We start from the raw sequence: 220476 nt of genomic DNA, 5'->3' as shown, positions 1-220476 counted from the left end.
AAGGACTCTGTAAGTACTGAGCGTAATTTGTTTTTTAAAATCTATTGAAATTCGGTTTACGGAGAGAGATCAAAAGAGGAAGTCCGTCTCTCTCTGACAGCGGCAAGATCAAAGTAACAACTAAAAGCTACAGCCGTGAAAGACTTGCTTTTAAGTGGATTGCTGATTTTGCAAACCGTAGAAAACCCTGTTTGGGGGTAAGACTGAGTATTTGTTCTATTTCTTCCTGTGGATTATAGTTTAAAAGGAGAAGATACTGCTAACCCTCTGGGTTAAGAAGTTCGGGTCAGTTTGTGAATGGCGGCCATTAGGCTGGATTGTAATGAGGAAAGTTACTGACACCCCACCATTTCCTGTTTCCTTGAAGCCGAGAGAATGGAAGACTCAACACTGACAGCTTTCCAGCAGAGGCTTTTAGCAGAGTGTGATTTGCTTCAACATAAATGTGAAGCTCTCGAGCAGAGGGTTACTGAAAAGTTTGCCCAGATTGGAACTGTTTTTGCAAATAGGACTATGAATTTACCAGATGAAAAGGTTGCAGAACTGTGTAAAATTACTGAAGAAGAGGAGGACTACAAGGATCTACAACAAGGAAAACAAGAAGGGTTCTTTAAGTGTGAGAGGCTTGGAGCCCAGGGACTGGACAGATTAGAGAGCTCTTGGAGTGAGAGACCAAGAGTTCAAGGACAGCAACAAATGAAAATGCAACATGTAACAGAGAATGGAGAAGAGATACTTTATGGCTATGTCAGAGTAGTTGCCTACCAAGAAGAAAGATACAACCTGGAAAAGAAGAAGAAACAATTAAGAATGTCAAGTCCAGAATTGGGCATGATGGAAACTACAAAAGAAGATGAAGGAGCTGGAAAGAGAGGACTTTGGGGAGGGGACCGGTGGGGGATGGGAAGGAAAGAGGGAAGGGTTAGAATGGTCAGGAAAGGTATAGGGTGAAGGCAGATTTTTAAAGGGGAAATATAAATAGCTGACCATGAAACTCCGAAACCAGAGGGGGAAAACGGTGTAAGAGAATTGGAAGGAATGTGTAATTATTTGAAAGGATGTGATTAATAAAAATCTGAAATTGGAATCAGAAGAGATTTAGGCTATAGTAATCAGAAGTTAAATTAAGAGAGGATATAAGAAGTTGGAGTTGTGTAATGTTTATTTTATTGGGAATAAGATTTTAGGTATATGATGAATATGATTTGTAAGATTAAGATTAGGTGTGAGAAAGCGGATTTTACAAGGTTACAAAGTTACTAAAGAAGATTAGAAATGAACGCAGAAGAGAGAATGTGAGGAAGTCCAAAAATAATGTTTATAAAGAGGATAAGGATAGATAAATAAGTGTGTGTAAGTTTTTATTTTTTGTATTTTTGTATTGTTTTGTAGTTTTTTGTAGTGTTTGTATTTTGTGTGTTTTTTATGGTTAAAATCCAATAAATTCTTATTAAAAAAAAATTCACAGGGGCTAAAACCAATATTTCTGAAACACTTTTTTATTTTTACAACACAAGCGGCGTAGCAAGCATAGTCCTTGAAGATCCATTTCCTCTTTTAAGATGGGGCTTGCCACCTGCAGTTTTCATAAATGTGTGTATTGCAGTGTGATTAATCAGGGGCACTTTCTTAGTCCTTTAAAAGGTTTGCTAATCAGTTAATCGACTGATCATAAACAGTTGATCATAACACCTAAAGATAAAAATATGTGATAGAATGTTTACATCCCACAATTTATCTGCACTGCAATTATTTCATAACAAGCAAAGTCGGATTCATCAAGACCAGGGTGTTATGGGGGAGCAGTCCATTCTGGGGTTTTGTTCCTGTGAATTTGCATAAATGTGGTTTAAGACATGCCTACTGTCTGGACAGGCAGTTATGGGTGACGGCAGAGGGAGAGCAATGCTCTGTTTATTTGTGCATGTGGGTGCACATTTAAATGCGTGCATAAGAAGAGTCAAGATGCAGCCCCACAGAGTTAAATCAGAGATTTAGCCCTGGAAAAAATACACTGTGAACCCCCACCACCACCACCACCCCCAAAAAAACATTTCTCCAAAAGAACAGTGGACAGTGATTTACCAGGGACAGGCACTAGAAAATAGAGACTATCTTTGGTAAATAGTTGTGCTATATCCCTCTCACAGATCAATCCTGTGTAGGTCTATCCACCTATTTAGGACTTATTATAAGGTAGGAGTAGGAGTCATTCTTAGGGGAATAGGCATAGGATTGCACCCTCAGAGATCTAGACTATGAGAGAGGGCTGTGAAACCTGTAAAACTCTACTGCATATGAAAACAACAGTCTTGTTCAAAGACTGATTCATTAATTGTGGCAGGGACTTCCATAGGCAGGAGTCTATTTCTGCCGGTCTGAGAACTGGACAGTGAAGTCATTGCAGATGATGTGTGCAAAAGTTCAGCCAACGCTATGACAAATAAAGGATACAGTATAAGGAGATACTGGAAACTTGATCTCCTTATGTCCAGACCATTATTATGTACCGGTATGTGTTCTTTGCAAAGAAACGCCATAAGAGGTCGCCACCATGGCCTGTTTGGACTTTCTAAAGACAGTCATTCCTCCTTCGTTTTTGTATTAAAATTTCTTTACACAGCTGCCTGAATTTTTGGACTCTCCTTTGGAGTAGCTAATGGGGTGCTCCTGCACTTCCAAACTTAACCACCATTATTAAGTGCTGCTGCACTTCCAAGCTGACCGGCTCACCACTGATCAAACCATGGAGAATTAGACTATTGATGGCCACTAGCCATGGTGGTTGTGTTCTGCCTCCACTGTTGGAAAGCAGTATGCCAGTTGCTGGGAATCACAACTGGGGAGATGCTCTGGTGCTCTGTTCCTGTTTTCTGGCTTTCCTGTGTTGTAAGAATTTTAAGTTACAGGTGGGTAGCTGTGTTGGTCTGCCATAGTCAAAACAAAATAAAAATTTCTTTCCAGTAGCACCTTAGAGACCAACTAGGTTTGTTCTTGGTATGAGCTTTCGTGTGCATGCACACTTCTGAAGAAGTGTGAAGAAGTATCTGAAGAAGTGTGCATGCACACGAAAGCTCATACCAAGAACAAACTTAGTTGGTCTCTAAGGTGCTAGTGGAAAGAAATTTTTATTTTAAGAATGTTAAGGTCTTTCATATATATAGTTAATAATAGTTATTAATGTACCAAACAAATAAGGCCACATGTCTGAAAACAGCACAGAAAGACAGGCCTCACTCCTACAAAATTACTACAAAACCCTACAAAAGTTATGGAGGGGATCCCAAGTGTTGGAGTTCGTACCACAAGGATGGGAAACATAAAGGTAAAGCAAAATAAAAAATAAAAAATTCCTTCCAGTAGCACCTTAGAGACCAACTAAGTTTGTTCTTGGTATGAGCTTTCGTGTGCATGCACACTTCTTCAGATACAGGTAAAGGTAAAGGACCCCCAACAGTTTAGTCCAGTCGCGAACGACTCTGGGGTTGCAGCACTCATCTCGCTTTACTGGCCGACGGAGCTGGCGTTTGTCTGCAGACAGTTTTTCCGGGTCATGTGGCCAGCATGACTAAGCCGCTCCTGGCGAAACCAGAGCAGCGCACAGAAATGCTGTTTACCTTCCTGTCGGACTGCTAGGTTGGCAGGAGATGGGACTGAGCAACGGGAGCTCACCCCGTCACGGGGATTCGAACCACCAACCTTCTGATCAGCAAGCCCTAGGGAACCACCCATGTCCCAATAGAAGGCAGCTTTGAACCCCAAGGGTATCTCGTGGGGCATTTGTTCTCCACCAGCTGCCAGACCCAGCCCTGTATCCCAGAATCAAGAGTCCCATGTCATGCTGTGGCCCAGTGGGGTGGGGAGAAATCCTTAGATAACAAAGAACAATTGGAGAAGAACAATACCAGATAAGAAAGTAGAAGCTTTTATTGAACAGAGAGGGAGATAGCTCTCAAAGCAGGACAGATTAACAGGTTTGCCCAAGAGTGCCTTGTCCCAGCAGCTGTTGGGTGCCTTTGGAAGTTCTACGAAAGGCTGTGGAGTAAGGCAATACGTCTGTCCAGAAGATTTCAGAAGGTACAGGGCAATTCCACAGGGAACAGCTTGAATCACACTGGTCACTGGGAACTGTCCTCTCTGGGGAGCAGAGAGAGAGAGAGAGAGAGAGAGAGAGAGAGAGAGAGAGAGAGAGAGAGAAGGACACTCATGACCAGTGGTTAGCAACTGCAGCACATCCTCTGGGTTCAGAAAGAGTGCTGTACCCTAGATGTGGTCCCAATGGCCTTTCTCAATCAACCTCCCTCCTCCTGTTAGGCAAAAGAATATAGGCAGGACCACTGAAACCTTTCCTAGCAGGGCGTTACAGGGGACTTATTTGTGCGCAGCGACCTGTCTGCTCCTTGGAGCTGGACTGTGCTCCTGCAAAGCAAAAGGGAACATGAGTTTATGGGAAGCAGTAGCAATGTTTGGAGTAAAGTGACTGGCATTTGGCAACAGAAATGTTGCCTGGAGGTGGCCCCTAGTCCGTTTGTGTGTGTGCAAGAAGACACAGCTACTAGCTGTAGAGGGAAGGCGTGGTATGGGATCCATCACACACGGTACTCCTACTCCTTTGCTCATTTGCAGAGGTTGCTTTATTCTAGAGCACCCTCCACTTTGGGAGGTGAGTGGGGAGTTGTTCATGAGTGCTTTTGTACGGAGTCCTAAAGCAGATAACTTGTAAGGCTTCTGAGAAAGCAACTGTTACCGGTAGCTATTTGCTCTTCCTATAATTGTCCTGGGGCTTTGTGCAAAGTGCTCCTTTCTTGTGCAAAGGGCCCTTTCTCCATTAGTTCCCATCACTAAAATTTTCCCCTGGTGTACTCTATGCGTGCAAAACACGAGGTCAGATGTAGCCCCATCAAGCACACCCTTTCATTTAACTAATGAGCTCCCTGGCAAGGTTTTATATGCTGATGTGTTGTGTTAGTATGACTCCTGCATTTCATCGCAAAGCAGGAAGATGTGAGGGGGCAGCTTATTTTTGCTTATCATTTAGTTCAGCAGGACTACTTTGGCATACATCCCCTTTTTTCTGCTGGCAGGATGGCAAGAGAGCATGGTCAGAGAGACGTGAAGGCTGCATGCACACAACATTTTATTATAGAATCTATGAAGATCAAGTACTTGTTTGTTAATTTCTTTTTTTAAAGAAAACTGTTTTTGTTAAAGCTTGAAAAAGAATGGCGGATTAGAATGGCGGAGAATGGCAGATTAAGTTGATGGACTATGCCGAAATGCCCCTTCATGGATCAGTGCCTTGTCGTGGCGAAGGGGCTTGAATTACTCAGGGAAGCTATGGACAGGTCAAGATGGACAGGTCATAGTGGAGAGTTTGGACCAAACGTGATCCACCTGGAGTAGGAACTGGCAAGCTGGAAGTGAGAGCTGGACCATCAAGAAGGCCGATCGCCGAAGAATTGATGCTTTTGAATTATGGTGCTGGAGGAGACTCTTGAGAGTCCCATGGACTGCAAGAAGATCAAACCTATCCATTCTCAAAGAAATCAGCCCTGAGTGCTCACTAGAAGGACAGGTCCTGAAGTTGAGGCTCCAGTACTTTGGCCACCTCATGAGAAGAGAAGACTCCCTAGAAAAGACCCTGATGTTGGGAAAGATGGAGGGCACAACGAGAAGGGGACGACAGAGGATGAGATGGTTGGACAGTGTTCTCAAAGCTACTAACATGAGTTTGGCCAAACTACGAGAGGCAGTGAAGGATAGGCGTGCCTGGCGTGCTCTGGTCCATGGGGTCACGAAGAGTCGGACACGACTGAACAACAACAACAATGCCGAAATGGCAAAAATGCCCGGAGGAATCAGAAATCAGGAAGACCAAACCTTTAATAAGGAATGGGGAAAATATATAATTTACCTTAAAAATCATGGTATACATTTAAAATTATTAGAGTGAATTGCCTGCTTGGTGTAAAGATTGTGACTGTCGCTCTTTGTTTAGGTAACGTACTAGAGAGAGTGCTGGGGAGGAGCCAGTGGCTGTGGTGCACATTGGCACCAAAGAAATGGGGAAATGTGGTTGTGAGGTCCCGAAAGCCAGATTTAGGCTGTTGGGTAGGATGCTGAAAGCTGGGACCTCCAAGGTAGTTTCCTTTTAAATGCTGCTGGTTCCAGGCATTGGGTTGGTCAGCCAGGAGCAGCTTTGTGGTCCCAATACGCGGATGAGACAGTGCTATTGGGAGGTAGGGTTTGGATTTGTTAGGCGCTAGAGAACAAGCTGGGACAAGCCGGGCCTGTAGAAAAGGGACAGGCGCCAATCAAACTGGGGTGGAACCAGATTGTAGACCCTTGGAAAGGGGGTAGAGCAGCTTTTAAACTGAGCCGGGGGTGGGAGGAACACTGGCAGGAGCTGAGGAGAATTCGGTTCAGAACAAAACTCCCCCTTCCTTGGATGAAGATGATAAAATTGAAAAATAAAATAAAATGGGGAAAATGTTAAACTAGGCACTGTGAGTGCAGGGGCACGGGATAGCAATTCAGAGAGGCCGACACAGCACAAGTTATAATAGTAAAGGTAAAGGTAAAGGTACCTCTGACCGTTAGGTCAAGTCGCGGACGACTCTGGGGTTGCGCGCTCATCTCGCGTTACTGGCCGAGGGAGCTGGCGTTTGTCCGCAAACAGCTTCCGGGTCCTGTGGCCAGCATGACTAAGCTGCTTCTGGCGAACCAGAGCAGCGCACAGAAACTCCGTTTATCTTCCCACCGGAGCGGTACCTATTTATCTACTTGCACTTTGATGTGCTTTCAAACTGCTAGGTGGGCAGGAGCAGGGACCGAAGAACAGGAGCTCACCCCGTTATGGGGATTCGAACCACCGACCTTCTGATTGGCAAGCCCTAGGGTCTGTGGTTTAGACTGCAGCGCCACCCGCGTCCCTCAAGTTAAAATAAGACTGTATAAAGCCATTATACCAGGGCTGGTGCAGCCATTAAGTGGTGTGAGGCTACCACCTCAAGCAGCAGAAGCCCCAATCAATCAATCAATCAATCAATCACCTCCACTGGTGGAGAAGCAGTGCCAGCATCAGTAATGATTTTGGGCAAGATCTTGCCAAAATCACCTGAGATATTGTGGAGCGCACCTGAGATATTGTGGAACTGTCCTGAAATCATTTCTTGACTGAAATTGGCACCGGTGCCACCACCGCTTCTCTGCTGTTGGCGGAGGCAATGTGGTGGGGTAGCACAGGTAGTGGTGGCAGCGGCTGGGCAGGGTGGCACTTCCTGTTTCACCTTGAGCAGTGAAATGGGACATGCCGCCCCTGATTGTAATTCTGTGAGGGATAAACTACAGTTCCCAGAATTCTTTGAGTGAATGAATGAGTTTCAAATGCTCTTTTATAGTATGGAGTAAAATCTGCAACAAGCTGCTATTTTTATAATGAAACCAGTTTCTCAAGAACTGGCTTTCAGGGGCAGAAAATATGCAATAGATCTCGGTATGTGTATGTACCATTTAGCAAAAGAAAAGAAAAGAAGTAGTCACTTTCCTTTCATGCTAGGATAAAATGTCATGCATACACAGCTTTTATTTTTTGAATGAATCGAGTTCCTCAGTAAGTGCTTTTCAGGAGCAAAAGTAGGCAATCAAACAAGGCTCCTTTCGGAGGAAGGGCAGGACACAAATATTACGCTAAATAAATAGTGTGTAGACTACATAGGGCAGAAAAGCAAGTACTCAGCCTTGATTGATTCCAGAATAAAACATTGTGTATACACAGTGTGTCTGTGTGAAAACTGATGTAGAGGGACCTGGCAATGGGGGTTGTATCCAATGAGGGGTGTATCTAATGAAGTTGTGGGTGGGCCTATACCAAGAATACAGTGACTACTTCCTTCTTCCTTCACCTGGGGCATGTGCAGGGAGGAAAAGGCATGGATAACCTAATCAAGAGGAGGCTTTTAGAAAACATATCAAGTGAGCACACCCACCCTTGTGCATGCCAGAAGCTAGAATCAATAGAGATTGAAAGCAGCATGTCGAGAATGAGCACAAACGATTACGTTGGAGAAAAACTATGTTTTTGTGCTATAAACCGGTGAGTGTGTACACAGCCTAGACCATGGGTAGGCAAACTAAGGCCTGGGGGCCAGATCTGGCCCAATCACCTTCTAAATCCGGCCAGTGGACGGTCCGGGTATCAGCGTGTTTATACACGAGTACAATGTGTGCTTTTATTTAAAACTAGTGCTTTAAATCCGTTAAATTAACGGGCGCAAGAACATATGTGGTGAAACATTTTAAAAAACAGACTGCTCGCCCGCCGCCACTTGTAACGGCCGCTGCCCCTTAGAAGTACGTCCATGCGAGCGCACAACCGCCGCTTCAACAGTTTTGCTCGGCCGCCCGAAGTCTCTGCGTTCCAAGTCCCAATGGCTGTCTGTGGGGCACATGCGCAGTAGCGCAATCCCACGGACACAGGGACTGGACGCAGAGACACTTGCACTTTATTAGTATAGATGCATCTCTAGGTTATTTGTGGGGCATAGGAATTAATTTTTTTTCTTCCTTTCAAAATATAGTCCTGCCCCCCACAAGGTCTGAGGGACAGCAGACCGGCTCCCTGCTGAAAAAGTTTGCTGACCCCTTGCCTAGACAATATCCGCTGCTCTTTAACATACCCCTCATGCCACACTTTCCCTATCCTTCTAACGTTGTTGTTCCATCAGTGACCAGCATGACCCACACATCACACTGACGTTGGGTCCCTAGTGGGAGGCATGTCTCCATAGACCTAAACAAATCCTAGGAAACCTAAACAAACCTAAACCTCTCCCATCATCAGCATAATTTAAGTGTACAAATATGCCCCTAAAGTACAAATAAAATTAGATGTGCAAATTTACAGTTGGATAGCAGCTTGAAAAAATGCAGTCCAAAATTCATGAGATCTCAGGAGAAAACAGAGTTCTTTTTTACACAGGCAATAGTGTGCATATATAATAGGTAGTCTACTATAGTAAATACATAGCCGTAATAGTGAAGCTGTCTCTGATCTCATAAACACCTTTGGTATTAATGGAATTCTCAGGCTCCAAGTGATATCAAGATTATGGCCTTATTTATATAGACGTTTTGATCTGTGCTTGTAAAGTTTGTTACAGGAGGCTGACCTTGTCTCTGATACTTGGCATTCCTCTCCCTTTCCTTCCCTTGCCCCCTGTGTACGTTGTGTTTAAATGTAGCATGCTACTTGCATTGATTCTTATGTCTGTGAGCTATGACAAATGTAATGAATGGAAATTCCCTTTTTCTAAGAGATTTTCACAACGATTTTTCTAAGTGACACCCACAGTTACTACTGAATTGTCTGTTGTTGTTGGGTTTTTTTTAAAAATATATATATATATATATATACCGTATTTTCTGTTTTTACTGCCATACCTCTGTTTTTATGTTGCATTTCTGTATACTGCTATAAATTTTAAAGCGTTAAGCAGTTTGGAAATGCTTTTTAATAAATAAATAAAATACCTGTAATAAATATGCATTTTATGAGATGTGTATATTGCCGATAGTTTGTGTATTCAAAAAGAAAAACATTGTCAATCGTAATAGTGGAGGAAGAAAAACGTGCACCGTTAAATTAGGGGATGGACAGATGCAATCGTCATAGATGCAATTCACTAAGCCCTGCTGTTAAACAGTCTCCATTTATTTCAATACAGCTTGCACAGCAATAGAGGAAATATTGGACAGTTGCTTGCTCCCTGTGCATATTAAGGACCACATTAAGATAAGGAATATTATAGCGAATGGTCAGTATGCTGATAGCATTACGGAGCATCTGCCAGACCATTTTTTTAAATCACAGAACTGCACAATTGCAGCGAAGATCCCTTTATGGAATGTGGGTTCAGAAACGACTTTTCCTGCATCATCAGGTGGTTGGACTAGATGACCATGGAGGTCCCTTCCAGTTCTATGAATCTATGAGATTTTTACAGGTATCTGAGAACAAGTGAGATGGTATCATTTGTAAAAATGATACTACAGTAGCATTAGGAGATAGATCTGTCGAAACTTTTAATGTCATGACAGCAGTCCCGCATTTCCAAACTGAAGTGCCCTGAATTTTCACAGGGCGGTTGAAAAAGAGGCAAGAATATTTGCTAGGAGAAGTTTGCGCACGAACCGATCACCAAAGTTCGCATTGGTAGCGCGGTGGGACGGTTTGCACATCAGAAAGTTACCTTCTTTTGCATATCTGGGAATGCCAGGTCACATAAATAACCCTGTGCTGTGCGAATCGCAGAGAGGGGAAGCCTGCCTAGAGGCCTTGCAGCCAGACCTGTAAGGGTCTGACTTCCCAACGCCTGTACCGGAGTGTATGAAAGATTATGGGATGTGCAGCGTCTGCATCATCTGAAGGAAGAATGGAGAACCCTGGCAGGCTTTGCCAGAGTATTATGGGATGTGCCATTGGCCCTATGCCCCCAGTGGTTATTATGGTCTGTGCACTTTTAGGCGGGGGTGGGGTGGGGGAAGTGGGGCACATTTGTAATAGGCACGCCAAATGTTTTCTTAGGGGGCAGCTGGAAGGAGACCCCTGGAGGGGGCATTGGGTGCTGTGAACTGTTTTAGAAGGGTTCCATTCTGTTTTGGGAGGAATAGTCTGCCGGTGATTATTATGGGTTGTGTGAAGGCAGGCGGGGGGGGGGCGGGGGCGGGAACGAGTGGAGAGAGAGAAGATGCAGTAAGTGCAAGCATTGTCGGCTGTGGCTAAGAGTTGCTGACAGTATTATGGGATGTCTTGCTGGACGAGGACTATTATGGGATGCTTGTCTGAGGAGGGGGAGGGAGGAAAGAGGTGGAAGTGGCAGATATTATGGGATGTCTCTGGTGCGGACTATTATGGGATGCCATGGGGGCTCTCATGGAATATTTCAGGGAGGAGTGCGCCTGCTATGGGATGCCAGACTTGGCAACGTGGAGTGTGTGTGATTATTATGGGATATGTCAGGGAGTGAGTGAGTGATTGTTGGTGGGGGGGGGAGAGATTGTTGTGGGTTGGCTGGAAGAGCCAGGGAAGGAGATGAGGGTAGGTAGCGACTATTATGGGATGCTCAGGGCAGGGACACAGTGCCTGTGGGAGGATAGTGGAGGGGGGGTGAGCAAGGAGAGAATGTGATTATTATGGGATACCTCGGTGGGGGGAAGGGTGGCTACTGTGGTATGTATGAGTAAGGGCGAGTATTATGGGATGTTTCCGCATGGTGAGTGTAGGGGGGGAGTGGATTACTGGACGGTGCCCCGCAAGGACTATTATGGGATGCTTTGGTGGGGGTGGGGAGGGCGATTATTATGGGATGCAGGGCTGGGCTCCGAGTTTTGTGGACAGGGTAATATTATGGGATGCCTCGGTCGAGGGGTTGCGTGTGTGTGTGTGTGTTACTGAGGTGACGGGGGTGGGACCCGTCGCCAAGGCGCCGTGTGGTGGCGGCCGTGGGGGGGGGGCGGGCAAGGGAGCGCATATTATGGGATGGAGGCGGGAGCGCTGTGGAAGGGAAGAGAGGGGAGGGGCTTGGCCGGGGCTTTTTTTTTCCCCTTTAAGAGGCGGCGCTGGAGCCGGAGCCATTTTCCCTTCAGCGGCGTCGAGAAATAAGAAGCCGGGGCGCCCGGAGTCGGGTGAGGGCGGGATAGAGGCAGAAGCCGAGAGAGGGGGCGGGCGGGTAGGTGGGTTTTTTGTGGTGGGGGGGGGGGGGGGAGAGAAGGAGGGGAAAGAACCATGGATATTGGGGTGGGGGGAAAGAGGAGGGCGAGGGGGGGGGCCGGTCAGGGACAAGGCAGGAGAGCCGCCGGGTTTCCCGGCTGCACCGCCGCCCTGCAACCCGGGCGACCCGCCGCCGCCTGAGGGAAGCGAAGCGCCCCCCTCGCCAGCCGACCCCTCTCTTTCCCCCCCTCACACAACTCCCCACAGCCTCTCCCGGTGGGTGGGTGGGGGGAAGGGGGTGGGGTGCCCTCGTCTTTCTTGGTGGGGGGGGGCTGGAGAATATTAGCCCCCCCAGACACGTGTTAGGGGGGGTGCCTTGTATGTATATAATATATGTGGGAATATTATCTCTTAAGTTTCCCCCCAACCCGTGGCAGGAGAAGGCAAGAGACCCCCCCGTCCCAAACCTCGATCTTCCTTGCCATAGGCCCCCCCCCTACCTCAACCTTCAATAACTGCTCTTCTCAGCCAGCCCCAAAATAAATGTTCTGGTTTGGGTCCTTTTCTTTTCTTTTCTTTTCTTTCCTCCCCCCCCCCCCCAGTTTAGGTCCCCCCCCCCAAATAGCTAGGAGGAGTGGGACGGGTCCGACAAGTTTCTCCGCTTCCTTCGAAGCCGCCTTTTTGTTTTACAGCCTGGTCCAAAACTTTAATTTCCTTAGCCTGTTTATGTCAGTAGCTTTTTTTTTTTTTTTAAAGTCCCAACTGCCCATCAAGGGACGCCAGGACGACCATTCTCGGCCAGAGAAGAATGAGTGGGCTTTGTAAAAAAAAAAAAAAAAGTCAGCCCCTCATTTCTTATAGCATTTCCATTGCGCGTCTTGTCATGAGTGGGCGGGTTTTTTCTTTTTCTTTTTTTGTCCATGAGCTGAAACAAACTCTCAGGGTGGTGGTGGTAGCTTTGAATTATGGTAGCTTTGACCACAGAGGCGCCACCAAGAGGCATTTCTTGACCCATGGGAGGTGGGTTGCTCCAGGCTTTTGTTTCCCACCCCCAGGTTTTGTCAGTCTGCCCAAAATACAGGTGGAACCAAACTGGGAAACCCCAAGTTGGTGGTGCCTATCAAAATCCTCATAATAATGAGAAGGTGACTCGGATTAATTTGGCATTGGCCTGAAGGCCTTCTGAGATGAGTGCTTGGACCAAGCTGCTACCTAGTTGTCTGGCCCTCCCTGCCTCTGCCACCTTTCTCCAGAGATCCAGAGGCTTTTTTGTGGCTGTTATAAAAAGGCTGCTACTTTTAAGCTTTCTTTTCCTTCTCTCTCCCTATAGCCCGTTGCTGGCCTTAGCAGTAAGGAGGCGCCGAGATAGCAGGAGCTTCTTGAGCCCTCGGATTGTCCTCCGAAACAGAGGACATGGCGTCGGGTATAGGATCCCCATCGCCATGCTCTGCGGGCAGCGACGAGGAAGAGATGGAGATCCTGCTGAACAACAGCATCCACCAGCACCAAGGTACACATATCAGCTAGCAGAAGAGTGTTGACGTCTTCGTTTTGGGGGTGCTGTGGTGGTTTTTCCTTGAACCAAGGAACAAAAACAGTTATTTCCTATTTTGCATGCTTTAGACCAGTAATGACAAGGTCACGTTCTTCTGCTCCCTTTTTACTGCTTAATCCATGTCCTTGCTTAATGGGTTTGACCAGGGGGGAAGGGGTGGCATCTTGCCCTGTGTTTCTGATAACTCTGCTACATAGACATGATGGGAGAACTTGATAGTTTGGATCGGAGGCTGAGGGAAATTTAAAAAATGGTTCTGAACTTCTTTTCACTGGGGCTGCAAGATTAATCATTGACTGCTGTTGCTGCTAATGTTTTAGATGTCTCATTTGGTTGCCTCTTTCCCTTGCCTCCTCCTCCTGCTTGGAGAGGGCTTCCTGTAGATCCCGCTCAATCATTCTGAATACTCTGAATACGTAGCTTGTCATGCTAGCTTTGCTTTTGAATGAACATGAATGGTGGCTGCGAAAAGACGGGGCTCAGGGGAAAGTTCTGTTTACTAGGAACTTCTGTGTTTGTGATAGAAAGTATCTTATTCCTGGTTATTGCGTCCCTTTTCCTAAAGGTGTGATGGAGTTCATTGCGGGGAGGGCTTGTGGGGGAGGGGCAACCTTTCAAGTGGATTGACTGAAGTGAGGGTGGGTGACAGCTTCTTATCCAATGCACATTTCAAGCTGCTTTTAAGGGAAATACAAAGTGGAAGGCTTTATTTCTCTTACCCACTTGAGAGCTCAACTATGTCTTGTGTCCAAAATGATCTGTGCCCTGGGCTGTTGCATGACCCACTTTCCTCCCTAGCCACACCCTGTGGAGCTTACTTCACAGCTGCTCACCTTAGTCCTGCATTTTGGGTTGAATGTGGCCTGTCCCATGTGGCGGGGACATGGGAGCAATGCATTTTGTTGTGTATCTTTTTGCCTTGGTACCTTTCAGAAGAATTGTAGTTGAGCTCAGTGGCCACCTATTGATTTGCGTTTAGTGCAAGAATATCCCTAGGAACAGGGTGAAAGTCTCCTGGCCTCTGAAGTGCGTTTAGCGCTTGGCCCAGCTGGGAGCTGCATCACCTTGCAACCTCAAGCTTGTTGGCTGTTTCTTTCTCCCTAAGTTCAGGGGGGCAGACATGGATTGTGTGTTTTTGAGCTCACAGGCCAAAGAGGGAGTCAGCTCTCTTTTACCATTGCTGGATGCTAGAAGGCCTAGAGAAGAGGTGCAGATGATGCTTGAGGAGCTGAGCCTGCCTGAAGTGCACGGGGAGGGAGAAACATGGGAAAGTCTTGCTGGAGGAAAATACCTCTGGCACAGGATACATTTGCTGGTTTGGGAAAGCAGGGCTCCACCCTGTGCCGTTTCCCCTCAGCTCCTTTTCCTTTGGTTGCAGCAACTGCTGTGACCTGTAGCTTCCCCCATCCTGCCCAGTGCCTGTGGTTAGGAGGCCATTTTCCCTTGGAGGGAGAGCTTGTGACTCTGGCTGCGTGTAATGGGCGGGGGTGGCTGCTGAGGGGGGAGGGGAGGGAGAATGGCTGGTTACTGTGGATCTTGTCACAAAGGAAGCTGCCGGCTGGCTGTGCCCCTCTGGGCTGTTGGGGGTTGGAGAACAGATGGGAGTGTGGTCTGTCGGGTTAAGGAGTGACATGTTTCTGTGTGTGTGTGTGTGTGTGTGTACGCTCGTGCTTGTGCATGCATGCGCGTGCACCCACATGAGGGGAAGAGCTTGCATTTGCATAGCGAGGAGGTGAGTTGTGAGAGGGCTGGCACCTGAGTTAGCACCTGGTGATTGTTAGTACTCAGAACCTCCATTTCAGTCTAGGTAGGATGGGAGAGTTGAAGCAGCGTCCTGTTGAGTTTGCTGTTAGCTATGAAGGTTTCTTCAGGGGGATTTTGAGGAAAGTGGGAGAGAATGTTTGTTGTGCCCTGATTATTATCTAGTAGGTGTATCTTCAGAAGTTCTTGCTTGCAGACTCATATTTTTCATTTGAAATAACATGGTAAGGGGTGAAGTGGGCAGTGCTTTGCTATTCAGTTGCATTAAAAGCCAGTACTGTTCCTAGTCTGTATTTTGCTCTGGTGCTGGACTAAACAAATGTCTTCCATATGAAATAACTTCACTAAGCAAGAGGTAGAGGAAGATGCATTGAAGACACTTAGTTGATATGTCTGTAGTCAGCCCCCCACCCTTTGTTGGTGCAGGGCTCCTTTGCGGATCCTGGAAGAATCTTGAGGCAGGTGGCACCTTCCTCATTCACTAGTTGAGACCTAAAATGGGTTGAATGCCCCTGGGCAAAGGACCCCTTCCCTCTCTATGAGTTGCATTAGGTTTGTGAGGATACGGGAGGAAGCTTGTATAGGACTAGTACTCCAGTCTGCAGTTACTTCAATGCAATAACAGGAGGTTGAACACTGGAATCACACCCATGGGAAAGACAATGGGGCGCAGTGAAAGGTAGTTAAGAAATGGACCCAGTTCAAAAAAAAATAATGGTGAGAAGTGACCCTATTTGCTTATGGTCTAACTTGGGTGTGTGGCAAAGCAACAATGGACCAAGTACAAGTGGGGTGTAGTCTGTGGCAATGGGATTGTGAAGGAACACCTAGGCATTGGAAAATGATTAGTTACCCCTGTTGCCTTCATAATTTCCCTCAGAGCCAGAAGAAGAGCCAGAGGAAGAGCTGTTATCAGAGGCAGAACTGCCAAAAATCAAGAAGAAGAAGAAACCCAAGAAGCTGAAGGAACCTAAAGTGCCCAAGCTTAGTAAGCGCCAGAAAAAAGAGGTAAGAAACAGAGTAGGACTTGTGGCTGAGAGGGGGGGATGAGGGAGAGAAAAGCAGCTTAATGTACAGATGGGTCTGTGTAACAAAACGGATCTACTGGTAAGTTAAGGGATTTTCAGAAACCCACGGTGTTTTATGAGTTAATGGGCACCCCAGTTTGAGTGGCAGATATCCCTTGGGAGGCGGGACATTCCGCTCTTTAAAAGGAGGGAGCAGCGGTTAGAGAGGGAGTGGTGACTGGAAGAAGGAGGGCGTGGGGCCAGGATACTGGTGGGTAGGTTAGGATAGGTTAGGATACGTTGAAGATGTGTATATGATGCTGAAAGAAAGAGTTTACACTGTTATGAAACTAAGCTTATAAACCATTACTGAAACCGTTATGTTCTGAAAGAAATGAAGACTTCTTATTGTTGAGCTAAGAAAATATCGTCGTTCATTTGGTCCTGCGAGCTATGTATGCTCATGAGGAAGTGAACTCATGGAAAGGACAAAACTGACCTGCAGGGTGATAGTTTGTGTCTTGGAGTTCCCTCAGGAGGGGCTAGCGGGCGGAAACCCTGGTATTGCCACAGAGTTGCTAAGAGGGCTTAGCTAACTGATATAGTGAGGGATCTAATGAAAGAGACCCCGAACTGTAGGAAAAGAAGAGTTTAACCCCTGAAGCCCAGAGCAGAGGACATAACCGGCCACGGCCGCTGGACAGGAAAACTCCCATTACTAAGAGATTCCCATATTATTAATAAAAGGGAATTGACATAACAGACGGACCTCAGAGGGACAGGTGGGGTGCATTGTAATTTGACCCAGAACACCTGATGAGAAATTCACTTAGTAACAAGGGGAGAGTGTGAAGTGGAGGTACGACGCATTATCTGCATGTTGATTACATTACAGTGTTTCTTCCTTTTGGAAAGAGCCTTTTTTTTGGGTGCTGATTTATGTGCTTTAATTCTCCCCTCCCCCTCCACCCCAGCTTGGAGACAGTTCTGGTGAAGGAAATGAATTTGTGGAGGAGGAGGAGGAGGTGCTGCTGCGCTCCGACAGTGAGGGAAGTGACTACACCCCTGGGAAGAAGAAGAAGAAGAAACTTGGGGCTAAGAAGGAAAAGAAGAGCAAAGCCAAGCGCAAGGAAGAGGAAGAAGAAGAGGATGAAGATGATGACTCCAAGGTGAGAAGATCCAGAATGTCCCATTAAATCACATGAACACGTGATGCCACTGCTCCTATAGTGGTTACCCTTGCTTATCTTACTTGTTTTGTACTTTAGGTTTGGGAGGGAAGGGCGAGCACAACACAAGGTGCTGCTAAAAGAGGGTGATGTTTTCCTTCTTGGGGGTCTAAGGGAATGCCCTGTCCTGCTTTTGTAGGGTAGGTGTGTGTGTCTTGGGTTCTTCTTCCTTTTGGCCCAGCTTCTAGATCCTGCCTTTTGGCCCATTTCCTTCTGATCCTGCCTTTCTTTGAAAAGCTTCCTGCACATGGCAGGAAAGTGTCTCCTTGTTGAAACTAATATCTTTTTAACTAGCAACTTTTCCCTGTCACTTTCTCCAGGAACCTAAGTCTTCTGCCCAGCTTCTAGAGGACTGGGGCATGGAGGATATTGATCATGTTTTCACAGAGGAGGATTATCGCACTCTTACCAATTACAAGGCTTTTAGCCAATTTGTCAGGTGCGTCGTTCAGTCTTTTCATATCTTGGGAATGCAGGTCAAGAAAGACTTAATAATCTAGCCGATGATGTGATATTGAAGTGTATTATCTGTAAGTCTCTGGTTTAGTTCTTTGTTGAATGACAAAGAGGTGTGCTACTTTTTCTGTGCCTTGACACCTCACCTAAAGCAGGGGATAATACTACTTGGCTTACAAGGCAGTTGTAAGAATTATTGAGATAATTTATGTGAATTTCCATGAATGTTTTTATATAGAAAATGCTATATAAATTATCACAATGTTCCAAGCTTGGGCACTTGGTGCTACAGATTTGTTGGATTACTGTAGGAAATGAGTTAGGCTGCAATCCTAACCCTCATTGGATTCAATATGGCTTACTTCTGAATAGGCATGTTTAGATTTGCACATTAACTATTACCTATAGAAGGATGGAAGACAAAAATGGAGAGCGTAAGTAATTGGTCTCAAAATTCTTCAGTTTGTGGCAGAGTTGGGACTTAGGAACATACCTAGCTTTTCTAGGAATACTAGAAAAAGTTCTTCTCCCATGTGTTGGCTTCAGGGGCAATGGGAGGGGCTAACAGTCTTAAGAATAGGTTGTAAAGTTTGAGCTTCCCAAAGTCCAGACCATCCAGCAATGCTCTTTTTTTCTTCTCCCCCCCCCCCCCGTAGGCCACTTATTGCTGCTAAGAATCCCAAAATTGCTGTCTCAAAAATGATGATGGTGCTTGGGGCCAAGTGGAGAGAGTTTAGCACAAACAACCCCTTTAAAGGGAGCTCTGGGGCATCTGTGGCAGCTGCGGCAGCTGCTGCTGTGGCTGTGGTGGAGAGCATGGTGGCTAATGTGGATACAGTTGTTCCTCAGCCCCCAGTTGAAGTCCCACTTCGGAAGGCTAAGACCAAGGAAGGCAAAGGTGAGGTGATCATATGGGGACTGTTGTGATGATGAGTGGGGGGGGGGGAAGGTAGGGGTTCGTAAACTCTGTACCTTCTTCTAGCAACTTTGATCAACTGTACTGCAGGGCACCCATTAAGTCACTTCTGGAAGTCACTTCTCATAAGATTTTACATTTCCCTTTAAAGTACAGCTCAGCTGGGATCTAGGTACCACTTTATAACGCTGTGATGATGGTCTGTTTTCTAGGTCCCAATGCCCGAAAAAAACCCAAGGCTAGTCCTCGTGTTCCTGAGATCAAAAAACCCAAAACCAAGAAGGTGGCACCCTTGAAAATCAAGCTGGGAGGATTTGGCTCCAAGCGTAAAAGATCATCTGTGAGTTTTTCTTTTTCTGGTAAGAGGGTGGGAATTTTCTCCTGGCCACATTGTCTCTTGCAGGATGGGTGTGTGGGTTTGTGTGGGGGCAGCCTCAATAGCACTGGGTCAGAAAGTCAGTTTTCATATTCCTTTACAGTATTTATTTATTTGTGTACCTCCAGAGTGAGGATGATGACCTGGATGTTGAGTCAGACTTTGATGATGCAAGCATCAACAGCTACTCTGTGTCAGATGGCTCTACCAGTCGCAGCAGCCGCAGCCGCAAGAAACTAAGAGCAGGAAAGAGGAAAAAGAAAGGTACTGAGCTCTGCTTGGCTCATACGGGAGCTGTGTGGAAAGTGTGTGCTCAGGGGCAGGGATTTCATGATTGCAAGTGTCTGGCGTGTGGTTGGGGACCATTGGTATAAAATATTTGCTATTGTGTACCTAGGGAAGAAGTCAAACTCTGCAGACATAAAAGATTGAGGGATTTTCAACGGGACAAGACACTCTGTGAGAAAAACTTAGTTTGTGTTACGTCTTTTTACCCATAGCCATTTTCCTGCTCTGACCCTTGGGATACAATAGTGATATCCAGGCTGTGCTCTCTAAATAATAAATCTTTGTTATCTAGATACTGATCTGTGGCATGAGGTTGGAGTATCCTCCTTGTTGCTTGAACCTGCTGCTTGCTTAATTGTTTAAAAGCTTTCTCCACTACCTTGCTCTGCTAGGAGAAGAGGATTCTGCTGCAACCGTTGATGGCTACGAAACGGACCACCAGGACTACTGTGAGGTGTGCCAACAGGGGGGAGAGATCATCCTGTGTGACACTTGCCCTCGTGCCTATCACATGGTTTGTCTGGATCCAGATATGGAGAAAGCGCCAGAGGGCAAGTGGAGTTGCCCGCACTGTGTGAGTTTTGGGTTCTATGATGCAGCTAGAGGCTTGGGAATGCAGGGTTAGGAAGACAGCTTGAGGGACTTCAAGCATCTTGGTCTAACGGATTCCCTGTCCTGTAGGAGAAAGAGGGTATCCAATGGGAGGCTAAAGAAGATAATTCTGAGGGTGAAGAGACCATGGAGGATGCTGTGGGAGATGCAGAGGAGGAGGATGATCACCACATGGAGTTCTGCCGTGTCTGCAAAGATGGAGGAGAGCTGCTCTGCTGCGATGCCTGTCCTTCTTCTTACCACATCCACTGTTTGAATCCACCTTTGCCAGAGATTCCGAACGGAGAATGGCTTTGCCCGCGTTGTACTGTGAGTTCATGTGCTCTTCCACAAATGGGAAATACAAGCTGAGTTTGTGGGAGTCCCCTGAGTGAGATAGCATTTGAATCAAGATGACTCACACTGAAATCCTGCTCTGAAAAGCATTTGAGTACATTTTTTTATCCTCTCCAGGCAGATTAATTGTTTTGTGGTTAAAAAGTGAGCTAGCACTATGCTCATCTGCTGCAATAGGAATCAGTTTTTGCCAAGTAATTAAAAAAAACAACAGTTAGGTCCTTGTGTTTAAAGGGTGGGGGTATAGATTAGCATCTTGTGATAGGTCCAGGGTCTGGGTTCAATGGTTGACCCATAAATATTAGAAACCAGTAAGCTTGTCATACTCCCGCTATAAATTATGAGGGTCTCTCTCTTACAGAATCATAGAATTGTAGAGTTCAGTACCAGCAAAACACTACCTTCAGCATTGCCTCCTGAACTCTGGCAAAAATGTTCTTTATAGGAAGCTTCACGTGTCTTTTAGCCCAGGCATCTTCATCTGTTATGTCTAGGTTGTAATCCCAAGCGTGGTGCAATCCACCTGCATTTCCCATCTTGCAGCCAGAAAAGAAGTGGAACCTTTGTAGTTCAGTTGGTAGAACAGGAGACTCTTATTGTCATGGTCATGGGGTCAAGCCCCGTGTTGGGCAAAATATTACTGCATTGCAGGGGGTTGGACTAGATTACGCTTGTGGACCCTTACAACTCTTATGATTCTAAGTATGAAGCAGATTGAATACAATGCTGTTCAAAAGCTGTGGTGGGGACTGATTTCTAATCCCATGGTCCATCTTCTCCAGTGTCCATCTCTGAAGGGTAAGGTGCAGAAGATCTTGACTTGGAAGTGGGGACAGCCCCCACCAGCCACACCGGTGCCACGACCGGCTGATGCAGACCCAAATGCACCTTCTCCGAAGCCCCTGGAGGGAAGACCTGAGCGACAGTTCTTTGTCAAGTGGCAGGGCATGTCCTACTGGCATTGTTCTTGGGTGTCTGAACTACAGGTAAGCAAAATACATTTTTACCAGAAACAGAGCAAAGAAATTGGCTAACCCCATGTCAGGATGTTGTGTAACTGCATCTGTTTGTACCTCAGCTGGAGCTGCATTGCCAGGTACTGTTTCGCAATTACCAGCGTAAAAATGATATGGATGAACCTCCTGCAGGAGATTTTATGGGAGAAGAAGAAAAGAGCCGTAAACGTAAGAACAAGGACCCAAAGTTTGCAGAGATGGAGGAGCGTTTTTACCGTTATGGGATCAAGCCAGAATGGATGATGATCCATCGGATTCTCAACCACAGGTGAGGAAAGAGGTTGAGATTGCCTCGGTCTCTGAAACATGAATGGTTGAACATTCCTGAGTTGAAAGTGACCCTAAAAGGTCCTGAAACACTCAAAAAGGAGAAATTCCATTCCATTTGTCTCTAGCCAAATGAATGTAAAGACACACCTTACCTTATATATTGTCTTTGCACACTCACACAAACATGTAAAGAATAATATAATATCAGCAACACCAACCAAGATAAAATCAGTAAGAACCAAGAAATCCAAACACACAATTCAGCCTCCTTTTCTGTGCCTCCTCTGGTTCCCTTCATTAACTATATTTTTTGGGGAAAACAGGAACAATATAAGCAGTTTTCATCCTTTACTACTTTACATAGATTGTGATATTCATTTAATCTCTCTTTCCTTTAGCATTGATAAGAAGGGGAATGTTCACTACCTTATCAAATGGAGGGATCTACCATATGACCAGGCTTCTTGGGAGAATGAGGAGGCAGAGGTACAGGATTATGATATCTACAAAGCGGCATACTGGAACCACAGGTGAGCATAGATTTCATTCTTTGATAAATGGGTCAGAGCTTTCTCTCTGAAAGGAGAAGGATACTCTACTCAGCCCTGGGGTGCTTCCTTTGGAAGAGTTTCTTCTTCTTTCCATCTGCTGTGTTGGATGTGCAGAGTCTATACAACCTGTGTGCCTCTTTTCTTGCACAGGGAATTGATGAGGGGTGAAGAAGGAAGACCTGGAAAAAAGATAAAGAAAGTGAAGTTGCGAAAATTAGAGAGGCCCCCAGAAACACCAACAGTGGATGTGAGTTAATGGCTTTGAGGGGTGTGGGAGGGAGACCCAAGAAGGGGAAAGGACATGGTGGTCCTGCAGTTTGTATGTTCAAGGTCGGAGACAGTATGTTCTGTAGCTGGAGCAAAAACTATGTATCTATAATGCTTTTGATCACCAAAGCAATCCTTTGTAATTTTTATGTGTTCTGTGGAATCTTGGTCCTGGACCAGTTTTGATGGTGTTAAGTTGCAGAAGCATAGGAGCCAACTGCTAGGGAATGAGGTCTCTTTGCCCCTCCCCGAAAACAATATTTGAGCCCCCCTCCCAAGCTGATGGGCAATGCCATTCAAATGGAGAGTAGCTCAGGCCAAAGACAGTGAGGTTGAGCAGTTTGCCTTTTTTGCCATGGGTGGAAGTGAGATAAATGCAGACACACAATCTAGTTCACCAACCTTCTGTGAAGAGGAATATACTGCTGTACAAAGATAAAGTAATATTCACCAGAGCAAAGGATCTTGTCTACTGAGCTACCATCTTCTGCTGCTACTAAAATTTTTGTGTAGTATCAGAAGTCCACTAGGTGCTATACTAGGGTCTCCATACTCCAAAGAGCAAAAACCTGAACACTCACATACCACCATTGCACATCTCCATCAGGTTCACAGAGAGAGAGACTGGATGGAAGGGAGGGAGAGAAGGTGCAATGTTGGAGGGCACTGGGGAGGGAGGCAGCTGGCGTTAGCCAGCCCCATGCTGAGAAAGAAATTTTGCCAAGTTCTGAAAATTCCTCCTGGGCACCCATTTTCAGGAGTGGGATCCTGGATATGTCTGGGGAAACCATGACGTATGACAGGCCTATGCTGTACAGAACTCAAACCATTCCTGCCTGAGGAAATTATTCTTGACTTTTCAAAGGAAGCGACAAGCTTCCTTTTTGCACTGTGTTCCTCCCTTAGTTCTTGCTTGCTTTGCCTATATCCTGTTCTTCCCAAACAATTTTCACTAGTAGAGGTTTGAGTAAAATATAGGTTACCTTTGATGTGGTCTTAATATGCTTTGTACCTCCGCATGAAACGGTATGCATGTATAGGTGAAACTTGAAAAATTAAATATTGTGGAAAGTTTCATTTCTTTCAGTAATTCAACTTAAAAGGTGAAACTAATTTATGAGAGACTCATGACATGCAAAGCGAGATATGTCAAGCCTTTATTTGTCATAATTGTGATGATTATGGTGTACAGCTGATGAGAACCCCAAATTAACAATTTCAACTTTGGGGTTTTCATCAGCTGTACGCCATAATCATCACAATTATAAAAAATAAAGGCTTGACATATCTCACTTTGCATGTCATGAGTCTATCTCATATATTAAACTCCAGTAGCTAATGAAAACAATTGCTTACATAAATGGACTTTTCCACAATATTCTAATTTTTCAAGTTTCACCTGTATGAGGTACATAGCTTAAAAGCTGCAGAAAGCTGGTGTGCTAATGGCCTGTTTTAATGTTTATACATACATTGAGCACGTAGAACCCTGCTTGGATAAGGTGTTGTTTTTTAAAAAAATTAAACATGTGCCATGCAGTCAGTTTAAAACTTAGTGTTGAGCCCTGAACTGAGATAATACATGTTATCCAATTGGGCAAGACTCAGCTTTCTTTAATAGCAGCAGTAGCAGAAACTGAAAATTTTCAATTGCTTTTCTCCATCTCTGCAGCCAACAGTGAAGTATGATAGACAGCCTGATTACTTGGATGTGACTGGAGGAACCCTGCATCCTTATCAGCTTGAGGGTCTGAACTGGCTGCGTTTCTCTTGGGCTCAGGGCACAGACACCATTCTGGCAGATGAAATGGGTCTGGGAAAGACTGTCCAGACAGCTGTGTTTCTGTATTCTCTTTACAAAGAGGTGAGGTTCCAGAAGACCTTGACATGCGCACATATATATCTTTATTCCGGAAGTCTGTTTCCTGCTGTCTTAACATCAGATTTATCTGATTATAGGGACACTCTAAAGGACCTTTCTTGGTGAGCGCTCCATTGTCCACCATCATCAACTGGGAGAGAGAATTTGAGATGTGGGCCCCAGACATGTATGTGGTGACTTACGTGGGGGACAAAGACAGCCGGGCCATTATCCGTGAAAATGAATTTTCCTTTGAAGATAATGCTATTCGTGGGGGAAAGAAGGCCTTCAAGATGAAGGTATTACAGCAAACTAATTGGAGTTAGTGCCTCTCTTGAGAACTTTGTAATGTTGCAAGTTCCTGAGTGAAGCATTGAATGCCAAGTAATCTCAAATGATGGATAGCTGGGTTTTTGTGAGTGTGGTTCTGGCCTGTGGCTATACCTTTCCTGCTATTCGTTTCCCTAATGTGTGACTTCTGATCCTTGCAGAAAGAGGCATCTGTGAAATTCCATGTATTGCTCACTTCTTATGAGTTGATCACTATTGATATGGCCATTCTAGGCTCCATTGACTGGGCCTGCCTTGTAGTGGATGAAGCACACAGACTGAAGAATAACCAGTCAAAGGTAGGGAGAAATTTATCTTGGATCTGTAAACTCTTTATTCCTTGTCCCATGTTTTAGGACTCTTAGAGGGGCTTGCCATTGCCAAGATTAGACACTGCTCTCTTTCTAAACTCAATGTTAACAAGCTTTTCAGAAGACTTGTCACAAGCAGCATTTTTACACTGTGTGTATATATGTGTGTGCACACCCATGTATGAGAAAGCTATTAACCCTCAAGAACGGCTTTTGTGTTTGCTGTGCAGCTCCTCCTAATTTTGTGCACTATGATTAAGGATTGTTCTTGTTTTAAAAGAGGGATGAACAGTGCCTTATTTGAACGTGCTTGTTGTTTTTTTAAACTTCATGTTAGTCTCATATTTGTTATTTTCTGTGTTGTATTGGAACAGTCTGATGCTCCTCAGATTGGCCTCTGCATAGTCCTTTAATGGTTGATAGGTTATTGTAGTTTTACAAAAGTTGAAAACTTGCTTAGAGATTACACAATCAGTGTCTAGTCGCCTTCTGTGCAGATCTGTGTATTTGGAAATATGTTGTTGTGAATTTGGTTGACTTTCTATCTTTCCTTTTCTTGCTGTGCCCTTCACACTTCAGTTTTTCCGGGTGCTGAATGGCTACTCTCTTCAGCACAAGCTGCTACTCACAGGGACACCCCTGCAGAACAATTTGGAGGAGCTTTTCCACCTGCTTAATTTCTTGACGCCAGAAAGATTTCAGTAAGTCCTGCAGTGTGCACTCAAGCACAGCTTACCTGTTGGGTTGCTGTTCCCACGTTTCTTGTTTTGTTTTTTATTTCTCCTGACTGTCTGGTTTCCCTCATAGCAACCTAGAAGGCTTCCTGGAAGAGTTTGCAGACATTGCCAAGGAGGATCAGATCAAAAAACTTCACGATATGCTGGGCCCACACATGCTGAGGCGCCTCAAGGCCGATGTCTTCAAGAACATGCCTTCTAAGACAGAGCTTATTGTCAGAGTGGAATTAAGTCCTATGCAGAAGTGAGTGTGGGAGGATAGTCCTTTACTCCTTTAGCTGAGTATCTTGACATTAACAAGGTTTAGCCTATGCTTCAGGGTGCTGGACTTTCCTGTTCTTGGTTTGTCTCTCATGCTGATCAGCTGCATAAAGTAGACTTGTACTGGCTGCTTTTCTGAGTACAAGATGGGAGAATGGGAGGGGAGCTGCGCTTCAACAGATAGTTCTGAGGTAGAAGCGAAGTGTTTGCAGCAGACCTAAGAAATAAGTAATCAGCAATGTGAATATTCATATTTTTACAGAAAGTACTACAAATATATCCTGACAAGGAACTTTGAAGCACTGAATGCCCGGGGTGGTGGCAACCAAGTTTCTCTACTCAATGTGGTTATGGATCTGAAGAAATGCTGCAATCATCCCTATCTCTTTCCTGTAGCTGCCATGGTAGGTTCTGTCTCCCAGAATTTCCCTTTAAAGTGCTCAATACACTTTGCTCTTAATTGTCTAAGCATTGGGGAATGGGCCTATTGTTTTATCTCCCCTTTCCTGCTTAAACCTTCATCCTGATCTTAAATATTGTCATATGGATTGGTTTTATGAAGCACAACTATCATTTGAGGGCATGGTTGTGTGCAGCAGTTGCCACATCATTAGCCTTTGAATGTAGTAATTGGAGGGAAGTTTATAACTTGATGATCATCTCAAAAGACAGAATTTGCACAGAGCAGGAAATTTATTAAGTAATAGGCCATCTGTTTCTTGCTATGGTGCCTTTTGTATGGGAATAATAGGGCAGCTGCAAAAAATAGGGAGAATTGCTGGAGAGGCATAGGTAAGAAAAATGAAGTGGAAGGAATACATAAGACTGCTGGAGTCCCTAAAGGGTAAGCTAAGCTGTTTGACACTTGTTAATCATTAATGACCAGGATCAACAATTTGAAGAATACTTTCCCTCCCTTCTTCACCCTCCTTTTCAATTTTGCATCCAGGAAGCACCAAAGATGCCCAACGGGATGTATGATGGTAGTGCCCTAATCCGGGCCTCTGGGAAGCTGCTTCTGCTCCAGAAGATGTTGAAGAACCTCAAGGAGGGAGGTCACAGGGTGCTGATCTTCTCTCAGGTAACCATGAGCTTATTGTGTATTGGGGAAATTTTTCCAGATGGTGATGGGTTAGCTGAATGCATTTTGTGCATTTTAATCCAACTCATTTATTTGTCCTTTTTCCTCCTAAAGATGACTAAAATGTTGGATCTGTTGGAAGACTTCTTGGAACACGAAGGATACAAGTATGAGAGAATTGATGGTGGGATCACAGGAAATATGCGTCAGGAAGCCATTGATCGCTTCAACGGTATGTTATGAGACAAAGTACATAAAGGCAGGCACAGTTACCCTTGGCGGGAACCAGGGTTCCCCTCTCTTACTTTGCTAAAAATGTCAGTTCACCCTTTAAAACTACTAGCAGGGCAGCTGTGTTACTCTTTGAGCTGTCACAAGACCTCTTTGCTGTAACAGGCTCACACATTTGTTAGCATGTAAGCTTTCATGGACTACCGTCCACCACCACCTGATAAAGCGGACTGTAGTCCATGAAAGCTTACACCATAACAAATCGATTAGCCTTTAAGGTGACACAGGATTTTTTGTGATTACGCTTTATAGTATCCCTGCTCTATTTGGAGAATGGTGAAAATGAAGGTCTGGATGATCCCAGTATGTGATATCTGACAGTATCTCGTCTCATTTATCTCTAGCTCCTGGTGCTCCACAGTTCTGTTTTCTGCTTTCTACCAGAGCTGGGGGGCTTGGCATCAACCTCGCCACTGCTGACACTGTGATAATTTATGACTCTGACTGGAATCCACACAATGATATTCAGGTGAGTTTGAGCAGCAAAATAAAAATCTCCCCCCTTCTCCATTGCAACAGTGAGGAGGAATCTGGAAGCAGCCACTTGCATTTTAGAGTGACTATAGCTTACTGTGGTTAATCTTAGCTATGGCTAGCGAAAACAGCTAGTTCATAAACTGGTTTGTTTCAACTAACCATACTTCAGAGTTACTGCAGTTTGTCAGCAGCAAGGCCACCTGCTCTGAATTGTAAACATGGCATTCCCCTTCCAGAACACCCAAGTTGAAGGTAAATCAAGGGATGTATTCTGGTACGTTCCATGGGTGTATAAAAGACAACCATTGGGAGCAACAGGCATGATTATTGCCAAGGAGCATGATAGGACTTGGGATTTCATAGAGTTTCATAGAATTGTAGAGTTGGAAAGGGACCCTGAGGATCATCTAGTCAAACTCTGCAATGTAGGAATATGCAGCTGTCCCATATCGGGATTGAACCTGCAATCTCAGCGTTTTCAGCACCACGCTCTAACCAACTGAACTATTCAGGTTCAAATAAGGGATGAAAAGAATGCAAGTATAAGGGAAGGTGCAAGGGGAACTTTTTTGGATATAGCTAAAGAAAAGGGATAGGTTGACTTTAGGAAGGCAAGGAAACTGAAGGACCCAAAGACAGCAAAAGGGAGTTTAATGGATGAAGACTGAAAGAGTACCCTTTTCTCTCTGTTAGGCCTTCAGCCGTGCTCACAGAATTGGACAAAACAGGAAGGTGATGATTTATCGCTTTGTCACACGAGCATCTGTGGAAGAACGGATCACACAAGTGGCCAAGAAGAAAATGATGCTGACCCATTTGGTTGTGAGGCCAGGGTTAGGCTCCAAGACTGGTTCTATGTCTAAACAGGAACTGGATGACATCCTCAAGTTTGGTACTGAAGAGCTTTTCAAAGATGAAGCCACTGAAAGTGGCAAGAATCTACGTAATGTGACACAATGTGAGTGAAGTGATTAACTTTCCTTTAGTTGGAGCTTTTGCTCTGTCCCTTTTCAGCTACCCAACAGCTCCTTAATTACAGCAAGACTGTCCTCCTCCTCCTCCTCCTCCAGGTGATATCAAGGAAAACGAAGATGGCAGTGTCATCCATTATGACGATAAGGCAATTGAACGCCTACTGGACCGGAACCAGGATGAGACGGAGGATGCTGAGCTTCAGGGCATGAATGAGTACCTGAGCTCCTTCAAAGTGGCCCAGTATGTGGTGCGTGAAGAGGAAATGGGGGTAAGTGAGAACTGACGGCCTGCTTTCTGATTCATTTGTTTCTTGGTGCAAAGGCATTCACTGCTGGTGGCTAGAGGATGGAATTCTGGAGCAAGCATGGGTTTGAAGCTTCAATCCTAAACCTCCTTACTAGGGTGAAAGCTTTACTTGAAGGCATTGGGATTTCTGAGTAAGTATGCTCAGGATTGCCTCTTCATTTTTTCTAATTTTCCTATGTTAGGAGGAAGAGGAGGTTGAACGAGAGATTATCAAACAAGAGGAGTCTGTGGATCCAGACTATTGGGAAAAGCTGCTTCGTCACCATTATGAGCAGCAGCAGGAAGACCTGGCCAGGAATCTGGGGAAGGGCAAACGCATCCGCAAGCAGGTCAACTACAATGATGGCTCGCAGGAAGACCGAGGTAGTTGTGCGTGCGTGAGATAGGAGGAAGTGGTTTTACTTATTTAAAAAAATGGGTTTTTCCCAGGCAACTAATAATAATAATAATAATAATAATTTATTATTTGTACCCCGCCCATCTGGCTGGGTCTCCCCAGCCACTCTGGGTGGCTTCCACCAAACATTAAAATACATTTAAAATATCACAGTTTAAAAACTTCCCTAAACAGGGCTGCCTTCAGGTATTTTCTGAATGTCAGGTAGTTGTTTATTCCCTTGACTTCTGGTGGGAGGGCGTTCCACAGGGCGGGCGCCACTACCAAGAAGGCCCTCTGCCTGGTTCCCTGTAGTTTTGCTTCTCGCAGTGAGGGAACCGACAGAAGGCCCTCGGCGCTGGATCTCAGTGTCCGGGCTGAATGATGGGGGTGGAGACACTCCTTCAGGTATACAGGACCGAGGCCGTTTAGGGCTTTAAAGGTCAGCACCAACACTTTGAATTGTGCTCGGAAACGTACTTACTTTCGGCATTCTGTTATCTTTCCAGATTGGCAGGATGACCAGTCAGATAATCAGTCTGATTACTCTGTAGCCTCTGAGGAAGGAGATGAAGATTTTGATGAGAGGTCGGAAGGTATGTTGAGGTGTTGTGCATTTTGACTCTTTGATTCTGGGAAAGCGCAATAAGGAGATGCTCTGAGCTAGAGTGGTGTAGTGGGGTAGAGAATCAGGGCAGAACTAGAGAGACCACCCACTCGACCATGAAGCTCTGTGCGTGACCTTTGACGAATTGTGACCTCTTGGCCTCCCTAACTTTAGAGGGCTGCTGGGATTTAATATTGTTAGGGTGGGGTGAGAAACATCCTGCCTTGAGCTCCTTGGAGGAAAGGCCAGGTATAAATTGAATAAGCGAAACAGATTGGAAGCTCTTATATGATTGCTATGCTTTTCCTTGCATACCAAACTCCATCTGATTTAATATACTGTCTTAAACTGGTACTTCTCCCTTTTTCTGTCTTGCCAGCTGCTCGCCGGCCTAGTCGGAAAGGCCTAAGGAATGACAAAGACAAGCCCCTACCCCCACTCCTTGCTCGTGTAGGAGGCAACATTGAGGTAATTCTTAAGAGTTTTATACTCCCAAAATTCTGAGAGTTTTATACTGAGGGTTTGGCATATAAATCTTCCAAATTAACAAAATCAGATCCTTTGTGGAACACTTTAGCCTCTATGATTGTGGGGGCTGCTGCTGCATTTAAGCTTTCTCTCTCTCTCTCTCTCTCTCCTCCCCCCCCTCCTGTTCAGGTTCTGGGCTTCAATGCTCGCCAGCGGAAGGCCTTCCTCAATGCCATCATGCGCTATGGGATGCCACCTCAGGATGCCTTTACTACTCAGTGGCTGGTGCGGGACCTCCGTGGGAAATCAGAAAAGGAGTTTAAGTGAGTGGCGTGCTGGTTGGAGGAGGCATAACTTGTAATGCCCAAGAGAGAGTGGAATTAGGGGAACAAACTTTGCTTGGCCATGTCTGGGCTGGGGAGTGATGGAATTTGACAAGCAGTCTCTGGAAACCACGCTTGTTTGTGTTTGAGTGGAATAAGGGAGATTGCTGGTCGAGACCTTGCACACGCTTTAATTGTGAGTCTTGCTGGGGAATTACTTGCATCAAGGGTTTATGCAGTCATGATACTACCAGTCTTTTTAAAGCTCCCTCTCCTCCTTCAGGGCCTACGTCTCTCTCTTCATGCGCCACTTGTGTGAGCCAGGAGCGGATGGTGCAGAAACGTTTGCTGATGGTGTCCCACGCGAGGGCCTGTCCCGACAGCACGTCCTCACACGAATAGGGGTCATGTCTCTCATACGCAAGAAGGTGGGTATTAAAACAAACTTTTTAGAGACCTCTAGATGGCCCTTAGCCTCTTAATGCATTGGATGGACTAATCGGTGACCACTTTTGCCTCCCAGTTTCTATTTTCGGACTTCAGAAGGACACTGGTGCATTTCATTGGTTCTGACTTTGAATGACTAAAATGTGTTTTCCATGTTCCCGCCCCATTAGGTGCAAGAGTTTGAGCATGTGAATGGACGCTGGAGTATGCCGGAGCTAGCAGAGATAGAGGAGAACAAGAAGCTTTTGCAGCCCAGCTCACCTTCCCCCAAGACCCCAACTCCCTCTACGCCAGGAGACACACAACCTAACACCCCTGCCCCTGTTCCTCCACCTGGTGAGAGCCCTGCATTTGTGTTTTTGTTAAGAGTCCCGTCCAGCCTTCAATGCTGCTCCTCTTTCCAGCTGCGACAGAGGACTTGGGGCGGACGTAGATCAAACCAACTCTTAATTTAGGAGGGCTTCCTGGAGCTAAGGCTAGCCCTCAAAGGCACAAGAGGACATCACTGTGGATTGTCTGCATGGGAGGAGGGCCATTCCAGAGAATCAGAGTATAGAGAGAGGCTTTCTGAGTCCCAAGTGGTGCGTGCTGAAAACTTCTTCTGCTTTCTCCCCTACTGATTTATAGAGGAGGTAGTGAAAACAGAAGAGGGGGCCACTACCAAGGATCAAGGGGAACCCACAGAACCTGAGAAGGAGACTAGTCCCATTGTTGTTGCTGCTTCCACTGCTGAGAATGAAGCCCCGGTTGAGGTGAGTTTCAAGGGTTTTCTTCATGTTGCTGCTAAATAAATGTATTTCTTCTGATCTTTGGAATACTCTGCTGATGACAGGTTCTTCAGCTTTCAAGTGCTGTTATCCCCTAGTCATATTGTTTTTGAGAGAGGGGGAGGGAAATGTGGCTTTTAATCAGTTACTCCTCCGCACCTACTTCAGGATTCTGAAGAAAGACATCTATTTTGAAAAATAAATGCTTTGTTTTTAAAATGCAAAACTCCATAAAGCAGTGAACAGTGTCCATGGCTGGGAGAGAGTCATTTGTTATTGTGCCTGAATATGCTATGAAACCTGACCACAGAGGTTGGTATATTTTCTTACACTCCACTGAGTAAGATTCTCACCCCCCCTTCTTTCTTTTTCTTGCCCACTTAGCAGGCTCCTCCTGCAACAGAGACCCCCTCACAGGAGGCTAAATCCCCTGTGGATGCTGTGGAAACAGAAGAGAAGAAACCAGAAGAAGTAGAAGTGAAAGAGGAGCCAATGGAAACAGAAAGCAAAGGTATGGTTGTTAATTCATAGATGCATGTGCAAGACATATGGCATTCCAGAGCACGGGGGGCTCTCTGGTGCCAATGTCAAGGAGAGTTCACAGGGCTACCAAGATTAACCTGGTTGGGACTGAATTAGCCACTGCTTAAATCAGGATGGATTTATTCAATTCTTAAAACCTTCCTCTCCTGCAGCTGACATAGAGAAGGTGGAAGAGAAGACGCCTGCAGAGTCAAATCCTGAGCCTCCAACAATTAACCTTGAGGAGAAGGGTGAGCATTATAGGCATGGCTGGTATGGCCTTGGCTGTGCATACTGTTGCTGTGGACATCCAGGGACTAACTAACAAGTTCTTTTCCCCCTCTAAGCAGAGGAAAAGAAAGAAGACGACAAGAAGGATGTCGTGATGCTGCAGAACGGGGAGACACTTAAAGAGCCTTCTGAAGACCGGCACAAGAAAGCCATGAAGCAGCGGTTCATGTTCAACATTGCAGATGGAGGCTTCACTGGTACTGGCTGGATGAGGGTGCAGCTGCTAACTGGGGGGAAGCGAGGTCTCACTCGGTTATGAGAAAATAATTTTCTGACGTTGTTTCCTCTTGCAGAGTTGCACTCCCTGTGGCAAAATGAAGAACGAGCAGCTACTGTTACCAAGAAGACATATGAGATCTGGCACCGGCGCCATGACTACTGGCTCCTGGCAGGAATCATAAAGTATCCTTTCTCCAGCATCTTCAGGATTAGCCCAGCCCTAGACTTTTGAGTGTGGCCCCGTGCAAAGGGCTTCAGTGGGTCCTAAGCTGCCATTGCAGCTTTGCCTGCGTTCGTCCACTGCATCTGCCACTTACTATTCATATTCCATCCTTCTTCCAAGAAGATAAGCAGCACAGTACGTTGAGTTACCTCACTTTAGCCTTGCAACATTTTTACTCAGTAGGTTAAGATGCGAGCAACTTCCCCACATTGCATGTTGTGGTTGTTTGACTGAATAGGATTTGAACCCAGGTTTTCACATATCTGAACCCAGCTCTCCTAGAATAAATGCATTCTGCACATTGCAGTAATACATACCAATGTATGTATGTATGTGCACTCAGTTGCTTGCATTGGGATACTGTACTGTTTGCCGCTTGGCTTCTGAAGGATTTTCAGGTTTCCTGCTTAGCCCTGCTGCAATTGCTGCTGTTCCTGTGTCATTCTCATCAGCTATTAAGGCAATCTGCCTGCTCTGTCTGGCAAGCTCCACTTTGCCATTGTATAGTAGCTTCATCCAAACAGAGAACTGCTCTCTGGTGCAGGCAGGCTATGCTCCAGCAAATTTTGCAGCAGTGGTTTGGCAAGAGGAGCAGTAGGATGAAGAAAGCTGATGTAAGGAAGTGAGCAGCTAGGAGGGTGATTGCATTAGCACCTGCTTTGTAAATCTGGGGCTATGGGAGCCTGGTACATGACTTGCATCTTTTGAAAAATCTATGGGACTTCTTCCTATTTAAAAAAGAACACTATCTCAACACTGAATCTTAATGCCTCAAGAACCGCCTCCCCCCAAATGAAATGACCCAGCCCCTGTGATCATTATCTGAGGCTCTTCTTCGTGTGCCCCCTCCATGAGAGGTCTGGAGGGCAGCAATACGAGAACGGGCCTTTTCTGTGGTGGATTCACCTGTTTGTGGAATAATCTCTCCAGGGAAGCTCACTTGGCACCTTACATATCTTTAGGCATCAGGCAAAAACCTTCCTCTTCTCCCAGGCCTTTGGCTAATTAAACAATCTGTGGCCTTATAAACTACTGGGGTGGTGTTGTTTGTATGCTATGTATTTTTGTGTTACGGTCTTCAGAAATGTAATAAATAATAATAATATCGCCACTAAGACACTCGATGAGTGTTAAAAGCAATGCCAATTGCTGGAACAGTGCATTTCCAAAATTATTTCTTCTGAGCTTGGCCAACTTCAGTCACGGTTACGCTCGCTGGCAAGATATCCAGAACGATCCTCGTTACGCCATCCTCAATGAACCTTTCAAGGGTGAAATGAACAGGGGCAACTTCCTGGAGATAAAGAACAAATTTTTGGCCAGGAGGTTTAAGGTGAGAAGCTATGAATTGAATGCTATATCTCAGTGGTGGCTTGAGTTTTCTCCAGTGAGCAAAGTAGCTTATTTTCCTCCAGGCTTTCTAATTAAGAAAAGAGTACTCTGTAGATACATGTGGATTTGAATTAAACACTGTGAAAGGCATGGCATTTAAACAGAAGCAAAACTGAATGGAGATCCTCCTGAGCTGTTCTTATGGAGACTGTCTCTCCCATAAACTGTATATATTTTAAACAAGATAAGTAAGCTTTTTAAAATATGCAGGCATGTTTGCCATAGCACCTTTCTTAAACAAACAAACAAAACACCTGTTGAGAGGCTGAGTGGCTTCATCCTATATACACCTGGTACAACTGGAGCAACACACTGGACCATAGATCCCAGTAGCGCAGTGGTAATTCTTAGACTGCAGGTAGCCTTTGGCTACAAGTCTCTCCAAACTTGTGTATTCTGTTTCAGGTTATATTGCAGATGTCAAAGGGGTGAATCTGCTCTTACCTTCTTGACCTAATTGTACCAGTACAAGCCTGTACTATAGCTGGCATAGGCACTTAGGCATTGGTTCTTTGCATGCAGTATTAGCTACTGAACCCATGGTTTTGTTTCGGTTTAAAGAATAAATTGCGTGGCGGTACAAGATTGCATAAGCTATGCAACCATTCCTCATAGGCTTGCAATAAACCTTGTGGTGGTATGCCGTTTCTGAGGGAGTTTAGCATATGGATAGATTTCTCCTTGCGGCAGCACTATTGATCTTTCTAGTACTGTGCATAAGCATGTCGGGACAAGAGTCAGCAAGTGGCATAGACCCTGCTGAGGAAGCTGCGTGGCTCCAGTGAGAAAAGGCCTCCCTTGTTCTGGGAGGGAGCCTCGCAGCAGTTTGAAGAGTTGGACTCAGGAGCCTGTGTTTTTTTTAATTCTTTTGAAGCTGCTGGAGCAGGCACTTGTGATCGAAGAACAGCTAAGGAGAGCTGCCTACCTGAACATGTCAGAAGATCCATCCCATCCCTCTATGGCCCTGAACACCCGTTTTGCTGAGGTGGAGTGCCTAGCTGAGAGCCACCAGCATCTATCCAAGGAGTCTATGGCTGGAAACAAACCAGCCAACGCGGTGCTTCACAAAGGTGAGGAGTCGGCAGGAGATCACATGGAGTGAGGGCAGACTTCTGTTGTGTGCCACTGGCCCCTTCCCCCCCCGACCCACCTCACCCCGCCTCCCTCCACACACCCCATTGCTTGTGTCTTTCTAAATGTGCAACTTCTCTTTCTCTTCTAGGGGAGGAGGGCAGCTAGTGTTGGGGGGGGGGACCCTCCTCCAGGTTCAGAAGGCAAACTCCAATTTTAAAACAAGGAAGAGGGGCTTTAATTCCCTTACATCCCCAAATGATTTTGGGTTTGGGGAGGCTCCAGCAGAACCTGTTTGTCTTGCAATCGCAAAGCAACAAAAAACGAGATGACATAACTTTGCTGCAGGAAGCAGGAGATGGATCAGGGTTTATAGGTCAGTTCCCACTGAGGCCTACCTTAGCACCGATTCTGAAAGGGAATGTTTTGGCATGGCCAATGAGAACGTGTTTGGGCTGGTGCCATCATATGATTGCAGCCGAACATTGCTGCAGCACAGGCTTCTCTCTCTCACATCCATTACCTCATGGAGAGGATGCAGTATAGCCTCCCTTCAGCAAAAGGGCTCAAAAACAGTTGTGGAAATACAGGAAGGCCAGGTAACACCCCCAAAGAGGGCCTACTGCAGAGCCCATTCTCTGGGGAAGATGCTTCCATTGCCTGAGGCAACCATCCTTTTGAGGGAAGGTGTGCAAGGGGCGCTGACTTCCTCCCCATTAAAGGGGAGACCGTTCCCCCCCAACACACTTTCACCTTTATGCAGTGGGTCAAAGTGTTTCTTCTGCCTCTCATTAAAAAGAAATGCACTCTTGAGAGGGTGTTTAGGAGCAGGAATCCCTCATTCCATGGTAGAAGTGATAGTACTTATTTTTCTCATACCTGCTCCAGGGGCAGAAGTGCCAATCCCCAAAGAGGTAGAAGGTGCAGTGCATCTTGGGAACACATCTGCTTCTAAAAAAAATTATTATTGCCCATGGGGATAGGTACTATTTACATGGCCAGAAAGGAGAGAACTTCTGTCCGCTACTGAAGACATCCCACAAGAGTGGACTCTTTCCCAAGTTGGACATCCCTGCGGTGATCTTGCTTCCAAGGCAGTGCTCTTCTGAAGCAGATGAGTTGTTGATAGACCAACAGAACCACAAGTCTGGATCTCCCCTGTCAGAAATGTGGGATTCCTCAGCTATGACGCTAAGATAATCTTGCACGGAGTTCATTATCACTAGAACCACCTTTACACGAGTGTCTGTGATGCTAGATAAGGATGGCTTGGAGAGATGAATGCTGCCTTGAATGGGAGTGTCTCTTGGTGATTCATCTTTGGACCCTTATATAACTAGATAACAGATTCATGGCCTCCAAAGGGGCTGCCTTGAAGAACTGTTGCTACCAAAATAAGGTGTAAATTCAACGTTGTAAGGCCTCTGGAGGCAGTCTTTAGTAGAAAGTAAAGCTTCGTAGTGCACAAATTGATCTTCCAAACCACATTGCTACTTTTTTATGTCTTAAAATGGGCATTAAGTCCATATTGCAACAATAGCAGATACAGAGAAATCCAAAACGGGTTGCTGCTCTGGAAGGAAGTCTAAACTCAGGCTATCTGTTGTGCCCCACCCCTTTTCCTGCAAGAGCCTGATGGTTTGAAGCCACCTGAAGGAATTCATGGACATCTAAACAACCATCACCAATGGATAATGGAATTAATCTCCAGAAGCTATGCTTTAAGATTCACCAAGATGCTGAGACACAGATTTTAGGGAGGATCTCATATATATCCAATAGTACCTTCAAAACATCACTGGAATTGCAAAGTGCTGGAAATCAAGGCCAAAAACCCATTTCTGTCTCAGAAAGGGGAAACTTTTTTTTAAAAAAATACTCCTGAAGAAAAATTGTGAAACACACCGACTATTCTGGGTACTAAAGCATGGCAGGCAGTTCCTGGACAAGTTTCATATGCTCCTTTCTTTGTCTGAGGCCATGTAGCCCTGCTCAGTGTCATTCTGGCCTACCTTCGCATCCTTGTTAAGAGCAGACATGCAGGTGCTTTCGTTTTCAGCTGCAGGAACCAATAATAAATTTTATGCCAAACCCTTTGGTCTTCACTAGGATGCCAGTGGTCTTAAAGTGGAAGGATGACCTACTTATCTGTTCTCCATCTCTCTGGCATTGTCCCCCAAGGTGTGGCAGCTACCATCTCAACATTACAAACATTACAAAGACGTTGATTCTTAATCAGCTGTGTGAAAATCTCATTGATCTTTTGCTTCTCCACTAGGGAATGTGAATATCATCATAGACTGAGTCTCTCCCAGTAGGCAGACTTCTGCAAGCATGCTAGTAGCACTCCTCTACTACTGTCCCAAATCACATCTCCGCTGTCTGCCCAAGCCCCCGGGGACCGATTTCATACATCTCTTTATCTCCTGTGGGTGGGGTTTTGATACAGACCTTTGTTTGTCATGAAATACACGTGATGCCTGCAGGACTTTTGAGTACTCCATAGACAACACTGTCCATTAAGCAGTAGAGGTCATATCTGTCTCAACCAAGAATACTTCATAGGGCAAGAAAGTGCCTACAGCTTCCTTGGCATACTGGAAAGTGTCAACCTAGCCAACTCTTCAGCAACTTGCAGGTTTGCAAGAGTGTTTTTGCTCCTTTTGTAAGGGGTACTATTTCCTCTCCATCCTTCAGGGAGAGCTCTCCTTTTAAGAAGAGAGATGAAAAATTACCACATGGGTTTCTATGTCTGACTTTACCACACACTGTTAAGACACTTTTTGCCTAAGTTGAAATGGTCTTTGGATGGTAGATTTTTATATATGGCTGCATACCCTATGACAGAGTAGTTTCCAGACAGCTACCTTTCTTTTTAGCAACCTAATGCTACCTGCCCTCTCCTCCCCACCCCAAGGTTAAGAAGAGGAAATGCTGTACTTCCCTGTGAATTTCTGTTCTCCTCAAGGAAAAGAGGGCAGTTAGGTCCATTCTGCGGTGCCATTCTACCTTGCAGACTCCCAAATGCAGTAACACTTTAGGAGAGGATTGTTTCTGAGATGACTGGAGCCACCCCTTGTGTCGTGCTCTCTCCATATACTGTAGATGTAGAGAATGGTTTCAGATTTCGGCTGTTGGTTATATAGCTAGTTTCCAGTTGGGCCTAGGTGCATTCTCAGTTTGGGGAGTAGCGGGGGTTTGTCCCTCCTCCTTGAATCCAAAATTGGAGCCTGCCTTCCTGGCCCCAGAGGAGAGTCTTTCCCCAAAGACTAGCTGCCCCCCTCCCCTTACGGAGACCAAATTCACAGGTAAGTCTAGAATTTCCTTTTTTCTTCCAGTGCTGAAGCAGCTGGAGGAGTTGCTGAGCGACATGAAGGCCGATGTGACGCGGCTGCCTGCCACAATTGCCCGCATTCCTCCAGTGGCTGTGCGTCTCCAGATGTCGGAGCGCAACATCCTCAGCCGCTTGGCAAACCGTAGCAGTGAACCTCCTCCACCGCCGCCGCCCCAGCAGGTAAGCATCCGGACCTGCTGCCTTTCCCTTTCCACCCTAACCCTGGCCACGAACCGGAGGGAGGGGGCCCTTGGCGACTGCCCCAGGTTGGGTGGGTTCTGCAGGAAATACACAGCACTTAAGAAGCTCTTGTTCCTCTCTTTTTTTTCTGCCCTAGGTGGCTCAGCAGCAGTGAAACGCTTGCCCAGTGCTGACAACCCAGTGATTCAGCTGAAGTGACATACACACACCCTTGTTTGAATTCTGACCCCCTTCCCCCCCCTCTGCCTGGCACTCCTGATCAGATGATGTCCTCCCTGCATGGGGGCTGTGGCTGGAGAGAGGAGGAAGTGCAATTCTCTATAAGCTGCCAGTTGCACTTGGATTGCACTTGGGTGTGATAAGGGGACATTGGATGGACTCTGTACATAGTGACTGCTGGAGGCTGCAGTGCCACATCTGTTACACAGACCTGGCTGCGACGCGCATCACCTTGGCCCACACTTCCTTGATTTTAATTTTATTTTGAGTTTGTTTACCAAGACGAGTGCAAGCAAAAGTCAGGACAGACACAGCTACCTCCATCAAGATCCTTTTAATACAAAAACTGACTGGACTTGTCCTCTGAAACAGCTGGAAAAAAAGACAAAAAAATCTTGATAAAAGTTGAAAATAAAGGTTTCCTTGTATTTTATTTGGCTCTGTCAAAGTATTTGGGAGCTATGGGGTTTCCCCTCTACATTTCAATTCACTTTCTGCCAGGAGAGCCTACTCATACAAGCAGCCAGGGGCATGTAATTTTTATAGCTTGAGTAAAGTGAGCAAAGCAAATCCCAGACTGGTCCAAGTACTTACAGATGACCCTGCAGTTTCACTGGTGTTAAGCCCTCCCAAAAGGTCTCATCAAAATATATTTTGATACATGGTCTTGCCCTATCCCAACATAGCATGAAAGACTAATCAGAAGTTGAAATCAGAATGTTAAGATAGGCCTACTTCATAACCTAAAGCATAGCCTACATAAGATGTTATAGTAGTAACAAATTAAAAGATAAATTTAGCCATATGTTTTAATATCTGGATATTCCTAGGTGGACCATGACATTGAGGCTGCCTGTAACTGACATCTATTAAATCTGAACTTGATGTTATGGCTGAGTTCCAAGTAAATTACAAACTGGATCACCCCCTACAAATTCAGTCTACGTTACCAAACATATATCAAGTTGTTGAACTGCCTACGACCTATTTTGTTGTCATGCATATATAATGCCTGGTATGGGCTGCAAGTTAAATGCAAACCTGCAACTTTCAAGAAAATAAAATAAGGAAGAAGCCCAAAACGAACAGATGCTCCTGGAAGGTGGAGGTTTGCCTCTACACATACAAAAAAAGGGCCAGTAGAACAGCCCCCTCCCACAAGTCAAGACCATCTGCTTGTACTAGAAAGCATTCCAGTATCAGCAGAGACCAATATGGCACCCTAGTAAATGATGAAGTTGGCAAACCTAACTAGATCCTTCATTAAGGATACACATTTTGCACCAAAATCTGAAAACACTGGATACTCTCGAGCAGGAACAATTCACCCATGAGACAAGGTAAGGTGACCACCTCAGGTGGCAGGTTCCACAGGGGCAGCAGATCCTGATGTAGATCTTTTATTTCCCCCTTGTTCCACGTAGCTCTTCATTCACTTCCCTGGCATGGAGGGTGGCACTATTTTGTGGTTCATCTCTGTTGCCAAAATGTCCTGGGCCTTGATCTACAGATCAAGGGGGACACAAGTGCAAGAAAACTGAGTAGCTAAGGTTCCCATGCTTTCCAACCCGGTGGGTCTTAAATTCGTGTCAAGTGGTTTTAATTTTTAATACGGAGCTTTCAAATTTGCCTGCAAGCCAATGTAGCCCTGTGGAGAAGAGAGTGACTTAGGACAGTCCTCAAATTTGGCCAGCGAATAAAACTGCACATCTGATGCAGTAATAAGGTTTGATTTACCACTAAAAATCCTTTGTACTTAACACCTTTCAGTTTGCGACAGAAGTCAAAGTACAGTAAGCCCACAACTGACACACATTTAACTTTTGCGCATTCAGTTTAAGGCACTTGGCAAAAAAATATAAAAAAATTAAAAGGGGGGGGGAAGCATCCACTATTGCACCCAATGTGTTTTGACTATATGCAATTTTGGCTTTAGGCGCAGCCCCCAGAACCCAACACAATGCATAAATTGAGCGCTTAAACTGCTGCCTCAGGTCCACTCCAGGCCCAAACTCAGCACAAACCCTCATACTCCCATTGCCTTGTGGGCCAACACCTTATTGATTTCATTTGTATCCCACCCTTTTCTCCAAGGAGCTCAAGATGTCATACTTACACAATTCTCTTGGTCATCATTTTAACCTCCCTAAGAATGACCCTGCGAGGTAGGATAGCACACCTGGGATAGCTCAGTCGGTACAGCATGAGGCTCTTAGGGGCTTGGGTTCGAGCCCCACGCAGGGCAAAAGATTCCTGCATTGCAGGGGATTTCTTTTTCCAAATGACCCCCGCGGTCCCTTCTAACCCTACGATTCTATTTACAGGTAGGTAACCGTGTTGGTCTGCCATAGTAAAAATAAATAAAATAAAATAAAATTTCTTCCAGTAGCACCTTAGAGACCAACTAAGTTTGTTCTTGGTATGAGCTTTCGTGTGCATGCACACTTCTTCAGATACTTCTACGATTCTATGATTGCGTTAGGCAGACAGGCAGCGGCCGAGTAAGGGATACGAACCCTGGTCTCGTCCGACATTGATCACACTTTGTCTTCTCTAAGCCAAAATCAAAAGTGCACGATTCCCCATGAATGAAAACTTGCGCTTGTAGCAACCGCTGCATTTACCGAGTGACGCGCTGCTGCCCCCAGTAACAATCAAGGTCATGAAATGAAATAAAACCCTGGTTTTTCTTCTCCACTGGGTTTCCACGGGCAGCCCTCACTTCCGCCCCGCGGGAGGAAAGGAAAGGGAAAGTCAGCCTCACGAAAGCGGAAACTTCGCCTTGGCGGCGCTCAGCCCACCCACTTGGCTGCGAATGCAGAATGAAACAAAGGCTCAGCCAATTGGCAAGGCTGGCCAATCAGCGCCCGTCGGCGTGGCGGAAGGAAGGAAGTGCGCGCGGCTGAGCCTGGGAAAAGTGCGCAGCCCACGTGCGGGAACCCCAGCTCGTGTCGCCGAGGAAGAGGGAAGCCATGGGGCGCAAGTTGGACCCGACCCGCAAGGTGAAGCGAGGCCCGGGGCGCAAGGCTCGCAAGCAGCGCGGAGCCGAGGAGGAGCTCGCTCGTTTCCTGCCGCCTGGTAAAATTGCGGATTCCCCCCCACACACACACTTTGGGTTCGGCCCTATGGGGTGGATCCTGGGCAAGAGTATCGGCGCGGCTGGGTCGGCACCAGAGAGTGCACATGCTGTAGAAACCTCAGTCCGCGTGCATTTTTAGATCGCGGGTAGAAAGCGCGCATTTGTTGTCTGTATATCGGGGGATCTGGGATTAAGCTGCCTGGTCGGCCACTGCGAGAGCAGGATGCCGCGCACCGATGGGGCCGTCGATTCTGTGATACAGAATTGTAGACTTTTAGAGTTGGTAGGGACCGCGAGGATCACCCAGCGTTTCTCAAACGTGAGTCGCCAGCTGTTGTTGTACTACAACTCCCATTAACCCTAGCTAGCAGGACCAGAGGTCAGGGATGAAGGGAGTTGTAGTCCAACAACAGCTGGGGACCCACATTTTAGAAATACTGATCTAGTCCAACAAACCATCTTTAGTGTGGGTATGTTCAACCACATGGGGCTCAAACTAACAACCTTGGCATTATCAGCACCGCACCACACTCTAACCCAGGGGTTGTCAACCTGGTCCCTACTGCCCACTAGTGGGTGTTTCAGGATTCTAGGTGGGCGGTAGGGGGTTCTACGGCACAAGCTGAATCCTCCATCCATCGAGCACTGGTGCGCAGTAAGGAAATTTTACCATCAAGAAAGATGCATTAGTGGGCGGTAGGTATAAAAATGTTGACTACCCCTGCTCTAACCATTTGAGCTAAGTGATCCTTATGGTTCTGCCTTGCTTAAGCGCATGACAGTGCCCCTTAGCCCAGCTTGCAACCGCCGGGTACTACTGCTCATCTGCAATGGATGCTGCTGCAGTGGATGTGGTCTGTTTTCAGCCCACCTCTAGTGTGCTTTAGTGTGCTAAAGGTGCAGCCCCATGTATGCTTAACCAAAAACAAGCAAGTCCTGTTGGATTTGCTCCGAATTTGCCTCTTAGTTGCAGCGTTTAGGATTGCTCCACACGTGCTAGTTCAAATCTCTTCTTTCTCTCGAGATCACTGGTGGCCATTGGCAACCCACTGTGCCTCCACCCCCCATCTGCAATAGGGATGACAGTACTGTAGTTTTACTTAACAGGGTTGTTGTTGTTGTTGTTAGGAATCTGAAGGTGGTGTTGTTGCCTACCTGCCCTTCACAAGCAGGGCCCAGCAATGTAAAATTCAGAATTAAAATCGGCTAAGCCAGTTCACAGGGATAGGGTGGGTCCTGAAAACAAGCATCTCAGATGTCAGAGGCAAAGGTAGCATAAGAGGCATGCTTTTAATTTTTGAAACTTGCATGGTTTCTGTAGGGCAGGTGTGGCCAACTTCCAAGAGACTGCGATCTATTCACAGAGTTTAAAAACTGGCAGTGATCTACCCCCTTTTGGGTCGTTCAGGTCAAAGTTGTTGAGCTTTTTTTTTAGGAAGGAAAGCCCTGTTTTTGGTGGTTCAGGTCATTTTAGAGGTGCAGGGCAAAGGTGTTGAGCTTTTTTTAGGGGAGCCAAAGTTTTTTTAGCTTCTTTGGGGGGGAGCCACTGATCTACTGGTGATCTACCACAGACATGCAGTGATCTTCCGGTAGATCATGATCTACCTGTTGGACATGCCTGCTGTAGGGTATTCCATGGGTCTCCTGCTTTGCACTCTTGCATTGAAACTGGTGTTTCATGTCGAGTTCAGCGTCTTCTGAGCTGCAGCTCTTGTTTTTAGTATGTATAAGCCTATAACCTGTTTTACTTCTGGAAAAGGACTTTGTGTAGGCTTTGCTCACAAAAAGACTTGTTGGGGGATGGCTGGATTCATCTTGCCTCTTCTGTTGAAATGTTCCCTCCATGGCTTTTGTGACATAGTGTTATAGGGCTGGGTAGCCAGTGTGGTCCCTCTGTATGTGGTTGGACTACAGCTTCCATAGCCGCTGACACACATACTTTACATACTGCCCGACATTTCTCCAACCCTTCTTTGTTTCTGCTTGTGCCAAACAAAGGTTTGACACAAAGAACGAGCCATGGGCTCCCTTGCTCTCTCCCCCTTGTGCGTTGTCCAGTATTTCCTTCTCTTTTGTGACAAACTGTTGTTTGTCGTTTTGTTCACACAGGCAAACCATGGTTTGCACTTGTCTGCAAATGTGGGTGGCGAACCAGGGTTTGATTCTGCTTGGTAAGCAAATGTAAACTATGGTTCATCTGTCTGAACAAAATAGGGAAGGGTGGTTTGCTGCAAGCAGGAACGTGGAGTAATTTGATTGCTGTGTGCAAGGAGAGAAAGGAATGTGCAGCTCATGGGTCTGCAAGGCTCTTTCCATAATACCCAAACCATGGTTTGGGACAGCCTTGTATGTAAGCCCTTGCCTGGTAGCCATGGATGACGAGGAATTGTGTGTAGGTGAGTGGGTGAATTGATGGAGAACCACTCTATCCCAGTGCAGAAATATGTCAGGCAGCTGTTGTAGGAGCTCTCTGTCCCTCCTACCAATCTTTAGCTGGCTACTTAAAAAATGTGCGTGCTATTAACACCTGAGAGCTTATTTCACGAATCTGGATTGGCATTGCATCTGGGAAAACCGTAGGAGCTAGCTTTCCTTTCTAGCTCTGTCCCAAGGAGAAATGGGCCACTAAAGAAATGGATAAAGATAGAAGATCAGTGCAGAAAAGCAGATATTTTTTTAAATTTTTTTTTTATTAAAATTCTCCAATTAAAACCAAATTACAATACATGATTAAATCCTCCATACTCCCCTTTCTCTCACCAAGGGGAGCAAACAAAACAAGCCCCCCTCCCACTGGGGCAGCTAACAATTCTTTCCCAATTCAACCACTTACTTTGCCCACAACATCTCCATGGACTTCCCCGATTCCCCTCCCCCGTTGATTTCCAGGTTAACCCCAATTCACAGTTATTGCCAATCAATCCCCATATTACTTTTTTCTCCTAACATTTTCCTTTTTATAACTCTTTGGCCAAATAATTTTCATCTTACATATCATGTTTATGAATTTAACATATCCTCTGCATTCACAATATTTCTGAACTTCCATTGCCTAATTCAAAATTTCAATACAAACAACCCAATTTAATTAATTTCATTCCAAACTCTTCTCCCCCCCCTTCCTTCCTATGTGCAGAAAAGCAGCTATGACCCTTCCTTTACCCTGTGAGATTCCTGTCCCCTTCTCCTTTCTCTGGGTGTTGGTGGCTGTTTCAAAACTCTCAAGAGGCAGAGATCTCTCATTGGGGGTAATGGCCTTGCGGCCTGGCAGCTCTGCCTCCCCGGTTGAGTTTTTGTCCTATTTGAAATCACATTAAATGGAGTCAGGAGGCATTGATGCTTTCTTGGTCTTGCTTGCTACATTGCTATATCAGCCTTCTAAGAATTTTTTTATTGTTCTTTTTCTCCTGCGCAACCTCCAGATTCCTCCGACAGCGCAAAGAAGCTTTCCAGTCATGCTCGACGAAGGTTGGTTGTGAAGGCAGTAGCATTTGCTCCTTATTCAGAATGATCCTTTGCTCTTATTTTTAAATAATGACTGCCCACAAAGGAGAGAGACTTTGAATCTGTTTTTTTAATATGTTAATTGATTCATTAATGACATCAATGTTAACTGATTGCATTAACAGTATCTATTGACATGGATTTTATTAATGTTATGTGCTCTCTGAAGAAAATGATGTTAGAATGCACATTGTAAATGAGTGTGCTTGCTACTCATTGCTAGGCCATCTTTGATGAGATTTGCCAGCACCGTATTTTTCGCTCCATAAGACACACTTTTTTCCTCCTAAAAAGTAAGGGGAAAATATCTGTGCGTCTTAGGGAGCGAATGGTGGTCCCTGGAGCTGAATTGCCCAGGGGCCAAAAGAGGGTCATGCTTTTTATTTTACAAAGAGAAAAGGGAGTGTTGAAAGGACCCCGCTCAGCAGCTGATCAGCCAGAGATTGGGAGAGAGATAAGAGTTCCGGCTCCCTTTCAGACCCGCCCTCCATTGTTTAATGTGCTGCAGAGGGAGGTTGTTTGTTTCCCCAGGACATGTGACTGGCTGATTAGATTATCTGTCTGGAAACTGTAGAAAAGGCTCCCTTTCCTTTAGAAGCTGCAGAAATGTGAGTTGAACCCCATAAAAAATTTTTAGCTGATCCTCAAAAAAACAGGGTTTTTCCCTTTGCAAAAAAAGCTGCAAAACTTTTAGCTGATCCTCAAAAAAACAGGGCTTTTAGAAGAGGAAAACCAGAAAAAAATCTTGTTTCCTCTAAAAACGAGGTGCGCCCTATGGAGCGAAAAATACGGTGAGTGTGTCGTTTGTTTTAGGCATGGCTCTCATGGTAGGTTTGCTTCCACAAGGCTGTGTGGGTTGAATCCTAAGGAATCCTAAAGATTTGATTCTTATACTCAAGCAGTCCAGGTTAGAATGAGAAATGGAGAAACATAATTGGCAACAGATTGCCAAGCCTTGCCTTCTAATGTTTATTGTAGTGAGTGGCTATGGTTAACTCTACTTTTATATTTGATATTATTAGGAAATAATAGTTGTGCTAGCAGGAACCAGCACAGAGTCCTTCTAATGCAACAGGATTAAAAAAAATATGTATCTTCTAAATTATACTTACTGCCATTAAAAAAAAGGCACATTCATCTTACCATATATATTTTTTCCCCCTAGACAACATGATACCAAAATGACTTGAAAAACGTAAATGCTTCCTTAAATCTAACTCTTACTGAATTATCAGCTAAAACTTTACTTAGCGTACATTGATTTATTTTGCTGTCTTAGCCATGCTTGCTTTTAGCTCATTCTCCTACCTTATTTCAGAGCTGCAAAGAGACGAATCAAATCTACAAAGCCCCAGGCAGATGCAGATGGCCCTGATCTCCAGACAGGTGAGTGGGCATCAAATTCATTTTTGTTCATCACTTCGAAGAGGCTGTTGTTGCTCTTTTGTGCCTAGTGCAGATGGATATGAAGAGGAGCTACAGGTTGGTGGTTTCCTTCCTTGTGAAAACCAGCAGGGGTGATTCCCTGCAGGCATTGGTGTCGATTCCAGTAGGATTTCTGTCCTCCCCACAACCTCCAGCTGCGCCCCCTCCCCACACCCTGTTCTTTTATGGGTGGTCTCCTGAGCCTCAGGAACAACTTTTCAATGTGTGCAAGAGACTCCATCTTCATCTTCTCTGCCTCTGCTGGGATTTGGGGAAGCTCTCCCCCAGAGGGAGGCTTATAATCCAAAAAGGTAACAGTGTTGGTCCATATTTGGCAGTAACCCTAGAATTCAGGCACCTTAAAAATCAGCAGATGTATTGTGTCACGAGCTGTCAGGGGAACCTCCAGGGGCAGCTGCTGCCTGAGGTGGAGAGAGGGACCCTTGATGCTGAAAGTACCCAGCACCGCCCAAGGACCCCGGAGACATCTTGTGGAAGTGATAGGCAGGAAGAGAGCTCAGTGGTGGAGGGGCTGTCAGACGCTCCTGGGTCCGGACACCTACCAAGCAGGTCAGGGACAGAGGGGGAGATGGTAGTTCTGTCGCCCCAATTACGTAGGGGACTCAAACGGAAGGAAGAAAGGAAGAGACTTGGGGATCCCAAGTTTCTTTGCTGGAGGCGCCCCAGAAAAGCGCCACTTCCGGGATCTGAGAGTGACTGAGACGGTCGTGGGATTTCGAGCTCTGTCTTGTACATACTTGTATAATAAACTGCTGTAAATATACAGACACCGAGTCACCGCCTTTTACTCGTGAGGAGCACCCTGAAACCCTTACACAAGCTGTCATAATTAGTAGCAAACTTTCGTCAGGTGCAAAAAAAAATTGAGTTCAGGGCAGCCTTTTGTTCTATGTCTGCTTCTGATGTCTTGATTCCACAGGCTGTAACTGAGTCGAGATTACAAACAAAAAACCCTCACAATTATGCACCTCTTCCCCCCCCAAAAAAGTTCTATATATATCTTGCTCTGTTTTAAAGCAAAAAAAAAGAAGCACTTTTGCCCTAAACTCTCAACCACAGGTTGAAGCTTGCTCTTACTCCCATCTATTAACTGACAAAAGTCTTAGTTGATAGAAGTACATGTTTAAAGTACTTACACCAGATCGATGACAACTTGTGCAGGCCATGGCTCTTGGAGGTGAACCTGATCTTTGAGCTCAGCTGTTCATTCTTGTGGCAGGATTGCTTGCTGCGGCGTACGACCGACCTGCCGACATCGTCTTTTGCTTCCATTCTGCAAAAACATGTTTGTTTGTTTTTTATTCCTTTAAAGACATGGCGCCAAATTTTTGTGCTATGGGAGTCTTCTAAGGACTTCAGGTTTTCGCATGCCTTTGAATCCTCGCTATTTTAATCTTGCGTTTCATATTTTGCAATACCTGTTGGCCTTTCTCTAAAGTGCCTCCATACTTGGTTTGAGTTAGATGCCTCGAATACTAGGATTTTTCTCAGGAAAGTGTATGAAGCACTCTTTAGAACAGGTACAACTACTGCTTCTTCTGTTTCGGAGGGCAAATAGGCATTTCTTCTTCAAGACTTGTTCTATTTTTTTTAATTAATATTTATTAAATTTTTAACTAAAAACATACATAAAGAAAAAACATAACTACAATAACAACAAACACAAAAACACAACAAAAACAACAACTTATTACATTTCTTAAAAATAATGATTCTTCCTCACATCATAGTGGGACTTCCTCCTGTCTCCTCCTCCTGCGTCCCTTGTAAATACCTTTTTTGTAACTTCCAAAATTTCCTATAATTCTATTCTATTTTCTAACAACAAAATTCATTAATATCTCATACCTCTTAACTTATGTTATGACAGTGTCTAATTAATTAAACTTATATCTTATCTTAATCCTTATCATCTTCTAACTTAATCGTCTATCTTCTACTCTACAGCCTATCTTATCCTCAAATTATATCGTAACTTTCAATCATACAATGATCTTTTTAATACAATTTAAAATTCTTCCACTCTTTCTCTACCGCGTCGTCCCTCTGGTCACGGAGTTTCCCGGTCATTTCTGCAAGCTCCATATAGTCCATCATTTTCATCTGCCATTCTTCTATCGTTGGTAGTTCTTCTGTCTTCCAGTTCCAGACTTGTTCTAAATAGTTCCTTTTGGTCCTGCTTTGCAGAGACGCCTTTGTTGAAGGGTGCAAAAGGAAGAGCGGCCTCACAAGATGGCCGCCAGCGTGGCTTCAGCGATACCAACGCTTCTTGGCTGACACTTTCGGCCTCAGGAAAAAAGAGACCGAGACCCGAAGAGAGCGATGAAGAGGACAGCGGGGCACTTGATGAGAGCGGCGGAGATGATGTAAGCGAGGAGGAGATGGTGGACGACTACGGAGATCTATCTTCTGATGACGAAGAGGAGGTAAGGATTCCTTGGCTTTCCATTCTAAATGGGTGAAAATAACTCTTACTGTTGAGTGGGAAGGAGTTTGTGTTGTGTAACTCAGCTGTGACTTGGTAAATCTCCCATCTGAATCTTCAGTCCACCATGAGGTATTAAAAATATATGGTAAGTGACTTAAACTGATGGAATATGTGCATCTTGTGGATCTAACTTATAGAATAAGAGAACGAGAAGAACATTTAAAGAAGATTGGGAAATGTTTACTGAATATATGGGGGAAATTGTGTACACTTGGAAACGTTGGCAGCATTAAGATAAATTCATCAGTGTAAATAAGTTTTGATGGAAGTAATAATGCAATACCGAATGGTTTATATAAAATATGCAGGGATTTATGATATGTAAAATGAACCACGGAAAGAGAAGAAGGAAAGTCATTGATACTTTAAGGTTGTATAAGTGAATATTCTAAATCAGGGGTCAGCAACCTTTTTCAGCCGTGGGCCTGTCCACCGTCCCTCAGACCATGTGGTGGGCTGGACTATATTTTTTTGGGGGGGGGAATGAACAAATTCCTATGCCCCACAAATAACCCAGAGGTTCATTTTAAATAAAAGCACACATTCTACTCATGTAAAAACACCAGGCAGGCCCCACAAATAACCCTGAGGTGCATTTGAAATAAAAGCACACATTCTACCCATGTAAAAACATGCTGATTCCCAGACCGTCCGTGGGCCGGATTGAGAAGGCGATTGGGCCGCATCTGGCCCACGGTCCTTAGGTTGCCTACCCCTGTTCTAAATTGTAAAACAGAAATAGAGAGAGAGTGTGTAAAGTATCTTTAAAAAGGAAAGGGTGAAAATATTTCAGTAGGAAATGTGCATATTGTGCCAGTTCCCTCACCCTTGCAACTACAGGGATGCTTGTGGCATTGCGAGTAGGTGAATGAGTCATTTGGCTCTTAACCTGCTGCTTCTCTGCTGCAAATAGATTTGCATCGCCTGCAGCTGTTGATGCTTCTGGCTCTGCCATTGAATGTGTTGCCCAGCCCCTAGGGTTCAGACAAGGTTACCTTCCATAAAATAATGGACTGAAAAGAATTGCCAATGCAGGCAGTGGGAAACGTTTCTGCTTATGAGAATCTCTTGCTAGCATACTCCTCTGAAAATCTTCACTACTTCATCCTTCTTAAATATATATATATATATAAATACCATATATTTATACAAAAAAAAATTCTAGGGGTTTCATTTTCACCCTCTGGACGCCGCACCAGTGAGGCTGAGTTGTTGATTACTGGGGCCAGATGTCAGACACACAGCTGTCAACTTTCCCCTTTTCTCGTGAGGAATCCTATTCGGAATAAGGGAATTTCCCTTTAAAAAAGGGGGGAAAGTTGACAGCTATGGAGACAGCACTGTTCAAGGCCATGTTAAGGAGGAATGTGTGTTAGTTGTAAGGGAGAAAGCAAGATCTGTTTTTCTCAGGCAAAGTGTCACTCAAGAGGTACCAGAAAGAAATGTTTGAAATCTGATGAACGACCATTATAGATAGGTAGAAGAGGATTTACTCTACTCGGCTATTTTGAAACAAAATAGAAAATTCTTTCCAGTAGCACCTTAGAGACCAACTGAGTTTGTTCTTGGTATGAGCTTTCGTGTGCATGCACACTTCTTCAGATACACTGAAACAGAAGTCACCAGATCCTTAAATATAGTGAGGGAGTGGGGAGGGGTATTACTCAGAAGGGTGGTGGGAATGGGTGATCAGCTGATAGGTGTGGAAAACCTGTTGGACTTAAACGGCTGCAATTAGTCTTGCAGGGAAAGGCAAGGGATGAGATGGCTAAAGATGGCTATGTTATGTATAATGAGATAAGAATCCAATGTCTTTGTTCAAACCAGGTTTCTCCATGGTTTTAAGTTTGGTGATTAGTTGCAATTCAGCCACTTCTCTTTCCAGTCTATTTCTGAAATTCCTTTGTATTAAGACAGCTACTTTGAGATCTTTTATAGAATGTCCTGGGAGATTGAAGTGTTCTCCTACTGGTTTCTCTGTCTTGTGAAGAGGTGATGTGTAGGGAGAAGGGATGAATGTATTTTGAAATGTTAGTTGGGGAAAAGTTGTTTTTTTGTTTTTTTTGGGAGCAGCAAAATGAGGGAGGAAAATAGAGGGGACACGTGGGTGGGAAGTCAGCTTTGAAATTTGTATTAAATTTGGTGGCAGTTTGTTTAAAATTACGGAATATCAATAAAAAATAATTGGCCATAAAATACAAATACAAACCAGCATAAACAGATGTGTGTATTTGGAAGATAACAATCCGTGTGTCTACTTACAATGAACAGTGTTGACTTTCCCACTCTGCACTTCCTTTTGTCGATCTGTGTTATACCTCTTAATGTGTGAGGTGTATATCTGACATCTGATTAAGCCTCTCTCTCTCTCTCTCCTTTGTGTCTGTGTGTCTTTTTTTAAAATTTAAACTCAGCTCTTGCCTATAGAACAAGCTGCCCAGAAAGAGAAGCTGGAGGGGTGAGTAAAACAAGAGATTTAGATTTTGCGGGCTGATGAATCCTTCACCCTTTTGGAGCAGTCATTGCCAGCATGTCATTGGACTCCCATCAGCCCTCAGCCAATGTGACTAATGCTCAGAGACGATGGGAGTTGTAGTGTAGCAATATCTGGAAGGCACAAAATGGAGGCCAGTATGGTGTAGTGGTCAGTGTTAGAAATATATAATCTAAACGCCAAATGGCACCTTAAACCTAGGCTGCACTCACCACAAAGGAACTTATGGTGATGATTCATTCCATTTCTATATCGGTTTATATTTTCAAAAACAAATCTCAAAACAGTTTACAACACATTAAGACATCAGATAAAACTAACTCAAGCTTCAAGAAAAATATTTCAGATCCTTCTCTAAATGATATTTCGCTTTCCCCATATTTATTTACCTACTGTCAGGAAACCCCCCTCCCCGCGGCTGGTAGGATTGCGGGAGCGTCTGCAGTATAGAGAACCCCAGAAACTGATTACCAGTTCGTCCTCCCCCTCAAGCACCGGAAGCGACCATTCCTCCAGTGGGGAGGGGGAGTCAGAGGCAGGAAGGCGGTGCAGGGGCTCTGAGAGGATCACGGAGCCTCAGCACCGAGGGGAAAGCAGGGAACAGGGTCAGGTTCCCACGCTCCGGGGACGCAGACAGGAAGGGCGTGGAAGGGGGAGGCTGGGGTTCAGAATCCCGCGCCTCTTTTGCTGGACAAAGAACAGGAAGAGCTCATTCCTGGACTCTGCGGAGGGATGAGATGGACGTTTGATCTTCTGCTCCACTGTATATAGCTGTGCACAATAAAGAACTTAGTTTTAGAAGTTCTGCGTTTGGCGCTTTACTCATGAGCAACCACGGAACGTCCTTACACCTACTTAATTTATAAAGCTGCCCCGTAGTTCAGAAGTAACTAGGAAGCCAGTATGGTGTTCAAAGAGGGTCAGATTTGATGAAGTGAAGGGCTGTGGGAAGTGAAGGATTGCAGTTGTTGAGAGTGTTTTTTAAAAATGTTTTTTACCCCAAAGTTGTTGAGCCTCTCAGCCTAACCTACCTCACAGGGTTGTTGTGGGGATTAAATGAGGAGGGGGAGATCCTTAGCGAAAAAGTGGGGTGTAAAATAAAAGAATGAACAACATTGGCCACCCCTGTATAGGGGTACACACTCCCGGCGAGTGGTAAAAATCTCCTGCTGAAATGCTTCCCTTCCTTGGATGCAGCCCGGCCTTCAGCGACGATGACAGTGGCAGTGAGGATGAGACGTCGCCACGGAAACGGGACGCAGCGCAGGAGCAAAGCAAGGACACAGACCTGCAGCTCAACGTGGACACAGAGGAGAACTTTGTGCTTCCCAGCGGGCAGGAAATAGAGAAAGAAGATATCCTTCCTCTTGGTTGGAGATGGGGACGCCTACATGTCTTTGGGGTGTGGGGGGAGATGTGCTGTGTTGCCCTGGACTGGCAGCCTTAGGCTTCCTTGCACGCCCTTTCCTCTGTGGCCCCTCGGGCCTCTCCTTGGCATGGCAGCGTGTCATTGTGGTGCAGCGGGGAGCTAGCCTTTCTGGGGCCAAAGACCACGTTGACCCAGCGCCAACCAGCTGTTGTCACATGTCGAAGTGGGCATGGCCAATCTTTTTTTTTAAGGACCGATTTTTTGGGGGGGTCTTGTAGGGTGTGTTGCAAAAAATCTTTTGGCACCACAGCAGGATCCCTTTGGGGAGTGCTCAGTTAAAACATGGTTGCATTTTCTAAACGGAGAAATTTTGGGGGGAGGCTTCGCATCATAAATTATTATTATTATTATTAGAATTTATATACCGCCCTATTCCCAGAGGTCTCAGGGCGGTTCACAGAGCAAAATCAAAATATAAAACCACAAACTATATAATAATTTAAAAAATGGCATCAAAGTATCACAGTGAGGAGAAGTCAGTAAGAGGGGGGGGGAATCATTATTTTTGTAATCAATTAAAAATGGTGGGAGGCTTGGAGAACAGTCCCCCAGAAAACCATTTGGTATCACAGCAGGAAAGCTTTGGGAGCAGCAAATTTTTGGGTTTTTTTGAAATTATGGGCCCCACATGCAAGCTAAGCACCCACATTGTAATGGGAATTGGCGTCTGCGAGCTAGAGGATCTCCTGGTTCAGATCTAGCGCCTTCCCTTTGGCTTGAAACTCTTCGTTCACAGTAACGGATTGGTAATTCCGGCTTGCTTTTACAGGGCTGTTTCAAGGAATGCCAACATGTGTGCAGGTCCTTGAATTCTTAGCTGCTCCAAAGTGTTGCGAAGATCCACTTTTCCACTCAGGAGTATACAGTATGGAATCAGCACTGTATAAATGTAGCATTTCTGTATGTAATAGTGTGTTGTCTTAAGTTGTCTATTTCTGCTTCTTTATGGAGATGTTTTTAATATATTAAGCAATCTAGAAATTAAATCATCAAATCAAAAATCAGGTCGGCCCACTGGGTTGGTCTGACTTGGGATCAGGCCTGAATCCCTGTCTCTGCTGTTGCTCCTTAACATCCTAATCACCTGCGCAGCCCCCTGACCTGCAGCTCATTCATCAGCGCATAAAGGACAACATAGAGGTGCTCCAGGATTTCGGCGCGAAGCGAGAGGAGGGGCACTCGCGGCAGGAATATCTCACCCTTCTGCGCCGGGACCTTGCTGCTTACTACTCTTACAGCGACTTCCTGATCGAGAAGTTGATGGAGCTTTTCCCACTGTCCGAGGTACTTTCCATTATTGTTATCCTAACCAGTTTCCTGCCTGGATCATTTCTTTCTGGGGATGCCCCAATTTTGGAGTCCACATGTTGTTGGGCTCCCGCTTCTTCCAGACCCATGCCGGCATGGCCCAATGGTCAGAGTGATGGGGTGCCTAGTCGGGGAAGGTTGCACTGACCTGTGGTTAAGTAGCACGACACCTGAATTTCATCCTTGATGGCAAGGCTGACTTGCTTAGGCGAGTAGCTTTGAAACATTCTCATGGCTGTTCCACTGTCTGAAGGCTGTACGTCACTGCTGAGAAGACTTAAGCCAGTAAAGAGCCAGTGTGGTGTAGTGGTTAAGAGCGTTGGACTCGTAATCTGGGGAACCGGGTTCGCTTCCCCGCTCCTCCACATGCAGCTGCTGGGTGACCTTGGGCTAGTCACACTTCTCGGAAGTCTCTCAGCCCCACTCACCTCACAGAGTGTTTGTTGTGGGGTAGGAAGGGAAAGGAGAATGTTAGCTGCTTTGAGACTCCTTCGGGTAGTGAAAAGCGGGATATCAAATCCAAACTCTTTCTTCTTCTTCTTCTTCTTCTTCTGGCTTGCAGGATCTTTTTTTCTAACTAACTAACTAACTAAAACCTCCAAGGTTCACTGACTGGCAGTTTGGGGGCAGGGGAATAAGGTACAAGTCGAGTGTGAAAGGAGAATGTGAGAAGAAACTACAGGAGATGAGTAAAAATAATTTTGAGAGTCTGAAAGGGGAAGAAACTACAGGAGATGGCTAAACTTTTGAGAGGCCTGTGGGAGTGGAGAGGAGAAAATATAAAAAGTGTAAGCAACCGTCACTTAGAGCAGGGGTTGGCAACCTGCAGCCCATGGGCCATAAATGGCCCACGGGGGTCGTTTAAGCACCCCACGAGCCACCCCTGAACCGAGCCGCCCGCTCTGTAAGTCCCCGCATGCTGCGCTAAACTGGCGGAGCAGGGACTTGCTTCCACAGCGCCGGAAATCGCGTCTGCGCAGACGTGACCTGGCCCACGGAGCAATCTCCGCGGGAGTGAACCGGCCCAGGCGAAGTAAACTTTGCCGAGCCCTGTCTTAGAGGCATCAGGATTTGCCTGTAAGTTGGGGGGGGGGAGGCTGAATCACAATACCTCTAGAGTAAATGTAGCCTGAAAAAAAGGTGAGCTGTAGGACTCATTACCACAAGGGAAAAGCTGCGACAAAGAATTTAGCCATTTCCAAAGATGGATTAGAAAACAATGTCTGTAACTGCCAAGTGATTATGCCAAACACTCTCTTCATCGGCCATCATCTTGTGATTGGCTGTGCTCTTGCACCATCGTTTTGCTACTGGTGGGCCAAAAATTTCCAGAAGCCTCATTTGAGCCCTTGGGACGATATGTTTGAGAATGAGGTGGTGGCGTTTCATTTATATCCTACCTTCCCTCGAAGGAGCTCAAGGCTCTCCCATTTCATCCTCACAACAGCCCTGTAAGGGGTAGGTCAGGCTGAGAGGCAGTGACTAGGCCCAAATCACCCAGTGAGGTTCATGGCTAAGTAGGAGATTTGAACCCTGGTCTCCAACACCCTAACCACTAAAACATAACACTGTATATCTTTTCACTTTTATTGACCTGCCTTCTCAGGCACAGGGTTTTGTTGGCAGGAGATGTGAGAGACCAAACAATTAAAAATTCCATACTATTTTTTAAAGAAATATTTCCCCACACACAACTCTATGGAATTCATTGCCCCAAGATGCGGTGAAAGCCACTCTCTTAACTTTCTTTTTATTTTAATATCCATTTATGGAGAATAAATAGGTCTATTGGTGGCTGCTAGTCACAATGGTTTGATGGAACTTCCAAAGCCAGTGGCAGCAGTACCAATCCCTGGGGAGCACGTAGGCAGAGAGTGATGTTTCGCGCCTGTCCTCAGTGCCAGATTTACATAAAAGCCAAACAAGCTATAGCTTAGGGCCCCACTCTCTTGCGGGCCCCAAAAAAATGTAAAGGAAAAAAACTGGATGTACATTTCCAAAATATAAGATAAAAAACAAATAAAATAAAACCTACTGTTATAAGAATGACCTGAAATGCCACTGCTTCATATGGAAGTCTGTGGCGATACGGAGACTCAATAGTTGATTCTAGGTTCAAAGCTCCGGTTGGGAAAATGACAGAGACCAACAAGTTGATCAGGCAAAACAATACTGATCCTTTATTGAGACACAGGAAAAAAAAACTACAGCTGTAGGGTCCCTGCCTTCTAAGAAAAAGGAGAGGGGCCCCGATAAATGGGAAACCCTTAATATTTATACCCTCCTATTCCCATACAATCCAATGGTGGCTGGAAGGTGTGAAAAACAAGGGTCTTACACGGAAATTGGATAGTTCATGGAAATAATGGGTGTCCTTTTCATGTGGAGGGGTGTCAAATGTTCTTCCCCTTATCTTCCTATGCGAGACAATAGCTGCTAGCTCATCAAAGGAGTAGATTGACAGCCCTGCTGAGAATTTCTTTCCTGGGGGGTGATAGGTGATAAATTCCTGAGGTGTGATTTGCAAATGGAATGAAGAGGAAGATGTTTGAAAGCTGTGCCAGTGGATCATGGCGTCGAAGAGGAGGATTCTGGGAACTGGAGAATTGGGCCTCATCTCCAGTCCAGTTACCCCTCTCTGTTCATGGCTGAAATGGTAAAACTGGACATGCCCTGGCATCGCCTTCCCCCCTCGTAATTCTTATAACACTACATACAGCAACTGTGCTTTGTGTTGTGTAGGCTCCTGTGGTGTAAGTAATGGGCCCTGCCTGCTAGCCTGCTCCCTAGAATATCACTGGTTTGCTCATTTCTATATCAATTACTTTGATAAAATACATATTTTGTTATGTGCAAATGGCTTTAGATGCCTATTAGGTCCATAAATTACAATACCAGCATATATTCAGCACAAAAAACAGCGACAATTTGTTGTTGACAAAGGACAGCTGGACATACAAAGGGCTCCATTACCTTCAGTAGCTTAGGGCCTCATCAAACCTCAATCCGGTCCTGCTTGTGGGATTTTCCCATAGGCCCCTGGTTAGCCACTCTCAGAATATGACTGCTCTTAGGTGGCTCTTGTGCCTCATTTTGGTCTTTCTCTCCCCACCCCCACCCCACATTTAGCTGGTTGATTTCTTGGAGTCCAACGAGGTTCCTCGGCCGGTGACTCTTCGCACCAACACGCTGAAGACCCGGCGGCGCGACCTGGCTCAGGTGTGTAGCTGGCGGAGAACCCCCCTACCCTCAGCCTAACCCTGGTTGACAAAAGCTCACTCTCATCCTTTCCACTTCATCCCACAGGCCCTGATAAACCGTGGGGTGAATCTTGACCCGTTAGGAAAGTGGTCCAAAACTGGGCTTGTTGTGTATGACTCCTCTGTGCCTATAGGTGAGTAGAAGGCTGTGTTATCTTTCCCTTCACACACACACACACACACACACACACACACCTCCACTCACAAAAACACCTCCACATTCCTCAGCAGCTGGTTTCTCATGGCTTTGCTTCATCTCCCTTCCCTCCCAGGAGCCACCCCAGAATACTTGGCCGGCCAGTACATGCTGCAAGGAGCATGTAGCCTTCTCCCTGTCATGGCTCTGGCCCCCCAGGAGAACGAGCGCGTCTTGGACATGTGCTGTGCCCCAGGAGGCAAGACCAGCTACATAGGTACTGGTGGAGGATTGGGGGCGGGGGGAGAGGGGTCTGTTCTGCCATCTTGTTGACTCCCAATGGACCACAAAGCACAAGAGTGCTGCTCTTCTCTGCCGGCTAAGAGGCCGCCCCGCTGAAGGAAGCTTCAGCTGGAGCCTGGGCTTAGGGGAAACTAGGCCGCAGCACAGAACTGGATACTTTGGGAGCCCCCCGCCAACATTTTCCCACTGAGGGAGGAGCTCATCTATTTCTACTTAGGTGCACCAGGGCTAATCTGAGACCCTTCCTCGTTTGCCTCATCCATGAGAGGTCTGGATGGTGGCCTTTTCTACAGTGGCTCCCCATTTGTGACATGCTCTCCCCAGGAAGACTCACCTGGTGCCTTCATACATCTTTAGTTGCCCAGCAAAAACGTTCCTTTTCAGGCAGGCCTTGGGCTGACTGGCATCCGGTGTCCTTTTAAATGTGTTGTGGGAAGGGGGGGGGGTTATTGGTTTTGTTTTTGTTCTTATTTTTATTGTATATTTTTGTCTTTTTTCTATTGTAATTTTTGGTGTGAACCACCTTGAGATCTACGAAGGAGGGGCTGTATACAAATTTAATAAATAAATACTAAGTGCTTATGCTGATGTCTGATGCTATGGCTGTGTCCCAAGAGAAACCTGCTGCAAGTTGACCTGTGTTGTTTTTTTTTGAGAAACTAATCCCACCTGCTCACCTTTTGGGTTACTGGGAGCTGACAAGTATGGCTCATTTGACAATTTTGAGCTTACCTGCGGACTCTTCTACAGGGGCCCGCAATCTGCCCTGCTTCTTGTTTTCCTGAGTTGTCGATTTGGGAATTTAGCTGCTTGTGGGGTGCAATTCATATTCCTTTTTCAGCTGGCCATCTAGCTTAGGGTAATAGATTGCAATAAGGGAGGGAGTGGAAGTTGCCTCCCATTCTTAGTGCTCAAGGGAGTCATTCTCCAAAGAACTTGCCTCTCCTCCTAGTGGAGGGGCGCCCAGGAAATCCACATGTAAGCCCAAACTTTGATAGGTACAGAGCTGCCTAAGGAGAGGCCCTCAAGGACAAGATGTATGGGAGAAATTTTAAGTCTCTAATGATCAGGGCTGGAGGGAGACCTGGTTGTTTTGTTTTGTTTTGTTTTGTTTTGTTTTGTTTTGTTTTGTTTTGCAAGCGCTAACGCATTTGCGTTCTGCTTTGGCAGCCCAGCTGATGAAGAACACAGGTGTGATCCTGGCCAATGACAGCAATGCCGAGCGTCTGCGCAGTGTGGTGGGCAATCTGCACCGCTTGGGAGTCACAAACGCTGTTGTGAGCAACTGTGACGGCCGCCAGTTCCCCAAGGTATATATGGTTGAGCAGGAGGTGGGTTGTTGGCATTGGGGTTGTTGTTGTTGTTGTTGTTGTTTTGATGGATCTGACCTTTCTTGACCCAGTGGACCCCTGGCAGGGAGGTCTACTTTGTGAGGAAGCGGGTACAGATGCTGTCTTGAAACTTGGGGCAGATTTCCACCAGTGCAGACGGAGAAAAGGCAAGAGTGGCAGTCCCTCAAGTTGAGTTCTCTGCCACCTCCTTTCTGTGCTGGGGGGAGAAGGAATCCCCAAGTGATGGGGATGGTCTCCAGTTGGCCAACCCAAGGGAGGGAGAGACCCTGTAGAACTGAGGGAGAATCCTCCTCCTGAATACATTTTTCTTTCCCAAGGTACTGGGCGGCTTTGACAGGGTGCTGCTTGATGCTCCATGCAGTGGAACGGGTGTTATTTCAAAAGACCCCACAGTTAAAACCAATAAGGTGAGTTGGGCTTTAATCGCTGCAGTGGGGCACGGGGGGGTGTCTTAATCTGTGTGCAGAAAGAGAGGGACTTGGAGCTGCACATCTGCTTCATTTTATTTCTTACCAAAACCTCTTTGAGGATATTTGGGGGGAAGCGAGAGAGGTGTGTTGACAGCAACAAGTATACCACAGGTTACTAAAGGTACAAGAAGTGCAAGAGGATGCCAGTGTGCTTGCTGAATAAAGGCAAGGAAGCAACAACAACAACAAAAGGGCAAGAAGGCCTTGGTTTTTAAAAAGGGGACAGTGTGGCCCAAATGAGAATGAAATGAAGCACAAGCTGTGGCAAAATGAATGTTACAGCGACAAGCAGGCAGGCAGCAAATATTTCGACCAGTGTATAGCTAAATGAAAGGATTACAGCACGAGAAGAGGGAGCTTGAAGAGAAGCTGAATTGATTATTTCTGCCTGCCTACACTTCAAAAGATGCTTGACAGCTGCCACACCTGAACCAGTTTTGTGGGGAGGGAGCCTGAAGAACGAAGTCAAACAGAATGCACTTTTAAGGCTAATGGACATATTCTTAAAACTAAACAATTGCCAGGTCCTGGTGGCACAAACCCAATAGTTTTTGAAAGAACTCAAGATGTACATCATAATGGCACACGAAGGCACCTATACCCAGTCACAGTGTTGGTGTGGTCTTTGCCAAAGGCTCTCCTAGGCCTCAGGCCTGCTAACTAAGATCCTTCTAGCTGGTGATGCCAGGTCCTGAAGCATGAGTTTTGGCTCTTGAGGCCGCTCCCCAAACTCTGGATTAAGTAGTGACAGGAAGTTCCTTCTAATCTCACTTCTGCCATGAATTTGCTGGGTTGCATTCAGCAAATCGTGTCTCATCCTTAGCACCTCAGCGCCACCTACAAATGGGAATCACAGTGGTAGGAGGTTTCTTCAAGGGCTGTTGGGAAATGTAAACCAATGGTGGGACGTGGGTGGTCCTCTAGGCCAGTGTTTTTCAACCTTTTTGGGGCAAAGGCACACTTGTTTCATGAAAAAAATCACGAGGCACACCACCATTAGAAAATGTTAAAAAATTTAACTCTGTGCCTATATTGACTATATATAAAGTAATTCTCTTGAATAGGAATCAAATAAACACAAAGAAAGTATTTTATAATTCTTGGATTTAAGAGCAGGGGTCCCCAAACTAAGACCCGGGGGCCGGATGTGGCCCAATCACCTTCTAACTGCTGCCTGCGGATGGTCCAGGAATCAGCGTGTTTTTACAGAATTGGAACCTGTCCTTTTATTTAAAATGCATCTCTGGGTTATTTGTGGGACATAGGAATTTGTTCATATTTTTTTCAAAATATAGTCCAGCCCCAAGTAAGGTCTGAGGGACTCTAGTCTTGTACCTGAGTGACTTTTTGTGACAAAGACATGAGTGGAGAAGCTCCTGAGACATCCTGACATGATATAATTAACTGCCATGCCACACTTGAGAGCCCAGCCAATGTGGTGTTTCCCTTTTTTGTGATGATCTTGTGCTTTGGGAAGTTCAAAGAGGTTGAACCAGCAAGTGCAAAATAAATGCAAAAGGAAACCTACACATCCTAATTATTCATCATTTATTAGCAAAGTGCTCTCACCCAGCTGAAAGGAGCCAGGCTTGTTATTTCCTCCAAACAGCAAAAGAATTCTTAATTTATGTAGGTTGGAGATGACTACTCTTTGGGAAACGTTTCCCTTGAGAGGTTATAGATGCGGTTTTGCATCCGATTTGGTACTGAATCCTCTCTCTATCTCCCCCCCCCCCCCGGCCTCCGCCTCGCGTGCGCCATTTCCAAGCCCCCACCCACGCCCACCGCCGGCTCCCTCCTCCTCATCTCCGGCCCGCTCTTTCCACCCCCCTCCCACTTCTAAGATGCGCGCACCTACATTGGCCTCGGAACCCCACTCGCGACAAGGGGCGCGCAGCGCGCAGGACCCCTTCAGGGCCACGCCGACAGCCGAGCAGGCGGGGAACTCCGGCAGGCCGGAGGGCGCTGACGATTGGCCGGCGGGAGGGCGAAGGAGGGAGAGAGGCGCTTTTGAGGCGGCCGGCCCGGCGGCCGCGTCCAGGGCCGTGCAATGCAGTGCAGTGTAGCCTCGGCGCTGCTGGGGCAAGGCGGGCGTCTCTTTTCGGCTCTCTGTATAAACGCGCGGGCTGACCCTGATTGGCTAAAAGGAAGGCAACAACAACGGCCGGGACGTTTTCCCCACGGCACACCAGGCAACATCTCGCGGCACACTAGTGTGCCGCGGAACAGTGGTTGAAAAACACTGCTCTAGGCGCATTGGAGAGTCCAGTTCCCACCTTGACAATTGGGACTGATGGGAATCGGGAGTTCAGCACCATCTGCAGAGCCGCAGATTTCCCCATCCCTGGCATAAACAAAGTGCTGCTACGCAAACATTTCATCTCACTTATTACTGATGTGCGTCTGCCTTGTTCTTTCAGGATGAGAAGGACATTTTGCGCTGTGCCCACCTGCAGAAGGAACTGCTGCTCAGTGCTATTGACTCGGTTAATGCCGCCTCAGAAACCGGGGGCTACATCGTGTATTGTACGTGTTCAGTCATGGTGAGTCTTCTTTCCCCTGTTTAGTCTTCGCTGCCCCAGGTAGGGGAGCACCCCTTCCCAGTAGGAAGCTTTAAGGACGCGGTTGGTGCTGTTGTCTAAACCCCTGAGCCTCTTGGGCTTGGCAATCAGAAAGTTGAATGTTCGAATCCCCGCGACTGAGTGAGCTCCCGTTGCTCTGTCCCAGCTCCTGCCAGCCTAGCAGTTCAAAAGCATGCCAGTGCAAGTAGATAAATAGGTACCGCTGTGGCGGGAAGGTAAATGGCGTTTCTGTGCGCTCTGGTTTCTGTCACGGTGTCCCGTCGTGCCAGAAGCAGTTTAGTCATGCTTGCCACATGACCCAGAAAGCTGTCTGTGGACAAACGCCAGCTCCCTTGGCCTGAAAGCGAGATGAGTGCCACAACCCCATAGTTGCCTTTGACTGGAGTTAACTGTCCGGGGGTCCTTTTCCTTTACGTTTTTAAGGAACCTGACCGTCCATTGTCTGTGTTTGACAGGTGGAGGAAAATGAATGGGTCGTCGATTACGCCCTGAAGAAACGCAATGTCCGCCTGGTGCCGACAGGGCTGGACTTTGGCAAGGAAGGATTTACCAGGTGTGCCTCTCTAATCCCAAAGCTGGAATGCAAGAGCAGCTCGTGAATTCTCATTGCTCTCGGCAACTCACAGCGTGCAATCTTTGTGTTCCCCTTGACACCCAGGTTTAGGGAGCGCCGTTTCCACCCTACCTTGAAATCCACTCGCCGCTTCTACCCTCACACCCACAACATGGATGGCTTCTTTGTCGCCAAGCTCAAGAAGTTCTCCAATGCCATTCCCAAGCCTCCAAAAGGTAACGGGCCGGAGGGTTTGCCTCGTCAGCAACCTTTGTTTTCTTGCCAAACAAACGCTTCCACAATTCTGTGTCCTGGAAACTGTTTCTTGGCTGCCAGTTATGCAGTTTTGCTGAACTGTTCGCTGCAACATTCCGATCCTGTTGAGCTTTAGTCAAGTGGTAATACTTTTGTTTTGAAGCAGTGGGGTTGTGGTAATCTAGCATATATTTTAAGGTTTTTGGTTCTGCTTTAAATATAACCTGGAACAGAGAGAGAGAATGTGAACAGTCAGTGATGGTGCTTGCTGAAGACATCATTATTTTCCCAGCAGCCTGTTTTTGCTCTTAATTAGTCTGCATCTTTTGGTTGGGTAGGATGTATCCTTTATTATGTTATTGCAGGATGAGCGTTTTTAGTTAATAATGCTTTTTTATGTGTTTTAGTTTAGTATCGTATGCTTGTTTCTCTTGAAGGAAGGAAGGAGCGGCTGGGATACATTCCAGACTTTGTGCTATATCAGCATATTGCAGTATTTAGCTGCTGATATATCACAATGTTGAAAACCCGATATCGCCCAGCCCTGATACGTTCTGTATACGCCAAGGAGCATACCGTCACTTGGGCCAGAACTTCCCATCGCTTCATCTGACCAGATGAGGGCATAAGTGGCAAACACCCAAATCTTACAGATCGTTCCCCTTTCTGGGCTCAGAGCCCAGCACCCCAAGCCTACAGATAAGGATAACGTCAAAGGAAGCCTATTAGCTTATAGCAAAGCAAGTGAATATAAACACTGATGAGATCATTGCTACAACACCTAACAATTAATTGGGGGGTTATCTTGACTACCAAGATTGTGGGAATGTTGAGGGATGTGGGAGAGGATATATTGTTTTAGATATCCTATCCCAACTTGCGTTTACAAGCTCGATAATATCAGCAGAGCTAACATTCCCTTTTTACCTCACATGCACAGCGGATAGTTTGCATAGACTCGCTAGAGTCATAAAAATGTTATCCTGGTGTCTTCCCCTTTTTATCCCTCTTTCAATAAGACGCTTCACAGTCTTCGGTCAAGTGAAAAATGTTTACTCACAAGTAATCATCTAGTCACACACAGGATCCTAGAGGCAGGCTTAAAAGTTGCTAAACAATATACATGTGGTGACTTTCTCCTTATGAGAGAAAGTCCCCCTTTTCTACTCTTGGCCTAGTGCCAACGGTACATTTTTAGTAATGCTGCTTTTAAACTGTCAGAGAGAGAGATCAACACGACAACTGACCATCGACAAAATGGAGCCCCGGCGTGAGCTACAGTTGGCCGCTCCCAACTGTGGTGTTCGCTCCCAACTGTAGAGTTCCATATAAGGAAGTTTTGTCTCAGTCCAGGAAGACAGGAAGTTCCGGCTTGAGGACTGAGACAACCTTCTAGAAAAAGTTGGGTTTGACTGCCCCTGTTCTTTTTACATCCCACAATGATGGCATGTGGAGAACTTCTAGAACCCTGGGTTCAACACAATGCTTTCCTTTTTCTATGTGGTCCTTGGCTTGTTCCCACCCTGCTCTCTTTCCCTGCTTGCTCCAGTGTTGCTGCCGTTGTTCTGGTCTAACGCTTGCTTCTGTTTCCAGACGAAGAGCCGAGCGGGGAGCCAGCCGTGCAAACAGCAGAAGAGGGATCTGTTGCAATACCAGCTGAGCCGCCGGCTAAAGCGGGGAAACGCATCGAGTCGAAGGCCGTTAAGAAGCAGCCTGCAAAACTGGAACTTTCTGCCAAGGCGCAGCCTGCGAAAGGAGAGTTGAAAGGGGATGAGCAGAAGAAACGGCTCTCGGTGTCACGGCAAGGCTCCTTCCAGAAGCGGTCCAGGCCCTTGAAGGCTGCTCGGCCCTCTCCGGGAGGTGCGAAAGCTCGGCCAATCCCCAGCAAGAAGCGCAAGGTGCACCAAAACCACCAATAGGGAGGAAATTGCATTGCTTGGTGCTTCTCTGACAGCTGCCAGACAACGCTAGTAAGACTGGCGGGAGATCCTCCCCAAGGCACTTTGCCCTGGCAAGACCTGTGCCAGGTTGGCATTCGGGTACTCTCCTCTGCGCACCGGGGCTGACGTAAAATATTTAATTTACTTTTAGCCCTGTTGGAAGGGCAGAAACTGTCTGAATTTGTCAGTCATTAAAAGATTTTCTACCTGGCCGTGTGGCATGTTGGGTATAGGATTTTATTTCAAGTCCCAGTATGGTTTGTATTTTCATTTTTTTCACAGCTGAAGTAAATTCTGTTGGATCTAAACTAAAAGGGGGAAAGGGGGTTTGGTGGGGGAAGGAGACGGTGGGGAGAAACAGAGAGTGGCAAGAAATAGGCTCTGGCAGAGCCCACTGGGCATGTAGTTCATGCAAACAAGTACGGATCCCAAATCTCGGAGTGCTTATTCTTTTTGTGCTGCCTGGTGAAGGTAGCCTTTCCGTATGTTGTAAGATTAGGAAAGACTTCTGACTACTGAACTGTTAGGGGAGGCATACTCCCCTTCCGGGAGGGATGCAGGTGGTGCTGTGGGTTAAACCACAGAGCCTAGGGCTTGCCGATCAGAAGGTCGGCGGTTTGAATCCACGCGATGGAGTGAGCTCCCGTTGCTCGGTCCCTGCTCCTGCCAACCTAGCAGTTCAAAAGCATGCCAGTGCAAATAGATAAATAGGAAGGTAAACGGTGTTTCCGTGCGCTGCTGTGGTTCGCCAGAAGCGGCTTAGTCATGCTGGCCACATGACCTGGAAGCTGTTCGCCAGCGCTCTCGGCCAGTAAAGCGAGATGAGTGTCACAACCCCAGAGTCATCCGCGACTGGACCTAATGGTTAGGGGTCCCTTTACTCCCTTTTTCGTGTTGCAACACCCGTCTTTTGACCAATAGGGCAAACAAAAGTCCAGTTACGTTGCCCCTTCATCCAGCCCCACAGAGTTGTGTTATAATGGAGCACCTGAGAATTCTAAGTCTGCCCCCCCACTTGTCCCTCACTAAGTTGCTCAGTAATTGAAGATCCGAGCCAAACTTTACAGAGGCCAAAGCAGTTTGCCATTGCTTCAAGTGTATTGGGAAGTCCAGCTCTCTGGTCTAGACCCCCATGGGTCATTCACATGAAATTTGCCTTTGCCCAATGGGGTCTTGTAGAGGGTGGGTTTTGTATAGTTCACCAAGGCCATTAGGTCCTCCCACACTGGGTTCCAGAGTTGCTTGCTTGAAGTAGAGATGGGTGATGTGGAGTGGGGCACCCCACAGCACCTACCTGTAGCTCAATCTGGGTAGCCCATTCATTTTTATCACATGAACCTTGCCCCATGGAGGAGTGTCCACTGTTCCAAGTTGGACTGTGTTTTCTTGATAATATACCGGTATGTAAGAGTCCAGTTGTCCAGTGTTACCAGTATCTTGGGAACAAGAATTCCCAGACAAGTTAGTTCAGTGGGACACAAATGGAAATTCTTATAATTAAAATGGATGGGCAGCACATCATCAAGAAGCACAACACATCTTGTTGGAATCTATCTGTCTCAAGAGATGCTGGTAGGAGACTGGGGGTGAAATCAAACCACTGTGTTAGCTGCACCGAAGTGACCTCTCGGAAGCGCGAGCCTGGGCCGTGTGTATGGAGGTCCTGGGCTGCCCAGATGACAAGACTCCCCTCTCGGTCTCGCTGTTGGGGTTCAAAGGAAAGCAGAGCAATATGCTTGGCTGCAGGAGTTGCTGGAAGGAGGTGTACATGGCACTGTCTTAGGGACTCCATCCCAGATTTGTGTAGGGTTTACTCCTGAGGAGGTGCAAAATGTTAACTTTAACAAAAGCTATATTTATACAGAGTATAATTATACAGTATAATTTAGACAATTATACTGAGAAGATGCATTAAAAAGCAATTGTACCAAAAGGAATTATTGTGAAAATAAAGAATAACGGGGCATCAAATTTTGTCCTTGGCACCAGATTACCAAAGTCTGCCTGCAACACACAACCACACACACACACACACACACAGAGAGAGAGAGAGAGAGAGAGCGCTACAGTTACCGGTATGTTAAAGGTCTTGGACTTCTACTTTTGGAAGGCTGGGATAACTTGGTAGAGCATGAAGCTCTTGCAATCTCAGGGTTGTGGGTTCGAGCCCCACATTGGGCACTGCAGGGGGTTGGACTAGATGATACCCGTGGTCCCTTCAACTCTACAATTCTGTGGTTCACAGGCAGCTTGTCCAGCATCCAGTCTTGTTCTGAGCTGCATCGCCGCTAGCAGGCAAAGGGCCGTTTCCCGTCCAGCAGATTAACGCAGCTCCGTTTGGCAAAGGAGCGCTTCGCTCCTCTTGCGCGCCACGGTCTCCAGGCGTGGGGGGCGCAGCCAACCGCGCGGCTGTGCGTCCTCAGCTCCCCCCTGGACGTGCGGCGCGCCTCCATCCCCCGGCCCGTCTGGAGGGCGCCGCATCGCCGCCCTTCTGCGCTGCTGCATCCCTCCCTCGCTCCCTCCCTCCCTCCCCATCCAGGCGCCTCCCTTCTGCAGCGGCAGAAGGCGGGCTGGCGACTGGATCCCGCCCCTTCTGTGCCAGCCCGGCAGGCGCCTCCGGGCTGCGATTGGCCGTGGCGGACGCGTGTGCCCGCCCAGCCCGCGCTTCCCCCGGCGCCGTCGCAGCCCCCTGGACGGCCGCCGCAGCCATGAACCCGTTATTCGGCCCCAACCTCTTCCTCCTGCAGCAAGAGCAGCAGGGCTTGGCGGCGTCGGAGCCCGAGCACCAGCGTCAGTTCCCGGACCTTTTCTTCCTTCCCGGCGAGCCCCCGAGGGACTTCTTCGACGGGGAGCTGGCCCCGCCGGCCTCCCTCGCCGCCGGCTCTGCCTTCCCGGCCCCGCCGGCCGCCATGGCGCTCCGCAACGACCTGGGCTCCAACATCCACGTCCTCAAGACCCTCAACCTCCGCTTCCGATGCTTCCTGGCCAAGGTGCACGAGCTGGAGCGCCGCAACCGGCAGCTGGAGAAGCAGCTGCAGCAGGCCCTCGAGGAAGGCGGCGCCCGTCGGGGCAGCCTGCAGCGCCGAGACCAAGCCGTGCAGACGGGCTTCGTGGGCCCCATCCGCCCGCTGGGGCTCCCGCTGGCTGGGGGCGTCGGAGGCGGCGGCAGCAGCAGCTGCAGCAGCCCCCGCTCGGTGGGGCTGAGCACGCCGTCGAGGGTGCTGAGCTCGCCCAGCTGCCACCACCCGGGGGCCCCGCTCACGCCCACCTCGTCGCAGTCTCCGTCGCTGCCCGGCGGCACTTTCTCCTCGTCCTCTCGCTTCTTGCCGGGCACCATCTGGTCCTTCTCGCAGGCTCGACGGCTGGGACCCGGCCTAGAGACCACCTTGGTGCAGGGGCCCGGGGTCTCCTGGGTGCACCCTGACGGCGTCGGAGTGCAGATCGACACCATCACCCCCGAGATCCGGGCGCTCTACAACGTCCTGGCCAAGGTGAAGAGGGAGCGCGATGAGTACAAGCGCAGGTGAGGGGCTCGACGGGCCGGGCAAAGCCATCGTGGCGGTGAAGGAGGCCAATGCCAGGGAGGGGGAAAGAGATGGGTTGGTGGAAGCACTGGGAAAAGAGGCGACGAAGGAGGGATACCGTCGCAGGAGCCTCTTATTTTCCACTGTTTTTGTTTCCGTGGCCAGGTCAGCTTCTGTTAGAGGATTTCCTTCTCCTTTTCAGCTTTGCTGAAATCGTCAGTTCCCGACATGTGATGCGGGGCAAGTCACCACGACCCACTTTTTCCACACATGTCAGCAAGCATGTCGACTTGAATAAAATATTTGCGGGGGGGGGGCAGGTAAGCGCCACCCCACATAATCGATCACAAGATGCAGCACATGCACAGCATTTGAATGGCAATGCCCATCAACTTTAGGGGGGCCCAGCAGCCCCCTCAAATATTTTAGGGGGGTGGACAGAAAGGACCGCGGCCCCTAGGAGTTGTCTCTTCTATGTGGCAGGACAGAGTTATAAAGAAGTTAAATGATCCATCCCAGTTGCCACTGCTCCCCCCCTTTTTTTAGAAGAGAGAGAAAAGGGAAGTTAGGCCGAGAGCTGTGCGCAACTCTTCCCTGCCACATTGAAGCATTTTGTTAGTCACGTCTACTTCAGATTTCTATAACTAAGGTGTGACGCCAGCCTAACCCTTCAAAGCTCACCAGCACATTTTTACCAGTTTGTACCTTAACACCCCCATCTTGTATAGAAAGCAAATGCTGGGCGAGTTCTGTGTCGCAGATGCTAACTCAGCTGACTTGCTGCGGAGAGAAGGCACAGAAACCCAAGCCTCTAAAGATCTTCTGTGTGTGCAGAATTATTATTATTATTTGTGGAAGCCACATATTATTTATATATGGTGCCATCAGTGCACATAGCGCTGTGGAAATGTAAACGGCAGATGTCGGGTTTGTGGCCTGAGGAACTTGCGATCTGCATTTAGACGCTGGCTGGGAGTGACAAGGGATGGATGTGAACAAATGCATTTTTATATGTCCTGACACTTCATTTCGCTTGGTGGCGGAGACTAAAGGGCCAAGCTGCACATTACATATACCCTTTTCTCCGACACTTTTTTCCCCTTTTACTGAAAGCAGCATCCAAGGTAGAGATGAATCAGAGAGGTTTTATTTCTCTCTTCTTCTTCTTCTTCTCCTGCTGCTTCTCCCAGAGAAACCCAGGGTGGCAAATAACAAGCGATAAAACCATAGAAACACATTTAAAACTATTCCAGGGCAGGTGCAGATTGGGAAAGATCGCACAACTTGAAAGGCTCATTGAAAAAGAGGAAGGTCTTCCATAAGTGCCGAAAAGTTTGCTCAGCCCCCAGCACTTTTCTTATTTATTTATTGTTTATTTACTGCATTTATATGTTCTCCTCTTCCCTTTTCATCCTCACAACAACCCTGTGAGGTAGGCAAGGCTAATAGATGGTGGCTGGCCCAAGGTCACCCAGTGAGCTTCATGGATGAGTGGGGATTCGAACCCTTCTCTCCCAGCTCCTAGCAGGTACCCATAACTTTTTCCTGAGTTGTGATGTTTTGTCCGTGCGTGCGTGTGTGTGTGCATGCACATACACACGCACGCACGCACGCACACGAGCAAGAGGTAAGCAACTTCCCTTTTCGTAAATGTGGGGAGTTTTGAGTTAAGCTTGTCTCACACAAACCTGCCAGCTACTAAGATCATTCTCAGACACCCTCCAAGGAAGGCCACCATCAGTGACCAGAATCAAGGACCTCGCGGTGCCCAGCCATTGAATACTCACTCCCAAGGGAGGCTTGCCTGGGGCCGACTCAGTTGCCCTTTTGGCACCAGGCGAAGAAGACCTTATTTTGCCCAGCCTGCTAAGAAGACTCTTTCCAATACAACATTTCTGTTTTGTGCTGTAGTGATGGTATATTCTGTTCCATTTTATTTGTTAAACCCCTTTTTTAAAAAACAAACGAACTTGTAAGCTGCCTTGAGAGTCCTTTGAGCTAGTAAAGCAGAACATTGGATGCTTAAAAGAAAACATAGGTACCTTTGAAGAGGTAGAAAGATTTGCAGGGTTGGCTAAGTTCCAGGATGTTTAAATATGCTGGAACTGCAGATGCCTCTTGCTGGGCTTCCGTGAGGGGAGCCAGGTTAAAAACCTGTGCCTGCTGCTGTTTTTCAGGCAATTGGGTTGCCGGGAAGAGGAACGATGAATTGCAATGTACTTTTGTACACTAGGGAAGGTCCAAATCATCCCACAGAGGCTGGTGAATGTCTGTAATCATGGGAGAGATAGAGAGATCCCTGTCAAAGCATCCTTTAAAAAGAGTAAGATGGACAATATAGGAGCAGCTGCCCAGAAACAGTACAGTGGTACCTCGGGTTACAGACGCTTCAGGTTACAGACTCCGCTAACCCAGAAATAGTACCTCGGGTTAAGAACTTTGCTTCAGGATAAGAACAGAAATCGCACTCCGGCAGCGCAGCAGCAGTGGGAGGCCCCATTAGCTAAAGTGGTACCTCAGGTTAAGAACAGTTTCATGTTAAGAACAGACCTCCAGAACGAATTAAGTTCTTAACCCGAGATACCACTGCATTTTTCTTTCTTTCAATGGGGCTACTGCTACTTTTGCTGGCTTTAAGCATGAAAGATACCTGGATGGTTGCGTTATAATTGGCCAAGAAGTATTTGTGGGCCTGCCTCATAGCTCCGTATTGTGACCAGTTGTTTCCCCGTGGATGTGGCGATGCTCCCTCATGCTTCTGTAAGGGAGAAGTGCCAGCTCCCTCTTCGCACGTTTCACAAGAAGTGTGAGGTGGAAGATGCACAAGCTACATTTGCAGCTGAAATCATCCCTTGCCTTGTGGTTTTTAAATTTAGGAGGGGGGAAAAAACCTTTGCCCACACCCCCAATGGGACTAAATGCAGCTTTGACAGGATGCAGAGGATGATTTAACTTGGATAAATAAGGTAACGGAAAAGGAATAAGGTAAAGGAAAAGTCGAAGGCGACTATGGGGTTGCGGTGCTCATCTCACTTTCAGGCCGAGGGAGCCGGTGTTTGTCCACAGACAGCTTTCCGGGTCATGTGGCCAGCATGACTAAAGTGGTTCTGGATGGAAACTAGAGCGCATGGAAACGCCATTTAGCTTCCTGCCACAGCAGTACCTATTTATCTACTTGCACTGACCTGCTAGGTTGGCAGGAGCTGGGACAGAGCAACGGGAGCTCACCCTGTCATGGGTTTCAAACCGCCAACCTTGTTTATCTATTTGGATAAATAACATGGGCAGAAAGGGTCAAGTAACTCCCTTCTTTTCCTGTCCCACTTTTTCTTTTAAATAGTTCAGCCTTGAAGCTCCCATATCATATATTTTTTGTTTACTGTGGTTGGGGAGGGAAATTGAAGAAGAGTAGTGTAGAGAAAGTTAACGGAGGAATTATTATTCTCCTCCACAATGCAGAAGTCAGTTTAGGGCAGGTTTTGTCATTATTACAGTATTATTATTTTTTAAAGTGCTGAGCAAACATAGTGCTAAATGAGAGCCTTTGCTGTGAAATACCCCTGCTTGGTCTTATTTGATAGTGTTGCTATTTAACAATCCCTGTGTCTAATTTTTAGAGCTGCATAATCAGGTTGGAAGGCACCTCAGAGATCATATAGGCTAACCCCCCCCCCCCCCCGTCCAATATAGGAAAGCTACTTCAGAATACAACATCCCTGATAGGTGCCCATCCCGGTTGTGCTTTTAAAAAAAAGAAAAAAGGAGTCCACCTCCTTTTGAGGCCGTCCATTCTGTTGTCAAGCAGCTTTCACCACCAGCAGGTTCTTCCTAACATTTTGTCCAAATCCATTGTCTTGAAACGGGGGGAGAGGTTTGCTCCGATGCTTTTGCGACAGCCCTTCAGATAGTTGGCTGTCATGTCACCGCTCAATCAACTCTTTGCCAGGCCTAAGCATCCTCTCCACACAGGACTCCATCTCTGCGCTCATCAGCATTGTTCATGACCACCTTTGGGCAGGCTTTGATTCATCTTCCTTCCTTCCCAGAACTGGACACAGTTCACCATTACTCCTTGCAATATATAGTTTGCCTCTCTTGCCAGAAAGGCCGTGAAGCTCCCCTGCAAGCCTCCTTGCTTATCCAGATAAGTTAAGAAGCAAGCAGGTGATAATGCTGGCATAGCTGGGTCAGAAGCAAGTGCTTTGATGGGATGGAGCCAATTGCTGCTCACTGAGCCTCCCTCGCCCCCATATTTCCCCCCCCGGCTTCATAAAGCCTGGGTCGCTTTTCTGAAGGTCATCCTTGTTAGGATTTACATGACCAACCTTTTAGACCTGTTTCTGGTGGAAAGGCAGCAGTTAACACATGCATACATGTGTTAAGAAAAAACAGCTTTAGAACGGGCCATTTCAGAAGCATTAGATCCTCGTCCTTTGCCATTTCCTCGTCTCCTTCTCTGCTCCAAATGCGCATTCACCCTTCCAAACATATTGTTTGGGGTGCTATTCTGTTTGTGTGTGTGACTTGGGAGTGGGAAAGTGGCAAGTGAGAAGAGGAAAGCATCGTGACCATGCTTCCATTACAGATTCTCCACTCATTCGGGTTTCATATGTTCATGTTCGTAGGGTAGGGCACGAGACTCTTAATCTCAGGGTCGTGGGTTCGAGCCCCACGTTAGGCAAAAGATTCCTGCATTGCAGGGGGTTGGACTAGATGACTCCCCGTGGTCCCTTCCAACTCTTCTGTGAGTCTATGATACATACTTAGCCTAGGTGCCTGTGATGCTTTTGGGGTAAATTCCTGGAGACGACGGGACCAGCCTACGACACATGGGTCTGATGCAGAAAACCAAAATGGCATCTTCTTTCCATTAAATAATGTACAGTACAATTTACCAGGGTGTGTTGATCTGCTCCAGAGAGGGTTGCAATATCTCTGCACGCACAGATTCTGCCCATTTCCTGTGTCCTTAGTGGCAGCCTGACGCAAGGTGATCTGCTGAGGGCAGCTGTCCTGGTAACAGAGAGGAAGTGGTGGCAAACAGTTCACCTGCTTCCATGATCTCAGCCATGCTGTTGTTAAAAACAGGGGAAGGACCAGTGAGAAGAGCAGCTGGAAACACTGAACTGCATTGGGTACATGGGGAATTTGGACACATGGGCTGTGCACGTGAGAGAGAATGTTTTTGCGGAGCTGTGTGATGCTCACGTCTCTCATAGCGAGACGATAATTGCAAAGAGCTTTGTGCAATTAGGGAAAGCACTAGATGAACACTAGGAAAATACGCTGACATGCGGCATCATCCAGGAGCCAACCAGTTACTGAAAGAGGGGCCTAATAATTGAACCACTGCCTCCTTCCCTTCCTTCCCCTCACTTGTGATATCCTAAGGGGAAAGTGAATTCACTAAATGCCTTGGTGTTTGGAGATTTCTCTCTATGTGTGCGTTGGAATTTGCAAAGCTGGCAAAGGGTCCAATGCAGAGAACCAAGATGACTGTGCAGAATGGCTGAGCACCATCGATGCCAGCAGAATAACCATTTTTGGAACAGGGAGGGGTTTTAAAAGGCCATCTGCTCAGCTTCCCTAACTTCATTAAATTTCATTACACTTACTAGATGTGTGCTTCTCTCCCCCCACCAAACCTGACCACTCTTTTGTAACTTAGTTCCTTTGTATTTCATTCAGCCTGAGAATAGCAATGGTGAAGAGGAGCAGGTCCCTCGCCCTGCCTTTTTTTGGACAGAAAGGAGGACACCTCTGAACCACCAACTTGAATTGATTTATACAATTTTTAACTACCATGGATTCTTCCAGAGGATCCCAAGAATTGCAGCTTTACTTGAATGTGCTGAAAATCTGTTGGAGATCTTTAACAGCCCCTGCCTCTCATAGTAATAGTATTCTTGGGAGTCCCTAGGGATATCTCTTGCCCCCTCCCACCCCATTGTAGATCTGTGTGTGCATCGGAAATACGAGGGGCTGGAGACAAAGGGGAGAGAGCTGGTGCTTCCATGCTTTGCTGGTGAGCTGCTCTGAGCCACAGCTGGAAACCGAGAAGTGGCCCCGAGTATAAGGCACCAAGGGGATTCTTATAGTCTAACACATGCATGTGAGTGAGGAACATCAGAGGTATCTGGGAAATGCTCCAGATGAAAGCTTTGTAGGAGACTTTAAGCTTCTCTGTACATGTTACGTGATTGCTGTTGTTGCCTCCAAACGAGCCCTCTGAAATTTGCTGCTCTCAGAGTTACGTTACAAGTACCTTGCATCCTTCACCCATAGGATAGCTCATGAGAGACGAGACTCTTAATCTCAGGGTCTTGGGTTCGAGCCCCACGTTGGGCAAAAAGATTCCTGCATCGCAGGGGGTTGGATTAGATGACTCTTGTGGTACCCTCCAGCCTTGTGATTCTGTGATTGCTTGGTGCTGCCTTGTGCCCAGCCAACCCTTGCCATTTGCGTGGCTGGGATAGCTCATGAGACTTTTAATCTCAAGGGCTGTGGGTTCGAGCCTCACATCAGACAAAAGATTCCTGCATTTCAGGGCGTCGGACTAGACGACCCTTGTGGCCCCTTCTAGCTCTATGATTCTAAGTAGATAAACTCTAAATCTGGAGTTAGCTAAGAGCTGAATGCTGTTCAGACTCAACGCCCTGGACTGGAGTCTGCTGTTTTCTGTTAGGGTTCCTGTTCCATCGTTTCCCTTGTTGCTCTGAGTTTATCATGTCTTGAGGGAATGAAGGTTCATTGGCAGGAAGGCCTCCTGTTGTTTCAGCAGCTTGGTCTCTTTGGGGAATGGTTCCCTGCACCTCTTTCCCCCTTCCCTTTCGTCTTGCAGCTTCAAAAGCATCTTCCTGGGAAGGAGGGAGCCGTGGGGTCACTCAAGGAAACGTCTGCTTGCGCTAGATGTGCTGTGCTTCGCCTGGGCTGGGCTGAGTGGGGAGGAGGGAACGTTGCAGTCGAGACTATTATTAGGAAATGGTGCATTGCAGATGAGAGTGTGAATCGGGAGGTGGAGGCGGGCAGTGCGGGATGGGGACCAGGAGACGAGGCGGGATGTGAAGGAGGCTTAAGAGCCGTCTTCTGATTCTAGTGGGCCACCCTCAGTTCAGTGTTGCTCCCTAGGAAGCGTTTACTCCCATTTTCAGCAAAGGAAGCTGAAGGCACCATTCCTAATGCTGGGTTAGGGAGGGACACAAAGTGTGTCCTCTCGTCCCAGATCCGAAGGACCAGTAGAGAGCGAAGAGGAGATAATTTCGGAAGGGCCAGGGTGGAAATAGCTGAGATAAAAGAACTGAAATAATAGTTTTCAATACTGAAACTAATTCCTAGCATTCTGTCGCTCAGTGCTGTGGCCAGCCAACAGAACTCAGGATGTGGAGGGACACCATGCTCAAAGGCCTGTGTTGCTCTTTGTGGGCAGGAAATACCGCCCACTATGTCTACTTTTTATTATGAGTGTTTTGACTGTCCAAATGACTGCTAGACCCTTTTTTTAAAGAGGAAGTGGGAAAGCAAAGCAGCACATTCTGGGATGCTCACACCCTCCAACGTTTATCTGATGAAAATAGGGACATCCTATTCCATAGTAATAACGATGATAATTATTATAATACCCCACCCATTGGACTGGGTTGCCCCTGCCACTCTGGGGGGCTTCCAACATATATAAAAACATAATAGCAAGAGGGAAGGCAAGAGTATAGACCCTCCCAAGTGCCCTTATTTTCCAGGGACAGTCCCAGATTTACAGAAGCCACCCGAGTTTCAGATTTAATCCCAGAATGTCCCTCTTTTTCTTAGGACATCCCTATTTTCATCAGAGAAATGTTGGAGGGTATGGAGTTATGCGACCCCCAAGCCAAGGAGATAAACCTTTAGAAGACACCTGAAGACAGTCCTGTATAGGAAAGGGTTTTTTATGTTTAATGTTATATTATGTTTCTATATATGTTGAAAGCTGCCCAAAGTGGCAGGGGCAACCTAGTCAGATGTGTGGGGTATAATTATAATTATAATTATAATTATTTATTTCTTAAATAGGACATCCTTATTTTAATTGGAGGAAATATTGGAGGGTATGGGGCCTGGATCTTCCTCTACCTATGGCAACTATGTCGTACTCACATAGCAAGATGTGCAAGCAGGAAAAAAAATGCAATACTCCTGCTAATGTGGACGGTCAATTATAGCTGACGGCCAAATAGCAATGATTATTAGGTGATAGCAGCCACATGTCTGAAGGCAGGATTGGAGCCTGAATTGCAATATCGCAAGATTACTAGTCCCTACCCTCTAATAAGAAGCATGTGCTATGGTTATTATTAAGCTTTATTTATTTATAACACATAATCTCAAAAAGCAGATCTCTCACGCTTTTTTAAACATAGAAAGGCAGCCTGTACCTAGATAACTTTTGCATTGTCATTTGTTTTGATAGCATGCTAAGGATAGCAGGCCATGGATTCAGGTTTATTTTTCCTAGGATAAGAGAATGAAGTATCCTTAAACAAATTTTGCAGAAGTGACATGTTTTCTTCTCTGGAGACGCAAGCTCTCTGCCTGCCCCCTTCTTCCACATTTCGCCTGCCTGAGTCACCCTTTCTTTCTCATATTCTGCCTCATTTTCTGTGTTCCTTCCCAAACCATGACTAATCGCCCGTTTGTTTTTGTCTTAAATGGGTGGGTGAGCAGGCAAACTCTTATGGAATATGAAGCATTTGGCTTGAGGTTTGCCAGAAAACAATTCCACTTATTTTAGGCAATGAGAGATGCCAGCGCAGCCTGTTGCTTCTGGAAGGAAGGAGACTTTTCAAGTTTGTTCTGGGAAATACTAAAAGGTTGCTGGGAGAAGGGACGAGCAAGTTTTCTTTATCTCCCCTGGAGATTAAGATCAAATTGACATCTGAGCAGATTCCTCTTCCCAGTCTCCACGGATAGAAGACTATCTCTCCAGCCAGTTTAGTGGGGCACCACAAAGCATTACAACACAGATGCTGTTCTAGTTATGAGATATATTAAATGCATTTGTACCTCCCCTGGCTGTGTATGTAATAACCTGCTTTTATGAGGTAAAACAAGAGAAAAGCTGGTTTGGAAGGCAGGAAAACCTCTGCCTCTGAAACCATTTATTAATGGGCTAGAGGAAGGAATTATTATTATTATTATTAAAAATATTTTTACGTCACCCACCCCTTAGTAAGACGCAAAGGTACTGGAGTCAGTTCCACACCAGCAAACCTATATTTTAAAAATCCCTTTAAGTTGCTTGCCTAGACCGTAAAACATTGGCCAGGTATGCTTTTGTTGTAAGAATTTCAAGGACTTTCGATACAAAGAACCAAGGAATTCCAAAAGTGGGTTGTGATAGAGGGCACTGGATATAACTGTGTTGCTGTTCGAGGAAAATATGTTGACAATCCTGTTATATGCCTCTAAGGCCTTTGGGTGCATTTCGGTCTTGACTAGATGACCAGTTGGTTTCCTTCCCACTCTGCACTTTATGATTCAGTTGCTTCTTCACAGCTATTTTGTGGCATTGCTGATAAGGGATCACAGAACTGTAGAGGTTGGAGCAACCCTAGTCCAACCCCTGCAAGACAGGAATATGCAGCTGTCCCACACAAGGATCGAACCTGCAGCCTTGGCGTTATCAGCACCACGCTCTAACCAACTGAGCTATCCATGCCCTAATCATTAGCGCAACCTTCTTTTCACCAACCACATGAAACATGTTGAGCATCAGGAGCTAAGTAGATCTGAAGGGCACAGAATGAACTAGCATATCTTTGCTGGAGCGGCTCGAGTTTGCAAAGCATAAGGGTGTTTATTTAAGGTATGCCCTGCCGTTCAGTTTGCAGTGAAACCCCGGAGCGGCTCTTTAGCATGACAGCAACGTGAGCTGTCCCACTCAACTGCAGTACTGCAAAACTTCTTGCAATGATAAACCTCTGTAGGCTTGCTAGAGCGGTCCAGCCCAGTACAGATGTGGACAGATAGTTTCTATAGTAGCAGCAGCCAAAGATTTACAACCAGAATGTTTGGGTGAAAATCTTAACATTTTGTGTTCCTCCTCCTTTTAAATCAACCTGCTTCCCTAAAAGGAAATGATACAGAAATGTAATACTTTTACTGCTCTTTCTTGTTGCACATGAGATATGGGCCTCTGGAGGGAAGATTGTGGCCACGTTGCTCCTTCTCTTGTCCTGCTGCTGCACTGCTTTGTGTCAACCCAGATTCCTGGTTTATGTTCCCCAGGAACAGTTTGCATCACCAACAGGGCGCTGGGCTTTTCTCCCAGTAGTACTGCGTGTTAGTTGGATTCCCACCTGCCACCCTCACTGCTGCCCAAGTTGGTTGAGTCTTGGGGGGGGCCTGGAACTTTTATTTTATTTTACTTTGCTTGGGATGACCATATAGCTATATGAATCCCTGTGAAGCACACGTACGTGCATAGCTATCTGGAAGCAGTAAAATGCCACTCTGTAGGCCGGGGGACAGCTGAGTGCCAGCTATAGTTGTGAAGGAAGGAAGAGGGAATGCAGGAGGAGGAGGAGTTTGGATTTGATATCCCGCTTTATCACTACCCAAAGGAGTCTCAAAGCGGCTAACATTCTCCTTTCCCTTCCTCCCTCACAACAAACACTCTGTGAGGTGAGTGGGGCTGAGAGACTTCAAAGAAGGGTGACTAGCCCAAGGTCACCCAGCAGCTGCATGTGGAGGAGCGGAGACGCGAACCCGGTTCACCAGATTACGATTCTACCGCTCTTAACAATTACACCAAACTGGCGAGGGCCTCGGCAGCCTTCAGTCCCTGCCCTTACAAGCCTTGTAATGCAAGCCTTGGGCTGCCCCAAAACTGATGAGGTTAGACATACCCAGCGGCCCGATCCAGCAGAGCAAAGGAAGGAGAGGCAGGGGTCATCTGTCGATGTGGTTTATTCTGGGGTAGCCAGCCTCTTGCAGTTGCTAAACATAGTTTGTGGTTACTCTCCTCGGTCCTCGCCCAGTGGGATGTGAATTCAGAGCAGCAGAGCTAAAAGCCTGTGTGGCAAAGCCTGCCAGCTGTCACTGCGGCACATTCCAGGGGGTGCCTATGCTCCTTCCGTGCCAGTCCCTCCCACGTAGCACAAATCCCGTGCAAAACTTCCTGTGCCAGCACTGGTTTCGCCAGTGGGAGGGGATGCACCTGTCCACCCGGCAGAGCCCGGTGCAAAAGCAAATTGCCATGTCTTTGGTCCGTTTGTCTCGCCAGGTGGGAAGAGGAATATACGTTGCGCGTTCAGCTGCAAGACCGAGTGACTGAGCTGCACGAGGTGAGGGTCACCCCTTCCCCTCCGACTCCCTGCGCCCCGGGCCTGGGTCTCTCCAAGCGCTGACCTGTCTATATGTCTACCTCTCCCCTAGGAGGCCCAAGAAGCAGAAGCGTGTCAGGAAGAGCTGGCGATGAAGGTGGAGCAGCTTAAAGCAGAGCTGGTCGTTTTCAAGGGGCTGATGAGCAATGTGAGTCTGTGTACTGCATCCCCAAATGTGCACCCTGGTTTATTTTGGACCACAGATGGCTGGCAAGTGAAGAAATGTAAACTGGCATAGTCCACAGCAGGGTGGATTTGATTTAAATCTAATCGATTTAAATCATTTATTTATTTTTTACAGAAAGACTCATTCTTGCTGGTATCATCTTAATACTGACAACCAGACAGAGCGGATAAAAATCAATGTTTGTTTGTTTTTTAAATGGATTTTTTAATTTAAATCAGATTTTTTTTTTTTAATTTAAACCAGATTTTTAAAAATAAAATGCTTTTGGAGGAAAAATCTTTCTAAAGATAGTTTTCTGTTTAAGTTACATTATAGTCCAAATGCTATTCATCAGTAAATAAGGATTTGTTTTAAGTTTTTCATGTGTGCTAAAACTCAGTCTAAGTTTTTTTGTTTTGTTTTCTAAATTGTTTAACCACATCAGTTAACAAACATGGATACATATGCTATAATGTTATTGCTTTAGTTATTGCATCTGGTTGTAAATATTAAGATTATACCAGCCAGAATGTTTTTCTGTAAAAAAAAAAAAAGATTTAAATCAAGTCTTACTGGCTAGTGATTTAAATCGATTTGATTTAAATCCACCCTGCAACCAGAGGAAGGTTTCGTTTTTGGAATAATAAATTTTCAGAGTGGTTTTTACAGTTATATCAAAAATTACTGATTTGGTTCTACTATTAGAAATCCATAGGCAGATAATTATGAAATTATGGTGAGGTTTAATAAGCTAACTGTTTATATTTGGGCAACTCTTCTGCTGTACAGTGAGTGGTACCTCCGGTTACAAACTTAATCCGTTCCAGAGGTCTGTTTGTAACTAGAAACCGTTCTTAACCTGAGGCGCACTTTCGGCAATGGAGCGTCATTCTGCGCATTTTTCGCTCGCATCTTGTGGCAAAGGTCGCAACCTAGCTACTTCCTGGTTAGCAGTACTTGTAACCCGACGCATGCATAACCGGAAGTGTTCATAACCACAGGTACCACTGTACTTTATTGGAAGGAGTAAAATAACCATTTCCTTAATAGCAATTGAAACAATTTATTCAACTAAAACAATAACCCATTATAGCATATGCATCCATGTTTGTTAACTGATGTAGATAAACAATTTAAAAAAAACTTAGACTGTGTTTTAGCACACATGAAAAACTTAAAACAAATCCTTATAGCCTTTGGACTGTAATGTAACTTAAATAGAAAACTATCTTTAGAAATAATTTCCCTCCAAAAGCATTTTATTTTAAAAATCCAATTTAAATTAAAAAATTCGATTTAATTTTTAAAAATCTGATATCATATATATATAATAATCCACGCTGGTCCACAGAGGATACTCTGTTGCTGGGATGGAGTGGGATCCCTGTGGCCTTCCAGTTGTTGTTGAACTCAAACTCCCATCTATTACGCCAATAAAGGCTGAATGAGTGAACGAAACTTCCATCTTCTCCCTGACCATTGGCCATGCCTGCTGGAATGGATGGGATTTGGGGTCCTGGAGGGCCACAGCATCTCCACACCTGCTGTGCTACTTGTCTGCAAACACACCACAAAGACGTAACCAGGTGTAACAAAAAAAAAATTCATGCAATATATTTCTCTCTGTATCAAAAAATTCTTCACAGAAATAGTCTACATGTAGAGATCAACAAAGTTCAGCAAAGTGACATACCGGTAATAGCAAAATGAATAAAAGTCCCAATGAACGATATCAATCACAAAGTCCCAGATATGAACTTATCCACATATGTCTGTGTGTTTGTGTGGTCCAAACGAAAGCTTGCACAATTCACAAGAAGAGCTTGCACAGTTCACGGACGAAGGTTTTCCGGAATAGTAACCACTATGTCATGAGAGTCGTATATATTTTGATACACATTATATGCATTCACCTCTGATGAAGCCCAGGAAGGCGAAACAGGGTTACTATTCCGGAAAACCTTCGTCCGTGAACTGTGCAAGCTCTTCTTGTGAATTGTGCAAGCTTTTGTGGATATGTGGATAAGTTCCTATCTGGGACTTTGTGATCGATATCGTTCATTGGGACTTTTATTCATTTTGCTATTACGTCACTTTGCTGAACTTTGTTGATCTCTACATGTAGACTATTTCTGTGAAGAATTTTTGATACAGAGAGAAATATATTGCCTGAATATTATTTTGTTACAGCCGGTTACGTCTTTGTGGTGTGTTTGTGAATGCTTCCACGTAGCCTAGGTTTAATGTTGTTTTGCGGTTCGTGCTACTTGTCTATACAATAGGATGCCCAGCACAAGGTTTCTCCACTCCATGCTTAATGTGCGAGTTCCTGAGGTAACATCATTCACATCAGAAGCTTCAGAGGACCGTATCAAGCAATCCCCATCTTTCTCCCTGCACCCACTTTTACTTTTCTCCTTTAATTAAGAAAAGCTTTCAGTTATAAAGAAATAAAAGTGATGCAGGAGGGAAAGAGGAGAAGAAAAGAAAAATGAAAAGGCGCCAATATGTATAGGAAAAAAATATGAATGTGCATGGGGGGAAATACCCTAACCCACACATTCTTTTAGGAATGTGATATTATTATCCTAATATAATATTAATAGCCCACTACATTTTGCATAAACTCATTCCAAATACAGTGGACCCTCTAGTTCAGTGTTTTTCAACCACTGTTCCGCGGCACACTAGTGTGCCGCGAGATGTTGCCTGGTGTGCCGTGGGAAAAATTGAAAAATATATAGTCAATATAGGCACAGAGTTAATTTTTTTAACATTTTCTAATGGTGGTGTGCCTCGTGATTTTTTTTTTTATGAAACAAGTGTGCCTTTGCCCAAAAAAGGTTGAAAAACACTGCTCTAGTTATGTACCGCTCTGGATACATAACTTTCGGGTTACGTTTGCGGCAAACCCAGAAGTGTGTACTTCTGGGTTTTGCCATGCGCATATGCGCAGAAGCAGCACCTCTGCCAACGGACTTTCTGGATTGCGGGCGGACCCCCAGAATGAATTAAATTCGTATCTGGAGGGTCCACTGTATTGTCACATTGATCCAAACAAAGCCTACACCTGCAAGCAGTTTGTTCATAAGGGTACAGAGGACCTAACGATCCCTAACTTTCCTTCTCCCTCCCCTCCTCTTTTTCTTGTGCGCTGGGCCAGAATCTTACCGAGCTGGATACCAAAATCCAAGAGAAAGCCATGAAAGTGGACATGGACATCTGCCGGCGCATAGACATCACGGCTAAACTCTGCGACGTCGCCCAGCAGCGCAACTGCGAGGACATGATCAAAATGTTTCAGGTGAGAGGCACCAGGCGCACTTCCCACCTGTGGGGAAGGGCGGGCCACAGTGCGCCCCACCACCACCACCTTTCCAAGGGGAAACGGAAACCCCCTGCCACCCGACCCTCATTCCATGTATTCACCTCAGTCCCCTGGGGAAAACCGGCAGGCAGTTTGAGGCTAGCCTTCACGAGACCCTCTGTGAGGCTGTGTGGTAGGAACCCTGTACTCCCACCCCACCCCACCCACCCCTAGTCCCTGTCATCTTCTCTTCACGGCTCCCCACCTCAGGCTCTTGGCAGGCCCCGTCAGGGAAGCAGCCGCCGGAGAGGGAGACATGGTGGAAGTGTTTGTGTGTGCCTCTCTCTCTAACACCGTCTCTCCCCTCTCCTCCCCGCCCCCCTTTCTCTCTCTCTTTCTTTGTCTTATTCACTCACTCACTCTTCTTTCTCTTGCTTCCCCTATAGAATCAGTTGGTTAGTTGTTGTTTGTTTGTTTCTTTTCTTCATTGAGCTGGAAAACTATGCGAGTTAGAAGCTTTTCTGTAAAATAATAATAATAAAAATTAACTGTAATTCCCGGCATTTTCCTCTTTTTTTCCCTTCTGGGCACCTCTGTCTTAATCTTGTCTTCCTGACGCCATCTTTGGGGTGTGATTGGAGTTCCCTTTACTGTGAACCCTCATCAGATTCCATCTTTCCATTGCTTAGTTTTTAATTTAAACAATAGAGGTTTCTAAAAATTGCATTTTAGCCATCGCACCATCTTTAACCTGGTCATAATAAGCCCGTATCTCTTTCTCCTCTCTCTCGATCTCTCTGTACCTCTCTTTTGCTCTCTTCCTTCCTTCTGTCTCTCTCTCTATCTCCACTTCACCCTACACCACCCCATTTCCCCCTCCCATCTCTTTCCACCCACCCACTTCCGACCTCCAACCCGACCTCGTTCTGTAGTCTCTGCACTTGTCTCCCATTAAGGTCCCAGCCACGATGGGGCGGAAGCGGGAGAGGAAGCTGGTCAGCGACGAAGACACCTCCCTCTCCGAGAGCGAGACTTCCAAAAAACTCGAGGAGGAGGAAGAGGATGAGACCACAGCCATGAGCATCAACGAGGAGATGCAGAGGATGCTGAACCAGCTGTGAGTCTATCCCTTGCTTCTGGAGTTACTTTCTAGTAGGGCCAAGTTACTGGTTAGGGATTGCCAATCCAGCCTGGGGGGGGGGGGGAGAGAGACAAAACGTGATCCTCCATGGTTATCCGCTGAGATTGCCAGACCACAACTCCCATCAGGCCTGTCCGTGGCTGATGGGGGAGTTGGAATCTGACAACATCTAGACATCATCCACACTGTGGTACCCTTGTGGTTATTGTGTTTTCCTCCCTTTTTTAATTTAAAGGAGAAATCATCCTGGGGATAGGTCTTATAAAAGCTACCTTTGAAGGTGACCCGGAAACTCCAGAATGCGGCAGCTAGACTGGTGACTGGGAGTGGGCGCCGAGACCATATTACACCGGTCCCGAAAGACCTACATTGGCTGCCAGTATGTTTCCGGGCACAATTCAAAGTGTTGGTGCTGACCTTTAAAGCCCTAAATGGCCTCAGCCCAGTATGTCTGAAGGAGCGTCTCCACCCCCATCGTTCAGCCCGGACACTGAGGCCCAGCTCCGAGGGCCTTCTGGCGGTTCCCTCACTGTGAGAAGTGAGGTTACAGGGAACCAGGCAGAGGGCCTTCTCAGTAGTGGCACCCGCCCTGTGGAACGCCCTCCCATCAGATGTCAAGGAAATAAACAACTATCTGATTTTAGAAGACATTTGACGGCAGCCCTGTTTAGGGAAGTTTTTATTGTTTGATGTTTTATCATGTTTTTAATATTCTGTTGGGAGCCACCCAGAGTGGCTGGGGAAACCCAGCCAGATGGGTGGGGTATTAATAATAATAATAATAATAATAATAATAATAATAATAATAATAACAATTATTATTATTATTATTATTATTATTATTTAGCTGTCTCATGTGCTTTCAAGAAAGGCACATGAGACTGCCTTATTGTCACAATCATTCTTGCAGTCTGCCTTATTGTCACAATCATTCTTGGGGGACCCCCCCCCCAAATTAGTGACTTAATGCCATCCAGATGCCACCTTTATGAAGCTCTCATTTGCTAGATGAAGCCAGCTTCCTCGCATGGGCTGACTGCCTGAAGGAGGAAGGGTGGTGGTGGTGCAGCTGTCCTGGCCGCTGGACCTAGCATCTGATCGAAAACATCTAAGATGGCCACTCCCAGAACTGAAGTTGCTGGGATGGTCCCTCGCAAACCAGTCCCAGTACAGAAATGTAGCGAAGCCTCTCTTCCTATTGCTTCTGGGCATGCCTGCCTCCCAAGGAGAGCCTGCCCACCTTCTCTTTGCTGATAATGCGGTTCCTTCGTCCCCAGGAGGGAGTATGACTTTGAAGATGACTGCGACAGCCTCACCTGGGAGGAGACTGAAGAAACGCTGCTGCTGTGGGAGGATTTCTCTGGCTATGCTATCGCTGCAGCTGAAGCACAGGGGGAGGTAAGCGAGTGGCCTCCTTCTCTTCCCGTCGCACTTTGGAGCTCCTCCTCTTGTCAGCGTACATTTCCGCACAAGCCCTTCTCCATTGTTGTTTGAGTGGGTGCTTTGACTCGCACTTGAAGGTTGGGCACCAAACCAAAACCAAACCAGTCAGAATTCTTGGCCCAAAGGATTCATAAGTTTCCTTGGTTAGCGGAAGAAGGAGTCCTTGTTTTGCTTCTTAAGGAAGGGGCAGTGAGCTAAGCAGGATTTGAGGCGTGGCCACAGGGTGACGCCTTGCATTTAGAGGTTTTGCCCACAGATCTTGAAGCAGGTGCTGTCGAACTCTGGCCCACTAAGGCTGAAGGTACACAGTATTAGAAGCGCACTCCATGCTGGAATAACGGTTGCCCTTCTAACACTTTTTTTTTCTAAAAAAAAATTCAGCGGTACTCAAGAAAAATCACCATTTTATAATTCAAATCTCCACGTTATCCACAAACAACGCTGTACCACACAACACCGTTGTCCCATCATTTGTTTTTACAGAGTCATCATTAACTTTACACTTCTTTGCTGGCTGTGATGATGAAAACTATTCAGTAATTTTTCCTACTCCTATTGAAATACGGCCCCTCAATGAGGCCAAACGTTCATCAGTAAAACACCGCACATCCACGTTCCCCACTTCTTCACACATTAAACGCTCACTTCCGTCTGAGACTCAGGAAACACCGTGACAGGAAATGAGGCCGCCATCACGGGTAGCATTGGAACTGACGTTTCTCCGTGCTAGAGAAGAAACTTGTTTTTTAAAAATAATAATAATAATTGTTTCTTCTCCCATTAGTTTCACAAAATGTTTAGGGGCATGTGTACCCCTGCGTCCCCCCAGAAAAAAGCACTGCACTCTATGTTGTAGAGTACAATTTGCCTCGTGCAGTGCACACTGCTGTGGCAGCCTCTGCCTTTTGTGCCTCTCCCCCTTCACACTTTTTTTCCTTTTTCAGTGTGTCTGACCTCTATTTCCTTCTTTTCTGCATAATTCATCGGTGCCCCAAAATGGGCCTAGAGGCATTCACAGCAAGGGAAGAGGGCAGGGCTGCCAGAGGCCTGGTCTTTGTTGCCTAGCAGGCCAACAGCCCCAACTGCTCTAAAAATGAAGGGGGGGGGAAGGAGAAAGGAACAGTCTCCATCACTGCTGGTACACAGAGAGGGGGCAGCAGGGGGTGTGCATGGGTGGGGGGAAGTTTTCTGTCACAACTTGCCAGCGTGTGTGTGTGTGAGGCAATCCAGAATGAGACCTCACCAAGAAAGATAGGGGGAAGGGTTATCTCTTTGCTTCAAACTATGGTCCTGATCCATATCAAGCCTGTTTCACGGGCAACATGCCTTAGGAAAAGTTCCCATTAAACCAAAGAGGCCCGTTTTGCAATGCAAGTTGCAAGCACATGAAACTCTTTCTGGATCAGGACCATGGTATTGGAGAGGGTCAAAAACCCTGATCCAATTTGGGCCCTTTGCAAAAAAAAAAAGGCCTATTGGACCTCTTTTTCTTCCACTGCAAACCGCAGGCATGGGATTTGCCTGTGCAAATGTGTATTTTCAGTGCTGGGTGGATACCTGTGTAAAGGTGTTTGCAGGGTTGTAGCTCAGCGGAGGAGCATCTGCTCTGCATGCAGAATTGTCCCAGGGTCAATCCCGGGCATCAGCAGCTAGGACTGGGACACTGCACCACCTAAACCCTGGAGAGTTGCCAGCAGAGAAGGGTGCGCAGAGCTAAACTGGATGCACCAGTGGTCTGACTCGGTTCCTATGTTCTCTTGCGTTGTGTCCGCAACAGTTTCCAAATGTGCCCATGAGCCCCAGAAATGTGCCTGATATGGATTGGGAGCAATTCCCCCAAAATTAAAAGAAACCCAGTGTCAGGTGTGGGGAGCTCTCTCCTCCCTCAGTAACTTCATAGGCAAGAATCACAAACAGTTTGTATTTTATAGTCCTTTTAATTCAGCCATCTGGTTGCAAAGCAAGAATCCATGTCTCTCCACAAAGAGAGGTGTTGGTTACTCTGAGCCCTTCCCCTTCCATCCCCAGCAACATCCCAGGCGCCAACAGGAAGTTCCACCCCTCTGCATTCTCTGTTCTCTAATACGGCTGGACCTGCGAGCCCGAGAGGAGCAGAGATCGCCCAGGCTCTCTAGGAAGGTCTCTGCTAGCTATTCCCTCCTTTCCCCCCTTCTTCCACTATCTTGTAACTCGGCAACTCCTGTGGAGGCTGTGCAGCATTCTCCTCTCTCCTACTGAAACTGCTGGGGAGAAAGGGGGCAAATCATTATTCTCCTCCTCCTCCTCGGAGAAAAGCTGATCTGGCTGAGGATACCCTTCCCACTCCACCTGTTGGGATCATTCCCTGGTACCCAATTAAGCTTCCTTCCGCTAATGCCATGGGTTGTTTGGCTCCTGCCTTCTGTGCCACTGTGTGCTCTCAGCAGATGCGCCGGCTTACCTCCGCAATGGAGGGGGCTGCGCCGTGAGATGTGCTCACGTCATGGACACGCACTGCGCAGCTTGCATGCATGACGTGAGCATGTTGTGTGGTGTGCGCACGTCGCTGTGGGATATTGAGGGGCCCCAGCCCCCTCCTTGAACATTTTGGAGGAGGGGGCGAAGTCCCTTGGGGCCCCCCTCCCCAGGTGGCCCCCCTGACTTTCAGTCAGTGAGGCTGTGAACATCTCTGTAGCCTGCCCTCCTTTGCCTCAGCTGTTCTGTGGTGATGGACGCCGTGCCGTTTTGCAGCCCGTGTCACTGATGGGCGGCAACTGCTCTCTTTCTTTCTTTTTGGGGTCACTGCCACCTTCCTTGCCAGCAGCCGGACGACAGCTTGGAGAAAGTGATCAAGGACACGGAGTCTCTCTTCAAAAGCAGGGAGAAGGAATATCAGGAAACCATCGACCAAATCGAGGTGGGGGAAAGAAGAGTGTGCAAGGAAATAAATGCTGGAGGTGAACTACGGTATTAGCTCCCTGCCACCGCCAGAAAAGGAGATTAGTGTTAGATTGTCACATGGCTTGATGGGGGGGGGCTGGCTCAGCTCAGGGGGCCAATCAGGCAGCTGCCTAAGGTGGGGCATCGGTGGCATCCAGCAGCGCCGGGTTTAGGGTGGTTCACCCCCCACAAGGCACCAAGCCGAAGGGGTGCAAAATTGAGAAGATTCGCAATTGAGAAGATCCATTTGGGGGACCCAAATTTTGGCCTCACACAGGGGGCCATAGTGCGAAAGATTATACCAAAGCCCGTCCCAGCAGCTGGCAAATTGCAAAGATCATTGGGCTGAGGGAACCCCATTGCCTCCCTCACAAGTTCTTGGGTGAATAATGGAGTCTAGGGAAGGGGGCAGCTTTGTTCTAGGTATCTACTCAGGCCTTGTATGTTTTTCCCATTTAACACCCCTTCTCCTCACTGCATTTGATAGTGCGGAATGGAAGAAAGGGCTTTTATATCTCAGGGATTATACAGTGAGGGGCAGACAGGTCTCACTCCCTAAAGGCTTCCTGCTGCTCAATTCAGCTATTATTATTATTATTATTATTATTATTATTATTATTATTATTAATTTGTACCCCGCCCATCTGGCTGAGTTTCCCCAGCCACTCTGGGCGGCTTCCAACAGATATTAGGATACATTAAAATGTCACAGATTAAAAACTTCCCTAAACAGGGCTTCCTTCAGATGTCTTCTGAATGTAAGGTAGTTGTTTATCTCTACCTTAGGGGACATGAGGTGGGAGGGCGTTCCACAGGGAACAAAATCGTAGTTCGGAATTGTCGTATTCCCAGCTCCTTCCCCTTTTGTTTCCCTCCCTTCCTTCTTAGTAGGGGGGGGGGAAGGGTTTTATTTGTTGGTTTTCCACCCGTTTTGTAGCACCTCCTCGTTAGGCACAAATAACAAGGAACTTTATTAGCTTATTATCCATGGTTGTGGTTCGGTGGGTCTCAAACCCTCGGTGGGTTAGGTGCTTCCCCTGTCTGCGAAGACAGGCTGCGGCAGATTGAGCGGATGAGACCGAGAGTGGGCCTAACGGTCGAATTGCCATTTTCTGCATGTGCTGCTGAGGGGAGTGAGGGGCAGATGGGGCTCGCCAACCTGGGAAGGTAGCCCACCTAGGAGAAGGAAGACTCTGACCCCTAAACCTCCAAGGCCTTGTGGGATATCTTTGGGAGAAGAAAAGACTCAGGAGTAAACCCTACACAAATCCGGAGTGGAGTCCCTAAAACTTGTCCCTCAGACAAGGCGGCTTGTACGCCTCCTTCCAGCAACTCCTGCGGCCAAGGTGGTGCCAAACATATTGCTCTGCTTTCCTTTGGACCCCATCAGCGAGGCCAAGGAGAGGGTCTTGTTGCCTGGGCAGCCCACAACCTCCATACACCCTGCCAAGGCTTGCGCCCCGGGGAAGGTCAATTCAGTGGTGCTAACACAGTGGTTTGACTTCACCCGTGGAGGCACTCCAATGTGTCTTGAAGCATACAGGTGCCTACTACAAGAACCACAAAAAGGGTGTGTAAGGAGGAAGTGTCAGTATATTGAATTTTATTACATACAGTGTTTGGGGAGACTCCGCTCAGCAAGGCCTGGCCTCCAGGTTTCCAGGGAGGATGGCCTGCTTTGTCCCCAAGGGCAGCCATTTCCTTCTCCCCATGGGAGAATGGAGGGTAGCCATTTATTTACGCTGGGAAAAGTAAAGCAGGGGTGAGGGGGCATCGCAGGCCCAGGGACTGAGTGTGGCCCTTCAAGACTCTCTATCTGGCCCTCAAGATGTGCTTTTGCCTGTCTGAAATGTGTCTACTGCTTGCCAGAAACTGGGAGGCCAGGCCTTGCTGGGCAGAGTCTCCCCAAACACTGTATGTAATAAAATTCAACCGAGCAGGACAGAGAGAGATATAAACGGGTGTGCATGTGTAGAAAGCTCTTTGGCGTTTGCCTGGCTCCAGTGTAGTGGGTGACGCTGTGGTCTAAACCACTGGGCCTCTTGGGCTTGCTGATCGGAAGGTGGGCGGTTCGAATCCCCGGGACGGGGTGATTTCCCGTTGCTCTGTCCCACAGCTCCTGCCAACATAGCAGCTTGAAAGCACGCCACTGCAAGTAGATAAATAGGTACTGCTGTGGCGGGAAGGTAAACAGCGTTTCCATGCGCTCTGGTTTCCATCACGGCGTTTCGTTGCGCCAGAAGCGGTTTAGTCATGCTAGCCTCGTGACCCGGAAAGCTGTCTGTGGACAAACGCCAGCTCCCTTGACCTGAAAGCAAGATGAGCGCACCAACCCCATAGTCTCCTTCAACTGGACTTAACAGTCCAGGGGTCCTTTACCTTTTACCTATTGCCTAAAGTTAAGAGTTGTATTCAGCAGCCGTGGGAAAGGGCTTTTTTTTTTTTTTTGAGACGGGGTGGATCTGGATTGCTGTTGGCAGGATGACTGCCCCTGAGGCTCCTCTCTTCCTCAGCTGGAGTTGGCCACAGCAAAGAACGACATGAACCGGCACCTACACGAGTACATGGAGATGTGTAGCATGAAGCGGGGCCTGGACGTGCAGATGGAGACTTGCCGCCGCCTCATCACCCAGTCGGGAGACAGGTGAGCTCCTCTTGCTGTGATCTGGCCAGGCCCTAGTCCTAGCTGTGGGAAGGGTACACGGGGGTGGGGGGCTGTCCGCAGGGCCTTGTCAGTTGTCTTCCCTGTTGCGGGAGGGGAGGGGAGTGTGTGTGTCCATGGGGGTTGGGGTGGGAGGAGGAGGCAGGTTTGGGCTGGATTCTGAGTGATTGGCTGTAACCCCCCCTTGCAGACTTACAGGAGTTGTGTTTCGTGCCATGTGTCTCTAGAAGGTGACGCAGTTCCGACAGGCGCAGTCGCCGTCGAAAGAGAGCTTCGGCCGGAGAAACAGAAGCATCGCCGACCTGCTGGGCTTTTTGGCACTGGTTCATGGGACAATGAATTCAGTGCAGCGCTGGGCTTGGGGAGGATGTTCGTGCTGTGCCCCCCATTCCCTCTCAACCCTGGGCTTGGCAAGGTTCCCAAGGAAGCTCCCTCCCGCCGCCCCCCTCCCCCCGTGCCCAGCAATTGCATCCAGTGTAGCCAGAAACTGACTCCCTCTCCATTCCAGAGCGCTTTCTTGTGCTTCCTTCTCTTCCCGCCGCGAGACTTTGTTACAGGCGCCCACTGGACATTTCCATCGTGTGTGTTCCCCCCCACACACAGCCCTAGTGCGCATGTGACCCCCGCCCTTTTTTTCTTTCAGAAAATCTCCTGCTTTCACTCCGGTCTCGAAAAGTGAATCGGCTCCAAGCGAGGAAAAGGAGGAGTCCGATCATGACCTCCCAAGCGATGCCTCCATAAGATAATGAGGGGGGAATCTACCCCCTCTGCATCTCTCTCCTGGCCCAGGAGTTGTGAGCGTGCTGTTGGGGGGTTGGGGGAAGCCATGCCCTCGCTGTGGCTGTGCCGGACAGAAGGGAACCAGGAGCCCCACCCCACCCCCGTTAAGAGACCTGCCACACAGCCCCTCCGCAATCTGGAGGTGCAGCTAGTTAAGATGCCCATCGGGAGTTTGGCCTCTCCGTTCCTTCCTCCTCCTCTTCACCCCCCCCCCGTACTTTTGTGGGCTTTAGTGGGGAGGCACCCGCCTTATTGCATCTGCTACTCCTGGGTTCTGCCTCGGCAAGCCCCCCGCCCCGCCCTCGCCACCCAGTATATGTGACTTGCCTCCCCATGCTACACACTCAAACACACAAGCCGAACTGGATCCGTTCCTCTCTGCAAAACTTGAACCTCCTCTCGGTGCCAAGTGGGCTTAAAGGCTGGACTCTGTTCTCTGAACGGGCAGAAGTGCATTTGGGCAGCGCGCCGCCCCCCCCTTCCAAGGCCACGTCGCCCCCCCAACAGCAAGAGCCTCTCCTCGTGCGGGGATGAAGAACGAGCTGAGGTCTCCTTCGCCTCTGCCTCTCCGCCCTTGCATTCTGCTTAGCCGCGCTCCCGCGGGACACAAAACAATGCCTGCGATGTGCTATGTCTGGAAACGAGGAACATTAAATGGATTTGACGTCCTTTTCTACAGGCTGTTGTGCGCGTGAGATTTTTGTGAGCCTCGCGGCGGGTGCTGCTGACGCGGGAACTCTTGGTGCAGGTATTATGTGACTCCACGGGCTGTTCTTTTTTAAAAAACCAAAACAAAACAATTTTATTAAAGGTTTTCAACATATAATACAATGAAAGCCAAACAATAGCTAATATCTAGAGAAAGCTAAATAATAAAAGGGGGGAAGAAAAAAGAGGGGGGGAAAGAAAGAAAAAAGAAACAAACCTACACAAACACAAAATTTTATGTTCTGTCAACCTTCTATCCTAATCTTCAATTCACAAACAGAGACCCACATCTTCCCAGTTCCCACCTAGGGCAGCTCCCATCTTTCTCAGGCTCACGCTCTGAGAAGAACCACTACCTGTATTCTGCCTCTTACATAGTTTTCTAGCAATCTTTTCTCTGTATGTATCTTAATATCTTTATAAGTAATTTTAATATTAATAAAGAATGGTCCAAAACTAAATAAGAAAGAAAGAAAGAGAGAGAGAGAGAGGTACTTCCACTCTTCTATCGTCCAATTATATATAATATACCGTAGTTATTTCCAATATTTGGCATATACCCTCCAGAATAACTCTCAGCTGTAGGTGATATGCAGCTTTTTGCCGTCTGCTAAGTGAAATCGCCAAGTTTTCAGATCGCCCCAAATTTATTCAGTGGCGAAAATCAACGAGGGATTTGGAGAGCTCCTGAAGGATTGTTCTGCCCTGGGTGAATAGGCAATAAAATTGTAACTGCAGATCAATTTAACTAAGGGATTGCCCACGCCTCTCTCTGCCCCACTGTTTTCCTCTGGGAAAACCCACAGTTTAGCGCTGAATCGGAACAAAGAGCCATCGAGTTTTCCGCAGATGGCTGCTTGTTCCCATTTAGAGCTAAAGAGTGCATTTTCCAGGCAGAAGCAGCAGGGCAAAAGCCAAACCTCTTGGAGCTGTGCTTAGGAAGCCTAGGACATGTGGGAAACTGCTTGTGCCCAGGAATGAGACAAGTGTGAATGAGCCCATTGGAAACATGTTATTTATTACATGTGTGGTGAACATTTCAGGGGGTGGTCTCTACTGCCACATCCCCTGCCCACATTCGCTCCTCTTACAAACAGCTTTGCGTTAGACCTCTCATATGATAAAGAATGTACCATAATTTTTGCTCCATAGGGCGCACCAGACCATAGGGCACACCTCGTTTTTAGAGGAGTAAACAAGGGAAAAAATATTTTTCTGGTTTTCCTCCTCTAAAAGCCCTGTTTTTTTGAGGATCAGCTCAAATTTGTGCAGCTTTTTTGCAAAGGGAAAAACCCTGTTTTTTTAGGATCAGCTCAAAGTTTTGCAGCTTTTTTGCAAAGGGAAAAGCCCTGTTTTTTTGAGGATGAGCTCAAGGTTTTGCAGCTTTTTTGCAAAGGGAAAAGCCCTGTTTTTTTGAGGATTTGTGCAGCTTCTTAAGGAAAGGGAGCCATTTCTACAGTTTCCAGACAGATAATCTAATCAGCCAGTCACATATCGCTGGGGAAACAAACTTCCCTCTGCAGCACATTCAACAATGGAGGCCTGGGCAAGGGGGCGGGGAGCCAGGTACTCTTATCTCTCTCCCGATCTCTTGCTGATCAGCTGCTGAGCGGGGTCCTTTCAACACCCCCTTTTCTCTTTGTAAAAAGGAAAAAAAAAAAGCATGATCTACTTTTGGCCCCTGGGCAATTTGGCTCCAGGGGCCACCATTTGCTCTATAAGACGCACAAATATTTCCCCTTACTTTTTAGAAGGAAAGGGGTGCGTCTTATGGAGCGAAAATACAGTGTGTTTTGGGCTACTCAATGACCTGAATTTATGGGGAGCGCTTTGTGTGTTTAGGTCAGTTTGGAGTGGGAGCATTTTAGGCTTTGAGCGGGGTGGGGTGGTAGTTTCTTTATATATAATTTCATTTTTGAATTTTTCAGTTTTACATACATTGAATAAAAACAAAACAAAAAAATACATGTATCCCCTTTGATTTCCCTCCCTCCCCTTTTTGTGGATCCTTATGTTATCATTTCCCCCCTGCATCTTCTTTATAACTCCAATTTTTGATAAGTCCTTAAATATTCCTTAATTCCAATTTTCGGGTGGTAGTTTCAGAAGCCACCACACTTTCTCCAGCTGTGCTAAATACTGCAAGACGGCCTCCAGGTAGCCCAAGGGCTAAGCATCTAATATCTATATGTTGGGGGGGGGGTGTCCCTGCAGTCCTAAAAAAAGAGAGAGAGAGAGAGGAAGGAAGTTGTCATTTCCAATCATAGAAGATCTGTGGGTTAATAGAAGGCACACACTTGGAAGTTCTGAAGTATTGCTTCCCTCCAAACAGCTGTGCATATATTTTTTTTGTTTATTTTCTCCTCTTCACATATATACCCCACCTTTCCTCCAAGCAGCGGGTGAACGACTGGCCCACGGTCAACCAGTGAGCTTCACAGCTGAGTGGGGATTTGTCTCTCATGTCTTGGGACACAGGTGGCGCTGTGGGTTAAACCACAGAGCCTAGCGCTTGCCGATCAGAAGGTCGGTGGTTTGAATCCCTGCGACGGGGTGAGCTGTTGCTCGGTCCCTGCTCCTGCCAACCTAGCGGTTCGAAAGCACGTCAAAGTGCAAGTAGATAAATAGGTACCGCTCTGGCGGGAAGGTAAACAGTGTCTCCATGCACTGTTCTGGTTCGCCAGAAGCGGCTTAGTCATGCTGGCCACATGACCCGGAAGCTGTATGCTGGCTCCCTCGGCTAGTAAAGTGAGATGAGCGCTGCAACCCCAGAGTCGTCCCCGACTGGACCTAATGGTCAGGGGTCCCTTTACCTTTACCTTTACCTCTCAGGTCTTAGGCCAGCACTCAAAGTACTACACCACCACGGGTTTTGGGATCCCAGCTGGAAGAGAAGCAGGGAGCAGAAGTAGGAGAAGAGCTCAGCGCTATGGGCGTAGCCAGGGTGGCAGGGAGGGCAGCTGTCCCCCTTCCCATCAAGTAAATAAATAAAAATACTTTACTGAAAGTAGAAATAATCGGAATATGTGAAACTGAAATGTTCGCTGAGGTTGCTTGGATAATGTGGCGCATTCTAGTGACACAACTGTCAACCCAGCTGAGCGATAGGTATGGCTTACATAAACAGACGGAAATCTTTTACCCGGCTGCAGAAAAAGGCACTGCTTATCTCTCTTGCTCAGCCGTGCTCCTTTCGTACCGTAGAGCAGTCATTCAGTATCTTGCAGAGGGTAAAGATCTGGCTAAGGTCATGGATGACAGGGGAGCGCCTCAATGGGCTTAGCTTCCTGGGCATGCACAGAAAATCGGCATTGGAAAAAGGGAGGAATTTGAAAAGGAAGTGCTGAAAAGGTTTTCAGCAAATCCAATAAAACTTCTAGATTCAGGTAGGTAGCCGTGTTGGTCTAATGAAGTCGATACACACACACACACACACACACACACACACACACACGGACTTTTAAAAAATATTTCCAATAAAACTTGTTAAGATTTTTTGAAACTAAGATAAAAAAGGTGTGTTCTTTGTAATTTTGCAAAATATTCACTGCATGAAAGGTACTCCCAGGTGTTAATTTTTTATTTAGCTTTCAAATGACTGAAGATGTTGACATACTTTTCTGAGCGCTTGGGGGTCAAAAGGAAGCAATTTGTTGTTGAGACATTTCATTCCGAATCTGCTAGACGGAGCCAGACAGATGAGGATGGCGGGTGGGTGCCCTGCCCCCCCCCCACACACATAAATCACGGTTACATCCAATGCTCTGCTCCACCCTCCACCTCTGGCCTGGACTTCTCCCACCCTTGGCCAATTTACAGCTTTTCAACTGGTTGCATTTCCACCCTGACACTCACTCAGCTCATAGGAAAGCATTCAGGAAATAGTAGAGCCTGTGGTTTTGAAGAGGCCGCCGTAGTCAGTCTTCTGTGGAACTTGTCCCGTGTGGCATCTGCGCAAAGTTTTTTGGCTCTGTTTAAATTAGAAGCTGCTCTCGGGTTCCTGTCATGAAACAGGTCCGGCTGCACTTGCTGGAATTCCTGATAGAGAATTCATGGAAGCGGATGCCTGCGGAGAGAAGCAGGTGGGGCTGACAAGACTGCCAGTTGCTAAGCACCAAGCTGTTGATAAGGGGTTGTTTGCTAGCAAAGGTCGTAAGTATTTGTGGGTACGTGTTTTCGTCCCCTGTCAAGTCCAGCGGTTTCCCTTACTCCATTTCTGTCAATATTCCACAGGTGTTGGGGTAGGAAACACAGCTGTTCTCTGGGCATTATGAGAAGCAAAAATCTGCACTCTGCTGTGGCAGTCGGAAATGGGAGCAAGGAGGTGTTACATGGATGTAAACCATGTCTTGGGCTCAGCGGGTGGCGCTGTGGTCTAAACCACTGAGCCTCTTGGGCTTGCCAATCAGAAGGTTGGCAAATCCCCGCAACGGGGTGAGATCCCATTGCTCCGTCCCAGCTCCTGCCAACCTAGCAGTTCGAAAGTATGCCAGTGCAAGTAGATAAATAGGTACCGCTGTGGCGGGAAGGGAAACAGTGTTTCCATGTGCTCTGGTTTCCGTCACAGTGTCCCATTGCACCAGAAGTGGTTTAGTCCTGCTGGCCCCATGACCCGGAAAGCTGTCTGTGGACAAACGCCGGCTCCCTCGGCCTGAAAGCAAGATGAGCACCGCAACCCCATAGTCGCCGTTGACCGGACTTAACTGTCCAGGGGTCCTTTACCTTCACCTTTTACCTTCCTAGAAAAATATGCTGGCGTGGGCGTAGCGGTGGGGCCCCCCATTAAGTAAATAAATAAAAACAAAAATAATTTGTACAAAGATGTTGACAGGTTTTTCTGAGCACTTGGGGGTCAAAGGAAAGTAATTTAAAGCAACTGTTGTTGAGACATTTCATTCTGAATCTGCGAGACAGAGAGAGGAGGATGAAAGGTGGGTGTCCTGCCCCCCCACCCCTATTCGGGGACAGATAAAAGAAAATGCTTCTGATGCAGTGCATGGAACTCACAGGAGGGGCAGTGATGGTTGTCAATCTAAATGAGTTTAAAAGAGGATTAGAAAAATCCATAGGGGAAGAGAGCCATCAGTTACTATTGGCCTAAAGGCTATGCTTCTGAATACCAGTTGCAGTAAACCACAGGAGGGAAGAGGGCTCATCCTGCCTTGCCACTGTGAGGATGCTGGACTGAAAGGGCCATTGTCTCAACCCCACAGGCTCCTCTAATGCTCTTATCCCACCTTTGCATTTCAAATATAGAGCTCAAGGCAACCAAGGAAGCGTTTGTAAAAATAAAACAATCCAAGCAGACCAGGGGCGGCCAACTTCCAAGAGACTGCGATCTACTCACAGAGTTAAAAACTGGCAGTGATCTACCCCCTTTTGGGGGGTTCAGGTCAAAGTTGTTGAGCTTTTTTTAGGAAGGAAAGCCCTGTTTTGGGGGGTTCACGTAAAAGTTGTTGAGCATCTTTAGGGAGAAGGAAAGCAACATTGAGCTTTTTTTAGGAAGGAAAGCCCTGTTTTGGTGGTTCAGGTCATTTTAGGGGTGCAGGGCAAAGATGTTGAGGTTTTTTTTTTAGGGGAGCCAAAGTTTTTTAGCTTCTTTGGGGTGAACCACTGATCTACCGGTAATCTACCACAGACGTCCAGTGATCTACCGGTAGATCACGATCTACCTGTTGGACATGCCTGAAGTAGACTAAAAACCAACAACAGCAATAATAAAATCAAGGGCAAAAACCAAACCCACTAAGAATTAAAAGAGGCAGGTAGTTAAATCGCTAGAGCTGAGTCAGCAGAAATATGCCTTTTAAAAAAATACCAACTAGGCAGAAATATCTTAACCACCCAACAGGAGCTACCCAAAAAAAATAAAAAAATGCATTGGGAACCAGAAGTCACCTGTAAGGCAGAGATGCAGACCTATTACAGCAAAGCTGCGGATTAATTTTAGGTGGCAGTCACTTTAGGTACAGAAGCAAAAATAAACATTCAGGTGTGTGTCTGTGACAGCCAAGCATGAGGTTCATGTGAAGGTGATGATTTTGCAAGTGTTAAGAATACCCTGGACTATATCCCCCCCCCCTTTCTAAGCCATTGTGTATTTCACTCGCTTAGTATGACATGGAAATAGGAACCACAGACCTCAAATTAATCAGGCAGCTCCCCAAATAATAATCAGTACAGGATAGCAGCTGTTATCTTACCTCCCTGGCAATCTTCCCTTACGCTTGGCAGGATAGCCCATTGTTTAAAATAGTAGACCCACCCAGTCAGTTTCACAAAGCGCCAGCAAGTATATTCTCCCAGTACATAATCACCGCACACCCCAAGCCCCTCTTTTCACGTGAATTTAGGGCTGGGTTTAGGCAGAAAACATGGCAATTTGGCAAATTTGGATGATCCGACCATCTAAGTTCCAACCTACTCTTCCAAGGACATAATGCTGGATTCAGACCACAGGACTGAAAGGATTTCTATTGCCTCAGTGAAAAATATGTGGTTATTGGGCACAGCTCCTTTAAATATACAGCTGTATCCCACTGCTCACTTCCTTAGGCATGGAAGAGGTAATTTCTGTTTTGAGCCTCCAGATATATTTGCGGTTGCTGTATGTGCGTTTGGGGCGGCCTGGATGATAATTCTCCTGAGGACACCCAGCAGGGTTCGCCTCCTCCCCAGCGGCTGGCACACTGGTGTTCAACCAAAGGTCTCTTTTTAATAACGTTTTTAGTAGCTCAGGCATTGCACAGCAGTTCTCTCACTTTTGCTGCACAGCCCACGCACTGTGCCCCACTTTGGTAGCTGAGTTATAAGGGTGATGTTATTCTTCCCCTTGGAAACACACCCATAATCACTGCTAAGTGGAATTTGGTTAGAGATACATCACGAGGTCCTATTTGATGTTGCTTTTCTCTTGACGTATGCCAAAACAGAACAGTTACTTGCGCAAACAGAACACATCACGGCTCTGCTATTTTGTGACCTATTTTATAACTTTGTTCTACTTAGCTTTTCCCCCCACCCCAGAATTACAATTTTTAAAATCACAACCCTCCCCTTGCCCTTCACCCTTGTTGCTCGCTCTTTAAAAGTGGAAACTTCTAGGTTAGTTAGTTATACACAAGGGGCTGGTTAAAAACTCCTAATAGAAAGACAGATCACAACCTCTTTTTTTTAAAAAAAAAAGTTTTATTGCTCCTCAAAGGATGTGCAACCCCTGTGTGGTTTCATCTCATCTTTGGAATGAAGTGGCAAGACATCTCAAATCCGTGAAGCAAGATCATTCTGTCTTCCTGGATTCAGGCTGGTAAAATATACTGCCTGTTCTGAGAAATGACAGCAAGTTGTCCCTCCAGGAGCTGCTGAACTAAGTTTTCTATCCTTTTGCTGCATGCATATCACTTACTCACATGGGAATACTTACTGTTCTAGAGTCTAGAGATGTAAAACATTTCAAGGTAGACAAGTAAAGTGCCTGGACCTCATACTTTTTTATATAAAAGGACCCCTGGACAGTTAAGTCCAGTCAAAGGCTTTCAGGCCGAGGGAGCCGCCGCCGCTTGTCCACAGACAGCTTTCTAGGTCATGTGGCCAGCATGACTGAACCACTTCTGGCGCAACAGAACACCGTGACAGAAACCAGAGCGCACGGAAACACCATTTACCTTCCCACCAAAGTGGTACCTATTTATCTACTTGCACTGGCATGCTATTTGAACTGCTAGGTTGGCAGGAGCTGGGACAAAGCAACATTTTATCTTCACAACAGCCCTGAGAGGTAGATTAGGCTGAGAGGCAGCAACTGGCCCAAGGTCACCCAGGAAGCCGAACAGGGATTTGAACTCTGGTCTCCCAGGTCCTAGTCCAGCATTCTAACCACACAACACTGCTGGCTCTCAAATAGAAATATAGAGCTTCAATGAGGCCCAGGCTTTTCTAGCAAGGAAGCTACTTTGATCTGCCAAGGTTGGCAGATTTGGGGGCTGGACGAGGGCAGTTTTAGTTTCTGCTTGGGGAGGACTCCACGCTGCAGAGCTGTTAATGAAAACAAAAGCAAAATATGACTTTAAACGTTGATTTGGCCTGGGGCAGAAAGCCCGCTAATGTTACTTAAATTGTCCAACCAATCTCAGAATTGCTCAGCTTAAAAATTAGTTTGTGTTGCTCTAGACCCGTGGACTCATTCTGCCAACAGAGACAAGGAGAAAGGAAAGTGCCACAAATAACCCTGGATCCTGGTAAGTGAAGCATGGTTGCAGTGCCCTCTGCAGGATAGGTTCTCCTACATCATCTGTCTTAATTACTCATCGCCTGCAAGGGAAGGACTAGGACAGAGGTTGGCAACCTAAGGCCCATGGGCCGGAAGCAGCCCATGAGCCGCGCACTCAGTGAGTCCCCGCACACTGCGCTAAACCAGCAAAGGGACTCTCTTCCACGGCTTCGGAAATCGCTTCTGCGCAGGCACTATTTTCAGCATCTGGGCAGGTGCAGAAGTGATTTCTGGCGCCGCGGACATGTGCAGACATGATTTCCGGTATCACGCTGTGCTGGTCCTGCCCATGGAGGATCTCTGCGGGAGTGATCCGGCCCATGCCCAGTAAGCCTTGCCAACCCCTGAACTAGGAACACGTGGCAGTCTTTATCCTTAAGTGCGTTTGACTGTCTCATATAGTTCTTGTACACCGTTCAGCAAGAAATAATCATGCACCGCCATCCCCCGCTCCCCATTCAAAAATGATTTCCTGCAGCAAGGAATTTGGCACCTCTAAAATAGCTCCTGCCCACCCCAAATACTTCACAGTGTCCGAGGCCAAAAATCCAAACGGCTGTCACTTCCCATTAACTTGAGATGGGGATGCTCCAGGAATGGGCCTTGCAAAATCCAGTCACAGAGAGTCTGAGCTGTTGCGGCTTCTGCATCTGGTAATTGTGTGATGCTAAATGTGACACCTGTTCATGAAGGACAGAGATGCACCCTTCAGCCTTGTGTATGTGCCATAAGGAGGCAGAACCCGAAGCAGAATAAATGAATCTGCTGTTTCCCACACATCTTCAAAGTCTGACTCAGCTGAAAACAGAGGACTTGGGCTCAAGCCAAGAGTTTGAGCCTAAGGGGAGTAAAACACAGCCTGTTCACACACAAAGTAGAGCGAGCAGGGAAGAGCTCAGCAAATTGTAAGCACTGTTTGACAGTGAACAGGTGCCACTGGAAGATGGAGGACTGCTTCATTGGTTTTAAAGCAGAGGTTGGATGGCTATCTGTCATGGATGCTTTAGTTAAGATTCCTGCATTGCAGGGGGTTGGACTAGATGACCCTCAGGGTCCCTTCCAACTCTACAATTATGTGAATTCCACAGCTGCCTATTAGAGAAAACTAAGGGAGTGTGCTCTCCTTAGGCTAAATAGCCTGTATGTGTTTCTGCCAGCAGCTGGTTTGAGTCATGGCCACTCTCCCATCTACCGTACTTCACTGCCATTGTACAGCTGGTTAACAATTCTTATACATCATATAATGGAAGTTTTCAGTTCCTTACTAAAGGAGGCAAATTACTAATGTAGCTGCCACCTACTGAACATTCTCATGCTGTGTTTAGTTTTCTTCCTGGCTGTTCCCCCCCCCCCGAAAGATTTGTGGCTCCTTGCCTTACCCAGCATTGCAGCAGTTTTAAAAGCCTGGGAACTGAGGAAATTGAGTGAAGTGATGCAGAGCATGTATTCCTTCCACATTTTATCAACAACTTGGAGAAACGGGGTAGAGGTAAATCATTGATAAGAAACTTGGCAGGGATAGCGAACACCTCAAGAGTACTTATTTAAAATTGCCTCAATAGTGTAGTGTCAGCAGTTTTCCATTCTAAGATGACAGAGACAAATGTGAAAGTCCTCCATGTAGGCAAAACGAGTCTCAGGACTGTGGGCAATCACAAGCTGAACTTGAGTTAGCAATGTGATGCAGCTGGAAAAGAAAACTCATGCAATTTTTAAGCTGCATTAACAGAACTGTTATTTTCCAGCACCCTTAAGGAATAGTTCCACTCTACTCTGTACTAATTAAACCTGCTGGTATGCCGTGTCCACTTCTGGACACTGGATCTTACATGGGCTTCAGTTTTGAGGAGTACGGGTGTCGAAACTTTTTGTTAGCAACAGCCATTCTGACACAATGGAACAATTTAGCTAGCAGCATAATTGTGTTCAGAAAAAGTAGGATATAATTGCTAGAATTGTTAAGGTATATAGGTATGGCATAAGCTGTTGAAGTTAAAGATAAAGATGATAGATAGATAAGGTATAGATTAATTGTGAATGTTGATTTAAAGTTGTTATAAAGTTACTAAAGTAAATTTGTTATGAACGCAGCATAGAAGATGGGAGGAAGTCCATTAAGTAAGAATTAAATAAGTATGAGGATGCTTAGAATTTGTGGTATTTTTGGTGTTTGAGTTTTTGTTGTTTAGTTAAGTGTTGTTTTTATTTTTTGTATTTGTAGTGTTTGTATTTTTGTATTTTGTTTTCCTGTTTTTTAAATATAATAAATTCTCTTTTTTTTAAAAAAGGAACAATTTAGCTAGCTAGGTGGTGATCTAGTGAAGATCTGGGTGATGATGCCCTGGTTTTTGTTTCCAGCATTCACCAGCAGATGCAGCCAGGTTAGAGTGCAACTGTGTCAGCTTTACAGTAAAAATGAAGACTAGCCTGATGGGTCCTTGGCTAAGCACCATCACATGGTTTTAGGTTTGATATTACCAGCAAGTCAAGGTGTGTCCCACCCCCACCCCCAATGAAGCTGCAACTGCTCTCAGTTATCTTCTACAGGCATTCTGAACCCTCGAAACTACACGCCAGGCCAGTGTTTTTCAACCTTTTTTGGGCAAAGGCACACTTGTTTCATGAAAAAAATCACGAGGCACACCACCATTAGAAAATGTTAAAAAAATGTAACTCTGTGCCTATATTGACTATATATAAAGTAATTTTTCAATTTTTCCCACGGCACACCAGGCAACATATCGCGGCACACTAGTGTGCCGTGGAACAGTGGTTGAAAAACACTGCGCCAGGCAGCCAGCATCCCCACCACCATGCCTGCTGGTCCATACAGCAGTAGAGCTGCTGTTCAGCAATGCAGCCATCAAGTGGGGAATTTTCATGCAGGAACTCTGTCCTGCGGCCCAGCTATTTTGGGGGGAAAGGACAGCCTTTGTGCTCACACCCTCGCTTCCCCAACAACAACAACAGAACAAGGATTTGAGACAGTGATGACTTTATTGAGAGGGGAGATGTTACTGAAACAGCCAAGTTTCTTCCAGCCTCTCCACTTCCTCAGAGGCAGGTGGAACAAGAGAAGGCCTCTTACTGCAAGATACAGAGCCGAGTTGTAAGAATGTAAGAAATGGAACTCTGCCTTTACTCCTTTGATGCCATGTGAACCAACAAGTCTACCACGCGGTTGCTGTATCCATATTCATTGTCGTACCTGGAAAAGAAGGCGGGAATAGTAGGGTTACCTACAGTATCCTCTCATCGTAAAATAGCCTTCCCCAATTTGACAAGTGGTAGGAAGAGAGCAGGAAATCTATACTGCTACACAGACATGTGTGCACACACTATGTCTCCCTTCCCAAATTTCAGCAGGCCACTGGATTACCATTAGCAATTCAGACAGCAAGAAGTTCCTTGATCCTACACAAGTCTAGAACTTATCTAGCTTGATCTCTTACCAGGAGACCAGCTTCACAAAGTGGTCGTTGAGAGCAATGCCAGCAGCAGCATCAAAGATGGAAGAGTGGGTATCACCATTGAAGTCACAGGAGACAACCTTTGAGAGAAGAAGGGAAGCTCACAATACAAGGCAACACAAGTCTCAAAACATGACCTCACATTTTATCCAACAGAGGGCAACATAGTGTATAAACTTGAAGCAAAACTGGTATGGTCTAAAGGTGCATGGGGCCATCACCTTGTTGAAGTTAAGCACCCGGGTGACTGCCTGGGTGGAACATGTACACCTTGGGTTCCAATATGGAAGAAATGCAGGATGAAACCACATACTGCCAGTCACGTAGGGCAAGGAAGAAGACGGAGGAAAGAAAATGTATAATATAGATACATTCAATGTCCAAAATTATCTTTACTGCCACTATCACAGTAGCAGAAATTGCTACAAAATGTACCGATGTGCTTTCTCCATACAAATTGTGTTTATACATGGAGAGAAAATTCAGATTTGACAGTCTGCTGAAGCAGCCAGAGTGGCTTACCTGGTCCTCGGTGTATCCCAGGATACCCTTCATAGGGCCATCGGCAGCTGCCTTCACAACCTTCTTAATGTCATCATACTTGGCCTGTGTGAAAAAGGATGGGAAATGTTAAAATGGTCCTACCTGCCAGAGCTGTGCAGGAGCTTATGGAAATTACTTAAGACACAGGCCAGAGAAGGCGCATACTGGTCTCTTGCTTCCCAATCCCTTTCAGTAAGAGGTTTAGTGCCATCTCACTTTCAGCAAGCCAGAAAATGCCACCATCCAATAAACATAATGTCATCTGCACTGGATGCAAACACATGATTCCTGTAGCCTTACCTATAGTTAAAAGCGGAAGGATCATGGGAACTTGGCATGCTTGTCCAGTGGTGCAGTTATGTAAATTTAGATCCTGGATTCAAATGGGTCTTGATGAGGAGACTGGGCTCTAGATGGCCATGTGGACACAACGGACATTTCTCTCCTCCTCCCCCCCCCCTCCATCCACCAGTCCGTGCTTTGCAACTATTTCTACATTCCATATATAGTAGAACAAACCAAACCTCTTTGTGTGCGCGTGCACAAAACCTCACTATCAAGGCTGCAGGAATAAAATGGGAATTTACTTCTGCTGCCCTGGTGCTAAACACATTTACTTGTAGAAAATAATAATATATTTTTAAAGCAAAAATATAATTAGGATTATTACAAAGTATATATATTTTAAGCATACGGAAGGAAGGATTAGTGTGACTAGTGCCAACTGCAATGGGCAAGATTCAGGTATTGATCTTGGCTTCTGCCAAGATCACCTGCCACTTTTTTTTGGGGGGGGGGGTCATAGAGAGGGGACTGGGCTTCATACGTGAAGCCCAGCCCTAGCTGTGCTTGTTTAGACATAAATGCACAGCTCATGATGCATTGTAAAGTGGTGCAACCCCCTTTTGTGGTTTCTGTACAGGCAAGCGTTACAAAGTATTACTGAGAGCTACAACTATGGGTTTCTACACGAGGCCAGAGGGAAAGGCATTGCAGGTTCCAAAATACTCACTGGTTTCTCCAAGCGGCATGTTAAGTCCACGACAGAAACATTGGGAGTTGGGACACGGAAAGCCATCCCTGTGAGTTTTCTGGGGATGTAGAAGATTAGGGTTAGGGTGCAAAGCATTCCTCACTTTCTTTTTTAAAATTTATTTATTAAACAGCAAAATCATATACATGACTCAACAAAACACATAACGATTTCACAACACAAAAACACACACACTTCTACATACAGCCCATACATAATTTAACAATACTAAAAGAATAGTCCTAAAAAGGAGCCGAAAAACAAAAAAGAGAGTAAAGAGGGAATGGGGAGGGGGAGGAGGGAGGGGAAGGAAAAGAAGAAAAAAAAGAAATCTACATTGAAATTACAACTTACAACATTAATATACAAATAAATAGATTTGACTTCCGTTTGTACTCTTTCGTTCCTTTATCTTAACCCTTCTTTTTCCCACACAGGTCTTGTTACATCCAATTTAGTCTTATGTTTCTTTCTAATAGTATATTAATATTCAATACATACACAAAAGTCACCTTCCTATTGCCAAGAGATTTTGATGTTATTGTACTGGTTTAAATAATCTGTAAAAAACTTCCCATTCCTTTTGTACCTTTTGATTGAAGTGACCTCTCATTCTTCCCGTCATTACTGCTAACTGCATATATTCCGTCATTAGAGCATTCCTCACTTTCATACCCTTCCCTCAGACGCCACCGAGAGAGACAAGAAGACTTACCCATTCAGCTCAGGGATGACCTTGCCAACAGCCTTCGCTGCACCTGTGGATGCTGGGATGATGTTCTGAGCAGCTCCTCTGCCATCTCTCCAGAGCTTCCCAGAGGGACCATCCACAGTCTTCTGTGTGGCTGTGATGGCATGGACTGTGGTCTGGGGTAGAGAAGGGGCAAGAGACCAATTTTTCACTCCCAAGCACAAGATGTCCCTGCTCCATGTACTCTACTGAGAGGAAGGACTGTATTGTTCCCCTCAGCCAACTTTTCTCCTAGACTGCCTTTGATCATTGTGGTTAATTAAGCTTTGAACAGCATTTCAGTGTGAGGAGAAATGGTTGCAGGGTAGCAGAGGGTTTAAAACCCATGATGCAACAATGGACACATTCTGAAGAGCTGCAAATTTGGCTACACTAAGGATGGATAAATTTGTTGCTGGAGCCCAACAATATGTGGAGGGACTTGGGGTATCTGTTGGGCGGGGGGCTAGGCCTCCCCCTCCACAGTGGAGGACCTTGGTAATGAGGAGCACACATCATTAGGAGCATGCAGTGCACTTACCATAAGGCCTTCCACAATGCCGTAGTTGTCATTGATGACCTTGGCCAGGGGTGCCAGGCAGTTGGTGGTGCAAGAAGCATTGCTGGAAGGAAATGAGGGTATTTATATGGAGCATCACAACTCTTCAACCCCATCCATATTCTGGGGGGAGAGAGAGAATTTCCTGGTCCAATGTTAATAGGCCAGCGAGCAACACTGCTCCGGTTACTATTACAGTACCACAGTTTCGCCTGCATATTCACCTGACGATTTTCAGAGAGTTGTCATACTTCTGATGATTGACACCCATCACAAACATGGGAGCATCCGCTGATGGGGCAGAGATTACAACACGCTTGGCACCGCCCTTCAAGTGAGCCTGAAAGGGGAAAAGGAAGCAAGAACTGTAGCAATCTGTTCCAAGACTGACAGAGGATGTGTTATTTAAGAAGTATGAACAAGAATCTTGTTACTAAGGAAGCCTACAGCCATGTGGATGAGGGAAACTATGTTATTCTTCTGACTTTTATCATTGCTCAGCTACGGGGAGAAATGGGAGTGGGAAACAGAAAACCAATTTGTGACAACTCTCCTCCTGCCCAGGAGAGATGAATGGTCCCCTTTGCTCATCTCCATAGAAGCTACTTACGCTGGCCTTTTCTATGGTGGTGAAAACACCAGTGGATTCAACAACATATTGTGCACCAGCATCGCCCCACTTTATGTTGGCAGGGTCACGCCTGACGAGGAAAAAAAAGGAGAGAAAGAAGCACAGTTTTAGACTCTGCAAAAGTTTCTGACAGAGCCAGAGCCTGCCCAGCCAGCAAGGAAAGGTAAGAGTGGAGAGATATTACTCACTCCTGGAAGACAGTGATGGCATGTCCATTGATCACAAGTTTCCCATTTTCGGCCTTCACTTCACCATGGAAACGGCCATGAGTGGAGTCATACTTGAACATGTAGACCTAAGAGTGAGACATTCAAAACATTGGTTTTGTAGTCTGGTTCCACATTAATCTCTCACACTGCCTGCCTATCTCTCTCAACCCCCAATGCAATTTCCCCCCATACAAGCTACTCTCAAATACACAACTCCATGGGCTGTGTGAACTGATAGTAGAAACGCAGGTTTGTTGCTGTTTTTGTGTTATGGTCCTGGGGAGAATGCAAAGTTCTGCTGTAGTCACACAAGACCACAAAACTCTTATGTGCCGCTTCATGCAATATTTTCTCTTCAGAACCTTGAACACCTCTCTCTGTACATGGTCCTTTGAAAGTTGCGTTTGGACTTTCAGCATCTCACTAGAGACAATGTGATTATTATGGGTTATGTGCCTATGTGGCTCATACTCTGTAGTCTTCAGCTGGGGGGGCCTTTATTCTAAAATCTCAAGAAGCACTTGCTCCATTACCCCTAACCACCCAATGCTGCTTTCAGCTTGTACTGTCTTTCCCAAAAGAAACTGCTACCATTTGCCGGATCTCTGGAAAAATGCCAAGAATACTGTTTAATAACACAAATACATGTTCACAAGGTAAGGCCATAGCCTGCTTTTTGACTTTACAAAGAATACTGGATTCTCACCATGTAGTTCAGATCAATGAAAGGGTCGTTGATGGCCACAACCTCAACTTTTCCAGAGTTAAATGAAGCCCTGCAGACCAGACGGCCAATGCGGCCAAATCTAGAGAAAGAGGAGAGCAACCATCACAAGGAAGCAAAAACAAAATTCTCTCTATCTAGTTGTCCTACAAGCAAAAAAACAAAAAACAAAACAAAACCAAAAACAGAGAAGAGTACTTTGAGAAAGTATTAAATACTGTATCAAGTAATTGGGGCAGTGGGCAAAGCAGCAGTGATCAGGCTCATCACATTGCAGCTTGTGATAACTTGGCAATCAGCTAGAGGGCACTAAGCTAGACCTGAGCCTAACCCCATTAAGAGAAAAGCAGGCTTATTCTACAAATATTTTCTGCCTTAGGCACAAATGTAGCCAACATCTTTCTGTTATCTAAATACCCTGTGCAAGCCTCACTAAAATGCACAATCCCAGCTAGTTTCAAATTAGGCTTATTGCCAAAGCCTTCCGATTAGATTGTGCCCCACATCCTAGACCTGTCCAGTTCCTATTCTGGCACCCTGAACCAGCAAGCCAGTGTCTGATGCCCAAAAGAGATGCATTATACTGCCTTAAGTTAGGGGCACCTCCCAACACAGAACCATCATCTGCTCTGGTCTTTCTCAGTTTCTCCTGTGGCTGGAGGTCAAGGACCAGCAAGAGAAATGCAGTGAGAGGGGAAGTAGAGCAATTGCAGCAAGGACACCAACTGAGGACATGCAACACCACCTCTGCAAACCTTCCAGAGCCCTACAACTGCAGCAGCTTTTTTGGGGGTCACGTGATGAAGGCTTTGTGTTTGAGACAAAGAGCATCTTTTGCATGAGAAACCAAGCCACCATTTTATTAGCTCTGAAATGCTTGGAACCGGCAACCAGCTAATCTAAGGGGCAAGAAAAATGTGGAAGGAGGATCACTGCTCAGCGAGTGCATGTGCTTGAAAAGTTACTGCCTGATTCGCAGAGATTCACTGCTCACGGCTGCTGTGAGGGTGTTAGATAAGATATTAAGCCGCCATACAGAAATGCAAGTCCCACCCTCCCTATGAAGCTGCTCTGAGGAATTCCACTTGCCCTCACATGGTTTATTCCAAACCAACTTGTGGAAATAAACCAATAAGCAGCTTCCCCCTTATCTGAGGCAGAGTCTGAGTCCAAAACTCTCTGAATGCAAAGCATGCCGTCTGCCACTCAGTTCTATGGGAATTCTTACAGGACACTGCTTTGGAGTATTTCATTAGCAGCCTTGAGATGGGTAAGGTATTGCTTAGACAGGCTCTCTCTCTCTCTCTCATGTTGCATCCAGACACATCTCCCCTTCCTTTACAGCACCATCCTGCCACTGCAGAAAGGTCAGGCACTAACTTTAGAGCCGGCTCCCCCCACCCTCCGGCACCAAGCTGCAAGTTATCTGGTTACAGTTTTCTGCCTCCACGGGGTGTAGTGCAGAAGGTCACATTCTTTGTGGGCCCTTCAGACCAAAAGGCGCAGAGTTTCACTTTGATTTGCAGGGCAGGGGAAAGCGGCCAGAGCTGCAAAAGACGAGAAGTGGAGCGAGGAGGATCAGGGAGCCCCACTGCTGCTGCTGCTGCTTCCTGCCACAAGTGATTCAGCAGTGCAAAGCTCAAGGAAGTGAGTCACACCACCACTCCTCTCATGCCTAGGCACATCCTGGCCACTGGCTTCCCCCATGTGCTTTTGCTGCCCTAGGCTGCACGCGGAGATCCAAGAGGGGGACAAAACCCTTTTGGGTGCCACCTGTTTTAATGGGGCAGCTGGGCTGACAAGGAAACAAGAAGATCCTTTTTTTTTAGAGGAGCAGCTGCTGGGCGGAGGCAGAGGAGCCAGAGTGACCTTCAGATGTCCTTGCAAAGGACAGGAATGCGAGCCGGGTCCCCCCAAGAACTGCCACAAGAGACAGCAACAGGCAGCCAGGCGCCAACGCTTTCCCATTGGCTGGAAAGTTCTCAAAAGTTCTCCCAGGGAGCAGCCACCCCCTACTTCTCCCAGCAACCAGATCTCCTCCTCCTCCCCACTTTACACGCCCCTCCCTCCCTCCCTCCCTGCCATGCTAAGGCAGCCTCGCCGCACGTCCGCCCCCTCCGAAAACTCACCCGTTAACTCCGATTTTCACCATTTTCGTTTCTGGAAATTGTGATCCTGGGAGGAAAAAAAAATCCAGAAAATACAACGTTGCTTATCTCGCCCCAAAACTCAAGGAGGGCTCCCCCCCCGGTCACTACAGTAATCCCACCCCGATTCATGCCGGAGGAACCCCCAGGCTCAAAGGGGTCCTTGTCTCTGCTCCCCCTCCCATCAGGATAATGTCCCCTTAGGCGGAGAGAGAGACGCCGCCCCACACCCGGCAGAGCAGAGGGAAGCGAGGCTCAGGATCCAAGAGGCAACGAAAGTTGCTTCTAATTTTTTTTTTGGGGGGGGATGGGGGATCATTGTACTAAAGAAGCGCTACCAGGTTACATTTCCTTCCGCCAGCCTTTCTCTCCCCCCCCCCAACTTCGCCCCACGACAAGAATGAGCTTCCGCGACCGCCTTTCCAGCGAGGCTCCCCCCTCACGGAAGTCGGCAGGGGAAACTTTGTTACCGTCGCAGCCCGAGGGCTGGGCGTGGCGGGGGGCGAAGAGGAGAAAAGCTCCCCGGTCCCCAGAGCGAACCCCCCCCCCTCCGCCGCGCCTACTCAGAAGTAAAGTCCCCCCCCCCCCAACTGAGCTCTATGGGACTTCTTTACAAGCTCCAGAAAGCCTCGCCAAAGCCCCTTTGCTGAGGAGACGCGGACGGCTATTTGGAGAGGGGGCACAACCAGCCCCGCTGCCGCCCTTCCTTCCTTCCTGCCCCAAATAAAACTTTGTAGCGCGGCGGCAGCACCGTCTCCCCTCCTCCACCTTCCCCGAAATCCCGACACCTTCTGCCTTCCCTCCGCGCGCCCCTCTGCCTCTTCTTACCCGAGGGGTCCCTGACCTAACTCAGCTCCGCAGTGCAGTGAGGAGGTGAGAAGGAAGGGCCCCGGAGCCCGGCCCTTTATACCTCCCCGTATGGTAATGACGAGGCCCGGCCCCGAGCGCAGGCACCAAATCAGAGCCCGAGGGCGCCCGAGGGGAGGCTACGTGCCGCCCTAATGGCGCGAGTGGAGGCTCCCCAGCCCCCGCGCCCTCGCTTCCTGCCCCTATTGAGATGGAAATAGCCCTGGCCCCTTCCCGCCAAATCGCCTCGCCATCAACCTTTTGTTTTTGGGCGGAGGAATAGCACAAAAAACAGGCTTGTGCCTTGGCACCCCTGATGTCTCCAGAATTTTCGTTACTTACCCATTATTCGGCCTAAAGAGCTAAAGAGAAGGCCATAATTATTATTATTTAGAAGACATCTGAAGGCAGCCCTGTTTAGGGAAGTTTTTAATGTGTGACATTTTAATGTATTTTTAATCTTTGTTGGAAGCCGCCCAGAGTGGCTGGGGAACAAATAATAAATTATTATTATTACTATAAGCACGCCCCCCCCCCATGTCCAGGAAGGGATCAACAAGCACCAGCAAGTCAGGCCTTCCTGGTGCCATAAATTCCCTTCCCTTTTCCAACGTCTGGAATGCGCCCTTCCTTCTTACTTAGGTTAACAGCACCTGTGCTGGAATAGCACCATTCCAACAAAAGGGTTTTTTGGTGCTGAACTGAGGCCCTGAACCTGCCATGACAGCTTGCTGGGATTTTCAAAGCTCAGAGGCTGGATAGGCCTTGTTTTTCATGCACTCCTGGAGAGACCTGCCTGGCCACCTAAATGCCAGCCATTGGTCATGGATTTTTTTGGGGCCCACATTAGCCATTAAAGGTGGCATGGAACCTCCATGCTGGAGGCAGTCTACCTTCCAAGCCACCAGCCCTCCACTGCTGGAAACAGAAGGCGGTTCTGGAGAGCTGATGCATGCCTCTGTGTAAGACAGAGTGGCCATAAGGTCCACAGCTGCTTCTGAATCTGCAGGATATGGTAGTGCTTGTCCTTTTGTCCAAAATAGTTCTTAAAAAAAACAACAACCCTCATCACTCCAAATAACCCTTTTTGGTTTTTTAAAGATGTTTTGTGCATGTATCCTAGCTGACCACCCTCCACACTGCTGCCACAGATCGGCAGTAAAGGGACCCCAAGGCAGCATTTCTCCTTAGCAGGATGCCAGCAACATGATCAGCCATCATTGGGGCTGATGGGGGTGGGCGAAGAGAAGTGAACTGCAAACATTGTGAATTTGCTGTGTTTTAGCAGAGAGGTGCTGGAAGGAGGGTATCTAGTTCCCTGGGGAGACTTCCCATTTGGTGAGCCCCAAGGAAGTTCAGAAGGGGATGTGAAGCAGAGGATGCAGTGGGGGAAGGGACACAGGGCCGGCCCCTGAGTCAAACCACAAAATGGCACCCCACCTCCCCGCCAGGGAAGAAGGGTTGAGTGAAGATCTACAGCAGGAACAAGAGGGGAGGAAAGATCAATCTGCTGCCCCTCTGAATCCTGCAACCTGAGTTGCCTCACCTTACCGTTACCTTATGGGTGGGCCAGCCCTGGAAGGAACGAAGAATGCAGGTGGATGACACATGGACATTAGGCCTTTGTAAGCAAGATGCCTGTTGTCTTTGAAGCTGAGGCTCCAATACTTTGGCCACCTCATGAGAAGAGAAGACACCCTGGAAAAGACCCTGATGTTAGGAAAGATGGAGAGTGCAAGGAGAAGGGGACAACAGAGGACGAGATGGTTGGACAGTGTTCTCGAAGCTACTAACATGAGTCTGACCAAACTGCGGGAAGCAGTGGAAGACAGGAGTGCCTGGCGTGCTCTGGTCCATGGGGTCACGAAGAGTCGGACACGACTAAACCACTAAATAGCAAAGCAAGATGCAGAGGACTCAGATCTGGTTCGCAGACACCCCATTATTGTGTTGCTCTACACTAGAATTACTATGCATTTCACTGGCCAGCAGCTAGATGCCTGGAATTGAATGGAGGTGTGTGGATTACTCAAAGTCATCCCTGGAGAAGTGCCACTTGGGCCAAGACTCTCAGCAGAACCTGCAGCAAAGCCTTCGGTACTGCCCAATTCCTTCCTTCCTCTCCCCACCTCGGCGGCTATTAAAGAACGCATATATCACAGTTAATACGGTAAGAGGGCGCAAAGCGAAACCCAGCCTTCCAACACAGGCATGCATGGGGGTTGGGAGAAATGGGTTTCCTTCCAGCCTCTCCCATCCCCCCCCCCCGAATAATTAACAGCTCGTTTCCCAAGCAACAACAGACGTGCTACTCCCCCACCCCCCGCGGTGTGTGGTGTGTGTGTTAGGAAATGTTTCCCTTAGATTTGTTATTTCCCACTCTTGCACATATTGTAACCTTTTATTGATTTTATATCTCACCCCCCCCCCCTTCCAGGATGGGGAATAAAATCAATAAGAGAGAGCAATGTACAGACACCAGTTCAAGTCAGGGGAAATATGCTTGGAATAGTGTTATCATGATGTGACGGATCTTTCAGAACTCTTAAAGCTCATCTATGTCCCACTAAGTTCGGAGGGACCAAGCCGCGCGTAACTGCGTAAAAAGAGGAAGACATTGCGATGGAATGTATCGCTTGCCTTTTGCGCTCCATTTGCATCCGGCACGCCAATCTCCGGCGGCAGCAAGGCCGCTTCTATCCTACCAACGAACGTAGCTTTCCTGATTTAATTTTACAAGAGGGCCAACCCCCGCTCCCCCACCCGCTCCGGTTTTTTTTTTTGTGAAAAGTGTTATAACTTGTTGTTCCATCCTGCCTAGTGGCTGAGTTTTCTTGCTTTGGATTCAACGCCCCAGATGCGTATGAGGAAGGCCAGCACTGTGATTGCTCGGCGGCGGTCAGGAAAAAAGTGCGTGTCCTTTTTGTAATTGAAGATTTAATGGAAGTTTCAACATAAACCTTTTCAAAAATGCAGCAAGCCGTAACACTGTAGTTAAACTTGAGTAACGCAGAACATGGTAACAACCCTGAAAGTAGAACAAATCAGGCTGCACAAAAAGGATGAAGGACACACCTTTCTTAACTCTGGCGAAGCTAGACTCCCTAGCCTTAAATAATGCAGTTAAATAATCTAAGAGGTTACGCGTCGTTAATTGGAATTATGTTGAAATCAAATGAGACATACCGATGAACAAGCCTGGGTAGGAGGACTAGATTGCATCAGCTGTTTCTGCCAAATATGAATGTCTGGGAAACGTCTAGCCGTTGCAATCGAGTCTTATCCGCGTTTACCGAGGAGGAAGTCCCGTTAATTTCAGCTAAATTTAAACAATTTAAACAAGACTGCAGACTCTTAGACGCAGCCCTCATATCATGGGGTATAGTTGGGTCGGTTTGGGTATTCATGTCTCCGCTTCTTGGTGTGTGAAACAGGGCAGAAAGCGACGGTTCCAAATACAATGGGCCAACTTTTGCAAAACGCTCCCTCTCCTGACAAGGGCAGCTCTCCCCATTTCCCTCGCCCCCGAATGGGGCTCTTTGTTGGCTCTTTTCTGCTGCGGCCGCGCTGCGAATGCTTATTGACCCAGCAACACCCGCCGACCGGCTTCTTCCCCGTAACAGCAGCAGCAGCGTGAGCCGCATCTCTAATAAGGCCAGGCGAGGGGAAGTCTCCCCCAGGGCTCTAGCCGAGGGACGTGACAGCGGAAATCCCGCCTCCCCTTAGCAGTTTGGGGGTGCGCACGCCAACAGGAGCCCAGGGCGCCCTACCAATCGCCCCCGGGTGCAACAGCCGCCGAGAGAGGGGCAGCGGGGCTGGAAGGAAGATCCGAGAAGAAGCACTTTCACCTTAGCAGCTCCCGGAAGGCGTTAGCCCGAGAAGCACTGCGAAGGGAGGGAGCATGCAGGTAGTGTTTGGGCACAAGCATGCCTGGAGGCTGAGCGGGGTGAGGTTACAGCGGTGGAGCGGGCAGTGCCTGCCTACTTATTGCAAGACTGTGCAACGTGGTGGGAAGGAAACGTCTCAAACCTAGGGAATGGATCTAGGCTGAAGCAGCAGCAGCTTCCCAGTGGTGGCACAGCACCACTACCACCACCATTGTGAAATGTGCAAAATGTAAACGGACTCTCACCAAAAGGCAAATTACAACTGAAGAGTACAGCAGTGAGAGAGCAAGCAACAAGAGAGTTTCCAGTGCAAAGTGCACCATATCTAGAGGAAAGAGAATGTGTGACAAAGGAATGCTGCAGGGGAAAGGCACCATTTAAGCCAGAGTTGGACAGAAGGTAGACTAGGGGCCCAAGGTGACCTTCCAGGCCATACTGTCTCTGGTCCTCAAAACTCTTCCCTAGGCTGCGCAGCTCGCTAGCCTTGCTTTGCACCCCAAGTGTATCTACCCAGCTAGAATGTGGCCTTGACCTCTGGTGTCATTTGCTTGTCTGGGTAGAGGCTACAGAGGGGGGCGGGTGCAGAAAGTAGCCTAGGGTACAAAGGTAAAATGTACAATTATTGCTCCTCTCACTTTTGCCTCTGGCCCCACCCCCACTAGCTTGTGCCCCCTCCCTCAAAGTTACTTGGAAGGGAATGCAACCTGAAAAGGGTTCCCCACTGCTGAGGTGAGCTATGGTTTATTAGAGAGACCACTGCCTAATTTCCAGTGGGCTCACCTGGCACCTGCTGATTTAACACCCTCCTTCTTCAAAGTGGCATGGAGCGCAGAAACATCTGGCATCAAAGACATGGTGTGGAAAACATGAGAGTTGACATTTAGCCGAGTTGCAGTTTGCCATAGGGCAATGTGATGAATTCAGATGAATTCAAATGTGTCACTTGACATAGTCCTGAGAAGCCTACGTGTGATTTGGCCGATAATACCTTTAGTTTTACAATGGTTGCCCTGCTGAATTAAAAGACAATTAGGTGAAATATATCTTCCATTGGGACTTCTTGCCATCCTTGCACCATGAGCACCAGAGTAAAATGTCTGCAGTCAATATCAAATGGCCTCTTAACTGAATGCAGATTAGGATATTTGATGCTGGTAGGGGCCAAGGAACACTAGCAGAATCTAAAACAGTGCGTTCCAGACTTGTGGCCTCTGAGAGGCAGAGATGTCATTCTTACTGTTTGTATAGGAAAGACATTCAGCGGTAGAGCATCTCTTCTGCATGCAGAAGGCCTCAGGTCCAATCCCTGGGATTTCTAGGTGGGGTTGGGAACGTTCTGTCTCACTCCCTGAAGAGACACTTCTAGCCAGTGCAGACAACACTCAGATAGCTGAACCAGGAGTCTCAGCAACAGTGAGACTTTGCAATTATGATGGGCAAAAAGACTCTGCTTTTAATGGATGAATGAATCCAATTGACAACAATTGCATCATCATTATTGTTCTCCTAGCACTGAATTCCAGGAAATCCAAAGTCCTAAGCTAGTGATAGGAGAACCAAAACAAACAACACTGCCAGGATTTAACATATTGGTGCATAGCTCTTGCAGTTATGTAAAGGCACCTGGGAGGTGAGGTCTCCTTTGTGATTAGTGCCCACTAGTTCTTAACTAGCCACCCAGCTGTGCACAAACCCTTGCATGCACACACACATTTCTCCAAATGCCAGTTAAAAAAAAATCAGGGTTGCACTCTCATGGGATTCTGAGCAGAACCACGGATCGAAAGATCGAACTTTTTCTTTTTTTAAAAAACCTGCCACTGAAATTTTGTAGCTTTTGCAGTGGAACTCTTGACTTGTTCCTTGACCTATGTGGCTTTGCAGAACAGGACAAAAAAGGCTGAAGAGATGGTGGGAGGTGAAGTCTTCAAGAGACGCTGGAGAAAGTTCATTTGGCTCAGGAGGTAACCTGATTCTCATCACCCAGCTGCTGTTCCCAGTACTACTGAAGGACCAAGGCACTAAGTTTAGCCCTGGCTGAGGTTATGACCTTCAACGAAAGGCCAGGGGGATGGTTTATAACCCGATACTAAAAGGATGCCAAGGAAGGCAGGAAGACCCCGTTGCCACTGTCTGCACTAGGATGATAAATCCCTCTATTGGATATGGGCTACTATGTGGCAAGCCAGCAGAAACTCTGAGGCACCAGGCTGAGTGTGGATTGTGGCCTTTAATCTCCACCAACACCTAAGGCAGGCAGCAAAAACAGCAGGTGCACAGAGGCCCTGAGAAGGCACAAGACTGTCGTAGGATTTGGGATGGTGCGCTGGGTATAATCTTTGGGGTCCCCTCCAAGGCTGCATTTTTATATCTGGAAGATGGGATTCTGCAGAGAGGTTTCTAAAATGGTTGAAGCCATCTGCCAAGTCTTGCCTCTTTTGCAAGACTAAAGAGTACATGTGGGTGGTGGGCCACGTGAAACTACTACTAGCTGCAGCTGCTTTTGAAAAGTGGGCTAAATGGTGAGGCCTTCTCCCTACTCCCCTGGCTGGAGGCGATATTATCCGTGAGTGACAAAGAAAAGAAAAGGAAGTCCTGGGGCCAATGTAATAAATTGAGCTAGAAAGAGACACATTATCTACTTGCTCTCTGTACCGAATCCAGAGCTATGGCTTGAATACGTGTGTAAATAAAGCCATATACGGTATTCTAAAGACAGCAAAAATGCATCATCGTATCCAGCAATACCAAACCCAAGGTATGCAGGTGCACCCCTTATTACACTTGCCAATACATTGCTGCAAGAGTGGATTTTGAATAGTAGAATTGTAGCATTGAGACTTTGATGGCAACATGCTCTGGGCTACTACGAAGGAAAGTGGAGAGAGAGCTGGTTTTAAGAGTCTCCAAGCATTTGCACAATCCGAGTGTTCTGTTTGATGAGCAAACAATTGCCAGCAAGGACTCTGCTTTGCAGGGGCCAGAGGACAATTGACACAGGCACATCAAATGCTAATGTCTGTACTATCACCAGAACACCCTAGTACAGTGTTTCCCAACCTTGTGCCTCCAGCTGTTTTTGGACTACAACTCCCATCATCCCTAGCTAGCAAGACCAGTGGTCAGGGATGATGGGAGTTGTAGTCCGAAAACAGCTGGAGGCACAAGGTTGGGAAACACTGCCCTAGTACTTTGTGGTGGGAGGTGCCAGCTGGGTAGACACCCATTTATTGGGAACATAGGCAATTGCCTTACACCAACTCAGACTTTCTTTCTCAGCAACACCTGAGGAGGCTGAGGGTTGGACCTGGGACCTTTTGCATACAGAGCACATCCTCTTGTCACTGAGCTATGCCCGTTTCCCAACCACTAAACTCTCACTCATTTAGTTATGGCTCATAGTTGACCCCTGTGGTATATTTTAGGGCTTGAAGCCAGGGTGGGTGGGAAGGAAACATGGCAGCAAGTGGATAAAGTTGAAAGGCGAGATTGATAAGGCGCAGCAGTGAGAGCTGTGTCTCTGCCATAGGAAGATCGTAATATGCTACACTTGTATCTTTGAGAATTTTCTCTCAATGGAGCTGCCTCTTTCATAGCACCCCCACAATCTTGCAGCACCTTGTCAGTTGCAGCAATATTTTATAGCATGTTTGCCATGCTAGGAAAAAGCTTTTACAATTTCTGCTTCTTAACATGAAAAAAATATTCAAGAGGCAATAGCTCAACATGCACAAATGCAGTAAAAAGCTCATGTCACCTCCTCAACTTCCTGTGCTGACTAATGAAAAAAAAAATCTGGTGGGATCCTGGCAGTGGGAAGCCTCAAGCATCAGGCTGAACAGAAGGAGCTGCTCTTTCTATTAGGTTATCCATCCTTGCAGCATGTGAGCCAGCCTAGGCTTTGACCAGGTCTATCATCCTTAAATGTAGTGGTGGTAGCTGTAGGGAACACTTTGTCATTACAGCTTTTCAAAGGCTAAAAACATTTCTGACACCCTTCCCTGCCTTCTGACTACGACTTGGAAAATGAGACTCAAGGTTGACTTGGAGCTTTCTGACAAATGCTGTCGTTGAGATACTGGGGGTTGTGCTGCCATCTGCTGGCAAGAGCTTGCAACCCCATCTCACATATTTTCTGTAAAAAGGTAAAGGGACCTCTGACCATTAGGTCCAGTCGTGTCCGACTCTGGGGTTGCGGTGCTCATCTTGCTTTACTGGCCGAGGGAGCTAGCGTACAGCTTCCGGGTCCTGTGGCCAGCATGACTAAGCCGCTTCTGGCGAACCAGAGCAGCGCACAGAAACACCATTTACCTTCCTGCTGGAGCGGTACCTATTTATCTACTTGCACTTTGACGTGCTTTCGAACTGCTAGGTGGGCAGGAGCAGGGACCGAGCAATGGGAGCTCGCTCCGTTGCAGGGATTCAAACCGCCGACCTTCTGATCGGCAAGCCCTAGGCTCTGGTTTAGAACACAGCGCCACCCACTTCCCATTATTTTCTGTAACTCCCCTATAATTAGCAAGTTTCCCCCTCTCTAAACCATTTTGTTATATGCTTTAGGATACATGGTTGCTCTGCTAAGTAATTTTCTATGCCTGTAAGCAAGAGCCAGTATGAATTGATGCTGTAACGGTATTTAACACTAGGGTTGATTTAATAAAGCATTTTCTGTCACCAGGTTTCAAATACTGGAGATATAAGGCTCTATGAGCAGGTATTTTTTTCATATGTGGTGGAACTATCAACTCATATGATCTGCATCCAATACTTTTACAGGGTCCATATTTGCTTTAGATCCCGTTGAATGTAGGCCTAGATTTGTTAATTGCATGGTTGACCAAGGGTAGTCAACCTTTTTATACCTACCGCCCACTAATGCATCTTTCTTGATGGTAAAATTTCCTTACCGCCTACCAGTGCTCGATGGAAGAAGGATTCAGCTTGTGCTGTAGAACCCCCTACCGCCCACCTGGAATCCTGAAACACCCACTAGTGGGCGGTAGGAACCAGGTTGACAACCCCTGGTCTAGACAATGTAGTGACCCCAAGATACTCAATGTTTAAATTTGGCAGAGATGATTGATATAACACACACACATGAGTATGCAATGGACAGTTCAGTCGACAAGTGAACTGACTTTATTCAATGCTGGAATAGGCACTGTGATCACATAACTTTGGATAGGAGCATGTTTGTATTAATTACATTTTTTGTGATTACATATTTTACATTTTTAAAAGTGATACACCTTAGTGGCTTTTCAAGGGCCAATTTTGAAAATCCGGGACCCACCTAAAATGCAAGAATAGTTCTTACGAGTGAATGGCGCATATTATCTCAAGGCCTATGCTGCCTTTTTGCTATCTTTTTTTTTTTTTTTGCCTGTGTGTACCAGCACCTTCACCTCTGTTGAAAACCCATGGGGCAGAGAGGCTGCACAATCTCCATGTTGTGATGCAAGAACTCAAAGTCCAAGCTTGCATTCTGCATTGCTTTAGCATATACACAAACCTGGAGAAGCAATACTTCCAAAACCCAGAGAGCTTTACTCCCAAAATTAACCAGGAGAGAGTCTATGCAGGGTGTCTTCATCGCCGAGCGCGGCGGGATGAAGCACGTAAAATGGGAGTAGTCTTGCTCGGCGTCTCCGCATCCGTCAGTTCGGCAGAGAGTTCTGAAAGAGAAAAAAAGCACCAGCTGGCTTTGGAGGGAAATGGCCTGTGCACTGGGTGACAGCTGCAAGCTTCAAGCAACAATCTCTCGTTTAATGAAATTCTAAACCACTTTTCAATATAAAAACATTTCCAGGGTGGCTAACGGATCAAACAGGAAACGAAGGAAACGCACAAGAGGTGGCTCTATGCGTTCATGTCTCCATGGGGAAAAAAAGAGACCATTCCAAAATGAGACCCCTCCATCTCACCTTCTTCTGGGGAGTTCTCCTCATCGCTAGAGAAGACAACAGAAATGTGTCTTGAAGTCTTTCTGCGGGGTTTGGAAACACGGGGCTCTGGAGTGGTGAAGGGCGAGTCTGCCTCTCTGTTGGCTGCACGCAAAGGTCGTCGTCGGGAGCCTGCGTAAGAAGTGGGAGTTTGAAGAAGCTACAAGAACACAGACTGAACATGCAAATGATTAAAACCACAGAGCCTAGGGCTTGCTGATCAGAAGGTCAGCGGTTCGAATCCCCGCGACGGGGTGAGCTCCCATTGCTTGGTCCCAGCTCCTGCCCACCTAGCAGTTTGAAAGCACGTCAAAAGTGCAAGTAGATAAATAGGTACCGCTCCAGCGGGAAGGTAAATGGCGTTTCTGTGCGCTGCTCTGGTTCACCAGAAGCGGCTTTGTCATGCTGGCCACATGACCCGGAAGCTGTACGCCGGCTCCCTCGGCCTGTAACGCGAGATGAGTGCCGCAACCCCAGAGTCGTCCACGACTGGACCTAATGGTTAGGGGTCCCTTTACCTTTATCATAAAGCAAAAGTGGGACTCTTTTTAAAGCTTCTATTATTGGATATGTTAAAAAAACCCTCAAAACCACATAAACATTTTCCTAGCCTGTCATGGATGTTTCAGTTGAGATTCCTGCATTGCAGAAGTTGGACTAGATGACCCTCAGGGTCCCCTCCCAATTTTACAATTTGGATTCCTAAAGTTTTCCCAAGCCTACTTCTACAAGGGATAATTCCAGTGCAAGGTGCTTTACATACCATCTCTAAGTGTGCTGCCCCACAGCTAAGGTGGAAGGTACAAGCTCTGGAGGCTAATAGAAATCTGCAAGTTAAGTTATACTGCCAAATCGCTGAAAGTCCCCCCCCAAGTATCCTGAGTTTGTGTGTGCTTTCGTTAAAAGAAAAAAAGGCTGCAGGTCAAGCTTTCCTCATTTCAAAGAAAACCCGAATGTTTTTCTATAACAGGTCTACAAAAATCATGGAATGAGGACGGGCATTCTTTAATCAACCGTGATAAGCTACCCCAGCACTTGCCTTTACAAGCCTTATAAGCTGCTGCAAAAGAGAGAGACTATGAGCAACATCATGGCAGAGGTGTGTCTACAACTGAGGTGAAACCGTCAAGCTTCCTTGCTATTTTTGCTTTTGGATGCTGTTAATGTAATTTTGTTAGATTTGAATTGTTGTTTCATATCGTTGTATTTGCTACTGTTATTTTATTACGTTACTATGAAACTGTTTTGCAGTGTTTGATTTTGAAATGCATTTCTCTTTGGCGTAAGCCGCTTTGAGCATTGATTTTTCTGTGGAAAAGCAGCAGACAAATAATACAATGGGTGACGGATGCAAGTCCTGTTCATTGTGTATAATTCCCAGTGTCTCTTGCGGCACCGTCTTTGCACCTGTTGCGCCATAGCAGGCTTGAGTTCAATTCTTCCTAACCCCTCAAGAGTTTAGGAAATATTCAAAGAGTTGTTTAAAACAAACAAACAAACAAACAAACAAACAAACAAACAAACAAACAAACAAACAAACAAACACCCTATCAAGCTGGTGAAGATTTGGCACTTCGCTTTAGTAGGCAACCCTGAGCGTTCATGCTGCCGAAAGGTGTTAGTGCAAACTTTTAAACTGTGGACATACTTGCTACTGCTTTCTTTGTCGTCCGGGGCGCAGGAGTATTTCTGACTTTGTGGTCTATTGACTCCCTCGGAGGATCTTCAGTGAGAGAGTCCAGGCCCCTGTTGTGGCACGTGCGGAGCTTCTGCTCGAATTCTTCAGCAAGAGCCTGATAAATGACACCACATGCAAAAGCAGGTATCAACACATATCACAAAGCAAGGAAAATATTGCATGTCTGGAGGCCAGCAGTTGAAGAAGCATGATTTTTCTTTGTTTCGGAAGAAAAATGGCAACCTCTTCCCTGCCCTACCTAGGGGGGGAAAACACGAAACACAACAACGGCCCTCACCTTCATCTCAGGCTTAGTGGGCAATCTGCGAACCCGGCCCAGCACAGTCAGGAAGCAGTTGTAGACTGCTGCATCCTGAATCTTGTCAGCAAAGCAATCAAAGTTGTCTTGCATCTTGTGAAGACCTCGTTCTGTGAGAGGAAGCAAGGTGAGGCAGTACGCCAGATCACGGTGCTGACGCTCTGTTCTGCAGGAGAGAGAGAGGCCAAAAAGCAACCTGCCTTCAGCTTCAGGGATTGGCAAACCAGTTGTAACAAGGGAGGGTGTCTTGTCTTTGCCACAGTGGCCAGGGGATTCTGCTCTAGGTGCAAGTGCCCTGGCTTGCCCTGAGGGAGAAGCCTGCAATGGCTCTGCACTTCTGCTGTGAAGCACAGAGCCCAAACAGATCCCAGACTGAAAATGAGCGCTGGGGAGGGCTGGGTTTCATTCACTCTCCTTTGTAGCGCCAAAGCTCATCTCGCTTACCTGAGCCTTGCCTTTCCCTTGCCATGGTGAGCAAGGCTGTCAAACCCTGGTTCAAGGTTTACGACACTAAGGAGATACTAATGCCTAGCTCTGATAAGAGCTGGGAAATTTCTGCCTGGGCTGGACCACTTCCGATTGCAAGCACCATCACCACTGACATTGCTTCTTTACCTGCTACTAGGGCTGCTTTGGCAGATAAGCTTTCAAGTGATAGTGAAAAAAGCAGGAGATCCAGAAAAACGACTTTGCTGTGGAATGTCCTGAGGAGTGCTTTACATCCTGCCAGCCCCTGCAGCCCAGCCCAGACAAAGGTTTACCACTTCACCCAGAACTAGGCCTGCCTGTCGTATGCAGAAATCAGAAAGCTAATCAGAGACACAGGACAAAGTACCAACTTGCATGAGCATTTCATACTATTTTCCGTAACAGCCTGTGCAAGAGTAGTTGGAAATTGGTAGCACAAGGATTTGGGGCCATTTGTGGAAGGCGGAATAAGAGATTTCAAACACAGAAACAACTAAAGGAAACATTATCCAGTAGTGTAGCAAAGCACACTATTTTACTAATGCTATGCTTGGGTTGCTAATTCACTTTGTTGAAGCATTGCAGAAAATCTTGGCTGGCTGTAGCTGCCTCCTCAGTTTCTGGCAAGCATTCAAACTGGACAAAGAGCTTCTTTCTAAATAATCAGCACACAACCTAGAAAAAAAAGGCTGCAGACACTGCCATTTAGGCACACCTCTTTTATAGCACTATAAAGGATTTCTATGCCCTAGTCATTGCCTCTACTCTTAAAACTAGGAAAACACCCTTTTAATTTCAGAAAAAAACCCTCAGGAAAACTTGCCTTCACTAGCTTCAAAACAAAAAAATATATACTCCACCCTAGCAACGTTGCAAGTATGGCAAATAAGGAAATGACAACTAGTTCTGTTTTTTCTTTTTTCAGTCTGCCCCTAATAATTCCTGCAAGGACACAACGCAGCAACTTCAGAGAGACAGGGTGCAGTTCTGACAGACTTTCTCCCTGCTAGGGAGAGAATATAGTCTGGCAGGATCAATCCCTCTGCACCCAGGAGCATCACAGACTTCTATAGCTGTTGGTCCACCGGTCAACGGATGAGCCCAGACAGTCTATCCCACTGAACTGTCTCACAGGCAGGCCAAGTGCTCTTCATTGTCTATTTGTAACTTCCTAAGGCAGTAGTAACAGTGAGCTTTTGCTCTCCATGACTCGTTACCATACTTCTGTGAAGCAAGCACACCCTTTCCATCCAATTCTCACCCACCAAGTTCCTCATTCCAGAGCCCACAGCTTCTAATTTCAGGATCTAGTGGAATGAGTTGTGTGTTCCCAGATAGCACATTTCCCTGGCAATTCCTCACTCACCGAGCAGTCCGGAATCGCTGACAAAGCTTCTCCACCAAGCTCTCCGTCTGCTTCTCCTTTGTGATATAAGAGAAGAGCTGCCTGTGGAGGAGAGTTAAAGAGGAATGAAGGAGGCAGTTGTTGCTGGCCCCCAGGGTTACAGTTTCACACAGACTCTCCTACTGCAGCTTCCCTATCAGCAGGAGCTACAAACAGTCAGAAGGAACCAAAAGGAGATAAGCCTATCCAAACATCCTGCGCCAGAATTTACAATGCTAGTTGCCTATACAAGAGCATTGTTACCAAGAATGGCAGCTTCCCTCTCTGAAAACAGTCTTTAGCAATGGAGAGAATCGGGTATGTTAACATGTAATATTGACATTAAAAGTGTATCACTGAGCCTCACAGGAACCCGTATGATGAGAAGAGACTTGGACCTCCTCTAAACAAAGGAATAAGAGTCTCACCAAACCCTCTCTGCAAACTTGAATAGACTTGGGATTCCAAAACGCTGCTGCATCCTGCAGGAGCCTTAAAACAGAACAGGCGTTTAGGGAAAGTTTGGCTCCCATTGTGACCCCTTCATACAGCTTACCTGGATAAGACCAAGGACCCAAACAGCGGCCAGCCAAATATCTCTGGGAAACCCACAAGCAAGGTGTGAAGGAAGCAACATGCCTTCACCAATCTGACTCCCAGAAAGTGGCATCTCTGAACCAGGAGATTCAATTTATCCAGTCCCTCCCCAACCTGACACACTGTTCTGTTTTCCGTTTTATATTTAGCAAGCATTTTAGGACAGCCATTTGCAATTTTGGCCTGGTACCACAGCTGCACCCTTCTGTCAGTCTGGGCACAAAGGAAGTTCTGTGTCTCAAAGGAAGGGTGGGTGGAAAACACAAAGCCAAAACAAGGCTACCTCATAACAATGCGGAAAGGCTGCTCCTCTATGCCAGAGTCTGGATCTGAGAGACGACTGATGATGTCCGGGAGCAAGTTGTACACAGCGTTATCCTGCATGGAAAGGAGCAGAAGTTGTTGAAGAAGAGAAGAAGAGTTTGGATTTGATATCCCGCTTTATCACTACCCGAAGGAGTCTCAAAGCGGCTAACAGTCTCCTTTCCCTTCCTCCCCCACAACAAACACTCTGTGAGGTGAGTGGGGCTGAGAGACTTCAAGGAAGTGTGACTAGCCCAAGGTCACCCAGCAACTGCATGTGGAGGAGCGGAGACGCGAACCCGGTTCACCAGATTACGAGTCTACCGCTCTTAACCACTACACCACACTGAACCATTGCCCCATTTGACTATTTGTGCCCTGAAGATGGGCCCCTGGATTCTAGAACTTTTGGGGATTCTTGGTTAAGATACACACTAAAAACAAAACAGGAGTCTGACCCAGAGACTGCCTTTTTGTTTTTTAGCTAGAGATACAGAGAGAAGCATCTTTGACAGAGTGCAAGCATTGCCACCTGCAAGCAAGCCTAGAAAGAGCACAAGGACTCATTTCTCTCCTTGGGATAAGCAGGTGCCACTTTTAGCACGAAGTACAGAAGGATACTTTCAGAGAATGGGAAAAAAGGAGGAGGAGGATGTCTAACACCAGAATATCAAGCAAATTTTTGTTGTTGTTGTTCTTGGTGGAGAAAGTAGCAGTTTGATCTGTTTTGGAACATTGAAATAAAATCAAAGCAACACACTGGAAAATGTACTAACAGTTCATGATTAAGAACATTTAGTTCTGGTGACCACTGAACGGGGACTCACAAAGTTTGGCTGACCTTGGTTGCCTGGATCCCTTCCAACCAGCCTTTTGATGGGGTTTTGCGACTGAAACTGCATTGGCTGTTGTAATGCAGGGGTGGGGAAGCTCAGGCCCAAGGGCCATTTGCAGCCCTCCAGGCCACTCTTAACTGGCCCTGTTTCACACCCTTGTCTTTGCCTGGCTGGAATGTGTCCTTGAACTCTGATAATGCCTCGTGTGTCTGGATGGAGGACGGAGGGGTGCGTAAGGGTGTGCAGAAACTCGTCTTCGGCACAAAGGTAATGTTTACATTTGCGGGTCATCCATGTTTGCCTCTGCCCTGCCTACCACTGACACGTAACCCTCAGAAGGGAATGCACCCCCTGGCTGAAAGGGTTCTGTATTCCTTTGCTAGTGGACGAGTTCTGGCAGGAGATGGACAGGGATATGTTATTATGCTTCATTTGTTAGGGCTTCTCCGTAATCAATCATGCTATCCTTCTGGGTAGGCTTTCAGAAGTGTTTGGGTAAGCACTGTGGCAAAAGATGTGCTCCAGGTCTGAGAAGGTTTTGAAGGATTAATGCTTTACTTTCTGACCAGATGAGGTCCCATCTCATCACTCACGTTTTCAACATCTATATGAAGCTACAGTTTTCCAGAGATTTGGGCAACACCCAGCTCTCTCTCACTCTCAACAGAATCTGAGAACTGCTTCAAACTCAATCCAGTTGAGATTGGGATATTGTTGGGTGGTGTTGCCTGATTGATGATTAGGTGTACAGGGCTGCTTTGGCTGGGGTTGCATCCCCCCTGAAAAAAATGAAGTTGTGCAGCTTGGGGTGTGCTCCTTCGTCAGACAGAGAGATCACTAGGAGTAAAGGTAAAAAAGGTCAAGGACCCCTGGATGGTTAAGTCCAGTCAAAGGCGACTATGAGGTTGCGGCACTCATCTTGCTTTCAGGCCGAGGGAGCTGGCGCTTGTCCACAGACAGCTTTCCGGGTCGTGTGGCCAGCATGACTAAACCATTTCTGGAGCAACGGAACAATGCATGGAAACACTGTGTACCTTCCCGTTGCAGCGATACCTATTTATCTATTTGCACTGGCGTGCTTTCAAACTGCTAGGTTGACAGGAGTTGGGACAGAGCAACGGGAGCCCACTCCGTTGCGGGGATTCGAACTGAGTGTTTTCTACTAGCTCCGGCTAGTATATCAACTGTGTCTGTTCCAAAAAAAGGTCAGACTTGGCGATGGTCATTCAAGCTGTAGGAACCTCTAGACTTGACCTCTAGGGATGCACACATAAAATATTTGGAGACTTCAACTGGTTACAAAACAGTGCTGCCAGGTTGTCTAGTGTTTCCTCTGCTGGGAGGGTGTGCTGCTGTCCTCGTTATTTTGTATTCCTGTGATGAAACAGGAATTGAACCTCAAGCTTAAATAAGTCCTAGTGGAGGAAGTGAAACCTTGGGAAATATAGGCATTGGCCAACAGTGAATGAGTGTGTCACCATCATAAACCCCCTTATTACTAGGAAGTTTCCACATAAAGGGGAGTTTCAGATTTACAGGTTAACTTGGAGGTGAAGTTCAATTTGCATCTTCCCCTGTCCTGAGTGGGCATGTCCCAAACCAAAGTGCTTAAGCCCATTTCCGTTTTGAATTGTCCTGTGCCAAACTGAAGCTTTTATATGGCAACTACAGTATACTTTGCTGACCTGCTTCATGTAACATTTTAAAAGCATAGTAAGTGAGCAAGATTGATGCTTTGCACTCCAGAAGTTTTGCAGCACGCCCTTTCGCCTCACCTTGCCAGAGAGTTCTGTGAAGAAGTTCCGAGCGAGTCCCACTATGTCCTCCTCTGGGTCGATGAGAAGAGCTGCCATTTCGCTCACCTGCCCCTTCACTTTCACCATGTCCTTCAGGATCAGGTGAGTCATAACCAAAGCAGCTGTCTGCCTCACACTCCGACAAGGGTCCCGCAGCCTGAGGAGCAAAGTGCCCCCCCCAGCAACAGTAGTAAGCAGCTGGGCCATTATCACCTGATGTTTCCAACAGACTCCTGCAGGCTTCCCCCATCTTGAAGTCCTGCTCCTGCTCCAAGCACTGTTGCATGCCATTACAACCCTCCATCGCCCAGATTCAAGCCCTACACCCCTCCCACCTCTTCCTTATCAAAGATTTACCTAGCATAGAGGTGGGGTGTCCAAGGCTCCACCAAGTTGGGGAAGCGAATGGCCAGGTCTCCGGCTGCAATCATGAGGTTGGCGCGCACGCTAGGGAGGGCGGATTTTTCCATCATGGTGAAGAAGAGCCGCAACTGAGAGTCACAAAACTCTGAACTGAATGTGAACGGAAAGGGAATCAGTGTCGAGTATGTCAGAGTGGTGGCTCAAAGTTGTTGAACTTGGAATGGAATACAGAACCATGCAAGGGGGGGGGGGGTTTCCAGAGGAGCAGGAAGGGGAAGAACACAAAAAGATAAATACCTGATCATGCAAAATTTTCCCAGAGCCAATGCGGCAGCGGCTGAGAGTGCTGGATCACTGTAGAGTCCTGGGTTGTTGCAAATCTTGAGTGCCAGGGGAATAAAGGTTGAAAGCAGCTGTTTTCCTATACAGAAAGAGGTGGTAGAGAGGTTGCAGCAGATCAGTCCAAAATAGAAGCCTACAATTGGGCTTCATTTGTGTAATGGTTTCTCACAAACTAAGGAAAGTAGCTTACAGCCTGCATGCTACATGTATGCAGTATTTCTGTAGTGGGCAGGCTTGTTAGGAATGTGATAGTTTCTAGGGAACAGGGAAAAAAATCTCTCTTTAACCACATGGACTAGATCATGGGTAGGCAAACTAAGGCCTGGGGGCCGGGTCCTGCCCAATCGCCTTCTAGGATGGTCAGGGAATCAGTGTGTTTTTACATGAGTAGAATGTGTCCTTTTATTTAAAATGCATCTCTGGGTTATTTGTGGGGCATAGGAATTTGTTCACCCCCCCCAAATATAGCCCCCCCCCAAAGTCTGACCAGCCCCCTGCTGAAAAAGTTTGCTGACCCCTGGACTACATGCTACCTCTACTTTTCCTCTGGTTTTTTTATTCCTTAGAAATCAATAAGCAAGTCATGAGCAACCAGCTCAGATTATACAATTTCAAACCTGTACAACCAACAGTAGAGAAATAATGCAACAGGCCTCCAACAGATTCAAGCAGATGAAGCTTCTAATTTGGACTGAAAGCAGAGGTTACCAAACTATAGTCTCTGGACCACTGAGCATAATTTTTAATTGTTATCTTTATTTCTTCTTTTATTTCTTATATGTTACGTTACAATTTAATTTCTGTGGAATTTAAATTATAATTCAGTAAAAGGCAAGAAACAAAAGAAGCACTAAAAATACAACTTGAAAAATCATACAACACCTAGCGCAGTACATGCGTTACAACTGCTACAATAAGCAGAAAATATGATGTGGTTCTCAAGAATTTTCACGTGATCCATGGGGGGGGGGGGAGAGTTTGAGAACCACTGATTTAAGAGTCAGTTTGCACAATCTTCATCCATTATGCCAAAGAGCTAGAGCAGGTTAATCACAAGCACATGTGAATTAGGATTCCCTACCAAAATCTATGCTCTTATTAGAGAAGAGATGCAACAGTCCATTTAAAAAACAAACAAACTTTATACCAATTCCTAACACAATTTAAATATTCCGGCTCAACTAGCTTGCATTGTATTCCAACAAGGAGCCATTACCACCACATCCATAAAGCACTGGGGTCTCCAACGGGCACCTGCGGGAAGTACAATACCCTCAGATATCTCTCCCTTGGCATCTGCCAAGGGTCCCTGCCCTCCCCAAACAGCAACACTCACCATCCAGCAGCTCTGCCTCAGTAATGGTGCGGATGAGCTCTGCTTCCGTGTCGTCAGCAGAGGCCCCAACCAAGCCAAGGTCCTCCTCCATGGTGGTATCATTCCCAGTACTCTGAGCAGAGAGAAAGAAGCCGACAAAAGTCAGCACTTTCTCTCTTCCCCTTCAGCACAGACTGCCCAGCTTCAAAGCAGGAGAGAGTTAAGTGCAAAGAAAGGCAGGACGCTGATAACTCTTTATTTACCAAAGCCAGACTAAATGTATTATCCCTCGGAAGTTCCAAATGGCAGACTGAGAGGCATCCCCTATCAGAATAGGCTTTGTTTATGTTCCCAGGATGCCGATTGTACGAAGCTTTGTGGGCAATATGAGAAAGCAAGGGATCAACTGATCAAACCCTTACTGGCAAATTTGCCGGGAAAATCCGAAGCCTCCCATATTAAATATCTTTTGGAAGACAGGTCAAATGATATTACACTGGCCGTGGCAAAGTTTCTTTCGGAGACAGGTAGGTAGCCGTGTTGGTCTGCCACAGTCAAAACAAAATAAAAAATAAAAAAATCCTTCAGTAGCACCTTAGAGACCAACTAAGTTTGTTCTTTGCATGCACACGAAAGCTCATACCAAGAACAAACTTAGTTGGTCTCTAAGGTGCTACTGAAGGATTTTTTTTTAATTTTTTTTTTCTTTCGGAGGTTACAAGAAACAAAGATCATTAAGCCCTGGATAAAATAAAATGACTGCCTTGGTTCTACCATCTGTCTGGTCGTTTTAACTGTATCTAGTTTAGAAATTGTTTTATGTTTTATGGGTCTTTGGACCACAATAAAGTATTGATTGTTTGATAACTCTTGTCAGGCAGTATTCCCTGCACCTCCAATTCCAATTGAGAAAGCACTTTCAGAAAATTGGGGCTCCGTCTCTAACTCAATTATTGGGGATCTACTTTGCAGATCAGATTCATTGGTTTTTGTAGCAGAGAGCAGAGCAGAGGCCAATGGTTTACAAACAAACTGAAAGATTTTGAATACCAAGCAATTCTAGCAAGCGGCATGTTTTCAGCATGAGATGTCCAGGAAAAGGATCCCACTATTCCTAATGAGATAACATGGAACAACCTGGTCTCTTTGCATTACCTTTGTAAAAAGTGTCAAACCAGGTATGATAATAAATATCTAAGGACTTAGTAACACTCTGCTTCTCCTCCACCTTCCAGATGAAGTAGTGACAAGCAAGCACACCTAGCAAGGGACTTGTACAGAAGGATCCACTCAGAAAGGTTTGGCTGTTATTAAACAGAGAGAGCGAGCTCCTGAACCTCAGAGCGACCTGGGGAATTTTATGGCCAGATGAGAAACAGAGATCAGTTCCTGCCTTGGTGTCCAAGTGCCAGGAGGCCAATGAAGCAGCAGTGATAGAAATCCAGCCCCCTCACCTTGTCATTCTGCACCTTCGTTTTGCTTGCAGCCTTTTCTTTCGCTTCCCGTTCTTCCCCAAGGACTCGGCGCCTGCGCAGCTCTGTGCTCACCGACAACTCCAGATGTACAAGCTGCTGCAGCGCCACGTCCCCCGCCAGAGAGATCAGATGTGTCAACACCATGGTGTCAATAGTGCTAAGGTCATCATCGGCAACCTTGTTGGGAGAAGGTGGCTTAGGCTCTGGAAGCAAATAAAAACTGTTCCATGATGCAATCTGCAGTCTGCCCTTATTTTTCAGCGCTGCACATTTACTACCCAAAGAGTCCTTGTTTTGCCCTATATCTAACCTGCTCATATATATAGCGTTCTTGGTCATCTCTTTTCCAGTTCACCCTTTCTCCTCACAGCCACATAAGAGTAAACAAGAAGGAATGGGGGGCACTTCCCATCTCCAACTCACCTGCCTCAGCCCCTTCAGACACCAACTTCTCCAGTGCCTGCTGGCTACAGCACTGCAAGATCCGAGCACATATTTCGTCAGGCCCTTCTGCCAACTGATAGATGAGGGCAATTGCTGTCTCTGTGAAAGGGATCCAGTATGCACTTGATGTAGCAAAGCCTAAAGAAGAGCAGAAGGACTACTTATATCAGGTAAGGCAGCAAGCTTGCATACAGGCTCAACCATCGTCTTGCGGTTTCAGTAACTCACCCACAGTTATCACTTCGTGCAGGCGTTCAAAGAGCTGATGTGACTGAGGAAGCCGGAAGGGATGGCTCCTTTTCTCAAGGCCAGACTGTAAGTAGAAAGGGAGCGCATCACGTTTTGTCCAGCAAAACCTTGCCCCGTTTGCCTTTCAGCAATAAACTGATTAAATGTAGCAAAAATAAACAGTTCTAATTTAAAGCTACCCTCGTGACTGCTCCGTGAGTTTGGTCAAGCACAGCAGCTTGAGATTTTCGCATCAGAACTCAGTCCTCTATTCACAGCAACGGTTAAATGACACATGCTTGGTCAGATTGGGCTGTGGCACTTAAAGGGTACTGGAGAGCCCTGGCTTTTGGGCGATGATCTGGAACTGGAATGGGGAAACTTTCTTTCTTTTTTTAAAAATAACTTTATTGCATCAAATACAAAAAGAAAAAAAGAACAATGAAAAAAGAACAATAAATAAAGGAAAAATTTAAAAATTACATATTGAATTTCTTCATAGAAAGAAACCATAAAATACATTCAAATAAGACATTCATATATGGAATGGGGAAACTTTCGTGCTCCAGAAGCTGTTGAACTACAAGCCCCATCAGCTACAGCAAGCATAGCCAATGACCAGGGATAATGAGAGTTCAGCAACATCTGGACGGTCAAAGGTTCCTCACACCTGATCTAGAGCAGGTATTTTCAACCTTCTCAGATGCAGGGCCCACTTTTAACCCAAACATATCCATTTCTTAATCTTTTACCATATATATTTGCATAGCGGTAGTTATCCTGTTGCAATCCATTTTGGATCAAGCCACAACCCACTAGCACAGGCACCCCCAAACTCGGCCCTCCAGATGTTTTGGGACTACAATTCCCGCCATCCCTAGCTAACAGGACCAGTGGTCAGGGATGATGGGAATTGTAGTCCCAAAACATATGGAAGGCCGAGTTTGGGGGTGCCTGGAAATGGACAGTGAAACTAATGGAATATGCAGAATTGGATAAAATGACGGGAAGAATCCGGGAACAGCGGGACAAGAAATTCATCAAAGACTGGTTAAAGTTTACGAACTATTTGACAAACAATTCGCAGTTGAATACGCTAATAGGACTTCAAGAAGCTTTGTAGTTTATATGTAGAAATATTTTTGTAATTATGGTAGATAGAGTGAGTAAGAGATTTATGATAATGTAAGCAATGGTAGATTAAAGAAGTGTAATATTAAGATATAATTCTGAATGCCATGTGGAAGGTCTGAGGGAAGTCATGGCTATGATAGCCAAAACCGAAAAATGAATGTGAATGTATATTTTATTTTTTGTAGTATTTTAACATAAAATAATAAAAAATCATTAAAAAAAAAGTTTGGGGTGCCTGTGCTAGCAGGTCCCAAACCACCAGTTGCAGACCAGTGATCTACAGCATAGTGCAATACTGTGAAGTGACTAAAAGAGCATGAATTCCCCAATAGCTGAAAGTGGCTTCCAAATGCCAATTAAAACTTAGAACACTAGACACAATAGGGCTGTTGTAAAAGATGCAAAGTGAAGGAGGAGAGTACTCAAAAACATGCTGTATAGTTACACTGAATATTATTACAGTTTGGGGCAAAGAATACATGCAATATTCATTACTGATAAAACTCCCAAGACCGAGACTTATTGAAGTTGGCAGCTACCTGTTGTGGCAGATAATACAAGAAAATAACTTTACACCCATCACAGGCAGATTCTGACCTTCTGGCTACTGGCAATTTTGGAGATGGCATTGCACACTTCTCGGGCAAGGCGATAATCTCCGTGCACTCTCTCATCCAGCCCCACTGCTACCAGAACATCCAGGTTGCTCCCCACAATCTCAGGCTTCCCTCTGGTGAAGGCAAAAACACATTTCGTTAGAACCACATGAGGGTGACTCTGAAGGACTCAAGCCACTAAAATTAAACTATACCACAGAAGCAAAACAATCTAAGAGGTTATTCCCCATGCTTAGTTATGCATTAAGCCTCAGCTAGTGGGAGACAAGAGAAATTATTTCACTGGGGTGCCACAACAGTAAGAACACTGTGGCTGATATCTGACTTCTGAAACTCAAAATGCAACACCTTTGAACTCTGGTGAGGAACACACACCTATGGCAAAAAGGGCAATACAGACAAACCAACCAAACTTCAGGATTACTTGGGCCTCCCCTCACCTACCTAACCCAAGAGAGTGTGGGTAGAAAAGAGCAGGAGCTTTGGGGGCAAGGGAGAGCATCTGTTGCTTTGAGAGAGACAGGACCAGCACTGGGTGGGGTCCCCTATCACGGAAGTTTAACAGTCTGCCTGTGGCATGACTGGGAAGAGTAACCTATCTCAAGCTAACTTCCTCCACTAAAGGAGAAATGGAGAACTTCAGTGTGAGAGCTGCATCATATCCAGTAAACCCTGAAGAGGAATCCAGATTACTGTCTTTTCCCAAGGAACTTCCAAGAACATATATTCTCATGCATGCACACCTTCATTCTTGAAGACGTGTGTAAGGTCCTCGGTTAGTTGCTCATGAGTAAGCAGGCAAAACTCTGACCTTTCTTTTAGTACCTTTATTGTGCGTACTATGTACAGTGCAGAGCATAAAAGTTAATGTCTGTATCAAACGTCGGCAGAATCCGGGAATGGCCCCTTCTGGTTCTGACTCCAACAAAAGTGTTTCAGTATACGAAAACCCCGCCTTCCCTCCTTTCGTTTCATCCCTCTAAGTTTTTGGGGCAACGGAAATTGCATGCCTCCTTCCTCGCCCATTGGGCGAGGGGCGTGCAAGGTCTCTCCAGCATCTTCAGAGCCTCGGCTTTCCACCCTCTGAGCAGCTTGCCCCTCCCCACTGGAGGCATCGCTGCTTCCTCCGCTGTCGGAGGTGTTACTGGTCAGGTGGGGCCTGGGCTCTCTGTAGCATCCCGCGAACCCTTCCACCACCCTGCACTGCGTCGGGGACAGTTCCCTGACAATGTGGAAACATTTGCCATCGCCTCCCAGGATATTTGAGTTTGCCACTTTTGGCTGGGAGGTATGCACACAGGGTGGTACTGAACTAAGTTTTACTCAGAGCAGACCTGAAATTAACAGCCTTAACTTAGTAACATTCATTAATTTCAGTGAGTAAAACTTAGTTGAATATGACTCTCATACACATGAAGAATTCAACTTAAGTGCTAAGAAGATTGCTCCCCCAGTGCAAGCATTTCTGGCTGTGTTAATGGAGCAACCCCCCCCCCCTGCTGTTCTGTGGGTTCTGTCTCCACCCACCAGCCCATTGCGCTTGCGAAAGTTCTTGTGCAGGCTTCTGTTAGTAAAGCTGGTTGGTTGAATGCAACTCCAGGTCTTTGGAATCAGTTGGGGGAAAACTGGATTAGAAAGGATTAATCTCCTAAGCTTTTTGCCAGCACACAGGAGGCTAAATTAATGACTCACCGTGCCATCATCCCAAGAAGCATGATGGCAGCATGGCGCTCCAATGCTGAACACTGCAATTTCTCTGTAAACTGTTCCCAGAGCAGCTGGACCACAGCAGGTTTTATTTCATCTTTTTGCACAAACTCAGAGATCTAGGGAACCACACAAGATTATCAGAGAAGAAAAAGCAATCAATTGTTAATTTTTAAAATTTTAAATAAACTAAAGAAGCCCAAGCCAGTGTCAGCTTAACTTGCTTCAACCAAATTACCATCCAATGCCAGTAAATTGGACCAATCGGAAATTGTACTGCCAGGTCTGCCTAGAGATGTAAATTTTCTGGAAATTTTCAGAAACATTGAAAAAAATGCTACATTAGCACTTCTTTTTTCTTTTCCAGATTGAAAGTCATTCTGTTACTTTAGAAACATAAAATATAACTATGGACACTTTTAATGGGCAGAAAATTATCACGACTAGCATATGAAAAATTTAGTGTATCCAAACAATTATTACAAACAGAATTTACTTTTAAAATATTACTTATTTGTATTTGTATTTGTAACAAATGGAGCAACAATCTCCTGAACTGTTTACTAGTTTATGTGGAACAAAAAACCCTCCACAAAACCATTTTTAAAAATTATTCATATTTCCTCTCCACAGTATTAAAAAAAACATTCTCATAAAAAGAACTGAAGAAGGAAGTGGGACTGAGTTTCAATGAATGGGCATGAAATTTAATCAGAATCATTTTCTGAGCTGTAATTAAGTATATACTTTCAGGCCCTTTTTGTTGCTCTGTATTTTCTTCCAGTGCTTTGAGGCCTAGTGAAGAGGAACAGAACCAATGCATACCACACGCATGCAAAAACAAAACTGAAACCTTTTTCTTTTCTGGTGACAACAGCACCTCCTTAAGGAAGAAATGTATCTTGTTCTTGCATTGGAGAGTTCAGTTTGTAACCTAGGACTTGCTTGTCCTCACAGAAATTAGAATAATCTGATACCATACATATTTTTTTAGAAATGATTTATAAAATATTTGAACACCTTATCTTAAAATACTTTATTCATCATGTTAAAATAAAACATTCCATAATCTATTATTTATTTTTTAAATTTTTTGGGGAAAAACAAAAAAGGCTTCAGTGAAAAAACAGAAAAAACCCAGTTTCCCCCTGAATTTTTCTGGTTTTTTTTCCAGGCCTTCACATCTCTAGGTCTGCCTATATTAGTAAGTTCCTCAAGAGCTCAAAGAACACAAGAGGTGAGAGGTGGTCTGTTACAGGGGAAAGTGCACTCACAATTTCTCCGAGACACTGAGTAGTCCCCAGTGACGCATCCACCAGGAGGAGGGAGAGAGACTTCACCAAGTGCTGGGCTTGGGCCCTGTGTATTGAAGAGAAGCAGGAAGAGAATTAAAAGAAAAAGATAAAGGATCTAGAGATTCTACTTAACAGCTGTCATGATTGCAAACCTAGATTAAAAAGGCGAATAGGGACTACACCAAAAGAAGTAACTTGACATAGCCCATAACCAGAGTATCCATTTAGAGGGAAAAGGCAGTTTGAGAGATGCATTCCTTGTTACGTGAAACCCAAAGAGTGCACCCAAGGAGAACACTGGATTTCAGTCTGAAAGTTTAAAACACACCTCAGGACTGGCCACATAGAAATAGTATACTTGATTGTAACTGCATCTTCTCCACGCTTCCCCAAAACTCCCAGTTAAGATAAAGCACAATCTACTCTGTCATGGCAGGTGGAAGGGTGTCAGCCAAACCTTTCAGAGTCTCCACTAGGATTCAGGTAGAGCGTCCTGTAGGCATCCAACACAGCATCTCTGATTCCTGGCTCTTTGGACCATACAAGCGGAAGCATTCGACGTACTCCAAGAACAGCATGAGGGACACCAAACTGAGAGACTATCACAAAGAATTCAATAGCTTCCTGCATAACTGGGGGGGGGGGGAGAGAAGAAGAGAAAAGGATGGTGAGGGCACTTGGTTTTCTACTGCATCTTTTTCTTTAAAAAAAAAACCCAGATGCCTTAAACGCTGCACTGTTCATGTTACATTTCTGTTAGGCAGCCTTGTAAATGAGCCACAGCAAAAGTTACTAGCCAAAACATGTTATTGGCCTCTTGAGGGGTGGCAGAAGGACACAGAGCTCCACCCTGCCTGCTGTATCTCTATCCTAAGGAGAGGATGGTGTTTTTCTCCTACGGTAGTAGACCTGGTTTCAATGCTAAACACAGGGATTGAGTGCTCCACCCCTCCTCCACATATTGGACCAAAGTTGTTTGGGACTTTATAGGCAGCTAAGCAGTCTTCAAAGGCAGCCCCATGTGGAACACGTCACAGTAGATGTTCAACAAGATGGGGGACAGAATAGAATCCTGTAGGACCCCATAGGATAGAGCTCAAGGTGTTGTATAGGACCCACAACCATCTTCTGAAACCCCTTCCAGGAAAGACTGGAACCACCACAAAACAGTGCCACCCAGTCCAATGACCCACGGTACCATGGTATTGAAAGCGGCTCAGAACCAATTGGGGTGCTCTTCCCTAGCCTAGTTCCTGCTGTAGATCACCGAAGGTGACTAGAGTTGTCTCTGTCCCAGAACCAAGGCTGAAATGGCAGAGTTGAGATGCCATAACATCCTTAAACTTCTTCCCCCCCCCCCAAAAAATGGAATACTGGAGACTGTCTGGCAATTCTTCAACAAGATGCGATTCATGGAGGGTTTTACTTTTTAAACAACTATCTTTTTTTATTTTTTTTAAAAATATTTTTATTCATTTTCCTCAAATCAAAAAAGGATTACACCATACTTACCGGTACATTAACAAAATTGCTAAACACCACCACAACTTATAACACAAATAAAAATTTAAAACTCCTATCTTTCCTCACATGTTTACATGACTTCCTCAAATCCCTCTTTATTGAATTTCATTATAATACATCTTTAGCAGTTTTCCAAATTCATTATTAAACTTTAAAAATCCTAAAAATTAACCTTCTTTTTAACATCTTCCATCTTTATTACCATAATTTTTCAATTTTCATCTTAAACCTAAGCCACTGCTTACTTCCAAAATCTTTCCAATTTTCAAATATTACAATATTTTTTAAAAATAAACTTTAAATTTACTTCAATCTTCCTCCACAACGATCTTAACCATGCCTCTTTTGAGCCTGATTGAAACAGCTCTGTCTTGGCGACAATGGCCATTACCCTTACCCACTCAACCAGTCCCCTCTTCTGGTAGGGCTTTTATAAGCAAAGAAGGACAAACGTTGAACTATTCTGCGATAGGCATTACTTCACCAAAAATTCTGTCCACATCCTTGGGCTCCACAAACAAAAAAACATTATATAAGACTAGCATTATCAGGAAAAGATAAACCAGGAGTAGGAGATTACACCTACCGGAGACTGAGCTTTCATACATTAGTCTGGAGACCAAGCTCAAGGCTTCCGTGATTTTTGCAGAGAAGTTGTAGGCATCCTGTAAGTACTGCACCAGCATCTCCTGCTTTACTAGCTCTTCTGGAGGCTGCTCCACTTCCTGGGCTTGTTCTTCCTCCCCATCTGTAGATTCTTGGACACCACCTTCAGCCTGGGACCCTGAAACACAGAAAGAAGATCCATGCAGCTCCAACACACTTATCATAGAGGTGGTCTAAATACAACTGCACAGAGACCTATATTGCAATGGTGAATTTTTCACCGCATGTGGAGTCTGATGAAACATAGCAGTGTTCTCCCTGTTTCCAGGCATATGTCCAGTGTGGCAGGGAACTAGTGTCAATCTAACAATAGCTGCAGCCACTATGACGTATAAAATGGGAGTGGATGGGTAGACTAAATTTCATTAAACGTGGGTGGGAGAACTGAATCCATCACATTCTCCCCTCCCACCATGCTCTATTGCTTTGGGTGCTTTTCTTCCACCCTGCTTCAAGAGTGGGAGTGCGATGGGGTCAAGGGAACATGTTTGGGTGCCTGACTGCTGAGAGGTAGGATGAAGAAGGACGAGTTTAGCTTCCACATCCACAAACCCTTTTTGATTTTGGTACCTTCCACTACTCGCTTCATATGAGAAAAGACACAAAAGATGCAATAGCGGCATCCATGTTTGTTTAGTTTGTTCCTCATAAAGAGGGGATACCGGAGCCAACCAAGCAGCAAAGTGAGGTGGAGCACCAACAGTGTCAGTTTGCAGAAAGTATTGATCTGATGTGATCTTTCCTATTCTAATTAATTCAAGAGGGTTCTGGAGGCTTCTGTGTGAAAGAAACAAGCAAAAGGTTCATGGTGTTTGGGTTATTCCTTCAGAGAAGCTGAGTACAGCTGGTTTAAACTGGTTCTCTTATCTCTTTCTGTCAAGGTCATGCTGACTATAAAAGTAAGTATGTGCTTCACTTTATCTATCTATCTATTTTCTGTCTGGTGTGCTGTTCTGTATATAGTGTTAAGGTTTAGTCTTTGTCAGATCTGCGTTGCGACTGCTCATGAGTAACCAGGCACGAGTCTCAACTGTCTTTTAACAGTTTACTGGTGCAGACTATTTACAGTGCAGAGAACTGAAAACATGACCGTCCTAGTCACTTGCAGCATCTGGGAGTGCCGGTTTCCGGCTGTGACCCCAACACAAGAATTTAGGCACCCCAAAGCGCCGCCTCCCCAGTCTCCTTTTGACCCCTCTGCGCAACTGGGGCGACGGAAGTGGCGTGCTCCCCTCACAGCGAAACTCGTGAGGCGTGCTGGGGCTCTCAGCAGCATCTCCAAGCTCTTGCCTTGCCTGGCTGTTTCCAGCTTGCCCCCCCCCCCCCACTGGAGAAGGTGCTGCTTTTCCCGCTTGAAGAGGTTTCACTACTGAGGAGGTGTCGGGGCTCTTGGTACATCGGCAAGACCTCCTGCCCTGCCGAGGGCAGTTCCCTGACGGTCTTATTATAAGTTACGTCAGCTGCAAGTGGATTTCTTATGGACAGTGCCAATCCTGAATGTGTTGGATTTGTGAATATTATGCTCATTTGCATTCAGTAGCAGTAAAGCTCTGCTGGATGAAATATTTATTGCCTCTGGTCCGTTTTTTGAGGAATCCTGCAACACGTTTAAGTTGTTACTCTGCTAACTATATGTTGAAGTTCTACTCTGGATCAATATTGAGTAGAATTTCAATGACAAACGGATGGTTACCTAAGTAAAGTGTTCTCAACACGCTCAGGATAAAGTCTTCATCATCACCCTTTGTTCTTGGTCCGCTGAAGGGCTCCACTGCCTGGAACTGGCGCATACCTTGTTGTGTCAGATGAATGGCACCCCTGCATTGAAAGAACGCGTGGCAAAATATGTCACCCAGATGCCCTTCGCACATTCGTCCAGCTCATCTGAGAGATGCAGCGTCCCCTTAGAATTACTTGTGGGTGAATATTTGGGACACATAGCTCCTAAGAAAAAAACCCCATCCTACTGCGATGAGAAGCACACAAATCCTTTCTGGGTTTACTCACTTGTAATTGGATTTCCTTAACAGCTGGACGATGCTCTCAAATAATCGTGCTGGATCCTCCGTCTCAAGCTCACCCACCTCTTCTTCATCCTGCTTTTGCGAGCAAAGGCAACTCTTCAAGGTCGCTTGAAGCTCTGGCTGCATGGCTTCCCACTCCTCCTCTGGAGGGATCACCACAGCTGCGAGGTGGAAGAGTCAGATTAAGCCTTCATCACCATCGAGACGAACAGCAGTTTATGGGAAGTGAGTACTCTATAGAGCAAGGGGTGGGGGAACCCTTTTCAGCCCAAGGGCTGCATTCCCTTCTAGGCAACCTCTCAAGAGCTACATGGCAGTGATGTACGGGGCTAGAGGCAAAAGTGGGTGGACCAATGAATGGAGATGTCACTTCTGTACAGAGCCAGCTGTGTAGTGGTTAAGAGTGCTGGGTTAGGGTATGGGGTAGATCTTTCCCACCTGATTAACTGGTTTTCACCATGCCATGGAAAACTGCTTGAAATGGGAAACATTTCTGAATCCAAAGCAGCCACAGGCTTATGAATTGGGCTTAAGCCTCCTTAATAAAGGAGACAACACACAGCTACGTACCAATTGCAAATGTCTTAAGGTGTGTTCTCTAAGACATCCCCTCATACATGCTTTGTCGGAGCTGAAGGTATAATTTTGAATTATGTTCGAGTCTCCAGGAGGTTTCTGCCTTTTCTCCTGTGTTCCACTCTCACCACTGGCCTCAAACTTTGCCTTTCTATTCTCCATGCCTTTTCCTTTTCCATTTCTGCCTTTCCCCACCCCTCCCCAGCCAGGGGCACCTCAAATGTCGAGCTGCAGCACAGGGGAAAGTACATTACCAGTTTTGGTTCTGCCTTTGCTCTTCATTTCCTGAAGTTTCTGCTTCTCTTTCTCAAGCAACTCAGTTAAGTCTGTGCAGTTCAACTGTCAACATAAGAATTCTTGTTAATGCAGCCAATTTCATGCTCCTCCCACCAAACCCCCTTCTTCCCCTGCTATCACCAAATTTCATATCCAAATCTTGTGAGATCTAAGGGAATGTGATCTAAATGTTAGATTGTGTTTGAGTTACCTGAGCAAATGACGATATAAGTAACTTACAATAATTTTAAAAATATAAAGTCAGCTCCCATAAGATACTCAGAGGAAGAGTCCTTGCAAACTAATGAAGAGTTACTGCCCCTGCTGTGTGGCCCCCTGTATGTTATGAAATTGGGGGTGGGGAATAAGCCACCAGAAAAAAGGTTTGTGTGTGTGTTTTCAGGAGGGGCATAATGAGAAACGCTTGAAGCTCTGATCTGTCTTGCACGTTACATTTCATGCAGCTTAATTGAGTTTAACATTTATCTACAGAGTTACCTCTTCTTTTCCATCCAATTGTGTATGAGTAGGAAGTAAAGTTTGGGGGAAGGGGTGTCTATAGTGGCAGGAAAGGGTGTTAGTGTACCAAGCAAAATGTGAGATAAAGAGCTTACCTTACAGGAGAAAGGATTGTTGGAAAGGAAGGCAGCCAGCAGCTGAATTGCATTCTTAACCACATTTACAGATTTATCCTGTAGGCGACCCACAGCTAAGCATGCTACAGACTGGAACTGAGTTAAGGGCAAAGCCTACAAGCAGGGAGGAAAGAGAGATGAGAGGCTATAAACAGGTGCAACCGTAGAAACAGTAAGTGGGACCAATGCCATGTTACCTTGATTAAGTGGTACTAGAAACCTGTATTTTGCTTTTGGCCCTAAACATGCGTATGATGTTTACAACTGCCCTTGAAATATAGACTGGTTCCTACTTGCACTGTTCCCTTGAAGGCCTACAGCTCTCTCTAGCCATCACATGTAGCATTTTCTGACAAAGTCCAGACAGAGACGGATCTCTATAAATCAGGCTGGGAAGGGCTACCTGGAAAAGCCCACTGCACTGTCTCTCACCTTTCCACCCCCACCAATCTTGTATTGTTTCAGTGTTCTTGTACAGGCATTTCCCCACCTACATGGGGGGGTTACATTCCAGGTGAAAATCACGTAAGTGGGGAGACCCTCTAAACACCTTTTAAATGCCCTCTCTGCCACTCTCTCTCCAATCCAGACCACAAATCTGTATCAATAAATATCCACAACTAGAACTGACGCTCTTGGGCCAGCAAGAGGCTGGAGGACAATTGAATTATTTATTCCCCACCCCCGGCACCAAAACATATGTGTGGTCATGTGCAAGCCCATTGTACCTAAGTGGGGGGATGTCTGTGATTACAAACGGTGTGGATCTTCTCATAGCCTCACCCACAAGGAGGGGATCTGGAGGTCTGGCTAGCATACATGGCTGCCCATTTCCTGCTTTCTTCAACTGCAGAGGATGGGCAAAATGGAGCAGGGGAATACTTCAAAGATTACACACAGACTGTGAACCAAAGGCTGAAGGGGAGTAGATGCTCAGCAGACACAACCCCACTCTCAGGTGTGCAGAGGGGAGGAAAAATTAACCCTAAATAAGCCATTTAAACTTGGCAGGACAGGAAAACTAGAGCAAAGCCCCCTCTATCTAAAATTACCAAAAGCCTCCAAGTCAAGGGAGATGGAACTTCCCAGTGCAAATTATCCTCCTACCTTTTGAGGTATGGAATTGATAAAGGATGCTCAACTCAAGAGTGCTCCCTCCCTCACAACTCACTTTTTGTTGCACAATTCGGGTGAAGAGTTGCAGCACACGACTGCGCACAAAGCTATTGACATCACATGTGTGCGCCTGCAGGGTGTCCAGGAATTTATCCCTTGTGTTTTTGGAAGCTTCTTCCAGCTGCTCCCCATTCAGCACCTGCAGCAGCACCTCTGCCATAGCAGTCAAAATGGCATTGCGCATCCCATAGCTCTGCAGGACAACAATATTGCTTAGAAGGGCATTTCTCCTGGCACGTTCAAAATCTCACAAACAAGGCATCGAGGAGGCAAACGTCCCAAGGAAACTTCCAATATGAAGCAGGTTGAATTGCATAATCTCTGCAGCACTTGTAGGCCAGATGCCCACTACAGCAGCAGCACCGTGCCAGCCTGAGCCTATTTGTCATGGACTGCTAGAAGCTGCAGGGAAAGGCAATCCAAAATCAGAATATCTTGATGCAATACTTGGACATTATTGATGAGTCAGAACTAGAAAGACACAGAATTAAGATGCCATACACACATCTTGTTTTGTATAGCTGGAAAGACAATTCTGGGCTGGCACATGTGTGCCCCTAGTGTTCCAGCTGCAGCACAGGGTTGTGGCCGACTTGTACATTGATCCAAACAAGGTTTTCTCCAAAGAAAGTCTCAGAGTCCAACACCACTCATTACCATGAGCAGGACTGATGCCACAGAAGAGAGGATTTCATGAATTAAGAACCACAGAGCTGATTCTTGTATTTGAACCAAACGCTTCTGTCCAGCTCTATGATTTGTCTGCAGCCTTGGGAAAGCTGGCGATCCATTCTAAAGCAGGTTCTGAATTACAAGATTGGTCTGGGTGCTCAATACGTTTTGCCTGAAACCTGAGTATAGTTATAAGGCAGGCATATGAAGGCAGGCGGGGGTGGGGGTAGGGGTGGCAGAGGAGAAGATGCCAGCTACTGGTTCTGAACCTACTGAGGTGCAACCAAAACAAAGAGATGCAGACAAAATAACAGAGCCTAGACAGATGTAAAATGCTGGCTGGGCAGGTGGGGGTGGTGACTTTCTTTGCTTTAAATAAGCCAGTACAACTACGCCCTCCCATATATGCTCAAGATCTCAGCCCAACAAAAGGAGAGCTGTGTGCAGTCTTAACATTTTACATGGTCCCATATTGAGTACCTCTCCATCCAGGTGATGCAGGAGGACGCTTATGTTGGCCAGCACTATGGCTGGTGTTTTTCCAGCCAGTTCTACAAGGAAGGCAGCATAGCCCTTCACCCCTGAGGTGTCTCGGGACAGCTCCTGAGGGCACTTCTGTCCAATCTCCCTAAACAATGAACCAAGAGTCAGTGGCTGAAGCTGCCGAGAACAGGGTGGGAACAAGGACAAGAGCCTCTCTCACCTTAGCAGCTCCCCCACAATGCTCTTCATTCCATATTCCTTAATCCACACACCCACAGCCTCCACAAACACTGGAGCTACGTGTTCAAAGTGCTGAAGCATCTGCACGACCTTCAGAGTGGCACCTACCAAAGATAGCTGCGGTAAGAGAAGACTCATTTTCAATAAGAAGATAGGTAGGGAAGTTTAGGTTAGGGGTTTATGGCGCACCAGCAACAGCAGCTGGGCCATATCGTGTTGAAAACTGGAGTAGCTCTAAAAGAAAAGAGCAGACTTACTGAGCATGTGGCCATAACGCAGTAGAACTACACCTAGCAGATGAATCACTGCATCTCGTGTAGGCCGATGTCTCTGGTGGCCAATGCTAGGGTTCTCCAGGATGCGGTAGCAGCAGCCAGTCACTAAACTGGAGGGAAAATAAAAACAGGAATCAGAACAAATATGGATTATATTGGGGAGAACAGAGAAATGGGAGGGATATCAGATACTCACAACACTGCAAGCCTTGAAGGCACACATATTACCGGTGATAAATAAATCCCTGAATTATTTTTCCTTAGTTCAAGTTTCCCTTGTTTCCCTAATCAATCCTTCCTCCTCGCAAACGGACTGACCCGTTACTCTTCCGCAATGAAAGAAAGTATGCTTTCAGAGACCTTGCCCAGAAACAGCTTCCTGTTCAACCCCTCCAACATTCACACCTGATAAACTCTTCCTCCACTACAAAACTGTTCCACAGGCGATGAAGGTCCAGCTGAAGTAACTGCGTGAGCAGCTGCACGACGTGTTGCCTTTCCTCCTCCCATAGAAAGCCTTTAGCCTGGCTCTTCTTACCCTGTTAACGAAAATGCAAGGCATCAACTCCAGGTGTGAGTGGAAGAGAAGAATGAGCACACACAATACCCCTTCACGAATTAGGTTCCACAAGTTCAAATTGCACTCCCAAGATCAATGCACTTTGGGCAGCTGAATGTGTGCGTCTTTCCCCCTTCAGATGTTCCATACAACACATGAAGTTGGTAGTGGGCGGAGCTTGCGGTGGAAGGCCGTGTCCCTATTTAAGTTCTCAGCTTACATTTTATGTATCAATTATTTTTATCATACAACTTGAAAGACTGATTTTAATTTGACTTTGGGGCAACTGTCCAGAGATAAAAAGGGCCATCTTAAGCCCAGTAAGTTTTCAGATTCAGCCTTCTACCTTCTTCTTGGAATCCAGCCCCACCGGGTTGCTTCTGCCACACTCTATTTCAAAAGCCTCCACCAGCCGTGCTAGTAGGTAGCAGTTCATCTTGAGAGCATTATGGTGAAGAGCACGAAGTGAAGGTGCTAGGTCAGCATTGTTCATGATGGCTGTCAGGGCATTGGAGTGACTGGCGACAACTGTAGAGAGAAGTGGAAAGATGGATCACCAGGCATGCTCTTGGCACATATTTGCCTTAAATACAAACCCACTGCAGCTTTCAGATTACCAAAGACTTGTGATCATGTTGCCTCAAAAGCCATAACTCTGGCAGCACCCAGCAACCCATAACCCAGGCACACTAGGCTTGTCTTGTGTCCATGCCCCTGACCACTCCTTGCAACACTTTGCAAGAGATGGATGCCTCCTCCAGAAAGAAAGCCATAAGGAATGGGATATCCTGTAGGTCTGCCCTTACAGCGGACACACATAGCTTTGCACTGACCACCAAGATTACAGACCTCTATAAGGGGAATAGGCTGAGGGAGCAGCCTGCCAATGAGGTCACATTTGCCTTGATAGCATCATAAAGCTGCCAAAAAAGAAGTCACACTTTCTTTGACCTCAAGGGGCCTCACTCACCTTTCATCATCAGTTCTAGGGCATCTTCTTTAAGAGCAGCATCAACAGTTCTGAAGTGGCTGCCGGGCAGAGATGTGAAGTTCAAAAAGGGGAAAGCAAGAGCCAGGTTCAGTTCAGAACTGCATTCAGTGACCCCAGCTCCTAAGACAGACTTTTAAAGTACATTATGTAATGCAAGGCCTGCATCTGCTGTTGGATCAGAGACAGGTTAGGAATGCTACTGGTGTACCACCCACACTACTGCTTTACAGCTTCCCTGACTGAGGTTGTCTCAGGTGTGATCCTGGAGCAACCCAGAACAGGGGTTTTGGATGTCTTCACTTAGGATCCAGCTTGGGAGTTCACAGCCTCCAATGGTCTTTCTCAAATGGTCATTGGTCCAAAGCACAGAGCAAAGCACACCTTCAACTTAGTCTGTGCACTTTGGGGAGGGTGGCAGTCTGGAAATAGGTGGAGTGGTTATCACCTTGTTGTGATGGGCAGTCCACTTACAGGTGAGGTTTGGATTTACAGTGACAATTCTCCCCTGCAAGGGGGGGGGGACTAGTTAGATAGCCCACCCCTGCAGACTGAAGGTATCTTATTCCTAACTACTCTAGGTTTCCTCCCCAGTGGATAGAGCAGGTGATCCTACTGAGGCACTAGTCTTATGATGGAATGGTGAGACTTGTAGGGCCATTGACATGATCACTCCTGACAGCCCTCTCCTATGCTGTGCAGACCACTTTGTTCCTGGGTATACCGAGCAGCTGCATTACCATTAAGAAAAGGGCCCCAGGGACTCTCAACCCCGAAAGGCTGAACTCTTTCTAATAATAGCAATAGTGCTTCTGAGCATGAAAACTCACTGTAGGATACTGTACACTGTATCAAAATGCTGCAGGATAGCAAGAGCTCCTTGTGTGCGAAAAACTGTCCGAAATGCTGGAGAGAGAGAGAGAGAGAAAGAAAGAAAGAACACACATGAGAGCCAAATTTTATATAGCTGACTAGGCTATGACTCACTGTGACTTAAATCAGTGTACTTCCAATTACTGCCCTTAATGCTGTTCAGCATCAGAGGAAAGTAAACAACGGAGCACAGCTGGTTCAGCTCTAGCTCTGCTAGCTTTAAAAAGGGATTCACAGTAGATAGATCTATTAACAGCCATTAGCCACAAAAGCATACCTGTCAAGTGTCCCAATTTTCCAGGGACAGTCTTGGAATGACGAAAGCCATCCCAGCTTGATTTGATCCTGGAATGTCCCCATTTCCCCCGCTAGTGCTGCAGCACAGTGATAAGAAACACCATGGTGCATCTGCAGCAAAATAACTGGATGCCTTCACCTGCCACAAAGCATGTCTTTCCCCATATTGGTCTCCACAGCCACAGCAGATGCTGCTACTTTCCAATAGCTTGACCTCACCCCCAAAGGCAAACATGATGTTAATGACCTTGGGTTCTTAGTAGTGATACTAGAAGGGCAGTAAAGAATTCTTATTTGCCTTCCTCCACTCAACTTCAGTTTCTCCAGGGGTGGCTAATCTAACACTCTACAGATGTTGCTGGATTTGCAACTTGCACGAAGCCCTAGGCCACTACCTCTTCGTGACCCCATGGACCAGAGCACGCCAGGCACCCCTATCCTCCACCGCCTCCCGCAGTTTGGCCAAACTCATGCCAGTCGCTTCGAGAACACTGTCCAACCATCTCATCCTCTGTCGTCCCCTTCTCCTTGTGCCCTCCATCTTTCCCAACACCAGGGTCTTTTCCAGGGAGTCTTCTCTTCTCATGAGGTGTCCAAAGCCTATCAACTTCCTTCCCTCCCGCCTCATGGCTTTCAAAATTAACCTTTATATCATTGCATTTTGTACGTTTTCCAATTCTAATTACACTCACAATTCTGTGATTCTCATGCAGTCCACCTGTTTTCTCTGGGAACGCACACACACACGTATATATACACACACACACACACATATATATCACGGCCTCTCAGGCTGCACGGTTACTCGGGAGTAAGCCCGGCTCAGATGAAGGCGGGAGGGGGTCTTACTCCCGAGTAGGCATGCCCCGAGCCCCGGCTACCTCAGCACTCGCCTCCTACCCACCTGCCAGCTGCCCCGGGAGCTGTTTAGGGGGCAGCACCTCCTGCACCACGTACTGCGAGGGCCCCGCGCCGCGGAGCAAGTCGGATGGCGACAAGGGCAGGCTGAACTCCCAGGAGGGGGCCGCGGGCGGAGGAGCGTCGGCCATGGCCGCTTCGGAAGCGCGGGCGGAAAATCCCCTCGGGCGAGACCCGGAGAGCCGACCAGGGGAGTCCTTGGAACACGACCAGCCCGCCGGCCGTGCCTCAGCGAATTGGGAAAGGCGCGGGAAGCGCGAAACGGCCTGATCGCAGCTCTCCAGCGCGCGCACAAACACACCCACCGGCCAATAGAGACAGAGGAAAGGAGAAGACGAAATGCGCGCCGCCACTTCGAACGCTACCCGCTCGCCCAATCACGACGCTGAGCCCGGCCACCCCAATCACGTGCAGAGGGCCAGGTTCTCTAACGGTCCAAAATTCCACTTAGAGCAGCCTCGGAAGAGCTTAGCCAAAAGTATAGAGATGTGAAAGTACCCGATACTTCCGAGACGGAACTTTTTGATGCCCTCCAGATGTTTTGAGACTTGTAGGCCAAAAACACCTGGAGGGCCGAGGTTGAGGAAGACTGCCTTTGGCGTTAGTTTCTTTAGCGTAGGAGGTGAGAGTTGTCTTTTCTTTTTACGACTACTGAAATATAGTCTTTCCCCCAGCTCCTTAAGTGACACAATCAGTACTTTTTCGGGGGGGGGCGCGGGGGGGGGTGCATACCCCTAAACATTTTGTGCATCTAAGTTTGGCCTCATTCAGGGGCAGTATTTCAATGAGTAGGAAAATGAGAGTACCCCTAAACATTTTTTAAATACAAAAACGCACTGGACACAATTAATCAGATCACGTTCAAATGAGGAACGAAAGCAGTCTTGTTGATGCTACTTTGCCCCACAGAATCGAGGTATGTAAAGGTCTCATTCCGCGCTCATCGTCAACTGTGGCTAAATTAGTGGCAGCAAAATTCTGGAAATCTCTGGAGAGAAAAGCTTTTCGAAGCTGGATCTCGCAAGTGCGGGCACCGTTCCTTTATGGACAAATTAACTGTTTTTTACAAACGGGGGGGGGGCGACTTTCTGTACAACACTCTGCAAAATCGACTGAACATGGTTTCTTTCCATCCACCATCACCACATGGAAACATTATGGAACGACACTTTTATTTGACAGCTTTCATTGGAATATAAGTCACCACAAGTCTCTCGCCAATATTTATTTTCTTTCTTCTTGTTAAGGCTCTGCATTCCACTTCTACAATTATTCATTAAGTATTTTGTGCACTGTATTGTTATTTGCCATTTAAAATAAATGAAATACGTTTTTTTTTAAAAAATAAGCTAAACAGGAGCTCATGGATTTTTAAAAAAGTGTTTTTAAAACATCTGAAAAGTATAATACGACTCCATGCAAATCAGTTAAGCTCAATGTTTCTGCAAAGAACTGAGCAGTGGATCGCAAATTAAGGAAGTGGCATTTACAGGTACCTGGAAGATTTTTTTGTTCGTAAGAGTCCCAAATACAGTAGTCTCATCACCAGCCCATCTTTTAATCTGCTATATTCAAAGTGAACTGCACTGGAGGTATAACCTACCCACAGGCTACTGTCAATTAAAACGCCCCTCCCCGATCGCAGTTGAATTATCATAACATTGCAGTGAGTGTTTATAAGCAATAACCAATTAAGCACGCAAAATACTACGCACGTTTGAAAAAAGGATGAGTTTAGGTCTTCTCTACCATCTTTTCTTTCTAGGTAGGGAGATGCTGTAATCCATTCAAAGCCAAGATAAAATCCCGAATTTCTTCACTGATTTCTTTAGGCAGCTCACTCCCCCCCCCCATTATTTTATTTAAAGCGTGCTTTGTTTCTTTCTTAACCCCTTTTATTCAGCCCTAAACAAGTATTCCAGATTGCTTTGCATTTCCCCCCGCTTCCTAGCTCTATGGTAATTTCATTAAAAAAAGAAAACCCCTGACCGGAAGCTGTGTGGAAGCGATGCATTCTGGGAAGGTCCCAAGATGGCCGAAGTTGACTTCTGAGGCCGCTATGCTTGTCTGAGCAGGGAAGCGGTTTAGTAACCTGGGATCTCGATGGCGGCGGCGCTGCTCTTGTCAGCCGCGCGGGGCTTGTTGGGCCGCAGTTTCCTTGCTCCCGACGTGAGCCGGCCATTCAGTACAGGTGAGTCAGCCCGTCTGCACGGAAGAGAAGTAGCTGCGGTTAGGGGCTGGGTGGCCGTCGCCTGGAGATGACGTCACCGGAGCCATGCCGCCGTAGTTCCCAGCTATTTCAATGCTTAGAAAGTCTACTTCGTGTATCGTGTCATCAGGGTTAGTCAAACTTGGGTCCCCCAGCTGCTGTTGGACTACAACCCCATTATCCCTAGCTAGCAGGATCAGTAGTCAGGGATGATGTGAATTGTAGTCCCAACAGCAGCTGGGGACCCAACTTTTGAGTAACATTAGCTTTATTTTTAATTTTATTTTTAAAAATTTCTATACTGCTTTATATTTTTAAGAAAAATCTCAAAGCGGTTTATTAAAGGAGTAAAACATAAAACAATCTGAAGAAAGTCAAATATAGAGTATAGAGTCAATGCAGCATAACAGAAAACTAAAATGTTATCTTAAAGATTTCAAAATAAAACATTACAAAGTTGGTCAACTACAGAATACATATTTAACATAGTAGGGCTGGGTGAGTCTGGGCTTCTGTGAGCTTGTTCACTCAGATTAGAAGCAAATTCTGCTAGTTTTAATGTGTTTTGCTTCCTGGTGACTTAATCCCTAGAAAGAATTCCTAGGTAGCTTTCATCTCTGTTGGGCGCATGTAGACTTGACTTCAGTGGGGAACACTCCTGCAGAGGGGTGGATCCAACCCTTCTTGTGAGGGGTGCTTGTGGGGTGTCCCTGTTTAATACTGTGGTGATGGTGGGTAATCCTTTAAGGGTCATAACTACAGTATGTTCTGCTTTGTTTCTGGGCCCAGTTTAATATGCCAGTTTCCCCTCCTATAAAGTGCCACATGGGTCCTCAGACTTCAGTACCTGAAGGAACACTTTTTTTCCATCTGTCCCATGAGGTTATCAGCAGAAGCCCTACTCCAAGAACTCTCGCTGAAATATTGTACATTTTCTCCAGAGCAGATTTTCAGGAAGCACACAGGAGATTGCAGGCAGAAGAGGAAATCAGTGGACATTATCTCCCCTTGCCCTTCTATCAGCAGGAGCAATCCATAAGCAGAACACTGCTTGTAGGATCCAGCTCCCATGTATTTGGCCAAGATCAGTAACTGGAGTCTGTCAAATATTTATTCTTTAGCATCTTGCTCTATCTAGCTCATTCAGTGTCTCTCGTGGCACATTGATGATCAAAGACTTTCACATTCTAATTAAATTAGAAATGAAAACTTGAAGGGCCCGACAGCTGCTCCAAGATTAAGAAGCCCATTCTTTAATGTGAATTGTGTTTGGACCAAGTTTTTGTCCTATTTTGAGGGAAAAGGTAAACAAGTATGCTGATAAAAGGATACAAAAAGAAACTAAAATCTGTTGTATTTCTGGGTGGTCTCATGATGTCTGGTTCTCCCACAATTTCCTCTTGAGCATGGTTAGTGGCCAATAGTGTGAATGCCAGCAAAAAGCTCCCATATTACCGGGTAATTACAGGGAGAATCAAATGACATGATATCCCTGTCCACTGCATCTTCTGCAGGCTGTGCTGGCAGTGCCTAAGTTTATATAACCAATTTCTCTGCAATGCAATACCCGAACTACAGCAAAGATTGAATAATATGTGGTTGCTGGATTAGGATTGAATTGAAATACATAGCAATCCTAAAATTTCAAATCATATTTTGCCTCATCAAATGCTTAGAGTGCCAAGTTTGTTTTCAAAGAACATGAGAGGCTGCGTACTATTTAGAACAGTCAAAATCTATATGAATATAGCATTAACCCTACTAAAAGGCTGAGAACTTCTAAACCAGAATGAACAACTTTCATCCTCTATAGCCATTCCAATTCCAAGCATGAGAGGTTCAGTTATTAGGAAGGGTTAATCCAGGGAACTATTGTCAGGGAAGCACACTGCAGATTTGCCTCCTCTCATGGGCCATACCTCTCTACTACATGTTGCTCTTTGGCATCTCTTGATGCAGTCTGCCAGAAATATTGGTGGGTCAAAGCAGCTTTGGCTGAGATGCGTCTGTTGCGATAATACAGTAATAGTTGCATCAGCAAGTCTCGTCCAGCTCGGTCCAAGTTTGGAATTAACACCTTTCTCGGCCATTTTGGGAAATTCCCTTTGTAATCCAGAAGTTGTCACTCCTGGCCACGATGATTCAGTAGGTGTACCAAGAGTGTGGAAAATACGGAAAAGCTGATTGATTTCGGAGTCCCCAGGAAAAAAAGGCTTTTCTGGTTACCATTTCTGCAAATATGCAGCCAATGCTCCAGATATCCACAGCTGATGAGTAGAATTTACAACCTAGTAAAATTTCAGGAGCTTGAGACCATAAGGTTACAACTTCAAGAGTGTAAGTTCGCAGTGGAACACCAAAGGCTCTTGCTAGGCCAAAATCAGCTAGTTTGATGGCTCCCATTTCGTTTATAAGTAAGTTCTGGGGCTTCAGATCTCTGGATGACTCTGTGGGAGTGACAGAGGCTTACAACTTGTAGCAGTTGATAAAGGTAGCTCTTCACCAAACTTAAAGGCAGCTCCCCTGTACGAGACGAGTCCATGTACTTCTTAAGGTCCTGATTCAGATATTCAAAGACTAGATAGAGTTTCTTCTGACTGAACCACATCAAGAAGCCTAACTATGTTTGGATGTTTCAATTCTTTCAGCAGGGAGATTTCTCAAATTGCTGTACTGGGAACTCCTTCCATCTCCAAATCTAGGCGGATCTTCTTCAAAGCAACTAGCTGGCCTGTCTGTTTGTTTTTCACTTTATACACTACCCCATAGGTGCCCTCTCCAATCTTCTCTACCTTTTGGAAATCATCTTGGAACGCATCCATTCTCTGTCTTCTTACTTGCTGCTGCTCATCTAGTCTTCCATTTGCTTCCATACCCTCCTTGTGATTTTGTGCTTCTGAGTTTAAAATGATTCATTGATGGGTGCAGGTCTTAAAAACCCACTCCAGTGAATACAGTCACTCTATATAATGGTGTTAGTTTCTCAAATGTCTTGCAGTCTTCTTTTCTTTTCTTTTTTGTAATTGACCTTTTGTAATAGTTCTGTGAGGTAGATTGCTAGCTATTCCTCTTTAGAAATAGCAATCTGAGGTTTAGGGTTAATAATTCTTCCAAGGCTATACTGTGAGTCTGCAGGGGGTTTCGGCTGGGTGTTCATCAGTATGCGGATGATACCCAGCTCTACATCTCTTTTAAATCAGAACCAGTGAAGGCGGTGAAGGTCCTCTGTGAGTGCCTGGAGACGATTGAGGTTGATTTCTGACAAGACAGAAGTACTGTTTTGAGGGGACAGGGGGCAGGCGGCTGTGGAGGACTCCCTGGTCCTGAATGGTGTAGCTGTGCCCCTGAAGGAGCCTGGGAGTCATTTTGGACTCACAGCTGTCCATGGAGGCACAGGTCAGTTCTGTGTCCAGGGCAGCTGTCTACCAGCTCCATTTGGTACGGAGGTTGAAACCCTACCTGCCCACAGACTGTCTCGCCCGAGTGGTGCATGCTCTAGTTATCTCCCACTTGGACTTCTGCAATGTGCTCTACATGGGTCTACTTTTGAAGGTGACTCAGAAACTGTAATTAGAATGCAGCAACTAGACTGGTGACTGGGAGTGGCTGCTAGGACCTGCATTGGCTCCCAGTACGATTCCGAGCACAATTCAAAGTGTTGGTGCTGACCTTTAAAGCCCTTAATGGCCTTGGTCTTAATATACCTGAAGGAACGTCTCCACCCCCATCATTCAACCTGGACACCGAGGTCCAGCTCCGAGGACCTTCTGGTGGTTTCCTCACTGCGAGAACCAGGCAGAGGGACTTCTCGGTAGTGGCGTCTGCCCCGTGGAACGCCCTCCCATCAGATGTCAAAGAAATAAGCAACTATCTTACTTTTAAAAGACATCTGAAGGCAGCCCTGTTTAGGGAAGTTTTTAACGTTGAATGCTGTATTGTGTTTTTAATATTTGATTGGGAGCTGCCCAGAGTGGTTGGGGAAACCCAGCCAGATGGGTGGGGTAAAAATAATAAATTATTGCTATTATTTTATTAGCATGGGTGGACCTTGATCCCAAGTTGCCCACATCTAAATCTAACTGAGTAAGTAGTATTTTTGGACACATGCAATGTGAGAACTTCCAAGGTGAGTGCCTAAAGAACAGCTCCCAAAGGTGGAGTTTTTACAATGTCAGACCTACCATTTCTGGTCACTTTTTCTCTTCCAGGAATCCCTAACCAATTTCGTGTGAGGGAGCCCCCCCGCCCCAAACCAGTCGATCGATGGACAGAGAAACGAGCACTGTTTGGGGTCTATGACAATATTGGCATTCTGGGTAAATATTGGGGATGCAGAGTTACTGAACAGATAAATCGGGCAGCATGCAACTTTATGTCAGCAAACACAGGCTTTCTCTTCCTCTCCTCCCCACCCTGCAGCCCTCCACAGTTCCCCAATCTGCTCCGGAGGGTCCCTCAACCCATTGTTTTTTGAGGGAGGGGGAAGGGAGCTGACATGAAAGCCTCACTCTCGGGAAGATGTGTGTGCTGGCATTTGGTGACAAGCAGTAAGGGAAAGACATGTTTATCTGTTAATAGGTATTTGTTAAATAGTGCTTCCCAACCGAAGGAATGCACATGGCAGATAGTTAACTCTTTATTGTCAAGGATAACACTTAACACCCTCCCCCTCCACCACTTTATGTACCTACCCCTGTCACAGCCCAAGACTGTGCCTGCATGGCAACTTCCTCTGCTCCTCCCTTTTCAGTCCTCTCCTGGTTCTGGGAGACAGTGGTGCAGGAGAGGGTGGAGAAGCACATGGGCCCTTCACTTACCTGACCTGCTTCTTCCTCCTGTTCTTTCAACCCATCCTGTGCTCCATCCTGCAGCTCCGAAGCTTCCCCTGCCTCCGACTCTTGCCCCCTAGCCGATATAGTTCCCCAAAAATCACTGACCCCCCCTGCCTCGGGTCAGACTCCAGCTCCGGCCAGTCGCTGACAGCATTTTTATTATTACTTTCGTGCTCAGGAGGGGACAGGGCAGCATGGGTGCCTTGGGAGGTGTGTGCAAAAGAGGAAGGGGGTCAATGTCTGGCCATTCGGTCTACAGCCCCAAGGGTGACCTCTTTTTTATGTTTGTTGTATCTCTTTCTCTCTTTTTAGCGGACTTTAAGGCCCACCCCAAGGACCTGATCCTAGGCCCCAAATGGTTACGTGGCTGGCGGGGGAATGAACTTCAGAGATGCATCCGCAAAAAGAAAATGGTGGGTGACCGAATGTTCTTGGAAGATTACCACAACCTGAACAAGAGGATTAGATATTTGTACAGGCGTTATAACCGCACTGGGAAGCATCGCTGAGAGCAGCTCCTCGTTCGCTAGCATCTGTCCCGAAGAACATGGTGCAAAATATTTGCTCACGTTCTTAGGGCTCTAAAGAGAACTATGGATGTGGGAAGTTGTTCTAAGGATCTTATTCTGATTATGTTTCCATTGTATGCCACTTCATCTACCAATATATTCCTGTACAATGTACTAATGTCCCATTATGAGTGTACTGCTGTGACTTTTTTTCAGTCCAAGGGCTACATATCCTAGTAGAGATTGGGAAGGGGCATACAAGCTAGTGGTGGGTGGGGCCACTTTGTAATGTAGGCTACATTCCAACCATGCAAAAACCAGAGGCGGCTACACATATTTCCCCTCATCCTTCATCCGTGCCAAAGCAGTTGAGGGGGGTATGGAGAAGGGCCTTATTGCAAACTCAGATATATAAGCTGATTGTCAAATGTCACCTTAAACCTAGGTTACGGTCATCACAATGGAATGTCTAGGTGCCACCCCCATGAATAATAATAATAATAATAATAATAATTATTATTATTATTTTATTCCATTACAGAGAAAATAAACTCAAAGCGGTTTACAACACATTAGAACATAAAATAGAAAATCCAGAATAAAACAAATTCAGGCTTCAAGGAAAACATTTCAGATCCTTCTCTAAGTGACATCTTGCTTTCCTGATATTTATTTACCTCCTTAATTTATATAGCTTCCCCATAGCAGAAGTACTCTAGGAAGCCAATGTGGTGTATAGTCGTACCTTGGATTCCGAAAGCCTTGGGCATTTTGGCTCCCGAATGCCGCAAACCCGGAAGTGAGTGTTCCAGTTTGTGAACATTCTTTGGAACCCGAACGTCCAACGGGGCTTCCGCGGCTTCTGATTGGCTGCAGGTGCTTCCTAGTTGTAATAGCATTGCTGATCACATCAAAGTGCTTCCTGAAATCTTTGCCTATCACCCTGTTTGACAGGATGTGATTTGTGTTGTAAATGCTTTTCTGTCAGGGTTTCTGTCATCAGTCTTAAGATTGACTTGGGAATAGGCAAGGCTGTTCCCAAAAATGTGATACAGAGCAGTATCACTCTTCACAGGGAATCGGGGAAGGAAATTCAAACATGCAGGGAGCACTAATAAAATGGCAAACTAATTTGGCTGTGTAAAGTAGTTCAGAACCATTCCAGATGCAACACTGGCTGCAGTGTTACTTAAAAACACTTCAGGAGGGAAACAGAATTAAGCTCTAATGCGTCCTGAAGACCAGTGTCAAAAAACAATGCCCTCCCAAAGAAGTCAGCCTTGTTTTTTGTTTGAGATTAGAATATACGGTATTATTTCTATCAATGGTCTCCAGAGGTGAGAGGAATAATAAACTTGAAGCCAGCCATTATTTTTTGAATAATACAATATTAATAACACAAATAATCTAAATAATAAACTGCTCATCAAGGGATCAAGTAGTTTATGTATTTCATATTTTATAAGCCACTTTTCTGCATTTTTTACATAGCACACACACATATTGTGATTCATGATATTATCGCTATGTCAAATATTATGAAACCATTATCATGATGTGGACTTCAAACCGATTTTGGATGATGTATGGATACATTGCCCAGATCTACCACCATCCTGTTGCTTGTGGGAAACTAGTGAGCGGAACATTAGCGCAAGAGCACTCTCCCCTCCCATGGTTCGTAGCCACTGGTATTCAGAAGCATTGGTGCCTCCCAACTGTAGAGGCAGAGCACAGCCATCATGGCTAGTAGCCATTGATAGCCTTCTCCATGAATCTGTCTAATTGTCTTTTAAAGCCATCCAAGTTGGTGGCCATCACTGCCTCCTCGGGGAAGAGTGATGCGGGTGGCTCTGTGGTCTAAACCACTGAGCCTCTTGGGCTTGCTGTTCCATTGCGCCAAAAACGGTTTAGTCATGCTGGCCACATGACCCAGAAAGCTGTCTATGGACAAATGCCGGCTCCTTCAGCCTCAAAATCAAATTGAACTGGACTTAACCGTCCGGGGTCCTTTACCTTTTTACGTACGTCGGGGAGAGAAACCCATAGTTTGACTGTGCCCTGCTAGGGCGTGTTGAATTTTTTACCTTTCAAATTCCCAAAATAAGGGATGCTAAAAAAAAAGTTGCAACAAGACTTGGGAATTCGAAAGATATTTGGGTTAAATTAATATAATTTAGTTTTCCTTGGCAAATAACTACATCAAAAATACTCACATTTTTGAATTTTTGTGGAATTTCCAGTCATTTTAAACTTGTCTTATTATTCTTTTAAAATTGCATAAAAATAATTAAAAACGATTGCCAAGTATTTGCAGTCATGTATATATATTTTATTATTTCTATGTTATTTTATATTGTACATTACAACTACACACAAACATAATTCACTAATATGCTATAGTTGTATTTGCTTCTTTGGTAGGTTGAATGATCTTTATCAGTGTGTTAAAAATTACTTGTCCGTCAGTGCTAATACTACTGACATCCTAACTGGTGGGAATTGACCTGCAATGGCTTCTTCAAGACGGGACATTCATTCACGCATATGAGCCACCTAATTGGAACTGGCAGAGAGTTGTTGCCCTTTGAACTCCCAACTCTGCGAAATGACTGGTTCTGTTGGATCATATCAAATTGGCTTGCCAGATCTGTCTGAGAAGCTAAAAAGCAGAAACAGCCAGAAGACTTGCTGAATATGGTGCTTTGCCAACCATTCAGTGCTCAGCATGGCAGCTGAATGTGGGTTCAAGTCCCGCATTGGGCAAAAAGGCTCCTGCACAGCAGGGGGCTGGACTAGATGACCCCCGTGGTCCCTTCCAATTCTACGATTCTTCAGGCTGCAGCAAAAGACGCGTTTATCTAGTCTACCCCTTTCCAGCCCAAATCCAGCGCTCAACTGAATGCAGTAATAAACTGCCGCCTGAAACCCGGAAGACTCACTGCTGGCCAGATGGAGCAGTGTTCTCCTTCCTTTCGCCCCTGGTCAAATCCTGGCTCTCTCCACTGACCTCGACATGCAACTCTCCCGCTTCCGCCCTGGGGGCCAAACAAAACCCAAAAAGCATAAAGAGAAACGGAAGCTGAGATTTCTTGCTCCCGTCTAATGATTAAGGCCCCACAGGGAGAGCACCGTCTAAGTATGCAGATTGAGTAGGACGCTGATTGGCTGCCGGGCGGGGGAGTGTCTCTTTCGGCGGACAAGAGAAGGTACGGCGTGAGCGCCTATTGGCTCGCTGAGCTTAGCCGGCAACAATGGAGGGCGTGACCAGGGCGAGAGGGACCGCCCCCTCCGGCCGTCTATAAAGCGCGCGGGGCAGCAGCGCGGCTCCTGCTGCAGCAGTTCTCCGAGTGCCTGCGGGAGAAGCGCATTGACGTGGACGCTTCCCCGGGTGGGCCGTCGACCATCGCTTAGCGCCGCTTCGCACGCTCCGTCCAGCGCGCAGGAGGAAAGGGATCTCCGAGCCGAAGCCGGCCATGTGAGTAGCCGGGCTGGGTAGTAGGCGGTGGGTGGGGTGATGGAGACCGCCCTGCCCTGCTGCGGTCCGTCCTGCGCTGCGCTGCCGCCTTCCCCTGCGCGGCTGCGGCACCTGCCGAGTTGCGCATTGCAGCACCCGCTCCCAGCCCCCGCCCCCGTTCTCCTTCCCGCCGTCCGTCCCCTGCTGCCCGGTGCTGAAGTCAGATGGGGCGGGAGCAGCCGGCGCGGATGGCGCAGCATCCCGCCCGAGGTGGCCGCGATTCTCCGGCTAGCAGCGCTTTTTTGCCTTTTTTTTTGCCTGCTGCAGTTGCCCGGCTCTCCCCGCTGTCTCCTGTCCCGCAGCATCGCTTCCCATTTGAAATATTGGCTGCTCGTAGGGAAGCGAAGGGCGGCTCCGTTGTGTGTGTGTGCTAGGAGAAAGGGAAAACGTTCGCGGTGATGGATTGGGGGGGGGCTTTTTCGCACGTGACGGTGCCTGCACGTGTGAATGTAAATATGCGGGAACGGTCGAAAGGAAGGTGATAAAAGCCAATACGGGTTTTACGGTTGGGGTAAAGCAGAAACACGCCAAAACCTTTGGGTTGGGGTTCATGTGTGACTGAGGCGGTTCTGCCTGGCATGTGCCACTAGGGGCTGGGGGGGGGGAGAGGGAGTGCGGAAACCTCCTTTGCCTGAGCTTGTGTGTGGAGGAATCCTTTAGAGCTCAGCAAAATTATATTGAGCTGACCCTAGAGATCTCAGTAGCAGATAGTCAGGAGGGATGGGAGAAAAGAGAGACCTGTGGTTTTGAGTTAGAAGGGTGGTTTAGAGTAGAAACACTCATTTTTGTGTCTGCTTTCCTTTGGACTTCTGCAACTATGAAGTCTTTGCCGTCTCCAGTGAAAGCATGCCCCCATCCATGTCCTTTTATCTGTGGGCCAACCAATGGCTGCCCAGTGGTGCTGCCTCAAACCCCTTATGGCAGATTGTGCTAGACTAGTCATTGGTCCAGTGTACCCTGTTACCTTCTTTCCGTGCCCACAGTTGCCATGCAAGAAACCCAGCCATTCTCTCAGAACTGGGGCTTAGCTGCTAGCTCCTTTGACCTCTCCTCTCCTCTCTCTGCAGGGAGGAATTATTACGGCAGCAAAAGCCCATATTGGTAGCAAATTTCTCCTGTGGCAAAAAACAACAGTACAGCCTTTGTGACACAGCAGTTATTTCGTGTTTGCCCACACCTTAACAGACCTAGGAGCTTGCTAGGTTTCCCTTGATGCTGAAGAAGCCGTTTGACCTTGTTTGCTGTGACGTTTGCTCTGGCGGTGTAATCGTAGCCACAATAGTACAGAGCACTTCACACATACACACCCTAGGTAGCCTTACAACAGCCTTGTAAGGGAGGCCAGTCCTCCCATATTGCAGGTTGGGGATGCTTAAGCGGAGAGTGGCTTGCCTACAACTGCCTAGACTGTTGCTGAGATGACGTCCTGGGCTCATAGCTCATACTTGCCCATGATACCGGCTGTGTCACCCTGATTTTATCCCTTATGAACAGGTGTCCCTGGCAGGTCAAAAACCAGTTGAGGAGCAGTAAGATGTCACAGCATTGTTGCTTACTGTCAGCTGTTTGTATTCTGGATTTCTATCTCACTTGTCGTGTTTAGCTTCAGTTGCAATGCTCTGTGGCATTTCCTAGCTTAAGAGCGTTAGATGAGCCACACTAGATCAGGCCAGCGGTAACCCAGCCACATACATCTGGGAAGCTGTAAGAAGAGTATAGAGGCAAAGATTCCTGCATCTGTTTGTGCCCTAGCAAGCTAGTCTTGAGCCATGTTTCCTATGATCATAGAGGTCTACTTTGGCTGTCATGACATGGGGATGTGGAGACCTGTCTTCTAAGTCAGAAATGGGGAACCTGTGGTCCTCCAGATGTAGATGAGCCATGTAGATCCATCCCAGTCAGCATAGCCAGTAGTTAGGTATCATGAAAGTTGTAGTCTTACAACTGTTGGAGGACCACAAGTTCTCCAAGCTAGTGGTCTTCACTGGTTCTTGTACAACCCTTTGCTTGAAGTTCTTCCTGGGTGACCTTGAGTTCCATTGGTTGGATGAAGAGAAAAGCTTCTCTCTGTACTGTGCGTAATGCTCTCATGTTATGAGTTAAGTCTTTCTTTTGGCTTAAGGAAAAGCAGTTGGGTGTAGTGGTTAAGAGTGGTAGACTCGTAATCTGGGGAACTGGGTTCGTGTCTCCACTCCTCCACATGCAGCTGCTGGGTGACCTTGGGCTAGTCACACTTCTTTGAAGTCTCTCAGCCCCACTCACCTCAGAGTGTTTGTTGTGGGGGAGGAAGGGAAAAGGAGAATGTTAGGCGCTTTGAGACTCCTTCGGGTAGTGAAAAGCGGGATATCAAATCCAAACTTCTTCTTCTTCTTCTTCTTCTTCTTCTTCTTCTTCTTCTTCTTCTTCTTCGCTTTCCTTCATGAGGAAAGTAGCCCAACTCTTTGATCATTTTTGGTTACCCTCTTCTGTGTCTTTCCCAGCTTTAGAATGCCCTTGTCTGCCTTCTCTTCTGCTAGGAATACAACATTTGGGGCCTTCATTTCTAGTTGCAGTTTAGTTGCTTATCTCTGTGGCTGAGGGCCCCAATGTGGCACTGTGGGTATCTGGATGTCCTCAGCCACGCCCTTGGTGCCCACCGAGGCACATTGCCACTTCAAGTTTCCATATTTTTAATGCTTTTTTATGTGTGGGGGTATTGTTTTGTTTGGGGGACGTTCCTGTTTTTGTGGGGTGTTTCCTGCTTTCTTCTGTTTGCGTCTTATCTGTGACGCAGGGATGTGTTAATCTATTGCTTGTTTGGGGGTGATGGGAATGTTCTGAGCACCAGTTTTTCTTCTGTGATGCCCACAGCATCATTCAGCTCTCCAGAAGTGCCCCTATTCCCCCAAAGGCTGGGGACATCTCTTTGGGGCGAGCACCGGACACCTGTGACCACTTCTTGCACCTAACATGCCTCCACAGGTCTGATCCAGCTCAGCAACCAGGGACGGGGCAAGAAGGGGAAGAAAATGCTGGAGGCCCCCCTGGAGCACCCCCAAATTTGACCAGCAATCGCCGCCTGCAACAGACCCAAGCGCAGGTGGAAGAAGTAAGTTGCTTAACCTCCTGAGCTGTTCTCATTGGGTCTTCATGCTTTCTTCGTTTCCAGGTGAATTCAGCTGTCCCTTTTCTTTTCTCTCCTCCCCGCCCCCACCTCCATTCCTCTCATTCAGGTGGTGGATATTATGCGTGTGAATGTGGACAAAGTCTTGGAGCGAGACCAGAAGCTATCGGAATTAGATGAAAGAGCAGATGCGCTCCAAGCTGGTGCTCAAGTATTCGAAAGCAGTGCAGCAGCGCTCAAGAGAAAGTATTGGTGGAAGAACTGTAAGGTGAGCTTTGGAGGGAGGGGGGAGCACACAGCAATTTTACACTGGTGGATTGAGACAACAGTCACAGTCCTATTGTGCTGCTGTTTCCCGAACTGGAGGGGGAGGGCCCATCTGTTGGAAGTGGAATGAATGCTCTGAGATTCCAGGTTCAATCCGTAGAATTTCAAGAGAAAATGTATGTCTGGGTAGCAGGGCTGGGGGGAAAAATCTGTGCCTGTTACTAGATTTGCTGGCTGCTATAATAGACCAGCCTTAATCAACCTGATGTTCTCCCAGATGTTCTGGGCTAGCTCTCTTCAGCCTCAGCCGGCAGATCCAGTGCTTGGGGATGATAGGTACTTACAGTGCCTGGTGGGGCACCAGGTTGGCGGAGGCTGTGATAAGAGGCACTGGACTTTGAGGACGTGCGGTCTCACTTGGTGCGAGGCGTCTTTTAAAATGCCCACCTGTCTGTGCGGGGTGCTGTGTTGGTTAAGAATGTGTGAGCTCACGGTGACTCTTCTCCCCAGATGATGATCATGCTGGGAGTGATCTGTGCCATTGTGGTCATCGCAATTGCACGTAAGTACCAAGGGGGAGCCAGGGGGAACTGGGCTTGTGACCCCTCCCTGAGCACCGGATAAGCAGCACCGTCCTGTGGGTGTGAAAACTCTGCCTGCTACCTCTCTCCTCTGAGTGATGCTGAAGACCAGCAGATCTGTGACCCTGGTGCCTTCTAGGATAACGGGGTTGTTTTGCCTGCTGGATGAGGGCAGGCATGGCATTAAGGGTGGGCCTTCCTTTCCTTGGATGTTCAGCCTGTGTTCAGTGTGGGAGGCTTGGCGTAACATGCCCTCTTGTTCTCTCCTCTCTCTTCCTTCTGTTGCTTTCTGTCCCCCAGTCTACTTTTTTACCTGAGAATGTGGTCCCTCCCCCCTCCCTCCCCAGTCTGCAGCCTCCTTTCCCTATCTCCCTTTCCAGTCCCAGATGTTCCTCCTCCTCCCTCCTCCTCCTCCTTTCCTTTCCTTTCCTTTCCTTTCTCCCTTCATTCTGGCTTAGTCATCAGTTTTCCTTTGGGTTCTGTTTGCCTTCCATACGAGACTTTAACACACTGTTTCCAGATTTGAGTTGATTCCCCCTTCACAGCTGCTGCAGCAGCCTCTGAGCAGGGCCACCTCGCCTTGGAGGGTGGCAGTGGGACGAGAGGAGGAAATGTGTGGGGTGGTTGAGTGACGCTCGCAGGTTTGAAGCCTCCGCTTCTCTTGCACCTCTCTTGCCGTGTATTTGCTTTGGACAGCATTACTTACATCTCTACGGGTGGCGGGAGGAGAGAGGAGGGGCGAGCCCCCCCAGCACCAGGGAGAAGATTTGGATATTGTGACCCCAGGATAGTGTTCCCTTAATGTGAGGCATAAGCTCATGGTGTTTGCTCTGCCTGCAGAAATTCTGGTCCTATGAAGATGGGACATCTCCTTGCAATCCTCGGGCAACACTTGGCCTCATGAACCCTAGCAGGAAAGATGTTGGTTTGATCCAGTCTCCTCTGCTCCGGGGCGCAAGCGCACCATTCGTGGAGGCTTGCATTCCCAGGATAGTCAGAAGTAGGGTCAGATATGCGCATCTTGCAGTTCTGTGACCATGTGGTTTGCTGGAACACTCCGGCACTTAGGTGGAGCTTTCTATTCAAACAGATAGTCCCAGACTACTTGCGGCTTAGCTGGATACCAAGTCCTGCTGCAGAGCAACAGTAGCAGCATGTCCCTCTTTGCTCTTAGGGAGTCGTAGAAGGGTTTCCTTCTAAAAAGCAGGCCTGCTGTGCAATGACAGGCCTGAATTCTTACCTAGTTTTTAGGCTTCTTGGGTCAGAGGTGGTCACGCAGAATGCCAGTGTTTCCAGGGACCGCTTGATTGCAGATTCACATACATGCCTTTCATCACTCCTATTCTTGGCCATCACTTAATGATGCTCCCAGTGGTGAGCATGGGTGTATGAATTCATGCTTATTTTGCCACCTGACATGCTATGGAGGTGCTGTATTGATCCTGATTGGAAGAGAAGCCCAGTGCAAATGGGTGTAAGTTTTAAATTGCTTTAGAGTGGATTCTGCCATGCCTGCCAGTCGAAGACACAGGAAGTGGCATAGCTATGAAGCACAATTGGGGAGAGAGAGGTGTTTGGGTGTCCCAATATGGCTCCAATCAAGAGTTTGGCCAGAAATTGAACAGTATTGAAGGGCAGAGGGAGAAATGGAGACTGCAGTACTCTAGGACAGGCGTGTTCAACTAGCGGCCTGGGGGCTGCATTGCGGCCTCGGACAAAGCAATATGATCTGGGCCCATCAATGTTTTAACCCAGGAATACTCTCCCCATAGCATGCTGTGAAGGTGCTGACTCTTTTTGCATGCTCACTGCCATGCACCAGCATTTCATTTGCAGAGCCCATCTCCTTGATCTCCCCCCCACCTTCCTCCACCTCGGGGGATGCTTAGAGGAGAACAGGAACACCGAAGCTCTCCGCTGGTTTGGACAAACCCCTCCTGTCTCAGCGGAGCTGTGCTGGCGGAAGCGCAACACACCTGAAGAGGATCCGGGGTCCGTGTTTTGTGATGCTGCTGTCGCTTTGGGGAGGAAACACAGTAAGGTGTTTAAAGAGCCCTCTTGATCTCTTCCGGACAAGATCTTGGTTTTGATCTGCTGCCGTCTGTATTGAGAGGAAAGCCCTCCTGGCTGCTTTTTTCTGCTTTCCTTGTCTGTTCTCATGGATGTTGTATGTTTTGCCTCTCTCTCTCTCTCCCCCCCACCCCTGCCCCTTTGTTACCTCTCTACTTGCTCCATCTCTTTATGCATGGGCAAAAAAGTTCACCCCCTCCCCCTGGCCCTCTGTGCCTAAAGCAAGGGACTTCTTTCTCTATGCAGAGGACTTCAGCCGCTTTCTCACGCACGTGTGGTTTCTGTCTTTGTAAGGAACACAGCCGAAATATTTTTTCCCCTCTGGCATGTGTCGATTGACCAGCTCATGTACTCTTTAATCTCCACCAACAAACACTCCTCTGCCACCCAAAACGAGTCTGCGTCCTCAATTGAGTGTTAGCGAGAAGGGGGTTGCTGCTTTTAAAGTGGGAAGGGAGAAGAACCCAAGTACACTGGTACCTTGGTATTCGAACAGCTTGACTCCCGAACAAATCGGCTCCCAAACGTTGCAAACCCGGATGTATGTGTTCTGGTTTGTTGAACGTTTTCCGGAAGCTCCTGCAGCCAGTCGGAAGCTGTGTCTTGGTTTTCGAATGGTTTTGGGAGTCGAACAGACTCCCGGAACGGATTAAGCTCAAGAACCAAGGTATCACTGTACTTAAAACCTAGGCCATAGCACCCCCTGGAAATGTATCCTATCTTTAACGCTGGAGATCATAGGTGAAGAATGTAGCACCTAGACAGGAGCAGGAGATCTTGCAGGACTAGTTTACAGTACAGACGGGTCCACGTCCCTGCCTGCCTGCCTGCAGCAGCCATCATGTGCTCATGCAGATCCTTTGCTCAGTAGACTGCTGTCAAATCTGCACCCTGGTAGAAGGAACCCCTGTATGCAGCCTAGCTGGTGTTTGCGTGGCGCGCTCTCGTGCTTTGCACTTGTGGGTGGAGCACATTTGTCAAGAGGGCTTATGAGCAGCCAGCAGAGGCCGGAAGGCTTGCTATAGTGAGAAATGGCCTAAGCTAGGGCAGCTCCTGACTGGGACCTCAGATAGCCATACCGTGCTTTGTTCCTCCTTGTCCTGCCTTCCCTTATCTTACTGGCATAATGCACCTTCTGTTTCCTTTGCATAAACGAGCTAAATTCACTGAAACCATCAATATGAGCAGAATAAAGTGTGTCAAGATAAACCAAGCACCGTGGCCATGTAACTTTCCTAATCTGGCTCTCTTTCTGGCACTGTGGAAATAAAGCCTAGTAAAATGACCACCTGGGATGCTGCAGTTGAGTCTAGTCTGGGCTTTACTGCTCAGACCTATTTGGATGCTGCATTTGGGGGTGGGGTAGGGGTGGAAATCAGTGGTGGTCCCTCTGAAAAATGAGGCTCTTTCCCCTGAAGTGACATGTAGGAGGCCAAACTGCATCTCCTGCGTGAGACGAGAGGAGACCTAAACACAACGTTTATGCTGTCAGGGCAGAGTCTTGGGTTCCTTACAGACCCACTTCACGGGTGCAAGTGTAACTCAAAGTAGTGGGAGAAGCTCCATTTGCACTACATAATTGGTAACTTAATTTTTGTACCATTTCTGTGTTCAAAGAAAACGTGTGACCGGGCTGTTGCAGAAGGAAATGAGAAAAGCACTCCAGGGATGTTATGCCTTATGTCACAACTCATACCACCGCTATCCTTGTAGTAGTATGTTGACCACATCTGGCAGACATCTAGCTTCCATCATCCTTGACCATTGGGCCTTACTGCGTAGGGGTTGAAAGGAGTTGTCAAATGACACTTGGAAGAAGAGTTTGGATTTGATATCCCGCTTTATCACTACCCGAAGGAGTCTCAAAGCGGCTAACATTCTCCTTTCCCTCCCCCCCCCACAACAAACACTCTGTGAGGTGAGTGGGGCTGAGAGACTTCAAAGAAGTGTGACTAGCCCAAGGTCACCCAGCAGCTGCATGTGGAGGAGTGGAGACGCGAACCCGGTTCACCAGATTATGATTCAACCACTACACCACACTGGCTCCACACTTGGAGGCTTCCCTGCTGCTGTTGATGACATGGAAGTCACACATGAAGGTTCTACACAGCAGACATGTAACACAAATGTATACATTTGAGGGTACAAAAATCTGGGCAACGCAGTCGTACCATGGTTGATGAACACCTTACGAGTCAAATGTTTTGTCTCCCGAACGTCGCAACCCTGGAAGTGAGTGTTCCAGTTTGCGAATGTTATTTGGAACCCGAACATCTGGCGTGGCTTCCGATTGGCTGCAGGAGCTTCCTGCAGCCAATCGGAAGCCACGCCTTGGTTTCCGAACGTTTTGGAAGTCGAGCGGACTTCTGGAACGGTTTCTGTTTGGCTTCCAAGGTACGACTGTACTTTGTCCCTGTCACATAGGTATTGTGGCCTATGAAAATAGGACTGTTTCCTGTGGGCTTGCATTGCTCGTGGTCTTACTCAAAGGATTGCTGCCTAAATCCCACCCCCCTCATTATCACATGTTGCTGAAGGATCTTCTTTCTCTGCTGTAGGGTGTATTCGTTTTCTCTACAACCTGTCCTGCTTTAAATGCAAGGAGTGTGTTTGTTTTGCCACAGATGACGCTGGAAAACCAGAACTGTCCTACAATATATTAAACAGCTCGATATCACCATCCCTAGCTGCAGTGTATGAAATGGCAGGTTCCATCTTAGTGTGGGCATGTTTAGCAAATCCAAGCGGCATCTGCCCTTGGGCAATTATTTAAATACTTGAGTGATGGAGGATAGGGCTGAAACTGGGAAAACGACAACTTGTGGTATGCTAGCATACCCAAATAGTTGATTTTCCCCCCCTGGTAAGTCACCATTGCTATGTTGTAATGCAATTGGATTATGTGCATGGAATCCTGTGATCATTGTAACTCTGCAGCCTCCTGCTGAAATGCTGAATACATCACCAAGATGATACATTAAGGTTGCTTGACAAAAACCAGGTGTGTGTTTTTTTTAATATTAAAAAAGTACAGGAAAAATGGAATCTGCTCAGTGGGTTCCTTGTGCTGTGTTGGCTCCTCCAGTTGTTCAAGAGCAGCTGAATTAGGTATAGGATCATTAAAGGGATCTCTAAAACATCCTTTTCAACTACCCAGGGTGGGTGGGTAGTTTGCAACAAATGTTTGTGTGCCGGGGTCCCAAGTTGTCTACCTGCAATCTGTTGTGGTGCTGTGTCGGTACAACAGCAAGCAAGCAGTAAATACTTTGCAACGCCAGAGGGAGCACTGGCGGAAGAGCAGGACACCTGCTTGCCGATGTGGGAAATAATTAACGCAGACCACTGTGAGAAACTTACGTCTTACTGCAGCCTGCATTGCTTGAACAGTGCAATTTTCTGTGGGTAGGAAGCCCTAAACTTTTAAAATCAGAGGGGCTGTCTGAGAAGATCATTGCCTCCCTTTGCTCTGCAAGACAAATACAAGGCCAGGATTGGTGAGAGCACAAGCAAGAGGGGATGTAAGCTCACTTTCCCTTTGGTGCGACTGTGGGGGACGTTTGAGCCTTGCAGATGCTGTTGGGGTGCAGCCTTCCCTGGCTACAGACGTTGCTGGATGGGACTGATGAGGGCTGTAAGTGGGAGGGGCTGCAATTCAATTGTAGAGCCTCTGCCTGAAATGCAGGCTGTTGCAGTTTCAATCCCAAGCGTTTCCTGCTAGGGCTGGGAAGTGTCACTCTCTCAGTCAGTAGACAGATCCAGTGGTCTGAGTGCGTAAAACAGCTTCCTACATGGTCCAGCAAACAGCTGAAGGGCTGCAAGTTATTTACCTCTGACTTGTACCGTTATGTACATTTAATGTTTGTGTGTGTGTGTGTGTGTATACACACACACACAACCTCTTGAATGCAGACCTGTTTTCCTAATGTCTCTGCACCCGTTCTGTTCTTTGTTTGCACCATACTATTAGAAATGGGGAAAGGGTGCTGAAGTTTCACCTCCTGGCTTCTAAGAGTTACATCGTGCGCTTATACCAGTGTTTCCCAAACTTGGGTCTTCAGCTGATTTTGGACCACGACTCCCATCATCCTTGACTACTAGTCTTGCAAGCTAGGCATGATGGGAGTTGTAGTCCCAAAACAGCTGGAGACCCATGTTTGAGAAAACACATAAAACAGCAAGCATGTTGTGAGCAAAAGCTCCTCTCGCCCATTAGAAGAGTGATGAGGCCAAGATCCAAGCAGGACCCAGATTCTTGCTGAACTCCAGATCCTCAGAGACAGCCTGCAAAGAAGCTGAATGTAACTAGGCCCCTGAAAAGGATAACACAGCTGGCCTGAGCTCTAGCAGCTTCGGAGCTAACCTTTGACCTGCTAGATTGGTGCTTGGCTACAACTCCCAACATCCCTGACCGTTGGGCATGCTGGCAGGGACTGATGGAGTCCCAACAACAGTCAGAGGGCTGCAGGTTAGCCACCCATCATAAGGTACCCTTGGATGTGCTTAATGGATTGAGACTTAACAAATTCATGGACAGAAGTTGGTAAAAGCAGCACAGTTTGAAGCAATCAGCACTTCATATTCTTAGAAACACACTGTGGCTCATCAACCTGGGAAGGTAGCCCATCTAGGAGAAAGACAACTGACCCTAATCCTCTGCTGCCTTGTGGGATATCTTCAGGAGAAGAATAGGCTGAGGAGTAAACCCGACACAAATCCAGAGGAGACCCTAAGACGGTTGGATGCCACCTTGTGTGTCGCCTTCTGGCAAGCCCTCCAACCAACCTGGTGCCAAATACAGTGCTGTGCTTTCCTTTGGACCCCATCAATAGGTCGAGAGGGAGGTCTGGGCAGCCCAGGACCTCCATACACACTTCACAGGCTTGTGCCCCAGAGAGGTCACTTAGGTGCTGCTAACACAGCGGTTTGACTGCACCCCTGGAGGCACACTCCATGATCTCTCAAGGCCGATGGGTACCAACAGCTGATGTTCTAGAACAGGCTTCCTCAACCTCGGCCCTCCAGATGTTTTGAGACTCCATTTCCCATCATCCCTGACCACTGGTCCTGCTAGCTAGGGATGATGGGAATTGTAGGCCAAAAACATCTGGAAGGCTGAGGTTGAGGAAGCCTGTTCTAGAAGGTATACCTTTGAATGGACCAGAACAAATTTCCTTGTGTGAGATGAGAGAAACTGAAAGAAGCTAGTCCCCCCCCCTCAAACGTTTGATCCCACGAGGTAGGTTGTTTACCATTAATGAGGAGGCACATGTCATTGTTCACACTCAAATATTTAATTCACACTATTTTTTACCAGCTCCTCGGTGTTCCTGCTGTGGTATAACAACATTCAACAGTGCCGCGTGCTTAATCAGGGGTGGGAAGGTAGGTCATGTGGTCTCCTTGGATTCTCCTGAGTTGCAGTGGGGCTAGCAATACCTTCCTTACCTTCTCCCTCCCAGTTGTTTCCCTGGTGCTACGTTGTCACCTTTGCCTGCCTCCCTGTCTGTCAGTGCTGGATGAGGCTTCCCAGCTCTGAGGGACTTGGATGCCTCCAACATGGAGAACTTGGTTTTTACAGGCTCTCATTTTAGTCCCTTCCTTTACACCCACACTGGGCCTCACAGTACTGCCACAGTTATAATACCAGGAGCTCTCGGGTTGCATTTCTTTTCTCAGTTCATATTACATATCCCAGCACTGTGCTGCACGATAAAATGACTCCCTGGGCTCCTAGTGGGATCCAGGAAGATGCTGCCAAGCAGTGGCATAGGAAGGGCAGGGCGTAGGGGGCCTTGTTCTTCATGTTCTCTTTCCTGCTAGACTCTTTGCTGATCACGCATACAAAGACCTAGCAGATACACAGCCTGTTTGTAGTTTGTTCTTTTAGATCAGGGGTCTCCCACTTTTTGGGGCCTGGGAAAAACCCATTTCACAGAAGGAAAAAACGGTGATGCTCAGAACTCCATCAACAGTCCCCCCCCAAAAAAAACAACACAGACAAAAAAAGTTTCCCCTAGTAGCCAGAACACTCTCCACAACCAAACAGCAACCAGAGCCAATCCAAACACCCCAAAAACAAGCAAAGTAAAAAAAGGAGCAAAATATACATCAAAGGGAAGGGGGAACCCCAAACAAACATTTATGCATGGGCCCAGAGACATTCTGGGGGAAAGGAGGGGTGGGTGGATAATTGAGCTTTGTTTTCTACCTGGCCCAATGCCACTCATGGTCAAAACAAAACAATTACCGGTAAACAATTGGGAGGCATGGGCAGATGGCAACTGTGTGTGTGTGTGTGTGTGTGTGTGTGTCTGTCTGTCTGTCTGTCTGTCTGTCTCTGTGTCTGTGTCTGTCTGTCAGAGGGTGCCACATTGGGGACCCCAGTTTTAAATACAGATTACAGTAGTTGCATACAGCAAATTTGCAAAACAGGCAGGGAAGGCATTCCAAGCCACTTGGGCCCTATACGTGTACTATGACATCCTTCTGCTGATAACTTCCTAGGAGACCTTTCGGTCCAATCTGCCTCATGGAAGTATGAAAGGTACAGTGAGCTGCCGGCAGTAATGTCCATCTGAAGGCTTCAAGAAGGGCTTGTGCAAGCCATTCTGGCCACTTGGGCCCCTCACTCTGTTCTCCTGAAGGAAACTCTGTGCAGGGATAGTGATTCCAAGCTGTTGTAGGATGGTAGCGCAGCAACTTCAGACTCGAGTGGGGCACGCTGTGGGGCAGGAGATGCAGCATGGGAGGTGGTGTCATGGCTGTTGGGTGTACGGAGGTCAGAGGATTCGTGCAAGTACAGCCGGCGGAAAGTCAGGATGCAGGTGATGGCGACAAAATCCAGAATCAACTCAGCCAGCTCTACCACGGAGAGGACAGAGGACCCAAACCAGAGGCTCCACTGGCTTCCCAGCTGTGAAAGCAGTGTCACCACCTGCAGAATGAAGATCAGAACACGGGAATATTTTATTTTTTTAAAAAAACAATGCTCAAGAAAGAAATGTGGCTCCCCAAACATCTTAGCTACTGATAGAGATTGGAAAGGCTGCCATCTTTTCCATTGGGACTCACCTAGATCATCTGTTCTGTGAACCCCATTTCAGAAGAAATCGCAATAGCCAGTCTAACTGCAATGAGGAGTAGCTATGTTGCTCCTGCCTCCTGGGGGCTGGAGATGTATTCCAGAACATTTATATTTTAATGTCTACATATGATCCAGATGTTGACACTTGCGCTTCAAAATCGAAATTGCTGTGAAACTTTTACAGTCGCCTGTTTCAATTCACTGAATGAGGTCCATACAGTTTTTACTAAATTATGACGCTGGTCAAGTTGGTGTGAGATTTTGACATCATCTACCACATGCTGTCAAATATTGATGGCTACAGCAAAATCTGGCACTGACTGTCAAGTACTTGCTGAAGTTTTGCAAACCTAGAGAACGCTCACTATCAAAACTGTTATGTATTGGGTTTAACACATGTTATGATAACGAAAGTTCCAATGGCAAGCTCTGTCAACTGTCAACTGCCAACTGGCAGTTCTTGTTGTTGGGGCTTTCAGAGTGTGTTCTTGTTTAATATGGGAGTGAGCTGTTGAATAAACGAAGTTACATTGGGCTTCTGACTTTGCCTGAATATTTAATAAAAACTTTCACAAAAGATTGGGGATCATGTGTGCATTTTTACTCTAGCTCCTGTGCACGGTGCTTAGCCCACCAAAAATGAACTCTCTCGGATGCTGAAAGTGACCAATCTCAAGACTTCTTGCTAGGTAGATGGATGTGGGGAATAGGATACTTGTTTGGAGACCAGCTAGTTTAAGCTTCTTTGGGAAGAGCTCTTTGCAGTGGCTACTGTTAGCACACATGGGGGCAGGGGAGTTGTGTCACTCAGCATATTGGCTGTGCCCTTCAGCTCTCTATATTGGACAAACAGGTCAAACCCTACGCCAAAGGATAAATGGACATAAATCTGATACCAGGAATCACAAGACAGAGAAACCAGTAGGAGAACACTTCAATCTCCCAGGACATTCTAGAAAAGATCTCAAAGTAGCTGTCTTAATAAAAAGGAATTTCAGAAAAAGACTGGAAAGAGAAGTGGCTGAATTGAAACTACCGGTAATTACCAAACTTAAAACTAATGCTGATAAAAACTAGGGTTGGGTGTTCTCGAAGCGACTGGCATGAGTTTGGCCAAACTGCGGGAGGCAGTGGAGGATAGGGGTGCCTGGCATGCTCTGGTCCATGGGGTCACGAAGAGTCGGACACGACTGAACGACTGAACAACAGCAACAAAACTATGGAGAGACCTGGTCTGAACAAAGACATTGGATTCTTATCTCATTATACATGACAAAGCTATATTTAGCCATCTCACCCCTTGCCTTTTCCTGCAAGACCAATTGCAGTCGTTAACAGTTGTCAACAGGTTTTCCACACCTATCAGCTGATCACCCATTCCCACCACCCTTCTGAGTAATACCCCTCCCCACTCCCTCACTATATTTAAGGGTCTGGTGACTTCTGTTTCAGTGTATCTGAAGAAGTGTGCATGCACGCGAAAGCTCATACCAAGAACAAACTCAGTTGGTCTCTAAGGTGCTACTGGAAGGAATTTTTAATTTAATTTAATTTTGTTTTGAGCATATTGGCTGTGAGTCCTGGAAGACCTACTCCCTGCCTTGCAGCCTTTTTCCACCTGGCCTGAGAGGGTGGGGCTCTGACTGACTCCAACTACAAAAAAACTGAGCCTGCTGAACAGAATCTTGGACTGGGGTATTGTTTAGGGGAGTTTGTTGCAGTAAACGTTTGTATCTTTATATTGGATATTGCGATTTATGTGGAAATTGTTCAATTTGGTTGCGCTCTTTTTGATGTTTTATTGTTTATGACTACTTTTGGTATGTTTGTAGTTACACAATTTTTCATATGATGTAAGCTGCCTTGAGCACGGTAGGAAAAATGGCAAACAAATAAAATAATTGATTGATGCCAAGGGGTGGGCATTAGTCTAGCATATGACCATGACATTCTTCTAACTAGTACATTCCAAAAAGTGTTGCAGAATGCAGTTACGTTGCTACTTGGGGCAGAGAACCACATTTTCCCAACAACAATAATGACATTGGTATTTTTTTTAGAACTGGGGAAGTGCAATACACCTGAAACAGAAGCACTTATTTGAAAGAAGGTAGCTAGATTCCCATGCAGTGAACAACAACTGGCAGATTTTAACTTCCAGGAACTGACCATCTGGACAGTTTAAAGGATGATGGCTTATTGGTGTCGCCAAATGGTGGTACGGTGGTAGGGAGAGCAGTTGGCAATATGTGACAATGAAGGGAATACATACTGTGAAAGCAGGAGACTCCCCGTTGCTTTTATAATTCCACTCCTCAAAAAATATATTCACTTTGGCAATTCCATTCCTGGCAATAAAAAAGGGAAAGTTCTGGCTCAATCAATATCCTACAGCACAGTCCTATAAATGAGTATTCATCCTATTCAGTGCAGTGGGGCTTATTGCCAGGTAAGTGGCTATAGGATTATAACCTTCATCTCTCCCAAAACGCCCACTCCTTCCAAATTCTCAAACCCCCATCCCCAGGTCTACAGCATTTCTCTGAACTTTATCTCATAAACTCAAATTAAGCTGCCCCATAACATGCCAAATGTTTTTAAACAATGTGAGCATCTGTTCAGAAACTATAATTTCCTACTTCATCTCCTGAAACATGCAAATGATCTGTCTAGGGCATGGGTAGCCAAACTAAGGTCCGCAGGCTGGATCAGGCCCAATTGCCTTCTGGATCCGGCCCGCAGATGGTCCGGGAATCGCCGTGTGGATCGCCAGGGCACACATTCTTTCCCTCTCCCTCCCTCTCCCTCACATGGCGGTGGCACCTCCTCCCTCCCTCCTCCTGGCTTCTCCCTGCCCTGCCTAGAGGAGGAAGGAGGCTGGGCTTTGTTGGTGCCAGCAGCAGCAGCGCTTGAGCGGCTGCCATTTTAAGCAGCCCCTCTCTGGAGCCCTTTCACGTGGTGCTCATTGTTCTGCCGCCACTGCCAACCCCTGCTGCCCACAAAACAGCTAAGCAGCCACCTGGGCTTGTGTTCCTCTTGAATCACCCCCCCCCAAAATAGTCCGGCCCCCCACAAGGTCTGAGGGACAGTGGGGCGGCCCCCTGCTGAAAAAGTTTGCTGACCTCTGGTCTAGGGCAGTCAACAACTTGTGGTTGCTGATAAACAGGACTTGTTGGAGTGTACATTTTTTAAAGTGTGTGTGTGTGTGTGTTTTCAGCTGTTCTTATTGTATCTGTAAGCCACATTGAGTGTCTAACATAATGTATTGCAGAGGAATGGATTACTACATTGCTTCTTGCAACAGAAATCAGAATCATATAATTGCAGAGTTGGAAAGGACCCTGGAGCTCACTTCTGCTGTTCAGGAATCTCAACACATGTTCCCCCGTCCAATTAATCTCCATAGATTCAGAAAGCATACATTTAATTCCTGCAATCTAGCTTAAGCCCTATCCCAAAGCAATTTCTTCCTTGATCCTAGAATTCACCACACACTCCTCTTCCAATATAGCTTAGCACCCTGTGACCCTCATTGTTTCTCCCCAATTTTCATCAGTCGTTGCGTCTCCGATGCTGACTTTCTATTCTGACTGTAGGTGGAGCTCTTACCTCTTGGATGTGATGTTGTACTTGTTTTGCCGTGACAGCATGTGGAACACCCAGGCCTGAAACCGCACATTTGCAAAACAAACAAACAAAATCATTACAAGCAGCCCAGAAGCACACAAATGCATGTAACTGAGCCCCAGCAAGAAAAGAATCCACCCGGGGGTGGGGGATTTATAGCAAAGCAGTGGGGGGGGGGACTTAGACTCCCCCCCTGTTTCCACTCTGTTTCTTTTCTTTAAACTTTTTAATTGAGTTTTACCTTGCAAATTTAAATTCAAACATTAAACATCAACATCATCATTAAGGATTCCCTGTGGTTTAATGCTTTCCCATCAAATGTGCTGAGTCACAGATTTACTAAGGGCCAAGTTTCCCCCATGTGTGCCTGTGAAAATAAATCAACTGAATCTCTACAGCATGTAATGTTCAATTGCCCTATGTACAGTTCGATCCGTGCCAGTATATTAAATCCGATAATTCAGTCTATTGCTGATAAGCCAGTTGACCTACGTCTTGCTTGGGTTCTACAAGATGTGGACCCTTACATAACCCTACAGGTTGCTAGATTCCTAACAGCCGTTATTTCGTATAAGAGACAAAATGGGATGTTAGCTGATTAATGAAATTATAAATATGTTTTCCAAAATAAAATTAGTCACTGATTTTAGTTTGATGCTTAAATTTTAACTTTAAAATTTCTCTGAGATATGCTTTTATGGAAATATTAATATTGGTCCTTGTGAGTTGTGTTCTTATTTGCGGCTTGTACGGTGCCGTTGTTTTATTTGATTCTCTTTTGTTTGTTCTGTTTTGTATTGTAAGATGGGCGCAAATGCCAAATAAACATCTATCTATAAATTCTATATATCTATATATATCTATCTATAAATCTATCTATAAATGGCCAACAAATTATTATTCTATTCTATTCTATTCTATTCTATTCTATTCTATTCTATTCTATTCTATTCTATTCTATTCTATTCTATCTAAGGATTCCCTGAATTCTTTGATTCCCCTCCGCCTTTCCATGGTTACCACTATCAAACTTTTTTCAACTGCTTCCCTTATTTTCTCTGTTTTTCTTAAATAATCCATTTTTACCTTAATTTTTTAATACATTACAAGCGTTACTCAAATCCTGCCAAAGTTTTTAGTTGTTTACAGTATTCTCTTAAACAAATTGTAATTTCCCCCCCATTCCTCCTTAAAGTTCTTCTCTTCCTGGTTTCTCATTTTCTGTTTCCACTGTTTCTGGTTGCCTGCCCCAAGTGGCTGCCAGCCCCTCTCCCCAGTATGCTCAAAAAGTGAGTTTGATAGAAACATACTTTTGGACTCCCTACTGCAGGGAAAGGCTGAAGCCTTCTGAAATGGTTTTTCATTATTATTTTTAAAAGCACTGGAGCTTTGCTACATGCATTTCTGCAAAACATGTAGTTGCCCCGTGGCAGTTCTTAGGTGTGCATGTGTGTATACATGGAAGCAGGAAATCATCTCCTTACCTCAGAGACAGCAGAGGGCCATTGTGAATATCCAGCTGACAACTGGTATTCTGTCACCCTAAAGAGAAAAGCATATGATAAGTTTAGAGGCACATTACCAGGGGACCTTATTTACATCCGATGTTCGTGGGTGTCAAGGATTGTAACATAACCTTCCAACATTCCTCAGATGAAAATCGGAACATTTTCATCTGAGGAATGCAAGGTGTTTCTGGCTGTTGGGGCATGTGCGGAAATACTCGATGCATGCTCAGAGGCGCTTGTGCCACCTCTTCATTACTTCACACATTTCTGGGCGGGACCCTAGCGCTGGGCTCCAGTCCTCTTCCCCTTCCCCCCTTGCCCTTGGCCCCATCCTGCTGGCCACTCAAGACTCACCAACCACCACTGCCGGCTCCAATCTGCACTGCGGCTCCTTTAAGCCCATGCCTCTCCCCACACACCCCCAGTCTATCTCTCTCTGCCTCTGGCACTCTGCAGTGCCCTGGCAAATGACACCATCAAGCTGCGCCACCAAGCCCGGAGCCAGCTGCCATGTTGCGAGGGGCAGAGAGGCGGGATCCGCTACTGGGGCAGCACTGTGATGGCTGGTGGTGGTGGTGAGACAAAGCCTTGAAATTGGGATGCCCCAATTCAAAGAAAGTGTGATGGCTTCCCCAATTCTGGGACTGTCCTAGAAAAATCGAGGCACTTGAGGGGTATGCTGTAAGGGTGCAAGTTCTTATAATACTGCTCTTCTGTTGGTACCATTCTGAACCAAGCTTAGCCTGCATGGTTCAGCTAAGTCATACATCAAGCTAGGCCACCTGTGACACCGTCACCTTCCAAGATATGAGCAGCTGCCAATCACAAGATATGCTTGCTACATCAGGCAGTGGCATAGCGTGGGTTGCAGGGCCTGGGGCCATGTGGGAGGGTGGGGAACGGATAGAGTATGCATGGAGATTCAATGGTCTAGTGCAGGGGTCCCCAAACTAAGGCCCGGGGGCCGGATGCGGCCCAATCACCTTCTAAATGTGGCCCGCGGACGGTCTGGGAATCAGCGTGTTTTTATGTGAGTAGAATGTGTCCTTTTATTTAAAATGCATCTCTGGGTTATTTGTGGGGCATAGGAATTCGTTCATTATTTTTTTTCAAAATATAGTCCGCCCCCCCACCAAGGTCTGAGGGACAGTGGACTGGCCCCCTGCTGAAAAAGTTTGCTGACCCCTGGTCTAGTGGCATCCATGTCACCCAGGAGTTTGCAGCCACAGAGATAAGAAAAGAAGAGTTGTTCCATTGGGTCACTTCCTGGTTTGTATGGAGAAGCCATTTTCAATGGAGCCCAGTGACGGAAGTGTGCAGCTGTATTGCGGCAGCACTGGGTGTCCCCTGTCCTGTGTCCCTCACTATGCTACACCACTGACATCAGGCGGGACATCAGCTGGAGGAAAGAGGCAATGGAAGAACCCTGCTTTACCGCGTTTCTGAAGAAAGCCTGGGACTGAGAGGCCTGAGTTTGGGAAACCAGCATGGAATGATAAGTTGGGTACAAAAAACCACAAAAAAACAAAAATCCTGTTCCGCTCCATTTTACTGAATATTTTTTTATTGCCCAGCAAGCTCTGTGGAATTTGACCAGGCCCAGGAATGCAACTGCACAGGTTTTGAAGCTGACTTACTTGCAAGGTTTCCGGCATTTGGCGAAACAGCCCAGGGTGCCTGTTTTGAATTCAGCCTGGAGTTTGTAATAACAATAACCTAGTCCAGAGACAGAGGGACAGTTGATAAAGTAATTGTGTGAGCTGTGTGCATAGGACAGGAGCCCCAGCACCTTGGATATGAAACAGGTGAGATTGCGGATTTCTCTCCCCCCCCTCCCCCGGCTGCCTTTTGTCTCCACTTACCCCATGCGGGATGCTTGTTGTAGTCACAGTAAACTGCTCCGGTGGGCAAGGGGTAGAAGAAATGGCCACAACCACACCGGTCCACCATGCTATTCTGAAAACAGGAACGAATGCAGACCTAGGCGAATTAAAAGGAGAATTGTCACCCTAGGGCAGCCTTCGCAATACCCTGGGAAACCTACGGGGACAGGCATGTAATGCAAATAAAAATAAGGATCGTAATCATAACAGGGTTGGTCTGGTGCCAATTACAGGGTAAGGATTAGTGGGTGAGTCAAATGTAGATACCTGCTCAGTATAACGGGATTGGTAGAGGATCTTCACGGGCACATCGCTGCCGTTTTCTGTGCAGTCGCTGTAGCTGCCCCCAAGACGGTTTGTTGTTTCCTGACAGTTAATTCACAGTATGTCAGATCAACACAGTTGCATTCCTCCCTTTGATTTGCATCTGTTTCTCAGGCCAAATCAGCTTCTCTCTCTATTTCTAGTTTTATGGGAAAGTAACCAACATTTCTTTATATTTTCTTTTTGTAACCTCTGACTGAATCCAATGACAGGAGTCATGTGCTTCCCCCTCATTCCCTCACAATTCTGCACACTCATATCTCATATCCTACTGTACTTCTGACCTCACCTTTCTCATACTGATGGATGTTTCGACGCCGGGGCGCACATTGAAGCCCCCGTCATCCATGAAGGCCGGTTCCTTCTGACCGTGCACCATCACTCGGGCCCCCGTCACAGTGGATAGAAGTGGGATAAAGTCGTTCTGCTCTGTGCGGACAACTAGAGAGAGACCTGTGGAGACAGAGGGCGGGGAAGGCCAATGGCAGTCATGCACAGAGGTGAAAGCAGGGCAAAAGAGAGATGGAAAGAAGATGAAGTTCCCCCAAGAGAGGAACGGTAGAAACTGATGGACCATGCGGAGATGGCGAAAATCAGAAAACAGGAAGACCAGAATTTCAACAAAGACTAGAAGAAATTCATAATTTACCTTGGAGACTACTGTAAACAATTGAACTATTTAGCAAGATTTGAATAACACTTGTAGTATAACAAGAACTAGGAATAAATGGGATACTCAAAAAATTGGAGTACAGTGGTACCTCAACTTACGAATTACTCGACATACGAATTTTTCAACTTACGAATGAAAAAAGTACCCGCACGCCTACGAATTTTTCGACATCCGAAAGACATCTGTTGGCGGTTTTAGATGGGGTTTACTTGACTTACGAATTTTAGATGCGGTTTACTCGACTTACGAATTTTCCCGAATTTTTCATTTCCAATGCATCCCTATGGGAAAATCGCTTTTTTCGACTTACGAATTTTTCGACCTACGAATGTGCATTCAGAATGGATTAAATTCGTAAGTCGAGGTACCACTGTAACTTAAAATATGCAGCGGAAAAGAACTAGAGATGGAACTCACGGAAGGGGGGGGAAGTCCATAGATTCAGGTGAATCTTTGTTTGTTTACCTTTTCCCTCTAATAACTTTGGATGTAAACTTTAACTTGTAAAACCAAATAAAAAGCTATTATCAAAAAAGAAAGAAAGAAAAGAAACACACAAAAACGCGAAAGAAAAGAAAAGAAAACAGGGCAAAAGAAAGGCAGAAAGTGGTGGGTGTAGGAGTGAGATCAGCTAGGAAGAAAAATCAATATTGCAGTAAAGAGATGAATGTGGTGCCAGATTAGAAAGGGGAATGAGGATATGGCTCAAGGAGCCTCCTCCAACATCCATCACCACCTTCCAAGCACTTGCTCACCATTATTGATCCCAGGCAGGGAGGACATCCAGAGTGTGCTGCTGTTGTCATTGAACGTGTAGCAGTTTCCATAAATAGGGTGATGGAAATGAGTGTAGTTCCTGAGAAGAAGAAACACAAAGTTCTAGGTCAATCAATGAAGAATTATAGAAGAGAGATGGAAGGGACCCCGAGGACCATGCAGTCCAATCTCCTGCAATGCAGGAATATGCAGCTGTCCCATACAGGGATTGAACCTGCAACCTTGGCTTTATCAGCACCATGCTCTGAACAACGGAGTTATCCAGAAAGACAATTCAGTTGAACAAAAGTGGAAAAAGGCAGGCCACTGCATTGGCCCATTAGAAATGAACAGACATCAACAGTAGCACAATTTCTGTACTGGGGCCAAGTAAACACAATAGCAAAAAAGCCAGCAGGCTATAGTGTATGAGAACTCAGCCTAGGTATCAATCTCCTGCTTTAAAAATGGAATAGAGGAAGAGAGAAAAGGAAGTTTCTGTCATGGTGGAAGTCCCAAGTTTTGCAACTTGCCTGTCTTAAGATGGAAGGTTTTGTGCTGATTTAACATTCTGCCAATAGAAAGAAACAACTATTGGTCCAATCTTGGGGTCCAATACGCCCCAAGAAAGCCATGCAAACAAACTACCTTGTGGCTGGTATTAAGCATGCCACCATATGCCAACGAAGCCAAACCAACATGCCTATGCTGATAACTTTCTTTTGCCAGTAAAACGGTACGGGGGCACATCAGTATTTAGAGCTCAATGTAAAGTCCAGTACACAAATGCACAGGGGCAGTGCATGGAGCATAACATAAAACGAATTATTGTGCCATTAACATATGTCTAATGTTAAGTATAAAAGTCACATAACAAGCACAACAGTGTAGAGATACATTAGTTGTGAATGATCTGCGACAAGAACTCTAATGGGCCTTTTAACACACCACTTGAGCAGCCTGGGCACAGTCAACGCATTTCACAACGGAACAAGTTGGGTTGGCAGATTGGTTACATGCAGTACACTGCTGCTGCCAACCACAGAGATGACACCTTGGCGTTGTCTTGGTGCCCTCAGGGGTCAGCAGGATTGGGCAGCTGCTGAGGGCACCAGAGCTCAGAAGGGCCCCATCACCCACTGGCCTGACCCCCCTAGCTCTGCCGCCAGTCACTTGCTTCATCCTCCCCTCCCCACTGTGCTGCTGAGGTACATTTGACATCCCTTAATGGGCGGCTTGCGGGAGGCAGTGGAGGATAGGGGTGCCTGGTGTGCTCTGGTCCATGGGGTCACGAAGAGTCGGACACGACTGAACGACTGAACAACAACAACAACAATGGGCGGCTAATTAGGTTAAAGCAGTGTTCGCCTTGCTGCATCCAAAGTTCTTTTTTGCACCAGCAGAGTCAAATAGCGCTTAACACCTGCTCCATCCCATCTGAAGGCTATTACAAGCTGCCACCTGTCATGTTTGAACTAGTTGAAATTCCTGGATTGCAGGGGGTTGGATTAGATGACGCTTGGGGTCCCTTCCAACTTCTACAATTCTGTGATTCTATTCTCTGCTGACTTCAGCTCTTCAACCAAGCCCAGCAATATTTTGTTTTCTTCCTCCGCCCAAAGATTTGGTATGCAGAAGTGCTGTAGTGAATTCTAAGATTTGCTTGTTGCCTCGTAACATGTTACTTAGCCTTAGTAAGGTAAAGGTAAAGGTAAAGGTACCCATGACAGTTAAGTCCAGTCGCGGACAACTCTGGGGTTGCAGTGCTCATCTTGCTCTATAGGCTGAGGGAACTGGCATTTGTCCGCAGACAGCTTCCGGGTCATGTGGCCAGCATGACTAAGCTACTTCTGGTGAACCAGAGCAGTACACAGAAACGCCGTTTACCTTCACGCTGGAGTGGTACCTATTTATCTACTTGCACTTTGATGTGCTTTCAAACTGCTAGGTGGGCAAATTAGTAAGGTAACCAAATTGTGTCTGTGATTATGACCTTGCAGCAGAGCTTCCTTAACTAGAACCACTAAAGTTTTGGATTCCCTCTAAACCGGTGCCAAAGTTTTGTGGTCGTTTTGTAGGGATATGTAGCGTTAACCCCTTGTTTTGTAGAGCCCCCCCTGATTAATTGAGACATCAAACGGGGGTTCGTAGTTAACATCAGAAAATCAAACACGGTTCATGCTACAAAATCCTACAAAACTTTGGCACCAGTTTGGAGGGGACCCAAAATTTCAGGATTTGAAAATTTCCCTGTGGAGCTTTGATGCACTTAGCGGCCTTCTCAGAGAATATCAAGCGCTTTCTAATTCAATGGATGTGTGAAAGTTGTAGGCATGACCCACACGCAAGCTGTGTCTACACCATAAATAGTGTCTGGGGCACCAGAGGCAAATCAGCAAGGCTTAAACGTATTGCAAATTTAAACAAGAATAAACGGCATTCAGCGCTGATTCAGATCACGCGTGAAGAAACCTGGTGTCAGCAGCAGGTGGGTTTGGAGGGAGGAAAACGGTGTGTACAAAGTTGTGAAAGGAAGGTCAGAGTAAGGTGAGTTGACAAAGTACTGCAAACAATTGCTGAAACTAATGGTGGTTTGTCAGCCTGCCAGCTAGACCCAAACAACCGAGGCTTGGCTGCACTGGAAAAATTGTATTTTTGTTCTAGAGATGGGAATCTAACCAGTGTAACTAAACCCTGTGGTCACGGAAGGCCTGATTCATGTACTCCCTTATCACCAAGCCAAATGCAACCCACTGGGAAATTGATACACTTCCTTGTTTTGCTGCTTGTGGGGCACTGGAAAAAAACAGGGGCAAGGGGGCTTGTGGCCAAGAATCTGGAAGCAGAGAGTGGCCAGTGGGTTGGCGGTTCAAATCCCCCATGACAGGGTGAGCGCCTGTTGCTCTGTCCCAACCAACCTAGCAGTTTGAAAGCACATCAAAGCGCAAGTAGATAAATAGGTACCGCTCCGGTGGGAAGGTAAACGGTGTTTCCGTGCGCTGCTCTGGATCACCAGAAGCGGCTTAGTCATACTGGCCACATGACCAGGAAGCTGTCTGCGGACAAACGCCAGCTCCCTCGGCAAGTAAAGCGAGATGAGCGCTGCAACCCCAGAATCGTCCGCAACTGGACCTAATGGTCAGGGGTCCCTTTACCTTAACCCCCTTCTTGGCAGGAGAGTGGGGATATTTGTTGACATGGCTGCACTGACATAACCGTAGGAACCAACTACTAGGGACCGAGGTCTCTTCGGCTCCCCCAATAAAATATCTGAGGGGACTGGCCTCCCCAAAGTTGATGGGCACTGCCATTCAAATGGTGTACGTGTACTGCGTCTTGGGATTGATTATGTACGGCAGGGCCTACCTGGACCCCCCAATATTTTATTCAAGTTGGCAACCCTGGACATAACTTGTAACGGTCCTTAACCAAGCTGCCAGGCAGGATTTTGCAAAGGTGGGACTGCTTGTCTTATGTTTTCTAGACATGAGTCAAAGACATTTTTCTTTTGTCCCACTGTTTTCCTTGGGGAAACACACTGTTTACTATTTAATTGAAAAAAACGCTAATCGGCAAAAAACCCAATCAGTGTTTGTTACGATTCAGTGGTAAACAGCAGGGTTTCCTGGGCAAATGAAAAATCTCTCAAACCCATGCATGGAAAGCCCGGGACAAGTGGAAGTGTGGACAAGCCCTCAAACTTTCTACCCACTAGGGATGGAAAGTTCTGCCAGTTCGGTTTTCTCAGTTTCACACACCCCCAATCTTAAATTGAGTGCTCCACATTTCTGAAGCAATTTGCAATTTAAAAAAAAAATTCTCATAAAAAATAGTCAGCGTTTTAGTATTTCTCCTAATGAGAACACATTTTTGTAGACCGTTCTGATCAATGTACACATTTTTGCAAGCCATTTTTATTACTTCAATGCTCTTTCATTATGTTATTTTCATGAACGTGGGTACATATTGTTTGCCTAGAGGACTGCATTGCAAAATTTGAATAAATGTGCATTTCGAAAGCTGGTTGTGTTTTACTTCTTGCATGCCTTTTGGCAAGTGCGAATTTTGACAGATTTGGGTTTAAATGTGAGCTGCACTGAATTCCCACCACCCCCCTTTACCCTCATTGCGAATGCCCACCAATTCTCTTCAGAAAAATGCTCCTCAGACAATTTTTCTCTTAGAGTGGCTTCTGGTTTCAGAGTCTGGCAGTGGAAAAAAACAGATTACCTGGGGGGTGGGGTGGAAGTAGGTGGAAGTAAACAGGCAGGTGTGTGTGTGTGGGGGGGATATTTACGTAAAAATTCCATGCTCCTTCCCCTTCTCTTGGAAGGAGGGTCACAGATCATGTTGTGAATTGCCTTCTTTAACATGGAAATCCACTACTTCATCAGCTATTTAGTTTTTTTTTTTTAATTGAATTTTTGAGCCACTTTGAATCAGTGATGGGAAGGTGGCATTTTTATTTTTATTTTAAAAAACAAATATGTATTTTCCAGAACTAGGCCAAAATTAAAATGCCCATGAACAGTGAGTGACCCATGTCAATCATTGAGAGCCTTTCCTAGCCTGTTGGCCTCGATATGTTTTGGACTATAACTCCTATCAGCCCCAGCCAGCAATGGGTACCGAGGTGGGGAAGGTGAGTTTATAAAGCAGCAGTTATTTGGGGACTCACGCTTTGTTGCATGTCCCCTCGTTGAAACGGCAGGAATAGATGAAGCTTGTGAAGTTGGACTCGTCGAGTTCTTTGATGTCGGGGATGCTCGCCAGGATGTTGATGTAGTGGAAGCTGTACCACTCTCGGACGGCATCCACACCCGAGGAGTACATTTGGTGGAAGCAGTCTGTCTTGTTTTCATTCCACTGCAAAAGGAAGTTAACAACCCCGTTAGGCCGCTTCCCCAGGGCATAGAGGATGAAATGTGGGAAGGGAAGACACGCTGTGGTTAAAAGAGAAACAAGGGGATGCAAAGATCAAATGGACATGGAGGAAGAAGGTCATTCCAAATGCCTGACGAGGATAAAATGTTGGGGAAGCAGGAGAGGCTCAAATCTTGGTTGTCACACACACAAGATTGTCACAAGACACGTGGTTGTTCAGGATAGCTATCGATGCAGGTATATCGATTTAACATTTATTCCCTCGTCCGAAGTGAAAAACAGATTGTCTTTATTGATGAAAAGCATTGTTTGTTTCTCTGATGAACTGGGGATTTAAATGTTGCAGATAATCTGAACCTGCACCATTTGAGAAGATGAGTGACACTGAGTTGGATTCAATCACTGTCCTTTCCAGCTTTTGTTTATATCTATTGGTGGTTCGAATCCCCTCGACAGGGTGAGCTCCCGTTGCTTGGTCTCTGCTCCTGCCAACCTAGCAGTTCGAAAGCACGTCAAAGTGCAAGTAGATAAATAGGTACTGCTCTGGCAGGAAGGTAAATGGCGTTTCCGTGCGCTGCTCTGGTTCACCAGAAGCGGCTTAGTCATGCTGGCCACATGACCTAGAAGCTGTACTCTGGCTCCCTCGGCCAGTAAAGTAAGATGAGCACCGCAACCCCAGAGTCGGACATGACTGGACCTAATGGTCAGGGGTCCCTTTACCTTTTTATCTATCTATCTATATCTATCTATCTATCTATCTATCTATCTATCTATCTATCTATCTAGATATAGATACTGTAGATAGATATGGATATATAATTTTTAATTATTATTTTTCAAATTTACATTTCAAAATATTCATTTAAACAACTTTAAATCAATGACTGTCCTTCTCTTTCCGTGGCTGTTTGCATACCATGCATCCCTGCATATTTTGCATAAACTAAACCATTTATTATTCCATTGTTACATCCATCAAAACTTATTTACACTGTTGATTTTACCAGTGCTATTAAATGTACACAGTTTTCACCCATATATTCAGTAAACATTTTCTAGTCTCTTTAACTGTATGCTCTTCTTGTTCTCTTATTCTATATGTTAAATCTGCAAGCTGCACGTGTTCCATCAGTTTAAGTTGCCATTCTTCTTTAGTTTCGACCTCACTTGTTTTCCATTTTGGGGCTAGCAAAACATGGGCCGCAGTAGTAGCATACATAAATAACCTGTTTTGACACTTGGGAATTTCCATCTGAATTATCCCCAGCAAAAAAGACTTTTTTCAATTCATTCTATATTATTTCCCAATACTCTTTTACCCTTTTACAAGTCCATCAAGTCCATGGCACTTAACCCCAGAGAAAATAGCAAAAATTTCTAAGACGCAATCGAAGGATTGTTGGAAGTGCCATGAAAAAATAGGCAGTTATTTTCATTGCTGGTGGAAATGTTCAAAGATTTTTGGTTTTTGGAGTGAAATATATGAAAGATTAAAGAAGATGCTTAAGTGTACGTTTGGGGAAAAACCAGAGGTCTTCTTATTAAGTATAACTCCTGAAAATATTCCAGAGGATAGGAAAAATATTCTTTTGTATGCGTGCGCAGCAGCCAGGTTACTTATAGCCCAAAATTGGAAAGGGGAGAAAATTCCGACAATTCAAGAATGGTTGATTAAATTAGTGGAATTCATGAATTTGGCTAAGATGACGGCAGCAATTCGAAATATATCCAAACAAAGATCTAAGGCTGAGTGGAAATATGTGGAAGGCTATCTGAAAAAAGAAGGTATAAGAACGGATTTGGTGATTTGTTTAGATTGAGATATATGTGGGGAGATTTATATGAAAATGTGAGCTATTTATTTAGTTATATATTTTACAATCATTGTATAAGGTATAGCAAGTTTTGTTTCATTATTAAGGGAAGCGATATACAGACAATTGGAAGTCAATTTTTATTTGTTATTTATAATTCTTTGCTTTTTTCTGTGTGTTTTGTTTTTTCAAATATTATTTTTTGTGGATTATAATGTCTAGATTATATGTTTCTTAGGGGGTTTGTTGGTTTGTTTATTTGTTTCTATTGGTTGATTTGATATGGCTGTATTTTAGAAGTCTGAAATTAAATAAAGCTATTTTAAAATTAAAAAAAAAACCAAGTCCATCATCTATGATAAAACGTACCTTGCACCTCATTACATCTCCAGCACTTATCTGATTCGGATTTATACATTTTAGTAAGTCTACTCGGAGTTAAATACCATCTATAAATCATTTTCAGGTACAGTAGTTCTCTTTCCTTTCCAGTTTTTGAAGTCCAGCACAGATACTGGACTTTGAAGCAATGGTGGTGGGGGCATGGTGGAAATCATACAAGGTTGGAGGGGAGCAGGAAGAAGCAGAGAGGTGGCACCAAATGAATAGGAAGTCATCCTTACCAGAATGAAACCAATCTTCCAGTCACTCTTGTCCACTTGGGGATTGTTCTCCTCCATGCTGGTCTCACGCTTGTGTCTATAGAGCGGGTGGCGTTGGATGTGGCGGTACAGGCTCCTGGAGCTGCGTTTCCGCAAGGATTGGGCCTGCCAATTCTTCTGCTCCATGGACATGTTGTATTTGTAGAGCTCCATCAGTGTCCGCTGTGTGATTTGATCCAGCTCTTGCAGCTGCTCCTGAATTGCACTGTACCTAAAAGATGGAAGAATGGACTTCAAGGGGTCCGTTTCTCTACGCTTACCTCAAGGGATCCAGTACAAGAAAGGTGGGCAGAAGGTATTATGGTCTACTTGATGGTCGGTTAGGGGTGCATGGGGTGTTAGGGGAGGGACACTGTGACGGTACCGGTATGTGATGCTAGAATATGGAGTGTTGGCAGGGAAATAGTTAAACAGGTGACCCAATCGGAACCCAGAGGGAGGAGGAAGGTGGAGTCAGAGGGACTATAAAACCCCACTCTGGGGGAGTTCGTGGGGGGAGTTGAGGGTTGAGGTTTTGGGAGGTTGAGGTTGGAGGGTTGGTTGGCAGTTGGGAGTTCTTTGGTTGGTGTGGGTGTGAGTTGGGAATGGAGTTGTAGAAGAAGACAAGTAAATAACTGTAATTGACTGTGAACGTTTTGAAGCCACACGAATGTTAAACTGCACTAAATAAACATAAGTTTCATGTTCAATTAAGCCCTGACTGGACTCAATATTTTACCAGGTAGCACCTGGTTGGTGGAAGCAGAGAGAGAGCGTGGTGGCACAGGGATCAATAGATGGTGAAATGTCCAGGGACCCTGTGTGATCGCCATAGACACGCCATGCTCCTTCTGGGGTTGTTTTGTCCATCTTTGGTCCTCACCCTGTACCCCTAGAAGCTGTCAACACACGACAGTGGCCACTCCCCGGGAATGGCTTCGATGGACCGACTATACCAGGCGAGGGCAACCAATGGGTCTCAAACCCTCGGTGAGTTGGAGACTTCCTCTATGTGCAAAGACAAGCTCCGGTGGAATGAGTGGACTAGGTCAATAGTGGGTCCAATGGTCAAGAAGGTGGTTTTCTGCATGAGCTGCAGAGGGAAGTGAGGGTCAAATGGGGCACATCAACCTGGGAAGATAGCCCATCTAGGAGAAGGAAAAGTCTGGTCCTAAACCTCCGCTGTGTTGTGGCTAGAATCATTTGTGAGAAAGGCTTTGGGAGTAAACCCTGAGGAAAATCTGTACCCGCTGCCTTGCGGGACCTCTTCAGGAGGAGAAAAGGCTAAGGAGTAAACAATACACAAGACAGTTGGATGGTGCCTACTAGGCCTCCTTCCTGCAACTCCTGCAGCCAAGCTGGTGCCAAACATATTCTGCTTTCATTGGCCCACATCAGCAAGGCTGAGAGCAGGGTCTTGTTGTCTGGGCAGCCCAGGACCTCCATACACACTACCCAAGCTTGTGTTCCAGGGAGCTCACTTTGGTGCTGCTAATGCAGCAAAAACAGCACAGGAGCAGCAGTTACGAACTGCCAGTTTCTGCAGCCATAGCAGGTGCTGCGATTCCCCAGCAGTGTGCCTTCACTCTTGGTGGTGCACTTCATTGCCTCTTGAGACAAATGGATGCCTGGTGCTAGGATTCCAGCAAGGGATGCTGGAGCAGGTGAACCGCCCCCTTGATCTGAATGGGCATGGAACATATTTCATGCAAGATCAGGTTCTCAGGATCACATTATACAGGTTAGTTGTGCCTCACTGTTCATGGATACTGAGTGCTAACTCCTCTTTATCAATCTAAAACATGGGCAGGGGAAGTAGACCATGCAAGGCTCGAGTCTGCCCCAATTGGCAATATTGCACATCATCAGGCTTACCTGTAGGGATTGAGAGTACACAGTGTGACAGCAGGGAAGGTAAGCCTATCAGAGTTGAGGTTCAGTTCAGGTTGACAGGAAAGCTGAAGTACTCCCTGTAGATAATTCCAAACTGCCAGTACATGAGGCCAAAGGTGAGGAAGAAGAGAACCGACCAGAAGGCAGTCTTCATCTTGTTCTTCTTTGAACAAACCAGTCGGATAGCTCCATGGATGGTTGGGTTGTTACAAAGAACTGGAAAAGCTCCTGATAGGAACTAAAGAATTCAATGAGACCAGAACTCTCTTCTTTTTTCTCCTCCTCCTTTTTCTCTTGCTTGGTCTCCATTTCAGCTGTTCAGCCCTCTTGCGTCTAGGCTGGTTTTCAGCCTTCACGGTTACAATTCGAGCTGAAAAGAACAGTCACAAATGTATTTTATGTATATATAATATCAACAAATGTGTGTGTGTGTGTGTGTGTGTGTGTGTGTGTTATGTGTATAATATAATATCAACCACTTCCAACTTCTCCATTCAACTTCTCAAAGGGAAATTTCGAAATCGAAATGTAAATTTGCACAATGAATGTGAAAGTTAAATGTTTGAAATTGGACCGCCATGCAGCTGGTTTAATGCTTGCTTACTCAGAGGTAACATTAACCAATGGGAGAGGCTTCGAAGAAAATGTACGTAGAAATGCACCCGTATTTCCTTGGTAGCTTTGATGTTGGCAAAATATGAAATATGATATTTCATTCATATGGAGTACAGCCTTGAGTTGTCTTCTGGTTCACTAAACTGCCTCAGGGTCTTACTCAAGCAGTCAGGCTTGCCTTGGTGATAGTCAGTGATACCCTGCACACATTATTTCTGTCTGTGCTCACTGGGATTTCCCCCCGAAGGTTCATAGTATTGGTAATCTAGGCTCCTTATTAATACAGATCCACACCACAGATTAAAGCACATCCAACATACATGGCTTTCCCGCAAAGAATCATGGGGAACTGTAGCTTGTTAAGGGGAACTGTAGTTACCGTATTTTTCGCATCCATAGGGCGCACTGGACCATAGGGCGCACCTCATTTTTAGAGGAGGAAACAAGAAAACAATTTTTTTTCTGGTTTTCCTCCTCTAAAAGCCCTGTTTTTTTTTGATGATCAGCTAAAAGTTTTGCAGCTTTTTTGCAAAGGGAAAAGCCCTGGTTTTTTTGAGGATCAGCTAAAAGTTTTGTAGCTTTTTTGCAAAGGGAGAAAAGCAAAGCTCCTTTTGCAAAGGGGGAAAAAGCAAAGAGGAAAAGCCCTATTTGTTTATGGGTTCAACTCACATTTCTGCAGCATCTGAAGGAAAGGGAGCCATTTCTACAGTTTCCAGACAGATAATCTAATCAGCCAGTCACATGTTGCTGGGGAAACAAGCAACCTCCCTCTGCAGCACATTCAACAATGGAGGGCGGGGCTGAAAGGGAACCGGGACTCTGATCTCTCTCCCGATCTCTTGCTGATCAGCTGCTGAGGGGGGTCCTTTCAACACCCCTTTTTCTCTTTGTAAAATAAAAATTTCCCCTTAATTTTTAGGAGGAAAAAAAGTGCGTCTTATGGAGCGAAAAATACGGTATATGCGGGGGAAGCTGCAGTTCAGAATTCCAGGGTGGAAGTCATGGGCTTCAAAGGTGTTCTGCAGGTGCTTCAAATGTATGGTGTGACATACGAATGCTCCCTGTTAGGTTGAGAAAGGATCTTGGCTCTGCAAGTCTATTCCTTTTCCAGTCCCCCTGTCTCAGTCATAGCCCGGTATTTATCAATTCCCTGAGCTTCTTTACAGATTAGGCTCTAGGTATGTAACATTGTTTGGTTTCGGTGATGTATCTCAGTGTTCGACTAGCAGAGAAGTATGCCAGTTTCTGGGAAACACAAAATGGGGAGGCCGCTATTGCCCTCATGTCCGGATTGCCAGCTTGCCAGAGGCATCTGATTGGGCACTGTGAGATTGATGGCCCTTTGGTCTGAATCCAACAGGGATCCGCTTACTTTCTTAAAATCACACAGAAGTGTGCCTTGTGCCTTATGTCTGGTGACAAGAAGCCTACCTTTTCCACGAACTCTTTGGCTCAGGCCCTTGGTCCTCATATCCAACTGAAACAAACCATAAGTAAATGTAACTGTATCCGCTCATATGCATCTCTTGACTAGCTGAACGTCTCCCATTCCCTCACCCGCCTTTTTTTGTCTCACCCACTGCAGAAATGTAGACTGTCAGCTGCTTGGGGACACAGACCTGTCTTTTTGAGTACATTCCTGTTTGAGCTGAACTGGACGTCACTCTATCGCAGTGTTGAGTAGTGGTTAGAACAGGGGTAGGCAACCTAAGGCCCGGGGCCCGGATGCGGCCAAATCGCCTTCTAAATCCGGGTCCGTGGACGGTCTGGGAATCAGCGTGTTTTTACATGAGTAGAATGCGTCCTTTTATTTAAAATGCATCTCTGGGTTATTTGTGGGGCATAGGAATTCGTTCATTCCCCCCCCCCCAATATAGTCCGGCCCCCCACAAGGTCTGAGGGACAGTGGACTGGCCCCCTGCTGACCCCTGGGTTAGAGTGTCAGGCCAGGACCTGGGAGACCAGGCTTCGAATCCTTGCTCAGTCACAAAGTTCCTTGGAGGTGACCTTGGGCCAGTCACTGCCTCTCAACCTAACCTACCTCAAAGGGTTGTTGTGGGGATTAAATGAGGAGGGGGAGAAAATCATGTATGCCACCTTGAGCTCCTTGGGGGGGGAGATGAGATATAAATACAATAAATAATAGTTTCATGTGTCATAGCTGTTTTTGATTTCACAAGTAGCTGGCATGGCAGGGGGGGCGGGCAGGCAGGCGATGACGACAATGAGAACTACATATTGCCAAGTAACATCTAGTTTGGCCTCTTCTGCCCTCATAATGTAATGTGTAATCAATCGACTCATTGACAGATCCTTGCAACAGCAGACCTAAACAGGAAATGTCCATACTGGCTAATATTTCAATAAGGGTTTTGGTTTTTTTTTAAGTCTACCACAAGAAAAAGCACAGCACCCATACATACATAACAAAGTGAAAAATTAAGTTATATTATACAGTGGTACCCCTGGTTATGAACTTAATTCGTTCTGGAGGTCCGTTCTTAACCTGAAACCGTTCTTAACCTGAGGTACCACTTTAGCTAATGGGGCCTCCCGCTGCGCAATTTCAGTTCTCATCCTGAGGTAAAGTTCTTAACCGGAGGTACTACTTCCAGGTTAGCGGAGTCTGTAACCCGAAGTGTTTGTAACCCGAGGTGTTTGTAACCACTGTATATGACTATCTTTTCCTGTCCCATGATAAAATGAGTGCCACTTCAGATTACTCAAGGAAGTGCTTATGGTTACCTAATAAAGCATAAGGGTCAGAAGCAGAAACTGAGCTGGCTTTATCACTTTCTTCACATTGATTACATGTATTTATTCATTTATTTGTAATTCCTTAGTCTAACCTCATAGTTTAGCTTTTGCTTGGCAAAATTGTTTGAAAACTGATGTTTGGCCGGTGCATTCCTGTAAACTGCTTCTATCTGAAAAGCTGGAATATAAAACTCTGAAATGTAATTAATAGTTAAAATTTGTTCTTAATGACTGGGTAGTTTATGTAGGTAAAACACAGAGAGCATGATCCAGCCAGACTTTAAGGGGAGAAATAAAGCAGCACTATATATAAGTCCCATGGACTAATAAATGCCCAAACTAGAGATTTATTTCTTTATTTACCACCCCTCTGCTTCTTCCTCACAGGCACAGCAGCTCTTCAAATGCACAGGCCTATTCCCAACAAGACATCTTAGTTTCCTTACCCATTAGGCTTCAAGCACACCACACATTTAAAGCACATTCTCCTCCCCAAAGGACTCTTTTGTTGAGGGTGCTGGGAATTTGAGCAGTAAACTAGAGTTCCCAGGATCATTTGGAGAGGGGGACATGCTTGAAATGCATAGCATCTGCACAGCTGACAACACTTGGTGGGATGGGATTAAACCCAAATAAATGTGGAAGTGATTGTTCCTAAAGTAAGTAATTCCATCATCCTTACAGGGGTGGAGGGGGATCAAAAGCTCATCAAAACTACAGAATGATAATGATGCTAAAGCCAGCAAATTTTGAAGAACAATATCTATTATATGTGACTTCAAATAAACAGCATGCCACCCCAGAACTGGCTTTACTAAACAGCTTCCAAGACAATAATGCCCATTACCACACAAGGAACTCATAATCCATCTACTCTCAGCAGCCAGAAACATCATAACCAGACACTGGAAAGACTTGTCAGGAGTAAGCATGGACCAATGGTACCAAGTAGTATGGGAAACAGCCCTACTAGAAAAATTAACCAGCAACCTAAAACTAGCACGGGGACAAACAGAAGAAGACACCTTCACTCCCGTATGGGCCCCCTTTATCACACACACAGCCCAACAAGATAATGACAAAAATCTACGGACAGCATACAAATCAATATGGCTAACTTGATCCAAAACACCCACCGACCCCACTCACACAGGAAACCAAAGATCACCACAGCCAACCGCATATGAACAATCACACCCTACGCCAATCCAACTTCTCTCACCGCCAAAGAAACACAAGCGAACAACAGAGAACCAACACAAACGACACTGACACCAAATCCTACATATATTATGGAAAATAGAACATCGCCCCCCCCATCTCATCCACCTCTTTCCCCCTTCTCTCCCTAATGTCTCAACAACCAAATTGATCTGTAAAAATGTTACATGGAAAAATATAAGAGACATTGCACACATTTTTGTAAACCAAGAAAATCTTTAATAAAAAAAATAAAACAGCATGCTCTAAAATAGCCTTCGCTAAACTGGTGCCCTTCTGGTTGGCTGCGTCTGATAGGGGTTGTAGTCCAGAACATATGGAGAGCAGCAGGTTATCAAAGGCATCTCCAAAGGGCTAAGCAAATGATGTTTAGTCATGTGCCTGTCATGTAAAAAAGTCTTGCCTGCCTTATTTAAACATGAAAAAACAGGTGTGCACACTGCCCATACCCTCCAAGATTTAGCCAATGAAAATAGGGATATTCTTGGGTGGATCTACACACAGAAAAACCCCCCGCTATAAATACACCAGAAATTAAATCATTATAACAAAAGGAAAAAAAACGCTATGGAGAATCGCTGAAATTTTTTTCCTGTGCTCTCTGGCGCCATCTGGTGTTGCATGTTTATAACACATTCAAAACACTCCTCCTTGACTAATGTAGCTGAGTCCCCATTCAATACTACTACTACTACTAATTTTATTATTTATACTCCACCCATCTGACAGGGTTTCCCCATCCACTCTGGGCTGCTTCCAACATACATAAAAATATAATAAAACATTAAACACTAAAAAATATATCCCTATATGGGGTGCCTTCAGATGTCTTCTAAAGGTTGTATAGTTACTTATCTCCTTGGCTGAGGGGGGTCGCATAACTCCATACCCTCCAACATTTCTCCCATGAAAATGGGGACGTCCTAAGGAAAAGTGGGATCAAATCAGAAACCAGGACGGCTTCTGTAAATCCTGGACTGTCCCTTGAAAATAGGGACACTTGGAGGGTTCTGACCTCCCAGTTCTTCCTTACCTTGCAGTGCTCTGCACTTCACACACCTTTCCTGCCAGCGGGGCTCACTTCCTGTAAAAGAGACATGCTGGCAGAAAAGTGCCTGCAACGATGGCCGCTCACCCCATTTGGTATTAAATGAGATGGACTGGAATAAAAATGTCTGCAACGGTGGAGTGCAGAGAGATGGGGGGAGGGCTCAGCTCCCCTCAGCCACTAGCTCCTTTTTGGGGAGAGGACTGCTTGTAACAACGATGTGTGGAGAGGGGTAGTTACATGAACAGGCCAGAGCTGTGACTGTGTAATGCTGGGGCTGCACCATTACATCTTGTTTGGTCTTTGCAAAGAGACCATTACCTGCTCGGAGGTGAGGAGAATTGCGACGAGGAAAGAATGGGGCTTAAGCTCCATTCTCTGACAGCGTCTCTGCTCCAAATCTCCCCCTCCCAATGCTGCTTTTCTCTTGAAGGACCTGCTGCTAGAGTTTTAATAAGCACGTAACCGTGCAGTCAGACTCCAAGAACAAATCGAGGCCACTCGTGTTCCCCCCCCCCCCATGCAAAATGGTTGCAGTGGATGGCAGCCTCACCACAGAGAGGTGAGCGCTGCAAATTATTATTATTATTATTATTATTATTATTATTATTATTATTATTATTATTATTATTATTATTATTATTCCAGCAACTCTTGTTAGAGGTAAAAAATCTGAGAAGACCCAAGGCAACGAGTAAAAACCCAACAGGAGTGCCTGGGCAAACAAAAGTGACACTGAGTTTTGTGTGTGTGTGTGAGAGAGATTGAGAGAAACATTATATAGCCTACTTTACTTTCCTACATTCCATCATTTCATGGCAGAGAGGCAAGACAAGGGAAGGAGAGTGTTTGGCGGCTGTCTGTCTGCTGCTGCTTCATCATCACAGAGGAAACAAGACGAAGGAAACCAAACTCCATAAGCGGGCTCAGGAGAACTCTTCCTCCAAGCAGGTTATTGTGGCCTCCATGCTCCTCATGCATTCAATTTTTACGCTGTGCCCACACAATGCCTCCCCCCTCAAAATGCCGTCCCATATTCTTTCTCCATTTCCTTTGGATTTATTATCTATACAGAAGACCTGTAAGCAAACAAATAGAACCCCCCCCCCAGACCATAGAAATGGCAAATCTGGATTAAACTGAGGGTGGGGTTAGATATGGGACGGCAATTTAATGTGGGCGATATTGTGTGGGTGCTGTGAAAAGCTCGCCTGTGTGAGTAACACGGAGCTCACCATAAAGTGGCTTGTGGAAGTGCCTGTTTTCTCATCCTGTGATAAAAATACAGGTCTGTTCTGCTGTCCCCCAACAGAGATCCACGTACAGTTATCTGCCCCCCCCCCCGTGGGCCCTGCTGTGCCTTTAAAGAGCTGCCTGACATGCCAAAACTCAAGGTGTTTTTTCCCCACATGGGGATAAAAGTGATGGGAAAAATGAAACTCCACCTGCTAAATGCATGCGTCTCTGGCTGTTGCAAAAGTAAGGACTCTATATGAGCTCTTGGGTACCCCATAAGGGAAAAGGAGCAGTTTTTCTTCCAACATTAAAATTTGGAATAATGGTAGAATTGGTTAATTCCAGTGGGAGACAGCTGACTTTGTCCTACCCCCCCTTTCTTATCTACTTGTATCCCTTGTCTCCTCTGCCCACAACTGCACAGTCCCCAGGCTTTACCTGTTGATTAGAGTCAGATCAGAGGTGGCAGGGAGACCAGCCTCTTGCACGTTGCCTGTGGTGATGATGCTTCTGTCCTGCTGCATTTTCCCTGGAGGGCTGCTCCACCCAGCAGCTGCTGTCTCCGCTGCAGAAGAGGGAAAGAGAGAGAGAGAGAGAGAGAGAGAGAGAGAGAGATCTTCTTGCCTGATCTCCGGAGGCTGGCCCCTGCTTGCTGGCAGCTCCTTGTCCTGATGGTGGGATTAAACTGGTTCCTTTCCAGATCCAATCTGGCGACTTGTCCTGCTCCTTTGGCCCCTCCCTGCCTCTCCCGCCCATGTGAAGGGGCTGGGATGAAAGAAAAGTTTAGACAGCGAAGGCAGCAGCAGCAGCAGGCGTCTCAATTTACTGTAGAATAGCAGAGAGGTTGAGAAAGATGGAATGGAGGAGGCGATATCAGTAGAAGGAAAAGATGAGGCTATGACTCCACTGCAGGACATTTTGCTTTACATTCAGAGAGGGGTGCTATTTATTCTACGTTATATTGAATTGCAGCGGCTAGCTTTATAATTTGATTTCTCTTGTGAAGCCCATTTGTTGCATCACTTCTTCCATCTCATGGTCTCACCCAGGGGTCAGCAAACTTTTTCAACAGGGAGCCGGTCCACTGTCTCTCAGACCTTGTGGTGGCCGGACTATATTTTGAAAAAAAAATATGAATAATTCCTGTGCCCCACAAATAAGCCAGAGATGCATTTTAAATAAAAGCACACATTCTACTCATGTAAAAAACACCAGGAAAGCCCCACAAATAACCAGAGTTGCATTTTAAATAAAAGGACACATTCTACTCATGTAAAAACACGCTGATTCCCGGACCATCCGCGGGCTGGATTAGAAGGCGATTGGGCTGCATCCGGCCCCCGGGCCTTAGTTTGGGGACCCTGGTCTCACCGGTCTAACATAACTCAGTTTTCCCTGTGTTGGGGGTTTGTACCGGCTTGTGACTGTGTAACTGCCCTTTGAAGTGAGTGGAAGAGATTTGGCGCATTCCAGATGACTGGTTTATTGTGCATTTTATTTTTCAGGGAGTTTAGATGAGATGCATACACACTATACCTTCAAAGCACATCGAAGCACATTTACCCCCTCAAAGAATTCTGGGCACTGTAGGTTACCATTTATAGAGTTATGCTCCCAGCAACCCTGAAGAAAAAATTTGAGGAGAAAGCTGTGCAATGTGTATGCAGCCATTGTGTCAAAGCAAGTCTTACCCTGTGCTTTCCACCAGTGCATGTCCCCATCACTTTCCTTATTGCAGAAAGCCCAGTTCTTTTCGAGAAGCGGATTTGCTGCACAACTTGAATTTTGCCTGTATGTGGTGAATCCCACCTGAAAATAGCAACAGCCTGGAAGTGTCTCTGTTATCCCCCCAGAGTCAGCTTTTGAAGAAGTCTAATAAAAGTTGGCTGTGTGTACATGTTCATCACAAGCACGCAAAATTATGTGGGAAGCGGGAAGAAGAAATAAGTTGTTGGGGTTGGGGAGGTATACAAGGACTGTATAACGGCCACAGTAGTATACTTAAATTCACACACAAATTTGTTGCACAGTAAATGTCCCCCAATCTGATTTATTAACTGGATGCCACTGAATAATGCTGGGGGTGGGTCTCAGGGAGCGTACCATTCATGGGGGGGGGAAAGGTCTTTACTCTAGTACAGTCGTACCTTGGAAGTCACACGGAATCCGTTCTGGAAGTCGGTTTGACTTCCAAAATGTTCGGAAACCAAAGCGCAGCTTCTGATTGGGCCACCTTCAGAAATGTAGTGCTTCACAATTCACTTCATCCAGTCCTTATACTTTTGTCAGCCCAAAATCCACCTCCGCACCCAATTCAGTAAGCTTCATTAGTGCCTTCCAATATCTTTCTCAAATTTAAAATGGCCGCCAGGTAATATCTTGTCCCCCTGCAGGCTGCAAACTCAGCTCCCCTCATGTTTCCTGTTCGTACCTCAGTTTTTAGTGAAACTACAGTAGTAAGAAGAGCTTGCCTTACAAGGACGCAATATCCCCCAGGGCAATAGAGGTGATGACCATGTATGCATTAGCCACAAATAATTAGCAGCTTAAAATGCAGTGAGGTCATCACCGGTCCTACCGACTGTTTTTCAAGTGGCATGTTTCTGTTGCTGGACACGCCAGAGAGGGGAAGGGGATGTGTTCACTAGATGTGCATTGCCTGGTTAGTTTCACTGTGCCTACAACAACCCCCCCCCCGCCCCAAACAACAATTCAATAAAGTTGTCGCCTGTGCAAGCACAACAGCGTTCTCAAATGTACACACCTCAGCTTAACCATAGTTCCTGTTTTCAAACCAGGTTCAGCCCAAGGAGGTCCTGTGCTTGTGTTTGGGATCTGTATGGATTGGAGGAAGGGATGCAGAGTCCCACAAAAAAGGGCCACCTAGGTGTTCCGACCCCCAGTGTACCTAGTGGTAAGTCAGTCCAAATAGTCAAATATTGATTTAATATTATCCTTCCTCACTCACGCTAGTGAGTTAGCAGCAGAGCACATTTCCTGTACATCACAGGAAACTAGTTAGTAGATTCGTTAGAATCTCTTAATTTAAGCAGTCCAGTCTGGCTTGTCCAGATTGGATTTGTTCCTGGTAAATTCCCCTTTAACTCCCCCTTAAAAACAATAATGACACTACAGTCTTCTTTTAAAGGTAATAAGAAGTTTACTTACATTCAGTTCACAGTATGATCCTGAAGGCAGGCTTTAGCTTGTAGTTACAGTTACAGAGAAAGGTGTGGATTCTTCCCTTATGGGGATTGAGCCCAGCACACAGCAAAATAACACCAGGAAGATGGAGAATCAAGAAGAAGGGGAAGGGAAGATGGCTGCGTGACTAGCCCCTTTATGGGGTCTCCCAGGGTCACGCCCATCTACCTGGTCACACGCAGGGGGAGGATGCTCCAGACAGGAGTGACAGGAAGTCCTCCTGGCTGGAGTAACATCCCCCTGTGTGTCCACTCTGGGCAAACAGGAAATGTTGTACTTGACGGCTATCGTGATGTTACATCCCACAGATTGATGCACCTGAGTTTGCTCCAGCTCCAGCTGAGCAGCTGTCCTCCTCCACTTGACGAAACATGTGATCCTCACCTGATCAGAGCCTAATCCAGCTCAGCAACCACAAACCTGCTCCCAGACCTAAGGAACCCCATGATCTCCACCTGGTACACTAGTGAACTGGGCTGTGTGCCCTTGCCTGCCTCAGTCCCCTGGAGTGCACTTCCTGCTGTTCCCAATGCATCAGAGCCCACTGTGGCTGCGGAGATCAGGGTACCTCTGGTTCTGGTGATGGGTCTCCTTCCTCTGGCTTCTGTGAACTGTCTGCTACCCCCTCGACATCCCCATGTCCCATGAGTATGTCCTAAGTCCCCAACCTCCCCTTTGCCATCTTCATCTTGCCCTGGTATGAACCAATCGTGGCCACACCCCTCGTCGGGATCCTCCTCCCCTTCGGTGTCCTGCCAGCTCATGACACTAAGATGAGGCACAGAACCAGTCGTGACCCGAATTCTGTCTCCTAAGCTGTAAGCCGATTCCGTTCTGGGAACTGCTCGAAGGAAAGTTCCAAGGCCAGGAATTTTGCTCCTAACGATGTTAGGTGGAACAATCTGAACCAAAGCAGTTGTCTTGAGAACGTCATATAAACTGAAGTCTGGCTAAGTGGAACAGTTAACCCACACAATGCCCAGGAAACCATACATTAGGCAGCTTCTGGCCCAGGGACTCAAACTGACCCCACCCACCCAACACCTTTCCATCAGGCCCTTTCCAATTTCTCTCTGCATCTGAGTGACCCAGTGGGCAGAGCCATTATTGATTGGCTTTTCCGCTACCCAGGTACAGTAGCTGACTTAGGTAGGAGATGGAAATGCCACTCAGGCGTCTTGTGGCAGCTTGGTTTCCATGGCCAGTGGTCCTGGAGGCAGCTCCTCCTCCTCCTCCTGTTGCCGCCATGGGTCAGGGGCTGCGGCAGCAGGTGGAGTAGCTGCTGCGAGCCGCTGCAGCCACACTTCCGGAAGCCGCCAATGTACTTCCAGAAGCACACTACTGGTGCCAGCTTCTGGAAGTACCGTACATAGCCATTGGTGGCCTAGGCAGCCTAGCAATCCTTGCAGTGGTGGTGGCCTGGCAAGCCTCATGCCAGTGCCCTGGAGGCCTCACACTGGTGGCAGTAGCGTGGCACACCTCATGCCAGTGGCCTGGAGGTCTCGTGCTGGCGGCTTGGCATACCTCATGACAGTGGCAGCAGTAGCTGCCTGTCAGCTTGGGGGGGGGGCTCAGCTCCATCAACACATGGGGGGGGGGCTGAAGTCGCCTCCGTCCCTAGGACAAGGGTCAGCAAGGTTTACTTGCTTGGGTCAGTTCACTCCAGCAGAGATCCCTCCATGGGCCGGATTGCGTGTGAGTGCATGCACACTCGCCTGCGATTTCCGGAGTCTGCGTCTGCGCAGATGCGATTTTTGGCACCGCGGAAGTGAGTCTCTGCACCACACTGCGGCTGTTTAGCCCAGTGTGTGGGGACTTGAGGAGCAGGCGGCTCAGTTCAGGGGCTCATGGGCCGGTTCAACGACCCCCGTGGGCCGCTTGTGGCCCATGGGTCTTAGGTTGCAGACCCCTGCCATAGGAGTTGGCGCCCCTGCCGCTACCGTTCAGTTCAAAAAGCGGACCTTTATACATTAGTTGCCGAACATGCATTTAAATGAAAATGAAACTTGACTCCATACCTACTTGTGGCTCATAAAAGGGAACTCCAGCGAGTAGAGCACGTTTCTGTGGAACGTGGGTTGCCTATAGAACATCAGAGTTTGCTTTGTGCTGAGGAGTCCCTTATTAGATGAGCTATCAATCATATTGCACAGGGTGGAGACAACCAGGGTGAGGGGGGTTGCTGGTGGCAATGGCAGAGTTGCCACCTTTTTGAGGGCGTCTCTGCTCCTGCGCTTTTTTTAACAGCTAATGACACGCAGAGAAACACAGCGGACTGCAGGCATTCCCCGCCACTTAGCTTCATGCTATCAAAAGCTTCACACGCTCAATTTCCTCAGGCCAGTAAAAAATAAATAAATCTTGGCGGACGTAGCATTCCGCCTCGTGTCTTACTTGATGTGATTACGATCTCCCTGTCACCTGAAACAGGTGAGGGGGAGGAATGACACTTTCTGCTCCAGGCTATAACTGCACACTGCTTAAAGAACATTGTGTTCCTGGAATGGTGGCGGGAGGGGATCAGCAGGTAAACAATTAGCTAAGGTAGCAAGGAAGAAAAAAGGAGGAAAAAAAATGAGTTGGCAGCAGCTTCTCAGAGACTTCAGGTGATGATCATCAGGAAGTGTCCAGGATTAGTGGTTCCTATTTTCCAGGCTCCAGATCTATTGTTAATGCATTTGATTTATTGCTCGTCCTTCAACATAAGCTCCCAGGGCAGGCCACAGCAAATAAAAAGTAGAATAGTAAAAACAGTTTAAAATAAATTAGTATCCATTAGCAATGCCAGTGTGCCAGTTTACATCCTGTCCTTTTTGGATGGTGTGGATTGTCAAGGCTTCACAGTACATTTGCCTTTGTCTGTCTGTACCTTGTCTGTTCCACTTTTTGTTTCTCATGGTATTCACACACATCAGGGCTATGCCAGGGTTACTGGCACTGCCAAAGAGGCTTTGCCCATTTGTCAGGCATCTGAGTTGCCGATGGTATAAATAAAATAGGAGATATACATGCTCTCTCTCTCTCTCTGCGCATGCGCAGCTTTATGTGGTCCATAGACCCCAAATACACAGCACAACACAATACAAGGTGTGTCACAGAAATTGGACAGCGAGAATATTCGAATATACAGTCATACCTTGGGTTGTGCTTGCTTCAGGTTGCCCATGTGCCGAACCTGGAAGTACTGGAATGGGTTACTTCCGGGTCTTGGCACGCACGCATGCGCAGAAGCACTAAATCACACTTTGCGCATGCGCAGAACCGCAGAATCATGCCGCACACATGTGCAGATACAGCGCTTCAGGTTGCGGGCTTTTCATGTTGCGAATGGGCCTCCGGAACGGATCCCGTTTGCAACCAGAGGTACCACTGTACATTCCTTACAGGCCTTCAGAGTAGGCCCCCTCTGATACAATGCACCATTGACAACGTTTGTAGAACTGTTGGAAACTTCTGAAGAAGTCCTCTTTTCATACTGCTTTCAGTTTCATCGTCACAGCAGCTTGGACGTGTGAAATGTTGGAAAACCTGTGCCCTTTCAGTGCAGATTTCAGTTTTGGAAAATGAAAGAAATCTGGTGAGGCCAGATCGGGAGAATATGGAGGATGGGACAACTCAGTAACCTCAGTAACGATTTCATGTGGAATATGCAATTCTTCTGCCATCATTTGGATGGACAAACATTGATCCCGCATCAATAACTCATGAACTCTGTCAACGTTTGCCGACATTCTCCTCATCGATGGTCTGCCGGACCGAGGGTCATATTTGATGGTTTGCCGCCCTTCACAGAAACACTTAAACCACTCATGCACTGTCTTTCGAGTTACAGCTTCATCCCTGTGCATAACTGTGAGCATTTGTGAGTTTCCGATGCCGATTATATGTTCGAATATTTCTCGCTGTCCAGTTTCTGTGACTATTCACTGAACTTTCTGGTCACAACTTGTATATATCAACAGTGATTAAGGTGTAAGATCACCCATGCTAGCCAACAGAGGAGCTTTAGCCTGTACATACTGATTTCTGATTTTTACTGCTTCCAGTGTGGTGTAGTGGTTAAGAGCAGTGGACTCGTAATCTGGTGAACCAGGTTCGATTCCCTGCTCCTCCACATGCAGCTGCTGGGTGACCTTGGGCTAGTCACACTTCTCTGAAGTCTCTCAGCCTCACTCACCTCACAGAGTGTTTGTTGGGGGGGAAGGGAAAAGGAGATTGTTAGCTGATTTGAGACTCCTTAGGGTAGTGATAAAGCGGGATATCAAATCCAAACTCTTCTTCTTCTGGGAGGAATTTTGCTACAGCTAGTGTAATAGTATCGATTTTCCTCACCTAGGGCTTTTTTAGCTGGAACTCACCAGAACTCAGTTCCGGCACCTCTCAGGTGGGCACCAGAGCCAATCTAAGAGAACGAGGGAGGTGTTTGTGGTGAGTTCCAACACCTCTTTTTTCAAGAAAAATAGCACTGGTTGTACCTATGAATTACGAGACAGAACCCATGGATTTTACATGTACAGTGTATTGACACATCCCACGGCACTGTTTGTGGAACCAAACAGGGAGAAAACACAAGTTTTCACTTGAAAATTAGCCGAGATGTGTGCAAACTCCCAGGCTGAAAATGCCGTTGCTGCCTCCTTACTGCGCAATGCCTTTCCCCGTTGCAGGGAGTTGTCACATACAGTGGTGCCTCGCAAGACGAAATTAATTTGTTCCGTGAGTTGTTTCGTATTGCGAAAATTTCGTCTTGCGAAGCACGACCATAGGAATGCATTGAAATTTAATTCCCATAGGAATGCATTGAAATTTAATTCCCATAGGAATGCATTGAAATTTTCGTCTTGCGAAGCATGACCATAGAAAAATACGTCTTGCAAGTCACCTAAAAAAATCGCAAAACCCTTTCGTCTAGCGAGTTTTTCGTTGCATGAGGCATTCGTCTTGCGAGGTACCACTGTACATACTTTGATGGTTGGCCTTGACACTTCCCTCCTGCCACGGGCAGCTAAAAACATTTTTTGTTCCGCAAGGCCTCCTGTTTACTGATAAATATTGAGGAATGATCCCTCAGCTGTGGATTTGTTGCTTGCTGAATGGCTTTCGGTTTCATCGGTTCTCTTGCTTTGCATGCATTGTAGTTTATTCTGAAATGTTGTAAACTGTTTTGCACCTTGTAAATCAGATGTTTGATGTGTTAATATTCTGGAAGCCCCCCAGAGTGGCTGGGGAAACTCAGTCAGAAGTGCGGCATATAAACAAATTGTTGTTGTTGTTGTTGTTGTTGTTGTTGTTGTTGTTATTATTATTATTTTATTAGCTGATGATTGGTAAAAAATAAGGACAGAGGGCAGGACTCTTCTCATGAGTTCCATTGATGGGAGCCCTGCAGCAGGGCTGCCTTTAGCATATGTGCCGTCGGGGTTGCATAGATCTGCCCAGCGCCCCCTTTTTTAGGGGGGCGAACTCAAAGTTGTTGACTTTTGGGGGGGGGAGAATCGCTCACCTGTAACAATGGCACAGTGGGGGGAAATGCTTTTGTTTGATGCTATGGAGTAACAGAGTGACCGGGGGGGGGCGACGACTTCCGCTCCATTGCTTTTCACTGCCGCCAATCGAGAGGGACCAGTATGCATTTGGAGCCACCCAGAATTTGGCGCCTGGGTGCACCGTACCCTTTACACCCCGGGTAAAGATGGCCCTGCCCTGCACAAAGGCATTTATCGCGCTGCGCATGTGCACAGAATAGGCACCTCTGGTTGTGGAAACCTTGGGATCCAACCGGAGCTCCGGAGCAGATTCCGTCCACAACCAGAGGTACCACTGTACAATTAAGACGAAGCATATTAACAGTGGAATACAATTCAAGAAGGTGTATATTTTTGGGGGCCCCCCAAGAGAGTGAGGCCCTAAGCGTCAAGAGACACCTACGGTAGAAGAAAGGCAAATCAAGATGATGGACTTTATGGAACTCGCCAAACTGACAGCGAGACTACGCGACCAAGAAGAGGAATCGGTGCAGGAAGATTGGAAGAAATTTAGATGCTATTTGAAAAAGTATTGTTCTATTTAAATTTTATATACCCTAGGGAAGTTGTTAAGAGGTTTTCGGTAATGAAATGAATTTTATAAGATAGAAAAATAGATAGAAATAATAAGAAGCAATTGTATGTATATGAAATTGCCAATGAATATTGATAATGAAATCCAGAAGGAGGAGATCGAGGGAAGCCACCTTTAAGATGTGAGAGGAATTATGTTAAGAATATATAATATTTTTTTCCTTTTATGTGTATATTTGTAATATTATGTTTGTATCTTTCTTTTCTGTAAAATGAATAAAAATATTTTTTTAAAAATATAGCTTGTTTAGCTGATACATAAATCCGGCACTGATTAGCATTGTCATTGCTCCTATATCCATGCTACTACAATCCACAGTACTCAGAAAACATTTTTTTGGCAGCTTTATTTATTTATTGCATTTATTTATTACATTTGTGTTGTAACGTGGGGATCGTGATTCAGCAAGTGATTTCAGCTCTGACATAGCAGGCAGGAGACAGCTTCTTCATGTAACACTCTTTATTCAGACAAACAAGACTGGGGAACTGAGGAGAGGGATGCTACATTTATAGGAGCAGAACGACTGGCTAGAAAGGATACATTTTGGAGGGAACAATCTCAAGCAATCACAAAGCTGCCTTTTGGTGGGAACCAATAAGACTGAGGATCCAAATGCAGCAACTTAAATGAACCAATATAGCTGTTCCTTCTGGAACAGGAAGGCAGTTACTTTCCCCTAATGTGAATACAGACAATAATAATACAGATATGATAACCCTTGAATCAATACACAACAATTTGTATACCACCCTTCATCTGCAGACCTCAGGACTGTTCACAACATAAAAATACAAATAAAAACACAGACTACATAATAAAAACAAAAGCAAAACAGAACAATAGCCCCCTTCCCACCTCATTTGCAACAGTTTGTATAAAATACATATTTGATAAAATGGTTTGGGCACCCCTCATGCTTACCTTTAAAGTGTCTTGGGACTAGGAATGTCAGAGAATTCCAACAGAGAAGGAAATGGGAGCAGAAATTGGCGGTGTTCAATTATTTGACGTGTCCAGAATGGAAATTAATCCAGCTAATACATATGATATTCAAAATTGTTGTTTTTAATCTATAAACAATACATAATTGGTTACCTCCCCCCCTTTGAATAGTATTTCCTAAATATTGAAATGAATTGCCTTTGCATTGAAATGAGTAGCATGGAATAGGTTGTATCAGCTGCATTGGAGGCAGATGCTGTAGTAAATGTAAAAGTTGCCCATATGTACTTTCTGCATTATAGCAATGGCCAAATAGTCTTTTTCTATATTATAGATTATAGGGCCATAAAACACACACAAAACCACATTGTTGATTTTTAAAAGAAATGCTGCTGGAAGCAGCAGCCTGATTCTGTGGGCCTACCCTCTGGAAATACAGTTGGGCTTATAAATGGAGAATATTGAAGGATTGAAATGCTCAGATTTTGCCTGGGCTCATTGCGTCAGAATCGCCTCACAGGGAAGGACCAAGTAGAATTGGAAATTCAACCCCTACCTAAGTCAAAGGAGCTTGACAAACATTAGCTTAACTGTCTTAACCCCAGCCCTTCCAGGAACAGAGATTAGCTGCAAACTTCTATTGACTGTATATATAGATTTTTTTTAAAAAAAACACACACATTTGTTCAGAGCAGATTTCTCCCTCCTCTGATTTTATGTGTGTTGCTAATTTTCTTTAAAAAACGAAAACAAAACTGTTGTGTATTGATTCAAGGGTTATAATATCTGTATTACTATTGTCTGTATTCACATTAGGGGAAAGTAACTGCCTTCCTGTTCCAGAAGGAAAAGCTACTATTGGTTCATTCAAGTTGCTGCATTTGGATCCTTAGTCTAATTGGTTTCCACCAAAAGGCAGCTTTGTGATTGCTTGAGATTGTTCCCTCCAAAATGTATCCTTTCTAGCCAGTCTTTCTGTCCCTATAAATGTAGCATCCCTCTCCTCAGTTCCCCAGTCTTGTTTGTCTGAATAAAGAGTGTTACATGAAGAAGCTGTCTCCTGCCTGCTATGTCAGAGCTGAAATCACTTGCTGAATCACGATCCCCACGTTACAACAAAAACACCACCCAAACCCAGGATTAAGGAGCATGGAACTGCCTTCTATTGTCAAGGGGCATGGAGCAAAAGGAAAAAGAGCATTGCTCAAGTGCTTTTATCACAGAGATCCTTCAAATGTAGCTGGACTCCAACTCCCATCATTCCTAATTATTGGCTGTGCTGGCTCAGGTTGACGGAGTCCAGACACATCTGCAGAGCCACAGTTTCTCCCTCCTTATCTTCAAACGTTTTCAGCAATACATCTAGGAAGCCAAATCATGGGCAATACTGACTCTTTTCTTGAAATTAAAATAAGGTCCAAACACTTGATAAAGTATTCAAAAGCTTTTACTTGAAGAACATACAGCTAGAGAAAATTTTTTGCAAAGTATTTACATTCACATGCTTATCCAAGTAGTTTAACTTAGTAGAAGATCACAGCTTCTTCCTTTAGCATCCAAACAAACTGTGTCTTTCTCTCTTTCCGTATTTTCACTCAGCCTTCTGTACATTAGCCAGCAAGGCCATGTAGTTCCTTCTGAGAGGCTTCCGCTCTCCTTTCAGCAGACTTCTGGAATTTGCTACCAAGGAGTGTGGTGGAGTCTCCTTCTTTGGAGGTCTTTAAGCAGAGACTGCAGGTGGTGACAGCAGTCATGAAATTAGAAGACACCTGCTTCTTGGGAGAAAAGCAATGACAAACCTAGACAGCATCTTAAAAAGCAAAGACATCACCCTGCCGACAGAGGTCTGTATAGTTAAAGCTATGGTTTTCCCAGTAGTAATGTATGGAAATATCAACAAAAAAATCAACAACCTCAGATATGCTGATGATACTACCTTGATGGCAGAAAGTGAGGAAGAATTAAAGAACCTTTTAATGAGGCTCAAAGGAGAGAGCGCAAAATATGGTCTGAAGCTCAACATAAAAAAACTAAGATCATGGGCACTGGTCCCATCACCTCCTGGCAAATAGAAGGGGAAGAAATGGAGGCAGTGAGAGATTTCACTTTCTTGGGTTCCATGATCACTGCAGATGGTGACAGCAGTTACGAAATTAGAAGACGCCTGCTTCTTGGGAGAAAAGCAATGACAAACCTAGACAGCATCTTAAAAAGCAAAGACATCACCTTGCCGACAAAGGTCCGTATAGTTAAAGCTATGGTTTTCCCAGTAGTAATGTACGAAAGTGAGAGCTGGACCATAAAGAAGGCTGATCGCCGTAGAACTGATGCTTTTGAATTATGGTGCTGGAGGAGACTCTTGAGAGTCCCATGGACTGCAAGAAGATCAAACCTATCCATTCTCAAAGAAATCAGCCCTGAGTGCTCACTAGAAGGACAGATCCTGAAGTTGAGGCTCCAGTACTTTGGCCACCTCATGAGAAGAGAAGACTCCCTAGAAAAGACCCTGATGTTGGGAAAGATGGAGGGCACAAGGAGAAGGGGACGACAGAGGATGAGATGGTTGGACAGTGTTCTCGAAGTTACTAACATGAGTTTGGCCAAACTGCGAGAGGCAGTGAAGGATAGGCGTGCCTGGCGTGCTCTGGTCCATGGGGTCATGAAGAGTCGGACACGACTGAATGACAGCCATCTGTCAGGAATGCTTTGATGGTTTTTCCTGCTTGGCAGGGGTTGGACTGGATGGCCCTTGTGGTCTCTTCCAACTCTATGATTCTATGATTCTTTGGCAGGGTTGACATATGTCCAGGCTGAAATCAGGAATCACTGTTTGAAATATGGCAACCCTATCTTTGGGAGAACATCAACTTCTGTACTTCTTTCTGACACATACACACCCACGCAGAAACATTAGCACTGCTCTCGTCTACTGCGTTTAGAGACAGAGTTACCTTCTCTTCTTCAGTGTTTATGGAGAGGCAGGCATTACAGTCAAGTCACTCACACACAAAACAAAAATGGAGAATGTAATAAGATACCTTCCATGTGACCAGAGTTAACCAATCACACAAGAGTTACTGGGGAACATTCCAGAACTAAACACACAGTACAGTAATGCATTTAAGCCAGGTTTCCTCAAACTTGGCCCTCCAGATGTTTTGAGATTATAATTCCCATCATCCCTGACCACTGGTCCTGCTAGCTAGGGATCATGGGAGTTGTAGGCCAAGAACATCTGGAGGGCCGAGTTTGAGAAAGCCTGATTTAAGCATTCCCAAATTCAGTAAATTAAATCGCTACACTTAACAGGATGGGCCAAACCTGTTAAATGTACAAGAGTCCCGTGTCCAACACAGATGCCTCTGCCCTATGGCAAACAATTAATAGGAAACAGCCATCAGGGATCTGTCCTTGGGTGGCTTTGAAGACCCTGTTACCAGGAAAACAAAGATAATAAGGAGAGCGGGTGAGAACAGATAGCAAGGTGCTTTTGGTAAGAACTAGAATAAGGAAGCAAGAGGTCTTGGCCTGGGGGAACGGAAAACCACAGAGTGCTGCTCCTTGAGGAAAAAGACTACAACACCTCTAACATTCCAACTTTGAAACTGAAGCTCTCTTTCTTCGTCATTGCTCCTCAAGTCACACACATCGCTGCGCCGTTGAGCTTTTCCTCTTGTGTCTATATCCTTTGTTTCATCCAGACTGTAACCTGGTCTAGTTGGGAAGAAGAAACCTGGAGTTTCAGCTTCTGGGTTTTTATAGAGAAGCAGATGTGGAGCACTATATGTTCCAAACACACACCAGAAGCTGAGGAACAACTGCTGCCCTGAATTTGCTTTTACTACAGGCAGCCACAAGAAGGAAGGCACAGGGCATATATCTTTTTTTTTTTGAATATAATTTTTATTAATTTTGATTAAATACCAAACATAAAACTTTACATTCAAAACCTTAATGAATACAAAATGAAATATTAACATATAAAACATACAATTCCAAACTATATCTGTAGACTTCCTTTCTTTCATGTTATGTCTTCTTTATGTCTTGTTTCTGAAATTCGCACGTCGATTTTCTTCCTATTCCTTTTATTTACCAAATCTCATTTCTATAACTTATAGATCTCTCATATAATAATAATAATTCCGCTTGTAAACTGAAAATTTACAATACATTTCCCTTAAACTTTATACACCTTGAGTTGTATGTCAATCTTTCACAATTTGCATATCTTATCTAAATATTCCCTGTATTTTCCCCATTCGTTTTTAAATGTTTCCTCCCCCTGTTGCCTGACCCTCGTTGTCATCCTTGCTATTTGCATATATTCGGTGGTTTTTTTGCCACTGCTGAAGCGTTGGAATTTGTTTCGTTTTCCAGACCTGGGCCAGCAGAAGCCTCGCCGCTGTTGTCGCATATAGAAAAAACTTATGGTCTATTTTTTTTATTTCTGTTCCTACCATTCCTAGAAGGAATGCCTCCGGCAATTTTTTAAAAGTGTATTTCAATATTTTCTTGAGCTCATTGTATATAATTTCCCAGTAATGCTTTACTGGGTCACACGTCCACCACAAATGGAAAAACTCCCCGTCATGTACCTCACATTTCCAACAGTACTTAGTTCCTGTTTTAAACATTTTCCTTAATTTAATTGGAGTGAGATACCAACGGTACATCATTTTATACAAGTTTTCTTTTAGTGATGAACATGCCGTAAATTTCCAACTACTATTCCATAAATGAGTCCATTTAACAAATTCAATATTGTGCCCGATGTCGATAGCCCACCTTGTCATCACCACCTTGACCTCCTCATCTTTCAGGTTCCATTCCAGTAGGTAATCATAGGCTTTAGATAGTACTTTTGTGTTGTTTTGAATAACCTCTTTTTCCAACCATGACTTCTCTTGTTTGAAGCCTTTTATTTTTTTATCTTTTAAGAAGACACTATGCAATTGATGATACTCCAACCAACTTCTCACCTTCCCTTTTATTTTTTCATATGCCTTCATCACTTGTGTATTATTTTCCAATTCTATTAGTTCATTATAAGTTAACCAGCTCCCTTCTGTGTCAGGTTTTATAATTGCATAGGCTTCGGCACAGGGCATATATCTAAGCGTATTGTCAGATCCTGAAAGGGTAGGTGCCCTGCTTTACAGAGGAAGTCCTGTATTTGAAGGGTGGTCCAGTTGAAAGATAAAGGAGAGGAGGAGTCTTGAAGTTGCCCAGAACAGCTCTTAAGCACAGTGGCGTAGTGTTGGTTGCCAGTGCCCGGGGCAAGACAAGCATTCTGCCCCCTAACCCATGGTTCCTGTCAGGGCTGTGCAGTGGTGGGGAAGGACCTTCCAAGCAGGGAGACGGAAACTGGGGGGGGGGGAGTGGCAGAAGTTTATTTCATTATTATTATTTATTTCATGATTTTTTTATACAGCTTGATTGTTAACCCCCCCTCAAAGCGGTTTATTTTTCTTTTGAAATTGTGCACACACACACCCAATTTTGTGCCCGGGTCAACAACCCCTCTGGCACCCCTACCCCCACAATATGTTTCTGCTTCCAGGGGTCAGCAAACTTTTTCAGCTTGGGGCCGGTCCACTGTCTCTCAGACCTTGTGGGGGGCCAGACTATATTTTTTTGGGGGGGGGGAAATGAACTAATTCCTATGCCCCAGAAATAACCCAAAGCTGCATTTTAAATAAAAGCACACATTATACTCATGTAAAAACACACTGATTCCCAGACCGTCCGCAGGACAGATTTAGAAGGTGATTGGGCCGGATCCAGCCCCTGGGCCTTAATTTGCCTACCCATGGCTTAAGTGGACTGCAGACTTGAAGGATGTATGGTCACTGTCCCCAGAAATATCTCCCCCTCCATCCAGATCAGAACTTGAATGGAACAGGTGGCACCATCTGGGCCAAGATCTGTGGTCCTTGCTCCAGGAAATGATCTTAAGCTCCAAGGACTACTGTTCCCATGTACAGTACTCCTTTTCTAAGTTCTGCAAATATTTGCAGGAACACTTTTGCAAATACCTCTGTTCTGCCTGAGCCTGTGATGAACAGGTTTGTTTAGAAGGCAGGTGTAAGCAGCACGCAACAAGTAGGTCAAGCTGGGTGGGATGGGCAAGGAGCCTGGCACTGGCCCTTGGAGGAGAGGAGATGGGGCACTATTTTAATGTTTGCCTCAAGGGTCTCTGGGCATCCTTGTCTAAATGTACTGCCGGAAATTGACTGGAAGCTAGCAAACAGTGTGGAGAAAGGGACTTGTTGTCTTGATGATCTGTGTGTAATTTTCCAGGGGACCTTGACTGACCACTGTTGGTATCAGAAATGGATGGTGGGCTACATGGTCTGATCCAGCAAGAGTCCCTATAGATGTATTCTATGGAATAAGACATAAATCACTGCTGGTTGTTCAATGCCCTTACTAAAGAATTGAAATCCAATGACAGTAATGAAATCAGCATGCTGCGAGTGATCTTACCACAGTGTTCTCTCTCCCCCCCCCTAGGACTCTCTGTATTCTCTGTATTTATGCAGTGGTGTGGGGGGGCAGGGATCAGTGGTCCTGGGCACAAAATTCTGAGAGGGGTGCAACCAGGTGCCCCCATGACAGGCTCCATCAGTGTGGCTGAGCTCCTACCACTTTCTGGAGCTGCAGGGAGGCAGGCCACACCTGGTCCAGGCCTTTGGGGCCAGGGTGGTGCCTCCTTCTCCATGTGGCTAGTGAAGGGACATCTGTGTGTGCCCCACCTTGGGCTGGCCAATGAGGTTGGGCCAGTTTGCCCATCCCTGCATGCAAGCTCTGCACCCACCCTCAGGTTCCCATCCCTGCTGCCCAGTTCACTTGGGAGGTGCAACAGTTGCTCTGTCCCGGGCACTGGCAACCCAAGCTACGCCACTGTGTTTATGCACTGTGCATTGATGGAGTCTGCGGTGACATCCCTCTCCCTGGAAGCTGTTTTTCAATTCTTTAAAAAGATGGGCAGATCCACAACACATATGTAAAAAAATGACTTCCCTCAAAGAATCCTGGGAAGTGGAATTTCCCCTCACAGAACTGCAATTTCAGGCACACTTAAACAAACTACCACAATTTGTTTGTTTATTTTCTTCCACCATGGAATGGAAGCCTGTGTTGATGTGGTTCCCAAGCAGCTACCCACCCAGACACGGAACAGACTCAAAACTACTTAGCTTTAGCAGGGTAGTAGCCTCATACCACCTCATGTGCCTTCAAACCACGTTACTGCTGCTGCCTCACAATAACAATTTCATATAAAAAAATTAGATGCACTTGGAGGTGTCCTTTAATCAAAATTTTAAAATATAAAAAAGGAAGAGAGCATCCATGAGTTGTCAACTTGCTGAGAAGTGCCTTTTTCTAAAGCACTGCAAAGATGAGGAAATCTGAAACTGCTGCAAGGCTTCTTTCAAAGGTATGCGTCAAGATGGATAATGACATTTACTAGGCCTCCCAGCACCTACGTCACTGTGTCTTATAGGGGGGGGGAGTGCAAGGCGGTGGGGAGGTTGACATGGTGTGAATGCACTGACGGAAGTGTTGGCTTGGCTCTGCCTGGACATCTGCACTATGACAAACTCCTGCCTTGTCCTTCCTCCTCTTCTTCCTGGTAAGCCACAGTGAAACCAGTGCTAGGAAGCTGATAAGCACTGCTACTCTTCCCTGCCGGACGCTCCCAAAAATTACCTAACTGTACTACTTGGCTATTGACAGGAGCAAGGCAGCAGTAAATCACACCGTGCATGTTGGAGTTAACTCTTTATTAAAAACAGGATCTGCACTGACTTGGTGGAGTGGCAGGTCTCATGAGTGGCAGGTCTAATGAGCACAGCAACTCATCCCCAATATGTCTTGCCCCCATGGATCAGTTGCCAAGACTAAATGTCCCCACCTCCCCACAGCCTTCTATGTCTCTTCCTTCCCAGGCAATTGGAGACTGCGCCCACATGTCTGACTTTGCTCCTCCTGTTTCATGCCTCTTCTGGTTCCGGGATACCAGGTGGGAGGGGAGCTTGTCACAGCAGGAGGGGGAGGCACCTGTGACTCTTCACCAGGCTGACTCATCTCTGCCTCTTGGCCTCCCTCCTCTCCTACTTCAGCTTCTGCCTCTGATTCTGGACTTGTCTCTGCCACCAACTCTCACAGCTCACTAAGCCCTGTTACCTCTTCCCAGTCTTCTCCCTCTGACCACTCATCATTGTCCCACCACCTGTCCTTGGGCACTGAGCCTTTGTCCACTAGGGGTTGCCCAGCTGGATCCTTCCACCATTCCTCTGCGTCCAACCAGTCCATGACAGCTGTTGATGCATGATGATAAGTCTGTAGCATATACTGCAACAAGAGGCATCAATGCAAGCCAAGGTTGACACTGGCAGAAAAGTCCACTTCTTACAGCCATCACCATGTCCTCTTCTGTAGAGGCTGGTTCTTGCAGGGGATGCTGAATACTGTATGCTGTTGGCTCTGGGCCTTAGCACATGCCTGGTTTTGCTGGCCGCAATCTCTGGGTGTGGGTCTGTGATTGATGAATTATTCTGCCCCAGTCACACAGTCAGGGACCAGGAAGCAGCTTCCAGTAGGCAGATATCGCCAGCCCAGTGCTCCATGAGAAAGTCCTGCCCTGGTGGAATCAGTTTTCTTGGCAAACAAAAGGACAACAGGACTTTCTGATTGCCCTTGACTGACCCAATATTTGAGCAGCAGCAACATCACAAAGAAGGTCCATTGGGAGCAGATCCAGTGCTTTCGTTGCTTTCTGTGGCAACTGCTCATTTATATGACTGGGGCAGGATATCAGTTCTGGGCCTGTCCCTGAGAACTGGCACTGTAGCAAGCTAAGGAACCTCATGGGCCTTTCAGAGTTCTGTTCCTGAAATTCAGTGCTTGAACTTCTCCAGGAGTTTTGCTCCTGTTCAGAATCTGCTGTGTAAAACACCAGTTGTTTTCCAACACCACATGGTTATCGTTTTCTCTTATGTTAGGGGGCACAGACACGGTTCCATTAGAAACTGCAGCAGCTCTTGGCCTGCTGTTCTCAGTAAAAGCCCCTCCAGACATCCTTTTTGTTGTGCATACATTATAAGGCTTCGTCCACACTTTTGCATGTTCTGTGCCTAGGAAGCACTGGTCTAAGTGGTTCTCTGCTTGACCTGCGCTCGTTAAGCATGGCTCTGAGTGGTTTTCTACTTACCCCGCTCCTTTCGCAGGAAAAGCCTGCTCTTTAGTTTGCTAAATTGGAGCAAACGTCAAAGTGGAGAAAACCTGAATTGCCATTTGCTCCGATGGAGCACTAAAGAGCAGTTTACCCCCAGGCGAAAAGCAGCAGAACAACAAGAGGAAATGTGGATATGTTCAGAGAGGCAATAACTTGTGCTCTTGATGCAATCCTATTTTCAATACAGTGTGAAACTGCAAAGGTTTTGGGGCAGACATAACGCCTCATTCCCAGCTGCACCAACTATAGGGGGCTGACGTGTTTCCAGCCCCCTCAATCTTTGTTGGAAACGGGCTAGGCGTCCTCAATGTTGAGGCAGCCTGGCACATCGCAGCTTCCGGGGCCGGCTCCCACAGAGCGCTTAGCCTTCTCCAGATGATGCCACGTCACAT

The 220476-nt window shown here is 46.3% G+C and overlaps 8 protein-coding genes, 1 long non-coding RNA gene, 2 other non-coding genes and 1 pseudogene across 22 annotated transcripts; 6 read left to right on the top strand and 6 right to left on the bottom strand.

The window, feature by feature from the left end:
- The first annotated feature begins 11563 nt into the window (after window positions 1-11563).
- On the top strand, window positions 11564-39873 carry CHD4 (chromodomain helicase DNA binding protein 4). Of its 4 annotated transcripts, none has more exons than XM_033173179.1 (40): window positions 11564-11685; window positions 13041-13220; window positions 15907-16034; window positions 17008-17202; window positions 17583-17701; window positions 18375-18616; window positions 18847-18974; window positions 19139-19274; window positions 19691-19752; window positions 19980-20219; window positions 21029-21232; window positions 21325-21530; window positions 21931-22062; window positions 22234-22330; window positions 24023-24214; window positions 24310-24510; window positions 24703-24840; window positions 25432-25553; window positions 25660-25833; window positions 26113-26254; window positions 26800-26931; window positions 27046-27163; window positions 27567-27691; window positions 28393-28657; window positions 28770-28942; window positions 29163-29346; window positions 29866-29952; window positions 30343-30431; window positions 30621-30754; window positions 31038-31182; window positions 31372-31537; window positions 31829-31953; window positions 32353-32479; window positions 32664-32741; window positions 32841-32978; window positions 33075-33183; window positions 34424-34556; window positions 35490-35685; window positions 39025-39200; window positions 39358-39873. In XM_033173179.1, exons 2-40 carry the CDS (start codon window positions 13124-13126, stop codon window positions 39373-39375), a joined length of 5673 nt encoding a protein of 1890 aa, XP_033029070.1. In that variant the 5' UTR covers window positions 11564-11685; window positions 13041-13123; the 3' UTR covers window positions 39376-39873. The 4 variants fall into 4 exon arrangements, with proteins under 4 accessions (XP_033029070.1, XP_033029068.1, XP_033029069.1 ...); XM_033173177.1 differs by having other exon boundaries at window positions 19691-19872; window positions 29163-29343; XM_033173178.1 differs by having other exon boundaries at window positions 19691-19872; window positions 32356-32479.
- LOC117061340 lies at window positions 31573-31705 on the top strand. Its single transcript, XR_004428074.1, has one exon.
- Window positions 39874-42412: 2539 nt separating the features above from the next.
- Window positions 42413-66255, top strand: NOP2 (NOP2 nucleolar protein). The gene is made up of 16 exons (XM_033173331.1): window positions 42413-42518; window positions 45942-45987; window positions 47342-47409; window positions 49657-49895; window positions 52372-52415; window positions 53649-53806; window positions 54965-55164; window positions 58318-58407; window positions 58495-58582; window positions 58721-58861; window positions 60058-60197; window positions 60557-60646; window positions 63130-63252; window positions 63747-63844; window positions 63950-64080; window positions 65693-66255. The coding sequence occupies exons 1-16, from the start codon at window positions 42413-42415 to the stop codon at window positions 66016-66018; spliced, it is 2088 nt and encodes a 695-aa protein (XP_033029222.1). The 3' UTR covers window positions 66019-66255.
- A 2412-nt stretch (window positions 66256-68667) lies between these two features.
- IFFO1 (intermediate filament family orphan 1) lies at window positions 68668-93450 on the top strand. Of its 8 annotated transcripts, none has more exons than XM_033173382.1 (10): window positions 68668-69562; window positions 80821-80881; window positions 80973-81068; window positions 84250-84390; window positions 84840-84848; window positions 85326-85510; window positions 86812-86932; window positions 89781-89873; window positions 92410-92540; window positions 93202-93450. In XM_033173382.1, exons 1-10 carry the CDS (start codon window positions 68748-68750, stop codon window positions 93302-93304), a joined length of 1755 nt encoding a protein of 584 aa, XP_033029273.1. In that variant the 5' UTR covers window positions 68668-68747; the 3' UTR covers window positions 93305-93450. The 8 variants fall into 8 exon arrangements, with proteins under 8 accessions (XP_033029273.1, XP_033029279.1, XP_033029278.1 ...); XM_033173388.1 differs by lacking the exon at window positions 93202-93450 and adding an exon at window positions 92786-93001 and having other exon boundaries at window positions 89778-89873; XM_033173387.1 differs by lacking the exon at window positions 93202-93450 and adding an exon at window positions 92749-93001 and having other exon boundaries at window positions 89778-89873.
- Window positions 93451-105293: 11843 nt separating this feature from the next.
- Window positions 105294-113339, bottom strand: GAPDH (glyceraldehyde-3-phosphate dehydrogenase). Of its 2 annotated transcripts, none has more exons than XM_033172995.1 (12): window positions 113190-113339; window positions 112344-112389; window positions 110197-110296; window positions 109470-109576; window positions 109261-109351; window positions 108875-108990; window positions 108633-108714; window positions 108077-108228; window positions 107341-107419; window positions 106308-106391; window positions 105768-105865; window positions 105294-105523 (listed from the first exon to the last, which is right to left on the bottom strand). In XM_033172995.1, the coding sequence occupies exons 2-12, from the start codon at window positions 112364-112366 to the stop codon at window positions 105454-105456; spliced, it is 1002 nt and encodes a 333-aa protein (XP_033028886.1). In that variant the 5' UTR covers window positions 112367-112389; window positions 113190-113339; the 3' UTR covers window positions 105294-105453. The 2 variants fall into 2 exon arrangements, with proteins under 2 accessions (XP_033028886.1, XP_033028887.1); XM_033172996.1 differs by having other exon boundaries at window positions 113206-113226.
- A 9281-nt stretch (window positions 113340-122620) lies between these two features.
- On the bottom strand, window positions 122621-151681 carry NCAPD2 (non-SMC condensin I complex subunit D2). The gene is made up of 31 exons (XM_033172817.1): window positions 151506-151681; window positions 150262-150337; window positions 149414-149472; window positions 148790-148971; window positions 148290-148423; window positions 147867-147994; window positions 147590-147713; window positions 147367-147514; window positions 146210-146407; window positions 145018-145152; window positions 144382-144466; window positions 143535-143712; window positions 143221-143345; window positions 141448-141645; window positions 139795-139969; window positions 139317-139401; window positions 138028-138161; window positions 136316-136448; window positions 134585-134669; window positions 134336-134494; window positions 133892-134115; window positions 132459-132570; window positions 131078-131201; window positions 130775-130930; window positions 130397-130574; window positions 127766-127860; window positions 126868-126948; window positions 125013-125199; window positions 124685-124829; window positions 123019-123168; window positions 122621-122769 (listed from the first exon to the last, which is right to left on the bottom strand). Exons 1-31 carry the CDS (start codon window positions 151648-151650, stop codon window positions 122684-122686), a joined length of 4224 nt encoding a protein of 1407 aa, XP_033028708.1. The 5' UTR covers window positions 151651-151681; the 3' UTR covers window positions 122621-122683.
- LOC117061343 lies at window positions 149047-149364 on the bottom strand. The gene has a single exon (XR_004428076.1). It is a non-coding gene; the product is annotated as a small nucleolar RNA U85 (small nucleolar RNA).
- Window positions 151682-153542: 1861 nt separating the features above from the next.
- Window positions 153543-159256, top strand: MRPL51 (mitochondrial ribosomal protein L51). The gene is made up of 3 exons (XM_033173031.1): window positions 153543-153710; window positions 157937-158044; window positions 158873-159256. Exons 1-3 carry the CDS (start codon window positions 153623-153625, stop codon window positions 159067-159069), a joined length of 393 nt encoding a protein of 130 aa, XP_033028922.1. The 5' UTR covers window positions 153543-153622; the 3' UTR covers window positions 159070-159256.
- LOC117060636 lies at window positions 155194-156601 on the bottom strand (annotated as a pseudogene).
- Window positions 159257-162406: 3150 nt separating the features above from the next.
- VAMP1 (vesicle associated membrane protein 1) lies at window positions 162407-167188 on the top strand. Its single transcript, XM_033173032.1, has 5 exons — window positions 162407-162547; window positions 165548-165674; window positions 165799-165957; window positions 166467-166518; window positions 166838-167188. Coding segments are annotated over exons 1-5 (357 nt in total). The 5' UTR covers window positions 162407-162545; the 3' UTR covers window positions 166855-167188.
- Window positions 167189-175049: 7861 nt separating this feature from the next.
- Window positions 175050-194058, bottom strand: SCNN1A (sodium channel epithelial 1 subunit alpha). Its single transcript, XM_033173674.1, is given in 14 exon segments — window positions 175050-175541; window positions 177964-178039; window positions 179301-179356; window positions 180803-180860; window positions 182464-182542; window positions 182689-182806; window positions 182977-183075; window positions 183323-183486; window positions 184462-184562; window positions 189141-189328; window positions 191784-192033; window positions 193677-193740; window positions 193743-193907; window positions 193910-194058. Coding segments are annotated over 14 exon segments (1821 nt in total). The 5' UTR covers window positions 194004-194058; the 3' UTR covers window positions 175050-175232.
- Window positions 194059-195740: 1682 nt separating this feature from the next.
- LOC117060997 lies at window positions 195741-201330 on the bottom strand. Its single transcript, XR_004428046.1, has 3 exons — window positions 201010-201330; window positions 199321-199371; window positions 195741-195786 (listed from the first exon to the last, which is right to left on the bottom strand). It is a non-coding gene; the product is annotated as an uncharacterized LOC117060997 (long non-coding RNA).
- Between the last annotated feature and the right edge of the window lie 19146 nt (window positions 201331-220476).

Source organism: Lacerta agilis, chromosome 16, assembly GCF_009819535.1.
Source record: "Lacerta agilis isolate rLacAgi1 chromosome 16, rLacAgi1.pri, whole genome shotgun sequence".
NCBI classification, from domain to species: domain Eukaryota; kingdom Metazoa; phylum Chordata; class Lepidosauria; order Squamata; family Lacertidae; genus Lacerta; species Lacerta agilis.
Note: the sequence above shows the minus strand (reverse complement) of the source record. Positions and strands in the feature narration are given on the sequence as shown.

Excerpts from the sequence above, each read along its gene's own strand:
- CHD4 (XM_033173176.1), top strand. The coding sequence starts at position 13,124 with ATGGCGTCGGGTATAGGATCCCCATCGCCATGCTCTGCGGGCAGCGAC. Across the intron at positions 24,841-25,431 it reads TGAAGAATAACCAGTCAAAG|TTTTTCCGGGTGCTGAATGG; the intron begins GTAGGGAGAAAT and ends TTCACACTTCAG. Across the intron at positions 31,538-31,828 it reads TGCCCCTGTTCCTCCACCTG|AGGAGGTAGTGAAAACAGAA; the intron begins GTGAGAGCCCTG and ends ACTGATTTATAG.
- NOP2 (XM_033173331.1), top strand. The coding sequence starts at position 42,413 with ATGGGGCGCAAGTTGGACCCGACCCGCAAGGTGAAGCGAGGCCCGGGG. Across the intron at positions 53,807-54,964 it reads GCAGGAAATAGAGAAAGAAG|CTGCGCAGCCCCCTGACCTG; the intron begins ATATCCTTCCTC and ends CATCCTAATCAC. Across the intron at positions 63,253-63,746 it reads ATTGTACGTGTTCAGTCATG|GTGGAGGAAAATGAATGGGT; the intron begins GTGAGTCTTCTT and ends TGTGTTTGACAG.
- IFFO1 (XM_033173381.1), top strand. The coding sequence starts at position 68,748 with ATGAACCCGTTATTCGGCCCCAACCTCTTCCTCCTGCAGCAAGAGCAG. Across the intron at positions 69,563-80,820 it reads CGCGATGAGTACAAGCGCAG|GTGGGAAGAGGAATATACGT; the intron begins GTGAGGGGCTCG and ends TTGTCTCGCCAG. Across the intron at positions 80,882-80,972 it reads GAGTGACTGAGCTGCACGAG|GAGGCCCAAGAAGCAGAAGC; the intron begins GTGAGGGTCACC and ends CCTCTCCCCTAG.
- GAPDH (XM_033172995.1), bottom strand. The coding sequence starts at position 112,366 with ATGGTGAAAATCGGAGTTAACGG. Across the intron at positions 108,991-109,260 it reads CCACCATAGAAAAGGCCAGC|GCTCACTTGAAGGGCGGTGC; the intron begins GTAAGTAGCTTC and ends TTCCCCTTTCAG. Across the intron at positions 107,420-108,076 it reads GTCATCCCTGAGCTGAATGG|AAAACTCACAGGGATGGCTT; the intron begins GTAAGTCTTCTT and ends CTACATCCCCAG.
- NCAPD2 (XM_033172817.1), bottom strand. The coding sequence starts at position 151,650 with ATGGCCGACGCTCCTCCGCCCGCGGCCCCCTCCTGGGAGTTCAGCCTG. Across the intron at positions 144,467-145,017 it reads ACAATCCTTTCTCCTGTAAG|TTGAACTGCACAGACTTAAC; the intron begins GTAAGCTCTTTA and ends TTATGTTGACAG. Across the intron at positions 125,200-126,867 it reads CAGCGATTCCGGACTGCTCG|AACAGAGCGTCAGCACCGTG; the intron begins GTGAGTGAGGAA and ends TCTCTCCTGCAG.
- MRPL51 (XM_033173031.1), top strand. The coding sequence starts at position 153,623 with ATGGCGGCGGCGCTGCTCTTGTCAGCCGCGCGGGGCTTGTTGGGCCGC. Across the intron at positions 153,711-157,936 it reads GAGCCGGCCATTCAGTACAG|GAATCCCTAACCAATTTCGT; the intron begins GTGAGTCAGCCC and ends TTTCTCTTCCAG. Across the intron at positions 158,045-158,872 it reads TGACAATATTGGCATTCTGG|CGGACTTTAAGGCCCACCCC; the intron begins GTAAATATTGGG and ends CTCTCTTTTTAG.
- VAMP1 (XM_033173032.1), top strand. Across the intron at positions 165,675-165,798 it reads CCCAAGCGCAGGTGGAAGAA|GTGGTGGATATTATGCGTGT; the intron begins GTAAGTTGCTTA and ends CCTCTCATTCAG. Across the intron at positions 165,958-166,466 it reads ATTGGTGGAAGAACTGTAAG|ATGATGATCATGCTGGGAGT; the intron begins GTGAGCTTTGGA and ends TCTTCTCCCCAG.